We start from the raw sequence: 246,891 nt of genomic DNA, 5'->3' as shown, positions 1-246,891 counted from the left end.
TTTATCCTCACATTTCACAGTCCATCATACTTCCTGTGGTCTCTTCAAGCGCGGTGTGTTGACACGCTGCAAAAGCGATCAGCAACTTTGTTCTCATTGGCATGCACATGTGCTCCAAGTAAACGCATTGCTTGTATACACAGTGAATTTTTGTAAGCATATTGTCCTGGCAGCCACACTGAATGAAGATGCCTGTGCAAACGAAAACATAATGACTTCGTGTCAAAACCTAAAGGCTCCGTTAACTTCAATTTAAATTAGAAATAGAAAAATGAGATCCCACAAAGCTAGGAAAATACTTTATTTCTGTCCCTGTCATCTCCCATACCGTTTTTATATGCTTTATCATTGTCTCTCTATATATCACGATAAATTATGCATGCAGAGCAACCAACAAAACTCAGTCATGCACATAATTAAAACAAAAAGAATCACATCAGCACTTTTTTTTTTACTGTGGAACAATGCAAACATGTCTTAAGTAAACAATGTCATGCATAATTAGACGGGCGGAAAAAAAAACCAAACATAGTGCGATCTTGCAGGAAGCTATCCACAAGGGTAGATCTGACGCTGAAACAGATGACAAATACTCTCACCTCCATTTCCTCTGATCTCAGAGAACTGAAGACAATATACACTATGTGTTATTTCCCCTCCCCCAACTCCTGCAGCTAATTTAAACAGTGCTTTGAAAATAAATTATGATCTGTTTAAAGTGATCATAAGGTCAAGTCTCTGCCTAACAAGTGTTGAAGAAAAAGGCATGGATGTGTGGACATGAGCGGAAATAAAGTGTTATCAGACGCTTGAGCTTAATATATATATATATTTATAGCTCAGAGACGTGAAAAAAACAACAAGCCATATTTGGAATACGTTACCCATGGCTGTCCTGTAAACAATTTAATCGGCAGGCAAATGAGCGGGAATGAATTTAAAATATGATTAGAGTGTGAAAAAGTTAAATAAAAACCATAAACATGTAATTTTTTTCTATATTTGCCACAGTGATAAAAATGAATCTTTGGATCTTACTGCATGTGTGACTTTACGCTAGTATTTAACGGGAAAACCATGGATTAATCTTTAATATGCTTTCAGTTTAAAGTACGACCCAAGGCAAATAACAGAAAACGAGACATAACTACTCAACCAGCGACCAAATTTCACAAAAAGCACGTAGTGCCTCTAAAAGTCTCTTTCGGTCGACAAGAATAGATTACAGACCCGCCAATTTGTGAATTCCTGTTTCACAAGAACTGATTTGACTGATTACAATGTTAGTAATTATTTTCTTATCTTTGCACAGTGTCAGGCAAGCTGTTTTTTCTTTGTCTTTGTATTATGAAAAGCTTACTAGCTGTCATAACCAACCATAACCATATTTTTTTCTGCAGTGACTATTCTAACCTTACTGATAACTCAAAGCTCAGTGAATACAGAGGTGTCGATTTTTTGCTTGTTAGCATTAGCACCCTGTTAAATATAGAATTCCTGGTGTACCTTCATAACCAAGCAGGAAAGCAGTGCAATATACTAAACTGTAGAAACTACAAAAGAAACCTTAATATAACAACTGTGGCCATTCTAAAGCCTCTAATATATCCATATTTACCATCATTTTGTGACCATTTGAAGCCTGAGGGTGAACTAACTTTTAAATGAAGGGACACTACATGCTCATATGTTCCACTAATGGTAACCAACATTAGAAAATACACATCATGTTGTATTAGATAAGACTTTAAATTAGCAAATGAGACCATAAACTCATCCGGATATTATTTAATGAGATCATAGATCAAAGGAAGGGTCATTTTATGATAAACTTCTTAACAGAACTTCTGCAACATGTGGAGCGGTGCCGTGTTTGCAATTAGAAATGATGCCGTTTTAAGACACTTTCTCAGTGTCATAATTTTTTGGGATCTGGAAATCTGGAAATCTGGAAGCCATATGCTAGTTTTTTACATACAGTATGTGATAACTGCGCTCTTCTGCCTGCCGGGTTATTAAAATATGATGAAAGAGAAAAGGGGAGATTTGAATATGTGAACTTGTTTTTATGAGGGGACCATTCAAAATGGGACACAATGGAGCTGGAGCACAAAGAAAAATAATGTGGGCAACATGTTTGTTGTGTTTTTGATAGAATGGATGGGTATATACAGTATATATATATACAGTCATGGTAAAAAGAAACTACACCCTCTTTTAATTCTAAGGTTTTATATATCGGGACAGTGTGTGATACTCAGTTGATTACTTGATTAATTGATAACCAGCAAGTGCGGCCACATCTATGAAATCTGCGTTTGTGTCAGTTTTACAGGTCTGAACCACACAGGTGATCTTATTAAAGCAATTGTTGCTGCCTGTGATTCTGGAAAGGGTTATAGGTCCATTTCCAGATTATCTGAAGTCCATCGTTCTACTGTGAGAAAGACTATTCAGTGGAAAACATTCAAGATAGTTTTCCCAGTGTGGATACCCCATCAAATTCACCCCAGACTGTGCCAAACTAAGAGAAACAGCTAAAACTCCAAGAGCTACACCTCAGACTCAATTATAAAAAAACTAAAAGTATGGCTTAATTTGGAGAGGTTGCTAGAAGAAAGCCTCTTCTCTCGATAAATAGCATGGCAGTCTACAACACTGCATCTGAATAAACCACAAGATTTCTATAAAATGTCCTTTGGACAGATGAGACCAAACCACACTTGGTGAAAACTGAAACAGCGCATCACAACAATCATCTCGTGAACTGTAAAGCATGGTGATGGTGATGATTTTGGTTTGTTTTGCAGCCACAGGACCTGCACACCTTGCAGTAACTGAACTCTGTAAACCAAAGTATGTTGAAACTGGGTCATGCAACAAGAAAATTAACAGAAGAACAGCAGCAAATCTACAGCAAAATGGCTGAAAAAGGAAAGATGAGGTGTTGCACTGAGGCCAGGAAACCTCAGTGAACTGAAGCAACATTGTAAAGAAGAGTGGGACAAAAATCCTCAACAACAATGTGCGAAATTGAGAAAGTCACACGATTTCGACAACGACTACGTCAAGTTGTTGTTTTTCACACCTTGCTTCTGCATTTTTGTTAACTATATAACCAGATCATTTTTTATGATTTCCGTTTATATAAAACCTTTAGCAGAACTTAAAGAGAACATACTTTCTTTATGTCATAACTGTAGATACGATTCAATTTTTTGGTTTTTAAAATGTTTCAGTTGTGGAGAAATATCTTTTAGCAAGTGCTGGGAACATTGACCGCATGGATTTTATGTATCAAGTGAGCAGCATTAGAAATCTTCAGCAAACAACCAGCTGCTTCTTTAACATGCATGTATATTTTTGAGATAGCTGCATTTCTAGATTGTCAGGTTATTGTTGGAAAATGGGGAATTCAGTTTTATTATAAATTCTTGATTGATGAAATTATGATGTTGCCTATCAACTGCTAGCAAATTAAGGAAATTAGCAGAACGCTAGCATCCCTGCATTTTGTCTAGACGCAAGACAAATATATTTGCCTCTTAGCTTCTGTAGATCATTTGGCTAAATGATCACTCTGCACCATTTGTCTGTTATGAGCCACCGCTGTGTGGGCTAATCCATTTGGAACAGTACGTGACGGGATTGACCATTATGTGTATTGTGTGTTTGGACTGATTAAAGTTTACAGTGGAAAAATATCCGGAGTGGTCACTGACTCATACCACCTCATGAGACAGCTACAGCTTCATTAACTCTTTCATTAACTGAGCATATTGAGAACTCTGGAAGTCCTCACACCAACAGGGAGCATCACAGTAGCACCCATGCTGGACATACAGTTTACATTTTCTAGAATCAGTGCTTATATTTGTTTATGGATCTTACTGAATGCGTGACTCATATTCTGGTATCTAAGGGGATATCCTTGGATTAAGCTTCAATATCCTTTCAGTTTAAAGTACTAGGAGAGGTTAGCAAATGACAGAAAACAGGAAGTAACTGCTCAACTGTTTATCAAATTGCATAAAAAACACCTTGTACCTCTAAAAGTCTCTTCTGGTCAACGAGAATAGGTTACCACATAAAAAACCAAGTAACCTGTGAATTCTTGTTTCACAATTACTGATCACTTCTTTAGTAATTACTGTCTTACCTTTGCACAGAGCCAGACAAGCTGTTTTCTCTTTGTCTTTGTAATAAGAAAAGCTAACCAGCTGCCGACAGCAGGTGTATATTTAGCATGCAGACATGAAGCTGAATCACGTAACTCTCACAGAGAAAGTAAAAGTAGTAAGAATAACTCTGAACAGGTCAAACTATTCCTTTAATTTTGTTCAGTCTTTAACATCATTTTACATTTTTATTTATGTTGTAAGAAGCCTGCCACAGTCAGCATTTAACAAACCAGTAAAAACTGTAAATTTTACTTTGACAAACACAAACCACAATGACGTGCTCGGCAAAAAACCCCGAACATGGCAGTGTGTTTTCTTGTTAAACGTCTCACTCTTGCAATTATTAGTCATCATACGTTGCCTGTGTTTTGCAAGGCAACCTTTCATATTAAACTCAACACGTATAGTTTCTCTCTGCGAACATAAAGCAGAAGAGACAAACCCAGATTTCCACACGGGGACGTATCTGTCTGAGCTGTAATGAAATGAGTGGGGCCGGTTTTCCCAGCAGCACTTGAGCAAGAAGATCAACTTAGTGCCAAAATAAGCTAATGCATAAAGATGATGATACTGCTGAGACGCTTTTTCTTAATTGGGCCTTGAGATGTTGTACACTTTCAAAACAAGAAGCCTTCAGGCACAATCCACTCGAAGCCCAAATCGTTTGATTATTTCAGTTTCTTTTTACTGGAATTTTTGAAAAGTATGTGAATTTAATTAAGCTAAAACAAAAAAAATACTTTGAATACTGTTCAAACCCACTTCTAAAAACATTGTATACACGTGAATAGTGAGGACTTGATCAAATTAATCAGCATTATGTTTGTATCTCAACAGAATGGCAATAAATGTGAACTCTATGTTTAAATGTTTACCAGCAGTATCCATGTAAGCACTCATCAAACTTTTTAAAGAAATGCACATAATTTTGCAGTTATAAGGCACAATCACAAGTGTAGGGGAAGCTCTCAGCATGACGAAATATGCAAAGATGTATGCTTAGACAGCGATTTGTTTGTTTTAATGAAACACACTTTTGACAATCTGAAATTGTCCACATCCGTGCTAGGAAGTTAGCCAAAAGTGATTACAAACAAACTTAATGCCAGTTTAACCTCTTAAGCCCCAACACCCCCAGATACGGGGGCAAAAGGCAGGAGATCGCATTTGTAGTTAGGCATTGGGGCTTAAGTGTGTTGTTGGTCCTCCTTCCAAATTTTCTGTGTGATGACTTCAAAACAGAATATTAAAAGTGCATATGGATCTGCTCTTAACCAACTTAAACCAACTCTTTCAGTCATATTCATACGTTTTAGAGGAATAAATGTTCAAAATTTCCATAAATACATGGCTAGTCATCACTGCTAACACCTCCATTGGTATGAGTATCTAGTTTCTAGTTTCCAGTGTTGTTTGTTTGTCTTTTGGGTGGGAGGGTCTCACTTTATCTTTTACAAATAGTCTTTTTTATTAATGCTTATTTGGCCCTGAATAGTGCAATAAAAAAAAAACACAAAAAAGCCCAATGAAAGTGAAGTTCCACTCCTGTGACAATGCTGTAACATCTTCAAGAAACGGGGGGAAAATGTCGGAATGAAGAAAGTTTCTTTCTGCAGGCAGTGAGTTCAGCTTTTTAGATTGTCAGTGCCTTTTGATTTAGAAATTGAGAGTCAATCACAGTCTGCATTGCAGCCTGAATGTGAGTAATGCAGCTTTCTGAGCACTGGGCAGACCCTAAATTGGCTCTCTCTCCCAAATACACACGCACTGAATTTCACATGGGAGCTCTAAGAACAAAGTGCTCTCAATAACACTGTGCTTCTCTTACACACACACACACACACACACACACACACACACACACACACACTTGCAGTTATATATGTGCTTCTGTCTTCATATTTCTTCCTTTATGTACCAAACACTAAAAAAATGCTCATAAAAATGCTGTAAACATTGTCATAAAACCACCGCACGACATCTTATGAATGTGACAACAATATATACACTCTTTACATATTTCAACCACATCTGTGCCCGCTACTAGGTGAAGTTCATCCTTTTTGTTTGGATATCAGCTCAGCATAGTCCAAGAGCGTCCACGGTTTATGCTTTTCGGGATGCTCCATCAGCTCCTTTCCATAAACTCGTCAGCAGTCTCAGGTCAAAGAAGGGATATTTACTCCATGGCCAGAGCGACCCGGTCGGGCGTCATCGGCCCTGGCTTGACCGAGATCCACAAGTCTTCGGTATTGGCAGAATTTTTTTTCTTCTTTGTTTCTGACCTTGAAGACGACACGGCGTCGCCGCAGCAACAACAACAGCAGCTGTTGGCATGACGACAGCAACAGCAGTGACAGCACACCACCACTGTTGTGAGGAGAACAAGCAGGGGAAGCGTCAGGAGGACCACCAGGCAGACTGTGTTATAGGCCCCCTGGTTGTGTTTTTCTGTAGCAAAGTGCCACAGTTGGTTGAAAAAATCCTGAATGCTGTCAGTTTTTCCATCCATGGCTTAGGATACCGGCGTGTCAGCCCTTTAAATGAGACTAACTCACTGTTGGAAAAGTTTTGCTAAATCCTTTAGAGAGTTGAAGTAGTTGTGAGACAGCAAATGTGCATGTTAGGATGCTGGGGTACTAAAATGATAAAAATATAATGTCCCTCTGAGCCCTTTGGGTTGGAATAAGGTTAAAAAACTGCCCAAAATGAAATCATTTCCCTGAGACTCTCGTCCATCCAACGAGGGCTTTGCTCTGTGTGTTAAATGGAAACACCAGAAGCAAACGTCACTGATGCTTTCTGCTTTAAAGTGCTCCTTTGGAGAAGGCCAAGGCCCATTTAAACAAATCCACAAAACCAAGAGGTCACTTGGTTAGAGAAGGCTTTCAATATGAGGATTCTGATCTCGAGGAAAGCGGAAGTTTCTTTATCCAGGTCGACATTCCAGTAATTGTTTTCTTGAGTTTCCTCTTGTCCTCCTCCCCTTTCAAACTTTCAGTCTGACGAGCTGTAGAGAAGTGACTTAATGTGGATGTATCTGCAAAAAAAAAAAAAAGAAGGTTAACATGAACAGAAAATTTGGGTCCAGGCAGAAAACCGGTCTCCCTCACTCTTTCCCTGCCTCCCAATCTATCTTTCTGCCTCTGTCTTTAACATCTCTACTCCCGCACCCCACCCCCCATCTTGTCAATGTCAGCTTCGGATTTTTTTCAGCTTTCCCTTCATTAATATTGCAGAGGGGCATTCATGATTCAGGGCAGCTCTCTCTCTCTCTAAGAGTCCCACTGAGGAAGACAGCGGCGAAGAGAGAGAGAGAGTAAGAAGGAGTGGAAGAAATGGAGGGAGATTGTGTCTGAGGGAAGGCGAGACCGAGACAGAGGTAACCAATCTTCCTAAGAATCCCGCTGAGATGGAGAACGTGACAGTGTCAGAAAAAAAAAAAAAGAAGTGAAGTGGGAGAAAGGTAGGCCAGAGAAAGATTTGCTATAGGAGGCTCATGAATATACGGGTCTCATGGATCCCAAAGCAGGAGATGGATGGAATGTCGCCTAAGTGTCAGAATTTAACAATTTTATGCTGGCCTCAAATAAAACCACCCCCTAACAGCTCTCCCAAATAGGAATCCTTGATGTAAGGAACTTCAATTGTCAGTCCTACATGGAAATAAAAGTCATATTGTTCCTTACTCTGACACTAAAAAGCTATTTGATTAAGCCTGAAGCCTTGAGGCAACATTTTTATTTAAATGCTGTTAAGCATCTATAGTTTTTCAAACACCATTTGACTCAAATACGCTCCTCAGAGTCTCTGTAGCTTTCGGCTACAGGGCTTCTTTGTATTCTGTTCGCAGGAAGGAAAAAGATTTTCATCTCACATTCGGTTGCTTCGTATGCAGAGAAAGAGAGATGAAGATGCACCTGCAAGTGGAGAGCAAATAGGCACGGCTTCCACCGTGCGTTGTGCCTCATGTGTGAAATTAGTTTACCCACAGACAGCCCGCTAACTTCCCTCCTGTTCATTTGCTCAACAGGAAGCTAAGCACTTAAAGCTAAGTAGCACCTGAAATGTTTAAGTGAGAGATCAGAAAGAGCAATCCCATTTCAGAAAATAGAAGTGATCCAAACCACCGCATGAGAAACTGTGCTTGATTTCATATTGGGTTATTAGAGACTCTTCATGTTAGTTTGTGCAGTTTTGGTTTGTTCATAAAAAAAAAAAAGAGAAGCAAATGAGGTCACCGGCAAATTTAAGAAAAAACTAATCTAGATTTTGCTGAAGTGGGGAAATTTGGGTCTACTAATGAAGTAAAATGCACACAGTGCACAGACTGACAGTGAGTTTAATGCCACTCAGTGCTCCTCTGATGAGAAGAAAAACAAGGGCAGCGTGCGTCGTTATCTCGTTCTGCTGCGATGGTTTAATAACTCCACCTAATATTCATCTCCATATAGCAGCAGCACATAAAAGCTGTGCACAGGATTGTGCCTTATTTCAAAAATGTGCACCACGTTTGGAACAAAGGCTGCCTGCAGGCGACATGGAAACCCGTGCATATTCCTGAGAGCGATGGCGTCGCTGCCACATCTTTCCTGATTATTGGCTGCAGGTACATGTTGTTGTGATGAGCTTGGCTGAGCTGCAGCACCTCTGTGCACGCTCTGATCATCCCGCCATTATGAAAACTCTGCCACCGCGGCGAGCCAGAGCCGCTGAGCAATAAGTTTGTCGGAGAGGGACAGAGATCGGGAGTGAAGCACGGAGGTGTGATCTAGCCGGTAGAAAAGAAGTGACTCACAATGAATCAGTAGGAAAGTCATTAAATAGAATGGACAAGTCACTGAGTGTTATGATAATTATAGCCTCTGGCCAGGAACAAAGAGCCCACTTTGAGATTAAACTTAGAGTTGAAACACTAGCAGAGGAAATACAATGCTTTATGATCTACGTGTCATTTCATCAACGTGCTAAGGGAATTAATCCAGTAAGAAGTAACAACAAACTGATTGCCACTGTTGTTTCGTACTCAGCAGGCCGTTTCTGTGCAGTACTGTGAGATGACTCTGTTCACAATGTTGGCAACATCCATGTGAGCCGGTACTTGTTCCTAACTTAATGGCTATTTTAAATAGATTGTAGCTTTATTTTTACTAAAAATAAATTAAAATGAGTCTCACTCATGTCAACATTCTTTCAGAGACTCTCACCGGCTGTTTCACTTTCTCATGGCTTTGTCTTCTTCTTGAGGCATTCGTACACAGGAAAAGGCCCTTTCTGGGCCACACAAAGCCAGGAAGGGGCTGAGAAAAAATGTTATGATTGCACACAGTTAGCCCCTGCTGCTTTTTTAAGGAACTCGCGTGACCTAAAAGACAAAGTTGCGACAGAAGGCATGGCAGGAATCTTTAATGACTTGCCCCGAGCACCGAGTCAGAGCAGTTCGCTCATCAGTCAGCATTAATTCACAGCGCTTGGGCGTGTTTGTTTTGACCTGAGTCAAGAACCGGTAAACAGCTAAACCTCTAGATTTTTTTTTTCTGCAGAAAACATGATCTGTGTTTGATCTCAAAGTGCAGCTGTTTTGCTGTCGTAGCAACAGGCCCGCTGATATGCCTGACAGTGAACAAAAGCAAGTGCACAAGCCCATTACATGTCAGATGTGTCAGCTCAGTCCTAACTGGAATGAAATGAGCAAAGTGGAGGTCACACTGCCAGTAAGAAAAGGGAGGGGGCAGCCAGATGAAGCTAATAAACATCATCAGTAAGTTAGTCAGCCCTTTAAAACTAAAGTGAGGGAAAAAATGAAAGTTCTTAGAAACAGACGTTTGAGTGGGATGGTTTGTTTTAAGGAGACGAGAGTGTATTACAGACGCTTTTGGCTGAAATCTAATCTAACCCCAGCCAAAAGCAAGCTTCTTTTTTTTTTTTGGATGAAGAATGAAGATTGTCCCAAAAGCAGCAATTTTACCTGAGTTTAATCAAACAACAAGAAACATCAGCAAATACCAACTTAAGCCACAGCAGTATCAAAGTATTCAGTGGCAGTTAAGATCTCATTGAAAGCAGAACCTTACCCCGCAGGCACTTGTGAAGTAGCAGGTCAGGTCTCGCGTCTTGTCTAATCCAGTTAGCTGCTCAAACTTCTGTTGTTTCTGTTTTGGCATCTGGCTTCAGCTCTGGTCTGGTCCCCCTCACTCTGACATCGTCACTTTCTGTTCCTGTTTCCCTCTCTACCCTTGTTTCATCCTCCTCCTTTTCCTCCTCCTCCTCCTCCTCCTCTCTGTGTAAGTGTGTGTTTTGGTCACAGCGTCACTGCACCCTGCCCACTTTGTATAAGAATGGGCCCTCTGTCTGCGCTTACATGTTTCCTACACACTGTGCTCAAGAGTTGTGGTTGCTTTACTTTACCGTCACTAAATGACGTCAGGCAGAAAGACGGAAAGTCGGATAAATGAAGTTAAAAAGTCTGATATGAAGTCACAGGAATGCCGTATTAAAAGCTGAATCCCTCCACAATAAGGCCTCCATGCACGCACTCATCCAAAAACCTTGCAACTACAGCGGAAGTTGCACGCAAGGTTGAAACATTTTGCATAATAGCACTAAATGACTGCTTGAACAAACACCGCTCCACCCATCTGTGGGCCCCAAAACAGGAATAAAAAGGGGGAACAAAAACTGCACGAGCCTACGTTTGTGTGTGCTGTAAATACAGTGACAGAGGTATGAGCAAGACAAGAAAGATATGAAAGAAGGAGGTCATGTGAAGTGCACACACACACACACACACACACACACACACACACACACACACACACACACACACACACACACACACACAGAAACCCACTTTTTATGCCTGTGGCATTGTGGTCGATGCCCTTTCAGTTCAGTCAAGCAAAACACAATTTTTATTCAAGTAAGAATCAAGGGAAAAAAAGGGTTCAGCTGACATTAAAGAAAACTGTTCACTATTCTCATCAGAGGGTTGTTTTATTAAAGGACTTTGACATGCAATCTGTAGGTCCTGTGCATTCATATATTATATGATGTGTGTTTATATACATGCAAAAATATATAAGCACACATTATATAAGGAGAATTAGTTCAAAGAGTGTCTAATGTGTGCAAAGCCTGGTCATGAACAGAAAGGAAAGGAACTTAACTTTTACCACGCTCTTAAGAAGCAGTAGTTGTGGAAGAAATCCAAAAGTTAAATATATAGATAGCTAGATGCAAAAGATGTCTGTGTCCTTTATCTGAAACATGATGAGACCAGATGAGTCGCTGCTCTTTTATAGTTATTCACTGCTCATGGTGTATGTAGATGGGACGATTTCATCTGATAATCTGCCTTTTTTTAAAAATCATGCCCCCTGACAGGTTTCAGACTGCCCGAAGAAGGAAGTGGGCTCTTTTGTAGCTATGAGGCATGGTTATGTGAAAACTTATGAGACAAGCCTCACCGTGTCTGCAGGTTTGTCTGAGCCATTTCAGACAAATAGCAACCAGGCACACACACACACACACACACACACACACACACACACACACACACACACACATACCAGCACAGAGGGTGCCGTCTGATTGCCAGGGCATGCAGTGCTACACAGTGAGACTCTATCCCGGCTGCTGTTGAGGCAATACAGTGTCCAGTCACCTCGAGCAAGCGTTGATTAATGACCTGAGTGCAGCAGCACTTCTCTTGATGGAAATCCTTCTTTACAGTAGTTTGTATGAAAATGATTTCTCTGTGTATTCCATTTGCTGCTTTTGATTGCTGCTTCAAACACCTGCGCGCAGGAGCCGCCTTTTCTTTTGCTTAGATCTACTCTTTTGCACAGGCACACTTTTAAACCTGCAGGGTTGTATTAACCTAGATTTTATGTGTGCTGTTGGATCTGCTTCTCAACCTTGAGACGACACAAGAAACAATCTGAAAGGTGTCGGATGTAACAATTTGCCTTTTCAAGTAATGGAAAAAACAGCAGGTTTCAGTATCAGAACAAATAAGAGGCAGATATTGTAGAAATATGTTGTCAGGGATATTTTTTATTTTATTTTATAAAGATATATATAGGATTTATATGCATTTCCTTGACAGACTGTGTTTTGTTCTTACAAACCCCAGTCTCTATTATCTCTTTCCTTCACTCCTTCATTCTGTGGACACCTTATGTTTAGCCTATATTGCAGTGACCCTCATATACGTCCCATTTCCTCTATGGAAATCTTACTCTCCATTTATACTACCTCGACCCTGTGCTATAAAGGGTGCAGCTCCCATCTGGTTTATAGAAACTGCTCGCAGCGGAGCTCACCTCAGAGAAAAAGGTTCCAACAATATATCCCTTTATCCTACTCAGGTCTGTAGCTGAACAAATTGCGGGAAAGACCACTGAGCTCATGTCGGATCACTGGTCATACAATCATGATGGCAAAAAAAGTGACTTTGACATTACCAGTAGCATTAAGTAAAGCCTCACAGAATCAGTGGACTGTGCAAAAGGGCATTACGAATCACCACGACCTGCTGGTTCTGCCAGCATACACTGAAACATGAGTATGAACCCTATCCAGTGCACTGTGAGAGTTTCTGAATGGGAGTGCTAATGAAAATTGGCTAAAGGGTTGCTGTAGACGAATCTGACAAGTGTCCAGAAATAGCCCGCTAATAAATCCAGTGTCCCCGGAGGAAAACCTGAGCTATAATCCAGTCCTGTAAAATGTCTAAGGCCAACTCTGTGACAACGGGCAGAGAGCAAGACAGAAAGAAATGATTTTGTCTATATAAGGAATTGCCTCTTGCTCTCAGAGAAAGTCATCTTTCAATAGCGATCGGTTGGCATTATAAACTTTGGGCTTTTTTTATGAGAGCACATAAATGCAAAAATCTAGCTATGATGTCAGTGTGCTATTTTAACATCTATTTATGTAATAATCTAAGCATAGTTCTCATGTGACACAAGCTCTACTTTGGGAATAAATATGTTAAACATGTCTTTCTTGGCTTGTGAAGAAGAAATGCTCTGCCTGTTCTGCTGCATAAATAAATACAGAGTAATGCTGTCAGCTTGCAGTGAAGGAAGTGTTTTTCCAGAGCACTTAATTATAATCAGCGGGGACTTTCTAACTTCTTCTTTCTTGGTCCAGGATTTCCAAATACAGAAGAAACAGCGTGACACACTGTGGGAAAATAAAGTCACTCGTGTTAGACAACAGCTTGCAAATACCTTAAGTGTAAATGACGAATACAAACCGCAGAAGAAGACAGTCGAAAGTCATTTGCAGATGCATACCAGGCATTCTTTCTTATTTTTATGCAGACATCTCTGGCACCCCTCATTTCTTTATGTTTTGCTTCCAAGGAGTCAGACTTTTTTGTATTTTTTTAAACTGGTCTGAAGTAATAGTTCTCCAGGCTTTCTGAAGGTCTTTCAAAGTTTTTCTCTCAACGTTTGTGGCTTTCAGTCTCATTTTTAGTCCAGCCATCATACCTGAATCATAGGAATGTTTTTTGAAAAAAAACATCAGTCACTATCAGTCATGGATTGGCCTCCCAGAGACCAAACCCCAACATTACTGAAGCTATGTGCAATCATATAGACAGAAAATGGAACAAAGATTACTGAAGACCACTAAAGGAGTATAAGAAACCTTAAGAGAGTTCAAAGAGAGTTCAGAATAAGGGTGGTCATACTGAATATTGACTTTGATGCTTCTTAAAACTGCACGTTTTTTCTGTTTTCTAAGCAAAATCCTAAGAACTAAGGCCGCTCAAGACATTACTGCACTGTTTGCAGTGCCCATTTAAGGCGACATAGCATTTACTGTCTTTATCTCTTCCAGACAGACTTAACTTCTTTTTGACAAGTAGAAAAGCTTGACGGACAGTCTTGAGACAAAAACAAGCTGTGTGGCAACAATATGTGGTCATAAGATAACAAAGAAACATAAATACACTTCCTTTCTTTTTTTTAAATGCATACGCGCGTTTGGTTTGTCGGGTTTGTCTGTTTGTTTCAAAGGAAAGAACCTGTGTAGTGTTTCACAACTGTTTACTGTAAGTGAAAATGATAATAGAGTGCCTGAAGCACATGTTTAATTTCTAACATGTAGTCAAAGAAACATTTTGACACAGTAAACAAATCCACTCAGAAAATGTTGAACCTGCACTTTTATTTAAATTATTATTAAAACTCAAAAGCACTTAACTGTTCAACCCCAGTTTATATCAGTGTGATGGTAATTGAATATTTTTCTTGCATTAATGCCCCCCACTGGGTCAAATTTTCTTGTCTTGTTATCACCATTGATCAACTATTCAGACTTAAATCTAAATCACTCAGAGGCCATTATGTAAGTAAGGTAAACATGCTGGTATGGTAAATATGACTTAACATCTTCTGTTGTTGTTGATAGCTAATCAGCATGTGCTTGTGTTTACCCAGCGGGGTATAAAACAAGACGATTTAGCCTTGAGGCAGTCTATGGAAAGTTCTCAGTAAAGTCCTTAACTTGGGTGATGATCACTTTGATTGTGCACGTGCTTCATTCTGAGTAACTGAAAGTTGGATGGTGATCATATTTTGTTTTAGGGAGATTTTATTACCAAGCATTCCTGGCATCCCGTGTTTGTTCCTAAGTCTTTACTTTAAAAAAAAAAATAAGTAAAACTGACAGCCTTACTGAAATGCCATTACAGCATAATTACCATTTGCTACACATAGTGAGAGGTGTAGCGATCTCATAAACGCACAGACAAAAACACACGTTTTCCCACCATTTTCCGCAAGAATCACTAAAAAAAGAATCTCTATCCAAAGTCTACTCAGTGTAGAATTGCTCTCCCTCTAGGCGATGTGACGAAGTACAGAACATACTCTCTACTGCGCTTGTCCCTCGGGTCACTGTGGCCCTGAGAGACACTTTCACATGTCTCAGCTCTCATATCTGAATGGCTCCCGAGGACTTCTGTGTAGTTCAAATGATGAAGGGGGCATTAAGGATCCCCGATGGCACACTACAAAATCAAACTCCATTTCCTACTTGGCCTTAAATCATGGAAAGAAAATGGCAAAGAATGTCTTTGCAGGAAAGAAAGGCAAGGTGGGGGGGTTGGGGGGGGGGGGGGGGGGGGGATAACTGACATACTCTGAGAACAAAAAGTAAACAAATACAAGCAGTAGCAAAATATGGGTTAATCAAGTGTGGCTCCCCATGTGGGTAGTGCATTTTTTTTGTGTATGTGCACACACATGTTAGCAATTTATTAGCTGGTGTATCCATATGCTGGTGACACTGCTGTTGTAGCTGGTGGAGCTAATCCATCCAGTTGGTTATAAACTATCTGTAACAGGTCACCAGCTGACATACACTAAATAATGAGATACTCTGTGAGCATTTTTTCTAGAGATGGCACGATACCACTTTTTTATGTCCGATACCGATACCGATATCATAAATTTGGATATCTGCCGATACCGATATGAATCCGATATAGTGTGTTTTTTAATCAATAAAACTGTTTTTTTAATATCTTGCTTTTGTATAAGTTCATACTCAAGTTAAAAAACAACAACAACACTAAAGCTATTCTGTTATACCTGTATGTAAAAAAAACACACTGCACCCAAAATATTTCATAGATCAGCAACACTGATCAATCTAATAAAGTTAAACCTACACCATCCTCCCTATTCTGGTATTTTAAAGAGTACTTAGCAGAAATATTAAGCAACCTAACTAATAGGGTTGCAAACTCCCAGCAAAAGAAAATAGGGAACCACCCCCCACCCTCTTCCTCATGATGCTTAATCAATGTAATCAACTTTAATTTGATGCAGGGTGAAAAAAAATTCACAGAAATAAATTATTTTTTAAGAAAAAGATTCAACATCTTTCTTCAACAGAATTGCAGACTGCATAGATGGTACTTTCCCAAAGGAAAAAGTACTATAGCTTACTAGGGTATATTAGACTTAACAGTTACTATATACAGTAATGGACTTCTATAGATTTTACATCAGATTAAAACTTTGGGTGTAAGAGTCAGATAATTATTTATTAAAAGCTAGACATTTTAAATGAGAATAAGAAAGAAAAGTATGTCTTTGTGCCCCCTTTTCCCTGTTCATGCCCTATCGGCCCCCCTGGCTAAACTTTGCTAGATCCGCCCCTGCACAGTTACCAGCTGTCAGCTGCGTAGAAAAGGATCCTGGTGTAGAAAGTAATATTAAATAAATTCTAACAACAGCTTATCAAGCTTAAACGTGCTGCTGTTGTTCAGCCGCTGGTTTCCTCTTTCTGGTGCAAAGTGGGCCAAAAACAAAGAAGAGAGACGGACTCGCGACAGAAAAGCCGATCAGCTGATCATTAAGCAGTTTCACGATTGAAGTAGCAGCAGGAGAGAGAGAGAAGAGGCAGTTGCTCTATATATCGGTTGTTAAGCTTAACGCGGGAATGCTTTACAAACATTCAGAGATGAACTTACACACTTGCTTTACTTCTCTCTGAGATAACTTCCTCTGAGATGAAATGTTTGCTAGCAGGCTACAAATAGGGGAGACCGGGGATAGTTGTAACATTTTTCACATTTCTGTCTGTAAATTGGAGCTCTTTTAAGGTAGTGGATTCAAAATGTAATGCGAAGTATTTACATGTCTCAGCTATTAAATAGTGCAGCTATTTTCTCTGCAGCACAATTACCCATTGCATGGTATGGTCTCAAACACAAAGAGTGAAATGTTACAATTAACCCCATAGTCTGGGTTAGTTGTAACATATCCTGGGGTGAAATGTAACACAATGAAATAAGGGTACTAACAAAACATTAACATGTAATCTTTGTTTATTCAACACATGAATGCACTTAGAGCCATTTATGTAACTGTGTGTGTGTGTGTGTGTGACAAAATGCAGAAATCTAGCTTTTGAACATATGCCAACCCCCCAAAAAAGACAAATTATGGAATTTTCTGCAACTGAATATTTCATTAATTTTGGTTGGTTTTCCTTGAGTTTGGCCTCATTGGCTCAGTGGGCATTATAACCTACAACTCTTGCACCAATTTTGAACATAACAATGAAGCTGAAAAAATGTAGTTGTTCACCAGCATCGCAATTCCATTACTTTTTATCATGGCTTTTCTTGGTGTGGTTTGCAAAGTGCTTCAGAAAGATGAGGAAATCTGTTTCTTGCACCCATCCTGATTTATTTCCACTACCAATACTTCCTACTGGTCCATCTCTGACACAGTGGTCTACATAATGTATGTGTGGGAACACAAACAGTGGAGGAATTGTGTTGCCTATGGCATTAACCGCATATACAAAAGCGACCAGTGAACCTCTCTCTGCTGATGTCGTTGCCCCAACTTGTGTAATATAAGTTAAAGTAATAGTGTGGTAAGTTGTAACATACATTATTGTTACAACTAACCCAGACTGTTGCTGTTACAACTGACCCAGACTCCTATAGCCATGAACTAGCTAACATTACAGCCAACGACTAAAACATTAGCACTAAAGACCTACACAGAATACATCCCCATAGGCATACAAATAACATAATTTAAGTTTGATGAGTTTAACTGCAAAGCAGATAATGCTATTAGAAATTAAAATAAAGTAGAAAAACTTACTTTTTGGCATACAAATTACTTTTTTTCGTGTTAAATTGTCTGTGTTTGACAAAATGTGCTGATTTTTCACATGTGATAGCAGAACTGAATTGGGCATGCACAGGATGAGTCACATCATTTGAAACTTAGCCCTGATTGGAGAAATTGGAAGTGTTACAACTGACCCACGTTACAACTATCCCCGGTCTCCCCTACACACAACCGCTCTATCACGTGACCACACTGCTCCGACGTGCTACGGTTATGAGCCGAGTTACGCCGTGTCGCAAGTTTTGTGAGGTGCTTTTTTGATATTTAATGGATCGGATTACATTTTTTATTTCTCTCCGATATCCGATCCAGTAATTTAGGTCAGTATCGGACCGATACCGATACGTAATATCGGATCGGTCCATCTCTAATTTTTTCTTCACTTTTTATCTTTTAATAGATTTATTAGGAAATTAGCCTTGGAGGAAATGGCTTTTTATAAAGCAGGTCACAAGCCAAGTATTTTTAGCGAAACGCCTTTGGTCTTCAGTTTAGGCCATATATTTTAAATGTTAGACCTTAATCTTGCAAAAACAAGCAACAGGAAATGGAAAGTCTCACTGTCCTCCATGTAATGTTTGGATACCCACATCCCCACATCCAATGTATCTTGTTTAGCTGATTTCCGAAAGCCATAAAGTCAACTATGACAGATTTCTTTACTATTTTTTCACATAAAACACAGTAATATAGAAAGTAACAGAACAGAAAACCCAACACAGAACTCCGGACACCTTGGAGTACTTAGTAATACACCCTCTGGCAAATATCACAGCTTGTAAAGGCTTTTTGTAGCATGTAAGAGTCTTTCACTTCTTGTTTGTTGGCTTTTTGACCATTTGTCCTTATAAAAGGCTCCGCCCAAGGTCTTTTAGCAGTGCATAAAAGACCTTGGGCCGTCTTTTATGCACTGCTATTCTAAGGTTGCTTCACAGACTTTTGATGATGTTTTGGTCTGAGCCACAGACTTTGAGAGCCTGGCAAAACCTTCAGCTGTCATGGCTCAGCCTTGCATATGTTGAGCGTATTATCTGTGTCATATATATATATATATATATATATATATATATATATATTTCTTTTCCTTGCTTTAATTTAGTTCTTTGTATTTCTAATCTTGTTATCTTAATCTTCTGTTCTCAGTAGTTACTGTGGCTTTCAGGCTGTTTTTAGTTACTTCCCTTTTGTGTTTCATTCCACTCTAAACTATGTGCCTCACCTTCAGTGTTCCTCTTTGTCAAGTTTATCTTGTTTCCCCATTTACTCGCCTTAATTCATGTTTTATTTTGTAAGTGCTTTTAGCTTTTGAATCTTGTCTAGTTTCACTTCCTATCCCTGCCTTCACTCATTCCTTGATTGTCTTCAGTTGTGTTTAGTTGTTTCCTCTTCCCTCATTACCTTTTGTATATATTGCCTCAGTCTCTCAGTCATCAAATTCCTGGCTAAGCGCTTCAGAAGCCCCGGGATTTTCGGACTTGGAATTGTGCTTTGTGATTCTCTGGGCTAAGAAGCATTAAAGCTTCCTTAAAGTCTCCTGAGTCCACGCAGATGTTCATAATGCCAGACAACCTGTTTTTCTTGGTAGACACCATTCACTTTTTATCTACAGCTTTTCCCCCCTTTTTTTCTCTGATAGATGCCGTAATACTTGTTATAGAACTTTCAGGGATTGGATTGAACCCATTATTTCCTTTCCAACTTCACTTGAGAATGGCTGCAGCACAAGCCCAAAGCATGATCGATCACCCCGTGCTTGACAATTCATCTTCACTTATTCTCTTATTCACAGTAATGGGCTTTCAAACCTTACTGCAGCTATGTGAAAGTTGGGCTCTGATATGCAATCAGGACCAAAAACTGGTATAATACTTATCTTAAGTATAGGGTATGTTTACTTTGGTGTTCTGCCTGGGTCAAAGTGAGCTCATTAAGACTGCATAAGAACTAAGTGGGAACAAAAAAAAAAAAGTCCCACTGTAAATTATTGCAGTGTCCTGCTTCTGAAACTCCAAAATGGTAGTTTAAAAAACAAAACGTAAAGCTTTAATATCAACAATATGAGTGACCATGCTTTACATGAATTTGCATGCAGCTATGTTTTCTCTGCAGATAAATACTACTCTACAAGCCTTTCCAAAAATTCAATCTGTCTGTGGGGGTATGATAAAGGCTTACACAAGCTCATCTGATATGGCTGTCAGGGGTACGCTGAAAAGGACTAGAGACCACTGATTTAAATTATATATCAAATACAACAACCTCATAGGAAAGGAGGGGAGGCAGGGGGAGGATGGTAACAGTCCTTAATGGAATGAATGAAATCAAAACTAGAACAAAGAAAGTGCGTGCCTTATCCTTAAAGAATCATTTAAAAAAAAATCATTTTCTCTTGGTTTACTCTTCACTTAAATCTTCTCCGGGAGCTCAGCTGTCAGTTCTAATGTTTTACCCGGAATAACCGCACCATAAGAATCACGTCAACTCATATCTACTTTTGCAGGTCAGCCATGTCCAGAGGGATGATGGTTAAAACTTAGCTTAGCAGCTGCAGACAGTAAATGCTTTGGACTAAATTTTAAAGATGAAAAAGTGCCGGTCATACCTGGTCAATCACTACAGGAAAAAAAATAGTCTTACGAAAAAGTACTCAGGCGTCAAACCTTCAATTAATGCATTCATTAATTAGCTGCAAGTGTCCAAGTGTGCTGAAAGCCCTAATGAGGGTCAGACAGTCCTCTTGAATAATAGGAGCTTTTCCCATTTTCATTTTTTATATTTTCCAATTTAAAAAAACTGGAGCATCACACACAAAAGCTAATGGAAAAAAGAATGAGACTGTGACCAGCACAGCCAGATCTTACCTCACATTCAACTTGCTGAGGCTGCACAGACCAGTCTTCATGCCTTCCACTGCACTTGTGATGTATGTGAGGCCCTGCTCATGCTCCCCCATCCCAACTCATGGAGCGCCAATAAAAGCATGATGAAAATCAAGCTGTTCACCAGCCGCATGCCCAATTAAGCCCCAGTGTTTACAATGCTATCACAGAGAGAGTCTAACTGGGAGAGCTGGATTGCACCTCCTTCTTATTCAGATGCCTGCCAGGGCCTGTTAGCTGTATGAGTTCAGTGAGATGTAAAGAGACTCCAGGAGCGCACGGGAGACTCGGGATGCCTCACAACGCCGCTTTTCATCAGCTTCAAGCCATCTGCATTCAATCCTGTGGAGAGATGTGGAGACATTACTGGATGGATGGGACGAGGATAAGATGAGTGAGGGCAGAAACAGCATGAGGAGGGAGGAAGAAGATGATGGCTCACACGAAAAAATGCATGTCTGCCGTTCCTTTCACCAAACACTGAAGTCATGTAGCTGCATTTTTTTGTTTTTTATGAAATTTGTGGCTTGTTGTTTAAACTTGAAAACTTGAACTTCTATGTCTCAAAGTAAATTTTCTATGTAGTAACTGATTGTATCTTTTCATTATTATTTCTTTTTTCAGACAGCAATATCATATGATATATCTTTGGATCTGAATTGCCTGATTAGAGCTTAATTAGTTTTCCATGTGAAAACATTGCTTTGTAAACTCACAAAGTCTTCACAAGACTTTACAACAAAGCCCCCTGGCACTTTTGTAGAGGGGACTCTGTCGATTTTTTTATAAGCTGGACTTAGCAGGAATGCACCCAAACATCCACAAAGCAGAGAAAGAAGACACTGGGATTTAGCTGAGTTAGTGAGCTGACCTTCTGGAGTCAACAAATCATCTTATGGATGGAACTGTGTCGGGGCAAACACATCCTAGTGTAGCAGTTTGAGCCTGCTGGGCTTTAAAAAGGCTTCATCAGTTGTGCTCTTTAACTAACAACCACTATATGTCCAGTGTAATGGCTAGTGAATGCATAATTTAATTAAAAAGCACAGTGTTGCTGCTCCACATAAGATTATGATGTTTACCTGACTTCATTAATGTTTAAATTCTGTGTTTAGTTTTAAATAATCTCCAGGTTGGTGCACTGTAGCACCCCTCTGTCTGTATGATTAGTAATTCTTTTTATCTGGACTGGCACATGACTGAACCGAGGTTTAGTCACAACCTCATTTCTAACAAAACTGTTACAACTTCCTCTGAGTTTATCCCTTATTTTCACACAATGAGCCCTAAGAAGTCATGCTGTTCCACCTGGGAGTTCTAGATAATAAACATGCTGCTATTTCTGTTTAGATATATAAATGTAATAAAGTTATTTTAAACACCAGTGGCCCTGGGGTGGAAATAAATGAATTAAAATAATTGGGTTTGCAAAATAATGTAACAATACTTGCAATGCACAAATGCCGATGGCATTTTAGTTCTAAACTGAGTTGTAGTAGCTTTTTTTTTTCATCGTACTTTGCATACAGAAAGCCTCATATTTTTTCCCCACTGTTGTTGTCACAGTGCAGCAGAGCATCTTATTCCACACATTTGTGCTTTTTTGGTATTTGATTTAATGTAAAAACAAACTTTCTCAATACTTTTTCATGTGAGCATTTACAATTAACAAAGCAAACAAACAAACAAAGGAAAATATTTTGATTAGTCATGACTAATGGTTCATTAGTTATGATTCCAGATAGTATAAAACGTGGACGTGGTTTCTGACGACGTGCCTCAAATCTGCATTCTACTCAAGGCCGCCAGATGGCGATAGTGGTAGTTACAATTAAACTTCCAGGATTATAGAACTCTGTGGGAAAACATCCCTCTGACTTGACATCTATAAACACTTTTATCATAATTTTATGTTCTCAGTTACTAATTTCGAGGTCATCGGTTGTATAAAAAATCAAGTTTGTTTTGTAAATCTTGGTCATACCATGTTTCAAAATGAAGGATTATCTGTGGTATGAAACTTCTGGCTCATTGGCTAATGACCTGTCAGTCAGCTCGTTAGGCAATGATTATGTGTTTTTGCAGTCAGACCTGCCCCCCTTTATCATACCCAGGTTTTTGCAGCCAAAATTTTGACAGCAGGCTTCAAAATGGGACTTCATAAGCCAGTGGGCGATGTCATAGTAGATACATTATCCACTGTATCTAAGGAAACTGTCTAAAATTAAGATTAATATTATATTTTTATGACAATAAGATGCACAGTATCCATATGAAATACAGAGTACAAAATCATAACACAAAAATGGCAGCATGCAAATGAAGCAGATTAAAACAGAGCTATTTTTAAGTGCAAGAGTTACAGTGACAACAGACATTAAACATGAATGGTTTTTAAAGCCTTTTCAAATTAAAAAAAAGAGTTCCGTTTCCTTCATGAAAATAGGGAAGTGTGAGTCTATAGCTAAGATTAGCACAGACATGCACAGTAAGCATTTGAGGAAGATTGAGATGTGCAGCGCATGGGATAATCATAATCTACTGTCTTCTTACAAGTGCCATCAGACATGTTCCTTCATTTATTTCCCTTTATACAGAAAAGGAAATGTTTGTGTTTGTTTGTGTGTGTGTTACAGTGTAAAACCACTCTTTGACTTAGCTAAATTAGTGGAACCTAGTGGAAAGTATTAGCTGTAGCTAAGTTGCTACCAAAGCAGTAGGGCTTCATTAACCTTTTATCATAGTATCATACAGGATCACTGGACTTTTCGTAATTTGTCATTTTGGCTGTTAAATTACAAAATAATTCTCATCTTTCAGGAACAATTTGGATTTTTTCTCTAGTCTAAAATGGTTAAAGAGTTATAGAAATGTGAAGCTCACATGGTAAAATGTAGGCAGAGCTGATTTTTCTGTGTTCAGATGGTACTGCTTTGTGAATACTTTGTGTTACTGTGATAAACTGAATATCCCCCATAAAGTATGTGTTCTCTTCTTTTAGAAACCATTGAGTTTTGTCTCTAGCACAAACAGTAACGCAACGCGGTCAGTAAAATAGTGCTTGTAAAATGGTCCTGCCACCAGAAAGGGTTAAATTGGCTTTACTGGCTAATTAAGCCAAAGTAGTTATTGTGAATATATTTCACTGGAAGGAAATGAGTAGTACTGAACCTGATACTTGGGTTTTAGTCAGTACAGTAATGCATTGCAGTACAATACAAAAAGCCTTTTTATAATATCTCTGCCTGAAGGTGCCATTTTGGCTGCTGCTATGTTGCGTTTTGGGGGCAGACGTAATAATGTCAGCTAATTTAGAAGTTAAGTTAGCTAGCTAGCAAGCTACATCCATAAATTGTATGGGTGCAAAGGCACATATCTCATATTTACTGCAGTAACAGCATAAATCACTAACATTTCACTCAGGCCACACAAAAAGCAATTTTATTGGTTAAATAATTCAATTAAAATGCTCCAAAAACCATCAAGACCGCAAACATGGTCAAGAGGTCCTGTTCAGGGACTCCAATTAGCGATGGTGAGGAAAGAGCGGTGAGCTGTAGTGGCCTGTTTCAGCAATTCTATCCATCACAGCAGCCATGCACCCTACTTTAAGTCTCACCAGTACTCTGTCCAAATAAATTAACTATTTAAAAATAAAATGTACCAACTGTACAGTTTCGGTGAAAGGGGATACTTTCCAGAAAACAAAACTATTCATGAACCATGTTGTAAATGTTTCTTTCAGCTAATAAGTTGGTCTCTTTAACATGGAAGTGTATGGAAACGGGATTGCTTGTGTAGGTCCTCAACAAAGACATCTGTGTTGTTTCTTGCTGCTCTCCTTTACTGCAAGACTAAAACAAAACAATAGTAAGTAAACTCTCTCTTTTACTTTCAGACTGAGTGTATGCTATCTTCATATACAGTATGCATTGTTATTGTATGTTTGCATGGTTCATTAACACTTGTGAGTGTTTTGTATCTAAGGTTTAGGTGCATCTCTTGGGAAAAGGTAACTTAAACCAGTAACATAGACAATGATTTATGGTTAAATAGCAGAGATCAGTGTTGTTATATATTGTAAATATGTTTATTTGTATGTGTCTAATTTCTATGCTCAGTTTTGGGTTGTTTGGGGTTTTTGTTGTTTTGGTACATTTGTTTTGAGTATACAGACCAAACCAATATTTAATTACATTTTTTGTATTTTTTACATTTAAGGTCAGTTTTTAAAGGTTTTTGTAAATTAAAAAAAAAAAAAGTTTCCTGGTGCTTCCAGTTAAAAGAGAGTTTTTCCTTCCCACCATCACAAAGTGCTTGCTCCTCAGCAGTCACTTGATTGTTGAAGTTTTCTCTAGAAAATTGTACAATATGGTAATATTGTAGTTCTGGGTTGTTTGGTGTCCTTGTGGATGAATCATTGATGCCCTCTTGGAGTCGTTTTGAGTGGACGACTACTGGAAAAATTCACCACTGTTCCAAGTTTGCTCCATTTGTGGATAATGGCTCTCATTGTTGTTCACTGAAGTCCCAAATCCTTAAAAAATGCTTTTGTAACCTTTTCCAGACTTATAGATGCCAATGAATTTGTTTCTCTGCTGGATTCTTTTGAGACATTTTAGCCTACCTCTCTTTGCCAGACAAGTTCGACATAAATCATTTCTTGGTTCAATAGGTTTAGTAGTACTCAGGCCTGGGGGTGAACTGAACTCAGCTTTCCAAAACTAAAATTGGTTAATCATTTGTTTTCAATCATTCATCAAACAAATCAGTTTGGATTTGGAGGAACATTTAAATGCGGCAAATATACAAAAAAAATTGCAAATGCTTTTTCACAACACTAGCTTCGTGAAAAGGACCTTGTGTTAAGAAATCAGATGAAAACATCATTCTCAGTAAAAGCTTAGACATAAAGAAGACTCCTGAAGTGTTGGCTCAAATCAGGATTTTTTGTGTGACTCCCAAATCTGTGTCCATAAACCAGTGTAGCATGTGATGCTTAGTAATTCTGCACCAGCCCAACATAATAACTGTATCCCCCAGCTTAATCTTGCAAAATGAATGAGTAAGCTAATATACACTAAGTTGCTTCATATCTCCAATGCTTTCTGTTAAAGCAAGATCAAGATTAGACATACTTCTCCTAATTGGTTCTGACATCAGAACAGATCTAATCTAGCCTGGAAATTTTATTTCATCATTTTTGCAGCCTCGGCAGGTTCAGCTCAAAGTGTCATGTGCGGTGTTGTTTGACAATGTCGAATATTGCATTATAAATATATACAACGTGCAGATATATGCTATACTTTTGTGAGATATAGCCTTTGCTGCCTTGGTAACACACTCTCATATTTTTAAATATTATAATAAACAACAAAAGAGTTGAAAGAAGAAAGAAAATGTCCCCACCTGCTGGTCCAAACGATGCTGTTTGCAAACTGGTCGCCATTTTTCAAATGTATTTGCCATGAAAAAGATCCAAAGTTAATCCTCTGTAATTCCTAAATAATGTGGATTATAATTTGTATACAACTATCTTTGAATGCCTGGATTTGAATGTTTTTATTTCATAACTCATTTGAATACCTTAAACAAAAAGGGCCAGTGTCCAATTATATGGGCTGAGCTGTACAAGCCATATTTTGCAGTTGCCATGCAGTAGCTGAGATCTTAGTTTTGGTTTAGTGGAAGTTGGCATGTGTTTGTGAGTGGCTACAAGCATGAAGTAGCCTGTATGACTTTGGCTGCAGAACAGCATTTTAGCCAGCAGCAAGAGGGTGACATGCTGGTTGGATATAAGGGGATCCCAATGAGAAAAACGATGCAGAGCAGGGAGCAGGGCACACTGGCTTAATCCTCAATCAGTGTGGAAGAGCTGAGCAAAGCAATAAGCACATGTGAGTGGAGGAACTAAACCTGAGGCACAGGAAACAAGAGGTTACTGGGAATTCAAAAACAAGAGTCACCCATGAGATTTAGATTTGGGTTGCCCACAGGCTACACTACCATGCTGGTGATGATTTAATGGAAAATGAGTTGAAATACTGCTGGAGGTGAAGACTGGATGAATCAAATGTCCAAGTCCATTGACCGAAGAGTTGGAGGAACCAATTTAAAAAGTGTCTGATCTTACCAAGAAATAACTCCGTACCATGGACGTACCTGGTGAGCTGATTGGGTGGCAGCCAGTTATTTTACACTTGTTGCTCTCTAATCTCGAGCCTAACCTGCTCCAGTCCAGGTTAGGTCTCAACATAAATTGCCATGGCAATCTAACCTTGTAAGAACTGAACCCCTTTCATAAATAAAAAGACACAGTTAACCTTGAATGTACCAGGAAATTAGCCCCAAGCCCACTTTGAAATGAGAGCCTCTAGCTTGAGCTCTGTCATTAGTTAAAGGATACGTTTGGCACAGTGTCTCCTTGTTGCTTTCTGAATGTTGCGTGGATTATGAAGAAAATGTCACCCGATTACACATATCAGTTCCACATGACCGGAGAACCCTGTCGAATTGCGAGGATTACTTTAATGATCCAGTTGTGCATGTGACATGTTTTGTTCTGCTAAAGACTGAACAGATTAGCTTGTCTCACTGACCTTTATTCCACTGGCAAAGTCTTTGTTGCTCATTTATTTGTGCTTGACTCTAATATATTCACAAACTTCACACAAGCTCATTACTTACCAAAGTTGTTTTTTGCTGACCAAACACTTGAATGGATTATTATTGGATAATTAGAACATGCTGAAATCAAACAATGAATCTTAAAACTGCTGAACTGAAGATTTGCGAGTATTGTAGCTGTGCATTATAATAATGATAATAAAAACAATAATACATGGGTATAGTTGTGGTTGCACATATTTTTTTTCTGCAGGCTCATAGTTGTTTGATTTAGGATTCATGCTAGTCGTTGCATAGTCTTTAAATGGACCTGGTTATTAAGAAAATGGTCTTTATTAAGCCTACATTTACAGCTAAGGACATGATGCTACCTTTAGGAGACATACATTAGGTGCTGCATCCAAGTCAGATTGGCAGAAAAAACATTTAGAGTCCTCCTCCATTGTTCTGCCATATTGGACTAAACATGCAGTTATTTGAGAATTTTTTTAAACAGACTCCATGCAATCTCGTGAATAAGTCCACCTCGTGATCCAAAAGCCTGTAGAGCCACCTTTAGCAGCAATACCTTGAAGTAATCCTTTTCACTGTGACTTTCTCAGTCTCTCATCATCATTGTTGAGGAATCTTGGCCCACTCTTCTGGGTAGTGTTGCTTTATTTCACTGAGTATTACATTCATTTTTTGCACATCTCTCTCCTACCACATCATTTCAATGAGATTGAAGTCTGGACTTTGACTGGGTCATTGAGAATCCTTGATTCTTTTCTTTGAGCCATTCTGTTGTAAATTTTCTGCTGTGATTGCGATCATTGTCCTGTTGCATGACTCAATTTCTGCAAAACTTTAGTTGTTGGACTCACATGGTCTCACATTCGACTCTAGCACACTTTGGTAGACAGATGGTTGACTCGGTGAGCGTAAGATTCCCAGGTCTTGTGGCTTCAAAACAAGCCCAAATGATCAACCCTCCACCATCGTATTTGACACTTGGTATGATGCGTTTGTGTTGATATGCTGTGTTTGGTTTTTGCATATGTGACGCTGTACATTATGTCCAAACATCTCAACTTTGGTCTTGTCTCTCCAATGTACATTGTCCCAGAAGTCTTTTAATTTGTTGAAATGCAACTTTACAAACCTAAGCTGTGCTACCATGTTCGTTTTAGAGAGCAGACACGGTCTTCTGGCAACTCTTTGAAAAAGCCACACTTGTTCAGTCTTGTTCTAATTATACTGTCATGAACTTTAACATCTAACATGCTAACTGTGGCCTAGAGTAGAGTCTGACATGTAGATCTGTTTTTTTTCCCATTCTCTCTCAGCATTGCACAGTCTGACCTTGGGGCAACTTTGCTGGGCTCCACACCAGCTAAAGTTCCGCTTTCATAGAGGTGTTGACACTTGCTAATGATCAGTTAATCAAGTGCAGTTGATTTCTAGCACCTGGCTGCCTCTTAATTCCTGTGGAAGAAGCAAGTGTGTACTGCAAATGTTCACGTATTGAGTAAAATAATACACATTTTACTTTTGTCTACAATTAGTAAAAAGACTAAACTGTAGACAACAGCTGATTCTCCTCTTTTTTTCTAAGCTAACCTTACAGAGCAGACGTTATACAGTGTATTCCTGGAAGGTTAAACTACTAAATTTAAACATAATCCACCTCCTGCTCTGATAATCCCATTCCCGTGGTTGTTTTTTAAACAATTTCACTTAAAATTGCACCAGTACTAAAAAAAATCCTCCTCTTTGTAGATGATTAAAATTTAAAATTAACGTGTTATTGTTCTTCTGTGCCTACCTGTAATATTGCATTGGTTGGATTGTTTTAGGTTAGGCCTGTTTTGTCTCTCTGTTTGAAAATAAATTAGAGGTCTTGTAGCCAAACCACACTGGCAGACTGTTATTACTGCCTCTGCCACTACTCATGAGTAGAAGTTGCATTTCAGTTCAGTTTTTAATGGCCTCCAATTAGAGGTGGAGAGACTTTGATAAGTTTAGGACATGGAGTTGGTTCTCCATGCTGTTATTTCATTGGAGCAAAATGGAGAAGGATTTTCACAGTAACCATAATCCCATTTGTTTAATATAAAATGTGACTCAAAAATAAGTGTCTATTAAGCAAATACCTCCAAGCAAGTTAAAGACCCCGTGAGCAGTTCATTGTACCATCAAATTTATGTAACAGCTTGCAGTCAGCGCTCACGAAACAAAAAGGAGAGTCAGACACCGATTCAGACTATTTGAATATTTTATTAATATGTAGAAAATGTATTAAAAAAGGAACTATATAGTACATGTTTAAGTCAAACTAGAGCTAAATTTGACAGTAATATCCAAGGTTATCCAACAATAATTCCTAGTTTCAGCTTACATGAGCGTTTCAAACAGTCAAGATCACATTTTATCAACATTTACATTTCCATGGCAAGATTTGTCAAATGAATGCAGTTACATTATCTGCCTATATAAGAGTTATTACCAACCACGGTGGCAATATCAGTTAAGTAATCTGTGAACACAAACCCAATAAATAAAAGCATTTTCTTTTTTTGTTGTTTTTGTGTCACATCAGTCACAAAGAAACAGGAAAATAAATAGCAGTGAAATAAATAAAGGGAGCAGATATCCTCTCAAGTGAGTGGGCCAGTCGAGATAAATACATTACTGGGTAATTATACAATATATGGACACAAGGTCAATATTGTCCTATTGTGTCTACAGAGAACATCACCAACGTTTTAGCTAACTCAATGTAAATGATTACCAGGAGAAAAAAAAAGAGAAGTGTATGATTTGTGATGTCATTTGGCTTGGCCCTAATTATTATGCTGTCAGTATATCAGTAGCATAAAAAGGTCATATAATCGTAATAACATTGGTTAAAGGTGGTATCGTAACTTGTAAGAAGTTCAGTACGAGTCTTAAGTTTAAGCAATGGGGATAAAATGTACTTTTTGAACCGGATGCTGTGCAATAAGTGGAAAAGATTTTATAAAACACAGAATATAGACCAAATGTGGAAAAAAAAATACCAACACAACTTGATCTCAGGTAATGAGAGAAGGAAATAATATCAAGAAAATATTTCAGGTTTTCACCTGTTTTTCTGTAGAATTTCATTGAATTTGTTTTCTTATGTAAATGCAAAGAAGAAGAATGGATGTGGATCTGTGGATGACATTAAACAAAATGCTCGTTCTGTGAAGTTATTAACGGTTGAAGGATTATTGCAAAATAGAAAAAAAATCAAAATCAATGGAAATATAACGTTAGCTTTCTTTAAGAGCACCTTATAATCCGCAGTGAGAGGTATTCATCACAATGCAAATGACATTCTGTTCCTTTTCTGCAAAGCTTCCCGACCTTTGTTCCTCTTACACAAAACCCAATGAGGCAAACTTCATCTAATTAGTTAATGAAATAAGTACAGATAATTCTCTATTCTATTATAAATCACTACAGGAGATGGACTGAAGCAGTTACTTAGACACTGAAACATAAATCAGACTCAGGAGAGATCATGTGATCACCTGACTTGGAGGCTGATAATCAAAGTGATCTATATCTTCTACCTAACAAACTTCAGGAGCACCTTTTACCCAGATCGACAAAGAAACGTGACTACAAATCAGATTGCAACGCATCCTTAGGACATATGGTTTTTACTGTCAGGCTCTTGATTGCATTTTAGTCCACATGCACAAGTCTCCCTCCAGCCTTCAGCACAACACTGGTTAAAAATACAGCACTTAAAATGGAGATGTTCAAAAGGGCTTGTTGAATTAGTTTGCATCTAAAGGGGGAACACATCAAAAGCTGTTTTCAGCTCTATATCTACATGAGTATATTGTTAGTAGTTCATAGAGGGGAGAGTTACTAATATTTTAAAGTCTAAATGGGGAAACAATAAAGACAAATATACAAAGTCGTAATAGGAGCCAAAGTCGCTTGCTCACTCCTGTGAGAAAAGTGAAGAAATAAAGAAAAGTTCACTTTCCAGCTGATCAAAAATTGAAAAAGACAGAATCAGATTATCAATCGTGAGACCGAATGTCGCTTGCAGTGATGGTGACATCGATTTCCGTGGACTGCTGTGTGGTTCATCTTCCGACTCCGCAGACAGCATTCCCCCAACCCCCGCAAAGGAGCCAGGAAACTCCAAGAAAACAACTTCAAGAAAACCAACTGGCTCCCAACACTTTGTGCGACTCCGTGAGCGGTGAATTAAAGCAAAATGTTTGGTGGGCACGCTGCAGATTACACCCGCCCAGCTAAAAAGGAATACAGGCTCAGCCGTGTTTGCTGATTTTGTTGTTTCACCGGGGAGCTTAAATTGTGAAGCGAGTAAAAGAAGAGCACAGAAGAAAGGCTCCTCTCCACCTACTGTTCTGCTTTCTTTGTTAGGTTCACTTTCAGCCAGCAGTGGGAGAGAGGCGAAACGTGCGCTGTACCCCTGACTTTCCCCTGCATAGAATTTAGCGATCATAATGCATAAAATTACGCCTGGGGACACAGTTGCCATAAAAAGCCCCTGAAAAAGTGGGACTCTTATTAACACAGGGGGGGAAAAGCTGCTTCAGTGACTTTGGTGACTGGCATCTTTCCAAACAGCAGGCCGGGCCGTTATTATGCAGATCTTTGGTTAAATGTTGCATCTATCAGCACCATCTCTGCAAGCAATCAGAGCATCTTTAGCAGGGGTCAAAAAGCAATTAAGAGATTGTTATTTTTGGCCAAGAAGACGAGCTCGAAAAATCGAATGCCCATTAGCCACCGAAGAAATGAAGTGAATGACCAACAATAGCTTTGCTGTGTTCCCACTCACAGTGCAAATACTGTCTCAGCGTGGCCACCAGTAGGAGTAATAATAATAATAATAATAACGATAATAATGATAATTAGAACAGTTTTATTCTGCTTTAAAATCCATAAGATAATGAAAAAAATAAAGTAGATGGTTATGAAGCTGCTGCTGGTGCACTGCTTTGTGAATGTTTTGCTTTTTAATGCTAATTATCCAGAAAATTAATATTAATTTTAATATAGGGTCAAAAACCAAGGCATCAAATAAATGGACTTTGTCACAATATCAGGTATAAAAATAGATATATATTTTACAGAGGGTTTTAAGGGCATATACAGGTTTTTTTTGTTTTTTCTTTTAGTTAAAAGTGTTATTTTGTAACGGTTAAAATAATGCTAGCTCTCACTCCTGAGGGCGTTTCTGAGCACATCCTAGGGAAAGACAAATCACGGATTAAAAGAAAAAAAAACAAAGCTTCCTGGTTTGCCTTTCCTCTTGTTTTGTCTTTTTGTTTGTTTTATACAGCAAACAGAACCATTTTCATTCAAAGTATTTAATAAATTACATACAGTGTCTTCTAACTTCTGGGCAGAAGTACAGCAGGGTAGGACAGCTAAAGCTGGGCAGGTGGAGAGATCAACAGAGTTCGGACGTTGCTCGAGCCTCTCTGCTATTTTATGATTACATCCGTGTTAATAACATCTTCTTGTTAACGTTTTAATAAAATATTAGTAGATTTTTGTCATATTCTGCTTCTTCTTTGAGCCTCACTAACGTTGCCCTGCCGCGGTCACATCCCAGCCTGCTGCTCCTGTCAGTGAGGCGCGCGAATAGCAAAAACTCAACATCCGAACTCCATTTATCCATGACTCTGGGCTGGATCGTGGCGATTCATCTATACAGGGGCAGACCGCCTCCTCTTGCTGCTGATGCTGCGGAAATTGAACGGCCTCATTTTCATCTCCACAAAGGGAATGGAGAACTCGTGGCCTTTCCAGTGGTACCAGTTGATACCCTGTAAAAAAGCGAGAAGTACAATTTGGGAAGCAGCTCGGATCAACAGGATTTTTTTTCTTCTTCTTCTTTTATTTTTTTTTTTGAGCACATGAGATATGAGATATTTCTGAAGATGGAAAAGTTATGCTTCTATTTGAGTGTAGTTTTCATTTAAATGAAGCATTCAATCCAGGATGATAGGAATCCTGACTTAATAGCTAGCACAAATACAACCCTGGTGTAATTACAGCCTGAGTCTAGCCTTTCTAATCCCCATCACCACCAACATTTGTGGCCGACCATCTCTGCTGCCACCTGTTCCCGTTTCATGTCATTAACAGATGAAGAGGAAAGCACGGGAGCAGAGTGGGAGAAGTGGCGATGCTCCAAAATCCTAATCATGGCTTCACACAACACATCAGCTATTTCAGCATGAAGCAAGCAAAACGAGGAATACCACACACCAGTCAGAAGGGACACGAAAAGCCCTCAATTATCCCACATCACATGTACAAAACACAAAAAAGTGTCCATTTTCGTGTTCGGCTGGGGTGCCAGTGCTTTTTCATTTTTAATCTCACATTTAATAATTTGTGCCGTTCCTTAAAGGAACTTGAAATGCTTGAATTGTTTGAACTTACTGGGAAATGAAAGCGTATCTCTTGACAAATTAGTCTCAAGCGCCATCCTCTTTCATTAAAATCAGACGAGTGGTGTAGCAGATTTGGTCCTTCAAATTTTGACCTTTCATTAAAAAACTCCTTCATCAAGATGGATGCTGGTAGCAAGTTTCATGTGATTTCATTCGCTAATTATTACCCTTTCATAATGACAAGTTTTAGCCTTTAATCACTGTTCTGTATTGGATCCCATCAAAGTGAGTAAATGCCAAGATACACTTTCAAAACGCAACCCTTTTCAAAAGATGGCATTTACTTTAAGACTTGATTCATTCAAATAGCCAAAAAAACACATTTTTAAAAACTTTCCCACTTAGAACTGGCACGTTCATGCAGTAAGGTTGAATGAAGTTTTCAAAGGATTCCTATTCTTGTGAACATGGTATCCGTTGCACACCTCGTGGGAGCTAATTTGGCACAAAGTTGATGTGGATTCAAGAATGAAGTCATTCAGTTTTGGTCATCAAAGATCAAGGTTAGTGTGGTCTCGCAGAACACATTATGAAAAGATTTCACACAAATATCTAAGAGGACAAAACTGTAACGTTTAAAAGATCAAAATTTAGCTGCAACATCAAAAATATTCGGCACAAACATTTGTTGGCCGATAATCTGAACAGAGGTATTTCACAACGACTGCAAAGCTCTTTTACTATTTGTGTGAAGATGTGGGCGAAAAACATCTACATGCACTATATGTCTAACTTCATGGCTACAGTTTTAATCCCATAGCATCAGCTTGTTTTGACATTTCAAAAGTTTTCACCACGTATATAAAATAAGTTGGACATGGAAGCACACTTCAACTGACTCGCTGGCCAAAATACTCAATAACCCACAAAACGGCTATCAACAACTTTCCCTTCAACTACTTCTCATCTGTTATTTCTAGTGCAAACACTTAAACTGTGTTGAAATTCATTCCCATTGCAATGAGCTGACAGTTAAATTTTCACGCTACAGTCATGAAAAGGAAAGCAGCGATTAGAGACCGCAAACAAATTATCGCATGTGTGTTGAATTTGCGATCTTGCTGCCTCTGAAACAGTTGCTTCCAGGACATCGTTCAGGTTTGTGACCACTTGCAGTCATCTGCATCTACCTTGACTTTGTTGCATCAAGGTGACAATAAAACGGCAATCAATTTGCAACCGAATGGGGTCAAGTTGCAATTTCAAGCGGTCTTGTGATAATGTGGAAATTGTCTGAGAGTGATTGGAGTCAGATTGTGGCTGTTTGGAGACAGGTTGCCTTCTTCCAGGCATTGCAAACTTTGCTGTAACAACTCACCTGATGCAAAAACCCCACAATTTTTCCTAGTTGCAAGGAGGATGCCACTCTATTTTTACTGTAGTGTGACTCGGCCAGGTGATCCCAGAAAGAAAAATAGAGTGGTTTACATCATATTTTCTAACATAAACACAAATGAAATCAGGAAGCACAAAAAACAAATCTCCAGTCGCACCGACTGAAGTTGTGTCCTGAACATACTGTCAAACTAGCATAAACCTCTCGGAGCTCAGGTTGCTCCAAGAGACTTCGTCATGTTTTAAATAACAAACACAATAGTTTTGCCCTCTTTTTAAAAAAAAAAAAAAACTTGCACCACAAAATTGTCAAAATTATATATCATTCATTCAGCATCGTTACTTTTTCATCACTTAATATGTATATATGAGCACTGACCTGACTGTGCCTGGACTCGCCGTATTTGCCATTGAGGTTAGCCCGGTGGCAGTTCTTGTACCACCAGGCTCCTTTGTATGACAACGCACAGTTAGTGACAGCGATGTCATTGTCTCTGTCTTTTGTCGAGAAGGGCCGACCCTGGTGGTAGCTCAAAGAGTCACCTGGGATCACAACAGAGAGAGAGAGCAGTAGAGAGCTTATAATATTAGTACTGCTTCCTGGGAAACACTGAACTTCTGTGAATAACAGCGGGACGTAAATGAGCCAATAAAAGCAGGAGGGTGACGGGGAAAGAGGAAAAAAGTCCCGAGTCCCTTTGAGTTTATCTTGACAGAGTGAGAATTACGATCATAAACATAAGGGCATCATGGGTAATTGTGGTATATTGTCACACTAACAGACTGAGTGGACAGGAATGGAAATGTGGAGGAGTGCTGAGGCAGGTTTACAATGACAAAAAAATGGCAGAGGCATAGGGACAATTCTGACATAAACTGAGGGTCATATAGCAAAAACTGACAGCGCTGAATGTCACCACTGGCTATTTTGGGGCATATATATATAAATATATATATATAATACATATAAATTACCAGCTGTGCCATTGTATTCTCCTATCCTGAGCTTGTAGAGATTTCTTGCATCTCCAATGGAGAACTTGTCATAATTAGCGTAGACTGACTCCTGTCCGTCCCTCATGTCAATCCTCAGCTCATAACGGCCCTGAGCGGCAGTCTTCTGGATGTTGTCTAGACCTGCAGAGAAATGTGCAATTTTAGATTCAAACTGAGTTATATTTCCTGTCTGAATTACCCCAACATTCGATCACCAAAAAAAAAAAAAAAAAAGATTTTCAGGTTTAATCAGACTTTCCTGTAACAGGAAGTCTACATTGAAACATCACCAAGATGTGCAAGCATAGGCAAAAATGAGCAGTAGCAGATTTAAATGAAGACTGTGCTGCCGAGATAAGGCAAAGCCCTTAAAAGAATTCACAGAACAATTTACAATTTGTTGTTTGCAAACGCCTAATCGCCCCTAAATGTTCTCATGTGACTGCTTCAACCACCTGTTACAATCTTCACAGGCCCGATGTCAAGCGTCTTCTTCAGCTGGCCTTGTGGCTCTGCTGTATATGATTGGCAGTGTCGGCCGGTGGACACCATCACCACCAGCCCTCCGGCAAATGCCAAGTTCGCGAGATATGCAGCTTTGCTCTTTATCTCAAAGGTAGCAGATACGGGGGGCTCGTTTGAGCCCCGACAGCCGATAAGGCCCCGCACTATCCTGAGCGATTGGAACTGCCTTCGCTATCAGATTACAACAAGCACCCATTTGGAAAAAGAGCCTCCTTCCCTGCTTAACCTCCAACAGAAACACACATGCACTTTTTCTGAACCCTTGGAACATTTTGAGCAGCAAATAAATAAAATAAAATCCCCAAGCCTTCGCTGATAAGAAGTAGGAAGTCAAAATCGGGGGAGAGCAGGGAAACTAAATCTGCTGTAATATGTCAATGGAAAGTAGATAAAATCTATGTTACAACCCAAAGGCACTTAGGGTGACAGGGGAAAAGCTATTGTTATAATAAAACTGTGTTTAACACTCAGTCATCTCTAATATCCATAGCATATCACCGCATTATCAGCAATTAATCTGTCGCACATCGTTTTTCTTTTTTCTTTCTCCAAGACTTTTATGGGATCAGACTGCTCTATTCCAAACTGCGGCAATTAAAAATGCATTGTGACACACTATTGCGCTCTTCTCCTATTATACTACCAACATTACCATCTCATCAAATTTTATTACCACTACATTTCTCTCACAATGAAGTAGAAACAAGGAATAGGGGGATTAAAGAAAAAGCGAGAGCAGGGGATAATGATCGCAAATCGCACACAGTCGCTGTGCGTTTCTCTCCATTATGACATCATCAAACTGACATTGGATTCGGGATAAGCCAGTTAAGGTCAGCAGGGGTGGGGAGAATAGATTGGCCTAGAGCTGCAATAAAAATGGCTGTTCTCAAGCTGTAACGGATAATAATGAAAGTTCAATTTCCATATTTTTTACTGCTGGCCCGTTAAGTGCTCCTTCTTTTCAGTTTGAGTGGATTTAGTATCAATGTTTATGGTTGGTATATTGCTATTCTGTGTGCAGAGGCAATGATTAGCTAAATGTTCCCTGCAATGGCTCTCCAGGGCTACGACGGTGACCTAATCTCTTGAAAGAGGAGTGAAGGTCACCTACTCTGGAACTGCAGTGACCATCTGTAGGATAACCTTCACGTTTTTATGAGGATACACTTCTTTACACAGTGAAAAGTGAAATGAGAGCGACTACAGCGCCAGAATGAGACGCAACAGAAACATAGCAATTAGCTTAATTGATATGAACATAGCTCCCTGTAACATTTAGGAGTGCAGGGATATTGCGATCAGTGATTTGGAAGGAAGTAATGTCCATTTCTACTTGTTTATTTTGGCTAGCAACAGATGTCTATGTATAACACATAATATACTCCAAAAAATGCAACATTCGCTGTGTTGGGGCTTGATGAGGGCAGCAATTAAAACCAGCATTTCATTTCACAATCAGCTTTGCGAAGCAGTGTAATTCCTGTCATCAGAGACTTTGCTCGTTCAGGAGAAACAAGTTGACACTGGGCCTTACGTAGAGTTTGATTGATTTTTACATGCATTTTAGGCAGTAAACACATTAAAAGACAATTAGTGTTATTGACCAGGGGGGCAACACTGCATATTGCAAGGAAACCCCGAGGATTTTGTTCTTAAATTAAGCATTCATTACAGTTATAAAAGTAGGCCTTACATCAGTTACACCACAAATTTCACCGACCCTAGAGTGATCATGTTCCTCCGCCTCCTCGGATCCTTTTCACACATAATATTTTCATAACACATTTCAAAAACCTGCGATATGTGTAGTGATGGCTGCACTCTGATCAGCAGTTTCATTTTCATGGTGCCCGTAGGTGGATACCGGATCATGCTGTCATGGTGTTACGAGGGCAGCTGAAGAGCAGAAAGCCATCAGTAATGTTTCTGGTGATTCCTGTGCTAACGGTTTCCTGCTCACAATAATTTTAACCCGTGGATGAACAGAAAAAACTGGAGTTAACTGGAATAAAAACTAACAGCGCTAATACAAAAACAAATATATGGAAGAATTTGTTCCAATCTTCTATTGTCCAATTTTAGTGGCCTATGTGAACTATAGCCTTGATTTCTCTGTCCCGCACACGCATTGTGTGTTCAGAAATGCTTTTTTGCATACCTTAGTTGTAATGAGTGTTACTGAAATACTATACCATTCTATTTGGAACCATGCCACATTCAAGTACATCTCCTTTTTTCCCCATTCTGATGTTTGGTTTGAACTTCAGCGAGTCCTCTAGACCAGTGGTCCCCAACCTTTTTTGCGCCATGGACTGGTTTATGTCCGACAATATTTTCACGGACCGGGCTTTAAGGTGTCACGGATAAATACAACAAAATGAAACCAGTACCGGTACCAAAAAAAGAAGAAGATTTATTCATAAGACATGGGAAAAGACCCAGGGAAACCGAGTTAATGATAAAAACGATTAAAAAATAACACTTAAAAACCCTAAAAACGATGAATTTCACACCTGAGCCTCGACTCTCGTGGCCCGGTACCAAACCCGGGGGTTGGGGACCGCTGCTCTAGTCCATGTCTACATACCTAAATACACTGAATTGGTGACATGTAATAGGCTGATCAGATATTTGTGCTAATGAGCAGCTGAACAGAACCTAATAAAGTGTAAATACAAATTTAAAACTATAAAACTAAAATAAGTGTAATACACTAAAGAAATTAGTGTTCTGGTCTCAACATTTTGTGTTAAGACCTGTAAAGCTTCTGTGTGCTGTGCTGTCAGCATATCTGTCTTGCTTTATGGGGCCGCTCTTGACGCTCCACACCCTGAGGTTACATTAAGCTCCTTTTGTGCACCGAGGACAAAGTTACAGTGCAGCCAGAAGAAATAGGATGGAATGGGGGAAAGTGTATCCTGGGAGGCACCTAGAAAGTAAAGGCAGACCCTAGAGATGAAGGTACCATTCTACGGGGCCTGCTCAGAATTGGCGAGAGGGCAAATTATAGCTGATTCAGCTGTAGTGGAAACAGGTCAGATGAAATGTAGTCACTGAGCCAGATACGCTCAGGCATCTTTAGACTGTATTGTACTGACATGGCCATTAAAAATAATCTTTCATATCTGTGCCAGGAAGCTTCTATGCGATGCCTTCAGGTGCCTCCATCAGAAAGAGAAAAAACATTCCTGTCACTTTATAGTTCCCTATCCACACTCAATACTTAACAGTGTGCAAAGGAGAGGGATTTCTCTCTTTATTCTGTGTGTGTGTGTGTGTGTGTGTGTGTGTGTGTGTGTGCGCAGTATCATCCTACAAAAATATTTAATATTTTTATCAAAAGCTCTTTGCTTCCGGGAGTAATTTCCTCTCTTCTTTGTTGAAATACAAAAACAGATAAATTATTAATTCATACCAGCAGACAGCAATCCAACTTTTCCTGTTGAGATAAAGAGCTACCTTTGAACGCGCTCTCTTGTGTGCATAACAGGAACAGCTGACAATATTATTTAATTTGGCTCAATAACAACTCAAAATAAATCTTTAAAAATAGCCAGCGTGAAACCCCCACCCCAAACAAATCTGATATACTCAACAAGAACTGTACACTCTTTTACTTTATTATATTATATTGTCAGCTCATGATGGGTTAGATTTAAAAAAAAAAAATCCCTTTATGCTTTTACCTATTACAGCGTGCTTAGTCACAAATGGATGCCGCAGCTATCTTGCATTATTATCCAAAATGTGTCAGCAAAGTAGCAGGCTTCCTTCTGGCGATAATGCAATGCTGTAAAATTTCCCCGCCGTGTTATTTCTTTCTTTAATCAAAAAGTTCGAAAAAACATTCCACTCAAGGTCCTGATTCACTTGATGAAATATTCATGTAATATTTTTCCTTTAATCATCTGCACCAAAACAATAACACAAAAACTGGCCCATGAAGAGACATGAGTCATTTGCACATTTTTTAATGAATATAATTATTGTTTCATAATGAGATTTGGAGGGGGGGGGGCGGGTGAAAAGTATTCAGCCGTCCATCAAAGCAGTGAGGACATTCTGTTGTTTTTGTCTTTGGATCAGAGTGACGCTAAAAAAACAATTACCAAGTCATTTCGGAGAGAAATGAGCTTTCAGAGATTCCAGTAATGAATCGGATAGACTTTGTGAAGTCAAGTGCTAAAAGACGAGATGAGCGGCGTGACTCTCTGTCTTTGCACAGACGTGAAAAATCTGACGAGAAGGGCTTTACAGCCTGCACAAAATATTGAAGACATCTTTCCTCTCCATAAAACAGATAGATCAATTGAAACCAAGTGAAAGCTATGAACCTCTATTGATTGTACCTATTAAATCCACCTCAGTCATGGGGGACAGGGTGTTACAACCTTCAGAAAACTGCAGCAGAAATTGAACAAAATGGGTGGCAGGTTGCAGCTCAATATTGCCCATAAAATGCAGCTGAAATATATTGGGCAGGGTGACAGGCTGAAATACGCCGGTGGCAGACCTGACCTTACCTGTGAAATGTGTGATTCACCTACAAGTCAATCAGTGTCAGGTTTTTTTTCCAAGAAAAACAAATAAATGCAGATAATCTCACCCCTGCTACCTTAACCTCACCGAGTGATGCAACATATGTTTCTAGCCAAGCCCGCAGACTTTCAGAAACACAATATGTTTTTTTCTCTGTCTTGCATTGGACAACTAAACATAATGAGTGAACCTTTGCTTTGGAACCACAGTTTATATAATCGTTATCTAGTGGGAGATTTACCAAGCCAGAACTCATCCTCCAGGTTTCCAAAGCCGACACGATAATCACTCCACTTCCTGGAAAAGTCCGTCAGGCCGTTCTGACGACGCTGGAATACCTGCAGAGCAATAAGGTTTATTGAAGCCGTTTGAACCACACTGCTCATAGGAATTTGTCTTGGTGTGTTCACATATAACAACACAAGACACATCTAACAAAACACTATGGAGATTACAGATCAACCGATCAAAGTAGTACATCCTATACTCAGATTAGTACATAATTATACACTAGCTGTCTTTACACCCACTTACAATCCAGCCTCCTTCATCCGTGGTCATGTCACAGTACACCTGCACCCCCTGGCTGGGGTCTCTGTTGATGTAAATGGTGTAGACGCCGCTCAGAGTCTCTCCATTTAGCAGGTGTTGGGCGCAGTTCTGAGGTGTCGCAAATAGGCGACTCCCTGGAAAAAAAGGCAGAGGACCAGTGATGAGAAGTTAAAATTTGCTTGCTGTTCCCCATTTTGACTTAAAAATATTCAGCTTGTCAAAATGTTGCTCTATTAGAGTATTTAGAAGCTTGTTACTTTAGATATTATATCAAAGGCATGCTTTTAAACATCATTTATTAAGTATTTTTTTGCCTTAAGAAAATGAGCTCTCCCCTGACTCTAACTACCTCTAACAACTTGTGGCCATCATTTGGTTGAATTTGTTGAAAAAAGGATGTGTCATGCAATGTAATTTGCTCTGCAACTATAGGTCAACAGTTGTTCTCAGGACTTTGGAGGCAACACAGAGAATAACCAGAAACAACTGTTATGCATTGAAGTAAAATTGGAATTTGTCACTTTTACAAGCCTGGCAGTTTGTGCCAATGCTGGAGTCATCTGTGTAGGTTTACAGTTATCCAGTTAAAGGTAGTCTTGAGAGTTTGAAAAGAAGCCAACAGGACTCCAGTTAGAGTCATTCGCACCTAGCTCCTATGCTGGGTAGTTAACAATTTGCTGTGTGAGCATGGTACGTTCCATCTGAACGTGCTATAGCTTGTTTTTAAGTGCAAAAAAACAACCAATGGCTGTATTGCTGTAATGCTGGCTCTACCTTACCGAGGAGCAAAACGTTCCTGTTTTTCTTTACTTTTTCAACTTCACTGTTGGAATGCTCTCAGGTTAGGAGTGACGTCACTCCCAGCTCTGACATCTGACTTCAGAGGCAAACAGGAGACAGGATTAACATCATCTACAAAAAAAATCCAGTCTTTCTAGTAAAGTGCTTCTGGTCAAAAGGGAATATGACCAAAGTCTAGGGAAATCTAGGGCATGATTATCAGGGCATTACGTTCACTTACAAAGTATTTCTGTGTCTTATATTTTGAGTCCAGTAAATTTGCTGTCAGTTTCAATCTATTCAGAAACTGCTGATGCAGCAGGTTGCTACAACATGAACTTGGTGTTTTGAAATTGGATGTGGCAAGAGAGCGGCTGGGTCTGACTGTGAGAGCACACACTCATTGGCTAACAACCTAGCATAGGTCTCAATTTTTTATTCAGTACAACCCAAAATGAGTACAACTTACTCATCAGGTAAGTGTTTACAGACGTTTAGTCAGAAAGCTGTTTTCTATAGCTCTGGATGTATTTCTGTCACCACAGGTGTCGCCACCTGGTGGCCAATAAAAAGAACAGGCATTTCTAAGTTGGCTTAACTTTTCAGACCATGGCGCGATGTCCATCCTTTTTAATTGTCAGTGATATGTTTGTATGCCACAGATGTTGTGATTTATTCCTGCTGCTTTATGATGCTTCCTGACGCATCAGACATGCTGTCACACAATAAAAATTAAACCACATTATTCATACAGCCACCCTGGAGGTGCAGCCTAACAGTAATTCTCTCTCACTAAGCGATGGGGTAAGGATAGAAATTGTGCTCGACTTTGGGGAATCATTACTGTGCACGTCTGTTAGAGTAACTGTAATGCAAAATGCAGCAAAAAGTCTCAGGGGCCAAGAAAACTCTACACATTAGTATCGCTTTCCAAGCTTCAATTAAAGAATACAAATGCATTACGTGTGCGTGTGATTGAATGAGTGCATTCTGTACCTGTAGTAAAGGTGGTAGAGACTACAGCGCTGGTGTCTAGTCCCCTCGCAGCCTGGAGCTTGACGGTGTACTCTGTAGTCTCGGCCAGTCCCTCCAGTCGAATCCATGTGTCCTCTGCATCAAGAATCAGCTCCTAGTGCACACACAGGACCAAATTCACTCGCGTAATGCATACTGTGTGAGGGAGGCGATGTCCGATAAATAACTACATTCTGTAAAAGTAATAATTTAATGTGCATTCAGTACAAACCTCAGGGTAAAAATAAAAATTCAGTTAGAAAACCCTCAAGTCACTGATAAAACTGTGAAATTAAATTCTGAGACCTTCAGATATTCGTTTTTAACACATGACAGCTGGACTTCGGGCCCAGTGGCCCATGGGGCGATCGTGGCTCAAAGAGTTGGCAGTTTTTGTAACTGGAAGGTTGCCGAACCCGAACTCGAACCCCGGCTCGGACAGTCTCGGTCGTTGTGTCCTTGGGCAAGACACTTCACCTGCCGCCTACTGGTGATGGCCAGAGGGGCCGATGGCGCGATATTGCAGCCTCGCTTCTGTCAGTCTGCCCCAGGGCAGCTGTGGCTACAACTGTAGCTTGCCTCCACCAGTGTGTGAATGTGAGAGTAAATGAATAGTGGAATTGTAAAGCGCTTTGAGGGCCCCGAAAAGCGCTATATCAATGCAATCCATTATATATTCTCATGCTAACAGAAACAAATGAGGAGTATAGCAAAGAAATTAAAACTGCACGTTAGGTGAAACCTAAATATTGTGCGAGTTACAGTAACACTTCCTTTGTTTTCACAGGTGAAAGTGCAAGAGAACATGCAAAAATTTAAAGAGCAGAGGAAGTGAGAAACAAGAGATGCTAAGGGCGGGGTGGGTGGGGGAAATGAAAGACTTATCAGACAGCTGCGCTGAGAAGCTGCAAAGCAATCAGGAAACAAGAATTTCTATTTTAAGGCGTGACACCACAGTGCAGTCGCTTCCTTTGTCTTTGTCTCGAGGAGCCAAGACGTTTGACCGATTTGTGAGCATACTTTGTGTGACACCAGTTTCTTCTTGTGGCATGAATCCAATGGCACGAGGTTTGACCGATGAATACAAACTTGTGCGTCTACGTGCGTGTGTGTGTGTGTGTGTGTGCATGTGTGTTACAGTCTGGCCTGAGTACACATTAAATATAAACAAGAAAAAATGAAATATTCAGCCGGTTTGGCCGGGGAAAAAAAAATCACACATTCTGAAGCAATGTGTCCATGTGAATTATGCAGGGAAGCAGCTGGTAAACGGTGTCTCTCAGTCTCCGAGGATCTGTCATTGTCCCGCTGGGTTTTCAGGGTCAAGATAAGATTTTTATTGCAAGTGAGCAGCCCCGTCTTATCAAGGCTAATATATACCTACGCGCGCTTGCTATCGATTGTGTATGTGTAGCCGAATGGTTGGATGTTGTCCTTGTGTAAGATCTTTATCATTCCAGGCATGACCATTACTGATACATGCATTTACAAACTGTTCTGTTAATGTTCATCAGATAAGAAATTAATCTCAAAGCTACTTTGTGTAAATTATAAGAGCCCATTATCTCGCCAAGAGGAGAAGCTGATTGAACAGCTTTAAGGCTCACCACTATGTGGTTAGATTACTGCTGAGGTAAGACCGAAGCGAGAACGAGCCACACCCTAAAGCAGAGACTGAAAGAGAAAAATCTTAAAAGCACTTCAGTCTATTGCTGTTCCTTTTATGGGTTGAATGACTCATGTGTTGTTCAATACCCTAAATTCATGATGCTATGAGCAATTATAGCAGTGCACCAAGAATGAATAAATAAATAATAACATCTGAATAAATGATAAAAGACAGGGTTCACACAGGTGCTGAAATACTTGAGAATGCTTGAATTTTAATATGGTGTTTTCAAGGCTTTAAAAGAGCTTGGATTTTGAATAAAGCAACTGAAACTTCGCTGCCATATCTGCCTAAATAGATTGCTTTTTAGATAAAGCAAATAAGCCCGAGGGAGGATAATTGCTTTTGCCTTTTACAACAAACACAGACAGTGCTTGAGTCTCACTTGCCACTCTAATCTCTTCGTGCGTGGCGTCAAATGTGATCTGCCGGTGTTTTTGGATGCGCGTCCTGTGATGCAAAATGAGCAGGAGATGAGTGGCAGTGAGGGCTTAAAAATAACAACCGCAAATCGTGGTTGAAAAGAGGAGCAGATACTCAAAAGTCTGCAAAAAGAGCACGCGGCCTTTCACAGTAAGAGAGTTTGCGTTGTAAAAGATGAACCGCAAGTTTTTATTTATTTCTTTTTATTATTCAGTTTGCTAAATTATACATTTCTCGAATCTGTATCCCACACAGCGCTCATCAGGCTCCTGAGGATGAAATGGACTGTGATGTTCATCAGCAGAGAGTCAGTCTCCAGTGAAATTCCTAAAGCTTTTATTTTTTTTAGCTTCACACTTCACTCACTCAGCTCTGGACTAATCTGATCTTTCTCACATTGCTAACTCGGTCAAGTCTCTGAACTCTTTCCAGTCATTAACATCTGGAAAAACACCCAGGACATTGTTGCCTGATGTCTGAAGAAACAGATGTACATATATAGCTTTTGTGTGTGTATATTGACCTATATTGATTTTTCCTCATATCACGTGGCATTACACCAGCAGTTGTACTATAAAACCCCAGAGAGGTATACCTGAAATCATGCATCAGCTCCACATTCCTCCACACAACCGCTCCCAAAGTATGGAAATGCAATTTTTCAGCTTATTTACATAAATATGCACATATATCATTTATACCAGCTGTGTGGGGCTGGAAAAGCTTAATTTTGCACATTGCACATTGAAATGTGTCTGAAATCATCTTCAAAAGATTATAAAAACCCTCAGTTTGCCTATAAAATGAAAACAATTTCTAAATCTGTTAGCTTATTTTTTTCTATTACACAATAAAAAATGCTACAAGGCATACTTTGTAAAAAAATAAATAAATGTCAAAGTGACTTGTAAATAGCTTTCTTTTCCTCTCTGTCTCTGAAAGAGTGTATCAGTGCCCATTTATTTGGAGTTATAATGAAGTGTAAGAACAACCAAGATACAAAATGAGTGAAGTCACAGCTGGAAATTTTAAGCAGCTTATGTGTCAGTTTTTAAAGATAGGAACATTTCTCCATCTCTCCTCTAGAACACTAAGAGGAGTGTTTAGCTTGTTCAGGTAGCAGCTTTTTGGTTTAGTGCTGACCATTGCTCACTTTTTGCAAAAGCATCATCTGCAGCAGGTTATGCCATCTGTCGCTAATTAACATAAATACTTCAGCACCTTGATGGCACTTTATTATCATCATTATCATCATCATTATTATTATTAATAAACAAAATTAAACTATGGCCACTATGGATTTTTGAGATCGCTGCTGAAATGCCCTCTTTCCACTTGACTACATTCCAAGCGTTTAGAGAGTGTGGCATGTGTAATCAACATTTAGGTAAGTAAATCTTCATTGCATATTTTTTTAAATCCAGTAAGAAGTTCACTTTCTTTTTATCCACCAGGATGAGTTGACCATATGAAGCAGGATGGGCCCATGCTTTTTTCTGTTGTTTACTCCAAATAGTTTACCTGCTATCTGAACGTCCCAGCAAAAATCGAGACTCATGCAGACAGCCAAAGTTTTTGTAATCTGTCCAAATGTCTAATTTCTGTGAGCTTACATGAACCGTAGCGTCAGATTCGCGTTCTGAGCAGACAGGAGTGTCACCAACTTCAGCTTTAACCCACCTCCCTTAAGGTTTAATGTGTTGAGTGTTCAGCGATGATCTTCTGCGGTTTCCCCCATTTCCAATTCCCAGTTTGAACTTTAGGGTCACCTCGACTATGTTTACATGCCTTAAATCAGGGATATCAAATATAAGGCTTGGGGGCCAGAAGTGGCCCACTGGACGGCTCTGGAAAATGTGAAGGAGTCATTTACTTTTAACTGTATTTTCATACGTTTTACAGCTTTTCCTACTGATAATGATTCCTGTTATTAATAGAAAAGTAATTAAGTAATAGACAAACAATTACATGAGACAAAGTTCCTGTTTTTCCACTATCTGTCTTCAAATGTATGTTTGTATGTATTTTTTACAGTGTGTTCACAGAAAAAATAAGATTTTCACTGAATTAACAAAACCTTTTTATTTTAATTATGGGACAGTCTGACACACCTTTTTCCTGTAATTTACACATTTATTATGTAGTTTCACTGGTTCGGCCCACAGTGTAAAATGACATCCCAGCCTTCAAATTCTGCCATGTGATTGGCTTATTATATGCATTATAAAGTAGCCAAACTTGTGTAGCTAATAAAGTGGCTGCTGGGTGTACCCAGAGAGAGCAAAAGTAAATAATATAACAGTATATATTTAACGTGTACTACTATATTATTTACTTAAATTTAATTTAAATTCAGAAAATTTATGGAGTTATGAATGCAAATGAAAGCAAAGTGTTGAAACTAGTACATGAAATGTTGATTCTGTGTTTGAAAACAAACCATTACTGTGGGAAAAAGGACAGAAACACAGAGAACAGGGTCAGCAGAGAAATCATTGATCTAAGAAAGATCTTTGCTTGTGTAAAATCTCATAAAAGAGCTCATCTCAAGAGTCAGACTGCATACTTTGTGCATGAGTGACACCCGATGGACAACCGCACAGCAGTGCCACACTTGCAAGGTCAGTTTGCATGTGTGTGTGTGTCTGTGTTTGTCTGAGAGAGCAAGGCCTGTGGTAGGTCATCATTACAGTACATCAGTATGGATCTTTGTGCTTGTTTTGACCACATGGCTCTCGCTAACGTGCTTTATTACCGTTACTGAGCCACATCAAAACATTTAATCAAAATAAACAACGTCTCTACCGAGGCACATTATAATCATATCTCTATTTGACAGGCAATTTCACTGTGTGAGTGTGTCTGTCCCTGAATGCGTGACCGCTCCCCAACAAGGGGCTTTACCTGATTGAAAGATAAAATTAGAACTTTAAAGGGATTATCATGAAGTTGTGATTCTGCATTAATATTCTGTCCTGATCACTGCTTAACTCGGTGTATTAATTTCACTAAATTTGCCAAACTGAGGTTTCAACACGTCTGACATGAATTATCATCTTTCCGATGCATTTGCTGTTGATTACACCTGAGCAATTAACATCCAATCATCCTCCACGGCATATATATAACTCTTGAGGAGGATCATTCGGTTCTGTTATTTGTTTGTTTATTCATTTTTAATAACCTTACAAAAGAAACAGCGTTCATTGTTGGGGCAATGACGGCATGAACTTTGGCCACAAATGCAGTTTAACTGGCTAATATTTCAATAGGAGCAGTGAATATAGTCACATCTTCATCTATGACATCAGTAAATATTGTCAAAATTTGTTGTTGACAGTTTACAATCGATGACAGCGATGCTCGTGCATTTATCATTATCTAGGACACGATACGAGACTGTGTCTGCAAGAACTGCCCGCTGACGAATACAACGAGAGGGAGATATTACCAGGCTGGATGCTTGACCCCTACGGGGAGGGGGTCCGATGGCTGTGCTGTGCTGTGATCTGTTTGATGAGAGTCTCTGCTGGCTGCTCTTCTCTGTCTGTGTGCTATCTGTTTCACTGTGGGCGTGTAGCTGCAGGCTACAGAGGACATCTATCAAAATGTGTGTGTATGCGTGCATATGATTTTAAGTGTACACCAAGTTATAGTGTATGTTCCAATTAATGAGGTGTAGCTTGCAACGCATGCACACCTACATGAAATGAACACCAGTCTCACACCTATGTCTTGAAAAACTGCGGCTGTGTATTCCGTGGTTGGATGAGATCTCAGATTTGATTGAATCCAAGCGATGCCACTATTCACTCCACTAATTCTTTAAATTTCAAATAGCTCTTTGCTGTTAAGCCAGTGTTAAAAAATCTCTGTTATACAAGTTACACAAACATTTTATTGTAATATTTCATTTCATTTCGAAACCACAGGGAAAAAAGGTCAAAATATACCACATTAGTATAAACACTAAAATAGAAAGTGCGTGAGAGTGGGAGTGCTGGGTGAATGTCTTCAGCTTTATTTGGTTTAAAAGATGATAGTATTTAATGAGGGGAGAAAAAAATAAGGAAAATAGGAAACGAAAAAAAGAAAATAAGATGAATACATACATTAGGAATACCAGCAAGTAATATGGACAATAAAGGAAGTAACTGGGGAAGGAACTGGGAAAATCTTTGTCCTATGTGTGGATACTGTGGATACTGGGAATAATACTCCTTCACGTGAAGCCTCTGGCTTTACTGTTACAAGTAGTTCTCTTGTTTTGTTTCCAGACTAAAAACTCTCCAAACAAACAACATTTTAGTCAAATCAACAACTTATCATTTTTTCACATTCAGTTACCAACTGAAGCTGCAGCAGGTTCATGGTTCGACGTGGGGTTTACTTTGAATCAGTAAGTGGACCAGCCCCTTCCATCCGATATCTGATGGAACCGAGACTGTGACGAGATCGGATAGACTCGCCTTTTAGACACTGCTCGTCGTTTCATTTAAATAGGTTGCAAATATCAGAACACAGGTTAAGGAACCAGCACTACCAGTGGAGCTCAGGTTTAGGGGGTCGAGTTGAGGCGAGCGGGTTATGCCACTTACTTTACGGCTGCCGTCGGGTGTCTTGTAGGTGAGCATGTAGTTGTCTATTTCTGCAATGGGCGGCTGCCATGAAATGAGAGCACTGCGGTGATTCACTTCGCTGGCTGTCAGGTTCACGGGTGCATCCATGGCTATCAGAAACAGAGAAAACACATTACTTTGACACTCGTGAAGAAGGTTTGCAAGACATTTAGGTGATGGTGAAAAGACTTCTACTGGTGCTGATACTGCACATGATAATGCTGTTCTTAACCCTATAATGCCCTTTGTATCATCAGAAACTCATATTTGAGTTTCTGAGACCTCTATCTCAGCAACATGATCAATACTTGCCATAATTTCAAAATGTTACGGACAAAACTCTTTTTTGTAAATATAAAATTAACATTGTTTTTAACAAAAAGTTGCCAAAAATGCCCAATGTATCAAATGTGATACAAAAAATATATAATAAATACATAATACAAATATATGATACACAACATGATATAGCAAAAAAAAAAATGTGGATTTTGTTATAAGGGTTAATAAACATCTCAGTTTCAAAAAATCATAGTTTTCAGGCTATTTTTTGACGGGTTGAGTCTTACAGAGTAAATACCCACTGAGATCTTGATTTATTACTCAAGACTGTTATTGAAATGTTCACTACCTTTATATTTTATTGGTCCAGTAGTGATATGGCACACTGGTGTCTAGTGCATTGTGCAAGTGCCGCTCCTGCAGTTTGAGGAGCTTGAGCAAAGCTAGAAGATGCAGATGGGTTCAAAAAATGACACCTCTTTGTTTGGATAAAACAACAGCCTGCGCTGCCTGATCAGGTTTTCTCTTTATGGACAGAACAAGCAGTAGATGAAGAAACGTGGCAGTGATCCAGCCTTCTAATAAAACCTCAGAAGCTCAGATGAAAGAGTCTCAAGTGTTAAGATATAAATTGCATTCATGCCAGTACTGCTGAAGGCCATCTTGAAAGGGTTTAATTATTTAGATTTTTCTGCCACTTAACCACAAGTGCAGCGCTGCTGATATCCATGAAGATTTAAAGGATGAGGCTGCCATTACCACATGTCTCTTAGTGTTAACAAAATGAAGAGATCATGCACAGTAATTTGTTTTAGTCCATACATCAGTATTTCATATGTTATTTCGAAAAGAAATGTTACTCAGACAGGAGTCAACGGCTCATTTTGAGCTGCAGAGTAATATGCCAAATATTTACTGTGCTGCACTGATGTATGAAGGAATGTGTCATCCGCTTAATTTGTGTGACTCATTTAGTCTTTTTTTTTTCAAAAGAATGAAAGTCTATGATACAGCTTTTTAGTACTTACACTATGAGACCATAACATTTTTCTGTATATATACTCTAAGCATTTAAAAGATGCCAATTTTATTATAAAGGCCCCTATTGTGCTCGTCAGTCAGATTCTGTTGCTTTTGTAATTGTGAATTTGTATATCTATGGTGCGCGATGACATCATTAATTTATTCATCTTGGACAAAAAGGCTCACAGTGAACACACCATCCCCGACATCCAGCTTTTCAAATTTTCTTATCACATTCATAACATATAACACACAAAATCTCTCTGTCTGTCCATCTGTGAACTCTGACACAGTCAGGAGACGAGCAAGCAAACCTGAGCCACAGCTACACCTTTTTCCACATCACATATTATCATTGTAAATGACCATTAGCTTGCTTCAAAGCAACTTTTACAGATGGAAGCAGTGAGTCTGATAAATGAAAGGTGTGCTCTTTCTTTAGTGGTTGTTAAATTCTATTGTATGTTTTATATCTGCCTACGGAGAATCGATCTGAATCACAGAATGGCACAGTCCCGAGGTGCCTACAGACTGCAAACACGCTACGATAGCAGAACTCTAATTTCCTTTTTACCTTTCATAGTATCTGTGATATTGAACCCTTGGTACGATGACCAACATATGTGTTATTCATTTGTTTTATGTAAATGTTGCAAAGATCTAAAAAATACTGAAACATAGTGTTTGATGTAATTTCTAAACCGATCACCTGCCAATGGGCTAAAATTAGTCGTTTTTTATGGCTTATGCACCTACAGCATCATATAAAAATCCTTGTAAGATCTCATTTATGGCCACAAAACCTGAATTATGCATTGTATATTTCCGAAAGCACCTAACAATGGACTAAAACCACAGACTAAACAATACCGTAGCATCGACATGTTCAAGTGAGTCCAGTGTGTCCACCTTAATGCTTTAAGACCAGTGATGATTTTGGCATCTTACAACTAAATTTATAGCCATAAGCTAATAGAATAAACAAAAAAATTTAAAGCGCACCTCACCATCTCTACCTTCTAAGAAATTAACAACAGAAAAGAAAAAAGGAGGTACTTGTACACTTTACTTGTACTCCAGGAGGTGTGTACTCTAAAATCTCCACATCAGCACTCCTGATTCCCTTTAGGGCCGGCTAAAAAAAACAGCGAGATATTTTTCCATGTTTAGTCACTGCATATCACAGCCTCAAAAAGCATTCAAACCCTTGATCAGCAAGCCCACCCAAGTTTTACCGCACATTACATTACATCATCCAAGAATATTCTGGGTCCCTGCACGGTTTTAAACAAGGCCTGATTACAGTGCCTTTGTTGCTACTTTAACCACATCACAAGAAGACTCACCTCAGTTTCCAAACCTTACATCACCCTTTTTAAGCCAATATCTGATCTTCTGACATGTCGCGGAAGCACCGACATGCTCCAACCTTATTTTAGTGCATAATATAAAATAGATGACCCTCTATTTGGAAAATCGGTTTCTTGGAGTTACATCATGACTCTGGGGCACATCGTCAGACACTCACGCAACAGCGCTCAGTGTTATGGAGGACTGAAACAAATGAAGTGCTGAGCTTTGTGCGCACAGCAGTCCAATGTCACCTCTGTGAATAAGAAATAAAGATATCCTCTACATGGCCGTCTCTTCTTCCGATTCCCTCTGTCTGATTTCCTTGCTTTTGATAGCCGCCCCCGCTTTTTTCTCTTCTATTTGTCCTCTGTAGGGAAACTAACATGAGTTTTTAGGACTCCAAGGATTAGAAGAGCTGGGGAGTTAACTCTGAGCTCAACATCAAGCCCCAAAACTGAACCCAGACTTCATAAAACTTTGCAAATACAAAGGAAATCCTCAGCACCAGCTTCCCCGCACACTTGTCAGTTAAATCCTTTTGTGTGTACACATGTGGAAAGATCAATGACAGCTCGGTAATTAACTGCGTGTACCTGAGCTGATAACCTCCTGAGAGATGCAGGGTGCCTTCTCTCACAGAAGGTGATAGGCAGACTCACGCTGACGGGGGGATGTTTTAGGGTGAGAGGAGTGAGTCGTCCGCTTTAAGACAGAAGAGGCACTTTGCAGAAGTCCAGGGTGACGTGGCAATCTCCTCTCATTGCATTAAGTTTATTGACCTCCTCTGCATCTTATGTCTGCTTTTCCTCCTTGTCCCTTTGTCTGTTTTCTCCCACGTCCAAATCAACCAGGGGCCTTCCACTTTCCTTATCTCCATTAGCGCTTATGTTTCACTCTTCTTCTCGTTTTCTCATCCTTTGCCCACCTCCTCTTGTCCTCCTTATCTGACAGGCTGTCACTCTCTTTCAGCGTGCTGCAGAAAGAAGTTTATCTATTCTTCTTTTCATTCCCCCGTTCTGATGAACACTGCGGCTGGATTATAGATGCGTAGGGGACAGGTGAGAGCGGAGCTTCTGATTCATAGAAATATAACAACCATCATTTAGCTTGTCTTTATTCTCCCCTTTCTCTTCCGTCTCCAGCTAAATCTGTCCCCTTGTCTCTCTCTCTTTCAGGCTCTCCCTCCAATTAAACCTTTGCATGGAGTGCGGCCGAGCAGGTGTTTCACAGTTCCTGGCAGCTCTGGCGCTCTATCTTTGGATGACGAGGTTTGAACAATGGGATTGGGATGAATAGGTTTGGCTACATCTAATGACTCATTAACACACGTTGTAAACAATTCCAGAGGAGGAAAAAAAATAAGCACACAGAGCGGCAGATGGGAAGGGCAGCATGGGCACCAGCAATTTGTTGCAATGAGACAAGAGGGAGGAAGTTACTCTTCTTTTTTTGAGTGGATATCACATCCCTGTGCCAGTTTACGAGTGAGTGATGGTGTCTGGAAGATGTATAGGCCATTCATTTGTGTTTATGAAGTCAAATGTAAGCAAATGCTACTTGGATAAAACTCACATATGGAGCGATGATCACCAAGACAACACTGTGTTATTATCTTTTAAAGTCCAACTGTCTACTCCGGTATACATATGTGCCCGGCCAGTCACTTTTTTCTCCGTTTCCCTTTGGAGAACAAAAACATCTGGAAATAAAATAAATGTGTATGCTCACACCCCAGATTTGCCTTCGTATGCAAATCAGTCACACTGAGCCAGACAGCAACCTGCTGCACAACACAAGGACTAAACACCTTGAATAACTAATGTTAGCTTTTCTGCTCAAGTCTTTTTCTTATCTAACTATTAAACAAGAACACACGTGTGGCTTCTTTAAGGATATAAACTGAAACAAACATCTTATGGCAAAAAGTGCTCCATTAAAGTCAGTTTGCAGGATGTATTGCCAATTAGCTGGTCAGTTGGTGGAACTTGAAAAGTAAACAAACTTGCAAAATTCACTAGATGTGAGTATTTTGTGTCCTACGGTGGAGCAAAGACACTCGGAAAGTCTGCAGGCTGCTGTCAATCAAACACATCCATTCCCTCTAACCAGCCAAGATGAAAAGCAGCATTTCTGTCTGTTAACAAATCATTTATGATGTACGAACAATATTTAAAGGACAAGAAAAGGATGTCTTGACGGCTTTAGTGCATATTATTAGATATTATACTAAAAACACCATATACAATATATACGATGTTCTATTTTCCCATAAAACATTTAACAGTGCAGGCTTTTGAGGAAGCAAGACGATAAAACTGTCAAAAATGCATCATTTGCCTGAAGAATAAAGATTACGGTTGTGTAATAGCGGCACTCGGTAAAGAACTACAGTATATACCAGAGCTGCCTGCAGCAAGGATTGCTGCTGCTTGAGAAACGTGCCAAGCTCTTCTCAGCTAGCGGGTTCAGACACATCTGAGAGAAAAGTCCCGGTGCTGCAACCTACAGGCTTATGCGGCCACCTTCAGCAAAATCCCTTATTTTCTAGCCTTTTAGCTTAAATATCTGCCTGTGGGGAGCCAAAACTGCCTCTTCTGACAACAAAAAACTTTCATCTGTGGTTAACAGGCTTGGGGAATCCAAAAAGTACTGTGCCACCACCCGAAAAAAAAAAAAAAAAAGATTAAATAAATATTAACTGTGGATGAGCCTCATCTCTTTTCCCACACTTCTGTCTGTGCTGTGCTCAGCAGGCATAGAAGAAAAGTGAAAACCTGACATCTAGAACTTTTACTGACCTTTTGGACATGTATATGTGTTTGTATCAGTTAGACAGGAACTGCAGCTTCTATTTGAACCTTTATGGATTCATTCTTAGTTTAAAAGAACCTGTTAACTTATTTAATTCCACGCTAATCTATACATCTATGAGTGCAACGTGAGAGTACCTTTACAAATTTAACAGTGTGATCTTTCTGTGTAAAACATTTTAGTCAGCAGTATTTGTGCTCTAGACAAAACCTACTCACAGGCTTACTGCATAAAAAATACACAGAGCAGTAATTCTCAACCCTGTGATCAAGTAGACAGACACAAGAACAAAGTATTCAAAACAAAAGAAAAAAGCAGGAAAAAAAAGATAATGGGAGTAGGCAGGGTGGCACAGCAACAGATCCAAAGCCGGAGTAGCTGACCAAAACAATCAAGGGTCTCATCTTTTCTCCCAGCTCATTCGCAACTTGACATTTTCGGCTGGAGTGCAATAGCGCGAGAATGCAAGCTGTGAGAGAGGAACAGAACCGCGCTTTAAGGTTTCAATTAGGAAGTTTAATTAACAACACTGGAAGAGCTCTTTGAAGCTGAGGTTGACTGAGGCTCCCCCTGCTGAGACATGTCATCATCAGTCCTGGAAGGCAGAAGACTTAATTGTTGTGCGTTTGAGAGCTCACAGGGCCACACAGCACACAGCTGTGTGAAGAGAGCCTACTGTATACAGTACGTGTGCACTGGGGGGCCGACACTGTCAAAAACTCAAATTGATTTTAGTCCCTTTGTGAATTCGGGCAAAACTCAAGAGAAAAAGCAGTGGATATATAAGTGGACAGAACAGAAATACAGTAGAAAAGAGAAGGAAGAAACCTATTTTCTCATCTACAAATTTAACAGAATTCAGCTTTGCTCATTTCTGTGGCTTTATGCTCTTTTAATGTAGGACAGAATAGATCAAATACATTTCTGAATGAATACACCGAGTCCTCTGCAAATGCCTTTTCCTCTTTTCTGTCTTCCCCACCTGAGAATATTTCCTCCAGATTGGCACAGCGAGAATACATTTAGTCTGTTCCACTCAGAGAAGGACACCAACAAAAGGAAGCACCCGGCCATTTTCTTAATCCAATAAGACAAGACATTCAAAACAAAACAAAATCCTTGTCCTCTTCGCTCACTCCGTGGCGTTGCCTGGATCACAGCAATTTCCCAGCTTCTATTATATGAGGGATTCTAACCGGGGCAGGAGCGTGCGTTTCCATCCTTCTTGTTTTGTTTTCTCGAGAAGCAGAGGTACGTGATGCACAAGCAGAGCTTCTGTTTCAAAATTAGAAGCACCTTAAACTGCCAAGAACATTTGTTTATGTATGAGTTACTATATGCATACGCCGCATTGACATGGATGCAGGCACACCTAATTTTCCTGAGCCCACATATATGTTTTGAAGTGTCTGGAGCCTTGCTCTCATACATTGTCAGAGCTTGTTTCCATTTCCAGTAGTTCGTATCTGCTGCAGTGCAGGACAGGCATCTCTGGTGCTCATATCCCATAGGGGATGTGAACTCCTCTGCTGACTATTTTTTTTATTTTTTTTCCCCCTGGAAGAAAAATCTAAGTTTACAGAGCTGCAACTCAGCTAAACTAGAACAATTCCTTCACCCCTAACTTTCCTTTCAGTGGAGCAGGCGACAAACGTGAATTTACTGTGGGGGTCAGGTGGAGGTGGAGCAGGGATGAGTTTAATCCTCATCACATAACGACTGTTTCACCACGTCTAACTGTCAGGCAGAATACAGACTCTCTGCAGCAGGTTTGAAAAAGAATCAAAGCTATTTAAATCAGTATCAGAATACATTATTAATCCCTGAGGAAATTATGTAATAAAGGTGTACATACACCTGACTGGCACTGTGAAACAATCCATCACAATATTAAGTATGCTTGAAATTCTTGCTGTTAGTCTTTTTGTTCCAAACTTTGATGCATGCATGCAAAAAACCTGTCATGATAGATTTGGTAGCCCTTTACAAGAGTGGTACAAAGTGGGTAATACGATTGTAACAAATAGGTAGCTTCATGGTAACATCAGCATAAGTAAGTCAGTAACTTTGGTTATTTGTCAGGATTTAGTGCACAGAATATGAATAAGGCAAGAAAAACATACTGCAGTAAATATTGAATTATTTAAACATTACAGCTACTTATTGTTAAATCATATTTCTCAAGTTGGAGCAGATTTGTGTTTGCAATGAATGGGGGTGGGTGGGTGGGATATCAAAGCAGCAGATGGTGCAGATAAAGTTTAATGTTATAATCCTGATACAAAGGAGCAGATTTTAGGGTAAACATATCACGAGGGCTGTAAAAAGACAGAATTCCCTCTTTTCAATATTGTTTTTGTGTTGCTTGTTCACCCATCCGAGCTTCTGCAGCTAGTGTGACTTTGATACGCAGGTGAGTTTGCCAGCCAGCATTGCCTTCATCCAACAGCAGTGATCTTGGAGCCCTAAAAGGCAAGAATGCAGTGAGCTGTATAAACAACACTGATGACTTCTTGCACCTGTCAGCTGGTAGTTTCTCCCCCTCTTACCTTCCACTGTGTTCGAGCTCTTAAATGTCTACAGAATTCCTTTCTTCATTGGCAGATTTTATGTCTCTGGTTTTAGTGCCATTAACATCAGGACTCACTGCTGACCAGTTCAAAACAGTCCAGTTTTTATTGTTGTTTTTCTTTTAGATAGTAAGCATTGGTTTTACATCTTAAGTTCATCAAGCAAAAGGCTCTGCTTGGTTTCAGTTAAAAGGTTAAAGCCACCTTTCTAATATTATGGTGCTAATGTTACACTCTTGAGCCACCAAAACAGCCAACACACTGACACGGGAGGACTGGGTCTTCGAGTGTCTGGCATCAGGCAGCAGTGAATTCTTTGGTTGCTGTGGGGTTCAAGGGTGGAGCCTCTGCTGACCAGGGCAATAGGGAGGTTCAATTCAAAGCTTTGGGTTCTTTCTCTTCTTCTTGTTAATGGTCCTCGCTATCCAACAGTGACAGTTCTTGTCCACAAAAGGCAATGCTCAACAGACTTTCTGAGAGGGCACCTTTGTTCCATGTGTGCACCGCACAGTGCATGGCAGGATCTATAGTCCAAGGATACTTCAACTGAACAGGCACCTGGCATTACCATGTCAACAGCGCAATCAACTTTTGCTCCTGAGGTGAGGGAAGAAATCTAAACTCTGCTGGAGAAAAGGTTCCAATAGTTCCCACTCCAAAGACCCACAGCTACTATTTCATTATTTTGTAAGAGCCCTCTGAGCCATGAGATAACCATGTTAAATAAATACTTTCAGTTCAGAATGCTAACTACATGTCAGGGGGTTGGAGTCACCGTGCACAAGGAGCTGGTTAGATTTGAAAGAACCTCATTTTCATTGCAAGTCCTAATTTCACCGAAGCAGTCCTTTTGTGTACTGGATAACGGCATACAAATATTGTGCTCTCTCATTCGGAGTCTTGCTTGTGGCTCAAGGCATTGTCGGCACCCATCATGACAGAGGGCTTCTGGCCCCTGAACTACCTCTGAGCTATTGATTTGGGAGAATTGGCTCATCCAGCCAGCACTCACGCAGTCCTGCTGATAATAGATTTACAATCTCTGAGGTTCAAACCAAGAGAAATACCATCTTCCTCCCAGTTAGAAAGTTTCTTTCCAGAGTTGAAGTTGGACTCTGTAATTAATAATGCATGGTTATCCCAGTGTGGTCAGGCAGTGTGGACTGCCTGCTTCTTTTGGAGAGACAAAGTTCCTTTCAACATGAACATGCAGGGCAGGGCTGTGCAAAAACAAATATGTGAATTTTGTTTGGCAGGACGAGGAAAGGTAGTATATTACTCCGTTAGAGCTGAGGCATTTTTACAGCCTCAATCCCACTGCAATTTTTATTTCTGCACCACGATGTAGACCATGACAATACCCCCATATTCACATATATTCAGTGTTAGGATAAACTGCCCTTTGCCCCGCTCTCTCTTTCTCTCTGTCAGCCTATTTAAATATGGTGCTATAAGCTGCTATCCCTAAAGGCGCCTCATAAACTGAGAGTTCTAAACCACTGAATGGATTTCAGCTCCTTCCAGAGAAAGAATGCGGCGCACGGAGAACAGATACAGAAACAATTTGGCCACTGTGGATGTGTTCACCTCCTTTACTCACACAAGTTGTCGCTACAGCTGCTGATTTAGGGCCAAGTCATCCTAATCTATCTGCCTGGGTATCACTGGTTGTGATCCCCCATGGTAATGTGTTGCAACTGAAAGGGGACTGGGTGTTATGCATATAACCAATGAGGGAAGGAAACTAGATATAACACAAGTCAGCTCCTTACTGCCTAAGGAGCCTGTGAAGTGCAGTGTAGATTGAGGAGATGAGACTGTGCAGCATCTTTAATACCCCTTAGGGAGGGCGAAGCCTCTTGTGCCAGCAACACTCTCATTGGCCTTGACAGGCACGTTGAAGTTAATTTTTCAGGTCTTGCAAGGATCCAATGCACATACTGATGTGGTATACCTTGTCTCTATCCCTCAGGGAACATTTGTTATGCAGTTGTAGTTTTTTTCTTACTATATATATATATATATATATATATATATATATATATATATATATATTAACTTGATATTGATTGTCATATTTTCCTATAGTTTCATACAGCAGGTGCCAATAATAGTAATCACATTACTGTGTAACTATTAATGCAGGCAGAAATTAAACCAACTGACACTGTATTCTTTATCCTTTATGGGTTCGACATAACATAACAGCTTCTTGTATCATTAAGGTGTCAGTCTGTGACAGGCCTGAATTATATAAGACCCACCTTATTGCCATCTAGTTACCAATTAATAGGAAAAACAGTGGCATGAGTATTTTGTTTTTGCCATTTTGCTCACTTATTAAATTGATATGCACTAGCAGTTTTCTCTGTTAATTATAATTAATTATATATATTTTTTGTAAGAAATAGTACTGCTGATTATTTTGAATTCTATTAATCCCCTTTGAGGGGTGAATGATCCATTGCAACTTTTCAAGGGTAGTGCAGCAGCTGCCCTTGGTCATTAAAAAAGTATCAGAAAAATTAACAATTAACATAACGATCGTTTTTGCTATAAATAAAACTGTATGTCCCCAGGACACCCGCACAGACCCATTAGGCTAAACTCAGGCCTGGAAGAACGCTCTGCAGACGGCAGTGCTAGCTGCTGAGTCAGCATGCTGTACGAGCTGAATCAAACGGATACATACGGGTTTGGAGGTTGGTGATGACGGTGCCACTTGTAAGTGGTCCTTTGGTGGCGTAGAGGGCTACAGAGTAGGTGGTGCTTGGCTTGAGGTTGGACAGCTGCAGTTCCTGCTTGTTGCCTTCCACGAGGAAAGTATCAGCTGTTACTAGAAAATGAAAAATAGAACACAGAAAACACATGGATGTTTACTACATTTAAACCATCCTAAAAAGATTGCAGTGTGTATCTCTGAAAATGTTTCCCAACACAGGAAACATCAAAGTTTATAACTCCGCCTTGTGACAGCTGGACTATTTTCCCTTCTACATTGTACATAGTAATATTTTAACTTGGAAATATTTCATTTTAATTTTTATTGCACTTTATATTTTTCTGTTCCTAACTGTGTGGCTCCATGGTGTAGTGATTTACACATTACACATTCAGTATTAAGAAAGCTCTTATTTACTTTAATATTATGAAACCATTTAAGACACTGTGCGCAGGCTAAGGAAGATAATAATACAAAAACAATGCCACATTCAGAGGCTCACAGGCAGTATTTTTGGTTGTGGAGTATTAAATTAAGGTGGCAATGATGAAAGGCCATCTACAAGATGTTCTGAAGCATCTTATAGATGCAATTCTGGATATTTTGAACCTTTTTCAGTCTCTCCTTTATCCTTTTATATACAGAAACATCACAAGAGCACTGATGCATTTTAATTAATCTAAAACATTACAGTAGACAGGTATATATTATTTGTAGTCCATGTGATACCATTAATCTCTGATACCACGATGGCTTGGATTACATTTTATGTGGGTGTTTCCATCAATAAAAACTATTTTGTCATGCAGGACAATGCGCAATGAAATATTTAACTATTGACCCTGGTTTAGTACATTAACACTCAAGGGAATTTGTCCACAACTTACACTGCACTTCTCTAAACCCTGGCTGGGGCTGGTTTCCAAATATGTGTCCACCATATAGATGCTGTCTCCGTATCTGTGATGATCTGGCTGCAATCCAGTCAGTTAGGGTGTAATTTACACTCAGACTCTGACAGCTGAGTAATACAAATTTCTCTGGATAACTCCAGGCGTGGCATACTGCGTGGGGTCATGTGCAAATGAGAAAGATGCTTCCCATTACATTTTCCCCAGCCAGTTTATAAAAATAACAACAGCATGAGATAACACTGGTTGAGTGTTGTATTGACCTATTAGTAAAACAATATCCAATTTCTTGGAAACCTTTTATACCTACACATATCAGCGCTCTAGTTGTGTGCATGTCAAGTGTCTTTAAGCCATATCTGTACCTACTACTGCTTGGCAGTCATCCACTTGGTTCAGGGAGCAAATTATAGGCTGGCTCTGAGGGGCCAAGCAATATGGCTATCTTTTACGTGTCTGGATATGGCTGTCAGATGCTGAAGACATGGGCTGCATCAGAAATGCATGCCGCCTAGTAACTGCATTGTTTTTGCCAAGGCAAAGCAGTTTAACCAAGCATAATGAACTGTTCTGAAAGCAAGATAAATGGATCTATATTGCCTCAAAGGACTCATCACACTGATCTCACTTCTTAATGGGAAAACTGTGATGGTACCTGTCACATCTTCACATGCAACCGATGACTCTCATTGCACTGTATGCTGCCACTACTACAGTACTACTATATATACATATGTGTGTGTGTGTGACTCTGTGTGTGTGTGTGTAGATGGGCACTACAGTAATTTTGTCAACGTAAGGAAGTATAAGCTAATGTTTTCATGTGTTTTAATGTGAAGTAGTCACAGTGTCGTGCTACAGTTTAATGGTTGTTGATGATGTTATCTAACTGGTGTCCTTTCACTGACTTTCCAACATCAAATCAAGCAAATGAATGCACACTCACCCTGGTTGTGTGTGAGAGTCACCACGTAGTTGTCAACATTGGACACGGGTGGATTCCACCTCAGCAGGGCTCCTTGAGGGGTGATGTTGAGGGCCGTCAACTCCGACGGCATATCCATCGCTATGTTTGCAATACAAGACAAGAATGAACACAACAGTTAAACAAAAGATAATATTAGGCTCTTTGAACGTCTTCCCCATCATTTATGAGATATTGTGTCAGTGCTACACAGATAAATTGACAGCTGTGGATCACAACCAAGAATGACAGTGGTCCGCTCATTGCAGACAAATACAACATGTTTGCTATACATTGTCGAAATGATCTTGTTTGTTTGTAACGTGTGCAAATCTATACAATTTTTTGTCAACTTGCTTAACAGTGACCTATAAATAATTTGAGGAAAAAATAGGCACCCAAGTCAAGAGGCGAGAGAAACGGAGAGCATAACACATAACAGAGAACTTAGCAAAGAACCCTTTTAAAATTTTAAATTGGCCTTTTTGTGCCTAGAAACCTGTTGTAAAAATACATACAAATACAATTTGTTCCAAGAAAATCAGAAGAAAGTGGACAAGAGGATAACAAAAGAAGTGGCATTCCCCCCAAAAAGATCTACAGCCAATCAGGAGTATTTGAAAGTCATGTCCTCAAGAAATAAGAAAGAAATCCAGCAAAAATCCTGACCCTGGACTTGAGAGATGTATCTAGCCCTTCAGCTGCTTCATCTACACTTCAAATGAGTCTTCAGTTAAGCCAAGGCAGCCAATGTTCAAAGAGGAGTTTTCAATGTCCTTCAAGAAGCCTGGAGAACTATTCCTGAAGTCTATTTAAAGAAGTGGAAAAAAAAGCTTGGCTAATATGTTTCCATAAACTCCCGATTTCCTAGTAAAATGTGAGAAATTAAGCATCTTTTTTATATTACTGTGCATAGCTAAACCAGGAGACTGCTACACTACTTTTTGTATCACATAACAAAGTTCTTCATATAGCTTCATGTATCTCTTAGCTGCTGGCTGTCACTGGATTTCTCACCCAGTAAGCTCAGAGCAAATAAAAGAAAAAGGAAAATTGACTCTGTCAATCACCGCTTTTAATGGAAAATAACTTATCACTGAATTGTTCACAAATTAACAAGCTGTATCATATTTCCCTTCATATGCAGAGAGCTTTGTATTTTGAACACTGTGTGAAATTCAATTGGAGACACACATAAATTATTAATTAGACTGACAACAACGAGATATATATTCATATGAATTGCAAAGACAAGAAAACTTTGCAAGAATGCTGATTAATGGTGACTTCACCGCGATGCAAAAGTTTCATATTCTCTTAGGCCTCCTGTTTCACACCCTCTCCCTAATTTTGTTCTCAGACTGCTGGACATGCCAAAATTGAGTTTGAATTTAATTATACCTTTAACCTCAGTGCTTCAACCCCAATTTCTCCTCAGGCATGTTATTTTGGCACAGCGGAGAGCGTGGCTGGAGAACACAGAACACTGTGAGTGATCCCAATCTCTGCCCAGATGAGGTAATTAATGTTGCCCTGCCCTCATCAGAATAATAAAAAAAAAAGAATTGTGCTCTTTCTTATCACTGCGATAGATGGACGAACCTGATTAAAATCATTACTTTAATTGCAAAAAGGTTTAAGTGAATTTAATGGAGCCTTGCCAAGTCAATTAGATTGGCAATGGAGATAGAGTAGAGATGGCCAAAATAGAAAAAAATAAACAGGTCATCCTCCTTCATCAAGAGCTGCGATAATTCAATCATCATACTGCATCTACTGATTGCATGGGTGAATTACAGGCTCAGGCTATCTATATACTTTCACTCAGATCTGGAAGTCAAGGCCCAGTGGGAATATAAATGCAGGCCATTATATGATTGCAGAAAATGATTTGATCACAACTTTTTATTTATTATGTACAGTATGTGTCGTACTATGATGATTTATTAGCTCATCTTCTGACTTAGCCTTGGGAACAGTTGCTATTTTTTCAGAACTTTCTTTGCATCCATGATATCTGGATAAGCAGACAGTTGATATCAATGCCAAATATCCTCAGGAGGGACCATACTGATGTAGCTGAATGGCTCAAGGATAAAGCTTTCATCTAAGAGATAAGAAAGGCAACATATTATTTTTAGACTTATTTTTCTCCCAATATTTTTTACTTTTTACCTGCTTATTTCTTTTCCACTGTTTGGTTAGATTTAGGCAACAAAACTACTATGATTTAGGGTGAAAAATATAGAGTTTCACAAAGCAAACCAGTTGCTAGAAATCATTTCTTCTTCTCTTATTACCATATTTTTCAGATCTTAATTGTGGCGCTGTAGGAACAACACAAACACAGCAATATCTGATAGACCTGGAGCAGTCCTGGTGAGGAGATGATTGAGGTTTGATATTCTAAGTCGACATTATACGTTTTATTTAGGGCGCTCGGCTTGCTGTTACATGCAGAAAATATGCCCTCAGCTCATTATTAGTGTGTAATTCACAACGTAGGACATTTTCAGCTGGACAACTCCAGCTGTGCCGCTTGGTCACGAGGTCAGCCTGCGTTGTATTGCGACTGTGGCCATTAAAGTCAGTAAGACACAAAGGGTGATGTTACTCTCCAGTAAATCTCTGCACACCCTCTCATTATTGTGTTAAAGCAAAAGAAAGCAGCATGCTCTACACATTAACCTCAGAGCTACGCTGAATGTGTATATGCGTGCTCGTGGTGTCACGTTAATACTCATGAGGCGCACAAATATTTAGACACATAAACAGTGTTTTTGCTGCATATAATCTGTGGCGTTTTAGAGCCGCATGGATACCGGCTGACTGATGATGTTGGATGTTGAGTGTGTTTCAAGTGTAGGTAAAATGCTCACTCACACAGTCGTTTAAAATGTGAGACCAGTCATTACGACTTTGTGGCTACTAAGTGCCACAAAGCTTTGTGGCACTTAGTAGCTGAACCTAAAGGAGTCTTTAAGATAAGGATCATTATGTAAATTCACAGAAAGTAATAATTATCATAACATTAGCATAGCGGTAACTGTCCTGCTGATAAAGTGAGTTTTGTGGAGCTGCACATTATTGCAATCCCTACTCGAGAACTGTTTCTTAGCAAACAAACATGTAACAGTCAGTTAGCTAGTTACCGACTGTTAACTATTTCTGTGCCATTTCTTTTTTTGGTGATCCTAATCCACTTGTGATGAAAAAAAAAAGAATAAAAACCTATTTTCTCTTCTCCTTTCCTTTATTTTCATTACACTTTTTAGTCAAATTTTTTCCATTTTTGTATTTACCATTTCCTCTGCATGCCTGGCATTATGCCTTTTGTTTTTCTGTTAATTTATGTGTTATCTCTGATGTTCATTAAGTGTTATTTGGTGTTGTGTGGACTATTTTAAGCACGTTTCAATTAAAAATGCAAGTGCATTCCCCTCCTCTGTTTTCTCTTAACGCAGCTGGTAGGGAGGATGTTAATGGTCTTTCCACAAACTTCAGTTTTGGGAAGAGTAATACTTTACTGGGGGTCCTGACACTTTGCTAATGAGCACCGTCATTAGCCCTTAAACAGGCCTTCACACAGTCCATTTAGTGTCACCCCCTGCCAAATTCATCTTAGATTAGCAGTACCTGCTGTGCTTGCAAAATGAAATATGGTTCCCCGCTTTCTCAGCCCTTCGCACAGTAATTGATTACGGATGTGAAGTAAGTCGAAATTGCAGCGTTACCCAAGTTATTACATACTTGGCCAGGCAGTGTTGGATTACGCTTTCAAATCCCTTGTTTATGTATTGTTGTTGAAAGCAGTGTAAAAGTGTCCCTGGTTGAGCATTCTTGGATGTGAGGAAAATGTTGTTTACCATTTCTAACAAGCTTGACTTTGTAGTTATGTTCTTTTCAGGCTATTACAGCCCCACCGACTCTGCTCATTGTACCCACGCTGGGATTGTTGGAAGAAGGCGCTGATAATAAAGAACAGGAGGAGGCAGGAAGCGAGGCAGGGGGGAGAAAGAGAAAACAAGGGAAAGGGTCTCTTTCAGCTTCTTTTTTCTTACTGGATTCTTGAACCTTGCCGCTCCAGGTGAATCGGGTCTCATTGGTATGCAAACACACCTTCTACTCGCCTGTTCCCGCTCCAATTCTGCGCTCTCCTCGGCTTTCGCTTTCCCCTCTCTCGCACGTACACCGAGCATTTTGAATACAGCACTGGGAGGGTGTTTTAATCTCAGGTTAGCGGAATTCTTCAGAGAAGAATGGTATCTCATTGTCACACGTGTGTGCAACGGCGAGGTTTTATTTTCACCTAACTTATGATTTGGTGCTAATTTTGAAAGCATGAAAATGCAAGACCTTTGATTTCATTAAATTCTGAAGACACAACAAAGGAGGGAGGAAGGGCAGAGAAGACGGAGGGAGGAGGAGAGGAGGAAATCGAGGCAGAATGGGCGAGACAGAGAGAGACATCACAGTGCTAAAAGACTGAAGCGAGTCAAAGGATAAAGAGAGAGGAGGCAGGAGAGCAGCCAGAGAGATAGAAGACAGTGAGATGGAGCTGGGAGCAGGTTACCAATTACTGGGTCACGGAGTGGACGCTTTCATCTGTTGCAGCGGCAGAGACTGCACCGTCTACAACATGAGCTTCACCCTTGGATTGTGTGCATACTTGTGTGTGCATTTTAGCCTGCTGCTCGTTTTTAACACAGCTGTTATAGCTGTGGACAGAGCAATTGACCCAAAAGTCTAGCAGGGGAGGAACTCTTCATTTATTTTACATGGCAAACATTTGTCCTTCTGCTGCCCTCTCACAGCAAGACTTATTTTATTCGAGAACTGTCAGCACTGTGATTTTACAGCCTCAGAGGAGAACAAAATACCACTAACCTGCGAGGTGATGTTCAGAAAATTAAACGTAAACTATTTTAAAGATTATCTGACTTTGATTGACTCATTTTTTAATTTACTGTTTCCTTTTTTTAGGAGAAAAAAAGTAAACAATTCAATTTCAGAAACACAGCTGTGATTGTTTCTCTTAATATTAATTAAGGACAACAATGTCTAGATCAGAATATTATAGTTAATCGAATACTAAAGATTTGAAAAGTTTATTATAATAAAAATCCATTATGCCCTCTACACAATAATAATTTAATCAAACAATAAAAACTAAACTGAAATTATAAAATCCACTCTGGAAACTGTCTGAAGTTAAGAAGAAAAGTCTCAATTAAAAAAGAGAAAATAATAATAATTATAAAATACAAAACTATGATAACTCTGGTGTTGATCAATTGACTATAAACATGGTCATTAGTTGCCTACCTTTAATTTAACCTGTTTCAATCTATTACTGCTCAGTTTGCTTTGCTTTTATACTTAACTCACTATACTCAGTGTGTTTGCTGTTAGCCAACATATCTTCATAGGAGACGGGATAAAGACTGTATGGGTATCTGCCTGGCGATGGACGCTGCTGCTAGCTGGAGAAACAATGGGCTTACCAGAACATTAAAGGTTAGTAACATCATCCTTTGCACAGGCACCTAACTATAGTACATGCATAAAAGCTGACAAGAGAAAAACAATTGTGTATATGAATAACAATTGATGGTTAGGTATGTCTTTCACTATTGCGAAAATGTGGAAGCTTTTTATTCGTTTATTTTTCTGCAGAGGGAAATTTAGGTAGTGTCACTCTGAGGTGGGGTTGCTCACTTACCAGTCATTCACAGTGTTGCCTTACTTGAGACATTATAGCAGAACTATAGTAGACAGCAGCTCTTTTTTTTAGGTGTCTAAGAAATACCTTGCAGCTATTTAAGACCTAGAACAAACACGCAATGCAATAAGGTTTTATATAAAGAGAGGGCACTATGTAGAGAACAGCTCAGCACACTTGAATACCTTTACATGTGTCCACCTGAGCTACCGCACTCTGTTCTCCTTGGCTGAGTTTCCTGCACTAACTGTTTCTGTGTAAGACATCAGAGTCTCCTCAACGTTCTTCCTGCATGAGTAAACCCGGTCTCAAAGGGCCCCCACAACAATATGGACCTAATGGTTCTGTGGTTAGCTCCTACCTGTGAAGACGGAAGTGCTGACAACATTGCTCTCCTGACTCCCGCTGACAGCTTTGAGACTGATCTCATATTCTGTGGCAGGAAACAGACTGGACAGGGTGTAGTTTGTAACATCGCTGTCAATCATCACGCTGTCTACTCGACCTGCAGGGGACACGAAAGAGAGGCCAGCACCTGAACACCAGAACTGTCACACTGATCTCCTTCTTCACGTACAGGGTACGCAGCGTAGCCAGCTGCTGTCCTTTTCTTTTTTTTTTTGCATCACAGGGAAAATACTTAATAAATATGGAATTTTAATTAAAATTTCAATTACCTTTCACTGATAAAATGTTATAATTAATTAGGTGTGTGGCACGGCGCTCTGCTACAAAATGTATCTTACATCAGAGGGAGCCTCCTACAGCAAATGCCATGCTCATTTAACTGTAACAAGGAACAGCAGTGTGCTCTGTGTATGCTAATATAATAAATAGCGTGTTATTCAAATGCACTTAAGAATAACATCACGGTTTGCAGTTATGTGCGCGCTACCTCTGGCCGACTGGTAGGACAGCTTATAGTATTCAAACGGAGCCAGCGGTTTGATCCAAGAGATCGTCACGGCGTCCTCGGTGACATCCGACACCATCATCTCTTTTGGTGGGTCCATGCCTAAAAGGGTGATGAGAAAGAAAACACTGTCATGCGGTTCAAATGGTATAAAAAAAAAAGGATGAGCCCCAGCATATAATAGGAGCATGTTATGTGCAAGGTTACAGAGCTAATTCAGTCATTTTCATGAAAATCTATAAGAAAGACTGCCCTTGAAGGCCCAAGTAGTTCAGTAACCCTTGTTTTGTCCACATTTAATGTCCTCTTCATTAAATTTACATATAAACAGAGCTGTCCTTGGGTCTGCGAGACTGTGTGAATTTTTAATGCACATTTTTATTACGAACAAAACACCATCAAGAGATTAGCGAGAAGAAACTGTGCAGCACCAAGCTAAAAAAAACACAATCGTTAATGTTGAGGCTGAGCAGGGTTTACACAGAGGAGACCCCTCCCCTGCCAAAATTCTGTTTTATATGTCTCCTCAGACCACTGAGCTGCCACGGAAAAGGTTACGGTGAAGACAATTTGAGCAAACAATTAAAGCCCTGACAGATCCTAGGGGAAAAAAAAAGAAAGATATTTAGACAGTGAAGAAAAAAAAAAAAAAAAGTACAAGAATGGAACAAAAAAAACACAGATCAAGATTAAGAGATCGCTTCCATCTCCTGTTGTGGGCGATGGGTAAGAGCACTTGTAGACAACTGCTACACTCTCTCTTCCCTGATTTGAGAAGAATTATGGCTACTATTCCCACGCAGAAAGCAGGAAATTTCAAATTCTTGGAAGAGGACTAATTTAAAGTCTGCTCGCATGAAATACAGTTGCATTTATTCAAGTCGTGCATGTTTTACTAATTACGTTTGCTTTGGCAAATGTAGAACCAAAGAATAATGGCTGTAAAAATGTATTCTCTTGTAAAGGTTCCTGGTGGTGGGAGGGGGGGGGGGGCAGAGATATACAGCTAGTCACTTTTGCATTATGTCAGCAAAAGCAGAGCTGGACCATGAAGTAAAATTGCGGTTAAATCTTAATGCAGCACAGTCCAAGTGTAGCAAGTGATTCAAGGCAACAAGCAGCACCCCATCAATGCTCAAGTTCAAACACGTGAGATCACAGCAAGCCGCTAAAATGATCACAGCGTAGAGACAAGTGCAAGAAATAGTGTACATCTGTCCCATCCCATCCGATCTCACCCCCTGAAAATCTGCCTCTTGAGTGTGCGTGAATGTAAAGCGAGAAAGCGAAGGCTCCAAGCTGCCAAGGTGGTGTTTGAAACCGGCATGTGCAGGTGTTTCTGCCACCGATGCTAAGTTAACATCTCTATTGTTTACTGCTGGCTCTCCTATTTTCTCTATTTGTCTCCAGCCCTCCATTATTTTTTCGTCTCATCCTCTTCCTTTTGTCCCCCTCGCTACAAAGAAAGAGAGCGATCCTCTTTCTTCCAGCTCATTGTCAAACTCTCCGGCAGGTTATAATACTGACCCTCTTCTCATTCATTTATCTCTCTTCTCTCTGAGATGTAAATAGCACAGTCGCAATCAAATGGGAGAGGGAGAGCTTCTTTTCATAATCTTTTTCCAATTAAACTGGAATTTAGAAAGTCTGCAGAAAAATTATACAGAAACACTGTACTAATTAACGAGGGGTCGCGGTGGCATCGCTGAAGGTAAAATAGGTTAATAAGACATGGAGAGAAGTGATAGAGAAACTGTAATTAAGATGTAAAAAAAAAAAGAAGACATGAATATACTTAAATGGGTGAATACACAGGAAAAACAAAACAAGCAGACTGCTCCTTTCTGCTACTGCATGGCCTTCACTCCATTAGGCTGACACTTGTTAGCCACTTGTTTTTTTCTCAAATATAATCCAACGTTACATCTGGGTTTTTGAGGTTAGCTTTAACTGTGCAAACCTCAACCATCTGATAGCACAGAGGAGCAAAACCTTTATTTTTGGCATTGCATCTCTACATCTACATCTGACCAGAAAAAAACAGGAGAAAAATGAAAAGAAGAAAAAAGCCTCCAAGGCAGTTTCTAATTACAAAAGTCATTCTGCTGTGGTGCTGCGCAAATGAAAGCCTAAAAAAAGCATTTCTGCAAATACATATTTAATTTAAAATCACTTTGTATTTCCATTTCTTAAACTAATTTTCTTTCTCTTTCCTTTTACACGCTACCTCATACATGTTAATTCAATACTTTGCTCCCCCAAAATCCTTTCTTTCCTGTTGCCCATCTCAGTTTTTTACATTGTATCCCTCATTCATAAATATGATTAAGGTGATTAGAGTTTGAATCTTTCTTAATTGTTAAGTAGATCAAGCTAAAACAAATAAATAAATACTGGGAACTCGATGTCATTTTACATGCACAAATACAAAGCATTGCTAATTTAGAGCTTCTGTGGTGTGAGATTGTCTTGAATAATACTAGACTCAGAATATTTATGATCCTTGGGGTTTTGTAGTGTTGGCCAGACAGAACCAGTTAACAATGATACTTTGAGCTTCAAGAAGTTGTGATGATCATCTTTTTTCTTCACTTTCCAATGAACTGGTACGCTGCGTAAATAACAACATAATACAATGATTTGTAAATCTCACAAAGCCATATTTTATTCACAGAAGAACATAAAAAACATATAAAATGCTTTAAGTGAGACAATGTGCTGTGTAACATCAACTCTTTTTTCACAACAGTCAACAAACGACTGGGAGTTGAGAAGACTGGCTGCTGGACTCTTGGGTCTGATATAGGATTCAACACCCCTGGGTCATCTTTGTTATAGAAATAGCATCATTTTGCTGGATGTCTCAGTTAAAACATTTCATGTGTTTTCTAATATAACTTTATGGGTTTTGCAAATGATTGCATTCTATTTACATTTAAATTTCACAATCATTGGGTTGGAGTTGCAGAAAAATGCATGTACTCTTGCCACACATAGACAAACAAAATTACTATGACCCTAAGTGTGCATATCTACTTGGACGGGACCCCCACAAAGTCACAAACCTTTATTTTGCTGCTGATGTTTCTCTATTTTCATCACTTACAAACTCTTTTTTTCCATCATTCAAGCAGCTCACCTGTAGTGAGTGAAGCTGTAATGGGCTCTGAAGCAACGTCCCCCTGTATTGTGATTAGACTGACGGTGTAATGAGTGGACGGCAGCAGCCCCTGGATCAGTGACCTCGTCTTGGAGCCATGCAGTGTCACCTTAGAGGTGTCGGTCCCATCGGCAGAGCTGTAGCTCAGAATGAAGAGTTCAGCGGGCGGTGCTGGGGCGCTCCACGCCACTGACACAGAGTCTGAAGTCACCTCTGATAAGTAGAGGTGGGTTACAGGTCTGATTCCTGGAGGAACGAGGGGGTTTAGAGGTCACCGAGGAGCTTCCAAGGACAGGCAGAAATCCTGCTACGAGCACGAAATGTTAATGGGAAAAAAAACAGGCAGTTGCTGTCATTATGGAGATGACAGACAAGCTGTTAAGTGATGGATGAAAGCCGTCCTCGATGATGTAACAGACCGTTTATAATACAGTTGAGAAAATTAGCCTTGGGTGTAATCTTGATGGGGAAGGTGAGAGTCAAAGAAAACCACAATCATGTGGCAGTAATGAATTAATTGGTCATAAAAAGGGAAACTAATGAGATTACCCGCCGTTAGGATGAAGATGTGATGGGACTGTTCATAATAAGAAAATGGAAAAAGGATGATAGTACCAGATGCTGTTGTCAAAATGTATGACCTGGACGGGAGATGATGTAATGAATATGAAGTAGTGTACCAGCTGACACAGCAACAAATGCAAGAGGACTTGAATTTAATTAGCCATGCGTGGATGTATAAGCAGGGGAAATGTGGCAACACTGACTTCTCCTTTCCTGAACTGCCAGGATTACAGACATCCTGTGGAGTTTTCTTTGCAATCAATCATCATATGAAACCTGCATTGTTTACACTGGCCTGCATCTGTATTCTTCTTGGTGAGCTGCTGCCTTTTATTATTCTTCACAAGTTGTCAGTATGCATTACTGCCATGTGCAGTCAGCAGAAATTCTGTATCACATAGACCTCACGATACCAGTGCCTGTGTGCGTTCATGATCTCAACAGTGGTGGAGAGACGGGGTACGAAAAAGATCCAAACGCGTCTCCAGAGCAGCTTTAAATAGAGAAGATTGTGGCTACGCATTGATTAAGTATGAAAAAAATGCAAAAGGGGTCGAGAGTCTGTGTGAAGCAAAATCACAGACGTGATGAAAGTGCCGTCTTTGATTAAGATGACAGTGATAAGCAGGTTAATGGTTTAACAGCAAGTAAGACCACATAGAGGCAATGTGGGTGATGTGAGATGACAATGTGACTCACCTTTGTAGATATTAATGGAACTTTTTTATAGAGTAAATTATGTTTCCTTAAAGAGAAACCCTTGTCATGGATTGTGAAAAAACTTCAACTTAATAGTTAATAAAAGAAAAGTTAATATTATCTCAAGCTGAGGATGGGGGATCTTGCGACAAGCAGTCTGTGGAAACAGGCTACACTCTGAGTCTGGTTAAAAGGTTAGAATATAAAGATGCTATTAAACGCAAAAATATGGGGTTTAACATCTTCGGAGGTTGGACTATATTAAGAATCACATCCCAGTGTGACAAACTAAATCACTTAATAATCTGTCATAATTCACTACACTACTACACTTCATAAATATGAACATAGCTACCGTGACGTGCCCAGTGATTTGTCCTGTTTAAAAGTCTCGAGATGGTCACTGTCTCATTTTTAAAAACTCACGTGACAAAGAGAGGCGGTTCTGACTGTGAAACTGCCCTCTCATTGGCTATTGACTTGTGATTGACTCGTAAGCCGTTTCATACCACAGATAATCCTCTATTTTGAAATGCAGTATGAGAAGATTTTTTGAAATAGTCATAAATAAATATGACCTAAAACAAGTGACCGAGCGCATAAACTCATCAGTGTTTGCAAGCGTTTACAGAGGTCAAAAGAGAAAGCTGGTTTCCAATATACATAGCTACTGCAGCTATCGCCATCTGGTGGCCTTCAGACAAAGTGCAGGTCCGCATTAGCTTCATTTTTCGGACCCAGAAGATAAGTCCATGTTTTATGTCTATGGTTACTCTTACTGATGTGCAGATCGTGTATTTTAAAACTCTGAACGCATAAATGCTGGAAACATGCAAATGAACGCATCACCTGAGTTCACCTGAGTGAAGGTGGACAGATGCCTCCAATAAGTGAATAGTGGATGAGAAGATGACATGTAATTTATGGTTTGTCCTCTGATTCTCTTGATCTGTCATCGTATCATTCCTTCACGTCTCCCCAGACAGTTAAAGTGGTGTTCCCAAAGGAGTGCGAGATAACAAAAAGAGTAGAAGTAGGATGACATGATTATGACGCTGCGGCGGTGACAACAATGATGGCTGCAGCAATAAAGAAAAAAAGATGATAATAATGACACTGGTAAAGAAAGGAATGATGGCAGGTGATTGCATGTCCATCATCTCTGAAACCGGCCTCTGTGCAACTGAAACTCACGTCAAGCTTTCGGAAAAAGAAAAAAAAACAAAGAACTACCAGAGTGGAGAAGACTGACAGGTGGTCCGACGTATAGTTGGGTGGATGGATGTGAGTTTAGAGGAAAATGAAGTGATTGAAAAGAAAGGAGCAACATCAAGCTGAAAAACAGGGCGAGCAGACAGCACAGAGCGTGACGGCAAAAGGGAGAGAATGTGGTATGAACTGGAGTAAGAAGAAACAGAAACACAAATACATTGAGATGCAAAAGAGAGGTGCAATTAGGAGCGCTTGTAACAAGCTCATTAGCGGGCTGGAATAATTTGCCTCTGCTAATTGCTCCTTCGAAGTCTTTCACGGTCCTCCATTTTCTTTAAGCGGGACTCCCCTCACCTGATGTCACACTTTAGTTCATTATATCCATCATTCAACTTCATTACACCCTATACCGTCTTTAGAAGTGTTCTCCAGCTTTCTGTAGTAATGGGCTGATCTTTCATGTCTTTGTCTGTGCAGAGACGCTCGTGAGTGAATTTATTTGAGCTCCTTATGAAATCTGAACGGATTAAATGAGTGCTGTTTAGGAACGTTTAGTTGAAGCTGTTGCAATGGAAAAGACAAAGGGAGACTGTTTGTCGAGGAAATGATCTCATCATTATGTTATCTGTATGCACGTCTCTGCTGATCTTCATTAAACACTTTAAAGTTAGTCCTTCACTATATGAAATTAGACTACGCTCCCTACCTGTGAAGGCGTCTATGGTAGCCGCAGTGCTTTGCTGTCTTCCTCTTCTTGCTGCTACAGTGATGGTGTACTCAGTCCCAGGCTCCAGGTCCTTCAAAGTGGTGGTGTTGATGTCTTTAGGCACCGTCAGCTAGAACAGGGAAGATGAGTTAAACAAGGTCCAGATCGGACATATACATGGTTATCGTTTCAGTGTTCTTTACCTCATTAGTGACGCCGGAGGCTGATGTGTAGGTGACCTTGTAGTGGTCAATGGGGCCCTGGACTATGCCCCAATTCAGAGTGATGGTGTTGTCCGTGGAAGCCGTCACAGTCAGATTCATAGGTACATCCAGAGCTAAAACAGGGAAAGCAACACTCAAAACTCCAGCCCAGATTCATGTAACACTCCGACCCTGAAAGATACATCTGAGTGGGTGCACATCGAAAAAATACATGACCTTTGAGGGACCTTCTTCTTAATCCTCCTTCAAATTCACGAGTATTTATATTAATGTTTACTTGTTCTCAGTCGTCTTCTCAACTGTCTTTGCAGCTTCTTAGCCCATTACCACCTGCTGTCATTTGGGAAAATACTAATGTGTTGTGTCACCTACAGTACGTGCTCGCGTGCATTTGCATAAAACAAAATAAGAGTTCATGGAAATATTCACTGATTCACATTTGATTTGACATGTTTTTTTTCTACATTTGAGCGCTTTGGATTGTTAGTTGGGCAACACAATTGCGCTGGATTTTTAACAATATTTTCAAATAAATTTAGGGCCAGATTTACTAAATGAGGCAAAACGTCGCGTGAGCATAATCCCCAAATAGTGCTCGCACATGTGGTTAGATTAATTTCACTATCAAGCGCTATCAGTTTGCGTGCTTGAATATCCTCCTGTCCTTATTTTGCACCTTGAGAAAAGATCTCTCAGAAATGCAACAGGTGTGGTCGCAAACATCTCACAGCCTTGTCATCGCATTTTTGTAAATACCAACAGTACTTTTATTCAGGTTAGTAAATCTAGCTCAAAATGGTTAAAAATAAGAACAAAAATGTTGCTTTCATGATATAAGTGGAAACATAATTACTGCTACTGGTTACTATGTTTTTAATTCATGTTTAGTTTCTGCTATACTGTTGTCTACTTGTGTATCTGTGGTGCAGTTCTCACATTAAAGGACAGGCCATTACTAATAAAACATTTACAGCGTTTCTAATGGGTTTAATGCATATTACCACAACGATCTGACTGTCTGCTTTATTCTTTTTATATTTCTTGTATTTTTAAGTGAGTTGCTCTCTTCCCTGCAGAATGAGTAACCCAGTTTGCCCAGTGTATCATCATTGTTTAATCCTCAGCTAATCATCTGCCGCCTTGTTTGCCTGAACCTTTGGTGTTTCACGGCTTTTTAGGAGGTCAAACAGACATGAAAAAACTTGATGTAAATGTGTGTTAAATGAAATGATTATTTTAGCAGCTTAAGGTAACACCGGCACTGCCATGAAGCTGTCGTCATAAACGGCTCTCTTAAAGCTCTTTAAGAGAAATGCGACAGATGTGATGCATTTTCAAAAGTTCAAAACGAGTGCAGGGAAAAGAGGCGTTACAACGAGCTTGTTTGTAAGACAAATGGAAGCATAATTTTTACAAAGTGCAGAAACCCTTTAGCCATTAAAATAACTGCACCTGGATGAAAGATGTGCTTGACGGTGAACGTGAGGGGAAAGATTAGCGAGGCACCTCCACGCACTCACTTACCAGACAAAGGGTTACATTTTTTTTCTCCTTTCAGCCAAACAACTCAACAACACAATAAATATTCAAATAAAGGATCAAGTATGGAGGTAAAGAGAGGGCCATTAGCAAAAAAAAGTATGCATTATAACAGCTTTAAAATGTTGTAATGGGAACTTTGACCCAAGCCGACAATACCAAACACTTCTGGAGAAGAGTACAAGTCACGGCGAAACATATTTTGCTTAATTTTCTAAAATTGCTTTTAGTAGTTGGAATGGCAGCGCCGACCCACAGGTGAGAATTACACGTATAATAACAAATAGGCCCACGAGCCTGCTGTGATGCTGCGATTTCCCGCTGTGATTTCTGTGTTGTACATGCGCGAGTGACTCACTGGCTTTTTACAGTGGAGCACAAAGCATAATTCACTCACTCGTCCTGGCGTTCATTGTGGCTGGTGTACTCTGGTTGCTACCTTTCATGGCAGAAATGCCAATGCCGTACTCTGTGCCTGGAAGCAGGTCTGAGATACAAAGAGAGACAGAGAAGCGGGAACTAATTTAACACATAACGTAGCAGGAACAAAAAAAATAGTAATAATAATAATCACAGAGAGTGCTTCACATTCTTGTCCTCGTGCAAAGTGCACGTCAATTACACTGAGTTTTTTTCATGACAGCCCCAATTAGCTCGACACCGGTGATGAGGTCTCGGCAAATTTACATGTAGCATCGTCGTGATTTCTGAGGAAATTTCCTTTTTTTTTTTTTTTAAATCAACTGCACAACTGATCAGTTTCAAATCGGTTGAGTGCATCCACAGAGAGGATCCCGAGCTACAGAAATAGAGATGAAGAGATGAGGAATGAAAAATAAGGAGGCGGATGACAGAGATTATTAGCGGAGGAGAGCAGGGGGAGAGGGAAAATGAGAGTGACAGAGAATGGATGAGAGTGAGGGAGAGCATCGATGGCAACGAGCGAACAGAATAACACGGGGACCTTTTGCTTCTATTCTTATGCAGGCCGTGCCCTTTCCAGCACTCTGGCCTTTCAGAAAAAAACATCCCAGCTGACCCCATCTTTCTGACAGCCTTTCAATACGCCCGCAGGACAACAAGCGTTTCTACAGATACAATCAGTGGGCCGTCAGCCAAGTGTTAGCTCCGGAGATAATCTTGCCATGTAAAACACAGACACTTCCAGCTTCTTTGGTACATATTAGATGCATTGTGATGATACTGAAAGCATCAGGAAAAAACAAAAAATGTAAAAATGTCGAGGATAAATAATTCAAAATGCAAAAAACTGGTTATTCCTCACTTACCTGTGAGAGTAGTCTTAGTAGTGGCTCCCTCATTGCGCGGTACGATGACTTTGTCATACTGATCTCCTGCTAATGTGCTATAAACCACCTGGTAACTCTCCACCTACATTTAAACACAAATATATTTACAGCATTGAAGAGAAGGTAATGCCTGAAAAAGAATGCTCTCGCTACGCAAGACTTACACAAACAGTCAAAACTGTGTTGGTTTTTTTTACTGTGCATTGTTTGGTTTATTTTGTCTCGGCACAGTGTGATGTTTGGCTCTTTGTCAACACTGCAGTGCAGAATCAGAAGGATGAATAAATTTGCCGGCATCGAGACAGACTGTCTTTATAAGTCTGAATGTGTGGTTAGCGAGCCCTGGAAATATCATTGTGACAGCTGAGTAAAACGCAATTTATCACATTTTCATTCACAGCAAAACATTCGGTGACCATTTGCACCGAGTGAAGCGCTTGCTCCAGCGCTCTAACTGGCATTTTCCGAGGCAGCAAAAGGCAGACCCGTCTGTGTGTGATGGTAACGTGTCCAAGAAGAGGGAAAAAAAGAAAAAGTAGAAGGAATAAAAAAGCTGTTTTATTGAAACAATTTAAGAGGAGTCATAATGTCAGAGGGATTAAGAGGAAATTAGCTGTTTTTTATAAAAAGGGCAAGGTAAACATGCAGCAGGCTCACTGATATAAGATGTACCTGCAGTATGAGAGCCAGCAGAAGCTTTAATGCGTTTCAGGATGGTCCACTACACTTATTTAATGCAGTGAAATAAAACAGCCGCTTGCACAGTATTACAAATTCAGTGACAAATTAAAGGTAAGCCATAATGAAGCATCTTTGGTAGGTGTTAGGCCATCACATGCCACCAAAACAGCTTCAAGTACCTTGGTATTGATTGTCTAAGGTCTTCTGGTGCCGAACACTGGCTTTCAGTGCGTTTTGAGTTTAAGATTTGGTTGTTTTTAAGTCACTGAATGAATTAGCGCCGCCTTACCTTCCTGATCTTTCAACAATGCACACTCCCAATAGATCATTAACGTCAGCTGACCAGATGTATCCACTAAACCTGCCTGAGTCTTAACACTAACTGTTTTACTGCTCATGCTGTTTAACCTTTCAGCTGTACAGCGCTCTGGTCAGTGGTTGTTGTTTTTAAATGTGCTAATAAATAACTTGATTTGACTTGACAGCATTCGCCCAAAAGATCTTCCCTCATTTGTGTTTGATGATGGTGATGGAGATTATTAGACGGGACTCCCATAGTATGATTCACTTGATTTTTATACTTGTTAAATCATCCAGTGAGCCCTGTGGATCGTAACCCAGGAAGAGATCACCTCCATGTTTCATCAGAGGACGAACAATTTTGTATTGATTTACATTTGAACCCACATCAGCACAATCTCGCCCAGACACCAGATCTCAGTGTATGAGTTTATTCCTTTAATTTGTCCACCATCTTTATATAACATTAAGTTGTTATCATCAGGATGTACGCAGCACTTCTATGTTGTAAACTCTTTCATTATTCAGGTCGCCCAGTCCACCTAAGGAATGTTGCAAGGATCCAATCAATCCTGAGCTTTAGTGGCACTCAGACTATCGTCCATGCTTTTATTTTCTCTCGGTTAGATTATTATAATGTTTTTTTATCAGGCATAAATCAGAAAGCATAAATAGGCAGCAGCAAGACCTCTTACAAGAACCAAGAAAACTGAACATATTACGCCGGTCTTAATGACTCGACACTGCCTGCCCATGACTTTTAGAATTGATTTGAAGATTTTACTCATTATTTTTTAAGCCCTTCATGGCCTGGCCCCTGAATTTATACCAATCATATCTCCCAACCAGTGTGCAGCCTCAGATCCTCAGGCAAAACCTGATAACTGCTCCCACCTCTCGCTTAAAAACAAAAGGCAATCGAGCGTTCGCTGTTGGGGTTGTTTTTGTTGTGGTATGAACTGCCTGAGGAAATCTGGCCTCATCAATATCTTCTTTTAAATGACTGCTAAACACTTTTTGGGGGAAATTTTAACAAGGATTTTATATTGTCTGACATTCTTAGCTTATCTTATAACTTCTAAAGTTTTATGTTGATTTTAAGTTATTCCTTAAGGTGGAATCATACTGTGTTTTATTCCTAGTCTTATACTGACTTAAGTCCTACATACAGAACTTAATATATAAATTGTTTTGAAAATTTCCATCTAGTTTGTTCTTTTTTTCTGTGTTTCTAGTACCTTGTAACCCTGGTTTTGATCGTTTTTATAAATAATGTTTATTATGATTAATATTTTCATTATTAGATAACTTTGGCTTATGCTTGGTGATTTAATGCATTACACTGCGTATAATTCTATATATTTGTCATGTGTTACCGATTAAATCTAAAGATGATATAATTAATATAGCATCAGATGCACTTTTGTAAGCATATGGAAGCCAAAATAATAAACAACAGATGCTTCGTCTCAAAGGTGTTGTTAATTATAAAGTTAAAAAAAGAGCCAGATCGATATAAGATGTTTATGACCAACACCGATATTTGGTCTGACAAATGTTTTCTTTCAGACATAAATAGATTTGCCTAACATTTATTATGTGTAGTTTTCTATTAGTCCTTACTAAGAAAATATGATAATGCAGATTAAAAATAAACGTTTATGTTCTGCCCAACTCGGTTACTGTGTTTTGTTGCCAACGGGGAATGTGCAGAGTGCCCTCTGGTGGACAAACATAGCAACATAAGCACTCGTAACATGGTTGAATGGTGTTTCTCAGTCTCTTATTTACTTTTTTATAACTAATTTTTTTATAGTCATTGGCAATTATAAAAGCACCCATTAATATATTGGCAAATACCTCATATTGGCCATATATTAGCCAGGGTCCAATACACTTTTTATTATTGATGGCTTCATATTACCTGCAAATTTTTGGTAATTGTACAGTCATGAGGACTAAGTCAAGCTGGTTATGCTTCACTATACTAGAACATGCGCAGTTGAAAAATGTCAAAAGACTTCCTACCTCAGCTTCACTGTTATCCCATTCAAGCTCGAGCGTGGTAGAGGTCTTGGACACGAGACGCAAGTTCTTGGGGGCATCAATCTCTGAGAAAAACGATAAAGCTGACAATGTTGGGGACACTGAGACCCATTCTCAGAGATTGTGAACAAGCAAACAACAAACACAGATCACATTAAATTGTCAGTTACTCATATTTAGCTCTTCGTGTTCATCAAACACATTTCTCTTTGTATTTTTATAAGGTGTATCCTCTTCAGTTTTCTGTAGATCTTACTTCAAGTATCAACCACAAACAGATATTTAATGTGTAAATATGGCATCAGCGGGGAAAAACAAATCAGCATAGTGTTTCCATAAATAAGTACTTTCTTCAGCACAAACCTTAGGAGCGTAAACATTCCCCTGAACAGATGTTCACTACTCCCTCCAATACAGATAAACAGTGTGGCGTATATTAGGCCATATGTCATTACTGTTCTACTCTCACAGGCAGACGCAGGATCACACACACCAGTATCACCACATCTGCTTGCTGTCAGACCTCACCGGTAGTAAATTCAGTGGAAATGGATCCGCTCTCGTTTCCTCTTCTCACGCCGCTCACTGTCACCTCGTAACGCGAGCCAGGACGCAGGACCTGTGGAGAGGAAAAAAAACAAAACAACAAAGGCCGTTTAGTCTGTGTATAATCTCTTTGCATTATGTTTTTTTTATGTATTTGTTTTCTATTTGTTTTATCTCCAGACACAGAAGGCAGACAGACTGTGAGATTAGATCGTTTAACAAGCATGGCAAGTACAAACACAGACACACACACACACAGATATACTGGTAATACTATACTTGTGACCTATAATGACTCTAGCCAAGTCTCATTTCAAAGCGCACACACCTGCAGAGAGTACTGGCTAAGTGTGGGCTGGAGGCGGAAGGTGGTCCGTGGCCCTTCTCCTCCCACGAGGCCGTAACGCAACACAATCTGATCAATCTTTGCCCTCGGTGGCGTCCACTCCACAAATGCCACTGTGTCCGACACGTCACGCACAATCAGCTGAGTGGGACCATCGATTACTGCAAAACAAAGAAAATGTCTAATTATAAGGTCCCTTGGTGATGTTGTTACAAACAAAGCACAGTCACCAGTGTGCGGTTTCTTTGTTAACCTTTCCAAACTTGGATGAAGTACATGTTGACCAGGCTGGGTATTAAAATTGAATGCCAAACTTGACAACCATACTTGACAATTGCTATTACAAGTTATGATCTATTAATTTTTCACAACGCACTTGTGTTTTATCATAGTTTAAAAAAGTAAACTTTCATGCAGCCAATTCTCCATTCATTATATGCAAAGTTAAATACTTCAAGCCTTTTGTTCATTTTAATTTATATGATTATAGTTCATGAAACTCATAAATCCAATATCGTGGATTATTAGAATATACGATTACAAGAACAATTGCAATTCTTATTAGGATTTATAGTTTGAAGAAGTGGCACCTTCTGGGCAATAAAATAAAATAAGGCAATGCAGAAGTAAATGGTCACTTGAGGATGGCCCCAAAGCAAATCCATCCCCACACACTCCCACATTAATAGAGATAAAAAAATAGTCTGGAGAAATAACTGTCTGGTTTTGGATAGATAATTTTTTCTGTCGTGACAACTGTACGAGAGGTGACTTTCTTTATGTCTTAAGAATCTAAAAAGCCTTTAGGCTAAGAGGTATTTATTATTAGAGGCATGGCTGCTTTGACTGATTTGTGCTGCGAGCTGTGTGCAAATTCAAGTCACTTAACTTGACCACTCAACCGGTGTTGGTGCTTTTCGGGGCATTTTAAATGTAATTAAAATACTATGGCTTGTTGAGCAGCTGATTATACTTTTGTAGTTTTTTTTTTTTAAAAAAAAGGTTTTAAAATGGGGGCTTCACCAATGCCTGAATACATAAAGTAATAATATAGAGAATCTATAGTTTAGACCAGTTGGAGAGACATCCCCAAAAAGAAACTGTCAGATGGTAAACATTTGAACAGATTATTTACTGAATAGCATTTAATCTGGCATTTGATCCCAAACAAGCTGAAACCCTAAAATGTAATCTAATCCCAAGAGGATGTAGTGTCATCGCCTTGAGTTTTCTGGAGCGCTGGATGTGTGTATTTGATATCAGTGAAAGCCGTTCCGACAGCCAGTCACGAAAAACAAATCAGACCTGACGCACGCTGAGACAGTAGGATTCATCTGCGTGAAAGGGTTAAAACATAAGCCGTGATTGAAGTCTTTCCATGCTGATTGCTAGAAAACAACACTTATCAAGTTCGCAGAGCTCAAAATACATCAAGGGAAAACACAAATGTCTGACAGAGGAGGGATTCACTAAACATTTTCTCTGCACTTGTTACAGCATCTATGCCAATACACAGACATTTTGTCAAGGTAATGGGGTGTTAGAGAATGTGATAATTAGCACTTTATTTCATTAACCTGTTAATTACCTCTTTCCGCAGAAGCTACGGTTTAACATCTGCTCCGTTTAACATATTGTCTGGGAGAATGAAGGAGCGTTTGATCTCAAATTGAAACTTTCGGGATAAATTTGTTGCCGTTAAAAGAAGTTCGGAGCTTAAGATGAAATGGCATTCTCGCACAGTTCATGCCACTTAATTTGAAGTAATCAGCTTTTCGGTTCCGTTTGAAAAATGCGCAAAATTTTTAAATGTTGAGGTACTGACCAACAGAAAACTCCACAATGGATAGTTCAGTATACATATTTTTTAATTGAAAGCACCATGCTGTGCTGTAAAACCATAATTATTTTCCACTGCTCAACCCTGTGGGAACTCAGGTGAAAGACTGATCTCACACACTGGGTAATGTTTTCTTTTCTTTCAAACCTTTTCTTCTCTTCTTTTTAGTTTTCTGAGGTCTAAATAAAGTCTCAGACTAAGGCCTGACATATTGCAGGTCCGGCCTGAATCTTGATGTATTAGAAATTGGCCCCAAGGGTCTCGTCCTAGAAAGCATCCTGAGGAAGACAGTTGCTGAGAACCAGTTCCCGGATCAGCTGTGCTCACTCTCTGGCTTTCCTCTGACTCCTCATGGCGCTACGTTGTCTCAGAGGAAGGATAAATCGTTGCTCTAAATTATTTAGTTACTTCAAATTTGTCTTTTCCTCTTTCTTTATCCAATACGGTGTCATAGAGTGGGCTGCTGTAAAAAAATAATGAGCGGGTGCCATGAATTATTAATCGATACTTAATTACAACCCAAGAAATGAACAAAGACTTGACAGGAAATTGATGGTGTTTTGACTGTGCATACCAGAGGCTGAATTGTTATGGAGGAGATTTGAATTGGATCTATTACAGCTGTCTAAGTAGTGTCGCATGGGTGAGGAGTGTGTGTGTGTGTGTGTGTGTGTGGGGGGGGGGGGGGGGGGGCAATACTTCAGTGAGGTTTACGTCAGGGTCCTAAATGGTTTACAGAGCAAATACGTCAAGGTGACATTCGCTGCTTTGCTGAGCGTACAGTGAGTCGGGAGCGTGCAGGGAAAGCTGTGCTATGGTTTATGTTGAAGTGATTAGCTAATTAACTGATTAACAGAAAACTTTTTGTAAACATTTATGCAGTTTCATTAAATATTTAGGTTTAGCACAAAATATGCTAAACTGTTTCTTTTTTTCAGTTTACAATTACAGGGATTAAGTAAAATAAACAAAACCCCCAAAAATCATCAGCCTGAACTTATTTTTTGGCCTAATCACGTTCCCAGTTTACTGAGGATAAAAACTGATTTAGCTTAAAAGGGTAAAAAAAAACATTCCCTGCAACCCTCAACATGGTAAGCAGATTCTGAAATGGAGGACTGAAAGAATTTATGGTTGATCAGCGTCGGATTTTATAATCCCAATTCCAAAAAAGTTGGGATGCTGTGTAAAATGTACATAAATAGCAGAATCTCTTCTAATATTCTTAATCAAATATATAAGATCTTTAAATTGTACTATTTTATAAAAAATATTGGCTCATTTTCAATTTGAGGACCAGCTGCTTGTCACTCTTTTGTCTGAGAGACGAGTCACTCAACAGTTGTGGGTCTTCTTTGTTTTATTTTTCATGGTTGTATGTGTTGAACTTGGAGAAACTCTTCTACTATGAAGCCATTCTGTTGTAATAGCTGCAGTTTGTAGTTTAACATTGTCTTGCTGAAATATGCGAGGCCTTCCCTGAAAAATATGTCATCTGGATGGGAGCACATGTTTCTTTAAAACCTGTTTACACCTTTCAGCATTCATGGCGAGCTTCCACATGTGCAAGCTGTCAGTTACATATGGCACTGCCATACCATCAAAGATGCAAGCTTTTGAACTGAGGACTGATGACAACCCAGTCATTTTTAGTCCCTCTTTAGTCCAGAGAATCTGGCGTCCATGATTCTCAAAAATAATTTCAAATTTTAACCACAAAACAGTTTTCCACTTTGCCTCAGTCTATTTTAAATGAGCTTCAACTCAGAGAAGATTATCATCACCACATATGGCTTCTTCTTTGCATAGCAGAGCTTTAACTTGTATCTGTTGATGGCATTGTGAACTTTGTTCACATATAACGTTATTTGAAAGTGTTCCTCAGCCCATGCTGTGATTTCCATGCTGGCTGAGGGTCTGAAGATCATGCACAGTACTGAGTTTCAGTCTTGTCCCTTGCACACTGATATCTCCAGATTCTCTGAACCTTTTGAGGATATTATACACGTACGACATATGACAACACACATTATTCTGAAGTTGTTCCTTGATTTGTAGATGCAGTGTTTTTACAGAGCAATGAAACTCTGCCCATCTTTTTAAGATGATCTTTTTAGTCCTAGTCATGTTACTTACCTGTTACCTACCAGGTAACCGAATTATGTGCAAAACATTCCTCCAGTTGTTTTTTTAGTACTATTTACTTTTCAATGCTTTTGTTGGCCCATCCCAACAAAAGCAATTGTGTCATATTACTGCCGTCAAATTAAAAAAGAACAAATACTTCTCATGAAATAGTAAAATAACCCAGTTTATACGTTTTGTATGTTCTATTGTGAATAAAATGTGGATTTATGAGATTTGCAAAAAATGGCCTTTCGTTTTAACGCACATTTCGCACAGCAGCCTAACATTAACTACAAATTTTGGTGGTTATAATATTCTAGCTAATTGTTGTTCATTTACAGCTTCCAGACTGAATACATACATGTTGTGACAGTAGCTGTGACTGGCTGGCTTCGGCCTTGGTCCCGGAGCGCCACCAGGTTCACTGTATATTCTTCGCCTGGCCTCAAACCAGTTTGCACAAATGACGTGATGGTGCTGGGCAGCTGTGTAGTCATCCCTCCATCATTGTCCTGGAAGAAAAGCAAGGATTAAAGTGACAAAGGGGAAGGAAGAGGGAGAGAGAGCGCCTATCTTTTGCACAATGTTTTAATTTTTCAGTAAATATCAGCAACTGTGTGGCACAAACAGCGTCTCTCAGTGAAGGTAAGAAAAAGGCCCTCCCCCAATGACAGAACTTCTGCAGCTAATTTACATGCTTAAACTTAAAGCACATTAAATTCCCAAACCGAATATCAAACGGGCTAGAGTGATATTTCTCTGGCCGTATTCTGCAAAGGCAGCACTGTGTATGTTTCCAAAGGCCTGTCACTCATCCATACAGAGTCACAGCAATTCCCAGCTGTTCTCAGAGAGCCAGCGTTGCAAATGCACTACCTGCCATCACACAGATGTTACACCCACTGCTGGTCCGAGATCTCCAAACCCCTGCGCTTTGACGGTTGGTATTAAAACAGAACATATAACAGCTTGCTGCTTTCCTGAATCAAATCTGTAATTAGAGATGTAATCCATTTAATCACCTCAGCTCCAATTACCAGGGTGGGCAGTAACACTCACAATGGTAATGTTCCAACAACAAGTGGTGTTCAATCTCAATAATAATACAGTTTCATGGAGGTAATGCTAAATTAAGCAAAATGAATCACCACAAAAGTATATCCCACTCCCATCTCATGTGTCACTTTGCTCATAATTAGTCATCATTATCTGTGCCGACAACATCGCTTTGACGACTTAGTCCCTTATATTTTTATTGCTTCCGTTTCACTGGATGAAAAGAAAATGTAGCAATTTAACTGCCCATTTATACATTCACTGTTTTCGTTCTTTTCTAATGATAAGAACTAGCGGGAAGTGTTTTTAGTCATCTTACAATTCAGAGGAAAAAATTCTGTACAACAAATACATCTAATTTGTTTACAGTTACTTGGGCTGAAAACTTATGTGTGAAAATCATTCATTATCCTTTTTAAATAGACAGCAATAGACGGTAACAAGGAAGACACACAAAAGTATAGTCTGTTATTCAAAGTAACGGTGACACTGCTTCCGGAAAAGACGTTCCCGTCTTTTGTCTTTTAAATGTCATGTTTAATGCTGTGAGCACAAATATCAAAAGATCATCAACTTTTGTTGTCTTAAGTTGAGAAACACTTCCTCAAAGACTAGTAGGGGAAAGTTAACAACATGTGTGCACGAGCTCGTTTGTTATCCTCTCATTTATTAACACAATTCTTTTTAAGATGATTTGAGAAAAATTGACTTGAATTGAAGGTTTTCATGGTTGCATTTTTTTAAAGTTGAAAGAGTCCTTACGGAAAACAAATATGACACTAATGAACATAAAAATTGTTTAATGTCAATATGTGACTGCAATATCTGTCCAATAACACCAACCCTAGTATTTAGTTGTCAACTGACTGATTCTTCTGCTTTTTCTTCTTCTTGGTGTCTTTTATCTCATCCTTTCCCTTCCATCCTTTTCTATCCCACCAACCATCTGCATGTCTGTGGTTCTCCACTTTTCCTCTTCCCTGGCAGCTCCATCTTCAGCATCCTTTTTCCAGTGTATCTACAATCCCACCCCACCTGCACATGTCCAAACCCTCTCAGCCTTCCTTCTCTTTCTTGGTCTCCAAACTGCTCAAGCTGAGCCGTCCCTCTGATATACAACTGCCTTTCTTTGTAGTGTTATCTATTTTTTATTGAATTACAAAATCCAACATATGAGATGTTGCAGTACTGCACGCATGCAGTACAAAAACCCTGGCAGCATATTATATTATGGGAATGTACCATATATACTGTGCTATAGCAGTTTGTAACACTATTAATGGTGGGTCCTAAAGCTCACCTTCCCCCCCTTCCCTCTCGCTTTGTTTCCTTTTTACAGGGTAGTGAGTTTTGTGTTTGTTCGCATAGGCCAAAGCTTTCATGCCTACTTCCATTACAAGATTGTCAAAATTCACAATCCCTACTGCTGGATTAAACCCACCAGGGGTGGGACTGCCAACTCATAATATGATTTCCCCTGCGGCTGGAGAGAGAGGGAGGTAGGGAAAGGAAGGCACGATTGAGGAAAGAATATAAAAGAGAGAGAGAGAGAGGGATGCGAGAGAGGTGAAACAAAAAGGGATGGAGGGCAGTTTCAAGGGGTAACTGAAAAAAAAAAACAGTTACAGATTTCAACCAAGGGCTGTTGGATGGAAAATAGAAACAAGGGATTAGGTGGAAAGGCCCGGGGGGATGGGAGAACATAACAGTGATGAGACATGAAGGAATGGACAGACCAAAGGTGGATGGGAACACTAAAAGCAATAAAATAAAATTAAGATGAGCAATTTTTTTTAACTTACTATCCTTAAAAGGCCTCGAAAAACAAACACACAAAAGCATCTTAACATCAGATTTGAGACTTAGTGCCTGGCTGGACCAAAGGATATCTCCCTTGAGAACACCTTAAAGGAGAAAACCAATTACTGTGAGAGGGGACAAGATTAGAGTTCAGAGTACCTGAGTTTACAGCAGGAATTAGAAAGAGAAAGGCTTTTGCTTTTTGGCTTTGAACCTGGCCCTAGTATGGCTTCGCAGAGCGTTATTCAGGAAAAAAGAGTTTAATGGCTCATCCATCTAATAGCCAATAAGCTTAAGACAATCCGCTCGTTTAATTTGGTATGGGCTTTAAACCCCAAGAAAACCTAAATCCATGCAGTTTTCTCCCCGTTTTTACAGACATTCAAAGCTAGAGGATGGTATTAGTGAGACTTGAAAATAATTATTTCCAATCAAGATTTCACAAGCAAAACCCTGAAAAATAAAGAGAATGTGCAAATATGTATCTAAAGCATAAATAACTCTTTATTCCTTCTGTCCATCTCACACACACACGGACATTAGGCGAGACTCGTGCACTCTCGCTTCTGAATGGGCAGATGTCACATGGTGCTGAACTATATTATCAATCCCTTGTTTTGCTTTTCTGGCACTGTATGTGATACAAAACAATCAAAATTCAACCTCTGAAGCACTGTCGTAGGCGTCGTCAAATCACATTGATTCAAATGTTCCAGCAGAGCCGTTAACCAATGAAACAATGGTACGCAATTGTACTGAGAGTCTGGTTGCCTGGGCAGTTGATCATTGCGGTGAATAATCAACCTGTTGAACAATTGAAGCTCAAATAGCTTGCCTTGTGATTCCAGTCAAGGTACACCCCCCCCCACACACAAACACACACACATCAGGAATGCCCAAAATCAAGAATCACATCCATGTGTGTCATGTTTGAGTCTGCAAGCTTATTTAATGGTAAAAGGACTGATTATTATATAGCACTTTTCTACACTTTTCATTGTTTTTATGTCTTTGTATGTTATAATTTTGGTCTTCTTCTTCACCGATGGTTGACAGGCCAACAACAGCACTAGTGAAGGTAGTCGTGGCGACAATAAATGGTTACCTGTAGACAACAGTCTGCAAAACTCACAGCCAGCTGTGGGAAAGACCATACTGGATATGTTTCACTGTACTTTCAGCATCTGTGGTGTAGTCTGACATAAGGAGGAGTGTCAATTCCATTCATTTAGATTCAGACAGGTAGATTGTACCTTGGGGATGAAGCTAATCTCCCATCCATCGAAGGAATAGTAGAACGGTTGCCAGTGGACCTCTACGGATGTCTCTGTCATGGATTTGAAGACTAAAACATCTGGACTTGAGAGATCTGAAGGAGTAGAGACATATCATTGTTCTTCAGTGAACCAACAGTCCATAAATCACAACTCTGTCTAATGCTTAAAAAACTCTCTTCTTTCTCTTTTTAAGTTTGGATACGTGAAAGTTTTCATAGTTTTGATGATATATAACTCATTGAAAAAATACAGCTCATTCTTTAATTTTCAAAGTGCTATAATTAAATGTTTCCCAACAATCTTTCCAGAAAATCTAATTAAACCCTTAAAATTAAGTTTAGCAAAAAAATAATGCCCAAAATAAATCATATTCTAGTGGAAAAATTGATCCATCAGACTAAAGTGCCCTGAGTCTAATTTATTAGTTGAAATTCTACTTAAATTAAATTCAGTTGTTTTTGAATTCGAGAATAATTTTACAAGCCAAGCCAGCACTAATAGCAATACACTGTATGTACCTAAACGTCACCTAATACACCGATCATACAATATTAGACTTATTAGACTTATTCAGGGTTTTAATGCTTGCAGAGTGTTGGTCAGCATGAAAGCAATTGACGTATTTCAATATCAGGTGCAAGGACCCGGCATTAACACAGTGTGTGTGTGTGTGAGTGACACTAAGCAGTTGTTACAGGTGAAAATCACAAGCAATTTGAACAGACAAACAAGTGGTATTCTCACTCTGTTGACACAGAGAAACATCTTTGGGAGGATTTGACAAAAAAAAAAATCGTGATAGACACTGTGTGCACATTTGGTGATGTAGGACTGCACGTGCAATATTCCAGGAGCCGGGGATATTGCGTGAAGGTAAATTGAGATATTAAATTGGGAAACAAAGATGCTTTCAGTTACTCATTTTGTTGCACCACAAGGGAACATTTTATAAAAAAAAAGAACAAAAAAAGAACAAAAACATATGATTGCACTTACAGGTCCAAACAGTAATACTGGCAGGAACGCTGATAGTGTTGTTAATGACAGCGAACACATTGATGTTGTACTCCATGCCAGCTTGGAGCTCCAAGATAGTGCAGGTAGTCGTGTTGCCTGGAATCCTTATCTCTAGCTGCACACCTGACAGGGAGACAGGTGAAGAAATAAGAGATGTCGATGCTTTCAAGAGATTTCGAAGCAACGGGAAGTTAACTCACGGCTGTTCTTGCTTTGAAAGGTCAGCGTGGATCTGTACTTACCTCCGGGGGTGCTCGGTGTGTAGGTCACCAAGAAATCTGTCAGAACAACTGACCCCTCCCACTCCAGCTCGATGGTTTGATCTGTCACCCCTCGAACCTTCAAGTTCATGGCGGGTGCAACTGTTAACGAAAAACAGAAAGCAAAACAACTGATTTGAATTTTTTTTGTACATTTGTTTTTTGTGTAGCAATGAAAAATACAAATCTTACACTAGTAATCTGCTACTGTAATATATGTGTGATTAAAAAAAAAAAAAACCTTAACACAAAGCAAAACACTGAAAAATAGGCTTGAGTGGTACCATCTGTCTATCACCAGCAGAAAGATGAGCAGCCGGACAATCTGTCCCTTCATCTGGCTGACACTGAAGAAAGTTACAGGATTAAAATAGTTGTCATCAGCTTAGCGGAAGGAAATAACTACTGTTTTAACAAGAAGATTTAATTATTATTAATTGTACTGATTCTTTTTTTTAAGTAACATTTGGAACCATATTAATTCTTACAAAAAGAATTCGTTTATTTGTGTGATTTGAACAGTTATCTGTGGAGATTACTTCAGTAGATGCCAAAAAACAAAACAAAACAAAACAAAAAAACGAAGAAGAAAAAAATGTTGTGCGCCTGTGGTGAGGTGTGACTCACAAGAATGGCAACCTGTCTGCTCTGTGAGATGGGCGAGCGACAGATTGCTTCCAAAAACGTTTTCTGTGTGGATTCGCCTACTTTAATCGGAAAACTGTGAGCATTTAGTAATCAAATTAGTATAAAGGCTGCGATTTGCAACAGAAGGTTCACAGTGCATATGTCATTATTTCAGTGTCTCGCACAGAGAGCGGTCAACCAGGTTGCGTATCCCTTGCTGTAATCCTTTGGTGAGCCAGCTTAAGCGCAGCCTGTCCAGTGAGTTAAGTAAGCCTGACATCCAAACTCTACAGATAAAAGATAATTTTACCTTATCAGCTCAGCCAGATCAGTCAAAGGGCTAGAAAATGTTAAGGTGGTTATTAATCATGCCGATTTTAGAAGAGACATTAAAGTCTTACTTGTGGGCTTTGCAAGCTACTAATGTAGGAAATATGAGAATTTGTGTATTTTTGAAGCATTTCTGCAATAATCATTAAAGGTCCTGTGAAAAGGCTGAAAATTTTTAAAAGAAACTGGCTCATTATAGTGGGTTATACTGTGAGTGGAGTTTCTTTGGTGCACGTTCATACATAGCCAGACTTCAAACCCCAGTCAGAAAGGATGTTAGTTAGTTATCATCTTTATTTGTTAACCCACACATTGCCCTTCAGGCTCTGTGCGTGCTCCCATTTAAAGGAGGTGTTTGACCCATCATTTGACTTTTCTTTCTCACAAAGTGGATCGATTCAGTGCAGCCTACTTCAAGTCAGAAACACCGTCAGACCAACAGGTGATGGAAATCTATAAAGAATGTGAGGAGTGTAACGGCAAAACAGAGCAGAGTTGGAAATAAGGTAAGAAAGCAATGCTGATGCTTGATCGGGTCTCTTTAGATTTGTGGCAACAAAGTAACATTCATCCGTCCAACATTCTTGGTAATAACTACCCTCCTGACAGACTGATCAGTTTTGTAGTCTGTGTTCTGGCTGCCATTTCAGCACTGTACAACTGAACTCATGTTGAATTAGTACAAAATGTGAAAACATATCCCTGCACTATTTGTATCACATTTGTCTCATCACACGTGCAATTATTCCACATTTCCCTTGGTGTTATTACCAACATATGGCTAAACAAGCTCAATGTATAAACTGTATCTATTCACCAGAGAATATATATCACACTTATACCGCCGCAGAGGAAAAGAATCACTGAAAACATGTCACTTCCACTCAATTTACACTAAACTAACTAAATGATGCCTTAACTGAACACTTGCTTTGAGTCCGGTTGTGTTTTATGTTACAGTAAGAAAGACACAACCATTCATGCATGTCTTTGGCGTGTAGGAGGAAGCCAGGGTACGCAGGGGGAACACAAAAGTGCAGAAAGGCTGCGGGTGTGATGGGTTCAAACTGGGGAGTGTCTTGCTGTGAGGCAACAGCGCTAACCACTGCACCACCATGTCGCCAGCTGACGTTGTGACAACGAGAACTTCTAACTCATTAATCACGGTCTTTGGTACTCTGCTATTTAGCCTGTATTTGTTTAGATTTTAGAACATTAAGTATGCAATTTCTCTTTTTCCAATCTAACGTCAGATATGTTAACTAACAGCATTAAATACACTGACACAGAAGAAATTTTAAAAAACTGATGATCCATGGGAAGCTGTGATGCACTCCTTTTTTCTGGCCCATTACATCCTTACAGTGAGTTACAGCTTTTTTCACCAAATTGGCTATTAACAGTTTTTTGCTTTGTAGGAGATAATATCTCAATTAAATGTTTTCTCTTTTTTTGTTAAAGAAAGCAGTGATGTAATTAAGAAAGTGCACATGCTCCACTGCTTATTGAGCTACATGCATACAAATAGGCTGTACAGCTAGTATGACCAAATTTCATGCATCCAACTGGACCGTTGCAAAGCCACAGTTTGATTTAATGTTAAGCAACAGTAACTAGGCATGTTGAGCTTTCAGAAGATGGGGAAATTCAGAATGTGTGCAACTGAAACCTGCAAATCACATATATTGTTTCAAAATATTCAGCTGACAAATGAAATAGTGAATGTGGCTTCCCAGTACAAGTCCTTTCTCTCATTAATTTCAGAGATTTACTATTATTTCCTTTGGAATGTCTCTCATTGACAGTTGAAAATGCCATAAATTGACACGCTGGGTGCTGGAGCAGCACCCGACAGGGGCGGGACTTGGGTAAAGGTCAGAAGCTTATATTTATTGTTTTTACATTTTTGCCTCATACCACCACCCGTGCATTTCACGCAGGCTGACAAGACATCATCATCATCGAGTGGCGAACCTATTTTGTGGTAATGGAGTATGAGTAGAAAATATATTTATAGATTATTAAGATCTTGGTTATGAAAATGTTCCTACCCATAAGGCAGGCAGTAATTATTATATTTAAAACTTTTGTTTGTGTTTTAATTATCCCAAAGTCACGCCTAAATAGTGCTCTGTTAGTTTAGACATTGTGATTAGAGACAGATGTTAGCCAGGTAGCCTGTCATACTTAGAGACAGCTTATTACACCCATCTCATATTTGAACAGATTGCATTGTTAAAGCGAATCCCAGCCAGTAAAAGAATCCAGTGCTGGGTGCAAGAAATCCTGAACTTGAGATCATCAGGTCGTAAACCTAAGAGGTGGTGCTGAATGCAAATGTAGAGCCATAAAGAAAGACCGTCCACAACTCCCACAGGCAAACACAACAAAAGGGGAGGGGGAGACAAGTGAAGGACATAAAGGAGGTGAGACAAGACAGATGATACAAACAGTTTGACTTGGGAAAAAGAAACTGTAGGATGGGCTGGATGCACAGAAGACACAGAAGAGGAGAAAGAGATCTGATGGAGAAGAATAAATAATTTAACACTGAAAAACAACTAAAAGTAAACTAGAGCAAAAAGGATGAAAGAGAGAAGGAGATAAAGGAGAATTGTGATGGTGTGAAAAACAAAACTCTCCCCACCCCTGTGATACAGGACACTACAGCCGATCAGTGAATCCCCCACCGGGAACCCTTGGGCACTTTAGTAGAATTTTCCAGCACTTTCTCACGCACTCGACAGATGGGCCCATCCTGTACAGTGGCTGGATCGTTTCAGAACAGAGGGACAAATCCTGCAGCATTCACTTAACGAGATTTATTTCGTCAGTTCAACTTGTCAGGTACATAAAGGGAATGATAAATCAAAGAAGGGGCAATAATCCACGGGACAAAAGAATAGTGACTGAATAAGGTCATGCAAGAGACGAATGGATGAACTCCTCGAAAGCAAAGACATACTATGCAATACTATGCAAAGGTCTCAAGCCACACCTCATTTCTTTATATTTTCCTTCCAAGAAGCCAGACTTTCTTCGGACATTTCAAAGTGGTCTTGGGCAGTAGTTCTCCAGAGTTTCTGATTTCCTTTGGTTGTTGCCTACCTTTTCACTCATTTTTAGTCCACTCCTAGTACCTGAACATTTTTAGAGGAATGCTGTTTTGCTCCTTATGCCACTTAACACTGACCTATGAACCACTCAAGAACCACTCCAGCTCAAGGGATAAACAACTGTGTCTATATATACAACTAAGCAAAGAACCGAATTTTCAATAAAGTATCTAAATGAAGGATGGCTCAAGACTTTTGCACAGTACTGTAAATACAGCAGAAGGTCAGGGGTAGAGTGATTAACAAGGTTACTCAGAGAAGTCTGTCAACAGTATTAAATATTATTTCACTATGTGGCTATGTAAAAGCTCACTATCAAACACTTAAGTTGGGTATAAAGTTTTTGGTTAATTTTATTTACCCTGATGAGTGGGATCGGTGCATTCAGACATCCCATCAACATTTCTAGATGGTGAAAAACCAAGAGTGAATGAAAGGCAGCACCAACCAACCTTGGATGGCAAACTTTACTAATAGCTTCACGCTGTTAGGAACTAATCGCCCGTCTAAAAACGATCCGCAACATAAATCACATATTTCAAAGTACACTGCTTGAATCACATGAACTAATTAAAATGCTCAAGGTTTTTGTCTTCTTCAGCTTGTATTCTTCTGAATGTTTGCTTGAGAAAGGGCAAGTTGCTGAAGGTTTTTGAAGAATCTTGCCTGGAGTGTTTAAGTATCATTAAGTCTAATCAGTATGCTATTATAGGCAGATATAGCAGTATCCACCGAACTAAGACCCCAATGGTACAACTTAAGCACACAGCGAAGGTCAGTGCATCATCAGAGAAGGAACTTACCTTCAGGCTGCTATGTGTAATGGAATTTTTCATATAAATCACTGACTAAACTGAATGTTTTACTGTTAATTATAATATTTTGGAGTTTCTGTTGGGTGGAAAAGAAAGGACAGATGACTTTTGGGAAGCAAATCAAGACAGATATTTTGAAGATACAGTACAAGATTGTTTTCTTCCTCTGGCTCAGAGTAAAAGACTTACTGCTGCACTTTGAATGATCCAAACAAACCAATATCTCAATAATAAATCAAGCTCAAGTTAAACAGACTGAGTTACCAGACTCACAAAGCCTGATAATCATGAATCACGGGCACGACTACCAGCTGAAATGTGATAACTGCCAATACAGACAATGCTGAATAAAAAAATAAACAACAAGCACAAAAAGTTTCTTTTGTGTTCTTTTTACAATAGTCATTGATAGAGATACAAATAATAATTTTGTGTTGCACATACAAAAAGAGCTAAAAAAAAAACCAAAACAAAAAAACCCAAGCTGAAGCAGAGTTTCAGTCAAAACCATAATAACGATGTATGTTCTCACCCTGCTGAGGCTGTCCGTGAAAGCAACACGTGAAAAAAAAAACCCACCCGCACAGCTGTCAGCCGATTGTGACAATGCATTACTGTGCGATGAGGCGAGTGTCACATTCCTGCCAAAATCGCTCGAGCTGTTAATCATAATATAATTGTATGGAGCAAAGCTAGTCTTTTAACAGTAGGCTTGTTTTAACTGGGCTGCTGTAAGTAACAAGGCCATGCTTTTGACTCATAAGCCATAAAACTGACTGATGCTGAATGGGGCAATAAAACAAGGAAACAACATCTATAAGCAGACCACAGCGCCTAACTCTAAAAAATAAAATGTATACATGTGGCTTCCACTTTGTCCTTTTACAACACACATCCATTAAAATGGTTATATATATTTAAAAAAAATCTATAATATTCATATAGTTTAATGGCATAATAAAGCTATTACAGTTATGGCACATAAAGCCAGCAGCAGCAGCCCTTAATATTAAAAGTACAGCAAAAGGTGATGTAATTTTGCTTGTATGATGTCAATAAGAGTGAATTTTTTTCACACTCATGCAGCAACATGCTTCCTCTTGCCTGGAAATGTTAGATGATGTGCTGCGGCAGCATCTTGAGCCACAACTCCCGCCACGCAGGCTCTGCGGCTGTTCTAACCTGTCAACATCCTCGAAATGAGGATCCACGACCATCACGCGCGGGTCGGGTAAGCGGTGAGGCCCGGGCCCCGAAGCTTTATCATAGCGCCGATATGATGAGAAATGTAAATGTCAGTTGTCACCACTGCAGCACTCAAAGGATGTCAACAAAGCAAGAGTGTCACTGCTTCTCCACAGTGGCGTCGGGACTCATAGAAATGATCGTGGAGCACTTCTGCTGTGTGGCTGAATGTCACTCTCCTCCAGCTGATTTTGGCTTTTTGGGGGGAATGTATTTTTATGTAAAGATATACTATTTCTTACTGCACGCCTGAAACATCCAATTTAAATTCAACAACCTCCATTATTTCTCGTAGTGGGAGAATATAGGCCACCATTATTGAAGCAAAAATACATGCAGCTTTCTCCAGTTTGTGATAACGTGAAACACTTAAGCCTGTCACCCTACAAGTCTCCGGTAATTGAACTGCTTCGTTTGGTATTCAGCAAACTATCCCCTACAAGCGCTGCCTATTTTGGTCTCTAATTACAAAGAAATAGGCAATTCGGTCTCCCTCACTTGGTGTAGATATTAAATGGGTGGGGTAGGACCGAGACGCCTTAGTAATATGATTTTGCATCCCTGTCTTTCTATCACTCGCTCTTCTGTCTGTCCCCATCCGTCACCACGTTGACAGGCCTCTTAAATGGCAGAGGAGGATCTGATATTTTGACGTGGAGAGCTGGCTTTGAACAAAAGCGGCTCAAAAAACCGTCTTAGTTGCGGCTAATATGACAGCTCTCCCTCAGATGAATGTGACTTTTGACAAATGAATGCTGTTACACCTTTGGCTGTCCAGCAAGTCAGGCACCCCACCACCTCCATTTGAAGCACAGATGGGTTTATTTTTCAGGTGTGCGTTCAAACCTGTGAAGTCTACTTTCTATCCAAACACTGCACTAGGTTGTTGCATTAACAACCTCCTTTGTTCGTGCACGTGTTCATGCAAGCTCTCTGCAGCACTGCAATCATAGCTAGTACTGGGTATTTACAGGAAGCTTTAAGTTTCTGTGTTATGTTCTACTTAATGTGGAAGCAGTCAGTTAATACCTTTAAGACAGAATTCTGAAAGTGAATCACGCACATATTTGATCACTGTTTTAGTCAAAAGAGAACAAAAAGCCTCTTAAATGTGATGTTTTGCAGTTTTCCACTGCTTTATATAAAACTGTAAGATTTACATCTTTAGGTTTAATGACCGATAACTGATATTGCTGTTTCTTTGGGCTCAGGGAAATTGTGATGGCCTTCAGGTAATTTGATTAATTAACTGAATAACAATGAAGTTGCAGCCCTAGCTGTATGTGGGGCAAATATGTAGGACTTGTAAAATCTCTAGCTGGATGTAAAATAGTGACTAAAAATATCTACTGCTGGTAGTTTGTTTTTAACAAGAGACAATTTATTTATTTTTCTTTCTTTCTTTTTTTTTTTTTAGATCTCTATAGAAATAACACTGATATCCTCTTTATAAAGATACTCGTTTGAAACATGTCACATCAAGCATGGTTATGAGATACATAACCAGAACTTAAAGAGGAAAACTTTATCATGGTACACTCAGGAAACACTGTTTACAGATTGTCTGCGTACACTGAAGTTGATTCTTGTTCCTCTGAAATGGTTGTTTTGGAGACAAGGACTAGTTCTGCGACCCCACGCAATCAGTCATTGGCTCAAACGATTTTTTGGTGCAGTAAGTCTGAGAAAGACTGCCAACTGTGCCACACAGTGCCAACTTTGGCACGCGTGCCTAGGGTTGCCAACCCCTGCTGTAACTGGACTGAACTTCAGTCGGGAGAACTGACATAATCCATCCACAATACGAGGTTAGTTATCAATATACTGCTGCATGGGGTGAGCTGTAGTTGCATCGTAAGGTTTTAAAAACTGAGATAGAGGCCGACAGTGATCACAGACTGTTTTTAGGGCCTTGTTGAGATTAAATAGAACAAGATACAAAGCAGTTTGGGCCCGGAAGCAGGACTCATCACGTCATCACTTAAAGACCGAATAGAGTCACTCTATTAAACATTTTAGCTACAATTCCATAAAAAACATGCCTCATTTGTAAAGAATTCAGTTTAATCTGTCTGTGGGTCATGCAGTGTTACTATAAAATCTGCTTAGACTGGATTTCTGTTCTGAGTGTATGATCCTGATCACACTGATACCAAGTGTTAAGAAAGACATCTCCTTCTCCAAGAGTTTCTGCTCTAGGGAATAGAACCACAAACGTCAGACCAACTGCTTTTGGTACTTGCCAACAGGCAGACAATCAAAGCGATCAGTGGAAGATCAAAATTAGCAGCCTACCAGAGTTGCAGTCATCTCCAGCATATCCATCCTGACAGACGCAGAAGCCCTCCTTGCAGATTCCCTTCTTGCTGCAGTTGTTTGCACAGTAGACGAGCGAGCAGTCCTCTCCAACATACCCAGGCCGGCACTGGCACGTCCCGTTTATGCACAGCCCCTGGTCCGAGCAGTCGTTGAGACACCTTCCGACCATGCAGTCTTCGCCTGTGAACGACTCCTCACAAACGCACTCCCCGTCGATGCACAATCCGCGGCCCGAGCAGTCCGAAGGGCAGCGCGGCTCCGAACAGTTGTCACCTCCAAAGTCACGGTCGCACACGCACTCCCCTTCAACACACACCCCTTGACCGGAGCAGTCATTTGGGCAGCGAGGCTCGGAGCAGTTTTTGCCGGTCCAACCTTCCTCGCAGATGCAGCTGCACATATCGAAGCTGAAGCTGCCGTGGTTGCTGCAGCCTGGGACAAAGTCCAAACGGCCTGAAAAGACAGATTGAATCGCTGAGTACTTGATTCAAGTACAAAACCTCCCACACACACATCTTTAAAGCGGGAGTTTGAAAAGTTAGGGTCACATTACTTTGTGCATTTTGTGATACCTACCTCAAGTAACCACCATGAAATACATAGCATATTTGAAGAAACATATCAATTCAGTATAGAATAGAAAGTAACAACCAATCAGTTATCATTTAGTCAATGTTGTCAAACAGCCCTGATTAAAGAAACAGTAGTTAAATCTAAAATACTCCAACTTTTTCTACTTTGCCTTTCCCATCCTCCCATTGCTCTCGCAGGCTAAACATTTCATCCTCTTTCTGATTCTGATCGTGACTGCTGGAGATAATCATATTCTGACAGTGGAGATGGAGTGTTTTCAGAAAATATTTGACGGAGGGGATGGTGTCAATGGAGCAAATCCTTTAGCCATAATAAATTCTGTAACTCTATCAGTTGCAGTCCCCTCATATTATAATGGCAGCATCTCTTGAATAGAGAACAAATTTTTGCCAGTAACAAAGGTTTCTCCACACATTTCAGACTATGAACAAGACAAAAAGAAGAAGAAGAAAAAGAAAAAAACACCTTCCAGCATCAATATTTTACTGGCATCTGTCTTTTCTTTTCTGCCTGGTTTACAGTTCATGTCATTCTTTTCATAATGCAGTCTTATTTCTTTGCACCTTTGCCTCAAAAAGCTCTCTGCAACACCACGGTCTGTTTGTATAGACGCTGAGGGGATTTATAGACAAAAACTACATTCTACAAGTTTGTCTATAGTATTTGTTGTCAGTGTTAAACAGTACTCACCCATGGCCGAGCTCTCCCCGCAGCATCCGGATCCACACTGAGCTCTGAGCATGGAAACCTCTCTCTCTAGCATCTCCACCCTGGTGGCAAGCTGCTGGATTGTGGCCGTTGCTGGACAACCGCACGCTGCTTTGGGGATATTGATGCGGTGTGTAAATGTCACCTAAACAAGGAGAAAATTTTGACAACTAAGTGCATCCATTAGATAAAAGAGTCATCATGAAGTAGAAATGCATCTTTAATTAACATCTTGAGGAAATCCCGAGTATATGCACACACAAATATCTCCTTTCAAGGTGTTTTTATTACACAACCAAGAGGTGCTTAGAAACATTATCATTCACTGGGAGTCGTGCTCATGGCTTCCACAGATAGCTCTGTGATTCACCCTTTTAGCTCTGTTTTTGTGCTACTCTCTCCTGATGTAAATAGCTGTCTCTTTAGCTGCAAAAAAGTCTCTGCTGTATTCACCAGATAGTTGCCAGCTCTGCTGTTTAATGCTGAGCAGGTAGAGTGGCTTTTTAGAGCTTTATTCCCCAAAAACAGTTGCCTGCTGCAGCAAAAAATCAATGCTATGAGAATGACGGGAGCTTACCAAAAGAGTTGTTGGCCAAATAGCTAGAAGATAAGCTAGACTAGCTATAAGCTCTGTAAACCCAGGGAAGCTGTGGATTTGGGTGATAATTCTCTGTAGGTTTATCACTCTGAGCTGCCGTGTTCACATTATGAAATGTTTTTTCACATTGCCACGTTTTCATTCTAGCATTTTAAACTTCTAATTGTTTATAAAGGATGAGTCGGCAAAGACTGTTGAGCTGCATTTCATGCTCCAAAGCCTGAAATAGCACTAATTATATGACTTCTTACCTTGTGTGTGCTTGTGTAGAAACATTTAGAAACAAATATAATTCATGGATGATCATAAAGCTTTAGAGGTGTCCAGGTGAGATGTAAATGAAGGCCACTTTTAAAGGACAGATACAGACACACACTTAGGGAACAGATCCATCGTGACAAAGTTATTAATGTCTGGCCATCTATTTTTTTCCTTTCCATTCCTAGAGTTTCTCAACAACGCCCTTCCTTTTCTTTATTAGTATTGCCATTTAATTACTTTAATTAACTATATATTTATATATAAATATTAATTCATTTATTTTATTCCAATCTTAGGATTCTGATCCTTTTTATCATAGATGACATTGTTGTTGTTATTAGTACTCGTTCATCCTTAACCCATCTTGGTCATGTGTGATGTAATTAATCACACTCACACAGCCTTGAGTGTAGTATGTGTCACACTCTTTTACACGCCAGTTACCCTACCATCTATCCCCCTTCTATCCTGTTTGTTTTGGCTTTGTCATGTTTTCTTTGTATGTTCATGTCTTGTGATGTTGTTGATCTGTTTTTGTAAATAAAGCCGTTTTAAGCTGTAGTGCTCGCTGTCTGGATCCAGCTTCTTTTCACCCATCCAGACCATCTACATCCTAACCACCTGTCCCTCGCGCTCTCCATTACCAGAATCTCACTGCAGAACAAAAGTTTTCAGTTTGACAGTTTCACTTTGACTGGATTTGTCAAACCCAGTTTAAAAGAGGAACAACGAAACCCAGACAGAGAAGTGGAGGATTATGTGCACAGATACAATTTAAAATTCACCTGTTTGCACTCTTGTTGGAGAGCGCTGAATCGTAATAAAGGGAACTATTAAGATTCTGTCCCACATTAACCGTTACAACTGGATTGTCATTAAACAGGACATAGTTTAAAGTAATGAGGTTGGCATATACACTACGTAATCCCTGTGAGTCAAATGCTTTGGCTTCATGCTAAACATTCATGGCAGTTTTTTTATTCCTAACCTGAATCTGAAGAGAGGTGGTAACTTTAATAAGGTCATCTCAGGAAGAAGCCCCACTTACCTGCTGTTCAGTTTTATTATTTACAAGGGGCAGCCAATCAGGAAAATACTGCCTAAAAGGAGGGCGACCTTACAGGGAGAGGAGCTACAATCAGGGGCTGCAACAAGGCCCAGTATGAGATAAACAGAGATTTTTTTGATTGCTTTTTTGTTTTAATTAGCTCTGGCAAAAACATCCCCATTAAACTCTTTCGTATCATATCTTTTCACATTAGATCATCTAATTCAACCCAAGAAGTCTCTTCACGTCTCATAGCTCTTCCAAAATTGTAATGCTAATTACACACAAATAAAACACTGTTGAAGCACCCACCTGGCTCTCAGCATCCAGTGTTTGCTCTGTGTATTCTGTTGCTCCATTTGGATCCACTGGACCCTCTACAGAAGGTCTGGATCCCAACTCAGCACGAGAACCTATGATAGTAAAAAGAACAAGTCTCAAAAACGTCTTAAAGGCTTGTGTGTGTGTGTTTGTGTGTGTGTGTGTGTGTGTGTGTGTGTGTGTGTGTGTGTGCGCATGCGCAGGACCAGAAATCGATCCCAAGTCCTCACCGTCCCCTGGGCCTGATGGTGCAGAGGTGTCCAAGTCAACAGAGCATAGAGACTCCAAGGGTACGTTAATGTTATAGACGTGGTTAAAGACCAAAGGTTGCTCCCGCAGGGTCTGGTTGGCTGAGGAGTCGGAGGGGGGCAGATCCCCCCCTGGGGTCTGCCTCCTCACTCTGGTGGTACGAACCAGCCTGTTGTCTCCTGATGGAGCAGCATGAGCGGCACCCTGGAGTGAGACACAAAATGAAACAAAAAAAAAAGAAAAAACAGGACACGTGGTTTGTACTCAGGGGCTTCCAATTGTTTTTTTCTGATACCTTCTGTTTACAAAATGATAGAGTGAAAACTTAGAGAGGAACCCAGGGGACACAAAACAAGATGACACTAATATACAGTATATGAAAGATTTTCTCACTGGCTGCAACACTGACAAAACAATTTTCACATGAAAAAATTGGGTCATTTTCAAAATTCTGTGGTGACAGTTTAGTGTTTTCAGCTTGCACTCCCGGCGTGTGAGGCAGAGAATTTGGAGAATTACTGACATTTAATAAAGAAGTAATATTTGAAGCAGAAAGGGAATGATAAGAAAAAAAATACAGCCTGAAGCAGGTACATTTGAACTCTACTGGATGAGTTCTTAGTATAGAGTAACTGCACCTATCTACACAATTAACTGTTTGTTAAACTCATTCCTCAGTAGCACAGCAAATGGTACAGTATATAGCATATTTCTCTCAAAATGTTTCCGCATGTCACAGCAGCTGTACACCTGTATATATTCTGCTGTAGCAAATTAATCAATAAACTAATATTTTTGTCAGTGCTATCACACTATCATGCTATTAGCTATAGCTTGATAATATAGGATTTTTAGGATTTCACTAACATCTGTTATCAGCTGGTAGTTGTGGTGATTTGCCAACAGGCAGGTTGCAAAGTGTCCTCTGGTGGCCTAACTGCAACGGCAACACGTTGTAACATATTGGCAAATAGCTAATAGTGGCCAGTAATATTGGCCCACAATAACTGGTTAAATACAGACTACATATTAGTAAGTTTTTGGTGATTACTTTTCTATATATAGTTTATTTCAACTTGACCATTATTTAAGAGTCAGAGAGTGCATTTGCCAAAAGCATAGAAACTTCTCAGAAAAGTGTATTCATCCATCCGCTTGTTAGAATGTAGCTTAAAGGTGTGCTGCACATGGACAGGGATAATAAAAAGGAAGGTCACTAATTATTTTGAGGGGATCTGTTTCATTAAATAAGACAAGACACTAAGCAGTACAACACAATAAAAAGAAGACAGCCTCAGTCAACGTATAGCTGACTGGGGCTGATGTGCCACCACTTAAAAGCTGACATCAAATTTTTTAAAACATTTTGGAAAAAATCACTCTCAGTCTAATATTTCAATTCCCATGTTGTGGACTGATAATCTCAGATGCTCTCTTGGCTGAAGTTTGCCACATGATGGTGTCTCTGCCCATCAGAAACCCTAAACATGAAATTTTATTGAGGTAAAATGTTACATGTTCCCTGCGCTATAGTGTTTATATTAGCCTAATGATAGCTCTGCAGCTAGCCACTAGGTATCATTATATGTAAACTTGCCCAACCACTAACCCTGCTATTTAGTCTTTTGTCTTTGTTTACATCCAAACTTGTAGAAGAACTTTAGTTTTTTAGGAACACCAACGGTCAGAACATGGTGTATTATCTTTGCACTGAAACTAGCAAGCTAACGTCCTGCTAACTAAAACTCCTAAATCCTCTTTTTCATGGATGCTGTTAAAATTTATTGTTAGTACTGGCAGAACAGCCATACTGATGTTTTTATTGAAGTTGAAAGAATTTGGACCACTTTCCCAGTGCCTCAGTATCTCAGTTATTACTGAACTGAAGTACCTGGACATAGCTAATGATGTCAAACTTAACAAGTGGACAGAATTAAAAGAAAACAAACTGTTTGACAAAACATATCTTGGTAATACAAATCAAACAGCTATTACTGGAACATGTCTTACATCTTTACTGAAGAATGATAGTAACGTCTTAGGTTTTTTCCCCTTGGATACCTGTCCCATAATTCTATTTTATTCTATTCTGTTCTAAGTAAGTGAATGTGATCTCTGCCTATACAGCTTATTAGGGCTACCCTTCGAAAAACCAGCAATCTGTTCTAATGGTTGTCAAACCATATCTTTTTTGACATATAGTGAACTGTGAAAACTCATTGAGAGTACAGGGGAGGTTGTCAAATGTTGTCGAGGATGCCTACTTTTTACTTGACCATACAGGTTTAGCCTCATCCTTGAACACTGTATTGTGTTTGTAGCTCTCAAATAAATACAAAAAAATAGTTTTCTTTAAAAAGAAATCTGAGAAAGGAAAAAAGATGTCAGTTACTAACTGGTGGAGAGAACATTAGCTTAATTAGGTAGCTAGCTGCAGATGTCAAGGACAGATGTCACTGTCAAGGAAAAAAGAAAAAGAGGAGCTTGCTTTTGTCGCACTCTTTCTACCTCTTTCGCTGAGAATTTCAACCTCTTTTTGTTGTTTATTACAGAAAACTGCACAAGTGTAACGCGGGAGCAGAAAGCTCGACAAACACAACATTAACTAAGACAGTCAACTGTGAAACTTTGAGTTTAATAACTGAAACAGTCTACTTTCTAGAAGAAACTGGAACAAACTGAAATGCAGGCAGTCGAACTCATTATTTCTTCTCGATATTCAAACTGGCCAGGGCAGGATTTCAGTGGATTTGTGCCCAGAATCAAGTGATTAACATTACTGCCAATAATAGTTCAGTGGAAATAAACAATGAATGTGAAAAAACAGTGCTACTCATTAAAAGAAAAAAAAAACAACAGAAAACAGAACAAATAAAGAAACCAACAGGAATTTTTTTTTTAATTCACCTGTAGAGTGAGAAACAGAGCCAAAACCAGGATCCAGCTTGCTGTGGGCACACTGGCCTGGTGATGCTGTCGTGCCATTGGCATGCCGGAGACAGCCCGAGTGAACAGTACCATCCACTGGAAACTGCGAAGGAGCAAAGAAGTAGAAGAGAAAGAAGTGAAGCAGGGAATCATTTAAAATTAGGTTTCAGGAAAAGAAAAGTATGGAATTACTCCTGTGTCTGTGCATCTCTCTTTCTGCTGTACGTGAGCAAATGGGTAGTTGTAGTACCTTCAGCTTATCCGCTGTAAATGATAAATAAATGCCTTTGATCTGATGTGAAATAATTGGCTTTATAGAGAAAAAGAAACTCTTCCGGGGATTATGGAGTCAGCTAAGAACCTTTGAATGGATTTCACTGTGCAATACCAAATATTTGATCTTCCCACTTGGGAGCAATACAGAAATATTGCTCAGGGAGAGGGTTGATAGATGGATTTCAGCAGAGACACGGTCTGAGTGATGCTGCTGTAATCCCCTCTCCGTTGAGCAGAAGAGGGAGAACGGGAAACTACTGGAATAAAAGCCGCACAGCTGATGCGGATGCTTGAAGCAAACTGTCAGATATCAGCAGGGACATGACAGGAAAGAACTGAAGTTTAATTTTAAAGCTGCTAGTTTTGTCACAATAATAACACATTTTCATTTTATGCTCGACCGTAGATATTCGCACATTACCCCTAAGTTTTAACAGACATACGTGGCTAGTGGGGGCGAAAGGAAGGAGTTAAAAACGAGTCTGTGTTGTCTGCATTCAAAAAACCTTTTATCGCAACAATACAATCTCATGTTGGCGAAGCAGGCTATTGCTCTCAGCTGGCTCCTTTTGTGAGAGACAGATGGAAATGTTCTTATCGCACCTAACTGGCTCAGGCCTTCTTTTCTTCTTTTTTTTTGATCATTTAGGGTGGAAATGTTGAAACATGAGTGTATTTGCACATAAATGAAAAACAGAGAGACCCCCAGTGCCAAGCATCCTTTAAAGTTGTCTCATTCAGAGAAAATGATTTTTTTTCTGGAATTAATGCATACTCAGTGTCTCAGACTATTTGCTTCTATACTGAAGATTAGTCACACAGTCACACATCTACCTGAGCACATCCTTCATTTTGTGACAAAGACAAAAAACCCTGAGTAGATGTGCGAGGGATTTTCTATATGTGTGGTGAAGATCTACACTGCGCACACAGTTTATCAAAACGCTCCCATAGGAGGAGAATGGTTGGTCATATGTTACCATTTCCAGCACGCCTCGCTCCACACTGTGCTTCCAGCACTTTTAAAAATGACTTTGGCCTTGCAGAAATTGACTTCCAACCAGCGCTCTTCACTTTATGGTGAAGAGATGGAACTTTTTTGTACTTTGAAACCTCCCTTCAAGCATGGAGCTACTGCTCGACAAGACTGGAGCCATTTAACTGGTGAATTCAGCACAGAAATGATGAGCATGAAGATGATGACAAAGTGAGATGAACAAAGCCAACTGGAACTGTCTTGTTCACAACCATTAGGCAAAGATGGATGCCATTGACGAGCTTCAGTGGATGGCGGACGCATGTTTAAAAGATGACAAATGGCATTACATATGTAGGAATTTCATTCAGTTCCTAAGAAAGGGAAGACAGGAAGCAGCTCTCGTGATCAACCGTTACCACGATGTTATAATATAAACAGCGTGACTTGTTCTCTTCTCATTGTTTTTTGTCTTATTTGCAAAGGTTACTCTCCTCTAGATTTAGCTCCTCCACTCAAGTGTTGTATGTCTTTCCCTTTCTCTCTAACACAGTCTTGATGACATGTGTCAAGCAGTCCTGCAGTACTTGACCTGTACTACTTGACCTCTTCCTCTCTGCATTTGCTTTCTTGTTTTTTTTATTTGCTTTTGGGTTTTGTTTTTAATTTGGACACATATAATTTTTGGATCATTTTGCAGTTGTATTCAATATAATAGTTTGGCTTTTCTGATAACTAATCAGATAATATATACTCACAACCACTTTATACCTTGTCAGTCCCAGGTTTCAGAGCTTCCTATCAGCTCAAATCAATCTGGTCATTTTCCTCTGACCTCTAACATCAAGATATATTCTTCCAGAGGACTGCTGCTAACTGGCTTTTATTGGGGAAATACCAGTGGATCAGCAGTTTCTGATATATTCCACCAACAACGATGTCATGTTCAAAGTCACTTAATTTACCTTTCTTCGTAAAGGTAAATTAAGTGACTTTTTAAGTGAATTCTTCCGATGCTCAGTTTATGTCTACAGGCCTAAATCCACTGAGCTGGTGCCATGCGATTGATTTATTAGACATTTGTGTTAAAAAACAGATGAAGGCTTGTCCCTACTAAAGTGGCCAGCATACAGTGATGAATCTGTATTGTGCCCGTAAAAATACGTGTCAACATATCAGACTGTTCAATGACACAGAAGGACAATGACAAAGAAGTATCACAAAACTTTTCATTTCTCTTACTATAAACAAACAAGGTAGAGGTATAGGGTGTGCATTCAGAGTTTCATCCTTCAAGGCAAATAGCAAACCCCTATATATATTTTTACGCTGGCAGTAATAAAACTTTGAAAGAGGTTCAAAGTCACATGAGTATACTTCTGTTCCAGGGTCATGGTGCAAGCTGATGCCCACGAGCATTACCGCACAGACAAGGTTTTTCACGGAAGCTCAATTAAATACAGACCCACTCATTCACACTGAAGAGAATCGACATGCTTTAGGCAGTAAAACAGGCTTAATTTACTCACTTTTTTCCAGGGGAGAGAACATATGCACTTAGAGAAGCAAACACAAAGCCACCCAGCAATGATACACATGCTTTCAAATCCACAATGCACTCACAGAAAGCCCCCGTATGCACAAGTACTCCAAAAAAATGGTTGACAAATGTGTATATTTTCATAAAAACACACTTTATGTCAATAAAGTGTTTTTAATTCTTCTGTATAATAGAAGTCTAATGTAGACATTAAAAAAAATATTTCTTCAGCTTCACAGGAAAATATGTGCGCATGTGCATGTATGATCAAAGCCATTTCCTTACCGCTAACTATTTCGTTTATCTAGGAGAATATAAATTTTATGGCTTTGAGGACGCTCTGAAACAATGCTGTCACATCATGTATTACCTGGTGATTTTCTTCAGTGAAATTGGGTGAGTTCACCCCCTGCGAGGCTGAAATGAAACTGCCTGTTCCAATTATAATAAAAACCATCAGGGCACTTTATGCAATGTCACAAAGGAAAAGGTAAAATCAGCCTACACAAAGGAGGCCGCTACAAAATATCTAGCGCTATAAAATGAATCACAAAAGCCAGCAAGCTTATGAGTTTGATGTTTAAAAAAAAGTTGCTTTGATCTTGTCTTTCTAACTTTTTTCATCTCTGTTAGATTAAACGTCTCTCTGAGGTGAATGTTTGAATCCTTGACAATATCTCTCCGTTTCATCCACAATGGGGTTTATGAACAACCGAGTCAATATAAAAAGAGAATTGAATCTAAAAATGCATAGTGTAATTACACTGAGATACTTATCCCATTATTTAGAAACAGTCCTTTAATCATATTTAGTAGATATTGAAGCTGGAGCTGGTAAATTGCAAAACTGTATCTTGGTTTTAAGACATAATAATCAAACTATGACACATGTCAATATGTAGATGATGTTTACAAAGAATTAATGAATACTGTAAAGCGGAATCATTAAATTATTATACAGAGTTAAGTGTATCTCACAGTCTCCAGACCAGCTGTTACCAGTAGTACAAGACAAAATATCCCACCTTCAAAAAACATATCAAGTATTTTACTCAAGCAACGCAATACTGAAATATTTTTTGCATTTTTTGACATTAAAGACGTCAGTCTTTTGATTGCATTCCACCGCACAGCTCCTGCTTGTGATGTTTTAGCATTTGATTGAAACTGTAACATGTGCTATGTATAGCATCTATTTGTATTTGCATGATAAATGGCTGCCAGTGGGTGGTACAGTTGGAGCAGTGCATAACACTTTCACCTCACAGCAAGAAGGTGTTGGGGCCTTACAGGTGCAATCTGTATGTTGTCCATGAGCCAGCATGAGACTTCCCCATTTGCTTTGGTTTCCTCCCACAGACCAAAGACAGGATTGTTAATTTAAATGCTGATTCTAAATTGGCCAACAGTACAGATGTGAGAGTGTGCGGTTGTCTGTCTCTCTGTGTTAGCCCTGTGATGAAGTGTTAAAATGAAAATGGATGGATGGTAGCTGTGGGAATCTACCATTTTTAACATTTTGTGATATGCTGAGTACTGTAACAACATATACTACAATTTTTTTCCAACTGCTAATTATATCCTTAAAATGACATTTGTTAGTGTTATACTTCAGTTGTTTTTCTTTTTTTGAGTTGTGTAAAGCAACCATCACTGCCACTAAAACCTGCCATAAATGTTGTCATTGATAAAGACTCATTCAGCATTTATAAATTAGGCAGTGATCATTTACCAACCTTCGAAAATCTCTTTGAGAGTGACCGCAGTCAGTCCAAGTCAGAGTGCAACTAGTTGCAGAAAGATTGCCTTCTATTAGATGTGATGAGCCCTTATAGTTGATGATCCTGTATCAATACAATATTGCCATGCAAAAAATTGCAATGCTAACGATATACACCCCCCCCCCCCCCCAATACCTAATGGATGGATGGATGGATGGATAGATATATTGAAATGTGAATGCCTGTTCTTAGCCTCTTATCCAATACCATCTTTAACAGGCTCCAGCATATCCAAGTTGCTACCCTGGCTGAATAGGCAGTGCAGAAAATATTGCAGGCTTAATGTTCGCTTGAGTGATGTGATAATCAATTTAGCACCTCAAGCCAGATTTCCACGAAGTGATACAAAACTTGGCCATGTCAGTAGAAGTCTTCATCTTCTGAACCCAATCTCTACCCTTTTTGCTAAAAATAGCATTTTGGATCTAATAAGATGTCCTGGGAAGATCACCAGCTGCTCCAACAGACTCGGAGAAGCCAAAGTAAAATCAGAGAATATCCACATACTCTCAAGTGATCTAACAAAGGATCTCTCTCTCTCTGATAGCTCAAACGTTTACAATCTGTGCTATAGAACTCAATTTGTCATACAAGTTTCTACAATATTTACAATATACAGAACTGTTTTCATTACGGACCACTGAGGCATGGTTAATTAAATAAACCTATTTTTGTAACTCATCACTCATAAGCTTTGAAGGATAAAGGAGGTTTACTACAATGTTTTCCGTTGGGGCTATTGCAATTTGTGTTTGAAGACAGCAAGTCACTCAATCACAGTGTAAGGGTGTCAATGCTGCTTGGTGCCTTGATTAGGTAATGCTCATGCTTCTGATCACATTCTTACTTAAAAGCTTACTTAACCTCTTTTGTTTATTCCCCAGGTTTTAAAGGTGATCCTTTCAAATCTGAACGTACATTATGTTTCAGTATGAGGATATTTCTCATTTTTTCTGGTTTTGCCACATGCAACTGAGCAGACAATGGAAACTGAATCATCCTGAGATGTATAAGTGAGCTTTATTTTGCTTTTCTGTGCCTCTCCTTGCTGTTTTCCTTTGACCTCTCTCAGTACTTTGTATTTTTTAAAAAGAAAAACTGCTGCACCACATGATGTTCACTGGCATTTATTCCAATAGCTCTGCTTAGATCACACTTGCTGATTTTAGCCCTTATTCAAGCATTAATTGAACCTGTTGACCCAGTCTGTACACTGAACGCATAATATATTCAGGTGCCGTTATATTATTCATTCTTTAGAGGAGCTTGCAGACCAAGTTAACAAGCATGTTTGTGTAATAGCATAGCCACTGACGGTAGGAGAAAGAAGACCCTTTGTTTTGTTTTTTTTGAACTAGATCCTGATGTGACTGGGTCGTGACTCTCACACAGTGTAATGTGTCAGAAAAGTTTTTATCTGACTAAGAAAGCTGTGACTTTCTTTCATCTGTGAGGCAGCATTTTTTTTTTTTTTTTTGCTTTTTATCCATTCACCTGGATTTCAGACTGTATTTCACACTGGTTAAATAACAAACCTGGGAATACTTAATAATTTTTTTTTCGATGAGATATGAGTTGCTATAAAACCAAAGCCTGTTGTTTCCTACTGAAGATGTGATTTTTTATGATAGATACATACATATATACATTCATTAAAAAAATAAATAAATGCACCCTCTTTTAGTTGTAAGGTTTTACACATCAGGACATGATAAAAAAAGGACAACATTTTAAAATAATGTAAATAGCATGTTATCTTTTACTTATTAAGAACTGTGCCAAAATGCAGAAGCAGTGTGTGAGAAAAACATGAGTACACTTTCTGCGAAAGTAAAAGGAATACACTGAAAATCTAATGTTATGACAGCATAATTAGAAAAAGACTGAACTGAAGTGTGACTAGTTTGGAAGTGTTGCCAGGAGAAAACCTCGTATCTAAGGGACCGAAACTAGCATCACTGGCGAACACAGCTCATTGTTCGCTAATGGTGCTAGTTTCAGTCATTATGCAAATATGCAGTTTGAAAGTTTGGGAAAACCTGCAGTCAGCTGAGACTTAAGAAGTCACTTGGATGTCCTCTGTAATAGACATTCGTATTTGTTCTATATCTTTTTACTTATTTGAGCTACCCTACTAAGTCCTGATGTGCTCAATATTGAGCATCCTGACCTCTCCAATGATATCTCATGTGTTTGGCCTCTTTTCTGACTCCAAAAAGGAAGGAAATCACAAAAAAAAGTTGAACTGAACAAAACCTTTTTCCTTGGTTCTCAGAGAAGCTGGGCAGTGCCTAGTTTTTTGTTTTTTTTTTACATGCTAACTCTTGACTTCTTTTTAGTTTCTGTTAATAATAATGATATATTGTTATATGTCGCGTCTTATTGTTCATCTGAAGTTCTTTATTATGCCCTGACATGTAAAAACTGTGTAAAGACAGTGTAGTTTTTCATAGCAAATATTACTTTTGTTAACAGGAATAGAAAACATATTTTTCTGATGACTATTTCCACTCACAGATTCACATCCATTTATTACACATGGATTTCAAAATAAACAGTTTTGTACAAATGATAATGAAACAACACATCGCCCAAGCCAGAACAGTAGCTTAAGAATAAGCTGTTGCTATATTTGGGTAGATGCAGTAGGTAGTTGCAAACCCTCGGCTGTACTTTTCCCAAGGATTATTATTGCTGGTTTTATAAGATGTTGTTTGGCCATTAAAACTGCAGATATTTTTTTTTTAAAACATATTGTGCTTAACATTGAACTTTGATGTCAACAGACTCACACAGAGCCCTGCAGTGCTGTACAGCTTATTCTTAGTTTACACTGGAGGTGTGAAAACCTGTCTTTCTATGTGGGAAGCAACAAAAAACACAACAGGTTGTTATTACCGCAACAGTATTAACAGCCGCTGTAAGCGCTACTCCCTGCCTCATCCATTATGATTCCCTCACCGCGGATGAGTGAACCGAGCCATGAATTGTGCGAGTGTTGTGCTTGCAGCTCTTTACTGAGCGGATAGCAAAATTTACAACGACTCGTGGCGTTCTCGCTCCCGTGGGTTTTCTCTTAAAACATGTTGCACCACCTGCATTTACACTTGAGCGCCTTGCAAGGTTCTGGATGAACCCACTTTTTTCATAATTTATCTACATACCAGTTATTATTTTAGGGGGAAAAGTGAAAGATTTGAAGAAGATGAAGTATTAGAAATTATAAGAACACAAGGGAAAAGGGAGAGTGTGCACAGAAAGAAATAGCATGCTACGAAAATAACACGATCTAATTACAGACAGGAGTGAAAGTAAAATGATTACAGGGATGTAATAATGAAATAAAACAAAACATGAGAACCGACAGAAGAGGGTTCAAGAGATATGAAAAAGAAAGTTGAAGAGAAGGAGCACGCAGCTGAACAAGCCTCTCTCATCCAGCCAGCTGCACCATGAAACGGGAAGCAGCCACTGAATGCCTCACTTCCCACACTCCCCTCACGATCATAGAGTCTCTCAGAAAAAAAAAAATGTGTGCGTAGGTGTGTGTATCTGTGTGTTTTAGCAGTTAGGGACCCACAGGAGATTAACATCCCTGTTGGATTATGGAAGGGATGCGTACTGGAAAGCTTCATTAACTCTGCATGTGTGTGTGTGTCTGCCGCTCTCGTTCCATGGCCACGGGGCTTTTTAGACTGTTGCCTCCTGAATAAGTGTTTGCTGTCTGCCCTGTATGTCTCAATCTGTGCATGTGGTCTCCTTCGTCTGTGGAAGCCTCCGGGGCTTCACGAGAACAGATAAATCAGCCCTGGGAGCAGTTGACTGTCGCTATCCCTTTACAGCTGTCCAGAGGAGGACAGTGAAAGTGTTTATGAAGCAATCGCCTTCTGTAATCCAGCCCTGGTGATCTCTGGGGCCTCCCTAGCTTATAAGACACAGAGACACATCGGCGTAGAGAGACACTGTGATCAAGTCCTGCCTCTGCTTTAAGGTGCAGCAGACTGGATGCTAGACTCAGGTCTGAACTGCTATCAGGGGGCACAACACATCCATCTGCTGAAATGTTGCCGGTGCTCTTCAGTAACACACCGCTACATTTCAACATGGAGTCGGTGAGGAGAGGATGAAGGCAACAACTTTTTTTTCCCCCGACTTTTCTCCCCCTCATGATTTTATTCACTTCATTCAGAAAAATCACCTTTATCCTCTATCCCGGTCCATCTCCTCTTTTTTGCTTCTCTCATTTTTTATTATCTCCAGTTGTCACTTTCACCATCTTCTTTTATCTCACTAACAGGGATTTCATTTTCTCTCTTTCTCTGAGGATTTTCTTTATCCCCGAAAGTCATTTCTTCCGCACTGTGAAGTAATTCCATTCGTCCGGAGATGCTGATTTTCAGACTGAAAGCCACATGCTGTAGAGATGGAAAAACTGACATTTCTCTCCTCTGCCATCATTTATTTCTTACTCTCTTTTTCTGGAAGAACCCCTGTTATCCCCTCCTGGCTAACCCTATGGAAGTAAAGCCACAACCTCCATTTGCACAGGTTAATGTGCAGCCACCTCAACATGAACATAAAACCAATGCCATGCTTTCTTGCGTGGGTGATTGCTCATTTTCTCTCTCTCCCATCGCTCGCATTCCTTTATTCCTTCTCCATCCTCGCATCTGCTTCGTTCTCCCCGTGTCTCTCTCTCTCAGTCTCCCTGCTTCCCTACCTTCTAAATTGGACTCAGGCAACATCACGATGCTTTTCTCATTATTCCCATCACTCTGGCCAAATTGCCTTGTCTTTCAGGACCATTGGGCTCTGTTCACTGGCTGCTCCTGCAACCAGTCTTTCCCCCATTTCAGGGCTGTTTCAGAACAAAGATGGGACCAAGAAATGGATTCAATTCTACAGCAAATAATACAACCTCAGGCCACTGATGACTGTGTGCTCCACACAGCACACAGTGATCCATTTATTAAGGAACGTGTAAACAAATGTTCACAGGAAGAACTGTGATAACATGCAGTGAAGAAAGAACTGCTGCACAGTGGTTGTTCATCTGAAAGAAGTGTCTTTAATCTGTGTCTTTCAGTCTTCCACTAATTTGTTTCTGCTAATTAATAACTATCAGCCAAACACATGGCCAATACAACAACAATAGGCCAAGCAGAAATCCCAGCAAGACTTTACTCAGGAAAAAAAGACATAGAAGTGCGAGACGAACATTTAGCATTTGAGGTGCCAGTCTGTGATAGGTGACGTGTGCTACATGAATTAAGGATTGACGTGTTCCACTATCGCCAGCTTTTGTCATAATTTAGAGTGTACACCTGAATGATTAAATTCAACTAATGTCGATAGATGAGAATTAATGGACCAGACAACATTGTTTGAGTTCCTAGAGGACTCAGGGTAGTCTTCTGCTGCTGTGGTCTATCTGATTCAGGATCGATATGTGGTCCATTCAGAGATACTCTTCTGCATACCTTGGGAATAACGAGTGGTTATTTGAGTTCCTGTTGCCTTCCTATCAGCTCAAAGTAATCTGATCAATCTCCTCTGATCTCTTCCATCAACATTTTCCTTTTTCGGATCCATTCTCTGCAAACCCTAGCGATGGTTTAAGTGACTTTGAACCATGCTATGTTGGAAATTAGTGGAATGAGCTTTCTTCCCTGTTCTGCTGCTCATATTTCAATCCAGCAGGTCATTCTGACCATGCCTACTCGCCTCAAATGAGTTGCTGCCATGTGATTGGATAATTGGCCATGAGTGTATGTACCCCATCTAGACTCCTTTTGTATTTAGCTTATATTCAAACGTCGACTTGTCTTCTCTCACTTGTTCAGCGCTGGTAGAAAAATAGTTTGTCTCACAAATGAGACAAATTGTAACAGTTTGACAGAAAATGAGACAAACTGCAACAAAAGATAAATCCTGAAACAGAGATAAAAAGAGAGCATGCATAATGACAAAAAAAGAAAAAAATCAGGCAGATAAACAGTGGAAGAAAAACACAAGCACAGAGTCGGTGAGGAGAAACCAGATAAAAAATAAATAAATAAATGCTGCATAGACACAAGAGAACATGAGAGAGATTCAGAAAAAGGGCACGGGGGACAGATTGAGCTAAATGGACAGAATGGACGGGTGGACGAGTGTGAGAGGAGAGTTAAAAAATTTAGAGTGAAGGAAAATGCTTAAGTCCTTTTGAGTTCAGTCAGCTGTGAGTCGGGAGAATGAAAAAGACTTCTTTTTCTCTTTCACTGTCTGCTGCAGCCGAATACCCAGTTCTCCTCTATTCTGCCCTGATACAATACATGGCTTTTAGCAAATTCATTTTCCATCTCAGGGCTGGCCACTGCACATTTTTGAAAAGAAATAATCAAATAAATCCTTAAATAAAAGAAAATACATAAGGGCAGAAAACATATATATACCAAGCCAAAAGCTGCCATGCCGTTTTTTGAGGGATATTTTATGCATGCTAGGTGTATATTCTCTTTCGAAAGCAGCACTCATTTACATTTTGTCACTCTTCTATGTGGGACTTGCACAAAACACATCAAACAGCCTGTCATTGCCTGAGTCCGACATGCATTTGTACTCCTCTGCCTCTCTTCCCCTCCCTTTTCACTCAATTCCCTTTCACTATCTTTTTACTCAGGCATGACCTAAAACAAAAAAAATGGACAAAAAAACCCTTCAAAAACCTCCTGCCTGTCACCTCATGAGCTGTCATCGTCTGCTTGTCCAATTCCCTTCTTTTCTAGTAAGCCATTCCTCTCCTTTCATCTTCCCCTTTCAAAGGCTTTTGTTTCTTGTGGGGACAGAAATGACAAACACTTTCTGCTGTACCTTTCATATACAGTAAATAGGGGAAAAAAGTCATACTCCTCCCACCTGTGCTATCTGTTTCTCTCTCGCTCTCTCTCCTGTGATTTAAGGTGGGTTGAAATGCGACACAAAACGCAGCAACAATCCAATATCATAAGCTGTGCAGAGACGATAAAGCAGCTACGAGGGATCAGAAGGATTGACACGTTCTTCTGTTGCAGCTGTCTGCTCAATGCCATGACAGCAAGGGAAGAAGTGCTCCTGGCGCTCACTAGGGATTGGATTCAATTACTAAATAAATAGCTCAATGGCAGAGAGCCACAATAAGTGGTTGCTTTAACGCCGAAATAGTATTATGTTTCATTATTATGACTATCTGCTTGTATTTGTGCAGGCATTGTCACACTTTAATAAAAACCTGTTTCTAAATGTAGTGAAGGCATTAAAATGGAGAATGTTTCATGCTAAAGCAGGCTTATCAATGACACTTTGATTTTATGCTTCATTCTTTTTTAGTTTGGTAATATTTTGTGGTAATAGCCTATGTAATCTGCTACACCTGTCACAATGAGCTGTGTGAAGAGTAGAGAAACCACAAGCAGATACTCTCGAGGCAGATGAAAAAAGTATTTATTGCTGATTAGTCCTAAAGAAACACAAAGTCTTTTGGTCTTTTGATGCATTATAGACACAAGATCAGAAAACACTGGAAATACACTACCACCAACACACATGAATGAACCATGAACGAACAAAGGAATGGCAGGACTATTTATACACAAGGTAATGGGGAAATGAACACAGGACGGTAAATAAAACACAGCTGAACACAATAAACAACGGGTCAAGGGGCAAGAAAAACAAAGAACATCTTTGGACATAAGGAACCCAATCCAAAAACGCCCAAAGGTAACCAAGAACACAAACCTAAAGGACAGAATCAACATAACACAAAGGATATACAACTTTCAAACAGGAACTCCAATGAAACACATCAAATATAAAATAAAAACCCAGTACAATGGCCAAAAATGTCAGACCTTAGGCTTTACTATTTTGTTCTGAAAGGTTTTGCATTCTGCCTGTGAAGAAATAAATAAACTACAATATAATCTACAGAAATATATTCAATACTAACACCACAAAGAAAACTAGGCCCTGCACTGCAAAACAAGATCGACATACTCAGGATATCTTTCGGTTATCTGGATTCACATACCCTAACAGTAAACCAGTTAACCAAGTGTTAACCCAGTGTTTCCTGATCTTGGTATACACACACTCACATAAAAAGGCTTGGCACTGGCAGTCACATTTATTAGTTCACCGGCAACCGAGTGGATGATTTTACAGCAGAAGAGTAAATGATAATATTAAAGAAATATGAAGAGGTTACACACAGACTACAGAATGATAATAAAATAGCTGTGACAAATAAAAGACAAGCTCTACAGTAGTAGTAGCAGCTTAGCATTAAAAACACTTTATGAATGTGTGCGCACTTTAAACATTTTAGTCAGTAAGACTGGAAAAAAGCTATTGTATTACTGAAGAAAGGAAGCAAAGCTGTGTTAGCAAACTTGCATGCTTTCAGTTGAATATCACAACTCTATCATGGAGTCAAGAGAGAATCTGATGAGTTATAATATAGTATTAGTATACAGTATATAATCGTATTCTGTTCAATTAATGTTTAAATTTGCATAAGACAGCTTTACCATTCAGTCTTTCAGCTGTAGTCTCAGTGCTGTTTAATGGTCTGACAGGAAGTAAAGAAAGAAATACAAAGACAGAATTAGACAGAACTAAATCTAGGCTTAGTTTACATGTGACTGATATAAAGCCCACGAGTTCAAATAGCTATCCTGATTTATGCATTAATGCTTATACAACAACAAAATTGTTGCAAACCGGGACAAAATAAGGAAAATCTTAAATAAAAGTCTGTATCTCTTACTGATACTCATCCAGGAAACACACGTTTGATGCTATGAAAAAATGTATACACTCCTGCTATCCAGGTACAGCGGTCGGAGAAATCCTCCAGGAATTTTGGTAGTATCAATTGGTCAGAAAGTGGTGGTTTCATACCTGCTGATCTCTAATCTGGAACCTAAACTGATCCGAAACAGGTTAGGTTTGCATCGTGAGTTACCATCAAAGGTTAAGAAGGCAAGCGAAAATCTTCGAGGAAGCACTTTTATGGAGGGAATTTGGGGTTTCTACCTATAGAATCAAAAATGCTGTCAGCAACTAAAAAACAAATAAATAAATAAATAAAATTAAGATCCCCTGCTGAAGTTGAGATTTATGAGTTTATAAAATTATATAGTACTATATTGGAAAGAATTATTTAGGTTTTAACCATTTAGGTAAGAGATATCCCCAAGGACCTTGCATAACTGATTGTTTGTATTATTATTATTAGTAGTAGTAGTAGTAGTAATAGTTGTAGTGGTAGTATTACCACTGGTAGTATTTTTGTGCTTTTTTCCTTTGTTTAAATATGCACCATATAGTGGATGCATCCATTTTCTATAGATGCCACTCTTTATTTTTTCTCTGTAAAAGGCTAACCTGGTCCAGTACTGACTTTGACTTCCAAATATAAATTATTAACCAAACTATAACTGGACTTGACTTTTATTACTGAGTCGGGTACCAACTAAGAGGAAAGACTGATAAGCCATTTTATTACTGGTCAATCTGAAGAGTTACAGACATAAAATGTAGATAAATCGTTTGATTGTCAAGTCCCTTGACAAATCAGTGCCATTGTTCAATATCTTCTGGTATAAATCTCCAAGAATTGCTTAAAGAAGCTGCTGGATTGACTTCATTCCTACCCCTCGTTAATAATCTCATCGATCTCTATGGTGCATTGCCAGAAATCTTACTCCTATTGAGAACTGGACCTTGCGTGTCTTTACTGCCTACCAGTACAATGAAGAAATTGTATTCATTACCCTTAAGCCACATCTTGGACTAGAGCCCAGCTGTATCTGAGCTTTTAAGTCCTTGTGAGTATAACTGTGGCTTGAGATCCTGAGGCAGTACTGATTTGGTCATTTCATGGTCTAGACAGAAGACTAAGAACTGTCAAGCGTTCTTCATCAGAACTGCAGAAAACTCTTTGAATAACAATTATGATGAGATCAATTCAAATTTTGTGTTTTGTTTTGATTTTTTGTGCTTTTGCAATTTAGAAATGATATAAATTCATATAAATAAAACAGACAAAGAAAAACAGAGCAAAGCTTGCAAATCATTATTGTTATTAAGCTGCCACTTATAGGGTTTGTCTGGCATTTATTATGACTATAAATCACAGCGAAGAAGTCAGGTATCACAATCATATAATAAAGGAAATGTCAGCTTTTTTCAGCGGTAGGGACAAACTGTTAAGATATCCAGTATTGATCGAGCTTACACAAGGTCAAATTGAAGTTGCCTTCAGTATAGAGGAAGGTAAGGTCAGATTGAACAGGTCATCTCAGCTACATCTCTTTTCCAGGGCATCAGATTGTAATGCTTTGAGTTCCAGGAATAGCCTGGTGAGGAGAAGACATAAGGGTCCACTTCATTAGCAGAGAGCCTGTCACAGTGACAGACTGCTCGAAGTGTTTTACCAGCCTGGTCTTAACACAGCAAAAGCAGAAATAGAATAAAATCTCACAAGTAAGGGTACAGTTACAAAAGAAAAAAGCTCCAGTTAAGGAACAGTAGGTAAATTGACATTCCTTTGGTATGAAACCTGTAATGATCTTAATTTATTTAATTTCTCCTTCCCCAGTATTCAGTAAGAGCAGAAAAGTGCTACATAAACACCAGGCAATTTACATGTTTCTATTTTTACCAATGCAGCACTCTATGCTTGCGATCTTCTATGTTTATAGTTTGTAAATAAATATTTGTATATAACGGTTTTTAAAGTTACATAAAAGATACCACAAGACCACACCGGTTTGTGTACTATGTTTTAAATATGCAGCACTTTCCCTGCAGGGTTCTCTGCAGGGTTATTTGACATTGATTCAAAGAAATATGAAACATAATAATCATGATTTTAAATTTTGAATTCCCACTGCTATTTTGCTTCAAACCAAAGTGTGTGTAGGGTTATTGGTTAAATTTTTTTTTTCACTGTGTTGTATGTACTAGCCAAGAGCTTAGAGATTGCTATACCATGTAGATTGTATAAAGAAAACACCAGCAACAAACTTGGAAGAAATTCCTAAGGCTGTGCCCACCCACCTTTCAGAAAAAACACATTTCTATTGCTTGTGTTCATGATCTCATTCTTTTGGTCATTACCCAGAACTTGTGACCACTGGTGAAGGTAGGGATTGTAGGTCAACAGGTAAATTTACAGATTTGCTTTTATGCTAGGTTCTCTTTTCACAACAATAGACCAATATCGTGTTCGGGTCAATGCAGACACTGCACCAATCCGTCTGTCAATTTCCAACTCTCCTTTCCAGTCATATGTGAGCAAGATACTCATATACTTAAACTCCTCTACTTGGAGGAGCACTTTGTCTCTATCCCAGAGTGTGCACTTGTTTTTTTCTGCTGAGAATCATGGTCTCAGGCTTGAAGGTAACCACTGCTTCACACGCAGCTGTGAACTACTCCAATGTGAGGTGGCGACCACACTGAAGCTAAAAGAATCATGTCATCTGCAAAAAGTAGAGACATTATCCTATGCCCACCAAGATGGAAAATCGAGAAAAACTGTCTATATAATTTATGAGTCCAACACTCACCAGGAACACGTCTGAATCATTGCCAGCAATATAGTGCAAGCTCTCATGGCAGTTGTTCAGGAATTGACTGGAAATGGCAAACTATGGGACAGACATTCCATACTCCCAAACCACCCGTCAAAGGATGCTCTGAGGGATGCGATGAAATGCCTTCTGTAAGTCCACAAAACACTTGATAGACTGGCTGGGCAAACTCCAATGTATACATGAATATATTTGAGATGACAGAGCTGGTCCAGTGTTTCACAAAGGGGAAAAAATTTTTTCTCTTGATTTCAAGGTTTGACTAACACATAGGCTCTCCTCTCCAGTACCTCTGTGTAGATCTTTCAAAGGAGGCCGAGGTGTGTGATCCTCCTATAACTGGGGCACACCCTCAGGTGTCCTTAAAGATGGGAACCACCACCTCAGTTTGCCAATTTGGAGGCACTGTCCCAAATCAACACATGCCATCGCAGAAGCATGTCAACCAGTGTAGCATGACAACATCCAAGGTCTTTGGAAATTCAGGGACCCTGTCACAGAGGAGGTCTTTAACTACCTCATTGTCCTTATTCCCAATGATGGATGAGGAGCTTCCCCCGGCATTCCCCAACTCTGCTTCTTCAACACAAGAAAGTGGGACGGAAGGTACGCTCCAAGTATTCCTTCAACCAACCAAATGTATCCTCAGTTGAAGTGAGCAGCACCCCAGCTGGACTATACAATGTGTTAGAAGAGCTTGGCATTCCCCTCAGTCTCTTAACATTTTGCCAGAATTGCTTCAAGGCCATCTGACGATCCATCGTCTCACTGAACTCTTCCCACACCCAAGTTTTTGTTTCAGCTATACTGCCAGAGCCAGACTCCACTTAGCCTGCCAGTACTGCTCTTTAAAAAACAAAACAAAACCCCCAAAACAAAAAACTATAGAATTAAATGTTTACCATACTTTAATAGTTTAGGTTAGTTTTATTATTTATCTATGATAGATATTAGGATTAAAATATTTATGTTAGTTATTTCTATGCAAAAAATAAAACTGCAACATCTGAGGTATGTATGTATATACCTGTTATAGAATCCACATGCTAAGAGACATGTTTAAAAAGGTGCCAAAAACAAGTGAAGCTTTTGCAAAACCTAAAGTAAAGGTTTAGTTTTTTCAAAAGCAGAAAATTAATCGAAAATAAAACTTTTTTGAAAGTCAAAGAAAGTCTAACAGATCCTCATCCAACCTTAACTAAAAACCAAAGAGGGGAGCTTAGAAGCTTAAGCATTATCCCAAAAAGCCTAAAGATTCAAAACATTCTGGGTCGACATTGCCACATGTAGCACTAACAACAAACTGAGTATTCCATTAACATCAGCCTTTGGCTGTTTACCCTCTGTTTGAGACTGATGGTTGAATGGTGGGCATCATTTTACATAGAGGTTCTTGATGGGCAAAAAGTGCAGTGGGTGGTCTTCTATTTGAAGAGGAGAACATGCAAATGAAATGGACTGCTGAAGCTGCATGTGAACATGTGTCATGGTGTGCTGAGTGAGTAGTGCCTCACTAAGGAGTGGAATTTGATCAAAGATGGGCCTTCTGGCTTATTGTGGCACACTGCATTTATCAAAGTGCCCAGTGAAAAAAATCAGTGTTGGTAGCATTCTGGTGTGTTTCCAAAGCATAAAACATGTATTCTTCGACTTCCTGGTTTGCCTTCATTCATTTTTTAAAAGCTGCACTCTTGTATTGCTGTAAAAATGTTCAGATTCTTGAAAATCCTTCAGCAGTTTCCTCTGATGTTGAATGCAGGTCTGGAGGTCAAGACTTTTTTTCTTCATCCTAGCTACCATGTCAGAATGCAGCATCACACATTTGGATGTACTGTTGACACAGCTATAACAGTTTCAAGGGGCAGAGCTCCAAACTCCCACTTTTGTCTAGCTCTAAACACTGTTTCTGTGATGTAAAAAAACATCACATGCATGATTCGCTTGATGCCTTTAAATGTCTTTAATGGCTTAGATTACTTTGATCTGTGCTGTCCACATTTCCTGGAAAGTGCACCAAAATTTGAAGCAATATGAGCACAAACGTTGGGATGGCAGCATCTGCAGTTGCTCAAATGAGCCAGTCTAACAGAGCAACTGCACCAGAGTATATTACACTTGGCAGGTTTCAAACCAAACCTGCCAAGTGTAAGCACATTCATGCTTTAGCATATTTAAGACATAGTCTTCCAGTATTTAATGCTGATTTGTAATTCTGCAGGAACCCACTAACTCAATTAAATAGCATGTTATGTATTAAATGTGCATTAAATATTTTTAGGCTATTCCCTAAAAATTCTTGGATACGATGAATTATACTTTGACAGTGTTTTGCAGTTTACAGTGCTATGTGTAAATACAAAAGAGGAGAAAAGCATTAGGGACAAGATGCATAATCCATCATATTTCAGACTGTGTCTCAGGAAAACATCAGTAAAATCTTAACTCCCTAGATGCAGTCAGTGAAATCCATCTGCTGTCACTGGAAGCTGAAAGAATTCAAAGATTTGAAAGTAGCTCTCCAGGCTCTGCCTATCCTTATGCTGCAGTTTACAGTCTTCTGTTACGTTATGTTTCATGTGATTTCTCATGTCATGTATTCACAATGTTTACTCCCCGTAGTGGAGATGCACTCCCTGCTGGCACATTACAGTCACTCCGGTTTGATTAGTGATGGCAGTGCAGTCTCCAGAGACGATTTTAATATGACCAGAATCAACTTTCTATGCTGAATCCATCTCCACGCTGGATTTCTGTGTCCTGTCAAACACTTCATGTGTCTGATCATATTCACCTATATGGAGCTTTTCAGAATGCCTCTTTTTGGAAGATGGGGCTGTATTTGTCTGCTGCTTTTCTGGATGCCCACTGTCTCCCAGTGCCGGTGCAATAATCAGGACTGACACAGGCACAGAGACCATAATCCCCATTGATTAGAAGCCTAAGATCAAAGGCTTCCACCGCTGTCACTCTCACCTCGTCTCCACTCTGCTTAGCCTTCCTCTTTGTCTACCATCCCTCTCTCCACCTCTTTTGATTTTCCCTCTCCTTTTTGTCTGTGTATATGTTTCTCATGCTCTGGGCTTCGACTTGTTATTCTCCTGCCATTCAAGCCCTTATATCGCCTTCTCATCCGTTGTCTCTCTCTCAGTAGCTGCTCGACATGCTACTAATACCCAGAGGATAAGCTCAATCAGAGCACTTCAGTCAGAATAAACTGGCTCACTCTGAAATAAATTTTGTTTCTGCATGCTTGACCACATGTTTGCTAGCTAAGTGGATTCAAACTCATGGCTGCTGCTGCCTCTTCTCCTATTTAATGACTGCAGGAGTAATCAAACTGTTTAATCAGTCTAAAGGTTGCAAACAAAGCAGCAACAAAAATTGTCAATTGCTATTCCACTATCATCGTTTTTGCCTCCTGTCTTCCATTTTACTCTTTTTTGCTACAAGTAATTGTTCTCTCTCTACTGCTATCGACACTCTACAAGTGTTCCATTACGATGATAAAGAAACTATCCTTGGTGAGTTTTCCCTGGTTCCCTTCAATTTTAAACTATATAAAACAAATCAAGGATATACATCTGCATTCTGATGTGTTCATTTGTGTCAGTCTCAACAACATTATAGTCTATTGTGATCGACTGGAGTTTAAAATTTACGCTTGCTATTAGATGCTGTCTGGCTGACTGCTTTGTTCTTAGTTTCATTTAGAGTTTATATATATAGTTTTTTATTCTCATTTCTCTAGTTTTCCAGTGTCTCCAGTCCTGGTTGTATTTTAATTCTAGTTACACTTTGTACCTAATGAGTTAATTACTAGTAACTTACTTTACTTTAATTACTTTTTCCTTCTACTTCCTCCTCGTGTGTTTTCCCTCCTGTTAAGCACACATGCTCAGTGTTTCAGTGCCGATTGAAATTCATTAACGGTTTTATTTTGGTAATCATTTGTCTCCTGTGTTTTACATTTAGTTGTACTTCCTCCCCTGTCATTATCCAGATTAGTTTCAGCTGTGTCTTGTTACTCTCCTTCCTCCAATTCCCTGATTTAACAGGATTAAAACCAAAAAACAGGATTTCAAAAATTGTAAAAAATGAAAACTACTTTTATGAAAACTACATATTACCAACCCACAATGAAAAAATAATAACTACGTTCAAAAAAAGAGAAGGAAACAACCAAAGAAAACCAAAAAAAAAAAGAAAACACAGGCTATTTAAACATACACATAATGAGAGATGGAAACTGCATATTATCACCAAGGCGGTAAAGCCTGAAGAAACATCCATTAAAAAAAGAAACATCCTGAAATTGAAACAATGATTTAATTACACTGACACATGTATGTTGATCTGATTATTTCTAGACTGAAATAGTGCTTATTCAAGAGAAGTGGTGTGTATCGCTGTCAATTCAAACCAATACTTTTTGCAGTCCTTCAAAGAAGAGGTCTATATATCTAGGCAGGCAGAAAAGGTCTTCTCTTACTTCTGTGCTACCCAAATTAGCCGAGCCTCCCCACGCACCAATTTATAAAAGCGGACAAAAGAAGACAATAAAGACACATCAATAAAGACTTCCACAATGTTCAACTGCTGTTTTCATATAATCAAGACAATGACACAGGATAAGTAAAACTAGAACCAAGAGACAGAGAACAAACAGCTGCCAGAATAAACAGCACACCACTAAGTAACCACATAGACTTCGTGATATTGACTTCATATTGTTCTTGTGTCTGCATTTCAGTCCATTCTTCTATCCCATTGATGACAAAGTCAGAAACATTTAAATCTCCAGCTGAAAGACTGGTGTCTGTCCTGATTCTCAGTCACAATCAAAAGGTTCCCATAAACGTTAAAACCCCAAGACCAACATTGCAAGTAAAAATAATTTCACACAATACTTTCACACTGCAAAAATATACTTTTTTCTTCTATATAACACAATTAATAATGTAATTAATGTGGCTCCATACAGAAGTAACTTGTGAAAATACTGAACACTTTATTAACCTGCAGTTAAAATGTAAGATGAAATTAAATTATGTTGAAGTGATTAATATGCACACAACAATCACTGCTGTAAGGACTGCCAGAAAAATATTATGCATGGTGTGTAAACTGTGAAACTGGTCCTAATCATAATCCTGTTTATGCAACTAATAGATTTACTTTATTATTCGGGAAAAAAAAATTCTGTTTGAAGTACTGGCGCTCAAGACCAATCCTACGGACACCTGCTACATTCCTGATAATCACTGCCTAAAATTAAAATCTGTGCAAGATATCTCCCCAGTTCAGTGTATAAGCAGTGCAGGTTGTGTTCCTATTTTGTCCCAGGGCTGAAAATTTAATTAAGAGATAAAGATGCTAAAGCTGGTTAACCCATGTGTAATTACACAGAGCAGTTCATCATATTCCCAAATCAGAGAGTGCGACTCAAACTTGCATATCATCAATAAGGCAGTAATGCCTCGTACCTGAAGAAACATGTTTATAAAATTATATTAAATTACGGATACTAATTTAAGTTTACTTCCATGTGTATGAACTGTATATTCCTTCTAGACTGGAAAAATGTTTATTGAAGAGTGAAAAAAGAAGTGCTGTGTCTCTCTCTGTCAATTTAAATCAACACTCTTTGCAATCCTTCAAAGATGAGGTCTATACATGAACATAAACACTGGCATCAACATCATCCACTTGGGTAGATTACATCGTAGTCTCTGTACATAGATTTGCCCAAGAAGTTTACATCAGCTGTAAGAAGCAAGAATAAGATGGAACAGCATGTTGGAGTCTTAATGGAATTAACCTGGCGAATTGCTGTAATAGCTAAGAACAGCTATGCGCTACAGCCCACAGATCATGGCTGCGGCTTCTCCAGTCTGTATGTCGAAGTATCCTTGGGCAAGCTGCTGAAAGTTACCATCAGAGTGTGAGTGTGTGCATGAATATTAGGCAAAATGCTTAAAGACACAGAATGTCTTCCTCCCTTCATCCCAACCAGTCAGGGCAGATGGCTGCCCCTCCCTGAGCCTGGTTCTGCTGGAGGTTTGTCTCTGTTAAAAGGGAGTTTTTTGTTCCCACTATCGCCAAAGTGGTTGCTCATAGGGGTCATATGATTGTTGGGGGTTTCTCTGTTTTCTTTGGATTATTGTAAGCGCTTTGAGGCAACTGTTCTTGTGATTTTGCGCTGTATAAATGAAATTTAACTGAATATTTAATTGAATTGAATGAAGATGTTGAAAGTACCGTGTGTGTGTGTGTGTGTGTGTGTGTGTGTGTGTGAGATTGGGTGAATGACGCTTGCAGTACAAAACACTAAAGCACTGTATAACTAACTAATACAAACTTAGAGATACTTGATCTGAATTAATTACTTGTGTACATTTGTTATTTAGAATACAGCAATTAACCTGAAACTGACACTGAAGCTAAATAAATAACAGACACCTGACTGAACAAGTCACAATGCCGACATCTCAGCAATCTGCAGGCAGAAGAACATTAACAGCTGATTGCATGCTCTCTCATGCATGTTTGCAATAGATGACTTTCTGTCAGAACCTTTTCACGCCTGAATGGGAGCAATTAGAAACTCTGGACTATACATGGGGGTTAATACTGAAAGATCAGATGGTCTATGTTTTTATCTTGGTTTGATGATCGCTAGCTTTCTGTGTTTGTAAAGAATATAGATCATTTGTATGCAACACTGTATGTGCGTGTGTGTGTGTGTTCCTGTCTAGCTATTTTTGTGAGGACTGAATTCTGCATTCTACTATACTTGTGAGAACCAACAGTCACTTGTGAGGACACACAACCCGGTCCTCACAAATTTGGAGGCATTTAAAGCCATTTTTGAGGATCAAAGTGTGGTTTTGGTGTCAGGGTTGCAATTAGGTTATGGTTAGGTATAAGAGAGAGTTTGATTTAGTTCTCTTTTGCTAAAGTTTTTATTGCATGGTCCTAGGGGCCGCTGGATCTTCCAGTTTTCTCCTTTAAGGCTCCTAGGGTTAGGGTTAGGCATTCATTTTTAATGGTTGGGTTAGGGCAGGGGTCTGCAACCTTTTACACCCAAAGAGTCATTTGGACCCAGTTTCCACGCAAAAGAAAACACTGGGAGCTGCAAATACTTTTTGAAAATGAAGATAACACTGTATATATTGCTTTTTTTACCTTTATGCTTTGTGTGAACAACTAAAGTAAGTAAGTAAAGTTTATTTATTAAGCACTTTTCACAGACAGGCAGTCACAAAGCGCTGTACACAAATATTAAAATAAACAATACAATCAATAGACATTATACACAATGTAAAAGATCAAATGTAAATAATGTAAAGAATATAAAATACATCAACAAAAGGCTTGTTTGAACAGAAACGTTTTTAACTGCTTTTTAAACGAATCCACAGAGCAACTGTGTTGTTTATGAAATCCATGAAGTGCTACAGAGAAAATTACATTTTATTTATGTAATTAACACATTTTGAACTCTTAAAGAAATATAACAAAAGGAAAGACACCCAGCTGAACTAAAATGATCCAGCAAACAAAAACTGTTGTGAGCCGCCACCCTTATATCTCCTTTGGACTTTTGGAGCCTTGACCTGACTTTTAAAAAGTAAATGGAAAAAAAGCACTATGCTGCTAAAAAAAAAAAAAAAGATATTATCAAAATTCTGCCTAAATATGTAATTTACCTAGTTAATGTGTGTGGCGGGGCGTGGTCTGCAGCACCGCTGCAGGGGAGTCGGACACACCTGAGGGGCACCCGCAATCACGCCTCGCCGCCTTAAAGTCTGTGCTCTCTCTGCTGTTGAAAAGCTACAGCCGGCTGTATGCGTACAGCAACCGTGTGTGAAAAGTGGTCAATAAAGAGATGCTGACAAGCATGTTCATGGAAACATCGTCGGGTCTGCCGTGATATGTTTACAATAAGAATTATGGTCCCGAACCTCTGCGCACAGCATCTGCAAATCGGGGCTTTCATCTTTACGCAGGACTGTAAGCTTTCATCTGTGAGGCGTGAGTGGTGTTTGTTTTTAACATAGTTCATGGTGGAGAACAACTGCTGACATAATGTGGATCCGAAGATCCATAATTGGCCTACCTGGGGTTGAAAGTCTCGATAAATGCAGGCGTTTCGGCGGGTACACCGGCTTCCGCGAGTGTGACGCTTATTTTGAGCGATGAAAAAATAAGATATAATTTTATTTTTATATTTCAAAATCACAATAATCTTCCAATTTAGAACTACAAGTTAAAAAAAGAACTAAACACAAATAAAATACACTTCAGCTAAATACTTATAATTTATTTTCCCAAACCACCCGGAGCCGCAGTATAAGGACAAAAGAGCCGCAGGTTGCCGACCCCTGGGTTAGGGTAAGGGGCTAAGGAAAGCATTATGTCAATGAAGGTCCTCACTTGGATAGCTGAACCGGGTTGTGTGTGTGTGTGTATTTGTATTTGTATAATCTTTGTGATGACCATAAAATGGTCCTATATTTGTGGGGACCAACAGTCACTTGTGGGGATCAAATGCCAAAGGCATTAGGGGAGGGCTTAGGGTTAGCCTAGTGAAAGCATTATGTCAATTTGATGTCCTCATTAAGGAGTGAAAGCGAGTTTTTTTTTGTGTGTGTGTGTGTGTTTGTTTGTATAGGTGTGTGTGTGTGCGCACTATGTGATAGAAAGCTGACAATTCATTTGTGTTTCTATTAGAAAGCCACTAATGGTGATGAATACATACATGGAAATTAGCCCAAGATGAGGGCTAATTGTCTGATTAGATGTGCTTCAGGTTGATAGATTCACAATAAGTCCATGCACATAAAGCAGTCATTAAGGAACATTAGACCATTAAATTGAACATTACACTATAGCCAGAGGGAAAAATATGGATGTTCATTAATGTGTCTCGACACGTAGGTGAGTGCCTATGTTTGTGTATGCGGACGGTACCTTCTCCGTGAGGACTTTGTTCTCTTGTAGCCAATCTCCCCCTGACTCTGCACCTGTCCAAGAGAGTGGAACATTAAATTAGCATTAGAGCAATTCCACATTTGAATCGCTTTATCCCGGACTTAAGAGTTACAGCGCTCTCTGGAGATGATTTGAAATGCAAATTGCTCAGTGGTAAAGATGCACAGGCATTAGCACTGCTAACACTGCAGAGGTGTTTATTACACCCACGTACTACATAACAAACTGAGATGTATACAAACCACAGGTAAAGACGTGCAGTTCAGCCTTCTTAAGTCATCTCTGTCTCTTGTAGATTGTCTGTGTCTATATATACTAAATTAGCAGTAAAAGTCAACACATATATCCACTGACAAATTTATAATGGCAGAGTAACAGTGGGACATTGCAGTGATACTGAAGACACACACACACACACACACACACAAAAACCTATAAACATACAAACAAAAGCTCACACAGGTATGTATGTACACATCCCCTTGCTGAGGAAAAAACGGCCAATATCACAGCTATGTATCAACAAGGAAAACAGAAAAAGGACTTGTTTGCTTTCCTTGTTTGTTGTACTATTGAGGTTTTTTTGTTGCAACAAACCTCCTGAGGCATAGTCACTCAAATACATACACATGCACCCACACAAGACACAAAATCCAAGCCCTCTTTGCTCTAGCGGGTGTCTCACTCACCCTCCGAGACACAAAATAGCATGCTCTGCTGGCCGGAGCTCCTTTCAGATTAGAGCGGCTGCAAATTCTCTGAAATTGGTGTCATTTTCACTTTGGCTTATTCCAGCAAAGAAGGTTGATTAAGTAAACAAAAGAACTCCTCTGTTAGTTCTTCAAACATTATAAGCAGAAGAGATATTCATCTCCATCTGTGCTCTTCATGAGGGAAATAAACATGCAAAGTCACTGTTTACAGTTCTGCAATATTATTTTCAAATATATATATAACAATAAGAAATGTATTATGTGTTTGCTACTTTGTACGCAGGATGAAGCCTCTGCTGGGCTGATAAGCAATCATGTGCTAACACATTAACCCTATTTATTTAGTAAAAAGGAATTCAGAGTAATATTTTCTGGTGTTTTGTAAAAACGTCTATATTCAATCTATCTTCACTCATACATGTGAAAAAAACTGCTCTGTCTTTAGCAGCTGAATGCATCGCTATCTCTCCACCATTTGGTCACTGGTCTGCCGTTTGGAGCAGGTTTATTAGAACAGTTTTGTTCACTGCTGCTAGAAATGACTCAAGCCAAGATCATGAGCTGAAAAACAGGATACAGCAGAATGAAAAATGGCTGAGGTAACAAGAAAAAATATTTAACTAAAAGGGAAATAAGAAAGCAGAAGAGTCATCGGTTACAGATGAGTGTGGTATATCCAGGTGACACTCAGTGGACCCTACCACCTACCCTTAACTCCTCTTTATAATATTTTTTGCCACTGGAAGAAACCACTTCCTGCCAATCAATTTACCTATGATTTCTGTAAATGCATAGCCCATGCCATTGTTGGCGAATGGCTGCTGTTGTTGGGTGAAATTAGTTGCAAACAGGGTTATGCACAAAAAATCTCCTTGGTTTTGATTTAGTCGCTAGCAGATACTGCAGCAACCTAGAGTGTTACTCCCAAATGTCAGCAAACACATGCCAACTTTCAAATTAGTTTTTGCGTTTGCTCATTTCTGTTCTGTCGTTATTGTTTGTTATTCTTTTTTTATTTAAAATTTTATTAGTTTCATCATTAGTTTTAGTCTTTTTCATTATTCTCATATGGAGGGAATAAGCCAGAGGCAATATTTATTTAAATCAGTATAGGTATTACCATAAAATAACAAAACTGTGAGCAGTTGATTTGCAATCTCGATGATATCATATACCTTTTTGCAACCAATTTCACGTCGTGACAGCAACCTCCTGCAACCACTCACCAACCAGTCAAGGAATACACATTCTTCCCTAACAACTGATGGTTGACTGGGGCCAAAAAAAAAAAATCATATATATATATATATATATATATATATATATATATATATATATATATATATATATATATATATATATATATATATATATATATATATATATATATATCTCAATAGGTCCCTCATCCTATTCATGTAGCCCCTTCCGCCATCTGTGCCGAGTATAACCTGGAAGTCCCGAGGTCAAAATGGGAAATGCCCCCAAGGGTGGTGGAGAATGACCGAGCTAAGATCCTGTGGGACTTCCAAATACAGACGGACAAAATGGTGGTGGCTAACCAACCGGACATAGTGGTGGTAGACAAACAGAAGAAGACGGCCGTAGTGATCGATGTAGCGGTTCCGAATGACAGCAATATCAGGAAGAAGGAACACGAGAAGCTGGAGAAATACCAAGGGCTCAGAGAAGAGCTCGAGAGGATGTGGAGGGTGAAGGTAAAGGTGGTGCCCGTGGTAATCGGAGCACTAGGTGCGGTGACTCCCAAGCTAGGCGAGTGGCTCCAGCAGATCCCGGGAACAACATCGGAGATCTCTGTCCAGAAGAGCGCAGTCCTGGGAACAGCTAAGATACTGCGCAGGACCCTCAAGCTCCCAGGCCTCTGGTAGAGGCTTGAAGGAGCTTGAAGGATAAACCGCCCGCAGGGGTGTGCTGGGTGTTATATATATATATATATATATATATATATATATATATATATATATATATATATGAATATATGATTATTTTTTTTTAAATTACCACTTTCTTTTTCTTTTCAGTACACGCCTTTTTCAATTTGCTGCAGTTCAGTAAAAGAAACCAAACAAACAAACAAAAGAAACCACAGTGTGTGATTGCAAATCAAAAGTGCAACAATGAAACAGTGATTGCACTAAAAAAAAATCAAGGCCTATTTATAGGTCTTGGGAGAACTACAGCATCTGTGGAAAATGTGGTATAAGGTCCTGTGCTGCTGTAGAGGAAGCCATGTGAAAGTCTGGGGTTACAGATAACTGATAATAAAAAAAGATAGAAAGAAGTGAGCTGACCAGCCTTCAGCAGGTAATCATTTTTGTTGAGACAGCTTGAGGCCCCAATAACCTTGACTAGCATAAACAGTTGAAAATGGAGGTGTACTGTAGAAAAGTAAAAGAAATCAGTATGTGTGGTAAAGAAGACAATATCTAGTTATCTCTGCTACATGAATCTGCTACAATTCCAGCGACTGCTTTGTGCAGCATTGTTTATCCAGTTTGAGCAGACAATGTTGTCTAAATGGAGAAAAGTTGCATGAGTCAGTGAAAAGCTCTTTTCAGCCCATTTCACAGCATTAGTGAAATGAACATTTCCTTTCCACAGCAGTACCTACAGAGAAAAACCACCAAGAAAGTCTCGACAGACCAGAAGTGTTTTGCCTAAAGAAAAAAGTTTTTGCACAGATACATATACACAAACTCATGCTCATACTCTTCAGTAATCCACTCAGAAAAAACACAAACATCTTAAAACCTTTGCATTATCATCCATGCGTGCAAATATACACAGGCTTTTTGTGTTGCTGCTGTACGCTGTCCCACTGAGAGAGAAGAAAGTTACAGATGGTCCTGTTTCCTTCCTCAGACTGCTTTGTAGTTGTGAGAGCAACACAGAGGAATGCTTTTGAATGTAAATCACATCATGTTCCCGCAGTTTACTCGCTGGGCCAGCAGCCAGTGAAAAATGCTGTTATTGCAAAAAATCCGAGCATAAATAAACAATGTAAGACAACAGAAATGAATGTGTATAATAAATAATTTGCATTCCCCCGTCTTGGTTTCAGCCTCACCAAACAATAGCAGCAAGTCTAAGAAAAAAAGTTGGGGAGAACAGATTACTGATCGGGTTGTACAACTCTTATGAAGTGAAAATGGGAATGGAAATTATAGTTTGCTGATTTTGTGAATTCGTGAAGCTTGGTGCGGAGGCGTAGATCAAAAGGATTTGTGTTTGCTGACTTGTATCACAGCTCCCATCTGCTCTTATTTTATATCCATTCTTGTAAGCAATGCCTTTAATACAATTAAAGATGAAAAAACATTGGCAATAAAGGCACTCTGCGTAGATGCACATATGGCAAGAATACTGCATGCAACATTTTATTTAATGTGTACGGCAGCTGCGTGGAGCTGAATTTGTTTGCATCTTGGAACTTTTGGGACAAACGGTTTTAACTTTGGCTGAGTGCAAGTTGAATTGCCAAAGGAAAACCCCCAAAATTGCATACTTCTCAAAGAGTTCAAACACTTTTACGATTGCATTAACAAGTTTGATTTATCCAGAAAAAGACTCATTTACCTCTGATTTATGAAAAAATAAGGAACACTGTAAATTACCCACTCCTTCACACTCTCTGCGGTCCACTGCCAGTGTATTTTCCCAGGAGGCTTGAAGTTTTAATATCCAAGGTTGTTTTCACACCTGCAGTGTTCATCTCCATTTAATTTCCATTGGTGTGGTTCATTTGTGCAGATGTGAACACAGTAATCGCACTGCGGACCAACTGCACAGACACTTTCTGTAGCCATTAATGCTTCACATTCTGCGATGCAGCAGAATACCGCACATATGCAAAGTACACAAATTGTAGCAATTAGCTCTCAATCTTCCATGAAATAGTCACAACGCGCTATAGAGTGCTGCAATGAAAACTTCCTTACCATTGCTTTGGTCGCTAGCAGATTCCTTTTGTCACCAGTAGTTTGCATGGACTCGATGAGTTGTCTGCAAACACTTGTGAAGTACTCGCCAACTGACAGAAAAACTGTGAAAATTTGTATATATTATTCTTTTTCAAAAATGGAATGTGAGACCATTTTTGAAATCCTCATCGCTGCAATGGTATTGCACAATGTTTCCCCTGAAGCCAAATGGTCAGCAATCCTGGTTTTTGATGCACTTTTTAAAGTTTCTCTACAGCTCGGAGAGTAAAGTCTTTCATGCAAACAATGGGTGACCGCAACCAAAGCAATCACAACAAGGTTTTTAGTACAGGTCACCTCTTTGTGATTGATTTCACCTGGTGAAAGCCAGCAACCTCAGGCAAATGATTTGCAAATCAGTGGGGGAATATACATTTTTCCCTAGCAACCAGCGGTAACCAGGGTGTTGCACTGGCCTGCAACGCTATGCCTGTGTGGCTTGTGTGGTTTTAAATACTAGATAAAGACTTATGTGTGTGTCTCTGCAATATTTTCCATGCAAGATTAAAATCCATACTGATTCACTAAAAATACCTCAAGCAGTTTTAAAGTTATACAGGATACGGATTTAGATAAAAAAAATCTACCTTTCAGGCATTTTTTAATATGCACTTAAATTTAAAACATGAAGAACTTAATGTATATTACTGTCTATAGTCCTAAACCTCAACATAATTCTATACCAAAGCCACCCCAGCCACTACATAAATCATATTGGCTTATTGAATTGAGAAAGTATGAAATATCTCAGATGATAGATAGTTGGTATTTAGTCAGGATGGCACACAGCCACTGGTGAATTTCTCTCGTATATGTGTGTGAGAGTGTGTGTGTTTGTGAGAGAGCGTGTGTGTCTGTGTGTGTGTGTGTGTGAGTTTAAGAGAGAGAGAAAGACAGAGAGAGTGAGACAGCATGGTAGAGAAGAAACAAAGAGACAAAGAGAAAGACAGACTGAAAGACATCCTCTGTCCATCTCTCTCATGCACACACACACACACACACACACACTACTGTACTCTACAGTGAGTTTAGGTCTGGTGTGAATCAGGCTCGTCTCTCACTGTGCAATCTTTTATCAGTGGACGATCCCATTTCCGTTGTGTTGATGCAGCAGATGGATTCCCTCCTACTAACCATTCATCACCTGCCACACCAAAACCTTTCTTTGCCCCCTTTTCACCAATGAAAAATGGGTTTTGGACCATCTTTTTCCTCAAGAAAATAAGAATCGTTTAACGTGTCATCAAACAGGTTTCATACTGGATGTTATGAGATTGAAAATTGTTTCATTTTATTTTGTGCATCACAGCAAAAAATGAAAAGACAATGTGTTGACTATCAGACTGTTTCATTTCAAGTTACTATTTAAGAGAATGATGTTTTAAAAACAAAAAAAAACTGCAATACAGTGGTGTTATGCATGATGAAATATTATAATAACAGTTCATTAAATATGAATATTAATTTCTTAAAATTTCAAAGTTTTAGATTTACATGATAGACAGGGATTTAATTAAGAAAATGTCACAAATCACAACAGCTGTGCTGGTAAGTCTTTCTTCCAAAAAAAACCCCAAAAAAACAAACGGCAAATGATTTAACCTGGACATTTCAAAAAGCACAAATTCATTTAGGAATTTTTCCAGCATGTAACTGAAATAATTAAGCCAAGACTGTTAGTGAGACATTCAGAGTCGCGACAGGTGAAAATGAGTCTTATCTTTGCAGAGCAGGAAATTACAACGCCCACAAGATGACTGCAATCATGTTAATAAAGTATGTAATGTAATAATGTTAGTGGCATCAAGCAAAATTTTGATCCTCAGTCACAGAGACCAGTCCGTGACCGCCTACCAACTTTCAATGAATTCCCTATCTGACTGGCGAGTGGTTGCCAGAGGCTGCTGGTAGTTGCTAGGTAACCCTGGTGGCAAAAAGGGTGCTGCATCCAAAACCTCCTTGTGATTGCTTCAGTTGCTAGGTACAGTCACTATAGCTTGCATAGAAAATGCTAACTTGTCTTGAAATGGTTGCCAACTGCTCACCAAGTGGCAATTAAACTTGCATATTCCAGGAAGTAAAGTAAAACCTTTGGCTTATCATGCGATGTGTTTCAAAAGATGCTAATTTTAATGTGACCAGCTGACTATTTTAGGACAGATCTGTGTCTTCCTTGTAAACTAAAGCAATCAAAACAGCAAACATCATATTTTTGTTTGGTGTAGCACCATATACTTCTTTGCTACCAATAGTGACAGCCAACAACGTCTAGCAACCGGTTGGAGGATACATATTTTTTTTACTACCCACGGATGCTTGCTAGGGGGTTACCAACTGGCCTCTAGTGCGTGTGACTGAGGCCTTAAGCCTACTGTGTTTAATAAAAAGAAACTTATTACCCAATTTTTTAAACTAATTGACACAAATGGTTTTTACTTGTTCTGTTCATTTCACAGGCTGGGTGTATTACAGCCAAGTTACTTTGAAAAAAGCTGAAGAAATGTTTGGACTTTCAGAGCTGAGCCACTGTATATTCAATTAAGTGATTGCTGTGACTATTTACTTCTCTAAATTGATCAATAAACATTGGATTCAACTGAGAAGATGATAGAAATCCTGTCAAAGGCATGCTTCATTAACTTGTTGGGAAAACTAGGCTTATGGCTTCGCTTTTCAGACCAAATAAATTAACCACAGAGTCTGAGCAAAGGTCTCCACTGACCGATTTAAAAATTGAAAAAAGGAAAGGTTGTTAGAAAGCAAAACCTCTTCCCCTTCTGCATTTCTTATATTTTCATGCTGGCCATAATTTTATTTCAATAACCCGTACTAATGAAAAAAAAAAAAAAAAACCCAAAGAAACTGCAAGGCCGAACAAGTTCATGATGTGAACATTTAGTGGAAAATTGGAAATTAAGCGAATACTTCAATGTTGTGCAATCAGCATGATTACAGTAGTTTGAGCCACTGTGTTTTATTTTTCCTCACAAATTGTACTTGTACTAACGACACATTCCAATTAAGTGTGTATGTGTATGTATGTGTGGGTGGGTGCATGCATGCACATACATCAGTGCGTGCAAATGTTTTTAAGAATCTATCGCAACCATTCAGCCAGTTTGTGACGCAGGGGTGCCCGCATTGATTTGTAGACTTTTTATTGCTGAAGCAAACACTGGACGTACTACAGAAGCACGCATAGACCTACAGGCAGACCTTCATATACAAAAGGCAGTACTTGTTATCTTTTTAGATCACTCGGCCTTCACATAACACTGTTAATCGTGATGGTAATCAATCTCATAGAGATGGACAGAAGTAGAAATGCTGTAGGTGAAGAAAGTGATAAAAGGTGATGAGGAAGCCTCAGAAAAAGTTAAGACAATCTTATGAACCCACAGGCTATGTGCAAAACTGAATGTTAATTAGGAAAAAAAAAATAAAGCCCATAAATCTTTTAACACTGCAGGATACAAAGTAAAATCCATCAAGTGAAGATCAATACCAGAAAGCATTACTGATGTACAGTAATACAAGAGCCATATAAATACAGAAACTATTGCAGTTTACATAATATTTGAAATATTTAACAACTGACATTTTCACATATTTAAGTGATTTGAACAATGAGAAATAGTTTTTCAGGTCTTATTTCCAGGGATACATCAATACGAAGTCCAATAGCTCCCAAGTGCAAATGCACCTTCATTTAACAATGTGGACCCTGGCACAGCAAAGCATGGCGTGTGTGAGGATTTCACAGAGCGGAGAAAAAGGGCAATGAAAGATCTTATAAATCACTTTAGGAGTAACCTCTCGGGGCTTTGAAAGAAATCAATAATGCTTTAAAATCAAATCTGGAGACAACTAGTAGCAAGTATGCCAATGAAGCCCCCGATTTGGTGAAATGTGGTCATTTTTTCCTTCACTGATACTATTTATATGAGTGCAAAGAGTCAGTTAATGCTGTTTATTACCCCGAAATTTCTCTAAAAGAGAAACAAAGGCTTTAGTTTAAGCTGCTGATTGGCTATCTGGCAAACTGTGGCACAAGACATACTAGGCTGCAAAACTTTAAAACTGCCTAAAACATAAAAGCTAGTCCTTTGTTAGCTTTTCACTCCCAACAGAATGGGTGTACACTACATTTTTTCCCTACTCTTTTCTTTGTGCATCTACACAGGCTCTCTGATCTAAAGTGCTTTTATATCACTAGGTTGCAGACAGAGGTCAAAAAGCTGGTCATTTAGGTTGTCACACCAACTCAGACACCTTCTGTGCAGGTGAAAAGCCACCATTTACCTCTCACTGAAACAACATTAAAAAAAAGTAAGACTTGAAATATGTGGGGTCTAATTGCACCAGTTCTGGTTTAGAAAAAAATACACAACATTTAAACCGACAAGCTTACTTTTAAAGCTTGCTTTTAAAAAAGGTGCTGTATTGAACGAACAGCTGAAATAAGATGCTATTGTAGCCCTCTTCAAAGCAAAGGAGAATAACAAGCAGTTTGTGGCTGCACATGCAAATAAAACGCTGTTTTTACTATTAATATAATTTATTTATATTTCTTCGAAAAGAAACAGCTACTCACACAACCTACCAGTCTGAATACAGCCCATTAAATATTTTTATAGTGTGCTTTTTAAAAATGACAAATCTGCTCAGCTGTCTCTACAACCATGCAGCAAGCCACCAAGTATTAAGCGTCATTCAGTATACTCAGTCTTAATGCAATTAGAATGAGAAAACTGATCTCTTGGTAAATTTTGCATTCTTTTTGATAAAGTTGAAACACTTACAGCTGTGGGAAAGTGTGGTGAAAGGAGAGGTGATGTGAAACTTTCATTTATTGCTCATTACTCATGTTGGAAGGGTGACCTCTGACAGCATCAAGCAGCTTGCTGCAAGCATAGCTGCAGGTTGCTTTGGTTGTTATGGATATGTCTGATGTTACTGGTTGGAGTTATTAGTACTTGAAGTGTTTCGATGGCCAAAATGTTTAAGTACCAACGACATGGGAGTTGAGGAATTCCTTTGCTTCAGAACAAGCACAACCATCACATACATGCAGTTACAATGCTATGTCACAGCAAATCGTAATCAGACTCTAGAGCCCGACCAACATAAGACTGACACCAATATTGTGTGAGCTAAAAATGAGATATTTCAATATTTCAGATGTTTTTTTTCCTCAGCAGATTTTTATGTTCTGAGTTATGATTGATTGGCTATTAGATTTCTTATTGTTTACATTTTCAGCGTTTCAGTATTTTCATTCTTCAGTGTTTAGTTGCAGTTATTGTTTATGTCAGTTAGTTTACTTCATTTGCTTCGTTTCTCATCTTATCCTCCTGTGACAATTAACCTGTTTTAAACCCTTTCCTGTGCCTGTATTCCTTGAATTGGTTACAGTTGTCACTTTCTGAGTTTTTTTTGTCTAGACCTTTGTGTTTAGTCTCACTATCATTGATTATTTTCACCTGCATCTCATGGCCCTGCTATGTCCACTTCCCTCTAATGACCTTATGCGTATTTAAGCATTATACCGCAAAGTAAAGTCAACATATCCACGGTATCTTTCTGTTATCTGGATTCACTTATCTTAACATTAGTAATCAAAATAAGTGGTTACACGAAGCTGTTTATCAGCTCGCTAAGTTAACCCAGAGTGTCCCAATCTAGGTACAAGTGTGTTCGGACGAAGGGGTGACATCTGGCCAATCACACTGATTAGTGCACTGGCAGCTGAAAAGCTGATTTACAATTAAATTACAATTTTTACAAAAATATGAAGTGGTTACAGAACGAAAGTAGCACATCTGCTCCATCTGAATCAGCTATGTGAGATAAAAATCACTATATAGCAGTTTACCATCAACAGCACTTTAAGTGCTTTGGTCAATAAGACTGGAAAAGAGCTACTGTATTATATTAATAAAGTGTAGCCTATTTGAAGGCAGGAAGGAAGGCCTGCAAAACATCAACTCCAAAATAAAGGCTCAGTTTTGGTGCCTGTCTCAATGTGTCTACATTTGGGTCCTAAATGCCAGCTCTGCTCAAATAAGCTGGTTGTTGTCATCGCTGATAACATGGTGGAAGGGTGTTTCTCCTGTCGATTATTTACTCTTTAAATTTTCATTCACCAGAAATTATAAATGATAATTCTGATAGTTTGGCCCACAGATAAATCAGTTGGGCTCTGTCGGACTCTGGTGACCCAGCTACTCTAGATTTCTTCTCTGCGATGTCGAAGACTTCGCAGTCTGAATCACTAAGAAATGAAGAACATGTGTTGTAGCTGAGAAACATAATATGGCAGTGAAGAAATCTACTCCACTTCTCTACATATACTGCACATTACATACTCAGGATTATAGAGCAAGTAACACTTCCCCACACTGCACAGTCACTATCTCTCTGTAGCTATCTCTCTAGTGCACACACACACACACACAAACACACACACACAAACACACATGGGCGCACTTTAAAGGCAGTCCTTGTCAGAGCAGCGCAGAGAGGTTAGGGCTGCAGGTCTAGCCACGGATATCCTGGAGGATGACTGAGATTGTGAAAGGATTGTGAGAGAGAGGTGGAAGGCAGCACTCAATCTGCTTCTATTCTATTCTATTTCACTACAGTGGGAGCACTGGAAGCAATGCGGAGCTAAGCAATGCACGTCTTTTTTTGCTTTCTTGCACTTTCAGGAATAGCCAATGTGGATTCCACGAAATGTTGAAGCTGCTTTGATACTCATACTCTGGATGATTTGATTAAAGAAAGGTTTTGTAAAGCAAAAGATCATTTTATTTGCTAAAACTACAAATATTTATATTTTCACTGTTAGCAGACAACAGGTTACAAAACTGCAAGGAAGCAGGGAAACCACATTAAGGTTTTCCTTCTCCTGTCAAAAATCTGTATGCATCCTGCATGCTGAGCAGGTGCAAATGTGAAAACCACAATACTGGCATGAAATTACTAACTTAGGTTCCACGAAGGTTAATGATATTCAAAATACGCTAAAAAATGCAAATGTAGCTCTAATGGCAGAGTGGTCTTACAATGCTTTGCAAAAATTGTAAAGTGGTAAAAGTGGTAATTATTCTTTGTTTAATGAACACTTTTAGAATACAAGTATTTCAAAAAATGGAAATGACTGATACAACAGTCACTGTTTTTTTTTTTTTTTTTTCAATTTGGAGAAAATGGAAAATACAGAGCTTTTCAGAATAAATCTGATTTGTGGCTTATCAACATTGCTATCATGTTTAATAACCCAAACTAAACACAATTACATTTACACCACATTCATATTTTTATTTACCTTGTTCCCTGCCAGGTGTGGGTTAAAATCATGAAACGTCTGCATTTCTAAATTTCTATCATCAGCCTTCAGGGCCTGAGGGGCCTGATTTTTACAGACAAGCACAGGGACAAGAAATATATAAAATTTAAAAAAAATGTTTTACTTTCCTTACATCATTTTTTGTCTGTGCATGTGCATTTGTGTATGTTTGACAATCTAATTTTCAGAGTGAGTAACGCATATTCATGATGTCAGGAACCTTTTCAAATAACTGTGTGAGAGTCAGCCTGAAAGGAAGTATGTCAGCTTCTATTCAAATGCACTGTTCAAAATCATTTTGATATTTTTATTACACAAGTTATCCCTGAGTCTTTTTTTCCCATATGTTGTATATCCAAAACTATAACCAGTGTAAAAACCAAGACTGGTGTACAAAAGCACATCAGCCTGTGGGAGGAAACCAGAGTACCTGGAGCATCAAAATCTCAGCAGATTTCAATAACAATGTTGGAATAAACCAACAAAGAAATTATTAAGACATATTATGGCATGGGAAGAATGCACCATCTGGCCCCTGCCAGGAATTTGCATGTTTTTGTGTCTGCATGGATTTTCTCCAGTCAGGCTCTTCTTAACCATGCATGGAGCTAGGTTAATTGAGACTATAAATTGGGCTTAGGCATGAAGTCTCCCAAATAGTAGCTGAAGAATATGGATGGATGGATGGATACTGTAGTGCATCTAGGCTATGTTTCAGCACGGGAAAGACACGTTTGGTGATAATCTGACTCTTGTATTTGTATTGTATTGTATCCTGAAAACCAATAGAATTTTAAAGGCAATCTTGCATTCAGTGGCATTTTGGCAAATTTGTATTAATGTCTGAGCTATTAATCTTGGCAGTAATAGCAATATCTCTATAACATTTATTTCAAAATACTTTAAAAGCAGGTAGTAACACATACTGGTGTTAAGGTTTGTGTTATTGCCTTTGTTGTTTTGTTTATTTAAAATGAACTTGGATAATATAAAAAAAAATCACCCTAATGTTTCCAAGACAAACAGTGTTGGTGTGAGCCTTCGATAAAAGTTTGCTGTGGTTTTTCTTTTTCATGTTAACTGTGAGAAGGAGGCAGGATATCAGTGTTTTTACAATTCATAAAAATTTTTAATAATTTTAAAGTCTTAATAATATGTCTGTGTTAAAAATGTATGTTGTGGTTTGATGCGTTGACCTGCAAATGGTCTTAAGGTGTCTTGACAACACATGCAGAAACACCTGCGATTGATTCACTTTCAAGGTTGTGATTCACATATTTTATGGTTTTAAGCTTGCTTGATTGTAGAATTAGTCATGTAAAACAGCTTAAAACGTTTAAAAAGACATTTTTTTTCCAAACTAGTTGAATGCTATCAAAGAAAAACAGATGCATGTCCAACTGTATGAGTGCTGCATGTGAAATATATCCTTGTTCTTATGAATAACAGACTTTCCAATAATCTCGAGAGACGGCTCTGCCTGCCAATGAGCAAAACTGCATTCGGAAAGTGAAAAGGGGCTTTGATAAAAGTTTTTCTATTACCTCAGTTATTCAAGCAAAACCAGTGAATCAACTTTGCATGTTTCATTGATTCCTGGGAACCTTTTCATATATTAAACAGTCATCTACTTGCATACAGATTCATATTTTTCAGGCTGCAAACCAATGAGGAGTTTTATATCATAAAAAAGAAAAGTTTGAAACTGTGGTACTCTCTTTAGTAATATGTATACAGTATAGTACAGTTACAGATAAAGCTTCGCATGTTACAAAAGTTATGTAGTGTATATTAATACAACAAACCAGTCTATTGTTATAATGTATAAGCATATTGTTCATAAATGTATTACTGTAAGCAACAGGGCTCATTGGCAAAACTAATAATATATACAATTCAACCATGTGAATTAAAAGGAATAAATATATTACTACATTATGTAGACTACAAAATTTTGTGGTGCAGTTAAAGCCACTGAATAAAGCCAGTAGTTAAGTAACGGCACACTTCACGACAGCTCACAGAGTGTGACTTAGGAGCTTGCAGCTATCTTGAGGATCTCACGTCTAACATCCTGGCCTAGTTAAGACAAGCATTTCTGCACATGAAGCTGATCTTTCATTTTATCTACCAAAAAAAAAAAAAACTGGTGAAAAATGTGTATTTGCTTAGTAGTTCAGTGCAGAGACAGAAATAGTTTAGTGTGTGTATATGTGTGTTTAAACCATCCCTCACTCACTTTCCCATGTTGCTTGTTTGTCATCTTGCTGCGAACGTATCTGTTAAGAACAGATATCAACAGTGTGTCCGCACTGATTCTTGTCCTTTGTTATGACACTAAATTCCACTCCAGTGCTCTCTCCTACATAAACAAGCCACACGCAAACCCACACACACTTGTGCACACTGACACCATGATAGATGGCTACGAACGCATAACTTGATACAAGATAATTTGTTATTTTGAGACTATTGATTTGTGTGTTACACAATGAAACAAGTCTCTTTCAGAAGCATCCCTACAGCAGTCGATTTCAGCATGCTTGCCCATTCATCGCATTCTAATAATGTGATCAATATATTTTCTAAGATGCTGAATACACAGAAATATGGCATCATTATCTAGGGACAAATACAACCACATAAAAAAAAAAAACCCAACAAGTATGACAAGAACAGTATTGTGGGATGACAGTGTTTTATGTGTGAGGCTCCTCGGATGGAAGTCCTGAAAGCGCAAAGCTCCCCTGAATATCATCCATCATCTGAACAACTACAAAAAAGATGAATATATTAGGTTATTTTTGGCTCGGTATTTCTACATTGTGAGGTTATACACTATATTCCTCCATTATCTTGCAACAAACAGGTCCAGTTGACATGTAAGGCAGCGAGTTAGCCTATCAGCAGGGAACACTATTTACAGAAGGGGTCACAAGTAATGGAAAGTCATTTTCACCAGGGGCTGTTTTCCATTCTGGATGGCTACTGCGCTGCCAGCCCAACTAGGACAAATGGCTACCTCTTGCTCAAATCACTACAGTAACCTAGACTAAGTAGCTAAGCAGCCCCAGCTGAGGGCTTTGGATGGCTAAACGTTTCCCTTGACCATTGCTATGCTGTCTGCAACCTTTAAAAAGCACATTCATTTCACGCAGCAATAGAGTTTTATTTATTAAACAGTTAACAGTTCTCAGTATAGATACAATTTACAGCTATTTTCTTTTAAACAAAGAACACCGCAGTCAGAAAACATAAGCCCACAATGCCTTGATGCTGGTAATGATACTAATGTCAGGAGGTGGAACTCAAAACATGCATTACGCCTGTAAAAGCAGACGCGCGCGTTGGTGGGAGTGTGTTGTTTCAGATATCACTGAGACATGAAAGGAACCCTCGACTTTGAGTACGACATCCAGGGACTGAATGCTTCACAGATGGACTACACTATAAAGCAGTTCACAGCTAGAGCTGGAAAACATTGGAAAACACTGATGCTTCTCCCTTTTTTTGTATTTTCTTTCCTCAATTACCTGTTGAGAGGTACCTGCTTACATGCCAGCACACTCAGGGCATTTGTATCTGAAAACCTTGGTATTTTGGCTTTTTAAAATTTTAAATAGATTACCATTTCTTAGTTGTTTATAAGTGTGTTTTCAAATGAATCTGCAGCACTACTGAGCAGAAAAGCAAAAGCTTCCAAGTGACTGTAAAGCACCTTTAGATTACCTGAACGTATTTGTTTCCATACACTGTAGTTTCAGATGTAACGAGCGATGTGTGGGCATTTTAGAAGCAATTCAAACTGATTACACAGCAGTATTTATTTCATTAGGATGATTCATTAACCTCCTCGTGGCTGCAGTAAAAGCCAGAGTGCAGTAGCTGCAAACACCAAGGATCCCTGGCTACAAAAATATATATCTTGCCTCCTAAATTAAACTTACATTTATGTACAGGGCAGGGCAATATGGCCCAAAATATTTATCACAATATACATTTAAAAATTTGCGATAACGATATAACTGACGATATAATTGATGCGGGACAAAATACTTTACAACTCCACAACTTTATTAGTGCAAAAAAAACCCCATCAATGTATTTTCACTTAAACAAGTAACTGTTTTTTTTATGTGCATTAAAGCTACATAAGATTTAACAGTGCAAATGTAAATTTCTTGCTGACAGTTTAACCAAAAGGCATTTCCAGTGGAAATTGGCCAACATATCCTCAGCATAACCATGTATAATATCCACAAAACTTAAAAGAGGTTATACACACACAATACGGTAATATTATGTTGACGCACAGTACGTATCACTCCGCGAGGCTCCTGCCTACGGTAGCCGGAATGCTCCGACAGTGCTGCTTCGTAGCTTACCAAAGACGTACTAAAACATTTTTTGACAGAAGATATGTACCACATAAAATCGGTTCGAGGTCAGTAAGCACAACCAGAATTCATACATAAGGTGCACCAGATTATAAGGGTTTTCAGAAAATTTAACGAATTGATTTTAAGTGTGCCTTATTTTCCGAAAAACACGGTAATAACGATGGCCCGCTAGCATGCGCTACCAAAAATAGTGCTTTGTTTTGTATCTGACGGACGAAAGCCAAACCAGTCCCACACCACTGAAGTTACAGCATTTTTACAAACCAATTCTGGTTCATCCGTTTCATTCAACGATCCGCTTTCACCTGCTTTTGTCATTCTCTGTCGCCGCCATGCTTTTTCCACCATGTGCATATTCTATCGTGATATTTCATTTTCTTATCATTGCCTAACATTATACCGGTATTACTGTGAACGGTATGAAATGGCCCAGCCCTATTTATGTATTTGTATTTTATTTAAGTATCTATTTTGATGTAAAACTATATCAAAACTCAAACCTAGTCAAAACTAAACCGTAAAACTTTGATTGCAGACAAACTGAAAGTAGCATGGTGACAAAGTTTGAAGTCTTTAATGAGTTTTCTTGTGTCACACAAATGATGATGACAGTGGTGACCAGTGATGCATTAACAACATATTGGAAACTTCAATTAGAAGCAATAATTAAAAAGTTTAGAAGAGAGCATGAACAAGACTTCAAACTTTGTCACCATGCTACTTTCAGTCACCATGAGGGCGTTCAATGGCAGGACAAAGAAAAGAAAAAGTTAATACATTAAGTTTAATGTACTATAACGTGTATAAGGGAATATTACAGTTGACGTTTCAAGCAGTTGTTTATAATGCGGTTTAAGTCAAATTAAAAATACTTTCATATGAAGTGAGCAACTGTAAATATAACTGGAGCCAAACAGATCATTTGAGTAATGGATTTGTCACTAATTTCTAAAGCTCAAAGCCTGTCTTCCAGTACCTCTCCCCCACAGAAGAAAAATAAACTGCACATAGTGTGACAGCAAATAAAGCAAATTAGAGCTTTCTTTGAATTTAAAGTGTGAATGGATTTAACTAGATAACGAGTGCCTCTTAACAGTTAAGCAGTAAAGCAAGTAATTGCTTTTTCATGGACTCAGATTTTGACTTCCTATCATGTGGTGAGACTAACAAAATCCAATCGCATGGATTGCAATTAAACTCTTCAGTGAACTTCTGACATGGTTCACTTCTAAGGTAATCACATAACTTACTGTGATCCATACTTAATTTTCTCTCAGGATGTCAGTGATGTCTTCTGCCTGTAGCAGAGGTAAAGTTTTGTTAAAGGCATGTACTGCTGTCGTGTACAGCAGCTAAAGTTACAAAGATGGCTTTTATGTGATGCACTACGAATGCAAGAGAAAAAATAAACTTTACGTAAAGGGGACTTTTCTTAGGCTTTTATAGGCCATAACAGGGATTTACTGTAGTGCAATATTTCCAATAATGACATAACAATGAAAATTTATCTGCCATTCCTGTCAATGGAGGGGTTTTGGGGGGCAGAGTTTGAAATGATCACTATTAGTTTTGTACAAAGGTTCTGAAAGTGTGATATCAGTGCATCAGGTGAGGAGCGAGACAAGGAGAATTTTCACTGCTCGGTTTTATTTATTTACTGTTTCCGGGTTTTTTTTTGTATGTTTGCTTGTGTTCAGCATACACGGGGGTTCTGCATTATGAATTGGTCCCCACAGGAGAGACTGTCTTTTGTTCACCACTTGTCCTCCTGTTAGATTTGGCTCCTTGCAATTTTTTTGGACCCTCCCTGCTGATGAGAATCGAGTTGAAGGATTTTTGTTTTGATAGAATAAAGGAATTTCAGCTGAGAGACAAGTGCAAGTGGACACAACAGGACTGCTATAAAGTGGTTTTAAAATTGCTGAATGCAGCACAGAGGTTGAAGAGAAGATGTATGCGAAATCAGGCACATGCGTTTGATTTTTAAAGACGCCACCCTGGAACCTTTCAGTTGTATATGTACTGCATATGCTATTAATTATTAATTACATTAATGACATTAACAATTATTATCTTATAATGTTGTTTGTTCTCAGGGTTTGTTTTTTTTTTTTGCCTTATAAAGGATTTTTTGCCAACCCTGAAAAAAATGTAGCTAACATGTGTTTTATTCTTTTTTTCTAACTGGGGTGTATTTACTTAATAATAACAAACATTTTTTGTTGAATGCACAGATTTATGCCCACCAAGGTAAGACTGACTCAGTGCCACTGATTGCACACAGAACAGCTGGGCTTATGTGCACAGCCACCCCTGAAAAAAAGCCCTGGTGTTAAGAAGTGTGATGAATTGATAAAGCCCAATCACAGAGGCAGAGGAGGACATGCTATTCTAATGCTTTTGCCTGTTTGAAATAGTCGGTTTGTGTCTAGCCTGTGACACCAGAGATGGGGCAAATACAGGATGGATCCAGGCAATCCCTCTGATTTCCTGCTGTTTCCATTATTACGGCGATCTGACTCACCCAACGGCTGCTTCCATATGGTGGCCTGTCCAACAGCAAGAGCAGATTGCATTATTGGACTGGTCACAGCCAATGGTTGCTGCTAACAAGTTGCCGCTTCTCTCTGACCCCTGTTTGTGTGGTCGGTGTGTTGCTGCGGCTGTCTGTGTGTTCATGTGGATTCGTATTTGTCTATCTGTGTGTGTGCAAATTCATGTGTGCATGACCCAAGGTGACTTGTTTCCAATAAGAAAATGAAATCCATTGTGAGATTTTTCCCCCTCCCTCCCAGCGAACCATTTTCTTTTATTACTTCACCTGCACTTTCCTGAGCCACTGGGTATGCTCCCACACTGCAACTCCCAGACAAGCATCGGCAGCATCTATCTTATGGACAGAAGTGCTGAGTGGCTATTACTTCTCAGCAGACCACATAAAAACCACAGCAATTAAATGCTATTGGGCCATTTGACTTTGTCTTCTTAGAGGAAAAAAGGAAGTGAGCAGCGAGAGAAGAAAGGCAGAGAAATAGAGTGGAAGTGAGAGGAAGAAAAGAGACCTCAACTTAACGGAGAGAAATACCTTCGTGTCAGATGCCTGAAATGAAGATAAAGGAATTAAAGGGGGAAAGTGGACGGGAAATTAGAAATGATAGAGCACAGTAGAGTACAGTAGCAGTTCTCAATGGGAAAGAGTTCTTTAACTTAGATCTGATTTAAAGTAAAACTAGATAATATCATAGGAGTTTAAGAAAGATCTTCACTTTTAACTGGACTTGAAGTTAAAGTGAATCAGCTGCATTGTTGTTCTGTCACACTCAAGCAACTTTTTAACATTAGAAATACCAAGGAGGTTATTTTAATCCTGTGACATTTAAAAAAAAACATGTAACCCTCTTAAAATAAAATTCGATCATCAAATATTTTGACTTTTCCTAAAAGATCAATTATATACCTAGAACGGCAGAGGACGTCATTTTGACCACATCAAAATTAATCCATGCAACCGCTTCCCTGGTTTACTAACACTTACTGTTTAGCTACAATTTGATGTGAAACCATGCTGAATATAAGTGAGAGCTATCTAGATGTGATTGATTCATAAACATAAACAAACTGTAGTTTGATAAAAGATGAATAATTGTTGGGATCAGAGCAGTGGAGGGTATGGTGGAAGTAGGTGGCTGCTGCCTGTGCAGAGCGGCAGGAAAACAGTCTAGAGTGTGTAGAACTAATCGGAGTAAATGAAGAGTGAAATCTGGAGCAAATCGGACGGGTTTTAGGTCTGAGGAGGTAAAGGGCAGCAGATTTGAGGCATGGAGGTGTGTAGAGAGAGGCTACAGGTCTGATGAAGAGGAGGCAGATATGGATGAGATTATACTTTTTTTAAATTCTACCTTTACAGAATTAATTTCCTTATTTTATTTTTTAAATTTTAAAATGAAGACGCCGATCAGTTCAATCTGTTTCACAGTGAGCGCTCTGTTTTTTTATACCTTCTGTATTTTAGAGTAACTAAATACGACACGTTCTCCTGAATGTTCTTCTCCTACAATAACTGGATAATTTAGACATGTTAGTTATCAGTGTTGGGGAGTAACGGAATACATGCACCGCCGTTACGTAATTAAAATACAAAATATGAGTAACTGTATTCCGTTACAGTTACCGTTTAAAAAGGTGGTGTTTAGAATAAAGTTACTTTGTTGAAATAAATGGATTACACGGTGGTATTTTCCTGTTTCATATTGTGGCGGGTCAGGACTGTTTGGGTTTTGTTTGACAGCTATGTTCTGTTGTTCCAGGCAGCAGCGTTACGGTTGTTACCATAACACTGCTGATGTTACAGGGTGACACGTGCTCTCTCTGCGACTGTGTGTTTCCTGGGTGAGAGAGTGCTTTTTTGTTGTTGTTGTTGTGCTAAGCTAACAGGTAGAATGCTACAAGCATAGCTCTAAAGAATGTAGCCTCATGGGCAGCAGTCCGTGCTGCAGGGAGAATGGACTGCAATACCCGTTATGTGTCTGTGAGCGCGAGGAGGGAGAAAAAGGAGAGTGGAAAAGTACGAGCTGTCATCGAGCAGAAACGGGAGCTGGAAGCATGTAAATATAATAATAACCACTACAGCCAAGAAGAGTGCCTGACGAGCCCAGTTGTAAGTAGGCTATTAAGACTCGACTGTACACTGTGTTCATGTTTTCCTCCGAAACAATAAGTTCCGCTGGAGCAGCCTTTCAACGCCTCTCTCTGTCTCTCGCTAGCAAACTTGACCCAGACAACAAAGCAAAGCTATTTTTCGGCTACGAGCCCGACACAGAACCCGACGTATTAGCCAGAGGTCCCTTTACTACGGTTCGGAGCCGCAGACCTTCAGTAACACTAATAAATCACATTTATGTAGTTGTAAAAAGCATGATAATATATTAAGTAATCCAAAGTATTCAGAATACGTTACTCTCATTGAGTAACGTAACGGAATACGTTACAAAATACATTTTGGGGCATGTATTCTGTATTCTGTAGTGGAATACATTTTAAAAGTAACCTTCCCAACACTGTTAGTTATTGTGTTGTTTAGTATACCTTTTGTTTATTAGTAGATAGTAGAATTTATTTAAACTTAATGGTTTAAATAATTCAAATCATTTGTAAAACAAATAAAACCCCTAAAGAATTTAAATTCACATCTTAACTTCTTTATAACTTAACTTCTTTATAAAATTATTTCTTTGATGATGTTGTTACAGGATGTGGGGAGACTGACCGCTCCCCCAACGGTTCTAGTATTAAATCACAGTCTATGACATTCAGCCAGCACCAGCTTGCAATTTCCACTGGCCAAAAATATCTTTAAAAACTAGCAGTTAAGGGGACTCAAAAGTCGAAAAACATTTAGAAAAAAAAGGTGTCTGCTGAGACTGATGTATCAAAACCCCATGTGACAGCAGAGGAGCTGTAGATTATCTGCTGTCACTCAAATGGAAAGGATGGGCCAGTGCCAATGCTGTATAGGATGGATAAGGATATACTATATACAGTACTTTTGGCCTCTCCATAAAATACACTGCATTTAATTTTGGTGATGCTTTAAAACAGTCTCCAGAAGTACAGGAACTTTTTACTCATCAAAAGCTGATACAAAGATAAAATTATGGCAGCCGTCAATATCGATTAAAACTGACTTTGCTCGGTTCCAAGTCAAGCCAATCAGGGGAACTGCTGATTGATCCATTGCAGCTGCATCAAATACTTCCTTTGACAGATAATTAGATACACACACATACTCCTCGAGTCCCCCTGAAAAAAACAGATCAGGGCTTAAAATATGCTCTGCTGAACTTTTAATTATTGATCTACTGGCCATTCTCTGTGCCTTGGAAAACTGAATGAAAACTTGGAAAATCAGAAATGTAAGAAAAATCTTTAGCGTGTTTTACACACAATATTTAGAGGGTGGTGTTAGAGGTGCAGTACATATTCCAGGCTTTGTATCCTTTGTACTGGGTGTGGCAAGTTTCTGGTTTCAATAAGACAAAGAAAGCAAACCTGTGTGTGAAGTCGTTTTTGACTTCATGACTGCTGCCTTTTCCGAACCTCAATCAATCTTAGACTGTTCAATTCTTCTCCAATCCTTCTGAACACATGTCGCAAATGATCAAACAACAACAATCACCAATTTTAAGCAAACAGAGCTAATTTTTTTTCAAAGCTGGATGTAGTGACAGGAATATTCCCAAAGCTACAGTCAATTCTGCTACTGTTGTTTCTGCCACAATGGAGGACTGTTCCCATTCATCACGGTCTGTCGATGTACGTTTCAGACAACTAAAAATAAACATTTCCAATCTCTTGGTAATCAGGAACGTGATGTAGGTACACAGTGTAGAAAAGACACAAGGAGCACTGAACTAACACTGAAAATTACAAAAGACTGGCAGTCTCATTACCAAAGCAAACCACATTAGATACCCTTTGGAAGCCTGATACAGATGCTGCACTGTGTGGCCCTCTCACTCTCAATAAGCCTTTCTATCCATCTTTCTTGCTGTTGATATGTCTCTTGCTTTCTTCGTCTGCCCTTTGCTTGCTATCGTTCTTTATACCCTTCCTCACTCTTTGTCCCTTTGCCTTTTGTAACTCTGTGTTTGTCTTTCAGTCAACAGAGAGACTCTCTCTTTTCTGACCAGAAAGATATAATCAAATGGAAGTTGAAGAACAGAATGATGCATTATTCAAAACCCTTCACAGGAATAAGGGAACAATGATAGGCAAATTCCTATTAAAGTAGGCGATATCCTGGCAGGACAAAACCAAAGACCAAAGTAAAAAAAAAAGTAAGCAGCAGTACAACTCCAGAGGGGCGTTTATGTGCAAAAGAGACTGAGTCATTTTTGTCAGCGAGCCATCTCTTTTTAATTCCCAGTCATTAGAAGATTTAAGACTGAGCTACCACAAGTCGTGCATATCAAGATGACAATGATAATCTTTCAAATCCACCATACAATATAGTGTGGACTGTGCACTAAGTCATGTGAAAAATCAAGAAACTGAATCCAGGACAGTGCCAAGTTGGCGTAGAACACATGGAGCCTTCTGGGTAAAAACATGACCACCAAACCCACCAGTCCTCCTTCAACAATGTGCTGCAGGACTATACTGGTTGTTCTCTTACTTTACACCTTAGCTTTTTTACAGCTTACCATCACAGACTGATAGATTGAGGCAACACTGTCAGAGCTGCAGGCTCGATTACTGTTGGTTGGTGTGGCGATCATCGGAGAAACAATAGCTATACTGGTGTTGTGCATCTTAAAAAATTAGAATACCTACAAGCACTATGGGGGCCATGTAGTGTCTAATCAAGTAGTCACACACAAACACCGGGATAGCATTTTTACACTTTCATTAGTGCTAAACTGTAAGAGGGTTCTTAAAGTTTTGATGGCTGGCTGCTTTGGGAACAGTTGGTGACCACCTGGCAACCACCGGTCACCAAGGAAAAATGAGTATTCCCCCAGTGAGTGGTTGCTCAATCCCCATGCACACATGCCTAGAGCTTGGTCACTGACTCCCTGATAAACACTGTTTGCTAAGGAAAAGTGCATATTTCTCAACAGGCTAACGAGTGAATGCTTGCTGGCACTAGTTTGAATTGGTCACAGAGAGGTAAGCAGTGCTGCAGCTTCATTGTGGTTTGCATCACACTTCGGGGCATGGTAGTTAGTTTACAGTTCAATTTTCTTATATACAGTAGTGCCAATTCACAGCACCAGTTGCCTTAAGGCGCTTTATACTGTAGGCCAAGAAACCCCAACAATCACATGACCCTTTATGAGTGAGCACTTGGCAACAATGGGAAGGAAAAACACCTTTAAACAGGAAGAAATCTCCAGCAGAGACAGGCTGCCCCTCCCTGAGCCTGAATCTGCTGGAGATTTCTTAGCAATATGCCAGCAGCCGAAGCAATCGAGGGGAGATTTTTGGTGTAGCAGCTTCTCTGTGACCAGTTTTTAAGCAATAGCCATTAACTTCTCATGTTTTTCTCCATCAACCAGGGGATAACCAATGTTACCAGGGGGTTGGCGATTGATCTCTAGGCCTTTTCACAGATGAGTTGTTTTAAATGTGTTTGTATCAGCTGAATTCATCAGTGTCAAAAACAAAAACATAATGTGAAGCACAACATTGTTTTCTCACATGAAATGATACACCTGGTCTATGGACTGTACTTTGTGAATCCTGGTATTAGAGGACTCAGTCAGTTTGCTGTTTGAGCTGTATAGTTTGTAAATAATGATGTAATTTTGCCAACTGTAAGAAGTTAAACAGCCCGGGATTATGCCTACAACTTTATTTTGTATTTTAATGCTTACTTTGCACTCCTTTGCACTTGACATGCTGTCATCTCAACCTGCAATGCCAGCAGAATTCATTAATGGATAATTGAAGTAGTTATTGAACTGTGGCATCACCTAACATTTAGTTACTAAAAATATTGAAAGAGACTGCTGATATATTGTGGCACCCCTTCTGACCTTCTGACATGGTGATCTGTTTAGAATCACAGGGAGGCAAGTCTTGTGATTTTATCCAATGAGAACAAACAGTTTGCCAATAGCTTTTGGCTATCTCAATGTGCAAGTAAGCACGCTGTTTCCCCATGCTTGATCGATGCTTCTCGATTAGGCTTCCGGGGCCAAAAGAAATGCAGCAACTTTCCTATTCCTCTGATACACAAGCCCATTCTCATTTAAACTACAGAAAAAATGCATGCACAGACACATTTGCATACCTCTTCCTCCGCACACATACCCGCAAACAGATAAACCCACTGACGTCATTCGTCCCCTGGTATTTAGCACAAACGTCAGATAGTGTAGAGTCCTGCTAAAAATCAATGAGCATTTGCAACAATCAATAGCTGGGTTCCTATGAGAAGTAATTAGAAAGGCAAACATGCAGTGCTGCCTTCCTGCTCACACCCACTGTAGGCTCAAAACAGAGTTTTACAAAACAGTGATACTCGAACAAGTAAAATACACAGATTAAAGCACGAGTAACACACTGTTCCTCATCCAATATGAAAATTGGTTTAAATTAAAGACTAGTTATCATAAAGAAAATGTTGAGTTTTTATGAACCTATTTGTTCATCTACAACAGCCTTTGGCTAAAAAACTTCAGTGTATTTAAGTACGTCTATTAGAATAAGTGACAAAATCACATAATAACTGAGTCTGACTGTGATGCCCAGCAGCTATTCACTTCACTGCTTTTAAAAGGATGTCATGACTGAAATCCTCTATCGAGTTCCTTTTGTACAAAATCTTACTTACAAAGGCTTTCAAGTTACATGTAAAAGATTATACGTCCTTGAATGACCGCTCTGGTACTAATAAGATGTTAATTCCATACACCTGGCATGAGATCGTATTGACAGGTGTTAGAATGATCTTACCTGAAGTGCTTTATTACTGTGCCTTATATTAATCTCATATTAATCAAAACTGCCCATATAATCATATAGAGTAGTGTTAAGTGGACACAGGCCTGAATACTAAAGGCATTAGAATAGGTGTCCTCCAGTCGTAGACTCTCGCCCATGTTTGCCTGTAGAGCAGTAGATAAGAGGGAACCATCTTATCTAAGTTACTGAAATGCTGTTGTTTAGACTAGAATAGGGTGCCCGGTAATAAAACTGTCAGGTGCCCGTCACCATATTGAGATCCGCGGCAACGTGTCTTGCGTATCTCCCTTCTAGAAGTATTGTGAAAGTGAAAATAAAGTGTTAAATGGTCTACTGAGCAGTGTTTTGTCTTCCATCGGATGCCTCTGAGGAATCTATATATGTGTAGGTCAACGGCTTGTCATTGCTAGTATCTATCACTAGTTAACTAATTCAGCAATGCAAGATTTCAATTATGGGCAGGTTCAACTCTAACCAATTTCTTTTCTTTTTTTTAACAATATGGTAAACTGACCTTTTAAATAAGCTATGAGGAAAGCTACAATGGTTTATTTAAGAGGATAAAAGTTTGCTTCTGTGAAGCTTGAACAAAGGGATGATGGCAACAAGGTGTAGGCGAGGCTAGAGGAGGTGAAGGATGAGATGTCTCCTGCCGAAGCTGCTGATGAGTCAGGACATGAGAGCTCCCACCGGCTCATCTACAAGCTCAAGTTGGTTAAGAAGAGGCTCTTCAGCTATCAGTTAGCTAGCTTTATGGTTCTCAAACATTTTTCTTAGTTTGTATTAATATCAAACATTTTTCTCACCATTATTGCTTATAATAATGGTGTTAAAAGGTGCCTTTACTAAGGGCCGCAGTGGTAAATAATAATAGCCATGTCCAAAAGTCTTAAACCGCCCCTCATTTCTTTTTTAACTCATCTCTGAAACATGTGCAAACATTAATAAAAACATAGTATATAATGCAAACATTTATTTGCATTATTCTAACAGCACATCAAAATGAAACTTGAAACTCACCCGATAATTGGTAATAGCTCCTTTACTTTGAGATGGGGTCCAAAGAAACTTGGTCTATTGTGCTACATTGTGTGAAACCTCTGATCCCGGAGTATCACTCCATAGCTCTGCAGGTATGTGGATTCAGGCATCAAAATGACGATGCACATTACATCCTCTGAAGGCAGAAATTGTCTCGTGGCAAATGGATACATCAGCCTCTTTTTACACTTTATAAAGATACATGCTTTTTTTTCACACCCCAGTGGAAATTCTCTCCCTTCAGCATCAACTTTTCATCTTCTTGAAACTTGTTTTAATATGCGTGTTCAGGTGGAGTGCTGCTTGGAGTGTTCGGGGGGCGAGCTGTGCAGATCACAGCCACAACCGGGTGAGACGAACTTTAATAAGAATGTAAAATGATCTGTGAGTTAGATTAAAACCTTGGATTATGGATTTTGGCTCAGGACTTTGACACACGATGTACAAAACGCATATTAAAAGCATAACTTCTGATTATTGCTGTGTGGGAAAGCTGGCTAAGCCATGTTTGTAATATATAGATAAATAGCACTTCTCCATAGAGTAATCAAATGAGAGATTTGTCTCATTTTAGTTGGCAAACACTGATTGCTTCCTTCTGACTGTATTCCTTCTGCTGACTAACGATGAGGAGAAGATAATATGAAAACAGCAAAAAGAATGAGAAGCGTAACAGACAGATGAGAGGACAGTATCATATAGACAGACAAGGCACAAATATAATACAGTTTGTCACAGTTGAAAAAGGAGCCTTTATCACATAATAGAAATAGACGCTATCAGAGCAGGGTTGGCCAATTTTCAAAACTGAAGTTTTACCAACATATAATCTACCATATGACTCCTTCATCAACACCAAGACCCTTTTCCTTCAGGATTTTACTCCTGCTGCTGAAAAAGAAATAATAAGAAAGCTGAATGAGAAAATTGCAGTCATATTGTGAAAGGCAGCCTACTCACCTGACTGAAACCTTTTGCAAGAGTGCGGTGCCTCACAGCTTGTTTTCATTTTACACTGAAATATCATAATAATACTGCAATTATCAGATGGAACTCGAAAGATTTTTTGACTGGGCTGAGCCCCCAACGGATCCTAACAACACCTCTTGCTCTTGATGCATGTGTTGTATTAGTGGCTGTGATGCCGGTGTTTATGAGGCATCGCTGCGGGTCGGGTGTTTACGTGGCAGGGAGGGACTCTCTGCAGTATACCCAGCACAGTAAACTCTCGTGTTTTCACAAATACCAATGTGAAGTAGCTTCATTTTGGCAATGCTGAGAGGAAAGGTCATTCTTCACTTTTTAGCTTTTATTTCTCAAAATAGTGAATCATGTTTTCGTCTGCCTGTTATATCCTGCATTAACAGTATCATATATTGTTGTTTGCTAGACAAATGGCAAACTGAGTTCACATTTTTATGCCCAAATTTGAGCCGGCACACTTGAGTTCAGATAAATTAATCAAGTATAACATTTAACCACTGAAAGTAATTTTTCTGTTCAGGAATGTAAGTTAACGACTGTATAATAATAATGATAATACAATAATAATTCATATATTACAATAATAAATACATTTTTTGCATTAAAAATATCATTCTGATTGAAGATTAAGGAGCCTGCACACACTGGTGGATCAGCAATTATTAAAAATATTTTGGTAATTAAAGCCAAAGTATGTCTAGAACGTTGACGTATACAGCACACAACTTTTGGAAAACCCTCCAAAGTTTGCACCTCGGTTTTCATTGCATTTGTGAATGCATTTTATATATTTTATTTGAATTTGTTTTACATAAGCAGTAGAGGAAAAAAACAACAACAGAGAGAACCACACGCACACAAACACATGCCGTAGCATTCGTTTGAAGTTCCAACTCACCTGGAAAGCACAAACTGGACTTGATTGTTTTAGTGTTGGTCCCTGGGATGATGCTGTCAAGAGAAAAAGAGAGAGGTTGTAAATTACTTAAACATACCATAAAATATATATATATATTCTTTTTGTCCCTGCTTTGGTATTCTTCAAATCCATTCGATCTGGCAATTATAGAAGCATACAGATTTCCTCTCCTTAGTGAGCCCGCTATCTATTGTTAAAAGTCTATTTATGTCAAAATGTTCGACAGAAGAAAGCAACAGAATAAAGGACCAAAGATCTAGAGCAGGGGTCTCCAACTCCAGGCCTCGAGGGCCGGTGTCCTGCAGGTTTTAGATCTCACCCTGGGTCAACACACCGGAATTAAATGATTCGTTCATTACCAGGCCTCTGGAGAACTACAAGACATGTTGAGGAGGTAATTTAGCCATTTGAATCAGCTGTGTTGGATCAAGGATGCATCTAAAACTTGCAGGACACCGGCCCTCGAGGCCTGGAGTTGGAGACCCCTGATCTAGAGTTTGAGATCTAACTGAAATGAATTGGCATTTATTGTCCATCTCCATTTTTTAATAAATAGGTCGGCTTATACTTCAAGAGTTTGTGATTTGTCTTTATACATCGTGTAATGTCCACACGGTGCCTGGTCAGTGTGTACTGTGTAAGAATACTACGGCATTACCTGCTTATATGAAACAAGATGCAACAAAAACAGCACGGTCAAGAGTTAATTAGAGTTTTTAATAGTTCTGAGAGACAGTAAAAGTTTTACACTTGAGAGATGAGACAGCACTTGATGCTCGCTCTTGACACACTTAGTGGATGCAGGCATTGTTTGCGTACGTGTGCCTGGTGAAGTACAACAGGATGTAACCTTTCCTGTTGCATAAGGCACTCGTCTCATGAGCTCCTCTCATGATACTAATTATCCTGCCATATTGTTCCAAGCACTTAGACTAACAATCAGTTTTTGGTCAAGTTCAAGTGTTTATTAAATATAGAGTTAAGGTGCTTTTGTGTGCACTTACAGAGGCATGCACATAAAAACATACACACACATGCACAGCTGCTATCCAACCCCCCGAGGGGTTTCAGCTGAACCGGAGGTCACTCTGCAAAGCTCCATACTCCCATTCAATCTGTCTCAATGCACACAAACAAACATGAAAATTGAACAGTCACAAGGACAGAGAGAAAATGGCACAAATGCAGATACTTTGGTGAAATAAACTAATAATTTACTCTGATGTTAGAAAGATGAAATGTGTCTAAGCTCAGTGCTGAGCTAACACGCTTAAAGAGTTGGGGCGGGGAAAAATTTAATATACAGATACATTTCAATTGGAAATAACTGGCTCCAAATTAGAAAATAAATATCAAGGCAGCACACAAAGTGTTCCATATTGAGCATATTTGATTTTTCTAACACTCTCAACAGAAGCTGGGCAGGCAAGGCGGGGAAGAAAAATAAAAATGATTTAAAACGAGTCAAAGTTGCGGAGACGGGCTCTGATTGTTTTCGAAAATCACAGTGTTTCAGAGTTTGTCCCACTCTCATCTCCCTCACTGAATGACACCTCGTATTTTACCAGCTGACGAGGACAAAATGGTAATGTTAATTCAATTAAACTCAACTGAAAAAATAATAGGATCACTTGCAATGACTTAAGCTTAAAAGGAGCTAGACTATTTTTGGATACTGGCTCCGTTTTCATTCATTTTGAGTCCAAATGTTGTACCTAATCATTTTCAGAGAAATGTTTTGTTTGTCTGTTTGTTTGTTAGGTCTCTTAACGATGACCTTTGATTTATTCAAGCATAGAAAAGGCATCGACCTTAAGAAATGAACCAGTGTTGTGTCTTAGCAAGGAACCAAATTTAAAGTGTATCTTTAGGCACTTTGTCACTAACAGCCTTTTTCAAAAACACATCATTTGTTCCCATTTCTTTAGTTCGTTCTACAAAAAATACCATCGATAACACAGTTTGACTGACACATAATAGTATTTTTGCACTAACAAAGGTCTCAGTGAAAGTGTGGCTGTAAAAAAGCTTTCTAAAGGAAGAAAAACATGGAGAAAGGGCTAAAGTATGACAAATTACACGAGTACTTTACTGAAAATTTGTGGCAACAGGTCTAGTGAAGAATCAAAATTTGACATTTTTGGCTCAAAACAGAGTACCATCAGATTTAATCCACCATGCAATACCACCTGGAAAGCATCTGATTGGCCTATTTTTTCAGAGTGACAATGCTCCCAAAACAGTGCCAGTACAATAATGGTATATCTTATAAGTAAAAAATAAAACTGAATACTATGGCTATGGCAGGCCTCCCCAGACCTCAACATTATTAAAGCAGTGTGAGATCATCTTGACAAAGAACAGAACAAAAGGCAGAAAAATCCAAAGAACAGCTTCAGAACTATTCCTGAAGACTGCTTAAAGAAATTACCACAAAGTTTGTCTAAGAGACCTCGGACTGTGTTACAGAATAAAGGTGGTCATACCAAACTTTGAAGCTTGTTAGAATTGTACAATTGTGCCCCATATACTGTATTTCCCTGTATGTTTGCAGGTTTCATTAAGTCACATTTGCTATTTTCCTAGAAAACTTTAAAGAAATTTAGGTTTGGCTGAACACTTTAGTTTCTACTACGGTTTGTCTGTATGGGAAGAAGGTTATATTACAGCTATGATCCAACCTTAAACTACATCGGAGTGCATCTGCTCTTCCAAATGTTCTGAGTCCAGCAAACCATTTACAGGAAGTGATTTTGTTTTGTTTAGGTAAAGAACCCTTAGAATATCTCAGGGAGACATAAATAAGGACATATGCAGATGGTGAATATAAATTATAAATTCAATTGCGCTCAGAGTGTAGGAGAGGGGGGATATCTGACACATATCCAGCTACATCTGCTGCTGCAGCTGACTGAGCCTTTGGTGAGAAAACGAGGCAATGTGTGCGTGTGAGTACTCATGTTGTGAAAAAGTAGATTTGTTTACAAATTTCCATCGTGATGGTCCACAAAAGCAATTCTCCGCAGAGAATCAGTAGTTTTTGTTAATAGTAATGTTTGATTTGGGTTTGTGGTCAGGTTAGACTTAAGGCAAGCAGTAGCCATAGTTAATATTACCGTAGGCCTGTGAGAAGTTAATGTCAGTCAGTGTAATGTCTCCTCAAGTGATGGAAAGAATTCTGTGAGTGTGTGTGTGCTGTCACTTTATCACTTCATTAATTCCTGGGGACATCCAACAGCTTGAGGGAGCAAGTGACAGAACAAGAAAGGAAGACGAGAGAAGCGCGTGGGAGGTGAGACAAAGACAAAAAAAAAAAAAAAAATCGCAGTGGCAAAGCGGGGAAGATGATTGGCTGATTTTCACACCAGCTAAGTCCCTCAAAACAGAAAAACACAGTGATATGCTGGAACCAAGAGAATCCTTTGGCTCCTCACCAGGACTGAAATCTGGCACTGGAAGTAGACAGCAGCTGCTACATGCACTACACTTAACACATCTTTGTCAGTACAGTATACACACTGAAGAAGAAAACTTATGAATTTTGCAATCACTTACTCAAACAGAAACCCATTACCACAGTGAGTGCACTAACACCATTCTGCGTACCTATTGCACTTTTCCTTATTTTCTGTCCACAATGGTGAATGCTCATATTGCTTTTATTAAAAATCCTAAAAATGTTAGAAAGAGTAATAAAATGTCTGTTTCACCAGGTCACAAAGCTCAGATCATCTCAAGTTGGTTGGTCTCAGTCCAAGAAAGCACCACGATGTAGTAGAACAGGAAATTTGCACTATGGATGTGTAGCTGATAAATCTGCACGAAGAATCAAAGACGTTCCGAAAGCAAACGGAGGACCAACCCGGTACTAGCAAGGTATACCTAAAGAAGTGCCCAATGATTGTACATTCAATCTCCATCAGAATTAGTTATTATCCTTTCAAGGGAGATATAGGCCCACAAATTACTCTTTTTCTTTTTAGACATAATACTAATACTCACAGCACACCCATCAGCTGTACAATTTATTGTCTAACAATATAATAACTCTGTGCCCTTGACAAGTAGCTGAAAAGTTAAAAGCAATTTAAGAATCACTTATTTGGGCATATTTTCAGTCGTTTCATTTAAAATACTCTGATGGCTGATAAATTCATAAATCACTCCTCTTTTTTTAATGGGAAAATAAAAAGCCTGACAGCAACCCTTTCCTCTGTGTTTCTGTTGCATTTTTAAACCTTCCTCATCTTTCTTAGTCATTATTTCATCCACCCTGTTCCCTTTTCCCCTTCTCACTAAGGTGACATAGTGCAGTCGAAATGTCACAGGAGCTAAAAGTATTGCACTATGAATATTTCCCCGGCCGGCTCCAGACCTTCTGTCAGGCGACAAACTTCTCGGCTATTTGTCCTCATTATAGAACAGCCTCCGACTGCCCACCTTAATTCCCTTCCCCGTTCCTCAAGGGGCTCTTTTCCACCCCTGCTTGGCATGAGTCATTTTTACGACCACCATCTTGGCTCCCATCGGCCCTCGCCATCTACAGTTAAACCCAGCTTGGCGAGTAAATCTGCAGCTTTAATTAAAATAGCTTCTTTTGTAGCACTTTCCATCCCTCTGTCCTCTTATCCCTGGTGACATAATGGTGCTGGGAACTTCCCTCTACAGAGCTGATTCAGAAGAACTAGCCCTTGAAATAATGGAGGTGTGCTGCTTTATGATGAGTTAGCGAGATGAGTGAGCGGTATCTCATTTTATCTCCTCATCTTCTTCCTTTGACCTGACTTTCTGAGCAAAGGAAAATTAGAAAGGTCAGGAGCAGAGGCTCCATCGATAAGAAGAGTCAAGATAATAGAAATCTGAAATATGCAACAGAAATCAATGAGGCAAAATCCGCATGGGGTACTTTTTCAATCAGAACAAGCTTTCCATGCCTTCAAGGTCAGTCTTTCTTGAGGAAACAACGATTTTTGAAGCCAAATCAATGAGACTCATTCAAGCCGTTTTCCCACAATATTGTTGAGGGACTGACTTTGTTGCCATTGATTAGCTGATTTATCGCCTGAATCTATTGTGGGCTCACAATAAATGCAGATCCGCTCACAAGAGTAGCAAAGTGTTTTACAAATATGCTGGAAGAGATTACAGCTGTAACTTCGATGTGAGAACAAGAGTAACTACACAAAAGTATTGTGTAGTAATGGCCACAGTGGAGCTGCAGGTCAGGGGAGATGCACACTGGCCCAAAAAGGCATTTCCTCAACACAAAATTATTGCAAAAAAAAAAAAAAAATGACAAATACATTTTCATGAACACTTCAAAGACCCTGAAATGACTCCCATTATATCGATTTGATCCACAGTGTTCATCCAAACCTGAAGTCTCAGCTCCATCAGTGACTCATCAAGTCATTCGGGATATGTGTGTATATGTGTTCTAAACACGGATGTCGAGAAAACCTGCATTAATGAGGTTTTTGTCATATGTGCCCACCACACATCCTACAAGTCCTATTTGCACAAGTCCATTTACCATCATCTCTCCTCATCTTCTCCTTTTTTCACTTTTTTCTGTGTTGCTCATCTTCTTTTCCTATTTTTCGCTCATCTTTCTTCCACTCATAAAGCGAGCTCTAGATGCACTAATAACACAACCCTCCCTGCGTCTTCTTTACTCTCTCTCTCTCGCTCTTATTTCCTCTCCTTTCTTATCTTCACCCCTGAAGGGGATGTCTGTCTCCTAACCAGCTGAAGCAATGCTTCCGCTGGTCTGCGGCTGGCCCCTATTACCAGAGCATGACAAGGAGCTGCAGTGTCGACTTGTCAGCCTAATAAACATCCTTTATGGCACCCGCCTGGGTGTGTTTTGAGGGGAGTCAGCCAGCCACCAAGCAGTGGACCATTGATTTTATGGATGGCACACAGTGCTTACACTTCCACCCGTCTATTATGCAGTGGACAGGCTGCAATTGTTTTGCCATGCACAGCCATACTTATGACACTCATACTGCCAGAGGCTTTCTATTTAGTTTCAGACATGGTTATCGAGCAAGAGGCAGAAGAGAAAGACAGAGGCAGAATTAAAGAAACCAACACGGGTCAAGTATGGCAGGACTCAGGGCAGATGTACATTTAATCACAGGCTGCTTTATCACACCTTTTGCACAAGACCTTCTATACCCTTTGCACACCAGGTCAAGGTCAATAAAGCTTTTATATTTTCTCTTTGTCTCCAACTTCTTTTCTTCTTTTCCATATTATGGCAAAGGTTAGAAGTCGCTCAGCTGCTGAACAAGCTATTCAGCTAATTTCCTCCTCGGCCAGCCCGAGTATCTGACAGCATTAACTGTTCCAGGTCCAAATTTACTGGAACAAAAAGGAAAAGTAAAAAAACAAAACCTAAACAACAGAACAGCACCTCTCTGAATAAGCTGTGAGTTCAGTACCACGGACAGCAACTTTTCTTGCCCACCAATTAAGTAGCAGAAGTGAAGGCAGTGAGCCGAAAGCAAAATGTGCCTCTTTAACCTTTGTCCTCTAGCACGTTATAAATATTCACAGCATTCAGATATGTCATCTTAGCAAGCAAGCAGCGTAGGCTAAAAGCTCATTAATATCAAACGTAGCTATGGAAAAATGATAAAATATTAATTGAATGCTTGACATAGAATAAGTATGCGGTTTTGTTTTGAATGATTTAGTGGTTGTTTCCCGTTTATAGATTACATGTCAAGTCTTTTTTTTTTAATTGTTATTGCTTTTGATAATATGTAAAGTCTGCCAGTCCCTCGCTTTTCTGAATGTTAATAAAGCCAGTTTACTGACCTGTGATCACTGAAAAACAGGTCAGTTGGTCACCTGAATGATAAATAATTGAATTCTACCTTAAAGACACACAAGTGATATATAGAGGTACAAGAGCTAAGGATCAGGAAAAGCACTTAGTGTAATCGTGAGCCTATCTTGCACAAGTGGGGGAAGGTCAAATTCAGACTAATGCAGCTTTGATTGTATTTGCTATTTGTTGAACTGGTCGTGTGTCATGATACAATGAAATAAGCAATGCTGAGGAAGAAACAACCTTAGAGAGCTTTGAGAAGCAACAGCACTAAGGCAGGAAAAGCTGCCAACCCGTAAAGCTGTCAAAGCGACCTTCACTTACCCCTAGTATTGATGGTCCAATCATACGGAGAATATGAATAAGTACCTTCAGGGATTACTTAAAATGAGGCATATTTCTTGGATATGTCTAAAGAAAGAAGAATAAATCATGCGGTGACTTTACAGCATCGCCCAGAGAGCTGAAGAAGATGAATTTCAAAAACATGTTTTCCTCACTCCTTCCAGTTGTTGTGGTCAGAATAGTGATAATGACACTTTACTGATTAAAGAAACATTTTACAAACACTTTAAGAGAATACATTTTGACTGTACACATTTTTTTCTTATTTGCTGACAAACAAGGGAAGTCCTATTATTTGTTACATTACAGCATTTCAACTACTAGTGGTATAATACTGTTTGGCCTGTGCATACTGGTGGGAAACTGGTATACTTAACTATACCGAGAAAAATCAGGGGAGTGTAGATGTTAAAATGTTTAATTTTAGCCTGTTGCTAAGTGGTTGCTAGGCAACCTGATGGCATCAAGCACAGTTCAAAATTTGTGGATATAAATGAGCTGTTAGTGTCATTGAATTTAAAATGATAGGATGTCTTTTTAAGGTGGTGCATAAATGCTAAAAATGTGTCACTGTTGCTAAGTGGCTGCTAGGCAACATCATCACATTATAAGAACCTTAGGATTTGGATAAGAACCTTCAGAGGCCTAAGATGTACTGGTGTGCCATGTTTGGTCTAACAAACAAATAAGCAAACACAGGCTGGCAGACAAAGGTTTCTTGCAGTATAATATTAAGATAGATATTATCTACAGCAAATGTGCTGCTACGAATCTTGGAAAAAACAAAATAATGGCAACACTTCTCAATTGTGGGATCCCTGAGTGAGGTTCAGACCCCAGATAAACTGAATATAGTCCAACTTTTTACTATAGATGTTTGAAGTGTGTAAGAAATTGTGAAATACACCATGCATGTTGTTTTTATTAAGAATAATCTATTAATCTAATAAGATCTACTAAAATATTTTATTTCTATTAAAACTATTTTTTAAGTTGTTTTACCTTTAAAAACAAAGTAGCAGGAAAATAAAGACACTGTGTTAAATATCATAAAGGGCTATTATGCTGCCCTATCTACTTTCTGACATTTCGCTGACGCCTGTTTCGTTGTCGTCTTATACACCATGTGCACTGCTGACTGAAACCTGCATTTATTCACATATTTTGTTTTTTTAAGCTCTACGGGTTATTTGATTAAAATAAACTATTGATGTAAAAGAAAGTGCGGCTGTAGTCTATTGGATTTTCTCATTAAAAACATTTGTTTTTAACTATAATGGTCAAAATGTAGTAATAAGCATATCTTTTTTTTCCCTCTCTTTCCTTTCTTTTTTTAAGCCAGGAAGTCATGCTGCATTAGACTGTCTGTCCACCAGTGTAGGAAAGCATTACAGCCAGTGGCTCTGCTCTCTCTCCCTCTTTGTTCAGCTTTTCTATTCATCTTCTTTAGCTTTCCCCACTATAAATAGAAGGAAGAGTCCATTACTGTTGCTGGACTCCTAAAAGACCCCGTTGTACTTTCCAATCTTTATGTGCCCGGTTGTAACTCTGCTTTCAGACGCTGGACGTACCAAACACAGTGGAGCATTCTACCTTTTCTTGTTGGCTAAAGTTATCAGATGGAGAGCATGTTTAAGGTTTTAATTTTAACACCTGATAAATAATCATATAGTTGAACTGTAAAACTTTCAAAACATGTTTCACTGATACTGTGCTTTATATCTTGTGTGTAAACATAATAATTGAGACATTTGTTTGGATTGTATAGCCTTTCTGGAGGTGGAAGACTGATTTTTCTTTTATTTATAGTAGCATTATTATAAAGGCAAGCTGGCGCAGTATACCTAAAAACCATCTGATTCATCTCTGACACAAAAAGGATCTCTTTATGACTCAGAAAAGAGCTTTGATTTTCTAATATTAAAGAAAAGATCAGACCATGACAACAATGGCCTTACATTAGTGCTCCAAAAAAAAAAAAGGGAAAAGGCTGAAATGGAAAACATGAAAATCTTTATAGGCTGCAGAGAATATTCCTCATCTAATTGAACAGCTCTGAACATGTTGATGCATTATCTATTATTACCAGGCGCACGAGCTGAATGTGAGTGGATAAATAAAACACAAAAGTCAGTAAAAAGGCTGATGCATTATATGTCACGCAACAAATGCAGGGACAGTAGGAAGATTTCACACACGCAAATAATCATGCAAATTCTTTGTGTACTGTAAATTTGTATTGCAATAGTGTTGTCAGTGTCCACGGGAAAGAAAAAAAATGTGACAGTTTGGTAATCACAGTGACAGGAGCAGGATATTGGATTTTACCTGCTCTGTCCAGGAAATGACACATTTATCTATTCAGTATGTTAAGAGATAAATGTACACATGTACTGTACTCATGCACTGAATAAATGTCTAACGCACAAGAAACACACTCACTTAGATGCACGTGAAATGCGCCGCCCCACTGAGGCCGCCACGAGTGCAGGGGTGCTCGCTCACTCATCAGCTCAGAAGTGAAACACAGAATTGCTGTCAGGAAAAGGCACAGCACAGCAGGGATGCGGGGTGGGGGCACATCACTTGAATGCTGGACAGGTTTCTATCGATTCTGTCAGGTACACAGCAGCGTCGGCAACTGAGTTCATTTTTGTTAAAATAAAGAAACAAAATCTCATGTTTTTCCTTCTATTTGTGTCTTTTGTGCGAAGAACAAATGCGGAGGTGTTAGATAACCCATGAAAGCTCCCAACCTCTGACAGGTCTGCCAGTTCGTTTGATCAGGCAGCCCTTTGGTCAGATGACTGACTGAACAATTGCTACCACTTCAGAGTCCATACCAGTCTCCTATAGGAATACAGATACGTGATTTTTTTTAATAGATGCAACAATCAACTGGCTGATTATCAAAATCAAATTAGTTTCAGCTGATCAAACACAACAGGTTGGTGCTTTAGCCTGAGTGCACATTTCTAGAAACATAACTGCATGTAGTGATAAGCACTGTAAACATGCAGATGATTACAAACACAGCAAAGTGATCTGCATAAAGATCAGCTATCTAAAATGAAATATGTGCCGCATCGCACTGTAGCATGTTGCATTCCCCTCCTTTTCATAAAACAATCTGCGCATACACTCATTTGATTCTTCTGTGCAATTTAGTAAAGTGTAACTGCCGTTAGACTTTTATTGGCTTCAACGTCGACAAGATCAGCTCAGCGAGAACACAGGGAAGCTCAACACAGCATGTTAACACCACCAACAACTAAAGGTGTAATTACAGCGCAAATACTACTTTCCACCTTTTGGAATAAGGCTGAGCTGTATTCACAAGGGGTCTCCACAGTGAGTTGCCCCACATATTTGATATCACAGATTTTGTTATGCTCTCCTAGAAGTGAACTGGAAATTTTTAACTTGTTAGGAAAATGTGTAAAAAACTACACTATGGAGCAGCTGTAATTACGCTGTGCAGATGCATAAAGCTAGATAAAGTGTTATATGTTGTTCACGGTTGAATGTAGTTGGGCAGGAAAGCTCTGTTAAGTAATCTGGGCGGCCCTGTAACCGGATACTGACATGGACTAAATGTAACAGTCATTAACAGAGGTGGCAAAAATACACTTTTTTTTTTCTTAAGTAGACGTACAGATGCCTGTGTTTAAAATACTCCAGGTCAGCTGACCTGCTGGTTCTTCTGGATTTCCAACTGATTTCAACAAGATGTCAGAAGATGTTTCAAAGCTATCTTGGCTGTTGGCTACTGTATATTGTCTTTATACTAAACAGTATACAGTTGGTATAAAGGTGGACTTCAGTGAATTAATCTACCCATCATCATCTTAAATGCGAATTAGTCTACTACAGTTTATTTAAATGGCCTATATTTGTATAGCGCTTTACTAGTCCCTAAGGACCCCAAAGCGCTTTACACATCCAGTCATCCACCCATTCACACACTGGTGATGGCAAGCTACATTGTAGCCACAGCCACCCTGGGGCGCACTGACAGAGGCGAGGCTGCCAAACACTGGCGCCACCGGGCCCTCTGACCACCACCAGTAGACAACGGGTGAAGTGTCTTGCTGTAAACCAGCACCGACACAGCCACTGTGCACCAGTCCAATACAGTGCTTTAGAATAAATCCACCACAGTAGCTAACCTTGTATTTTCATGCGACATTTGAATAACACAAAATTAGCATAGCTTGTTTTGCAGGAATATCATATATGTAATTAAAAATTATGGCATTACATGTAATCGTTAAGTCTGCAGTTTATTAAGTGTCACTAAGCAATCCTTACCTTTAAATACAACATCTCTTCTTCCTGTCCCATCTATCCTCCTACGTCTTTCACTATTTTAGACTTAAGCTATCTCATACTCTTTTCTCTCCCTGTGAAATACAGCAGCTGGACCATGCTTACCTCCCATCCGATGTGGACAGCGGATCAGCTGGAGGCGCAATCGAAGATTGCAGCGGTCCCAGATCCAACTGTACACACAGGAATATTCTCCCATGTTGCTTGTCTGTGTTTTATTGTGTCACGGTTCTGGGTCAGTTTGACCCAGTATTTTGAGTTGTTATATTTTGGTGTGTTTTTTCATTATGGATTGTTTTCTTATTCTCTTGTAGTGCTTGTATTGGTGATGGTGGTGATGATTATTATTAGAGTTTCATGTTTCTGTTATCAGTGTTTAAGGAATTGTGGGCTCGTGTATTGTTTGAGTTCCATGTGTTATATTCTGCCTCTGTCTGCGTCTTTGTTTAGTGGTTTATTGTTTCCTGTTTTATTTTGAAGGATTGTATCTTATGTTAGTGTGTCCAGCTTCGCTCCCCTGTCTCGTTAGCCTTAATCTCTCCCAGCTGTGTCTCCCTCCTGTTTTCCATTCCCTGATTACTTCCCTGTGTATATATTGGCCCTGTGTTTGCCCTTGCTCAGTGTCGCGTCGTACCATCAGATTATGCCTGTGTGTTTCTGTTCTCAGTATCCACTTCATGTTTTGTCTTCATGCCAGCAATAAAGCTGAGGTTTTGAGTTGTATTCAGTGTCCGAGTCTCGCATTTGGATCCTCCTCTCCATCCGCCTGCACACAGAGCCCTGACAGTTATGGCGTGTTAATATCTGTGCATTCCTGGATTATTCTTTAGTGTTACACATTGCAATGTTTTTTTTTTCCTTGTTACCTAGCCTGACCTGTCTCTCCAATGTGATGTTTGTGTATTGTATGTATGGTCGGCAAGGTCTGTCATCTCGGTTGTGGGCAAACTGACAAATAAAGGCTATCTCATCTCATCATCTTTAGCTAGCAACACACACAAACTTCACACCAACACTTTGTGTGTTTGCTGATGTTTGTTGAGCTGATGGAAATGCTGAATTTGAATTTTTTTTAAATTGCCATTTAAAAAAAAAAAAAAAATCCCTTTATGCATTTTCCTCTTCTGTAGCGGTAGCTAGATGCTAGATCAGGGGTGGGCAATTCCAGGCCTCGAGGGCCGGTGTCCCTGCATGTGTCCTTGAACTAACACAGCTGATTTAAATGGCTAAATTAGCTCCTCAACATGTCCTGAAGTTCTCCAGAGGCCTGGTAACGAACTAATCATGTGATTCAGGTGTGTTGACCCAAGGTGAGATCTAAAACCTGCAGGACACTGGCCCTCGAGGCCTGGAATTGCCCACACCTGTGCTAGATACACCAATGGTATCAATATGAAGCTCTGAAATTATGTTAAACATTTATTTTGTGACCCAGAAAGAATAATAAGAGGAATACTAAAACTAACTAGCTGCCAGCATTGTTGGAAACTGAGCAGGGCCACGCTATGAATTCTGGGACACAGCTTCTTCTTCTTCTTCTTCGGGGTTTAACGGCAGCTGGCATCCTTGTACATGCAGTGCCGCCATCTTCTGTTTCAGTCCGTTATTACACTCTTAAATCCTACTACTTAATCCTGCGTCTTTTAATAATAATGGATTGCATTTATATAGCGTTTTTCAAGAAACCTCAAAGCGCTTTACAATTCCACTGTTCGTTCACTCTCACATTCACACACTGGTGGAGGCAAGCTACAGTTGTAGCCACAGCTGCCCTGGGGCAGACTGACAGAAGCGAGGCTGCCATATCGCGCCATCGGGCCCTCCGGCCAGCAGCAGTAGGTGGTAGGTGAAGTGTCTTGCCCAAGGACACAACGACCAAGACTGTCCGAGCCGGGGCTCGAACCGCCAACTTTCGATTACAAGACAAACTGCCAACTCTTGAGCCACGATCGCCCCTTTTGGGACCTTACAAAGCTTCAAACGACGCGTCGACTATTAAATTCGTCGTCGACGAGTTTGATAGTCGACGTAATCGTGACTAGTCGACTAATTGTGGCAACCCTAAGCTCCTATGACGCCTCATTTTCGAGGTATCCCATACACACACTTGGGTGTCCACACCGCCGTTGACGACAATCAATACCCCAACAGGCTTTTTAACAGGTAAAAATCTTTATGTATAAAATGTAAGGAATGTTGAGTCTGTGTTTAAATATACTTATCACACTATGACACGTTTTCACTGACAGACAGGCAATAAAAAAAACAATATTGGGCCGTAAAGTCAGGACTAATAGGTGATCTGTTATCCCGTCAGTTTTTGAAAAGAAGTCCCAGATGTACATTCACTTTAAATTTGCAAAAGCTTGATGAATGGCCCTTTCGACATTGTTAAACTAGTTTCATTGATCTGAACTGTAGATTTATTGATTGAGACCGTGATTAATGGGCATGGGGTTTAATCACGCTGAGTTTAATTACTGAAGACAAGAGCTAAAAAATACTATGAAATATTGCCCCGTATCTTAAAACCTTCCCAATAATGAGCAAGAATTAGCTTTTGTGGCCACACTATATTAGGTCTATGCAAAACAAGGTTGAGAACAGGACTTAAATGGTAACATCACTTGTTCTAAGTTTCTTCCAATCAATCATTCTGTCAGACAAAGTCACATAGTGCCATTTTAATCGAACTTGGTTTTTTTCATTTTGGTGCCTTGGGCTTCATATCCTGTACTAAATGACCAAATCCTGAAGCTGTATGTTCGAGGGCCCATCTCTGCTGACATTCATCAGCAGGTCATTTTATCCCCACTGTAGTTAACTATTCAGTGCACGCTGTTACCAAAACACACAATCCAAGAGCAGCAACCGGGTTATATTTGTAAGTTATGTGGTACTGGGCTCTTTTTGATTTTTTCGATATGAGGACGTTATGGTCAGAAAATTGGATCCAACTCATCCATTAATGCTGAAATGCTCTCAGATGATTCATGGTACATTATTTCAAAAGCCTCATCACCCTCACCCACATGTATCTGCCTCAAACCTCTCACCAAAACACGAGAAAACGCTGCATAGTAAAGTAAAATGGAATCCGGCCACACATGGATCCTCTGAGAGCAACACAAGATCAATGAGAGTGCTTTTTTTAAAACAGCAGGGTTGTCCTCCAGCCAGAGTAAGAAATGATCTATGTAGATCTCATTAGCCCCCTATGATGACAGACGTACGTCCAAATGATTAATGGCCAGCTGGAGAAACAGGAGAATTATTGATGTGACCTTTAGGAATGCCTCTGTCCAGGAGTGACATGCCTTCCACTAAAATGATCCAATTTGACACATCCATCCTTTCCTTTTTTACCTCTATAAATCTCTTTCTCTTTCTTTGTCTTTAATGCAGTCCAGGAATCCTATAAAACATGACAACCTGCTCAGGCCTGTCTTTGTATGTTAGAATAAAGCCTATAAAGTGAAACTGGTAAGAGGCTTCTAAGGTTTTGTGCAGGAATTATTCCAGCTGTATAAAGCACTCTGTCTTTATTAATCTGTACTTATAAAGTCTATAAAAGTGTTTTAATGAAATGATGGTTGAATAGTCATCGGCCGATTGGATTTTATGGGCATATCCTTTGTGAGGGGGGAAAAAAAGTGAAAGTCAATAACAGTAGACTGTGTCATCTCAGATGATGAGGTTTTAATGACGGGGAGCCATCCAGTCACCTTTCCACAACCCCCAAAGATAAAGGACCACCGGCAGCGAGCAAGGACAGTGAGGGAATTAATTCAACATTTTGTCTTTATGTGTGTGTGTGTGTGTGCGCGTGTGTGCGAGAGTGGTCGATGCAATGAAGTGTGGGCAGGTGATGTAGATAAGAAGTCTAAAAGACAGAGGGAGGGGAGGTCTGTGAGGAGGTAGCAAAGGAAAAGGAAGCACACAATAAGACAGTCTTTTTTGTTGTATATTTCCATTATTTACATAAAAAAATGCACAATAAAGGGCACAGAGAAGCGAGGGAGGCATAATGAGAGGTGCAGTGGGTATAGAAAAACTCGAGGGAAGGAGGTGGGGGAGAACAGATGAGGGAAGCATAAATGAAGGAGGAGTTGTGGGTGGGAACATCCGCCAATGGGCACTGCTGCAAGGCTTTGCAATTAATTGGTTTGAACGAACACAGATGTTTGCATTTTGCCTCAGGCCCATGCTTACCTCCCCACATTCTTTGCTGCTTCTGACGGTCCATAATCGATATGGGGGAGCTCCAGCCCGATTCATCTAGCTCACTGACTTAACACCATTAATTTGAAGCGCTCCATAAAAAATACATAAAATGTTCCTTTTCAAATTAAATCAATGGTAAAAAAAAACATGTACATTAATAAGAAGAAGCGCTATTTTTTGTTACATTTTATCAAAAACATCTGTGTAATTCAATGTTTTTTTCCATGTAGCTTCCATTTGAGAAGCTACAAAACACAATCAGGTTTTCATCACGTTCTAGGATGCAAGAAGATTTCAAAAGACTGTTTAAGCATCACCTGTTTAAACCACAGTGGTCATTAATATTTAGTCATATGCTTAAAAAATTACCATGCAGAGCTGCTGATCACACGGCACGATTTAACAAGTGTACCAGAAATGTCAAGGTTACGGGGAAAACGCCTCAAACAAGAGTATGGATCAAATTTTCTTGTTCCACCTCTTGGCATTACTACTAATACAATGAAAGAAAGAGCAGCATTAAATAAAGAAGAGCCTGCCACTCAAGTAGAAATACTGTCCAGAATCTAAAGCAGCTTTGGGGAATAATTCCAATAAAAATATCAGCACTGTGAGATTTATAACTGAGCTGCTTGAGAAAAACAGGTACTGGCACAGAGTGGCTTAAAATATAGAACATTTATTTATTTATTTATTTTTAATACAAAAGTCCTGATGTGATCTGATGTACTCTTCTAGAGTTGTGCGATGTATATTTTTTAACTTTAAATACACAGTGAGAACACACAAAGGAACTTCTTTTAAGGGCAAAGAAAATAAATTTAAAACTTTAAAACCAAAATTGTTTCCTTTCTTTATTTACCCAAATTTATGTGCACTTTTCATTTCAGTGTAATGCGAGAACTAACGCTAACGCAATACAATGACACCCACATCATTGCTTGTGTTTGTACCTGTTACAGAGACATTAGGAAAAGTGTTACATGATCAAACTTCTTAGATCTTATGAGACATTTATCACAGCATTTGTTGCCAGGAGTTACCCTGATTTATTATGGCTGTATACAGGCTGTAAACTTTATTTGAATTGTATTTTTATTAAGCCGTTCTCATGTCCAGTCTCCCAGAGGCCATCGTCTTTATTGACAAGCAATACGGGAGTGATACGTCTCTCCCTTCAACTTAATGGGAGCTCCGGGGCTTAACGGTGTGGCGTGTCACCACGGACATTCGCAGTAATATTTCTGGTGCTGTAAAATTGAGTGCAGGTCCCAGCCGTGTTGTATCAACATCTATATCTTCCAATCCATCTTTTCTCTCCCTTTCATTCACCATTAAACAGAGGTGCCGTGAATGCCATACTAAAGCGCTGGGACTAGGTTTCATCTGCTTAAACCTTCGGTGTGTTGCTTGCTTTCATTTTTGAAACGGCTCTGAGAGCAAGTGTTACTGTAGATATTGTCAGGGCTTTGAAAAGAGCCAAAATAAATTCAGTCGTGCTGCTTAGTTCTGGGCTCACAGTAGCCTTTAATCAAAGCTTCACTTTATGTCAATACTTCTCTGAGATATTTTTATATTTCTTCTATCTTTTCTGTTCACATTTGTTATGACTCACTGTCAACACGGTGCCTCTGGAGGCTAAAGGCGCTTTAAGATGAGATTCTGATTTTTTTTTTTTTTTTTGTCAACGATGGATACCCTATGAGAAATAAAGTCATACAAGGTGAGAAGTGCAAAGAAAGAGATCCCTCCTCCACAAAATCCTATAAATCACAAAAGCAAATGCATAACAAACACCAAAAAGAAGCCGGCTCAGTCAATGCCTGCAGATGAACAAGCTCCCACCTAAAAGGAGAACCAGACTAAATTGACATTTTGTCATTACAGTTACATACTGTAGTAAGCAAACCAAGCTACAATGTGTTATGTCTGTGTTTGAATCAGTATCAACAATTCAGGTAAAATTACAGCATTCTGTACATTTGCTATATTTAACGTTTACCCTACTTTTGCATACAGTAAAACCTTCATACATAGTTGCATTAAAGAATGGAAGAAAAACATTCAAATTATATGTACACAATTGATAGAACACTTACCAGATGCGGTTTTTTTGGTCCAAAAGACATCAGTTCTTGCAGAAAGTTTGCAAAGCATGGGGGTATTATGGATTTGTTCGGGTTTTTTGGTATTTAGTTTTCTTCGTCCCACTCCTTTTCAGGTAATTTTTGTTTTTTGTTTTGTGCACTTATGTTCAATATATGTATTTTGTTGTGACTGAAATGAATAAATATATGAAATGAAATGAAAAATTGTGTTATAAGTAAAAGAGGTCATGGGGCTAGGACATGCACTTCAAACAAAACCAATTAACTCTCATGCAATGTCTGAAATCCATCTACTAACAAAATGTGCATCAAGGCCAATAACAATACCCTTCTAAAGTGCACAGCAAACTCAGTGACAAATGTAATGGTTTCTTATTGCTTTACAATAAGCGATGGATGGTCTGTTGTCTAGAGTAAATTCAAAGAGTCAGTATCAGGAAATGTTCAGTTTGCATTACCAGTAATTCAATAGTGGCATAGCTGTAGACCTATCAAGAAACAGGAAGGCCTTTTTCAATGAGACAAAATTATAACAGTAAGCCTTGTATGCACTGTTTTGCATAAACTAAAAGCACACTTGGATCTGAAAACGCACAATATCAGTCATGGACTGGCCTCCCCAGAAGAAACAAAAGGCAGCCAAAATCCAAAGAAGAGCTTTGAATGTTCCTGGAAAACTATTCCTGAAGAATAATTAAAGAAATTACAAGAACGAGTGTTTGGGTTGTGTTAATGAATAAAGGTGTCATACTAAATACTGACTATCAAGCTTGATATAATTGTACAAACAGTGTTTATGCCTTATAATGGGACTATTATATACCATATTTCAATAAATCACTGCACCTATTTTTTTCCATTTTCTAGCAAAACAAAAAGCACTGAAAGATGACAATATGCTGTAGATCATTTGAATTTCAACTACAGGAAAACAAAAGCACTGTGCATGCAAAACTCTACATGAAGCCAGGCAAACGATGTGCTCTCTTCTTATTCAACACCACCGATAAAAAGTATAAGAATTTTATCATAACTATAGTCACTGATACCTATTCAATGCTCACTATTCACTGCTATGAAGAACACTGGATGAAGACATTGAAGACTGGGTCGATGGAGCTGATAAATGGCTCATCTTGTTTCTGTGAAAGGTCAGAGCTCTTATTATTTACAACACTGGATCTTTGTCACGGCTCAGTGACACTGACCTTGCACAGGTCTTACATCCCTCCGTCTGTCTGTAATGGTGTGTGCATGGGATTTCATTTTCTATGAACGCTTACATACTGCAGATTCACAATTTACAACATAGATATACACACGTTCTCCTACTCGTCCATACATGTACAAACACATGTGCGCACACAAACACAATAAATACACAGAGTGGTTTTCAACCGGAGTGACCTTGGTCTAGATTAACAATGGTCCTAGAGGAGCAGACCTCATTTAGAAATTCTCAAAGAGAGCCACGGTATATTTTTGTTATTCCTCATGGTAGTGGTATATACTATGCAAGAATTTGGAGATCCTTTCTTTTTAAACCCTAACAATAGCACACAGAAAAGGGGAGTGGGGTTCGAAGCTAACCAAACAAACAAAATTTTATTTGTTTCATTAGTGTACAAAATTCATCAAGTCATTGCTCTTCGGGGCAAAACGCGGTCAAAATGGCAGCTTGGCAAGCTGCTCTGCTGCAATCCATTACAAGCTCTTCCTCAAAATGTTGCCTGAGGATAATTGAATATTAATAGCTGTTAAGTTGCTTGTCAGTTTATTGGGATAAATGGTAACATTTTAAATACCTCTGGAGGCTCGAACAAGAGAACATGCGGTTTGTTTTAGGATTCATTTTAATGCAAAGGAGCATGTGTGAATGATGTATGAATGAGTTTGTGCTTAATGCCAGGTAAAAAAACACCAGGTACTGTCAGTGATTTAGTGTCTCCCAAGTAATAAATGTGGAGTCGTTTATCAAAAACAATGCATTACATTCAATTTAGACATACATACCCAAGAGTGTAATGTTTTATTTTGTAAAAGCACATCTTAAGACAACAAAAAAGCCTTATTTTTGTGAAACATCACTTGGAAATTTCATCATGTAACTGCTGTGTGTTTTGTGGTGACAGTGCCAAGACAAAGGGGTCAGAAAGAGGGAGAAAAATACAAAAATAAAAACCCAAGGTGTTTTTGAAAAATGACTCCAGGATATCCGTGGCTTCAGAACAAATAAAAGCTATGTGTTATAATCCTCTTCATTAACATTTCATAAAGACATGATGGACCTGCAGCGACTCTCAATGAAGTGACATTAAAAAACACCCTTTCCCCAAATGTGAAGATAATGCGTTAATCTCTCAGTATGAAAATGCATCTCCAAATGCACTTTAAAACAATTTTCACTCAAGCTAAGCGCCACAGATGCTTGCCTTTAAATCACCTCGCATACACATACCCGATTTAAGTCTAATTCAGGCACAGTAAATGCCAGCAATATGGTGCCTTGGCTAGATTACTTTGGCTAGTTTATGAACACAAGGTATCAATCACCCATGCTGTCCCCATTTTATTTACTGCCACTGACTACTGCTGATGATTCATGATAATGATAATTTTGGGATTGGTCTAATGATACTGCTGAGACAAGCAATCTCAGCAGACGGCTGCTGCACCCTGTCATTATGTACAAGGCCACCACAGTTCACATCAGCTGAATCTTTAATCTGAAGACCCTAGGTGTTGTTTTGATTTTAGACAAAATGTGTCCTTGATGATCTACACCCTGCAGAGGCTTTGGATTTATGGATTGCATCCAGCTGCCTGCAACACTAAAAAAATGGCAAATCAGCATATAAATGACGACATTATTGAGAGCGCTAAGAAAAACATCAGCCCTCAAGTCCATTATATTAATTGGAATCGCCTTCACCGTGGCAAGCGGCTCCAGTCGCACTGGGGTCGAGTGGTGATAAATGAAAGGCCGGAGTATGAATATAGCTTTGACCAATGATATAGCAGAACATGCGAACAACTGCACCCTTTTGTTTATACTGACCTTGTAATTAATCAGGGAGCAGCAGGGAAGTTGGAAAATGTATAGGAGTGGTGAAAGGTGGACGGGTGGGGTGGGGCCAGAGAGAAGGCAAAGAAGGGGGGAAGACAACGCTGGGAGATCCTGAGTAATGCCAACAGTCAACATATATTCGAAGTATGAAGATAAAGAGGTGATATATCTGAGGTATCAGGAGCACCTTACATCTGGTATGTTAAGACATAATATAAAAGTATTATGTCAACTTGCCTTTCTTTCTTTTTAAAATGCCAGTGCGGCCAAAACACCAAAATAAATTTAAGACAATTTTTTTACTTTTTCCGTCACAGTGATGGATGATTTGGGATTTCACCTTTTATGTTTCATACAGGCCTAATAGACTTATTTTGTAATTTTGACGGTAAAATTACAAAATAGCTCTCCATTTGAATTTACGGCACTGTGAAACACACATTGGTATAATTTAGGTGCTGTGTTCAGACAGCAGTGCCTTGTTAATGTCTTGTGCTACCATGATAAACAAAATATATCCACAAAGCTTCTTCTCTTCTTTCTGAAATTATTTGAATTTTATGTCTAGCACAAACTATAGATTTTTGGTATTTATTTGGCAAATGTAAACAACCTATTGTGGATAATAAAGAGATCAAATCAAAGTATAAGAAAAAAACCAAAAGGATCCAAAATGCAACAAGGCAAAATCAGGAAAAGCTGGAGGGGAAAACTGAGGAGGACAGAACTATTTATACACACAAGATTCACATTATAATAGGACTGAACAATGAATCAAAACTTAATTAAGTGCAGAACTGACCTCTAATCTTACCCATTTGGGTTACTTTGCTTTGTTTTTTTTCTTAATGCTGTTATTTTTTTAAAACTCTCTGTTAGTACTTGCCCCAGTATAGAATAGAATAGAATTCAACTTTATTGTCATTGCACATGCACAGGTACAGGGCAACGAAATGCAGTTTGCATCCATCCAGAAGTGCTTTAGTGATATAGATATATTACAATATATATTAGCAATAATATAGATATGTAAGTATGTTACAGAAATGGGTCTATTATGGTATGTTATAATGTATGTGGGTTTGTGTATTCTCCACATAAAAATAAACTACTACTTGTGTTATCGTGTGTCTTCACCATGGAAGCATCATGAAGACATCATGAAAACGTAAACACCGAGCCGACTGCAAATTTGTGTCCGTCGTTTGACTTTATTAAAGATGACATTGAACAAAAAGGAAATGGAAAAACTTTAAAAAAAAAACCAAAACACTTTTACCAACTAAAGATAATACCACCAACCTGTTCAAAATTTAGAGCGTGGAAAAATCATTAATTAGTCATAATGGTGTTAAACTGTTAAGATAATCACAATATCGTGTTGGAAACAGTTTTGATAGCTACTTCATCCTTAAGTACTAAATCCATTCTCAGTGTCCTCAAAAGCTGTAAATTCACTACAGTTCTCTATCTGACATTATAGTAAATGGGAAAAATTGTAAAGAACAATATCTATTTTTTTCTGCTTTGGAGTAAACATGTAACTAATCAAATAAGAAAACGGTTAATGAATAATCAATATCAGTCAATATAACGGTTATCTGCAGCTATGTTTACCATGATTGAAACCCCCATAACCATCAATCGGTAACCTATGAACATACTGAATTCCAGTTACTTTACACTATAATAATAATGATACATTAATTTTATAGGTGCCTTTAAGACCCTCGAGGTCACCTTACAATAGTACAAACAGCAGCAACAATACAATATAATAAGATGTAGCGTGAAAGTATAAAGGCTAAGCAAGGTAAAAAATTGACTATGACCGAATCAAGGGTATGCCGTTCTAAATAGATGGGTTTTGAGACGTGATTTAAAAGTGGTGAGAGAGTTTGTGGTCCGGAGATCTGGTGAAAGTGCATTCCAAAGTCTCTGAGCAGAACAACTAAAGGCTCTGAGTCCTATGGCAGTCAGGCGAGCAGGTGGAACAAACAGAAGGGAAGTTGAAGAAGAGCGGAGTGTACGAGGGGGCTAGTACGTATGGAGAAGATCAGATAAATATGGAGGAGCGAGGTTATGAAGCACTTTGAAAGTAAGAAGCCAGATCTTGAAATTAACACAAAGGTGAATTGGAAGCCAATGGAGCTGTTTAACCCTTTAAGACCTACCATAGAACCAAGTCCGCCAGAGCTTATATTATATTTTTACATGCTGTGGAGCCATTTTTGGGAACATTTCAAGTTGCTATACATCAATACAACCATTACAGCCTAAATTTTAATAATATGTCTGCATTAAGTGCATAGTAATTACATAAATTGTAAAAAAGTGCAATAAACTACAAAAAAATTGAAAATCGTTTTTGTTTTTTTAACATATATTTCTAGTTAGAGAAATTTAAGAGGCTTATCCCTCAAAACTGTAAATACAAAAAAGTTGCACAAAATAGTTTCCCACCACAGGAAATTTATTTTGAGTGTCTTCATAGTTTTATTTTTGAAATACACCAATTTTTATACACTGCAGGAAAAACGAAAATAAATATTATAATGCAAATTTGCAAAAAAGCAGCATATGCATCAAAATAAACTATTTCCAGCAGTGCAATATGAGTCCTAAGCATCCCAGAAACGACACAGAAAGTCATAAAGTCAAAGATAACTTTTAAAAACACCAGTATAGGCTCATGAGGCCCTGATGGTAAAAAAAAAACTACATTTCCGCGAAATGATGTCACTTCCGGTTTCAGGCAGGTAATGGCGGACATGCGATAGTTCGTGCTAACGTCTATTCCAACATAGGAAGTGTTATGAACAGCTGATCGGATCGGCAAAGCGTGTTTCTGGAATATTATGTTTTTGTTGCTGCAAGTGCTTTTTATGCAGTTTTTGCAAAGCTATATGTGGAAGGAAACTGTGACCGAGGACAAGCTGATGGCATAAGATGTAAGTACAACTCCTCCGGTTTCATATGCAAAAAAAAGTATTGCGCTAGCTCACGTGGCTGCAGAGCTACCGGGATTTAAAAATAGTTATGCAAAACAGAGCGTGCCCGCTCTGACCAGTTTTAAAGGGTTAAGAACAGGTGTTATATGTTCAGTGGATCTAGTTCTGGATATAATACGAGCAGCTGTATTTGAACTAACTGCAATTTATGGAGAGATTTATGAGATAGACCGTAGAGGAGAGAATTACAGTAATCTAAACGAGATGTGACAAGAGCATTGACAAGTATGGCGGTACTACATGGTAAAAGAGCCAAGCTGATAATTGCCAGCAAGCTAAATTTGTGATTATTCTTTAAATAGCAGTTTGAGCCACACCCACCAATGGTCCATTAGGAGATTTGGTAATCAAACCAAGCTTCAGGCAAAAATGTTAACAAACTGACTGACAACAACACACAGGTTTCCCCGGTGTAAGTAGGTGAACAAGGTCTCGCACTTGCATAGCTCGAATTACTTTCTCTTCATAAGAAAGGGCAAAATACACCCTCCTGCTCATTATCTCTCTCCTTTCATTAGCAGCAGGATGTCTGCACAGTAGAAAGTAGCAGGAAGTGCACCTACACTTTTCTGTCTCTGCTACAAATTACATCCAACACACACACAAGCACACACTACAGAGACACAATTTTGATCTGCACCTATCAGAAAAGTACTCATAGAAAATTCATACTTGACTTGGATAAACTTAGAAAATAAAGCAGACCTGATAACACAAAGATCTGCTTTGAATATATTCAAAGATAATTGGCAGCAACCCACATCACGTCCACAAAGAGACCGAAAGAGGAGAAAGAGAAGAACAGCAGCATCATGATGCACAACCAATTAACAAGGAGACAAGGTTAGCTTGTACTGCACTTGTCACTTCACAATCACTGTCTTACACACACACCCACACACACACAGCAATGCAATGCAAAGATTATGAGGTGTCACACAAAGAGCTGATGACACATAAACCCAAGAACTTTCAAAATATAGCTGGACCGTCCTGACCTGATTCATGATTCCTGCTGACTCATTTTATTTGGACCCACCCCACTTTGGTCTTGGCTTTTTTGGTCATTCCAGCGGTTCTCCACTAATACTCAAGACAACACTATTTCCTAAAATATGCCCACTTCAGATGATAGTTCTTCCTTGGTCATTGCACTGATTTTTAATGTTCTAGCAGCCTGACATCATTTCAGTGTTTCGTTCTTTGTATCTGTAAAAGAAAAGTCCTTCAGAGAAACCACATTCAGACTCAGTCCACAAAAACTGCCTTAAGACTTTGGTGTCCAGGGTTGAAGCATTTTATGTGAGCTCCACATCAGAAAACAAGAGCTCAGTGTTTACAGAGTTTGTCACTGTTGCTAGCTGTTGATCAATAGGCTATATAATAAAAGATACAATCCAATAAAATGTAATAAGAAATAGCGGAGGCTTTTCAACAACAGGACTAAAGATAAAAGCAACAAAGGGTCTCCTGCTAATGAATGGTGCTAGTTTATCTCAGTGATTCTTAAACATTATTATCTCACAAAGCACATAATTTAAGAAAACAATTTCTAATGCAGTCCTTTTAATCTAATTATAGCTCAAAGGCACAACCACTGGTGTGTCCAACTACTTAGTTATGTCTATGTACAGTATGCATGAGAGTAAACTGGTAAATTACATGTGTTTTTTTTATGTGGCTTTACGTTAGCATTGACACATACACATGCCTCCAGTACAGGAGAGAACAGAACTCAACAAGAGAGCAGAGAAAGGATGAGACACCAAAAGAGTTAATGAAGAGTTTCAGAAAGCCTGATAAGATGCTCAGTTAACACAGCCTGTCTGTTCTAAAGGAGCCCACGACACACCATAGCAGAAGAAGCTATCAAGGCTGGAGAATGTTAAAAACTGACTTCTCATTCAACATATAAGACATTCAGTGATGTAAAGACTTTTATTTTTGCTGGGGTTTTAATCGTGGTGCCAAATAAAAATAACAACGAAATTGAATGACTCCACTGATTTGGTTAATGCACCTGCTACATTCATTTTATTCTAAAATAGCTTGGGAATTATGCTATTGTCAGCTGCAACGCTAAACATTCTTAGTCTTCCCAAAACTGAGGGCTGAACCAACAATTACAAAAAAGATATAGTGCCGTTAGGGGTGGGCGATATAAACAATATATGATAGAAACGATATAAATTTGGCCAACGATAGAGATTTTGACTATACCGCTCTATCGCGATAGCGCATGTTGATGATGTCATCAAGCTGCGTCTGTTTTGGTCGAAAGCATGATCGCAGCAGTTACAACCATTATCATCTGCAAATTATGCCGGGCGACAGTCATAGCAAAGAGATGAAGTAGCTGTTCTGTTCCCATGTTCTTGCAGTATATTAATAACTAACCTGATATTGTGGATGAATAATCTTAGTTGTTCTCCTGATTGAAGTTTGGCCCGTGTATAGCATCCTGCTATGCGATTGCATTTGTCCCTGACCACCAGAATCCCTCACGTTAACTTTTATCAAGTGGAAAAAAAGTTGGCGTTCATCCTCCAGCTCCAGCAACGCTGATGATTTTATTAAAGAAGAAAGAATTTTAACTGTTTTTAACTCTCAGTGTTCGTTTGACTTTGGGACCTGAAGGGGACGGAGTTTTGGACCCAGATTACTCCGCGAAGCTCCTCACCATGGCAGCCGTAATGCTCTGACAATCCATCAAGCAGTGCGGCTTACCAAAGTTGTACTAAAACATTTTTTAACAGATTTCTGCACGCCAAAATCGGTTCGAGGTCAGTAAGCACAACCAGAATTCATACATAAGGAACACTCTCGATTTTTGAGAAAATTAAAGGATTTTAAGTGCGCCTTGTAGTGTGGAAAATATGTTATACAGAAGAAAATGTATAACGTATGTATCGTGATATATATCGTTACCGCACGTGCTTCAAATTATACCGCGATATGGATTTTAGTGCCGTATACTTTAGCCCTGACGGACGAAAACAAGCAGAGAAACTCATATTGGACGCAACACAAGGTTGTTGAGGGTTGTTTATTGTGAATCTCCCATTTTTAAATTCAATAACTGTCAAGGTTAAAAACAGAGCTACTTATCATTTGCATAAGAAACTGTCTGATTTACTTTGATGAATATAAAATTGAATGGGATGCTATTCTGTCGCGTTAGTCTTTGGAACGACAAAAGAAAAATAAACCAGTATAGATTTAAAAACACAAAGCTGATACATTTGCTTTTGTGCTTACTAGTTTTATAGCCGCTCTTAACCAGCTTCGGCTATTATTCAAACGGGCACTGAGCAGAGAGAAAGATGCAGGTTTATTTAGCAAACACAAGAGATTTATTTCATCTCTATAAAAAAACTAAAATATGACACAGGTTTATAGCGGAGTCATAATTCAGCCTTGAGAAAATATATTCATGCACAATCTGATGCATTACAAGAATTTATAATCAGTGGAGCAACACCAGCCTTTTATAGAGATGTAACTCTCTGGGGTTCTATACTATGCATTTCAACACACGGTAATGCTCATACAGCTGAGTTACAGTTTTAATGTCATCCACTGATTAACCTGAGTGCATGTCACAAAACGATTTCTCACACCTGTGAGGCATTTGTCAAAGAAAAACTCTCCATTACCTGCATTAATACAGGGCATTTCTTTATGTGACGTAGAATTTAGAAAGCTTTTTCAAAACGACTAACATCCGCTATGTTTAAGTTCTCATATTTATAGAATGTTTGACTCCAGTGTACATGCATCTAGAAATTCAGTCAGTTGCAAAACTGCCTTAGCTCACACACTGAATGGCCACGTTCTTTGGTTAGGTGATTGGGCTATTCAATACAAATATCTAATCAGCCAATCACATGGCAAAAAATGAATGCATTTAGGTATGTAGACATGTTCAAGATGACCTGCTGAAGTTCAAACCGAGCATCAAAATGGGGAAGAAAGGTGATTTTATTGAATGTGCCATGGCAGATGCCAGACAGGCTGCTCAGAAACTGATGATCTGCTGAGAACACGGTCGGGTCAAAATACCCATAATTGGACAACAATTCATTTTCTTCCCGATACTTTCATAGTACCAACTGATCACTTTTTAAATTAAAAACAGCCTCCCTGAGTATCGTTGCTGACCACGTCAATCCCCTTATGACCACAGTGTACCTGTATCTTGTGATCTCTGCTTCCAGCAGGATAACTGAAAATGTCACAAAGCTCAAATCATCTGAAACTGGGTTTTTGAAGATGACAATGAGTTCCTTGTACCCAATTGACCTCCACGGTCACCAGACTGGAGTCCAATAGAGCACTTTTCGTATGTGTTGCATTCTTAGTCTTCCCAATCATGGATGTGAATCAGGAGATTCCCAACATGGATGTGAAGCATACAAATCAGCAGCAACTGTGCGAAGCTGTTGTGTCAATAAGGACCAAAATCTCTGAGCAATGTTTCCAGCACCTGTTGAATCTTTATACCATAAACAATTAAGGCAAACAGGTTCAATCCACAATTAGCATGGTGTGCCTAATAAAGTGGCTGTTGACTGTAAACTTATAGACCACCTTGAGTCAAAGTCTTACGCAAAACCACTAATCTTATGAACCTTTGAACACAAAGTGAGTACAATAACCTTTTACATTACACACTTCAACACATTTCACAGTAACAGCAGGTTTTATAATTTGACACTTCAAAAAGCCGACACTGTCACTGACAGATAATCTTTTATTTTTTCCTCATGAAACAAACCACAATAATAAACCCCTCCTGCCCTAAGGGTCAAAAGTTTTCTAATATGCTGAACTGTTTACAATAAAAACTTCATATATTGACAAACTGTCAAGACCTTTGCTGCAATCAGGCAATTTACAATTCACTGACTCAGAGAGCTGCAGCTATACCTCAAAGAATAACATTCAGTATAATAGTATAGCTGAGCTTTTCCACTTATTTTTACAGCTCCACCTGCCCACTTTTTTAATTTAGCATTGGTTGACCTTATATGAGATTTAAACACTAATAAGAACGAATAATAATATGAAGACAAATACTCACTCCATTCATTTGGAAGCTTAATGTAATGAGTGTTTCCCAGTCAAACATAAATTCAACTATTGAAACCCTAGGTGTTTTGTTCTGCTGGGGACAGGAAGAGACTGAACAGGCTGTTTCGAAGGGCCAGCTCTGTTCTGGGATGCCCTCTGGACCCAGTGGAGGTGGTGAGTGACAGGAGAATGGTGGCTAAGCTGTCATCCCTGTTGGACAACATCTCCCACCCCATGCATGAGACTCTGACAGCACTGAGCAGCTCCTTCAGTGGGAGACTTCGGCACCCACGGTGTGGGACGGAGAGATTTCGCAGGTCTTTCCTCCCCACTGCTGTCAGACTCCACAATAAAGACTTTTGCAGCTGATCAAACACACAAACCCACACATGTGCAATAAGACTTCTGACAAAGTTGTATTTTTGTATTTTCCTACTCAGTTGTATATAGCATTTGTATTTCTATTTTATTCTATTGTATATAGTATTTTATTTTATTCTATTGTATTTTATTGCATTCCAGTGTTTTCTAATTTCTGCTACATAACTTTGCACTTTTGCTGTAACAAAACAAATTTCCCACCTGTGGGACTAATAAAGGTCATCTTATCTTATCTTATCTTATCTTTTATGAATAAGCGTCAATATAAACCATAATAGCCCGTGTGTTGCTCACTCCAGCCAGCCAAAGTAATGGAGCAGCCCCATCTGGACCTAACACATGGCCCAGCCTGTTCAACCTGTCAGGGGATGAATGTGCTCCAGAGACGGACTTTGTGCATGTGTTTGAACTACAGGCAGAGGCTCTGAGTGGTCAGCCAGGACGAGAGGCTGAAAACCAGCACCTGTTACTGCTTCCAAAGAGGCAACAGAACAAAAGCAGCGATGCAGTCGAGAGCAAAGGAGTGGTGAGACAGATAAAGAAAAAGAAGGAGAGAGGAAAATCAAAATGAGGAGAAAGGGACGAGGAGGACGAATATAGCAGAGACGGGTTGGTGTGCCGGCCCGTATTTGCCTCCATCTCTGTGTTGTGTGCTTTATGGATCACAACAACATGATCAAGGCGTAACTTTATTATGGTGGCAGCTTTTGGCTGTAGTTTAAAAGACTGATCAATTTGGCTTCGACATAGCCCTGCCATGCTGCCCATGACTCCGCAAAACATTCAGCTGCTTGGCAGCACAGAAGGGGCTGGCGGGCACCAAAAGAAACGGATTGTAGCTTTGCAAAGAAAAAAAAAAAAAAAGGACCGTAGCCCAGTGAATGAGCTCATTTTCTGCCCTCTCGCACCATCTCATCTGCACTGGCACAAAGCAGTGCTGTGATGTATACTCCAACACAGCAAAAATATTCATTAATTCATACAATAGAGCCTATAAACCACAAGGAGGACTGAATAATCACGGCTTTTCTCCAATTATGATTTAAATGTAAATGTCTTTTCACAGCACAAGTTATCTCTGCATTTTAGGGAGTGTGGACTTATTTGAGGATTCCAAGCTGCAGAGCTCATAAAACTTGAAGGGACCGAGAATATCCAGCTCGTTTCTCATACTGGGGAGAACAGCAGCTGACAAAAATAGCCAGGCGGCACCACCAATTTAATAGATTTAACAGCCATTAAAATAAAGCGTCTTGTTTAATGTTGCTTGCACATCAGAGTGACTCATCTGCCCTTTCGATGCCAAACACACGCACTTTATCACTCGCAACAAACCTCAAGCGAGCAGAGTGTCGCTCATTTTCCCGCGTTAAGAAATATCAAAACTCCAAACAAACACACTCACAGACTTAAACTTACGCCTACACATCAACAGCTCTTCCCTTCGCAGGCAGACTTACAAAATAAAACTCCTCAGGTGGAATGATTTACCTGTTGAACAGGATGATATGCTGCTGAGAGCTTCCATTTTTCACTTGGGGGGCTGACACCTTTGCCCCAAAGAGCCATAAAGAGACAGGGTACCATCCATATAGCAAGCATAGCTCATTTCTATGTTCTACATCCAGCTGCACTTTACAATGCTTATCCAAACATAGCTGGAATAAAATGTATATCATAAATACATGTGTAGGGACTCCCTGAACACTGCCATGCCGAGCAAGGATACATAAGAGCTGCTGTGTTCTCTATTTAATGAAGCTTTTCTCTAAAAGTCTGGTGTCTTTATAATGGGACTTAATGGTGCTTTCTTTAAAAGAGTAGCCCTTTATCAAGACAGACTCAGACTGCATCAGAGATCAATTTCACCAGAGTTCAAACATGAAAGCACTTCCTCGTGATGACTTCAATCCATTTTGCACACTCTTGGAGACTTACTTAAGAACACATATATTGATATCCATTTTGCAATCAATAGCTGTTTGCAAAATATGATGTTCAAGCCATTTAGATCTGCATGTTGACAGAAGGCAGTGACAAATGTTTATTTTACAAGAACCTAATTAGGAAATATGTTTTGGGAGTTTTATTGGAAATTTCCTGGTTTCATTTTTCTTTCTGGGAATGTTCTTTACCCAAAGCATTTTCCAATTTGATTGGAACAATGACAAATTCTGAGGTCTTACTTTGACTTTTCTTTCTCAAACAGCTGTTTAAAGCTTACATTTAGCTTCACGCTGTAAAAATGAGGGCGCTCAGATATTTCTATATGGCTGGTATTCAGTGATAAATGCAGGAAACTTGCTTCTCTTTAAATAAAAATTACCTGTATAAAAAAATCATAAAGAGCCTCAAGCACTTTGAACTCATTGTGCTGTAAATCCTACAAAGCTAACTAACAGATATTAGATTGTAAACTTTTGTCTGTAAAGTTGACTTTGTAGAGCATCAGACCACCCACCTCTCCTCAACTCTCCCGTTCCTCTTTGGGCCTATTTAACCCTCCACCTGTGATTTGGTTTCTGGCAACTGGGTAACCTAAATTTCCTCTCCCTTGACCCTGCAGTAACAGCACCAGTAGGCAATGGAGTCTTTTTATCCAGCTTTATTTCAAGACAGGAAGACGGAGAGCAAGAGGAGATCTGGGCACACTGTTGGTGTCACAGTGCTGAGCTTTAGGAAAGGGCCAGTTGGATCTGCTGAGATGACTTGGCAGAGCCTGATTTGTTACATGATTTGGCCACCATTCCCGCAACAGAGCTTCATTCAAATTCATCTTATTTTTATTCTAAAGCAGCAGCCCATAGCGCTGCTCCCTTTATAATAATTATGCACAACCAGCATTTACATCTAAATTTGCTTTAAATGCTGTTTATCAGATGATCAGCAAAGTTGTCCTTTGACCACTGAAATCTAATCAATTTTTTTCTTTAGTCCAAGTGAATGTTTATGCCTTATTCATCATAATTACTTTGAGGCTTAAAAGGGATATCACATTCACAAAAACAGGACAGTGGCAGCTGTGACAGTGGAATAAACAGCCCGTCCTCACTCCCTAGGAATAACATCCTGACGATTTGTCACGTCCGTGGCATTCCTAAGGAACGCGAAAGGCGACCTTCGGCGTTCTTATGGTACACGCCGGGTTATGGGTGAAATACAGTGGAATGACGGTCCTGCGGTAAAACACGTTCCAGCCATGTATTCCAGCCCTAACCAGCATTTTAATGACGTGAAATAGTGTTTTCCAAAGCAATTTGAGGAAAATGAACAAACATGTGTGGATTGATTCCAAACGGTTCTCGTGTTTCCTCCTTTTTCCGATCTCGTCATTTAGGAACATGTTGGATGCCCGGAAGCGTAACATGTTGTTGATTTGTCACCTAGCGTAAAATATTATGCCTCGGGAGTGAGAACGTGTTGGAATAACACAAACCTCATAATAAGTGGTCACTGTGGACGTGCAGCCTGCTCATATTTGCCAGAGAAGAAAGGCAAGTTAAATATAAATCACTAAAAAAATGATTACTTACTAGTGTATTCAGAGTATCACCAAACTACCAAAACCACCATTAACAACCTGTGCCTGACTCAGCAGCAGCTTTCAGTTTGTTGGTCCCCTCAAAGACATCAGCTTCCATCTTTAAATCTGCTTGCTCATTAACAGGGTTTGTGCACACTATCATGTGTTTATGAGTGAGTTTTAATCACACTTCTGATGACAAATGACCAGAGTGTGGCCAGTGACTGAAACTCTATCGTACTCAGTCGCACACATACACACAGTTTTCAACCTCCAGCGCCCTTCATGTGGGCCCTGACATCTGTTCCCATGGCAACTCTATCAATAGGGGACCGACCAGGGTCAGAAAGCCTCTCCCTCTCTCGCTTTCTCCTCTTTGCACAAATCCTGACATTTGGAGCTCTCTCTCGCTGTGTACCTGTTCATCCCCAAACATCCCTGATGGTATATTTTCTCTTTCTATCGATTTCTCTGCTCCGTCTCTTGTTGGCTCTTGTCTGTTCAGTTCAGTGTCAAGCATGTGCATACAAGAATAGGGACACATGCACATGCTCATGATTTTTTTTTCTGATTTACATTTTGCACTTATCTCACACTGGCCCTGATACAGATGGAGTCCCTTTAAGGACACCCTTACTTTAGGCCAGTTGTCTTCTGATTGGCTGCTCCCTCACCTGGTTTTCACATCAGCTGCATGTGGTCACTGCCTCCTGTGTTTGCCCATGTAGAAGTTCTGAAAACAAACCTTGAAGTTAACCTATTAAAAAGGTTGAAGATTTTTCATTGTTGATCAGAAAACGCATCTAAAGTCTTTAAGCCCAAATCCTATCGTGAACATCCGCAGCGACAAAGATTACAGCAGGACATCATGTTTAGTGAATACTATATTTATTACCTGCTTAATGTGGAACACAGAGATGGACTGAGCCTTTCAATAACACTGTGTATGAAGTACTGTCTATATATAGTCCTGTCTTAGATTGCATGTTAAAGAAATGTGTTTAAATATCAAGTGAATTGGAAAACTTGTGCTGTTTGGAAACACAAAGGTAATGTAGCGAGTAAAATGTTATTCTGCTGTTGCAATGTGTCTGTGTACTATCTCTCTATGCGGCTTATAACCCAAGCCTTACATATACAAAGAACAGCTTAGCAAGGGTTAGCAGAGAAAAGGAGATGTTTAGCTATGTTGTTAATATGCCTCCTGTCATTACTGAAACTGAAGGCATTTAATCTGATTATAAATACAAGGCAAACATTTCAGAGATATAATATTTCTTACAAGTTGTACTTCTAACTTCTGAACACTGCCCTTTGTGCAATCTCACCTTTTACCATTAGCCCATAAAACCCAGCTTCATACTGGTTTATCTTAATGAATGATCCTCTATAGCAACCAGGTTATGGTTGCTATAAAATGTGGCTTATGTTTGATGTTAGTCTGAAACAATGTACCTTATCAAGTGCTGCAGTGCTTTCTTCTTTAAGAAAAGCAAGCATGTTCAACTTTGCTTCACAAACACTCAGCAATAAATATCAATAAATCATGTTTAGTTCCATAATTCCCTCAGTTGGGAAAAGATCTCCAACATCACTGGCTGAAATAAAGCCAAAATCATGGCAGAACCTCCACCGTGCTTTACAGATTAACTTAGGTGCCTTTTATAAATGCTTGATACTCCACAGTTAAGTCACTTAAAAAAACAAAACTGCCTCCTCTGAAAATGGTCAGGTACAAGGATTGGACTGAAAATGAGTCAAAAATCAGCCAATATCCGAAGAATGCCACTTTAAAAACCTATTTAAAAAAAATCCTGACTCATTTCAAGCAAAATATAAAGAAATGTGGGGTAGCTCAAGATTTTTTGCACAATATTGGGAAAAGAAAAAAATAGATCCACTTAAACATTTATTAAACAGGACCTAATCTCATCCTATTAAGACCAAGCTCTAAATCCATATGCACTCTGCAAATATGCATGCATTTTCTTACAATGAGTCAGCCTTTGCATTCAAAACAGCTTTTTATCAACATAAGTTAGAATGAGCATATTCATAATAGCAATTATTTACACCCATACACCATGAATTCCGAAAATGTCAACTAAGCCAGAATAATGAATTAAGAGAAACATTCAGGGATTTATTCAATGGGAACTCGACTTATTGAAATGAGTTGCTGCATTAGCGGAGATGGGCATAATTATGAAATGAATGCAACTGCATAATGGGCTTAGGGTTTTTGGACAATACATAGCTCCTCAACTACAATCCTTTAATTAAAAAAAGTGTGAGACAAGAATTGGATGCCCTGCTCTTTTTTTTCCCTATATGATTGTGCTGTTGCTTCCTCATTGAAAATGTTCAATTAATATTCATAATTATATGATGCATATTTTAGAGCACGTGGAGTTTTCTGAGTAACAGCGTCTGGTGCAAACTGATGAAGAGTCACATTGGTGTTGGTGTTTGGAAGACAGGATTAAATGAACCGTCATGTTGTGGAAAAACAGAGATGGATGAAATTGTTGTTATGGCTTTTTGCTGCAACGACAGCAGAGCAAATCAATCCCCGTCCACCAATGACAATCAGGACAGGAGAGGCAGCTCCATCTCATGCGATATTCAAAGCGCTTGCTATAAATCTGGAGTTGGTTAGAGATGTGTCAATAATGGTGTCACTTTTTCTCAACATGGAAATGGTGTTCTGACCTGAGCTAACCCGGTTTAATCCCACTCCCCGTGGTATACTGCTGAGTTGATGCAAGTCGCACACTTTGTTGGAGAGAATGCCAGTGGCTGTAAGACAGCCACCTGCCCATGCGTCTCTGCCTAGGGAGGTGCTGCCAGGCCAAACCCCACTGATTAGGTTATTTCTGAGTCTGATTGTGTCCCCACTTCCACTTGTAGTTTTTGAAGAGAAATAAGAGGAGGGTAGTTCTGGTACAAGAGAGAAAATGCCCTCTATCTAATCGCTTTCATTTTTTTGTCCTTTCCTGATTAAAAAGTTTCCCTTCAAATAAAAGACCTGCTGTAAACCTGCAAAGGTTTTAGCACGTGTCATTTGCTTTGTTGTAGTTCTTAAAACGTGCCTCATTTTTGGATAAAAGTTCCTTTCTCTCAATGTCACAAAATCCCTAAGATATGCTTTACTTAATGATCAGGAAATGTAATAAAAATATCTGGTTGCTGTAAAATTTCAAATCCCTGTCTTGTAGCATTATGCAGTCTGGGATAATTACATTTACTGTAATAAAGAATAAGAGGACAACGTCCTTATTTCAGATGTCTGTGTGTATTGTGTGTTAAAGACTGCACATGCAAAAGATCATGGTTATGTTTAAACAAAATGCATTTAATTCATATTCACTGCTGAAAAAAATCATGTCAGTCGGTGCAGAATAAATTGCAACTTTGATCAACTATAAATTTATTTATTTATGAGTGAAATATTACACACTCTCCCCTCCTCTACTGCACTGTGACAAGTTCCTGCTTTTTTGATTTATGAACCTTCACGTTTAATATTGCGGTCTGCTCCTTCTTTTGCACCTTCATCACTTTACTTCAGTTGCCACTAACAAACTGTGGAGCGAACTTACAATGTCACTTTGTTGCCATATTCATACTTATGTATGCCTCAAGTGGGATGATTCAGTCTGATGACCTTTAGTGTACTTGCTCAGGCTCCAGGCTGCAAATTCGCAAACACATAAACAATGCAAATAAATGTAAAAGCAAGAAGATCAAAGATGCTAGCAGGAAAAGTTGACTTTAAATCCTAAATCTTTCTTTACATGTAATGAGTCATAACTTTAAAGTTGTCACTAATTGAGAGGGGAAACGCTCATGTCTCATCTAAAAGCAAGAAAACAGTGAAATGAGCACAATCGAAGAGATGGTATCCGACTTTTCACTTTTTATTTGATACTAAGAATCTTTTAAATCCTACTGATTATGGCACACACACACAGAGACACACACAATCTCATATTAGCTCAACAGTTGGAGCTAGCAATAGCAGTGGCAGCACCGGTAACCTGTTTTAGCCTTCTTTAGTCATGCTAACGTCCATCCATACCATGCAAGATATGGTGCACTATAGAGGTGGGAATCACCATACATCCCACGATACGATATTATCACAATACTTAACGCACGATACGATATTATTGCGATTTTTAAAAAATATTTTGCGATATTCAGATTCTGTACATAAAGGTAAACTTTATCAATATTCATTTTATCTAATAACAAAGTCTCACACTCAGTCTTTCTCTCATTTCAGTCAGTTTTATTGTTGACAAACTGAACGGTTTGTATTACAGTCTAGTCCAACTTAACTGAATGCAACCATCTGGTACAATTATAGCTATTCTGAACTATGCAATTTGTGAAAACTATGCAGCCCCTTCAGCAACTGAAGAATTTGAAAGTAAATTAAAACAAAATAGAATTCTACATTAAATAAAAAAGTTTTAAACTTAATTAAAATAAAACATGTCTTAAATTAAAATAAGTAAACTGTCATGTTTATTGCTGCCATAAAAAAAGTTAAACACATTTGGACAGTGAAGGAATGTCAGGATTCTTGCTCAGAAAAAGGATCAACATGCTCTGAAGTCAGAGTCCACAAAAACTTTTTTTGTAACAAAATATCGATTTCTGCTGTCCCTGTATCGATACATTATTAGCAAACAAAATATCACGATACTACACAGTATCGATTTTTTCCCCCACCCCTAGTGCACTAGTCCCAGCATTTACTCACAAAGCCTACTTATAATTCTTCATTTTCCTGTCATTTTATATCATTTTCTATGTCATGCAGCACAACATCTTTGACCTAAGTTGTCAAGGAGTGTAGATTCAAGAAAGTGCTGTGAAAAAATAAACTTCGCACACTGTGGCAGAAACATTTAAATGTCAACTAGTCAGGCGCATCCTAAGCATCGCGCTATCCATCACAATATCCACAAAAACTGTGGAGGGTTTGCAGGCAGCTGAGCGCAAACGCTGAGCAAAAAGGGAGGGATATGTAAGATTCACTCTGTTGTACTTTAAATCTTCTTGATTTTTTTATTTTTATTTATTCATATTTTGAACGTTGTTTCAGCTCAAATGTTAATGAGTTGTTTTTATTTGTTCATCTGTGTGTATAATGAAAGGCTTTTGGCTTTGGAACTTTTTGGTATGAAAAACAACACAAAACAGATCGAATGAATTCAGACTGAGTTTTCTTCTGGAAGTGCTACAGTGCTAGGTAATAAATTACATTTACATGTCATGTAAAATGCATTACTTTTTACAAGAGTTACTTTAACCTGCTGCCTTGAGTCATGACAGTCCCAGCTACTCTGATGTGAACACGTTTTAACTATATGTCCACCTACCAGTCATTATTCCAGCTGGCTAGCTGGCTTTCAGTCACAAGGTGTTACCTCTGAGTACGACAGGTGAAGGCATGAGAGTCAGCCAACCAGTGCGTGGGTTCTACCTTGTTTAGACAGCCTCTGCCTGTCCAGTAGCCAACGCTAGCAGCTGTCTGCAGAGGTCAGACTGAGGTCCACAAACACAAAGACAGAGAGAAGCTGGACCACTCAACATTTTTGTCTTTTCTGTGTTCTTTGCTTAACTGCTGTGACTTTTAACCTTTAAAAATGAGAAATACATCAAAATGGCAAATTGGCAAGAGACTAAAAACAAAACAAAGTCAAACAGAAATACAAGGTTTTTTTCTCCCTCCATCCATTCTGCCACTTATCCAAGTCTGGGATGTGGGGGCAGCAGTCTAAGCAGAGGCACACAGACCTCCCTTTACCCAGCGACCTCTTCCTGCTCTGCTGGATTTTGTTCTTCAACCCTAATGCTCCAATTTGACAGACCAAACAGCCAAATGAGCAAGTCAACGTGACAAGATTTGCCAAATGTGAACTGTCCTTGTTTGCTTCAGCCATAAACCAAACACCTTGAATTCCTAAATGAGCTCAATATTTTCCTTAGATTCATATTCACCCACATCCACATTTGGGTTGGGCTGAAGATGTGACAACATCACAGCAGACAAAAGGAGACATTGTGGAGGTTGAAGTGCTTAATAAAGAGGTGTGCTAATTAATAATTTATCATGCCTTGAGGGTTCAAACTGGAAAATCTAAGAAACCTGTCAACACACTTGTGAAGGTTGCCATGTAATTCCATGCTCCCTGTAAAGCTGCACTACAGTTTGATTATCCATCAGTGTGACGACTCAGTTGTTATAATGACATGACTACCCCGTTCCCTGATGTCTGCCAAATGAAAACAGAACAGCGTCATCCCCAGAGGAGCTTAATGATCCGCAAACACACAGTCACGTCCACACATGCAAACGCAGCTAAACCCGCACACATGAACCCACACAGAGACAGCAGCTTATTGATCACTGTCAGATCAGTCTATAGACTGGAAACAAGCCTCTAAGCAACACAAAAATTGGGACACTGATGATTTGTTAGTTAATACAATCAGCAATGACAACTCCCCCTCCCATATCCACACTGGCCACCCTGTCCCTCGTTTTGGCACACTTTTGCACATTCAGAAACATCGCCAACAACCCCAAACATACACAGACACGCACACACATAAATGCAGACACAGTAATTGACTGATATGGAACAGTGAACAAGGAGTTCTTGTCTGTTTTTGAATTATGTCTGGCGCTGGACAATTGTGGATGAGTCTCTGGCGAAAAAAATACAGTGTGGGTATCTGAGAGAGAGAAAGACAGAGAACAAGAGGGAGAATCAAGCATGGCAACTAGGAAAGACTCAGGCACAGAGCAGCAAACTGTGTGAACTTCACAGCTCCCCGCCCCAGGTCTCCACTGTGCCTCTTTTGCACTACAATGGAGACCTGGGGTCTGACAAAAGCCATAAAATCTGAACACACAAGCATTTAATGAAGTGATTGGCCAGAGCCAAACTGGAACAAACCAACTTCAGTTGTCTGGACCAGCCATCTCTGGTTTTTGGACTCTGGCTGGACCGGCCCGCCTGCCTGTCTCGGCAGAGAACTAATTGTGACACTCAGTGTGAAAGAAGGCGCCAGAAAAGTGGAGAGGAAGACAGGAAGGCAAGGAGTTAAGGATTCAATGGGAAAAGAGAGTGTGAGAGAAAGAATGAGGACAGATGCTGTAACTGTGACTAACACTGGTTGTAACTAACGGTCACACAGCACAAAAGAACAAGGAAATTAGTGTTCACAGTCGCCAGTGTTAAGAGGTAGTTTCAGGTCTTTGTGTGAGCTCAGTGTGATTAAAATTAAAGAAAAACATGAAGCAATTACCCCAATGGGTCTGTTAGAACGTACCTGCAAATTACTACATTATTATATACAGTTTGCCTTCATTTTTTTTCAACTATTTCTTCTTTTTTCTTATAACTCACATCAAATTATTTTTTACATGAGAGAGCAAACAAGGTTAAATCCACCTGCTGGGTGGCGCTGGCTTCCTCCCACAGTCCAAAAATGTTAGGTTAAAGGTCTTAATGTGAGCATGAATGTATGTCTGTTCCTCTATGTTAGCCCTGCGAAACTGCCAATCTGTCCTGGGCGCACCCCACCTCTCGCTCTGTGACAGCTGGGACAGATTCCAGCTCCCCTCTGGAAATATTCTTTTCTTTTCTCTTTCACTCTTTTTCCTGCATAAAGTCGTCAGCACTTGCACTTACTTTATAACGCAGACTGCAGACTAAGAAATAAAAAACCCAGCCACCCAACTTTTGACCTCTCCAGGGAAACAACAATCATGTGTTTTTTCCTGAAGATAGTTTAAATTAAATCTTGTGTAGATCTTAGACCAGCAAAAGCTGGATAATTGTATTTCATATCCTCAGTTACAGCTATTTTTTTCCTTGCTAGTCTTAAGCACGTTCGGTTGCACTGTGTGTCTTCTTCTCCAAATTCCCAAAATACAACTCTGAGATTACGCTAAGTTAAGAGACTAAGAGAGTAAGGAATGATAAAAGATGACCCTTGAGGTGTGACTCAGGGCTTTGGAAAATAAAAACCAGTGAGAAAGAGCACGCTCATGTGAGTCTAAGCACACATGCAACTTAAGAAATCCTAAACAAGAACCGGAGGAAAGAAAAGCAGCTCATCTCTGCACAAGGAGAAGGTGGCTGTAAACTGTAAATTATTTGCCTGACTGTTAATTGCCTGAGTATTATGCAAATAAAATGCATGAAAGCTGGAAATTTAATTTACTCTCAAAACCATGAAAAAAAGAAACTGAACGGATGATTTCACTTCGAGTGCCCCACTTCACTGTGTTGCATCAGCCTCGGCAAATCAAATGCACCCAAAGCTTAGTTAAAAAGGAAGTCAAAGACAATGCTCCTCGACAGGTGATTTAAAAGCAAGAGCACGTCCGCATTCACACACCGTTACCTCCTGCTCTTCACTTCATTGTCTCTATACAGCGAAGGCCTCTACACCGCAGTAGGTTTTAATACACCTCAATCGAAACTTTGTACAATTGTACCAGAAATTAGTCACTTTGGGCTAAATCTGTCACCTTTCGAATTACTGTGCAATGATGTTGCACTAAAGGCTAAACATGGAGCCAAAAACTGTTAAATTCCTCTGCAGTGTGTCCACTTACTGCTCATGTGCACACATGTAAATATCCACTGTGTGTCATGCATCCTCCAGACCCACTGAAATAAGTCTTAAAACGCAAAGAATTGCGTGGGAGACAAAAACAGTAGCACCCGAGTTAACAAAAGGTGAACGCAGAATCTCCCATGTTCCGTTAATGTGCGATTTCACCCAATTTCAAGCATGACTGACTCAATAAGATTCCTGCATCCCATTTAAACATTCCTCCAGAAATAACATTTATCCAATTTGTTTCATGGCTTCCCGCTTCCATGCACTCAAATCACACATGCCTTTGGCAGCCAGCAGGAGTAGTTCGGATTTCAAATGTAAAAAAGGGAATACTCTGTCCTCTCTAGGAAACGTATTTGTGGGCTAATCCAGCATGTCTATTTGCAGAGAGGGGATATAAAAGTAAATGTTCTTCTAATACCACTAATATGTGATATTCAGTTGTGTATTGTGTAAATGGTGCACCAGTGTGGCACATATGAGCTGGGAGCGTGAATTCAGTGATGACTCGCCTCAGATTTTAGATGGTCATTTTGCACTAATGCATCAGGCAGGTAATGACCGCAGTCATGTTTTTAGTCCCCTTTCGGGGTGCTGTTCATTCCCCCCCGAAGAATATCACTCCACTGTGCCAGCTGTTTGTTTAGCTTTTTTTCTGGCATTACTTCCCTTTGAGTAACCACGGATGGTACTGCTGGATGCGAAACCACCGCTGTTTCCAGGCACAGCGCCTATCTCAGCAGCAACACGCGGCAAAACACAGAATCCATCCAGCTAACAAATGCAACCCTCCCTATTTTGCTACATTCCCTGCACTGCTCATGCTGTTAATTAAAAAATGAACCAGGTAATTAACCACCTTGTCCTATTGTTTGAGATGGAATATTTCTCTTTCTGAGCCATGCAAGTGTGTTTGTTGGCAACTTATAATGACAGTTTGGGGGGTTGGGGGATTGTTTCAGTGTGCATCCCTCACTCCAGTTCAAATAACCAGCAACTCAAAGAAGCGAAGTGGGAAAAATGGCAAGAGCTTGTTGGGTGTGATGGTTCTTTGCCTTATCGCAGAACACAGCTCTTTTTTTTTGACAGAAGTGCTTATCTCCAGTTTTTTGCTGTATTTCACTTATTGCACAAGAAAAAAAAAGACTGAAACTGCGGGATGACTACCGACCGACACATAGTTATTACCACACCAACCAATTACCATTTTAAATTTAAAGTCAGTGAAACAATTCAGAGAAACTGAGTTGGGTTTCTTTTGGCTTTTTTTGTCGGTTTGATGCGCTCATAACTTCATGACAAAGACCGAGCGACACCGCGCTCTGAAGCGAGGCTCCTCAGCACAGGATCAGGGCTGGTGTGGTTACACCATTATGTAAACCAGAAACTTAAACTTTGTGGTGCCCAGAGAAGAAAAGAATAAGGAACATTGATCTCTTTCACGAAGCTGACGGCCATCTTCTAACATCGGTAAAAATGTGCGGCATAAATTATTTTGCAGCACTTCTCACTACTTTTCATTTCACCTACAAGCGATCAAGGACAAATGTTTTTACTGAAAGAAGGTAGAGAAGCTGGGGAAAAAAATGATCTTACAGAAAGTAATTATCACAGTTTTCTGCTCGTGTTTAAGGTTAAAGATAAAGCTAGCAGCAATAATGAGGACCGCTTTGACGAGGAATGTCTCTGAATTTCATTCGCAAATTATGGTATTTTTTTAATGCCTCTGGATGATTTGGATTTACTTCACTCTCATAGCTTTAGCAGAATCTGTAAATGGCCTAGAAGGAAAGGGAGAATGATTGTAACAGAACTAATAACAATTTTTCAGAGGAAGAAACATATACAACTTTAGTATTTCAAACGCAGAGAGGTTACATTCAGAGAGCCTGCTACCGTCACAGCCAGAGGAAAGCTTGAGAGAGCCATCACCAACTGGTTTGTGAATTCCTATTTTGAAGTATTGATCTCATTATTATGATAAGATGTCACAAGCAAAGGTTTCTGAGTCTTTGGACACCGCATGTCCATGTGGTGGTGACCATCCATCCATCTTCTTCCACATATCCAATTCAGGGTCACAACTGGGGTTTAAGCCAAGCAAGAGCCTGCATTCACCCTGAACAGGTTGACAATCTATCACAGGGCTAACACATAAAGACAAACCAAATGTGCTCATCATGTGGGAGGAAGCCAAAGTACCTGAAGAGTACCCACGCAGGCACAGGGAGACAGCCGGCGGATTTAAAACCAGGGCACGCTCTGATGGGAGCCACTTGCCTCACCAGTTCATCAAACGAGCATCACTGTGTACTAAAACGATGTGAAACTAGTGACTGAGACCAAATTTTAAGCAAGAAGTAGGGTCAGTGTCTCATATACCTTTATACAAACTGACAATTTTGCAACCAGAGGAGTTGTAACCTGCCAGTGATTTAAAACAATGCTCGTTTAAAGCACTTCTACACTGACACCAAAGTGTTTTCGCGGCCCGGTACCAAACGACTCACGGACTGGTACCGGTCCGAGGCCCAGGGGTTGGGGACCGCTGGTCTAAACCACAAATGGGCAGCTACAGAGCAATCCCAGATATCTGTAAGTCTTATGGCACCAAAGCTAATGGAGCCTGAAGGAGTAGCACAGAGATGAGTATTTATTTTTTAGTATTACTGAATACAACATTAATGATCTTTTTCAAGCAGGCCAGGATAACTGGAATGCTTTTCCATTAGAGCTGGAGGACTTTTTATTGATCTGTGACTCGCAGCAATAGGTCAGTTTCTTCACGTATAACAGAAAACTGGTTGAACAGTCTCAAAGGAAGAATAGAAATAGAAACCACAAAAGCTTAAACAGTAAATAATGGAATTATAATGACACAGGGCCGCTTGTGATACAGTTTTTTTTTTTATTATATTAAAATTTGTTGGTTTTCCTCCAAACCGTAACAAACCAATGAAAGATTTTTCAATGAGCCCTTCTGATCTGTGTCCAGCGAGCTTGATTAGAAAGATGGTTTTTTGCCAATTTTTTCACCGGCCAGATAAAAGGCCTTGAAAAACCAACTGCAATGTGTCACAAAAAGAAAGAAGGAGAAAAAAAATGCGGAAATGTGAGAGACAGACAGGCGGACAGGGAGAGTGAGAAAAGAATACTTCATTGTGTGTGCTCTCTCTGGGTGGACAGTCTTTGTAATGAGAAATATTAACATTGCCAGAGTCTTTCAGCCTAGTTGGAAAAAAAAAAAACTGTGCAAACACAAAAGAGTGCCCCTAAAATCCATCCAACCAATCAATGGTCTTTACAGAAAAGGCAGAGCAAAGAGAACAGCGCCATTGAAAGCTAAATTATTGCTATTTTTTCTTTTTTTGTCTGAAACATATGTTAGTACAACAGTAATAGGTGAGCAAGACAACGAATGACATGCAAGAGGCCCATCAGGATTTTTCCTTCTGTTTGGTTAAATAAATACACATTCAGAGGCTTTGCCATTGTGCTCGAAAGCTTTTATTTCTTACCAAAAAGTCTTCCTGACATGTTCAGGAAGATGTCTTTATTTGATGAATATCTGAATGGATGTGACGCTGAACACAGCTAAGTATGTCAGTCGTAACCCTCAAGGCTGAATCTCTGAAGATTTTGAGCCAAAGCATTTCAACAAGACTCCACATGAGCTCTGTGTGTGATACTCACACTTATCACTTGTAGTCAACAAGAATACGGATAAAGATTTTCTAATCATCTCCCTATAAGAGAAATTAAACTTCCACAGAGATTTATCTTTGCTTTCAAGCAAAGTCAGTCAATACATTATTATTTTTTAAGAAGAACTTTATGACAGTATTTTCATTCGTTACCATACAGTTTCATAAAGGACTGCTTCTTTTGAGCAACATAACCTCAACATAGTTCCCACACAATAAAGAGTCACAGAGTGAAAAGGATTTAGTCCTTCATGAAATGATGGCAAAGGCGTTATTCAGTGTGGGTAGCTAACCACGTTAATTTGATTAAAAAGCTCTTCAAAGCATAAGAACAAATGTATATGAGAGTTAAAAGAATGCACAGGAAAACTCAATGCGATTCAGTCACATGTGTAAAAACCTGCTGTAGGCTAGTCTTAGCTTTAACATTAGCAGCTAACTGACTCCCTCCAATTCTCCTGAGACGCAACCATTTAACGGTACCATACAGTACTGCACAGTCTCGAGCTTCCTCAGTAAGTTCATAATTCAATCATAATAATCCATGACAGTCGAGAAAGGTTAAAAAAAAAAAACTTACAGCAACACTGCTGTTAAATTGCTCAAGGTCAGATATTTTCTGCTATCAGAACCAACAGGGTATTGACTAGCTGTTTGGGTAAGGGAGTTAGGGATAGGGTTTTGTACAGATAAAAGGTAGTTTTAGAGTTTTGGTGGTGAGACTGATCCAGAAAAGACTATCTGTCTTTGAAAAGTTTACTGCTGGAAAAGCTAGGATTCCTAATTCTTAGTTTAAGTTTAATGACATCATCCAGGAAACACCGAGCGTCTGAATTCACACAACTATACGTTTCAGTCTGGCTATTACTATCCCTCTGCTGCTGCTATGTCAAAGTCTTTTGCATCAAATTCAAAATGTTGCTATCACAGCTGGAGTAAAAACATCATCATTAGTCAGGCTTTTTGCTGGGAAAGTTGTTAAACCTGTCAGCTCCATTACCCTGGTGGAGATTTAACGATTAATTCTTACATAACATACAACTATTCACCTGCCTTACTGCATACAGAACAACGGAGCTGCGTAGGTGTAGCTCCCACTGCTTCTTCTGTGCAGACAAATTTTGTTGCTGATGAGAGGCGGTGAGGTCGAGGAAAGGGAGCAGGGAGATTTCTCCCACTTCCAGCATGAAAAGAAAGCTGCACAGGGCTATACCTGCAGGAGTGCCGTAAAACATGCTTAACCTTGTTTGCGTAGAGTAATACTCATGTGAAAAAGAAAGTTTTCAAAGAATTCTATGCAAGTAAATCCTACGATTCAATAGCTTGTAGAATCCATTTTAGCAGTAATACCTTGAAGTAATTGTTTTCTATATCACTTCAGTCTCTCACATCATTGCGGGCGTTGCTTCTGTTTATTGAGGTTTGAGGACATTCGTTTTTGCATAGATCTGAACGTCCCACCACAGCACTTCAGTCAGGTTGAGATCTGGACTTTGACATTTATTTAACAAAAACTAGCCCAAATTGAAAAGCGCATGAGAAACTATATATTTCATGATTTAATATCTTGTAGAATCACCTTTAGCACCAATAATCTGTTGAAGCAGGTTTTTCTGTATGACTTTATCAGTCTCTCACATTGTTGTGGAGGAGCTTCAAACAATGCTGCTCGCTGATGCTCGCTGATTGCAAATCCCTGATTTTTTTCCTTTTTGAGCCATTCTGTTGTAGATTTGTTGCTGTATTTCCAATCATTGTTCAAATGCATGACCCAGTTTGGAACAAGCTTAAACTGTCGGAGACAAGGCCACACATTTGAACCCACAATACTTTGGTATTCACAGGAGTTCATGGTCCACTCAATGACTGCAGGGTTTACAGGTTCTGTGACTGCAAACAAACCCAAATCATCACGCCTCCACTACCATGTTTGATAGCTGTTTGAGGCGCTTCTACTGATATGCTGTTTGGTTGTCGCCCAGCATGGTTCTATAGAGATGTTTAGTCAAAATGCAAAAACTTTTGGTCTCATTTTTTCCAAAAGTCCTTTGATCTCTTCAGATGCAGCTTTGCAAACCTAAGTCATGCTGCCGTGTTCTTTTTAGAGAAGATGCTTTCTCCTTGCAAATCTTTCAGGAAAGCCTATAGTGTCAAATCACAACAAAGTTGCCTCAATGGCTTTTTCTATTTGTATTGTCAGAAACTTGAACATTATCATGAAGAAGTTATAGTGTTTGCTTGGTTCTTACAAAAATCTTTATCTTTATCTTTCCACCGACTCTAATTAATAATGCATTCATTTTCAGGCATCTCTGCTGGTAATGAGCGGTGTGCATCCTACATTCCCACAAAGATGAGAGAAAAACAACAACAGTAAAACCAGGAAGGCACCCACATGAGCATATATTTGCATTATTGAATTCACCAGACCTACCTGAATCACTACATTTATTAACTAGCCCCTAACCTTACTCTTATCTGTGTTTGCCTGTTAACACCAAACACTACTAAGTCTCACTTATAAAGCCTTTGGTAATTTACAACAGTCTTACACTGGAATGTAATTCTTTAGTTTTACATTCTTACACTCCACATTTGACTCACATTAAAGTCATAATCTAGGACACACATTCGCGTGGCCTTCGATCGCTCTGTCAATTACACAGAGGAAGTCAGAGAGGAGGCAAATGATGAGAGTCAACAATGCATGGAACATCGATGTGTCCAACCACCACTGTCTGTTTAAGTGGAATCGACTTATGCTCAAATCCCAAATTAAGCATATCTGACTGTCCCACCGCTGCAGGGGCTACAGGAAGCACAGGGACCCATGGAGAGTCTCTCTCTCACACACACACATACTCCATTTCTCCGTTTCTCTGCAGGGAATCAATGATGTCTGCTTAATTATTGGGTGAATTTAATCAGCGGCACAGCAGTACGAACTGCCTTGTGACCCATTGGCTGTCAGGAAGTTATTTGGTTTCTAGCAGTTAGTGTTCGGATACCACCACAATAATTAAGGGTACAACATTTTAATTGTTGTAAAGGTGTAGAGGTAGCAGAAAAACTACCTCTGCATTGTGGTGGCTCTGTTCTCACTTATTCTCACACACTGGTTTTGTGCAAATGGTGCCAAAGCACCACAAATCTCTCTGACCTAAAAACCACTGTAGTGATTAATGATTCTTACCTTCTGATTAGTGTTTAAAAAGGAATTAATTAACAGGCCTAGCATTATGTCGTGATTTATTATCAAGACAAACTGTTTAGATTATTAAGAATTTATTCTTAAACCTTTATTCCCAAGGTTCTCAAAGCAAAGTCCATGTGCCGCTGGTGTTTCTATTGTAAATAAAACTCTAAATGTAAATGTAAATACTGTTGTGTCAAAAAACTATTGTTAAAATAAAACACAATCATCTGAATAGATACATTATAAAGCTTTAAGAATCAGTGCTTTACACAATCTGTATACCTGTAAATGTTTTACTTTTGTCACGTAAGACAGAATGGCATTTTATATTATACATGGACAATAGCACAGTGATTTGTCAATAGAAACTCTTCATGTAATTCGTAAATCTACAAATCTCTTAATTCAAGTGTTTTAATTGGCCATGCATCATCACACGCAGGTATCTGTGAATTCAACAATTTTTAGGTAAGTCAATGCAGCTGTTCAGCAACAAACAAACAGCAGAAGTCTCTTCACACTTTTTATCTCGTCTGCCAAACACTCTGTGTTCTCCAGTGAAGTGCACTCAGTCCAACCTGAGGAGACACAAAAATGATGCTCTGAGCAGAGACTCACAAACCTACCCTCCTTCAAGGTGATGATAAACAATATATATGTGGAAGTTTCTATCTATTATGGGTTTAATCTTTAAAAAGCTTATCAGAATTATTAGACATTTTGGGACATAAGCATATTGGCTTTCTTGCAGAGAGTTCTGTGAGAAGATCAATTCAGTTTCAAGCCTACAAGCATGAATAATGAGGATGAAGCCTTGAGGCAATTAGCTTAGTTTACCATAAAGATTGGAAGCACGGCGGGGAAAGTTAACACGCTCCCTGAAGTTACAAAAAACATGTTGCAGCATCTCTAATGTCCACAAATTACCACACAGAATCATGTTGGTTTAACCTTCACACCCACATGCAAAACAACAGGAAAGATCCCAAAAAGGAGAAAAAACATCTTTATAAAAGTAGTGACCCAAGGTTCATATAATGGACACATCTGTATGAAATGTACTAAAAACAACATTTGTGGGTTTTGCCACAACACGAATACTCATCCTAATCTCATCTACAATACTTGGCAGCAGAGCAAATAGCCATGTTTCTCAAAATATCTTTAAAATTGTAATAATACATTTTTTGAGCATGTGGTTACTAATAGTACTTTTATATTCACTTTGGAAAATACAAAAAAGAATCATCATTAATTAATGAACCTACCAAAAAACAAACAAATAAATAAACAACAGCTTGTTTTTTTTACTTTTTGATTGTATGCTATAATCATACGCATGTGAAGAAAATGTGCCACAGACCAACTTTGATTAAAGACAGCAAACTGGAGCATCAGTTTGGCTCATGAACCATCATCCAGGTTGTTGTAATGTGTAACGCGCTACCTTTAAGTTTTGTCTCCGATTGGCGGCACTGCAAAAATTATTGAAATTTAAATCTATTGTAAAGTCAATGAGGCTCAAAAACTGTCATATCCAGTACAAATTCTTGTTTCACTAAAATCGGACCAATGTTGTAGGAGGAGTAGCAGTTCCAGTGATTTGCAGAGGCCATTATTTGTCACGGTCCCTTGAATCATCTAAAAATGAACTTGTAATCTTAAATTTAATGAACTTTAGATAAGGTTTTTAAATAAATCAGTGCTTTTTTTTTTTGCAAAAATTTAAGTCTGATTAAACAAGTCAGCTATTAAGGTAACTTTTTTTCCAAAACACGTTCTTTTTCCAGCGTATTAGATGCAAGTGCAGTTATGTGACGAGCAATTAAAGAAGCTCATTAATTGGTGGTCACATAAATATGACAAATTAAATATTTAAATCGATTTAGGCCTGAGGCAGTTTTTTCCACTTCTTTTTTAGTCCTCAGCATAAAAATCCAAAAAGAAAAACAAACCCTTATTTATTTTTCAGGTGGAGTCGTAATGAAATAACACAACTTTAATTATATATACACAGATTTATAGATATCTAGTTTAGAATTTGCCAATAACAGCTGACTGAAAAACTACAACAGTTGTCCTAATCTTATTTAACAGTGTAAGTAATGCAAAGGGAATAATACCGTAACTGTTCTATTGCTTCTCATTCAAAATACCATTTAAACATCCCAAAAAAAATTTTCAACAGCTACACAACGAGGATGATTTCCACAGAGCCTCCGGGGTGTCTTCCCGGCTTCCAGATGGCACCTCTGACGTTTTTAGAAAGATCTAATGAAAGTATCCTGAGAAGCGTCTCATCGCTCTCCAAAACGATATTGATCGGAATAGATCAATGAAAAGACTGCAGGGTAAAGGCAGTATTGCCTCATCAGAATCCGTTTTTCCATCAGAACCTACATGGTGCATGGTCATGGTGCATGTACATGTAGAGTCTACAGTGAAGAATGTGAAATTCTCTCATCCAAACGAGTACTCTGATATTATAAAAGCCAAAAAAAAAGCAGCTACTGCAGTATTTACAAAGGTAGAATTAATCAATCTCCTTTTACTGTCAAAAATCCATTGAAAATACTTGGTCAGCTGCCTCAATTGATGACACAGCACACCAGGTGAACAGTAAAGCCCAAACCACAGTGGTGCTAAACATTATTTCCCACATATAGACATTCTGTTTCCTTACGAGCAAGTTGACCATTCACTGCCAGTCAGGTGCATTCACCTGCTATTCCAGTGGCTTTCTCGTTATGTGGTCAGATTGAGTCATCCTTGTTCTACTCTGTGCATTTGCATTGGTATGGAGGGTTGCACTAACCAGAAGCTGCAGAAGAACGAGGACTGGTTTGTGTACCACTATGCTCTGATCACAGTACAAGTCATCTGCAGAAGGAGAAACTAATCCCATAAGCAGATGATTATTTTACTTGTGTCAACCAAAATACTTGGCAACTACATTATACACTCTATTTAGGTATTCATTTATGAATTAATAAACGATTCTTTGTAACCTGGCACTAAACACATGTCGGTTACTAAACACATGAACTGAACATCACACAGAAGAACAAACCAAACATACTGATTGCTCTTTCCAACATGTGGTACAGCCTTTTAAAAATGGCTTCTTCATGATGATTCAGTGATGATCTTTGTTGCAACCCATACCTGAGCGATAACAGACGTTATAGTCTTTTTAAAAAAAGTGTGAAATGTACACTGTTTTCATTTTACACAGCTGAGATACTGATTAATATATCTGTATCCCTGTGCTATGATATTAAGCAAAAGTGTTTGCTTAGTTGAGCCAATTATTAGCTATACATTGTGCAAACCAACCCATAACAGCTCTGTGTTGCATATTAAGTAGAAAACCCAATCTATCTGAATGCATAGTCTATAAAACTATGCAAATGGGAGAACTGGAGCAGGTATAATTGCTGAGTGTGTGGTAGGAATGAGAATGGCTTTTCGTATGAGCTAAGGACATATTACGTTAATGACACCATTCTGCTAAATGGCAGACAGATGGAAAGTTCACAAAGACAAACAGCTGTCTTAGTTCTTAATCACATGTGCAATTAACTGCAGTATGGATGTGATTTAATTGGCTTGTGGTAGCCATGTTTGATTGAAAAAGTTGTTTTGCGGTCATATTAGGCTAAATCTTGGAACAAAGACAAGTTTCACCAGAAAGGAGTGTTTTATGAACAAAACAAAAGTGGAAGAGTTTTAAGTGTGAAAAGGGGAGCAAATGAAGCAACGTGCACTGTAGTACTGACAGGAAAAACAGAATAGCATTCCCACTGAGATCATGAAAATCTGAAGAATATGTAGATTTTAAAATGACTTTGTAATGTATGAACTGCAGAGCTTTTCCACCATCAGTTCATAGCAGGTTAAGAATTGATGCTGTCTGAAAACTAAAAATCTGTTTGGCATGCACATGCTGTTTATCATCCAGGTGTCAGGCTCTGAAAGCAGCTACCAGACTAACCCAAACCTGCATCTGAAAGGACGGGACGCCATGAAAAATGGAATTAGACTTGTAAATCATTTAAACAATATTTTTAATTGAAAATGGCACAAAATTTACTTGGTTGTGTTCAATTTTGAAGGTGATGTTAGCAACACGTGTCAAAAAAAATGCTAGGATAGATCGAAAGGACCTATCGCTGATAACATGACTGTGAGTCTTTCAGAAGGAGCTACTGTGAGGCATTTACAACTCTGTGATAGAAGGCGAGTAATTCAAGTTAATAAAATATTTCTAAGAACAACAGAAATATTTAGGAATTTCATCTTTTTTCATCTGGTACAAAATATCACTAAAAACATTCAGAGAATCCAAAGACGTGTCTGCACCCAAGAGAGGCAGCTAAAAATCCTGAACGGTCATTATCTTCTAGCCGTAGGGTGACACTGGATTAAAAACAGTCCCAATTATGTGGTGGAAATCACAGCATCAGCTCGGGATCTCTAAAGACCATTTGTCATTGAATGCATTTCACTGCTGGAGCCACGAATTCCAGTTAAAACTTGATCGTGCAATTCAAAACTCTCTGGGCACTTTACATTCTCGGATGGTCAGACCTTCAAGTATCACGACTAAAACCCAAAAATTCCTAAAAAGCCAGCCTGATAACAGTGTACAGGCGGAGGTCGAGAGTGAAATTGTCCTCTGCTTTGACAAATTCAATCTGTATTTTATTTTTTTCTGGAAATCATGAATGTTGTGTTCTCCTCAGACCACAGTTCTAAAGCCAGCGCCCATGATGCTATATTAAGTCTGACTGACCGGATTTTTAAGACTAATACCAGTGTTTGGGGATTTAAAAGTCTGATATACCAGGTAGTTTTTTCTCTTTTTGACACTCAAAACATAAACAGACTAACTAACCTTTGTTATGTGCAGTTATTTAAGAATTCTTACTAAGATAATCTGTGCCTATGAAATTTAAAAAGAATCTTGATTTATTGTCACAAGAAGTCGTGGATTACCAATTTATGCTCTGCCTAACTCTTTCTTGGACTTACTGGTTGAACTGTGTTTCTCCCGTATCTTTTTTGCTTTTAAAATTTTAATTTATCAGCACTTACAAATGCAGATACCAACAGATTGTGCATAGCTAATATCAGCTGATATATTAGCCTTTGTCCAGTGTTATACATCAGAAGCGCTTTGACTATATCTAGCAAAAACTGGCTACAGCAACTGGTCTCTTCAGCTCCCAAATGTTTAGATTTATCTTAAAAGAAGAGATGCACACACATCCCTGTTCAAATTTTGTTTTAATTTGAAAAAATCCTTCTTAACATCTTTTTTTTTTACATTATTTTCAGTTGAATACAAGCGTTAAATGAAATGCAAATCATTGCATTCTCGCGTCTTACACCATATCCCATTTGGAAACAGGTTCAAACTATGCAATCAACTATCTTCGCAACTTTGAAAGGAAAATATTCAAAGTTGCAGCAGATTTCCATTATGCTTATGAAAACTTGGCTTTGCTTGACTTGGACATGTCTCAAATGACTTTATAAACTTGAGCTGGACTTACCTCAACAGATTTAAAAACAGCACTGGCTGCAAGGCTTTCCACGCTACGCTCTCGTTTTCTTACTCCAAACCGACACACTGGATGATGTACTTCAAACATCAAAAAGACATCTTTACTCACTCCAGAGTTTGCCTCTTCCAAACATACTGAAAATAAAAATACCAGGCTCTTGTCCAACCAAAATATACGGAAGATATATCTTTTCTGAGCCAAGTTTACAGCTTATTAGAAGACTTTGTTTTTAGGCTATCAATTTGACAGGTTAATTACAAGGAGCGAAGACAGCATGCAGTATGAACCATCTCATTTAAAATCAATTTAAATATTCATTAAGGCTATTATCAGAACTCTAATACTAATTCATAGTCTGATCATGTCATATAGTTGCCCAAGTAATGAATACTAGATGAGAGGATTTTTCTTTCGATGTCGAAGTTTTATGATCTTCACTGCAATACTACTGTACCAGCTGAGCAGTTTTGAGCACAAGTGTAAAGTACACATGTTCCAAAAAGGCTTAATGTCACATTTGAAGAGATCTGCATGCTTCACAGCTGAGGCAACATAGCTAACTTCTGCAGAATTGTTAGTATTTAACCTTATTTTTTGCCTCTATCAAATTCTCCAAAATTGCTCATTCAACACAGCAGAACCAGAATCAGAATTCATGCATTCAGGACACATTTTAGGGGACATTTATTCCCCCCCAGTGAGCAGCGCGACTTTCCTTCCTAAATAAAGGTTATATTAAGGCAGCACATTTAAATAAGTATCAAAATGGTGCCGTGTGGAAGCTTGGACGGTACGAGTGCAGATATCAAACAGCAGCATCAAAAGTTTGCCTCTCACCACAGCACAGCTGTTGTATAAACAGAGCCAGAGCATATTTACCCTTTAGCTAAAGGTGTCTCCTGAGCCGATATGTTTATATATCCAAACATCCTTCACAGGCTGCCTGGAGGGGGCTTACGCCTGAACTTTAAGCTTTTTACTTCACAGTAGGGGAGAAAAAGCAACTAGTATCAGAGGTCATTTGGAACACTTCCCTTTTTTTCAGCTATGTGCTCATACATGATCACTCACAGCAGCTACAGCATCAGCACACAGGTACACACCTGCATCCAGGGAATTGCACCGTGCAGTAAATATCTTGAAAAAATGTGTTTGAAGAAGAGGTTGAAAGAGATGGAAGACCTTTATGGATTATTTCCCAGTGCAGACAGCGAAGTGGGAAAAGGAGGAGAGCAAGGGAGACAGAACGAGACAATGAGGGAGGAAAAGAAACGATGCTGCTGCAGAAAGAGGGGGAAGTGAGACGGAGAGAGAAAGGGAGAGATAGTGAGAAAGACAGACAGTAGAGAGAGAAGAACACCAAATGTTAAGTAGCAATTGAAGTGGAAGAATTCCAGTTTGGATTCAAGCTCCTTGGCTAATGAGGATCATTAACGTGGCCTGCCCAGCTACTCCAAACGCTGGGGAGGACTGCAAGAAGGAGGATAAAAATAAAACCTCTCAAGCATATCCCCACAAGATTCATAAGGCGGGCACTTGTAAAAAAGATATAACACATGCTGGCTGCGGAAGGTACTTCATAATGTAACACCACATGCCACAGATCCTGAAAACAGCGATACTTACCCAACAAGTGCACTCAGCTGAACTCTGAACTGTTTGGATTTAAAGCACAGTGGCAAAAGAAGCCATTTTCGCCCCGCTATTTCGCAGATTTAAAAAAAAGACAGAGGTGATAATGTCCATACAGCACTCCATGATACAATATAAATCAGAGGCTTATCAGTTCAGCTGTGTCATCCCATTTGGGAAATTTGCCTCACAGGTTCGGGACGGAAAGGCGAGGAAAAAAGGGCTCCGGTGTAAAGCTCTCATATCTTACGCACATTATTTCAAGTGGGCAGTTCACATTCCTCCACACATTTTATGATCCTATCAGCTTTGTCGTGTTCCATCTCTTCAATTGCTGTTTAACACACTGTAAAACTGAAGCCGCACACAACACCAAGCTCAAAAACCAATCTAAGTTCCGTCCTACCCCGTAAATCATATGTGATATACAGTTTTTAAGCACTTCTGACCACATATACAGCACAGTCCATTGATTGGCTACATTCCTGAGTTTAAAAATAGTTCCTCAATGGTTCCAAATAAAGGAAAGAGATGCCTTCGTACAAGATCTAACCTCTGCATACTGTTTAGAGTATGTAAAATTTGAACATCTTGCAGAAAAACCTCAAAGTTTTGGTTTCGTCGGCCCTTCGGTCTATTATTTTTTCCTTGACAATGCTCACAGACTCTGCTGTTTGAGACTCGAGGCAGTCAAACAGACAAGTGTCTTGATAAGATTAGCATAATTGGCACATTCATCCGTTCTCTGTTAATAAAGTGCTTTGTGGTTGAGAAATCAACAGTGTAGAGATGTGATGCTCACTGTTGGATTGGTCTCCAGCGTTTACTTAAACAGCCTCAGTCTTCGTTAGTACACAGTAAAGATACGTTTTGACTACAAAATATTCCCAGCTAGGGTTGTGCAGCCTTAAGCAAATCAATTAAATCTCAGCAAAATGAAATGAACAGCAGTTTGAAGATGCTTCTGGAAAACCAAGAAACTGTGCTGGCAAACCCGTTTTCATTATTGCATGATGAAAAGCACTGTCATGGAACACAGGAGTATGTGAATGTTTCTGAATCGCTGAAATAAAAGAGCTGGGTTGTTAGATTGACAAAATACAAAAGCACAATTGATTGGTAACAAACTTGTTTTTTATCTCTTCTCTAATTGTATTCCAGTCTGCACACAACATTCATGTAGCAGCTTCTTGCAGTTTAAAAAAAGGAATTTCCATTCTAATGTTGTTGTTTTGTATTAATCATTTTTTTAAAATAAAAATCAGATCCTTAGCAGGGCTTAGAATCAGATAAATACAAGCAAAGATGATCTACAACACAGGACATAATATACCATGTCATTATTTTTTTAACAAAAACTGAGCCGAAACACAGGAGCTACTATTCCTGCTATGGTGAAAAACCAAGTACACCTTTACTGCTTCCATAGGAATTAAGAGGGTAAATCACAGCCAAAAACTTGCTAATCAAATAACTGATCGTCAGCATGTGTGAAAACCTCTATAAGAGCAGATATTTGGGCAGTTTGCTGGTCTGCAGCATTCGGTGGGTGTTAACACATTGACACAATCTTCCCAGGAGTGGACGTTTCAACAAATTCAACCCAAGGTCAGACCGCGTAATGCTCAGAGAAACTGCTAAAAACTAACAAGCCACATCTCAGACTCTACATTTAGCATGTTAAATATCAAAGTTCATGAGAGTACAATTAGAAAAAAGCTAAACAAGTACGCTTTGTTTGGAAGGATTGCCAGAAGAAAGCCTCATCTCTCTAAAAAGAACATGGCAGCATGACTTGTGCTCAGCTGCATCTGAACAAACCCCAAGGCTTCTGGAACGATGTCCTTTGGACGGACAAGACTGAAGTGGAGATATCTGCTTATGATGCACACCACCACATGGCATATTTGTGCAGTTTGCACCAACAGTCAAGTATTGCAGTGGAGGGGTCATGATTTGAGCATTTACAGGACCTGGACACTAGAAAGTCATCGAGTCGACCGTGAACTCCTGTGAATACCAAAGTATTGTAGAGTCAAATGTGAGGCCATCTGTCTAACAGCTAAAGCTTGGCCCAAACCGGGTCATGCAACAGGACAATGAACCCAAGCACAGCAGCAAATCGACAACAGAATGGCTGAAAAAGGAAAAGATGCTGTCCAGTCAACGTCCAGACCTCAATCTGGCTGAAATGCTGTAGCGGGACCTTAAGAGAGCCGCTGATAAACGAATGCCCACAAACTTCACTGAACTGAAGCAACATTGTTAAGAAGAGTGGGTGAAAACTCCTCCGCAACATTGTGAGAAATAAAATCATAGACAAAACAACTGCTTCAACAAGTTAGTGCTGCTAAGTTTAATTCTACAAGCTACTACATCGTAAGGTGTACTTAGTATTTCACACACTGCTTTTTGGTTTAGTTTTTAAATAATCATAAATAATGATGTTGTGCTATGTCATGTGTTGTCATTCATAAGAGGTTTTATTTAGCTAATTTTAGAACCTGCTAACGACCAGATGATTTTTTTTATATCCTCACACATAAAGCCTCAGAACACCAGGCAGGTGTACTTTACTTTTCACATCACTGTGTTTGTAGCCAATGATTTCACCAGTTATCATGATGAACATCACTGGTAGCATATCAGCTAATTAGCCTTGTGTAATCAAATGAAACTTTGCTCTGTGTGGTGAAATCCAATGAAGTCATTGACTGTGTTCATCCAGACAGCCTTTATGAGGGAAAAAGAAACAAACACGATTGCAACGAATCAGATTGGACTCCATATCAAAAGACTCCAGATCTGGACCAGAGCCAAAAAACTCAATACGTACTATTTAATTTAACATCATTATGCTAACTGACCTTGTTTTTAAAGGGTTTTACAAAAACAGCATATTTGCACTGCCTTCGTGAGCACTTACACTATTGTTCTCCATAAGGGTACACCACTAGAACAGAGCTGGAGGACACGGCACCCAACAGTCTGTAAACATCAATTAATACTGAAAAAAACAAAACAAATAAGGGTTAACTTATAGATGTTGGAAAGGTTTATGCAATGTAAACAAAGATGTTGCATTCATTTGTCAATTTATTAAGGAGTTAATTATCATATCCATTATATTCTTGGTTATTTTCATTACAAAACTTGATAGAATTCTTTCTTGCTTATCAGGTTATGCAACATTATATACAAGTTATCTTATAAATAATCATAAAATTATTAATTACAGCACTTTTACAGCCTACTTATCGGTGAGTTTCGACCTGCGGCTGATAACGGAGAGACAGATGTGATTGTGACAGGTGCTGCAGGGAGTGGGGTAAAAATGCTGTCCTGCTGCGTTGTTCTTAAATAAAGAGGGTTGTTCAGACAAACTGTAGCCAGCTTGTCTTTCACATCTCATAGTGTCTGTAGTCTGGACAACACCACCCACCAAGAAATCAGGACTACAAAGCCCACAAGTGTCTCGGTATTGAATATTCAGCATTTTCAGTGGACTTTTTCATGCTTACGACGCAACTGTGAAGTTGCTGTCAGCTGTGTTTTCCCAAGTAATCCGTCTAATGAGTTGTCCCATTTCTCTGCAATCAATGGCATTCTTAATGGGTTTTGTCATCGATTATTTTGCTAATATTTATCTAAATATGAAGACAACTCCCTGCTATCAACTCTGTTGGACACAACCTCGAAACTGAGCACGCACACACAAGCACTGAGTGTGTTTGTGTGTGGTGGTGGTGCGGGGGAGACTGATGCAGACAGACAGGTACATGTCTGGCACTGGTTTGAAGCAGAGGCTGGGTGGACTATTATGTACAAGCGCATCAAAAAAATTTCATTAGAACGAAATGGGAAATCAGGAATAATAATAAATCATAATAATGGGCAGACCTCCTGCCTGTATAAACATGTAATAGGAGATGTGGATGCCCCATAACAACATGGCAGCTGCACAATATTCAACCATGAGGTAATGAAGCTGATGAAATGCGGTGCAATGTTTGAGTGGTAAAATTAAAAACTGACATAGCTAGTACTGAGTTGGCCCTCCTTTTGCCTTCAGAACCGCCTTAATTTTTATTGCCACTGATGACTGACACACTGATTCACCAAAAGAGCTGAAAATATTCCTCAGAGATTTTGGTTCATGTTGACCTGATAGCATCACACAGTTGCATCAGATTTGTAGGCTGCATGTCCAGAGATGCTCTTCTGCAAACTGTTTTTGCGATGAGTGACTCTGAAAAGCAGTCTCTGACCTATGACCTCTGGCATTAGCAAGACATTTTCATCCAGAGAACTGATCAGCAGTTTCTGAATTATTCACACCAATCAAATCTGGCACATCAATGTACAGAATAATTCTGGCCTGACAATTTGGTATGAGATCCACATCCCTCAACTGCATGCGTCTGTTTATTTGGGTGTCGCTTAGCCAAAATCATCCCATGAGGTTAATGGTGGGGGAAGAAAAGCAAAAGAAAGGAAGAAAGGAAGAATTGTTGTCTGCTGCTGACTCCTCCACCTTGGAAACATAAATCAGAGCCCTCCATTCGGGATTCATCACACAGACTTAGATGATAGTGCAAGAGGCCACTGAGGTGATTCCTTGAATGATGAACCACAGGTGAAAGGAAAGGAAATTCTTTATTTCCACAGAGATTTCTCTTAAGCTTTTAAATACTGCACGCTGTACAAAGTGTGTGATGTAAAAATAGTCCAGGCAAAAATGAACAACGTGCAAAACTTGACAATGAGAAGAACTGTGTTCATGTTAAGTTGCTTGTTTCTAAACCACAATAACACTAATCTAATTACCAAACAAGAAGAGAAACTACTTACGCGAATGATGTAGGCGCTTGAACTCCAACTAACAGAAGAACAAATGGTTAAAGATTTGTGTCCCCGTTGTGCGGTTTCTTTCCTGCTACTGTGTTTAAATCTGTGCGGCTTCTGATGGATGATTCACCCGATAATGAGAGCTGGATATGTGCACATTTAACTGTCTTCCTAATGATAAGTAATGACGGTAGCTTAGCTAACACAATTAACGCTGGCGCAGAGGAAAATAAAATTCTCCCGGAATGAAGTATTATGTAAATTATTAATTAGCACACAGACAATTGCAATCTTGTTCGGCTACCCATTGGCACTCGAATAAATGTGAATGATCTGGAAACAGAGAAAGGAAGATTGTGAACATAATCCCAACACAGAGGGAACGTGAGAGAAAAATTTAACAAATACCACCTGCTTCTTAAGCAATTTATGGAAACAATTTGCATTTGAAATTGGACCTCTAGACACGGAAACAGACTCTCGGCAAATGCAAAAAGACAAATGCGGAAACCATTTGTGCACTTCTGCATTTGTACTTCAGCTATTGCGTCTCCATTAATCTGGCAGCTATAACTCTAGCTGTAATGAGTGCCCTAGTGAAATCCTCTAAATCCACTGTTATAGATTGCAAAAGTCCAAAACTAGAGGCCGGGTATAGTACTCTGTTTTTAATTTGAGCTCCAATTCCACAATTTCTGTACGCTCATTCCACATTAAATGAAGGACGCATGTTTTATGAGCATCAGTTTCCACAAATGCATTTTCACTTGTACAGACGCCTCCTCCATGTGTGCATGTTTTCTGATATATATATATATATATATATATATGTGTGTGTGTGTGTGTGTGTGTGTGTGTGTGTGTGTGTGTGTTTGTGTTTGTGAGACATAGAGAGAGACAGAGTGAGTAATGAACAGATAAAGAGCCAGCGTGAGGCAAAGACAGAGGGAGTCCAGTGCAACAAGGGGGAGGGAGAGAAAGAGAAGAGGGTGGGAGAGAGAGGGAGAGAGAAAGTGATCTCTCAGATTTGGTGTCTCAGCTTAATGACACTGGACCCACATGGGAGAGAAGGAAAGCCAAGCTCAGTGCGAGAAATGATGAATCCAAAGACAGATAACCTCCAGCCTTGCCATTCGCAGCCTACACACACAGTCATGAAAAAAAAAGAAAACCTCAGAAATGAACTGCTCAGCTTCTGTGTCGACAAGAAAACCTAACCAGCACATTTCTCTCCACCTTCTTCTAACTGCACCTGCCTTTCTTTTTTTCTGTCACTCTCTTGTCAAGTTCCGTACAATATCGTGTCAATTCCCGAACTGACACGAACCGCCCAACCTCTCCTCCCGTTCCGACCGTGGACAATATGTCTGGACGACTTTGACAAATTAAACCGACTCAATATATGGCAATAACCTTCACCGTACAGCAGTGAGGGAGAGGCGGAATGGGAACGGGAGAGGAACGGGGACTCAAAGCGGAACGGAGACGCTGGCAGATGGATGACGGGATAGATCGAGCATGGCGTGGTATTTACAAGGCAGGTACAACATGAGAACGCAGAGAGAGGTGGTGCCTATATAGACCAATTTTCTAAATGTCACCATGTCTAATAATAAGTCAGTGCAGCTTGAAGTCACTGAATTATCTGAACTGGAAAGACAGTTAATTAACCTAAGAAAGCAGCAGTCCACAAGAAGGCACAGTGCTACAGGCATATGACAGGCTTGGGAAAACAGGATTTACCTCACCAAGTTTTAAAAATATTGCAATATGATTACAGCACAGCTCAAATTTATTAGATGTCTTTTTTTATTTTTTAGATTAACCCTTATTCATGTTAATTAAGTTTGTTTGTTGTTTGAAAGTAATTTCCTAAAAGATCATCAAGAAATTTCACCAAAAAAATCTGGGTTTTTTCAGGGGCTTTCTTTTTCCATAACTGACGTGATAAATGAACAAACCGGCAGCTTTTCCTGACAGACGTGACAAATTACACTGAACGGCATCAGGCTCTCTAATTAATTTTCTCAAAGCAAGCTTTTATAATAACCCTTATTAAACGGCTCACGTGGCTGCTATTCAGGCGCACACCTTTGCCTGGTAGGATAAACGGCTTCAGCAGCACACCGAGATGCACTTCGACTACACACGCACGCATTCATGCAACGCACAAACCGGCGAGAGGGGGGTCGTTAAGAACCTATTGTAGTCTTCCTCTCTGCTCTGCGTGATAACGGCTTGATTGATAATGAGGTTCCAGAGCTAATCACCTGCCTAGAAGACTGTAAGTCACATGCTCTGGCAAGTGATGCACTTTGCTAAAACAGAGGGGGGTAAAAGAAACAGGACAGCAGAAACTCTGTGCATTGGTGAAGATATAGGACTGACACACACACACACACACACTTGTCACAAGCACAATGTACCTGCAGAACATGTACTGCCACTCCACACAAGCACAAGTTAACTCACCCTTGCTCTGAGTGACAAGCCGAAAGCTTTCAAATTGGCCCTGGGTAATCTTCTCCCCTCTTGCTCTCTTCACTCTCTCCGTCCCTTTGGCTACTCTCTCGCTCCCTCTCTGGTAGTGCACGGATGTCCTGCGGGCGGCTCACCCCCTCTGCGTGGCTCGGCGTAAGTGCATCGATCTCTCAGCCAAGTGGTACGCGGGTCCCGCTGTTTCCACGAGACTCAGATGTGCTCGCTCCTCTCCACTGCTCACTCTGCTTCACACAGCTGCAAAGGGAAATATGAGGACGGGCAACGTGGTACTCCTCTCTCTCCCTCTCTCTCTTTAGTAAGCTAAGACTCTCTCTCTCTCAGGTTGTCAGTTGCTGCGATGCTCACCCCCGCCATCTCCTCACTCTGTCACTCTTTCTTGCTGAGCTGAACTGCATGCTACCACCATCTCTCTCTTTTTTTTTTTTACTGTTTCTCCACTGACTCCTGTGCCTCTCTCTCTTACTATTGATCCTTGTATCTGTGTCTTAGCTAGTGCAGCCTCTAGTGGCTGACTTCTCTTTATGCTGCTCAGAAAGTCAGAATTATTTATTTTATTTAATTAATTCTTTTTTTTTTACTCAAAGAGAAAGTGAAGCTGAATAATAAATAAATAAAGCAGAATGGGGAAAAAACTGAAATGTCACAATTCAGCTGATATGGGTTTCAGCCAGGGGCGATTCTAGGATCAGAGCTTTGGGGGTGCTGAGCACCCAGAGAGCTGCCCAGCCAGGCAAGATAAACTTTACTTGTCACTTGTCTTCCCTGTCTCTGTCAGTCCCTGCATCCTTAAATGTCTCCAGTTGTCCCAAGATCTCTATAACTGTCTCCTTGGTGCATTTAAACCCCTGTTTCTCCCTGTCCTCATTGTCTGTTGTCTTCATCTCTGTTATCACTCATCATAATTTTACCATCTCTGTGCAAGTCTGCAAATTTCTTTATTAAATCATAAGATTCTTAAATTCATCAAGTCTCTCTGTGCCTGGGTCCTCGTCACAAAACATGACATCACTGTTTTGCACATTTTAACACAATTTAATCCCCACATTTGTGAAAGAAAAGCAAAACACTTTTTTGAAAAGTCTGTAACAAAACCATCAAATCTGATCAAGGTTATTTAAATGCTGCAAAAGAAGAATGGATTGGAATAAAAAAAATACATATCCCACCCTTAATTACTGGGGAGAATAATGAGTGATGCTCATAGTGAGTAAAAAGTAAACTGAGTGCATTTTTTTGGACAGAGATTCACTTATATATGTGTATGTTTAATATAATACAGATACATAAAAAATACTCCCAAAACAATAAATTATTACAAAATATTAATAAAAAACTATACAAATTGAGGCAACTTTGCCTGTGGTAGAATGTATACAATGTATGAAAAAATCTTTATTGCAGATACTAATTTTACTCATTTAATAATAATAATAATTTTGTGTTGTAAGATTTATGAGTTTCATGCTTTCATAGTGGTACTTGGGAGAGCTTGACATTTTTAATCAGGTGGTACACACTGTAAAAAGTGTGAGAAACACTGATAAGTGTATGTGTGCTTTTAGAAAACATTTAAAGCTGCAGTATTTTGAAACAAGCTAGCTTAAAACATTTTTAGAATATAAATAGAGCATCTGCTTCTCTTTACAGCTCCTCACTCCACCAGGGCTGTTTGGCTCTTTCTGATAGTGTGCAAATGTGATGTATGTAATGCAGCAGACATACAGACAGCTGGACGGTCCAAAAGTTGGCCTACCTATTACTGACTGAGGTTTTAGTAGAGTTGTGGCTGAACTACATAAAAATATATCATTGATTTTAATCTCCCCAATCAATTATAATGTTATGTTGCAATGTTGTTAAAGAGGGTCAAAAATGTTTCAACCCAGTTTGTTTTGCAGATTCTGTATAGCAGCTTTAATATAGGGAGAACACAACTTCCAGATTGTGTGAGTAAAATCAGGTTTTTTCTCTTTGTCAGTTTAACAGTTTCTGTTGTCCCTGTCTGTTTTCTTACCTGGTTCTTCCTGACCTTGTACTTTCTCCTCACGTTCCCCTCTTTCCTCTCTCCCTCTTTGGACTGACAATCATACACAAATAGATTGTATTCAATTAGATGAAAAATTACATTAATATGAAATAAATACTATTAAGATCACTAACAAAAAGTCCTATCTCAGTGTACTTTCAACCAAAAGGAAAATAACCAAACCACATGAACAACCAATACAAGATATAAATATTGAAACACTGATCCAACATTATTCTTGATTTACGGACCATTTGATTTTACACTTTTACCTGAATGTGGCTCCTTTTTTTGAAAAAACTCCATTATCCATTATGAACCTAGCTGTCTCTCTGTACACACACACACACAACAGGAGTTATAAGGTATCCAGTTATAAGTATCCAGTGGGCATCCAGTCAGTTAGCTAGTTAGTATCCATTTCAAACAGGACAGTGGTAACAACAGTAGGCTACGGACAATTTTAAGTTTTAGATTTTAAATAGGTTATATACATTTCAATGGGAGCAACACGATGGTCAAATGTCGCTGATTTTACTACAGAGCAGGACGGATTATAGGGTAGCAAACATCGTGGGAAAACACGTTTTCAACACTGCAGGTTACCTGGTGTAATGTTTTTCAGCTAAAAAGAAACATGGTCTGACTCCTACCTAACTATATAAAGAGTAACTGAAGGTTAAATGCAGCTAATATGTCCTGTTTTAAGCCAGGCACTTACACCTCCGCTCCGCTGCGTCTCAGCCACCATCGCTCTGGCAGCAAGAGCGCAGCGCTAGAGCCAGAGTAGGGGAGAGCTGGAACAAACCATTTTGGGAGGGGGGAGGGGTTATGTATACTTTTGTTGTTAAAATCTTACGTCTCAACCAAGAACTGAATGCTTTTTATATTTTTAGTAGTGTGTCACACAAACAGCAAATATTGTCCAAAAAAAAAGGAAGAAATCTTTGGGGGTGCTTTGATTCATTTTCGGGGTGCTGAAGCACCCCCAAAAATGGGCTAAAATCGCCCCCGGTTTCAGCTAAAGGTTATTTTCATTATTTTTTCAATGAATCAATTGCTTCATTTCTAAATGCGAGCAAATGCTTAAAAGACATTTCGCAGAAGCTCAAGGTGAAGGTCATCCTGTCCAGTTAATATCTACAAACACAATGATGGCAAGCTTACAGCAATATAAAAGTAGAAAATTTTAACACTGAAAAAAGTTAAAACATAAAATTACACACACACACACACACACATATATATATATATATATATATATATATATAGAGAGAGAGAGAGAGAGAGAGAGAGAGAGAGAGAGAGAGACAGAGAGAGAGAGAGAGAGAGAACTAAAAAAAATTATAATCAATTGCAATTAATTAAGTTACAATTTTTGCCAAATTTTTGTTAAACAGTGCAGGCTTTCTATGAATAAAAGATGAAAATACATCTTAGCATACATTCTTATAAAACAAAAAACGGTTTTATCATTTGTGATTGTAAGTTTCATTTCTGCTAAAGGTAAAAATGAAGAAGAAAACTATTTGATGACCAGAAGCACGGGACAGGACAATTGGAAAACCATGTGACTGGTAAAAAGCAATGTTGCAAAGACACTGAGATGAAACAAAGAAATGAAACAATACAACAAAATTCTATTTTTTCATACACTTAACTTTAAATTTAAAGCACAATAATTAGATTTACACACCAAATCAAAACGCTGGTCTTTGTCAATGAAACTCCAAAAGCAAAAACAAATCCAAATAAACACCTTGCAAGGTCACGAGATGTACACGTTTACTGGTCACTCCAATAGGTAGACATGGCCAACTGATTGTTAATGAGAATATATAATGAGCCAATCACAGGGAAGAAACTCAAAGCATTTAGACATCTGGTCAAGATGACCTGAAGTTCAAAGCGAGCGTGAGAATGAGGGAAACGGTGACATAAGTGACAGTCGCTCATATAACAACTCCATATAAAGTACGCCAACCATGAACCACATGGGCTGCAGCAGCAGAAGACCCACACTGGATGCCGCTCCTGTTAGCTCAGGCTATAATTTACATAGTTTAAATCTATGCCATGAAGAACTGAATCAGTTCAGAAAGCAAAGGGTGGTCCAAGGCACTACTAACAAGGTGTACCTAATAAAGTGGCGGTGAGTCTACATGTCGTCTCAAAACACGCATTTGCTTTTTACTAACCTAGCTTTAGTTAGCCGACTTTACTTTAGTGGGTCTGTTCTGAGCCTTCTTCTAACATTCACACTAACATTAGCTCGCCACCCGTTAGCTCTCAAATAACTTACCATAGAAAGATACTTTGAGGAAAGTAAGCAGAGACAGCAAAATATCTGCAGAATATCTTCCAGTCAATTAAATCAATATTAAACGAAGACATGATATTTTTGAAACATTCACTCTGGACCTCTGCTTTTTGGCTCAGTGCTGCCAAAAGGGTATTGATATCCCAGCGCTCCCATCAGCTCTACAGCACAGGGGGGCTTAAAAAAACACAAATCCACATTTATACGAGCCTGTGTTTTGACAGTATATTTTGATATGCATCATATATGAGTACTGTTGAAATATTTAGCTGCATAAAGCAGTTTCCATTTAATTTTTTTAGTGCTTAGTTTTCCTTTCAGGACTTTGCAGGCCAGATTGTGAAGCTCCACAGGCTACTTAAGGTTTTATTTTGCCTGTGTGTGCTCTACAGCATATCCCAAGACACTGTTCCCCTGTCAAAAACTAAGCAAATCCCATACAAAATATTTTTTCTTTTGTTGTCTTTCAAAACCTCCTAAGATACATTTAACTCACTTTGGATTTCATGTTATATTTTGTATTCCCCTAAATTTCTCACTTCAGCTCCTTCACTTCTTGCCCTTGTGCGCGACGCGCCCATGTATTTACCTGGCCGGCTCTAATGCGCTCCGCTGTCTCCCCTCCTCTTTGCCTTCAAGCTATGTGTGCTTCCCTCGCCCTCTGCCAGGTTGAACTGACTGTTCATATACTGAACTTTGCTTTGATTGAGCAAAGACTGAGCCTATGAACTTTTACCTGATCTCCCAAGACGTGCATGCAAGTCCCACTCTGCAATGCTTTGATCATTACAATGAATGGTTTTTTTTCTCTTGCATTCAAGAGAAACATATTTTAGCCTTCTGCAGAATCCTTACATACCTCAGTAAAACTAAGTGATCAAAATCACTAAATGATAGCTAACTGAAAGTTGTGCCATCTTGCAAAAATTCTGTTATATTCACGTAAAAGTGAGAGAAGGTACCAGACTAACAGAAGGGTAACAGTTATATATAAGACGTGGTTTTTCAAAGGTTGCTGCTGTGAGGGACATTCTGTAAATTCAACCTCCTAAAAAGTCCAAAATGAATTTTGTTTTTTTGAATGCAAAACTACAACCAGTGCATGTTAATGAATAATGCTAAAAACATTATTTTGTTTTGATCATTCTCAGTGTGAGTAGAAAAGGTGTCGGGGAGCCTCATTTGATAGACCCAAGTTCAAATAGAGAATAAAAAGTTGGCTCCCGTCATTAAGAAGAATGTCAGGAGAGGGTTTTCCCCCCCTAATTTGACCATGATCCTAAGCACACTGCAAAAATCAGCAGTAGTTGTTGGCTGACTTGAATTGAATAGGACACCCATGGAGCATTTTAGAGGGAGGCAAAGAAACAAAAACCTTGCAGCTGAGAGCAGTTGAAAGGAATAATCTGTGAAGAATGGATTAGCAAGGCTAGCGTAATCTGTGCTCAGGAGGATCAAATCAGTCAACAAAAAACACAACATATTAAAAAAAAATAATAATAAAAGATGCCATCACTGCCGAAGAGTGCACTTAGGCATGTATTTTTTCATCCAGCATATCAAATCTATTTGTTTTTACTTATAAAATTAAAATCCCTTAACATACATTTGAGTCACTTCATGTTTTTGTGATGTCACATGAAATTGTTGCAGGTTGTTTTTTATTAATGTCTCTTTAACCCTGTAATTCCAGATTATCGTGCATCTACAGACTTTTTCTCTGACTGATGAGTTTCAAATTGGCAATGTGCTTTGTTTTATTATTTAATATTGTTTGCACACAGCAAATGACAAACACGGAGCTGTGTTCTCAGGGAAACGTCTTCACTAGCACTAACACTGTTTGTCAGATAGGTGCAGAAGATGAATAGCAGCACCTGCTGGTTTGCCACTACGCTTTGATTCCATTTACTATTACCTCGCATACACAAGCCAACACCAAAAAGCACAATTTGCTCATAAGAGGTAAAGGTTTTGCTGTGTTGTACACAATTAAGCAACAAAAGTCAGAGAGGTCTAGTTCACCACTGATGTCTACTAATTGGTTAAGCACTGGAGTGAAGTAGAAAATACTCTTTGTGATGTGTAAATGCCCAGTTTGCATCACTGAACTATAGGTGAAGAAAGAAAAATCATCAAACAGAGCTGCGACAAAATATGTTTCTTTAATGTCACTGATTTGGCTGCTTGTTGAGTTGCAATAAAGAAAGAAAGCACCCAAGAGGAGTGCTTATGTTTTATTCTTAGTGAGACACGTGTGCACACTCGCACGCACAGAGCAACTTGTGTTTACAATCATCACAAACAGGATCAGGAGATCAGCCAAAAATACCTCAGGCTTTCCAACAAACACTATGGATAATTGTGAGTTTGTGTAGGAAAGAATATGTGGGCTGAATGGGTAAGACGCTGGCCTAGATAAGAATCCACAGGGTGCCATTAGCCAGGTACGACAGGAAAACCTGATGCTAGCTGTCACAGCTGATGAACAGATTTAGTCGGAGATCACTCGCTGGCTTACTCGTGGATCGACAAAGTGAGCTAATTAAAAATGCTCGGTAAAGAATCCCAAGGCAAAGATAAACACGGTATAAAAAAATAAAAAGTCACACATCCCAACACGTGGAGTGTGAGAGTATTGTAAAAGCAGCTTTTAAATGGTGTAATACATGCATTTTTCACACTGGCAGTTTCATTGTTCGGTTAAAACCGATGATCCACAGTTTGCAAAAATAGATGATTGTGAAAAACATAACCAGTCTGAATAAAAGTGGATCAGTACAACTTCAGACTCTTGAGCTTTCTTAAAAGACAGAGCACGAGAGTCTATTTAGTCTATTTAGAAGAAAAGAGCTGAAACACACAGGGTCAAGGCACTGAGTGGCTCTCACACTGTGGTAAAATGAACCGAACATGAGGAAACAGCTGTCTGCATGTGATCGAAAACATACATGTATATATGTGTTGAACTTGTATATATGTGTTGAACTTGTAGAACAAGCAAAACAAAAACAGAGAACAGAAGCTTGGTTTATTCTGTATGCCAGAAGCTCATGAATTTAACATAGACAGTTACACGGTGAAAAACATGATCCGTGGACACCTGCCACACTTTTTCAGCTCTGACAAGGATAGGTTTCACTTTCAAATGTTTTCCTTGAACCTATAAAGAACAGACAGTGTACTTTTCGACTGTGGAAAACTGATATCTACTGATAGTGATTTGCATTTACATTATTTATTTTGCTGGTATTTTTCTCTCTTACATTCATACCCTCTTCACTATGTTAACTGAAGGGATCAAATAGCTGAAATGATTCATAATGTTATGCAGCTGCACAAACTTAAACTTAAATGCAGAATTCAGTTCATTCCTTTGGTTATTCAGAGAAACACACAGAGTCATACAGTTGAGGGACAACTTGGGCTGTCGATACAAGACATGCTTTCATTTTTACACCAAGTTCTGACCCTGCCTCTGAATGTTGCAGCAGAAATCGAGACTCGTCAGGTCAAGCAGCGTTGTTCCAATCTCCTGTCGTGAGCCCGTCCAAGTCGTGACGTCAGTCAGCTGTTCTTCGCTGACAGCAGTGGCACCTGGTGTAGTCTTCTACTATTGTAGCCAATCTCTTTCAGTTGTGATGTGTTTTGTTTTCAGAGATGTACTTCTGCATACCTTGGTTGCAACAAGTAGTTATTTGCCTTCCTGTCAGCCCAAAACAGTCTAGCAAGGTAGTTTTATCAAGACAACTGCTTCTCGCTGGGTATTTTCTCTATTTCAGATCATTATCTGTAAAACCTAACAATGTTAGCTATCAGAAATATTCAAATATTCTTATCTGACACCAACAATCATTTCCAGAGTCACTTTCTTCAGCTTTCTTCCTCATTCTGATGCTCGCTTTGAACTTCCGCAGGTCATCTTGACTACGTCTACAAATTGTTTCCATGTGGTTGGCTGATGAGATATCTTCATTAACAAGCAGTTCCTACAAAAGTGAGTGTATGTGATTCACAGGCTTGTCAGATATTGTCTTTGTTTACACTCTAACTGTCACAAGTGTAACAAAGTATTCAGAATCCTCACTCAATGACTGTGTGCATCATCCTCAGTTCACAGACTCATGAAAATCAAATGAAGGTGAAGAGTGGGCATTGCAAATGGAGAGTCTTCTCAGAGATGCAGCAGCTAATTGTGTTTTAATTGAACAACTAGCATTCAAACAATAACCAGGCTTCAATTCTTAACAACTGAAACGTGCCATCGCCCACAAACAACAGTTTTGCAAAATCACTAGACCTACTCTGTATTTTTGTGAGCTTAGCACAAAACAAAAGTCTGATTAAACTGATTAAAATTACCACTGATTCCTTAAATATTTCTTTTTAATTATATGTTTTGTTAAACGTGTTATTTCCGTAGTTGCTGTGCCTCATAATGTTTAGCAGTTAGTGTAGCAAAGTCGAATCCCACGTCAAGAAATTTATTATGGCCTTATTTTCTAATGTCTTCTTTTTGTTTCCTCTTGCTGTACTTATAATAAAGCTGTCTATGGGAGGATGTATGTAGACACTTTCAAAAACTCTGCCAGTGTGAGGAATTTGATTCAGGGTGTGCGACTTGCTGCGGTACCTCAAAATAAATTCACATTGGAAAAATATTGCTTCGTCTTCACAGTCCACAAATAACATGCACGATTTCCAACCAGTAACAGCAATGTTGATTTTTGTGAGCGACTATTTCCGTGCAAAACACAGAAAAAAACGAGCTGCACTCTGCAGAATTATGCTGCTCCGCTGATTTTTCGAGTGATTTACCTCTTGCACGAAACATTCGTAGATGCAATGCCAGTGACGTTTCCCATATCGTACGGCCATTCGTTGCATCATTGTCATTTATAGGCCTGAGAAAGGAGACTATTTCATGAAAAATTGAAGGTAAGAAATGATATCAATCACTTGTAGAACCTCGGCCTGTTTCTGCCCTGCCCTCTGTTGCTCCCAATATTCTTCTTCCTATTGTGTTGTCAGGTTTTATTATTTATTTATGCCACTCTGTGTCTTCTACAGCAAAGCCTCAGGCAACATTGGCTGTATTTACTTTAGGTTCACTGTGATGCTGAACTAAATAAAGAGTGTAATAATTTTTTAAATCAGCAACGAGGTTATTCCTGTAAACCCTTTGCTATGGAAAAGTGGTTCCTGAGTAAGAAGTTGGCTTGCAGCCTGCATGATGAATAGATAATATTGCACAGCTATAGAGTGTGAGAAGCTCATTCCATTGCTGAGCTACTATAGGATTCATGATAGATCCATTCTTCCTGGGAAAACACAGCAGACGCAGTAAGCTTGTACTGTAAGGAGACCTTGGTTTATCACAAAGCTCAGACAAGGGCATCACAGAGAAATAGCATTCAGCGCTGTTCTTCTGAGCCTGCGCACTCGTGTCTATGTGCTTTATTTTTCTGGAGGATTGGGGGCGCTGACTCGTGATAAAGCCTCCCACATCATTCTAATCAATAGCACTTCACCATTGTTTAATGTTGGTAGTTGCGTGTGCCAATAATCCAATTAATAAATGTCTGTTTTTAAATATCACAATTGAGCAAAGCTGTTACCACCTTTTCTTATTTGATTAATCTGCCTTGTTAGTGTCAAGGGCAACTTCCATCCAGGGATGACAATTAAAGTTGAACAAAAACTGCACTTCCTCAAATTGGCCACTTGAGGCTGCCTCTAAAAGTGAGTGGATTTTATTTCATTTTACCATATGGATCAACCAGGGACCCATAATGGTAAAATGCCAAGTTTTACAGTAAAGTGAAATGTTTAGAGCCTGATCTAAATTAGCATTCTGTTTTCTTAACATTGAGAATTACAGATGTACAATGATTTTACAGGGCTGCAGGAAGTACTCGGAACAAAGCTAAGTAAAAAAAAAAGCTAAACACTAAAAACACTTTACTGATTTCATAGGAATTAAGAGGGCAGTCCAGTGTTGCGAATCAAATGCACTTGATTAAATGAACATCAGCAAGTATGCCCACCTCTGCCACTACGTGTCAGGCTCTACAGGCCTCAGTTAGCAAATTAAATATTCATGACAGTATAATTAGAAAAACACTGATCAGGTATGGCTGGAACAATGTCCTTTGGACAGACAAGGCCAAAATTGAGCCTTTTGATGATGCACAGCAACACATTTGGTGAAAACCAAACACAGCATATCAGCACAAACACCTCATATTAACTGTCAGCACAGTGCTAGAAGGATGATGACTCTGAGTTTGTTTTGCAGCCCCAGGACCTGGACACCTTACAGTGACTGAGACAACCATGAATTTCTCTGTATATTAAAGTATTCTAGAGTGAAATGTGAGGCTCTCTGTTTGACAGCTAAAGGAATCAAGGTGTTGCAATGGCCCAGTTAAGACCACAACCAGACTGAAAAGTCATGTTGGGACTTTAAGAGAACTGTGCATTAGCAAATGCATAAAAGCTTCAATGAACTGAAGCAACATTGTAAAGAAGAGTGGAACAAAATTCCTCCACAATGATGTGAGAGACTGTTAAAGTCATACAGAAAAGTACTTCATCAGCCTGTGGTTGTGGTTATGGACAGAAATGTTTTCACATGACTGTGCCTTGTTAAGCAAGGCTGGTGAAAACTGCCCAGCACCGTGGTACCAATATGTCCAGTTTCAAAACAGTCAAGGTGCTCAAAATTTCAAATTAAAAGCTTCAAAATTGTGTTCCACAAAACAGCAGGTGACCTAATCCTTAATTTATTTATTTTAATTTAAAGTTTATGTTAATGGTGTATTTATAGGCTGCTTTACTTACTTAATGCTTCATCGAGCTGATTATAGCTTTCATTTTTCCTATAAATCTTTGACTTGGCAGATTGATCCGTTTTATGTCTTCTAAATACTGAACCACATAAGGAACCTTTAACCTTTGTAGTCAAAGGAACTTGCAAAGAAAAGCGTCTGGACTTCTTTAAGTTACTTGAAGACGTTTCACCTCTCATCTGAGAAGTTTCTTCAGTTCTAAGGTCAAATGGTGGGGAGTCCCAGGACACAGGACAAGACTCAGCAGTCCATCTGCATCTTAAGAATAAAGGTCACTCTTTTGAGGATGCCAATGTTCACATTTTGGACAGAGAGGACAGATGGTTTGAAAGAGGAGTGAAAGAAGCCATCTATGTCCACTGTGAGCGACCATCTTTGAACAGAGGCGGTGGTTTACGACACCAACTGTCTGCCATCTATAATCTAGTTTTGAGATCCCTTCCCAGACGCCTTAACGCCCACTCACATCCTGGGCCATCTGACCTCAGGAATTCAAATGATAAGGTGGGGCCAGGTTTCACAATGAGCTCACCCGAAACTCTGGCTGATTGGGACCCACACCCAGTTTCACACCTTGGCTCAGGCGATTAGAGGATCATCAGGGGGTCCTTTTGTCCCTCTGTGGGGGGATACTCCCACTAGGTTTAAATCTGGGACTCTCCACCATTTGACCTTAGAACTGAAGAAGCTTCTCAGATGAGAGGTGAAACGTCTTCAAGTAACTTAAAGTAGTCCAGACGCTTTTCTTTGCAAGCTCCTTTGACTACAATGACCTGGGTGACTGAGAACCTTCACAGACATTTAACCTTTGTAATGATACATTTTTTTGCATATGTTACAATTTTTCTTTTTTGTCAAACAGGTAGACACAGTGCCTCTCAGGTTATACCTAACTGTATCTTTCTTTATAGGTCATTTCAGGAAACACCCAAACAGCTTTTACAGCCTCAACAAAGATTTAGGACTAACAGAAGGGCGGCTATTCATTTAAGACAAAAACATGCTGAGGATTAGTGCACTTTAAGAGGAAATTTTTAGAAATGGGAACATGGTCTGAACATCTGTCACAGGAGTTTAATTGCCCAGGGAAATCATCCAGGCTTTTTCTAAATGAAAGAGGAAACATTCTCTTCTTTACTTAATTAAACATGAAAACATTCTTTCTTTCTTCTAATTAAAGATCTACTGAGCTGGCCAACGGAAGTAATCTCAGGTGTCTAAGTGTCTCGCCACACTTCATTTCACATCTTTTTAGTGCCATGCCAGCACCAGGAGAGCTCTGTCACTGACTATTTATCAGCGCAAAACAAAGAGGGGAACAACTTAACCGAGCAGCTTTGATGTTCGGCGCTGTGTATTTTTAGTCGAAAGTCCAAGTAGCAGGTATGTTGAGATAACAATAATTGATATACAAAGGGTAAATGGAGCAAGACTCAACTTAAGCAAGGCCGAGTGCCAATCAAGCAAGGTGACTAATGACGGAGAAAAAAACCCATCTGGCTGTTGTGAAGAGAATAAAATGGAGAAATAGTTTAGAATACACTGCAAACAAGTATTTTTATCCCTATTCTTCTGCTTAATCTTAAGGGAAACAGTGAGATCCTGTACTATCTCCTAAATTAGATAACAGAAAATTAACTTACTTGAAGGCACAAACAGACACGCCAGAGCAGAGAACCTGAAGTCATCCACAGAGACAGCTCATCGCATTTCAGAAACAGGCTATAGTAGGTGTGACCTCCTGATATCTAACCAATTTAAAGGAGATCCAGTCTAGTCACTGCTTACCCAGCATGTCAGGATCCTTTCTGGATGACGTGCACTTGCGCACATGCTCATGCAGTGAATTAGAGATCAGGAGTTATGCTTTAAAAAATTACTTTCCCAAAGAAATAAAACTAGCTGGGTCACCTTACAAGCCCTTTCTCCTGGAGGTTTTACCCACTTTAAATTGCAGTCATTAGCAGAGGAAGCAGTGGAAGAGGAGAGGTAGGTGGGGCCATAAAAGATAATAATGGAACGTTATTGTAATGACACTGTAATTTCATTTAAATATCTACAGCAGCGTGATGCCGAAACAAATTTGTCTGTGAAATAAATTAAGTGAATGCAACCTCAGGAGCAATAATGTGATGTTAACAGCACATACTGTTCCAGCTCTCAATCTCATTTCCTGTCTCTCTCTCTCTCTCTGTGTCTCATGCATATATAAATACATATATATCACATATAAACACAGCATTAAACTTTACTAATATGACTCTATAAATGGGAATAACGACATAAAGTAAACAGGCTGTGACTTTAAGTATTCTTTAGGGAATAGCTGCACTGGCCTGGCAGGTATACAGTCCTCTGTCGCTCCCTTCCTAGCAGTGTGTGGCAGGTACTCCCTTACCTGGAGGCCCCGCCTGGAGCCTTGGCTTCAAGCAACCATGGCTACGATTCATCAATACACATGTTCTACATCAGTCGCTGCCAAATGTTTGTACCTAGTCGAGGCAATTTCAATTTTGAAACGAGAATAGGAGGCAGAGCCTCCAGCTTCCAGGACTCTGTTCTGTCATTTCCATTAAGATTAGGCTTAAAACCTTCCTTTTAGATAAAGCATACAGTTAGGCCTGGATCTAACCCTACATCTGAAAGCATATTGATTTGCTCTCCTGATATTTAGACTGTAGTAACTGATATTTTTTAACCTGGATCTGCGATCATTTGAATTTATTTTGTAATCGAGCCTTGGCTTAAATTTCATGTTGCGTTCCTTAAACTCGTGCTGTTACCTGCTCACTCTCTGTAACCCAATAAGAAAATAAAAAAAGTTATTTATTGTATTATTTATTTATTTATTTATCTGTAGAGCTAAAATGTTGGTTATTATTTTAAAGGCTGAGATAATGACAGAACATTAACACACATACTAGAATTTCGACCTGATAAGGAATGTTTCGTTTTCTTTTTGGCAGTGTCAAGCTTCCACATTACAAGTCGAGGTTATTTGCAGTTTCTCTGTAAATGTATGTTGTCCTTGTACTTCCTCTCTCTGTATAATCCCAGATAATGTTACTATCAGGACTATGCAGGACTCCTTGTTCTTCTCATCACTGGACATTTTGGCTGCATGTTTGAGTTTGCTGTACTGCGGCAGAATGGATCTTGGACCAGTAGACACTTCCTGTGTGTTTTTTTGACAATGAAGAAGAATCTAAATACCGAAAATGTTTTGAACTTTTGTGCCCATTTGTCTTTTTGCAGATTCAAAAAGCCAACAGATACAACAAATGGATGTAAGTAGTGAGAGACAAAAAAATAGAAATAGTTCTTTGTTCTTTGTTCTTTTCCTTTTCTTTCTCTTTTGTCTTTTGGGTGAGCGTGCTGACAGCACTCCTGCATTTTGCTGTAGAGGTATCTGTTGCTCGGAGTCACATCTGCTGAAGGAATCAAAGAGACATAGAAAGAATTAATGTTCTGCCAGACAAGTGCGAGCTGACAACCCACTACTTGTTAAGCAGTCTTGGCTCAAAACAAGCTCCTCGTCACTTCCTCATGAAGTGACCTTCACAGCATGTCTGTACATCTATTTTTAACAGAAAATGAGACAGACCTATTCACTGCAACTGCAAGGCAAAGTAAGTGAATTTCTTTGGTTTTTGGATTAATCTGAATTATTATCCTAAGGAAAGGAGCAACAGAATATCTAATAATCGCTTTTTAGGTTCAACTTTGACCTCTGATGCTTAATTGTTATGACTTCTTATTCATGATGGCTGCTGCTTATTGTGCCGACATGTGATTTTGTTTTATGGTTCATTCAAGACAGGAACAAATATAAGTGCAGGACACTCTTGAAAGCAGTGTTTCCACACAGTATACTGGGATCTCTAACATTCACTGGTGGGCAGCTGCCAAAGCTCCATTCACTAACAAAAAACTTGAGTGAAACATGACATGCTGTTTAAAGCTCTATGATTCAATTCAATTCAATTCAATTTTATTTATATAGCGCCAAATCACAACAAAAGTCGCCTCAAGGCGCTTCATAGATACAGAGAAAAACCCAACAATCATATGACCCCCTATGAGCAAGCACTTTGGCGACAGTGGGAAGGAAAAACTCCCTTTTAACAGGAAGAAACCTCCGGCAGAACCAGGCTCAGGGAGGGGCGGCCATCTGTTGCGACCGGTTGGGGTGAGAGAAGGAATAAAAGACATGCTGTGGAAGAGAGACAGAGGTTAATAACAGATATGATTTAATGCAGAGAAGTCTATTAATACATAGTGAGTGAGAAAAGTGACTGGAAAGGAAAAACTCAATGCATCATGGGAATCCCCCGGCAGCCTACGTCTATTGCAGCATAACTAAGGGAGGATTCAGGGTCACCTGGTCCAGCCCTAACTATATGCTTTAGCAAAAAGGAAAGTTTTAAGCCTAATCTTAAAAGTAGAGATAGTGTCTGTCTCCCGAATCCAAACTGGAAGCTGGTTCCACAGAAGAGGGGCCTGAAAACTGAAGGCTCTCCCTCCCATTCTAATTTTAAATACTCTAGGAACAACAAGTAGGCCTGCAGAGCGAGAGCGAAGTGCTCTAATAGGGTGATATGGTACTACAAGGTCATTAAGATAAGATGGGGCCTGATTATTTAAGACCTTGTATGTGAGGAGCAGGATTTTGAATTCAATTCTGGATTTAACAGGAAGCCAATGAAGGGAAGCCAAAACAGGAGAAATATACTCTCTCTTTCTAGTCCCTGTCAGTACTCTTGCTGCAGCATTTTGGATTAGCTGAAGGCTTTTCAATGAGTTTTTTGGACATCCTGATAATAATGAATTGCAGTAGTCCAGCCTGGAAGTAATAAATGCATGAACTAGTTTTTCAGCGTCACTCTGAGACAGGATATTTCTAATTTTAGAGATGTTGCGTAAATGGAAGAACGCAGTCTTACATATTTGTTTAATATGTGAGTTGAAGGACATATCCTGGTCAAAAATGACTCCAAGGTTCCTCACAGTGTTACTGGAGGCCAAGGTAATGCCATCCAGAGTAAGAATCTGGTTAGATACCATATTTCTAAGCTTTTCAGCGCCGAGTACAATAACCTCAGTTTTATCTGAATTAAGAAGCAGAAAGTTAGCAGCCATCCAGGTCTTTATGTCTTTAAGACATTCCTGCAGTTTAACTAATTGGTGTGTGTTATCTGGCTTCATGGACAGATAGAGCTGGGTGTCATCTGCATAGCAGTGAAAATGTATGCTATGTCTTCTAATGATGCTGCCTAAGGGAAGCATGTATAATGTAAACAGAATTGGTCCTAGCACTGAACCCTGTGGAACTCCATAATTAACCTCAGTGTGTGAAAAGGACTCTCCATTTACATACACAAATTGGAGTCTATTAGATAGATATGATACAAACCACTGCAGTGCAATACCTGTAATACCTACAGCATGTTCTAATCGCTCTAATAGGATATAATGGTCAACAGTATCGAATGCTGCACTAAGGTCTAGCAGGACAAGCACGGAGATGAGTCCACTGTCAGAGGCCATAAGAAGATCATTTGTAACTTTCACTAAAGCTGTTTCTGTGCTGTGATGAACTCTGAAGCCTGACTGAAACTCTTCAAATAAATAAACCATTCCTCTGCAGATGATCTGTTAGCTGTTTGACAACTACTTTTTCAAGGATTTTTGATATGAAAGGAAGGTTGGAGATTGGCCTATAATTAGCTAAGACTGCTGGGTCTAGAGATGGCTTTTTGAGTAAAGGTTTAACTACAGCCAGCTTGAAGGCCTGTGGTACATAGCCGATTATTAGAGATAGGTTGATTATATTTAAGATCGAAGAATTAATTAATGGCAGGACTTCTTTGAGCAGTTTTGTAGGAATGGGGTCTAAAAGACACGTTGATGGTTTGGAGGAAGTAATTATTGAAGTTAACTCAGAAAGATCAATTGGAGAAAAAGAGTCTAACTTAACATCAATGGTACTAAGAGTAGCTGTAGATAATATTACATCTGTGGGATGATTATTGGTAATTTTTTCTCTAATGATAAAAATTTTATTTGTGAAGAAGTTCATGAAGTCATCACTAGTTAACGTTAAAGGGATGGTTAGCTCGATAGAGCTCTGACTTTTTGTCAGCCTGGCTACAGTGCTGAAGAGAAACCTGGGGTTGTTCTTATTTTCTTCAATCAGTGATGAATAGTAAGATGTTCTGGCTTTGCGGAGGGCTTTCTTATAAAGCAACAAACTATTTCTCCAGGCTAAATGATGATCCTCTAAATTTGTGACACGCCATTTCCTCTCCAGATTACGAGTCATCTGCTTTAGGGTATGTGTTTTAGAATTATACCACGGAGTCAGGTACTTCTGATTAGAGACCTTAGTTTTCACTGGAGCTACAGTATCCAGAGTCGTACGTAGTGAGGAGGTGAAATTATTAACAAGATAATCGACCTCTGTTGGGATAGCGTTTAGATAGCTGCTCTGCTCTGTGTTGGTACAGGGCATTGACGATGATAACAGTGGGTGGATTATATTCTTAAACTTAGTTACAGCGCTTTCAGAAAGACATCTACTTTGATAAAGTCTACTCTCCACTGCCGTGTAATCAATTATTGTAAATGTAAATGTTAAGGAAATGATCAGACAGGAGAGGGTTTTCAGGAAACACTGTTAAATGTTCAGTTTCTATGCCATATGTTAAAACAAGATCTAGAGTGTGATTAAAGTGGTGGGTGGGTTCTTTTACATTTTGAGAGAAACCAATCGAGTCTAATAACAGATTAAATGCCATGTTGAGGCTGTCATATTTAGCATCTACATGGATGTTAAAATCACCCACAATAATTATTTTATCTGAGCTCAGAACTAAATTAGATATAAAGTCTGAGAAATCAGACAGAAACTCTGTGTAAGGCCCAGGTGGACAATAGATGATAACAAGTAAGACTGGTTTCTGAGTTTCACAGCTGGGGTGGACAATGTTAAGCATCAGGCTTTCAAATGAATTAAAAGTCTGTCTTGGTCTTTCATTAATTAATAGACTGGTGTGAAAAATTGCTGCCACACCGCCCCCTCGGCCTGTGCTTCGAGATTTCTGGTAGTTAGAATGACTCGGGGGTGTTGATTCATTTAAACTAACATAATCATCCTGCTGCAACCAGGTTTCTGTAAGGCAGAGTAAATCAATTTGTTGATCAATTATTAAGTCATGTACTAACAGAGACTTGGAGGAGAGAGACCTAATATTTAATAATCCACATTTCACTGTTTTACTCTTTGGTTCAGATGTGGATACTGTATTGTTCTTTCTTTGTAATTGTTTATGTTTAAGTTGTTTGTTGCTGGTTTTTAGTTTGTTTTTTGTCTTTTTGGAAGCTGACACAGTCTCTATGGAGATGGGTTTTTGGGGGGGTAGCAGGAGGAGAGAAGCTGCAGAGAGGCGTGTAAGACTGCAACTCTGCTTCCTGGTCCCAACTCTGGATAGTCATATTTTGAGGGGTTTAATAAATTTGTCCAAATTTGTACGGAAAGCAAATACGCTGATTGTTTTTACGCTGATTGTTTTGAGAAATTATTTTCTCAAACCATGATTTGCAAGGTCAAGACTGTCAAAAGACAGACACTGCCACTTGTGTCTGATGCTGCTGAAAAAACGGAGTCAAATTTATTTCCGATGTTTTCTGTTCAGTTCAACCAGTTTAATCAATGTGCAATCAACTGGTGGTGATTGGACATTGATTAAACTGGTTAAACTGGTGGTGGTGTTTTCAAAATTTCATTTAGCTTAGAGAGCATTTATAATCAAGTCCAAATTCATTCGAGCTCGAAGGTTATGGCCTGTATTTGTATAGCGCTTTACTTAGTCCCTATGGACCCCAAAGCGCTTTACACTACATTCGGTCATCCACCCATTCACACACCCATTCACACACTGGTGAAGGCAAGCTGCATTGTAGCCACAGCTGCCCTGGGGCGCACTGACAGAGGCGAGGCTGCCGGATACTGGCGCCACCGGGCCCTCTGACCACCACCAGTAGGCAACGGGGGAAGTGCCTTGTCCAAGGACACAACGACCAAGCCTGTCGGAGCCAGGGCTCGAACCAGCAACCTTCCGATTACAAGACGAAATGCCAACTCTTGAGCCATGATCGCCCCATGGCAGCGTAAAACTCACTTCTCTGTGGAAGGTGACACTGGTGCTCCAGCAGCTTTCAGTTCATGGCAGGATTGAGCCTTGGTGGTTCCTGGATTGTTCCTGAACATCCAAATCTTATCTGAATGTGACAGTGGTGACACATGTGAATAACTTGTTCTTAAATATGGTTGCTTGAACTGGTGATTTCAGAATTGGAAGTTGTTGAGAAATCTCTCCAAGAGATTTTCCCAGCTTGTGTAAATCTACAGTTCTCCTTAGATCTTCACTGAGTTCCCTCAGTAACACTTATTAAAAGGTTTGAGTGAGCATATATTTGAGCCTGTATGTAGTAACAATCCAAAAATCCCAAAGTCCAAAGATGAGCGGTTCAAAGACATCATTAAAACCCCAAATTACCATGACATTCATGCCTATGATGAGTGCATGTAAACTTCTGCCCACGACTGTATGAAATGAAACTGGACCAGTCAGTTCTTTTGAAGTGAAGGGAAGTACAGCAGTCTTCAGGTCCTGCTCATCCGAGCTGGCAGAAACTGTCACCGACTGTCAGACAGTGCAGCACACTCCTGAATGTTTTATCTACTTGCTTGTGGCTCTGTGTGTTCTGTTCAGAGGTATATCTTCTTCTTTTTTTTTTAACTCTGCAGATTGAATCCTGCTGTCACTGAAAAGATTGGTTTGCTCTATTCTCAGTCCTCAAAGTGTACTCTAAGCTCTTCAAATTCCTTTCTAAACATGCCAGAGTTTCAAATTGAATCAGGGTTTTATTTGATACATTAAAACAGCTGTCATAATCCTCAAATTCTCCAGCTGTGCATTGTTTATTAGGCTGACACCAGCAGGAAAAGTAATTACAATCCCTTAAATTTGTGTCTATTCTGTGTGCTTGGTGTCTGACAAATGACATTTGTTAAAAAATGTGAATTAGTACCTGTGCAAGCGTCTGCGACTCTGCACTAAAATAATATTTTGATCTATAGGTCTGCTATAAACAGAAAAAAGAGGATTAATGAGTGTGTGTGTGTGTGTGTGTGTGTGTGTGTGCTGCCCTTTAAGTCCACAGCGTTGACAGCGGGGCACGAAGAGTTTTTGTCATGCAGCTTCTTCCAGAGATAGCTGAACGATGCTTTTGAAGTTTCCTTATTGGGAAACTTCTCACCACAGAGTACACAAGTTACCACAGATACACTTGCACAAACACACGTGGATACATGCTCAAAGACCAAGTTCCATTTCAGTGAAGTGAGAAGAAGAAAGCAATGAGCACAAATAGAGAAAGTAAGTACAAGTGAGAGAGGTTCAAATGGATGTGATGAAGGAGGTTGAAATTACTGAGATGCTGTCTCCTTTGTGATCAGATAATCTGAGGCCACACTAGGGCTGCACGAGACACGAGGAGCAGTGGAGTGTGCTGAACATGGCTGGGAAGCTGATGGCAAACAGTAAGCAGGCGGCTCGGGGGGAATTTTTATCTTGACGCTTAAAATCACTGCAGATCAGATCGGCTGTCCCACATTCTGTAATAGTTACATGCTTTCAACATGCAGGAGAAGTATGTTGACTGTAAATGTTAATTAGCAGTACTACTAATAATAATAAAAACAATCTCTAAAATCATGTTAATAACAGCAAATTTCACCTTTTCCATGTTGATTAGCATACAAGGTTATCAAATCTGCTTAGACATTGCTTTGTACTCCCTTTATAGCGCTGGTTGGATAAAACTTATGAGTTTAACCTGTTTTGGAAGCTAAAGTAGGACAAAAGCAAAGCCTCACTTTATGCAGGGAGCCAGCAGTGCCAGAGCCTGTGTGACAGCTTGTACATCTTTAGCAAATTAATCCAGCGTTGCTTAATGTTGTCTCAGAAACATATTCCAGCAAGTTTAAAGTACTTCATATAATTATCTTCCAACAATTCTGTGATATGCCCACAGTTATCCCTAACTAAGTATAGATTTATCCTTCTTCTAACAATAAGCATAAATGAAACAACAGAGTGATGGGGGTGACACGCACAAACTGGCTCCCAGCTGAACTTGATTATATTAGTCAAAGACCACTGAACCGCATTTATATGTCAGCCGTAGCTGTGTTATTATACTGTCTGTTTTGTAGAATAATGTGTCGATATGAAACATTGCTAAACAGCATAACTGTCCAGTGAAAAATATGTACCTCTAAAACATTCAATTTTGTCAACCAATAACAACAGGGCTGTTATGAGGTTTGAATTTTACAAACTTTCCAGTGGAGTGGGATTTTTCCTGTCTAACCTCTCAACCTATCACAACTGGAATTACATTACACTGGAAGTACATGCTTACTGCTTCCACAGGAATCAAGAGAATAAGTAGAAGCCAGGTGCTGATAATTGAATGCATTTGATTAATTGATCATCAGAACATGTGAGCACCTCTAAAAAAGCAGAGCTTTTGGAGCATTCAGGTGTATGTTAGCACAAGCTTCCCAAGAGTGGACGTCCCAGTAAATTCACCCCAAGGCCAGATGGTGCGATTCTCAGAGGAATTGCAAAATACTGACAAAAAAACCCTCTTCTCTCTAAAACGAACATAGCAGCACAGGTTAGCTTTGCAAAATTGCATCTCATCCTATGCCTAGCATCCTCCTCACACACCCCTCGTCACACCAACCCCCTGCATGTGCTCTCTGACTTCTTCCATAAATGTTCGCTGTGGTTTTCCTCTTTTCTCCTTATATATGCACTGTCACTCGTCTTCACATGCCAAAACCATTTCAGCCATGCCTCTCTAATTTGGCCAAACCACTCAGCCTGTGCTGTCTCTCTCATACACTCATTTCTAGTATTTCCAGTTTAGGGCACTGCAAATGCAAATCTTCATATTCATCATCTTCAGCTCTGCCACCTCCAACTCGGCCTCCTCTTTCTGTCAGTGGCACACATCATAGCAGGTCTCACTACCATCTCGTACACTTTCCCTTTCATTCTTGCTGTAACCCAGTCACAAAACACCTCTCACACTCATCTCCACCTGCTCCACCCTGCCTGTACTTTCATCTTCAC

At 39.2% G+C, this 246,891-nt stretch overlaps 2 protein-coding genes across 3 annotated transcripts; both read right to left on the bottom strand.

The window, feature by feature from the left end:
* Positions 1 to 4,311: 4,311 nt before the first annotated feature.
* Positions 4,312 to 10,386, bottom strand: kiaa0040 (KIAA0040 ortholog). Its single transcript, XM_006786516.3, has 2 exons — positions 10,256 to 10,386; positions 4,312 to 7,221 (listed from the first exon to the last, which is right to left on the bottom strand). Exon 2 carries the CDS (start codon positions 6,691 to 6,693, stop codon positions 6,361 to 6,363), a length of 333 nt encoding a protein of 110 aa, XP_006786579.1. The 5' UTR covers positions 6,694 to 7,221; positions 10,256 to 10,386; the 3' UTR covers positions 4,312 to 6,360.
* Positions 10,387 to 29,611: 19,225 nt separating this feature from the next.
* Positions 29,612 to 224,591, bottom strand: tnr (tenascin R (restrictin, janusin)). 2 transcript variants are annotated; one of them, XM_006786514.3, is made up of 31 exons: positions 224,458 to 224,591; positions 161,461 to 161,513; positions 132,584 to 132,636; positions 107,396 to 107,519; positions 104,470 to 104,692; positions 104,231 to 104,331; positions 101,994 to 102,156; positions 100,686 to 101,162; positions 92,240 to 92,359; positions 91,977 to 92,120; positions 90,957 to 91,072; positions 87,209 to 87,359; positions 82,863 to 83,041; positions 82,517 to 82,607; positions 81,971 to 82,071; positions 78,941 to 79,043; positions 78,049 to 78,138; positions 76,092 to 76,225; positions 75,889 to 76,018; positions 72,687 to 72,953; positions 69,530 to 69,649; positions 68,996 to 69,139; positions 62,895 to 63,014; positions 61,008 to 61,151; positions 50,256 to 50,386; positions 43,548 to 43,680; positions 41,754 to 41,905; positions 41,461 to 41,557; positions 36,132 to 36,293; positions 35,536 to 35,699; positions 29,612 to 33,188 (listed from the first exon to the last, which is right to left on the bottom strand). In XM_006786514.3, exons 4-31 carry the CDS (start codon positions 107,507 to 107,509, stop codon positions 33,069 to 33,071), a joined length of 4,191 nt encoding a protein of 1,396 aa, XP_006786577.2. In that variant the 5' UTR covers positions 107,510 to 107,519; positions 132,584 to 132,636; positions 161,461 to 161,513; positions 224,458 to 224,591; the 3' UTR covers positions 29,612 to 33,068. The 2 variants fall into 2 exon arrangements, with proteins under 2 accessions (XP_006786577.2, XP_006786578.2); XM_006786515.3 differs by having other exon boundaries at positions 81,971 to 82,053.
* Positions 224,592 to 246,891: the final 22,300 nt, after the last annotated feature.

This window comes from Neolamprologus brichardi, chromosome 18 (assembly GCF_056152115.1).
Source record: "Neolamprologus brichardi isolate AB-2024 chromosome 18, ASM5615211v1, whole genome shotgun sequence".
NCBI classification, from domain to species: Eukaryota; Metazoa; Chordata; class Actinopteri; order Cichliformes; family Cichlidae; genus Neolamprologus; species Neolamprologus brichardi.
The sequence above is the reverse complement of the archived record's forward strand: the minus strand, read 5'-3'. Positions and strand labels throughout refer to the sequence as shown.

Excerpts from the sequence above, each read along its gene's own strand:
- kiaa0040 (XM_006786516.3), bottom strand. The coding sequence starts at position 6,693 with ATGGATGGAAAAACTGACAGCATTCAGGATTTTTTCAACCAACTGTGG.
- tnr (XM_006786514.3), bottom strand. The coding sequence starts at position 107,509 with ATGGTACTGTTCACTCGGGCTGTCTCCGGCATGCCAATGGCACGACAG. Across the intron at positions 102,157-104,230 it reads CACTGGATGCTGAGAGCCAG|GTGACATTTACACACCGCAT; the intron begins GTGGGTGCTTCA and ends CTCCTTGTTTAG. Across the intron at positions 76,019-76,091 it reads CCTCCGGCGTCACTAATGAG|CTGACGGTGCCTAAAGACAT; the intron begins GTAAAGAACACT and ends TCCCTGTTCTAG.